The following is a 277,254-nucleotide window of genomic DNA, read 5'->3' on the forward strand; positions in this document are numbered from 1 at the left end:
ATTAACTGGACCGGGCAGATTAAGGAATTGCAGACTTCAAAGGCCAACAAAACACACACAGTTGGGAAGACGCCAGGAACACAGACAAGCCTGAACAATAAAAGATAACTCATGATTTGCTTCCAGCAGGTTGCTGTGTGCAATCTCCTTTTTAAACACTGTGTTCCCAGCTGCAGCTAATGAAGGAAATCAGGACCTTAAGCCATGCAACTCACATTGCTCCCTTATCTGTTTCTTCCCGCGTACTCTAGGATGAAGAGGGGGGTGGGCCTGGATCTTCCTCTGAATTCCCCCTGCCTTGGTCTACCTCACCCCTGCTCTGCCCAGCTGGACTTTGCCCTTCCCCAGTTTTTTCCATAGCCACCGGAGCTACACTCCTACTCCCTGTCAGCTGCTCGGCCTCCCCCTCGAAATCAGATTCTGACAGGGGCTTGACACATGCCTTTTTGTTTCTGAGCTGCATGGTGCAATCAAGGAAGAAGCCACTATTTTCTGGATAGCTGCATTGAATTGTGGACACGCTGAAAATGGCAGCCTCTTCTAAGATCATGTCAGAAGGCTCCGGAATGGAGTGGCTTGTTCTGCTTTCTTAACATGAGTTCCAGACAATCACAGATCACTGTGGAGCCTTCTGGAGCTTGTATTAGGGAAGCAGAGCATTGCTCTGTCTGTGTTCCTGGGCTGCATGACACTATCCTAGAAGCAGCTGCCATTTTCTGGTGGCCACTTCCAGGATCACATCACATGGACCAGGAATGGAACATCGTACCTCCCCTTCCCTAATACAAGCCCCAGAGATCTTTGAAAGATAAAGAGGTGTGGGGCCTGGTGGAATGGGAAGAAGGCCCAAGCCTTATGAAGTCCCATGAGGGGAATGGGGGAAGACAGACAGGGAGGTGCTGCAGCATACCAGCAGTCTGTCATAAAGGCAAACAACCACAGGAGTACTGTAGCAGCCATAACTGGTCATAAGTAGTTTTTGAGGAGCCGGTCATAACTTATTATGATGCTAAGGACCTGTTAAAAAATTACAATAAACAAAATACAACAAACAACAACAACAATAATAATCCATCACTATTCATTTAAGGAAATAATTTACCTGCCATCTGAGCTTGAAATATCTGAAGCCAAGCGGTATAAACTAATCCATGTCCAAAACAATGTGAAACCATTTGAAATTGTCAGGTCAGCAGATAACATCTGCTAATTCCACATTACATCTTCTAAAAGCCAGGCAGCACACAAGATGCTGTTGATTTGTAGAACCTGGTCTCATCCTTGGTGTCTATACATATAGTGTATATGACATGAATTCTTTATCTCAAGTTGTAGTTTCCTTGAAATCTGGCAGCAACTTATACAATATGAAATTACCCATCTATTTCTTCATTGAAAATTGTATGAGTCTAATGTCTATAACTCTTTTCCTGTAAATTACACTAAATTTTTAAATATAGTTTTGTTTTAAAGCAATTTTAATTGATGAAAGATGCTTTCATAAAAAATGATTTTTTTAAATGAAAGATGCTTTCATAAAAAAGCACTATAAAATTATTTTGATCAAACTAATTAAAGCATACACAGCTTTTATGTATAGTTATTCATTTAGCATGAGATCAAGTGTGAAGTAATCCTCCAACATTACTGGGAAAAATCTTTGAATTCTCTTCAAGAGGTGCTTTTATGCAGGAGCAGATGTATCTATTAGCAAGTGTTTATAAAACGTCTCTGTCTATTGTGGCTGAGGATATTCAGGATATTAAGTATTATTAGTGCTTTGTGTGTTCTGTGGCTGATGCAGACAAGACCTGCTAATCGTTATGTCCTCATACAGCAATTGTAGCTCATTTATTAATAAATGAGATCACCAGTCACAACCCCTAGTCAATTCCATCGAAAATTACAGGCGTTGAGGTCCAAAACAACCCAATCTAGTTGGGTAAGGCTGAGGCTTAGGAAATCGTACATCTTCTCCACTGGAGAAAGGACATTGAAACTCCGCCCCGAAAATCCTTCTCCAAATAAGCAACTACGGTGTGACCGTCTGCTTTATGCTGCAGGGCGGGACCCTGAAGCGTATTTATAGTAATGATGATAAACTAAAAGCATTCGCGGTATACGAGCTCAGCCCGCAACAACGTCAGAATCCATCAAGCACGCCTACATTCCAGCAGCTCCAACCACCCGCCAAACTCCAAACCGACAGCGACAGAAGACCGAATGTTTTCGTGAATATGAGGGGGGGCGGGGCGGGGCGGGGAAGGGGAGGACGGACGCAGGCGCGTTTTTCTGCTTCATGGTTTCTCCCGCCCTCTTCAACGAAGCTTTTCGTAAGGTGGAATTCAACCGTTGGGTAGCCGCGTGCACCTGTTTTTTATTCGTTTCTGCTGGGCGCGAGCTAGTTATGGGTGACGTGTCCTTAACCGCAACCAATCGGAGCGAGGAATGAAAAAACACATTAAAGTGCCCCGCCTCTGCCTTTCCCCCTCCTCCCCGACTGGGGCGGAGCGGTTCCTTTCAGGCAGGCGCTGGCTGGGCAGTGATGGCGGACGATGGGATTGGAAAGCTAAGGACGAAACAAGGCGACGGCGGCGCTCCGCCGGAGACGGCGGCTACTGCCTCGTCCGGAAGTTGGCTGTGGGGAAGCTGGTTCGACATGCTATTTATCTTGACGCTGGTGATCGTGACGCTTTTGGCCTATCAGGTCTACAAGCGCTGGGGCAAAAGGATCGGAGCGGGGGGCGCGGCGCAACAAAGTCAGGCCCACTCCTTGCCCCGCATGAAGCGGCGGGACTTCACTCTGGAGCAGCTGCGCGAGTACGACGGCGCGCGGTTGCCGCGCATCCTTCTGGCCGTCAACGGCAAAGTCTTCGATGTAACCAAAGGCAGCAAGTTCTACGGGCCCGGTGAGGGGAGAAAAGAGGGTTGTCGCTTTTCTCCCTGACTCAACGCAGTTTGGGGGCGTAAGGTGTCTTGAGTAATGCTGTGTTAGAAAGGCCTTTGGGAGAGAAGGTTGGACGGTTTTTTCCAACTAGTTGACACATTAGTCTGTGGTTAACTGAACCAGGGTTACATTGTTTGGGTTGCTTAATTCATTACTAATTTCAGGCTGACGTCTTGTGTGAGACCAATAGCAGATACTTATTAGATAAAAGAAGCATCTTTTATTGGATAAAAGAGGTACCGACATTCTTTTAGCCTTCGGTGTGAGTAGATGGAAAGACGTTCTTTCAGACAGAATCTGGTCAAAGTTCTGGGTAGTGTCATTAATTTAAGGCTGCCTTGTCATCTTAATTGAAGATATTTCAACAGCTGGAATTGAATATGGCCATAGTCCAGTTTATTAGATTATGTTGAATATGAGTAGGCAGTTTTGATCTTACCGGTTTTTTTAATGTTCCATAGTTAACTTGGAAAAATTGCTTGCTTTCAATTAAAATGAACAATGTATTTTTAAGATAGTATGGAATTGTCGTAATATTTGTGTGAGACTTCTTCAATGAACTTAATAGTTGAAATCTATTTTACTGTGAATGAACAATACAGAATTGTAATAAAAATAGAAGACATCTGTAAAGAAGTATGCAGTGTATAGTAAAACATGGCATAAGTAAAGCCATTTCTAATTAAGGTAAGTGTTGAAGTAAGGGAAATAAGCAGGCTCCACTAATTCTATTATTTTTAAATACTTACAATCATACAGAACTTATGTTATTTTAAAAATTATATATTTATATAGCATGCAGAGAGGCACCATTGAAATTTCTGTATTGTTAAATAATGGGAAAACGTGGCTGCTACATTAAAAAACTTTGTGAACAATTTTTTGAATGCTGTTTAAAAATTGGCTGCTTCTATTTACTTAAATTGTAGATAAAGTCCAAAGGCCAGCAAAGTAGTTGAGATATCAGTTTAACCTATCAGCATTCTTTTAAATATATTTCATACAGCTTATGTGTAAGTTGTACTGCAGGATTCAGGTAGCTAACACGGACCATTACATCTTGCTAATCTAGATATTTGAGTTAATTTAGGAAGACATAATAGTTTGTAGCAAATTAATGTATCAAGGTGAATGTTTACACAACCACAAAAGTTAGTTTATCAGTATTGTAAATATTGAGTATATAACAATACTTTTACAACTGAAAACAATCTAAATAATTTATGAAATTTCTATAGCAATCCTTACACTTAAAACAATTATTCAAAAGTATAAACATTACATTTTGTATTATCATTAGACCCTTGCTATATAACATATTGGGCAGCAAGGAATCTCCTGCATTTTTGGTCTTGGGCAATTACTTCAGTGTCTTCATATGTGATGTGTAGAGTCTTTAAATCTTCCATGAATGTTCTTTACCATGTATTTAGAGAGAATTCAAAATAGCCACAAGCATATTGTCTATCTTAAAAGCTTTTTCAAAATAAAATATTTCTAGTTTTTTGGGAATATAAACAGAGCTGCAAAGATTCTGGCTGGGAGAGATGGTTCTGCAAATACATAGGTGACAAGCTATATAAGGCTTTAAAGGTTAAAACCAGCACTTTGAATTAGATTTGAAAGTCTACTGGCAATCAGCGTAGTGACCTCAACGTAATGGCTGCTCCTGAATCATCTTCAAGAGCAGTGCCATGAAAAAGGCAATATGCTAGCCTAGAAGTGATGAGGATGTGAATCACTATTTCAAGGGATCCATATTAGAAAAAGTTCCACACATCTAGCACATCAGCTGGAAAAATCGGTCTTGGCCACAGCTTCCAACTGTTTAAGCAGTACCCACAATTCCAGGACTCCCAAGATGTAGTCCTGCTCTTTTAGAGAGAATGCAGCAATCTTAGAGCCAAAATAGTGATTGAGTAAAATAGATTGATTACATAGAGATAATTCTATCCTGTATGAAGACATCTGATCTTGTTTTGGCCATCTAAATTCTTAGTTTCCAAACACCAAGTTAGAATTGCTGCAACATATCAGGCTCAGTTGGGGTTGCAATGTGTAGTAATCATCAATATATTGATAGTGTGTCATGCTCCCTGCAGTTTTGTGTAGTTAGTGGAAAGCATGGGAAAGAACGCTAAGTCCTGTGACATCTTTGTGACATCCCTCAGTGGAGGAGCCACTCTTCTTCCAGGCATTTGGAACAATCCAGGTAGGAGAAACACTATAAATAGTGCTCATTCCTCATAGAATGTCTAGCAGGATACCATGTTGCAGAGAGATCCAATAGGTTCAGGAGTGCACTCTCCCATCCAACTCCTAGTAGAGGTTATCAACCAGGACAGCCAATGTTGTTCCTGTCCCATGCTTGCATTGAACTTTGAACAGAAAGGGTCTATATACTATATTTCCTGTAGGATCTTCTGAAGTTGAATTCTCACCACCTTTAAAATTTTCTCTGAGGAGGAAATTGCATAAAGTTATCCAGTATATTTTATTAAATGTATATGTTAACTTGTTAGGCAACTACAGATGGCTATAGGTTTGAAAACTTCAGTACAGGAAAATAAAGGTGAAACAAAATGTAAAATATATAGTGTTGGGAGCCAAATGCCTCCTATAATTCCAATAAAGTTATGTAAGTCCCTGGCCTAACACCCGAGGGAAGAACCAGGATATAGGACTTTCTTAAAGCCTGCCAAATTTGGAGATGGGTGCTGTGAAATAGAAGGCACATCTGGGTTCCAATAGGTACCAATATTTAGTAGATGGATTAGGTTGAAAACAGTCCCTTCAAGAGGAGTTGTCTGCTGCCTCTTTCAAGATTGGCTACACCTTTCTTGATTCAAAGTTATTTATCTCCCAAATCCAACTTCATTTTTCCAGCCACTTGAAAAAGCCAAGTCGGCATGGATTTAATGAACAGTTTAATAGCTGCATAAATCAGATTTGTTCAGAAACAATATGTGGTAATTATCAATAGCTCGTTAAGAAAAGACATGAGTTCTGGGCTGTGAATTCTGTTAAAAATAACATATGTCGTGCTTCAGAATGTACTGCAGAAGGCACTTTATAATGTACCATAAACTGAGTGTCTTTATTGACTGCCCCAGACAACAACCAAAATTTGCAACTGACATTGGTGAAAAAGTAACTTTTTAACAAATGCATTTATGATCTTTGCAGTGTCCCTCTCTGTAACATGTACACTATTACTATCAGTATGCATTGTCTTGAGTCTGATTTTTTTTTTCTCCTCACAGAGCAGAGATTACTTAAACAAGGTTTCTCTTCTTCAGCTACTTTTTTGGCAGTGTACTGTATCCCTAAAATGTCAACTCAAGTTAATAAATTCGTCTCTGTGATCTTAATTAGTAGGTTAGAACCCTGGACTGACAATTGCTGCATGTAACTGACTAGACCATAATCAGTTTCAGATTGAAAGCTTCGTTTTGCTTCCTAAGTTAGTGCTAGGCAAACTGCTGGTTTTAGTGCATTTATATCAATGTCTGTTCCCATTGTGTGTTTGCTTACTGTTGCAATTCCTTCCTCTCCAATCAATGTATATACAAACATTCTCTTGTTAATAATCTCACTGCTAGAGTGAACATTTTAAAGGGCCAGGGAATGGGGGAAAGGGCTATAAGATTTGCCCTTTTACCTGGCTTCCTTGTGACAAAGTTCCAGAAGCTTTCCCTGTTGCTTGGGCTAACCCTGCTGTTTGGGATCATGTCCTTCTGACATTGTAAAGCAAAGGAAATGAAATCCTAAACACAGTTCATTTAATGACTACATTGCTGGTCTCAATTTTGGTTAAATGAGGATTACCTATACCTATTCAAGGCTGTCATATATCATTGATGGGAAACTACCTGTAAGGTATTCTGTGGGCTTCAAACAAAACTACCATGTCAAAATATAAGTACATCTATGATCCTTCTTTGGATATGGCATGCATTTAACAATATGCTTTTTGATCTGAGACTGAAATAAATGTTAGAAATGTATATTCTAAACTACTAAAACCAAGTGCAAAATAACATTGGCAAGCACAATGTCATTCATCCCATATTGGACATGGAATGTCTAGATGGGTACAGTTTCCAGTTCTATTGTTTTCAGCTATATAGTGGTACCTTGGTACTTGACTGTTTTAAAACACGTTGAATTTTGCATTTCGATGCAGAAATGTTCCAGTACTCGTTTGTTTGGTACTCAACCTGCTGTGATAGGGAAAGGGGGACAGCCACAAAGAAAAGACATGAAGTTGGTCACACTGGAAAGGTTGATGAAAAGGAAAAGGGGGATATGTCCGCAGAGAGAAGACAGGAAATTGGCCATGCTGGGAAGGTCACTGACATAGTAAAAGAGGCAGAAAGGAAGTCCTTCCCAGTGGAACAAAGGGTCATGGAAGTTATGTGGTTTGTTTGGTACTTGTAGCACCTCCCAGAACCAATTAACGACAAGTACCGAGGTACCACTGTATTCACATTCATACCTTGGGCTCCTAGTGAATTCCTAGGGACTGAAAAATATTTAGGTATGGCTGGATTGGAACTCTTCCTGATCTAACAAAACTACATAACCCATTCTTTCGAGATACTTCCTAAACAGAAAAACCAAATGATTAAGGACTGGCAAAAAAGCAGTGGGAGCAGGAGTGACTGATGATTTCCTGCCGGCTTCCCCAATGATTTTGTTGGAAGCTGGCAGAATGCATCAGAAATCACAATCGTGACTACAACTTTTTGAAAACAACTGATATGTAGGTCCTTGAAATACCAGCTACATGGTGTAATGTGTCTTGGTTTTTATATACATTCTTATAAATTAATGGATTTGAGGAACCTTGGTTCAAAAATGTTTTTCTATAAATGTATTGTTTGGGCTAATTGAAGGAGACAAACAGGAGAAATTTAGTCATATAATAGATAGGACAAGAAAAGTTATTAAATGGGAAAAAATTAAAATTTGAGCAGATATCCGGTTGCCAGGTAGTTTTCTTAAATCTTTTAATACACCAGAATTTGCTTGTAAACAATCTGCTGAGATACAAATATAGACGAATGAAGGGGAAAAGGAGGACTAATTTGATGCTTAACATTTCATATTAGTTTTATTCATATATTTTTTCAATAATAGAAACTACTATATAATTAGGTATATGACAAGAAAAATAAAAGACCTGACTGAGAAATATGTGCAAAAAAGTGAAAGTAAGCATATCTAGCATTATATTTGTAAACTGTATGTACATATGAGAGATTCATCAAGAGAGCATTTTCTGTTTACCTATGAAGTTTTTCTGTAGATTGTTTGGGATTATAACTCAGTTGTATTTGAGATGTTCATCAAATGATCTGATGAATCACTAAAAGAATCCACCCCTATCTAGTATAGTGTAGAGCACGCAACACTGGGATAAATAGGCACATTTTTAATTTTGAGAGTGCATGCCATGGATTTAGTTGACAATCACAAAATTTTTCTAAGAAGGCATGGTAAACAGCTGCTTTTACTTTGCAGGATTTCATAATTTTACTTTCAGTTTTGTCTTTTTCTCTTTGAATGTGTTTCCCCCACCCTCCCAAAGCACCTGATAGCAACACCTAAAGCAGCGGTTGCCAACCAGTGGGCTGCGAGAAAATTTTGGTGGGCCACAGAGAAATCTCACCCCCAGATCACCCCCCACAAAGCAATTAATCCAGGCTGCGTAGAAACACAAGGCTGCTCAGCCCACATGGCCTGCGGGAACCCTCCCCACCCACTTACTCCTTACCCGGCAAACTTGTCTGCTAAGTTACTATTTTTCCTTTTTCTGACCATCTGTTCTGCTGTGCCAGGAGATTTAGATTAGCTAGGAAGCAGGAAATGGTTGGATTTCTTGCTTTCTAGCTAAACACAGCTGAACCTCCGTTAGGATTGACGGTTTGCTTGCAAGCAAATTCAGTGCAGACTCAAGGCAAGCAAACTTGAGAGACTAAGTTAGCCGATGACAGATAGATAAATCACTGATTCTGTGAGCAACTCTGCCTGCCTGCTTTGCCTGATTTTGGGTAAAGGTTGCTCTTTTTTTATATAAAAAAATCAATATTTAAATATTTATAATATTTACATATAAGCCATGCCGAGCCAGTCACATGACCACCAAGCCACACCCACAAATTAGGCCACACCCACAGAACCAGTTAGTGGTCCCTGGGATCTAAAATTATGAGTTTGGTGGTCCCTGAGGTCCAAAAGGTTGGTAACCTCTGACCTAAAGAATACCTATAGATATTTTAGACAAGTGTTTTACAGCATATCAGGTTCCATTTAATTTTGTTAAATTAAAATTCTAAAAATTAATACAAGGAATCTAGCAGATACGATAAAGCTATTTGTGAGTAGTAGTATATATTAACTTAATATTTGTCTTAAGTACTCGTTGGGCCATATAAAAAGCTACTGTATTGTATTTGTATTTTAATAGACACATTATTTTTCCTACTTTTTGTAATAGGTGCAGAAAAAAGTTTAAAAAGGGACAGTTTCTTTCTGTTGTCACATTAGGATTTGCCAAAAAATTACATACTAATTCTAACTTTCTTAAAAATCAATTGTTTATTAGTAGCAAGCATGCATGTTTTTCCAAATCCTGTGAACAGTAGAAAAATTACGAAGTAGTGATTATGATGTATTTTTAAATTAATTAAATAATTAAGGTTCAGTCCAGTGGTGAGATTCAAAAATTTTTATTACCAGTTCTGTGGGTGTGGCAGGGGAAGGTTACTGCAAAATCCCATTTCCTCCCCACCCACTAACCTGCTTTCCAGCTCTGTTCTCCTGTGCAGGGCAACAAAAGAAGACCCAGCCGATCAGCTGGGATTCGATAGGCAGAGATGAGAGTGGGGCCAGTCAGAGGTGGTATTTGCCGCTTCTCCAAACTATTCAAAATTTCCGCTACTGGTTCTTCAGAACTAGTTAGAACCAGCTGAATACCACCTCTGGTTCAGTTTGATATGGGAGACAGGTCTAAAGAATAAAATTTCTGAGAAAAGATTGAAGATGCACCTTTAAAATGTCTTAAGGCCGATGAGCTGCACATATAACAGCATTCAAGTTATGGTCTTCAGAAAATTTCTCTCTTATACTGATTTTTCATTGTAAGGGTCAAAATAACTATATCAAGCCTCTGTGAGTGTTAATGCCTTGGTTCTTGTTCCTTGAAGTGTCATGAGATGGCAACTCTGAAAATTCCATTACTGTATTGGTTTGCTGGCCATAAATTACCTCAGAAGCCTATTTTTTGAAGAAAATCAACGGTTTTTGTTATAGGTTGCCTATTTCTTTTGTAAGTGGAATTGAAGAGGATTAAAATATTCAAAGTTAGTTTTCTGAAGAATTTATTACTACCGTAGTGCCCGTCTATCTTTAATCTAAACTTGTTTTTACTTAATATTCTAGAATACAACACAGATAGCATTTCCTTCAAAATCTTGTGAACTTTGCCAGGACAATTTCAAGGCCAGGAGTTATGTTTGTTTCTGCAATGATGTGTGCAGATTTCAATTGAAAATATTAAAACCTATGGGTAGCTTTTATAAATAGGCTAAATTTATTGTGCCAATATATTCTGATACTTTTATTGAAAAATGGTTTATATTCTTACTTTTTGTAAATGCATTCTAAAACTTGTTAAACTATAAACCCTTATAATCAGATTTTGATCTTCTCCAGCTTTACATCAGAATAATAAATCACTGAAAATAACATAATTGGAGACTGTTAAATTCATTGCAAATAGACATATGGTTCAATCAAGGGTAGTTGGGTTTTTTTTACATTGATAATAGGAAAGAATCTCACATCGACTGAGCTGAAAGACATTTTAAGAAATTTATATTTTTTCTGAATACCATTTAACATACCTTAACATTTTTTTTTACAACAAACTAATCACTTGGGAAGTTTCTCATGTTCCTTTTATTTTTTTGTGAGTTCATTTAAGATGAGATCTCAAATGTTGAGGAAAGTACATAATGTAGATTTCATCCTGGGGAAATTTGTTTTATGAATACTGAACTTCTAAGATTTTTTTTTCCTAATCTATGATGCAAGTTTTTTTTAAGATCAGAGTGACAGATTTGTATGAATTTCAGAATGCTTCATTCCCTTCTGATGCTAATGGGTAGTTTTGGTTTTCTGTATATTTCAAAAGCAAAGAAAGTATGGATAATCTGGCAGTTTGGGGAATTTCTCCTCCACCTGCGATTATTTTCTTAATGAGGGGCTTTGTAGTTATGGGAAGAGGTTTTGCAGGGAAAAAAGTAGAAAAGAAACTTCTTAGCTCAACTAAATTGGGGCAATTTATGATTACTATTTACCTACAATTAAAGAAATAGGGTATTGTTATATTACCTGGGAGGAGCCACCCACAGTGGGCGGAGCTAGGCTCATCAGCCTTTTTGACAGACTCAGTCCAATCAATTAGGACAAGAGCAACCCCATGCCTGACCAATCACAGCCTAACAAGGGAGAATATGCAAAACTAAAACTAACATTGCTATGTTGTATTCTTAAAAAATATCACTATAGTACTTGGTCATAATACAAAAACTATACCAGAGGAAAAAAATAACCAGTTATATCTCAAGATATGAATTTCTCTGAAGTCCTAGCATTTTAATATGGGCAAATGTTTCAGAGATTCATTTTTCAAAACTTGGTTATATGTTGTAAATATATATTTACAGGTTGGATATGGTTCTGATTTCTGTACATGAGTGAACTTATAATTTCCGAAGCAATTGCTTGATAAATTATCTCAATCTTTATGCTTGTGTAAAAATCATTGGGAATTGCAAGAGATTTCTTATTTGCCTTACCAACTGAGAACATCTGTTGAAAAGTTTTATGATCTATATGTGCAACGTTGAACATCTTACACCTGGGGTCTGTATCTTAATTTTATATTTGTCCAAAGTTATGCTTTTTTTTTAAGATGAAGAGTTAAATGTTAGCTCCCTATTATTAGAGAAATCCTAACATTTGTTCTATAATTCTTTAGCACACGATTAGCGTTAAATACCATTAAGCCTCTTCACTGTAAAATAAAATTTGTACAATATTAGAAACAAGTGATTTTGGAAAAGTTATACATTTTTACATTTCACATCTTAGCACAAATAATTTGTGTGCATTTGTGTATACATCCAAACACACAATGACCCAATCTGGTTTGGTGATTAAGGAACTAGTTTAGAAGTTGTGGGACCATTTTAGTTGTGAAGCCAATAGGGGCACCTGCCTATCACTCTCTACCAGCCTAGGAAGAAGGCAATGGCAAACCACTTCCAAAAAATTTGCCAAGAAAAAACTGCAGAGACTAGTCAAGAGAGTGAACACTGTCTTGAAGCTGCAAATAAATACACATTTATATATGCACATATTATTTAGTCAGCTTAGTATCCAAGTGTGTTCCAGTGCTACATTAATAATTCTATGCAGCCTGCTTAACATAAGCACATAATACAGGTAGTCCTTGACTTACAACCCCAATTGAGCCAAAAATTTCCATGCTAAATGAGACCATTAAGTAAGTTGTACCCCATTTTACAACTTGTTAAGATTTTAAGTGAAACACTGCAGTGAAGTTAGTAATAGTTATTAAGTGAATCTGACTTCTCAACTGACTTTGCTTGTCAGAAGGCTGCAAAAGATGATCACATGACCCCATGATACGCAACTGTTATAAATATGAGCCAGTTGCCAAGTATCTAAATTTTGACCATGTGACCAGAGATATGCCAAAACAGTTATAAATGTGAAAAATAAGTCACTTTTGTCTGTGCTGTTGTAACTTTGAATGGTCACTAAACAAATGATTATAAGTTGTAGACTATCTGTAAACAGTTTGTGCAATAAAAACAAAGTTTGTTTCTAATGTGAAATTCTTTGTATTATTTTTAATAGCAATTAGATTTCATATTATAACCTGCAAATTGCAGATAAGCTATTTCCAAACATAATTTGGTAAATATTGGTTAGACTATTAAATTCCATTAGTTTCTTTAAAAACAGTGAAATACCCCAATTTTTCAAGGAACATGACTCTCTTTTGAATTTTGTACCTAAATGAAAATGTTCAATTCCTTCATATCCTTTTCAACATAGTATGGTTTAGGTGCAAAATCTGTAGGATATTGCTTTATATAATCAGTGTAATAACTACTTTATTTGTATGGATACTGCATTCTGACAGTTTTGTAGAGGAAAGACTATGTTCATTGGGCATAATACCCCTTTTGCTACTAGATCCAGGTAAAACAGAATAAATTTATAATTAGAAGTCTGAAATAGAAATGTGTAGCTGGCAGTACTTCATTGCAATAAATGATTTTTGTTTAGCATTTGTCAATTTTTCTCAAAATATTTTCTGGTCTTAAAAGAAAGTAGATAATTGAAAATATGAATATTCAAGTACTTTATATTTTAGATGTAATGGATTGATTGTTCAAATTTAATTATTTTAAAGAAAGCTTTAGTCATTATGTATAGACAAGAATGAACAGTATATCATTAAATACATGTAGTTTTCTAAATATTTTTTTCTGTTTTCAGAAGGTCCTTATGGAATATTTGCTGGCAGAGATGCTTCGAGGGGACTAGCAACTTTCTGTCTAGATAAAGATGCACTCAGAGATGAATATGATGATTTATCAGACTTAAATGCTGTGCAAATGGAAAGTGTTAGAGAATGGGAAATGCAGTTTAAAGGTAATTATTTTAATTGAAAGATTTTTCCATCAAATGGAATACAAGTCATAGAAATACAGCTCAGCATTTTTCAAATAGCATATACACATCTTGCTACAATAGTTGTGACTTCTCTTTTACAATAGAGTAGTTAAAAATTGTGTGTGTATGCATATATATTTATATATAAAGAAATAATAGGAAGACAACTTTACTAGATTTCTAAAACTTCTGGAGCTACATTTAAGAGAGGGTTTCTTATTGTTGTCATTTTTTACTGGTCAGAGCTTACTGGTCAGAGCTTTCCCCATTCTCATGATGGAGGTTTGATGCAGCTCAAAAGTGATCTTTTGGGTATGATACTAAAGAAGTGGGATATGTCCTATATTTTAATTCCGTTACCTTTAATCACAAAGATGTACTTTTAAAGCTTTCAGATAGCAGTATATTCTTATCCTTGTATTTGAATCAATTAACTTAGAGGTCTGTGGAATCTCAATTTATTCCTTAAAGAAAATAGAGAAGATGGAACCTTCTGAAAGCTTCTGAGTTAATATGAACCCGCTAACTCATCTGTACTGCTTCTGATGTGGAGTTACATGTAATATTTTTTTACAGTGAAAAAAAGTTATGTTATCTTTGGAACATATAGTACCTTTTCATTTTTAAAGTAATTTTTGCAATACAAAAAGAGATGCATTACTTCAAGAAAATAGACTGTAACAAGACAGCCATGAAATTAATTTATATATTTGATAGCTTTGTAACAACAAATATAATAAATGTGATATCAACTGGATTTAAATATATGTATTCTTTATATCTTTTCCAGAAAAATATGACTATGTAGGTAGACTCCTAAAGCCAGGAGAGGAACCATCAGAATATACAGATGAAGAAGATACCAAGGATCACACTAAACAAGAATGAACTTTGTAAATCACCAAAGTCAGGGGCCTTTGGAACTGTAACCTTTTATTCCCCATCAAAGAATGCCCTACAACTTGGGTACACTTCATCTACTACAGAAAATTTGTTTTATATATGATCCTTTCTGATGAAGATTTGATTAGTAGGCATTCTTTGTGCTGCCAAACATTTATTTTTTCTTTTTTTTTGGGGGGGGGGGGATGGGGACGGGACGACAATTATCTGTGTCTGGAAAGGCTTCATTAATGGGGGCCAGGGATATAAAATGCAAAGAAAGCAATTTCTTGTAACATATTGAAGCCTTTGAACAGTTTATTATTTACAGGCTTACGTGTTTCATGTGTAATTTTACTTTTTGAGCTCTACATGGAGAACCTAGTTCTTTTAAGGAATCTATAGTTAACGTAGCGGCTGAAACATAATAAATGGGACTGCTCAGACAAAACTACTTCAGAGCTCTGCAGATCATATAGTTTCAAATAAAATTCTCCTAAAGGATAAAATTTATTTGCAGACGATCTGAAATCTGCCTTCTATCCTTCTTTTTCCCTGAAATCAAAAAATATTTGTGCCTTATTTCACTTAGACTTGAATTGTTTTAAGAGGAAAACCCAAAATATAACATGAGTCACTAAAAGCAGCATTGAAGATTGGCTAGAACAGTCAGTTAACTGGAACAGTTGATGTCATTTTGTATATAGAATATAAAGTAATACACAGTATTATAGATATATATAGATATATATATAAATAATGTGTGTGTGCGTCTATATACATACACATACAAACTTTAAAGAGTATAATGGCCAAATGCATTCTCCCTTTGCTTTTTAAATAAGCTCTATTAGTACTTTTTCCATCCCCAGGGAACTCCTTACAAGGTGAGGAGCCTAACCTCATATCATTGTGAAATGAGGGTGTGCATGGATGTGGGTGCTTGAGTGCAAAAAGTGGGAGGATGGTTCCTACAGATACTGTAAATATGAATACAATTTTAATAAAGCATGTAAAATATCAAATGTGCTGTCAGACTTTATGTAGATGCTGAAAAGCTAGTATTGGTGGCTAGGACTTTGTGTTTCAGGACAAAAAGAAAGAAAATGACTTAATATTTTTGCACTGTATTAAATAAACCATTGGCCAGATATTTTTAAATAATTTCATCATTAATTGTAATATATAAAATGCAACAGTTTCAGTGAATAAAAACTGGCATATATCTGCATAGAACATATATCTGAAAATGCTTTGGTGAATATGTCCTTCTCCTTTCCTAGCCTATTAACTGCATCACTTTTTATTTTTTTGATGTAGCAAGTACTTTCAGAAATGGAACTTAAATTATCTTCCATGTTTTGCAAACTAGTCAGAACACTAATCCAGTTGTGGCATCTAACATTAAAAAGAAAAAGCATGCAATAAAACGAGTCTGGCAAGAGGGAAATGTGATCTTCAGTATATCTGTTAAGAGTGTTTTCTACAAAAAAATGTGAAAAGTATCTGGTCCCAAATGACCAAATAGTTCTGGCCTTTGCTCAGGTTGGATTGTAAATAGTGATTATCGATAGTGTCAATAGAAAAATACTGTTCCCCCCTTTTTCGATGTAAACCTTTTGTTGCATTTATTTTTAATGTCTAAGCCTCCATTGATGAACCAGTTATAATTCTTCCACTCCAAAATTTTATTCTATAATTGAAATTATGCGGTCTGTTTTGAGAAATGAACAATTTGTGTTCTTTTATAAAAAAAATAAAAGTGTTCTGTAGATATATTGTTAGTGTTGTACTTCTCATTTCATTATAGGGAAACAATAGTGTAAGGAAATCTTGGCCTCATTTGAGGTAGACATTGTCAGTATTTTTTTTGTTAATGATTTTTATTTGGGATGGTTCTGTCATTCTTCATGCTGTTTCACCAATTTAATGTGTGCATTTGTGCATACAAATCAGCAAGAAGAATGTTGTGCTTTTAAAATGTATTGTCAGTAATTTTGTTAGCCTTCACTTTGCTTAACATCTCTGAAGGCCCTCAAGGCTCCAGCCATTATGCATATTTCTTCGCATATATCACATCCCCACGAGTTAAAAGTAGATGTCTAAAATATGTAAACATGCTGAATTTCCTTTACAGGAGAAGCTTTTCATATTACTTAGTTTTAAGAGCAAAGGGAGTCATAACTAGAAACCTGCAAGTTGAACTATTTCATATTTCTAAGCTGTCCAATTTCTCAATTCTTGGTGGTGTACAAATTTAAAACCAAAGAAATGCAACATCAAGCTAATGAAAAAGCAAGATGATCATCCTAGAAATAAAAATTCCCCCAGCCCATCTTAACTCAAAGACTGACGAAAAAGCCAGGTTTCCAGCACTTATTTATATAGGAAAACAGGGTAAGGATCATTCAAATTTCCAAAGCAAAGCTGTGACAGAAAAGACGGGTCATGGCTACATTGTTCAAAAGATGGGGTGCAGAACATGCCAAATCAAATCTTACAGGATGGGCAGATACAGCAAAACATGGTTTCTCAAAATTACTATGTGCTATAAGAACCAAGGGTTTGTAGGTAATAATCAGCATTTTGAATTACCCCTGTAATCCTAATCAGTGTGGTTTGCACAGTAGAATAATGCAGACATTTTGCTGTTGAATTTAGCAAACAATTTTATTGTTTTGTTTCATGCTGCCTGTATAAAATTGATACCAATTCTGAAGCCCCTCCCAATTTTAGTGCTATATGGGTGGAGTGCTATATGATCTTCATCTGGCATGGTCACCAGATGAAATGTCACCATTTCTTGATAGCTTAATTTTCCAATTGGTCTTAGTGGACAGCCCTACATAGAGCACATTATAACCTCTAAGGCATGAATGAACATGAGAAAGGTTCAGGAATGGGTGCAACTAACAGACAAGGTAAATTGAGCAAAGACTTCCCTAGCTACAGCTGTCATTTGAGCAGATGCTAAAGACTTCCACATTACATAGCAGTATAATGCAACATTCACTAGAGATGGAAAAATGTGTCCAGAATGGGTGGGCAATTTTTCCAAGGGGCCACATGAGAAACAGACTCTTGTGGAGGGCTGCTGCCACCCTCTCCCACTGCTGATGCTACAGTGCAGTCCTGCCCTCCACCATTGCCCCACCCCCTGTGCCACAACACAGATGCTCTGCCCCATGGGCCAGATTGGCACCTCCCACAGATGTGGCCAGTGGACCATAACATGTCCAGGTCTGATCCAGAAGGTCCATGCATCCCAGTCATGGTTACTTTTAGTAAATTTATATGATCCTCAGACCCCAATTTCTTAAAAAAAACTGCTGAGTTTATGTGCTGCCTTTTAAAGAAAAAAGGTCTAAACACATTGTATTTGTTTTTACAAATAATGTTAAGTATGATTTACTTATAGTTTGTATGCTGTTTCAATCCTGGAAACTGAGTGGCTCAAGGATTATCAGATGTGTTGATTCTTATGAGCAAAAATATTTGAATTAGTTTTCTTATAATCATTAAAAACACCTACCTAATATGATTGTATATGGCCCAATGCTTCCCATAATATTTCTTTCATTTAGGCAGTTCTTTTGTATAAAAGTGCTTTTCAAAAGTGTAGATCCAAATGATTTAACAAGCTGGCTATTCCAATTTCCTAGGACAAATATGGCACCACAAACTGATTTTTCAGGAGATACCACAGTCACTTCCAACAGAAGTTCACAAGAAGCATTTTTAGAATTTGCCTATGTGCAATTTTTCAGCTATTGTTCATTTACAAAACCTTTGCCTATCAAAAGGTGTGAGGAAACCTAGGCTATTTGCTTAGGTACAATTGCCAAATGATTATTTTCAGCAACAAAAAATCCAAATACTTTTATGATCCTTTATTGCTAATCTTTTTTTATGGAATAATTGTTTAGTTTGTGTATTTAGAACAACCTGTATTTAAGCATATATCTAATGCTCAGGGATATTAATTAAATATTTGTCAGATGAACATTTTGCTGGAAAATTTGAGTATTCAGATTCTTTGTGATTTGGGGGATGAGCTAAACTGCAAAATCAGCTAAGTTCTCAATGTACCTTTTTACCTTTTATATTCCTTTTACAACCAGGAAACTGGAAGGATCTTTTGGTTTCAAGTAATGTTAACATATCCATTTATACTTTAGAATCCCTAACCTGTCTATAAACTACAGTCTGATCTTTCTTGTAGGTGGGTGGTTTTTTTTGGGGGGGGGGGGGTCATGGATTAGTCGGAGGCCATCTACATACCAGTTTAAAAAGCAGGGTAAATCCCATTTTTTCAGGTTTTTTAATTTGTACTTTTTATCCTCAAGCACATAATTGGTAAGGAGCTAGACAGCTGTACAACTATAATCCACTCTAATGTTAGCTAACAAACTGCAAACTGCCAAAGGAAAGGAAGGAGATCAGGATCATCATCTTGTAATTGTTATACACTTTCTTGCTGAATATGAAGAAAATACTGTAATAAATAACGGCAGAGGAAGTTAAAGTAAAAACGGCTGCTATGTCATACTTTATGTAAAAAATAATTATGTGTAAAAATTGTCATTGGCGGCATTCCATGTATAATATTTTTTCAATATTAGAATTTTAATTTCAATTAGATCTGTAGGCAATATATAGCAAAAAAAAGAGAAAGTAGTGTTTTGGCTATGTGAACTTGAAAGGTAAGGGATTAGGAGTCTTTTTAAATATCTCCTGTTTATTGGCCCTAATTAGAGCCAATAAATTTGTTTTTCCCACACAAGATAAATAGTGACTTGTCTTGGCAGGTGAATAGTGTTCATAACATTAGTATTCATAACCAAGCTTTCTAATGATTGTCATCCACATAGTTTTCATCTTAGAGAAATATAGTAAAAAGTGTTCTCAATGGCAAATTTTGGAATACCATGCTCTAACCTTTTATTTTATTGCACCTTGTAAATTCAATTTGACTTGTTTTGTATTTGTTTGTATGCTTTCATGTTACTTTTAATACAATTTCCCTCTTGTTATACAGTATTAATTTTTTATAAAGCATCACTAGAACTTTGATTAAAAAGACAGGCATTTTTTTTTAAAAAAATAATGAGATGTAGTCTGGATGTTGAAAAAGAGTATCTACACACATCTCTTACACAGAGAGCAACTGTCTGCATCCAAGCCATAGTGAAGGATACAGCAGAGAAAGGAAAAGTAATTCTAGAACCTTGGTAACATCTGAATAAAGTAAGATCTGTGCATTTTCAAAATTTATAATATTCAATGTAAGAATATATTTAGAAAAGTCTCTTCTATTCCATTTCACTCCTGTTATCATTTGGGTAACAAAACAGTTTTGTTACTCAAAATGAAACTAATATTTGTTATGGCTTTTCATGTGATTCTAAAAATATAATTAAGAACAAATTTAATTTACAAAGTTCAACTTCAGAGTTTCATTTTTACAACTGAACATTTTGGAGGAACATGTATCTGCCAACATGATATATAACTGACTTGGACAATGGGCAATCCATCTAGTGCAGTGATAGAAGAATTTAGCCTACAAGATGCTGCTGAACTATCAGTAGTCCTTACCTTGAATCTCTAAGAATTGTAGCTCAAAAACATCTGGAAATTCATAGGTTCTCTTTCATAATTTTTCACAATCGTGATCATGATAATGTTATTTTAATTTATTGTTATAAACAGTCCCAGGCATTTCAATTCAGAATAATAAAAATTTAGCATACTGAGTTGAACAAAATTGCTTAAGAACACATACTACACCATAGCAAGGTTGGTTTTTTTTGTATTTTTATAAAATCTGCAAATATACCACAAAGAATGCATACTAAAAGCTAATATTCACACATTTGATTTAAAGAAATGAATGTAAATATAATTCTTTTATATACAGCTTAAATCCAAATTTACAACTGCATCATTTTCATGGAGGAGGTGGCATAGATTGAACAGAGATTTGAGTTGTAGAACTTCAGCAAACTGAAAAGATGCTATATAAAACTGGAATCATGAATTTTTGAATAGTGTCTTCAAAAAATAGAGCAGTTCTTAAAGGCTAGTTTCCATTAGAAATAGCTGGGAAATCTACTTATTTTCATATTAAATATGCACATATATTCATAATTGTTAAATTCAGATTCTCAAGCAATATTTCAGGAATATATAATGGACTTCATAAAGTTTCCAGCACAGAAATCCAATCTACATGTTGGATCACTTAGGGTATTTCCCAGCAATAAGGCATCAACAGTGGTAGGCTTTATTTGTGAAAGTAATCTGAAGACTGCTAAGTATCTGTTTTGCTGTTTCTAATAAAAACGCACCTATTTCTACCACTTTCTTCCATTTTATGGAAGAATGATTTCAATTCCCTTATTTTAACTATTTAAATCACAATAACTACATCTAGTTATTTCATGGATGCTTCTGGTTAATTTTCACCTCCTGACATAAATAATGTGTATCAATGAATCATTTATATTTTTAAAAAGTGACACTTTGGCCAATGACAGTACAGTTGGTCTTAGACAAAACAAGGGATTTTAACCATATTTAAAGTGATTTTGACATTAATTATTTTAATCTAAGTACATTTTCTTGTAAATCCCTTTTAAATTAAAACTGTGTCAAATATTAAATTACAATTAAATTGTTTAAATAATCTCTCCTAGAAATGCAAGTCACTTATACAATAGAGAAATTAAACAGAAAAATACAAGTATTTCTTCAAACTAGAGGATGATTATAGACCTATTTGTCTTTTTATTCTTTTTCTTAAACTTATATATATATAAAATTTACCAAGTTTATGACAAGACAGTCATAATTCATCCTCTTTGCAAACTACTTTGCTTAAGTAGAAATAAGAATTGGCATTAAAAAATATTTAAAACTAAACAACCTGTTGCCTAAATTAAAAACTCCATACTCAGCTCAAAACCCTGAAACAAAAGAAACAGAAAGCAAAACAGATTTCAGAACTAGGTGTTGGAAGAGCATGTGTTATTATTGAAAAAATGCATTTATCAATTTAAATGCATGTATTCTGTATGTCTCTCAAAACTTTCTTTTTGGCTTTTATAAGTTGAACAAATTATAGATAACCTGATGGTAAAACATTCCTACACTACAAAAAGAATATAACTTCCTCAAAAAAATATGAGCTGGATTGTAAGGCATTCCAAAGAATTTATGTATATACTATTGGAATGCTGCTGCTGTAAACAGTAACTTGGGATAGCAACACAGACTAACTGGTATTTCCCAAGGATCTCTCATGATGCTTAAACCCAATGTAATTGAACAAAGGGAATTTACTTGGAATTTAATCTTGTTAGAAAGCAGATGCAATTCTTTTTTTTCCTATACATTTGTTTTTAATCAAGCTTTAAAATAGCTCTCCCTGAAGATCCTTGAGCTAAAATACTGGCATTAGGAGTTGATCTTAAGGTTCAAGCTTACTGAAAGTCTACTGCTCAGTTATATCACATCTTGAATTTGTGGCAGTACTATTCTGGTGTATGCTGTTATTCAACTCCTGTACAGTATTTGTAGTGGGAAAATTTATTGGGACCCACGTCTGAGAAACAGCTGAGGAATTACCAGCAAGGATCTTAGAAGCAGTGTTGGATTGATATCTGCGATGATCACACTCCTCACCAGGTAAATGCCTTTTTCTCCCAGATTCTTCATTAATCGGAGGCTAAAACAGAGAATGGGCATCTTATTACAATTTACCAGAATGCTCTATGAAAATTCATTATGGTATTATTTTTAAGTTCTCAACATTTTAAATATTATATATTTACCAAAAACAGCTAAAGGGTTAGCCTAATGCCACAATGAGAAAATGTTAAGAATTTAATCTTTATACATAGTAAGTCTCCAAATAGTATTTCAGCCATGCATATTTGTTCTGGATGGATTATAGAATATATCTAATGATGATGGTATTGGTCCTTGTCCTTTTTGTTCTTTTAAACAAATTGTGCTTACAGTTTATTTAAGTTAATTTGTTTGAGAGAATGTCAACACTCACATCAACTCTGAAATCTTCCAATCTTTTAAAATTGCATAGGTATTCCTGAAGTTTGGGATCAATAGGTGGAGTTTTAGACTGTGAATACTTCAGATAAGCCCAAAATTTTTCTAGCCCATAAAGTTGGCCTAAAAAAGAACAGATTAGCATATAAAAAATATGAAGCAAGAAGATAAACTATCATGGGAAAAATATAACAGCGCATTACCAGATTCATAATCTCTTTTTGTTTCTTCTTGGAAATCTTTGAAGATCTCTTGCCTGAACTTCATTTCCAGCCCATAACTATAAAAACGGAACAAGCATTCCAGGCCGTACCTAAAAAACAAGGAATAAATAGGTAAGTAGTCTAATTAACTCCATATGACTTCTTTTCTTGCTTTCTTATAATGTGGACAAATAAAAAAGCATACAGTTCTTTTTGTTTATGTTTCATCATCATCACTCTAGCTATTCATTGTCTACCCACTGCAGGATGAAGGCCTCTTCTGCATGTTTCCAACCAATATGGTCTTAAGTTTTCCTTTGCCTGTTGGCTAAGATCAAGTGTAGTAGTATGTCAAAGGTGCTTCCACAAATACTGAGTGAAGGGTCTGAATACTTATGCCAATGTTGTATTTCAGATTTTTCTTTTTAATAAATTTACAGACATTTCTAAAATTCTGTTTCCACTTTGTCATTATTGAGTACTGAATATAGATTAATGAGAAAAAAAATGAATTTCAACTACAGAATAACAAAATTTACAAAAGTGGTCTGAATGTACTACATATCCTGTTTAAGCTGTAGATCAACTACAGTTTTTGTTATTTAAAAGAAAAAAGGCTTATTGAAGAAAAAATATTTTTTTCCTCCAAAAAGTATGTTTCACTACACCATCCTTTTAATTCATTCTTAGGGAACTCAGGAATTAAAAATTTGAATAATTTGTTGCAAACAATTCAGTTACAATAGTAGCAAAAAAAATTACTGTTAACACACTCAGAACTTTATACAAAACATATCAGCCCTAGAATGCTTTTATATAAAAATATAATGTGAATACATTAGGAATACTATGTACCATTGTATCAACCTATTTCTAAAAGTTATAACAGAATAATAGAATTGGAAGGGATCTTGGAAGTCATTTAGTCCAAACCCCTATTCAGGCAGGAAACCCTATAATATTTCAGACAAATGTATAACATTTAAGACAAATACAATTAGTTACAATAGTTATAGAATAGTGAATTCAAAAATAAAAAATTCAAAAATTTAAGTATCTTTCTTTTAAAAAACCTAAGTAGGAAAAGTAAAATTATAAATGGCCTTAATATATAGAGAAAAAACATCTGTCTTACAGTATTAAAATGCTAACAATGGAGAGTAATTTAACAGTGTTAAACAAGGCAAGACAATAGGAATAATGTTCACATTGAGTACAATTAATATTTGTAACTCCCCTAATTTAAAGAAGATTGGACAAGCATATGAATACTTATAAATATTCTCAACTATAGAAGCTAAATAGAACATTCATATTGGAAAGCAATACATTTCCAACTTTCCATCATAAACAAGAGATTACTATTTCATTTTCTATATATTTACTGCCTCCAATTATCTCGGTAATCTATCTTAGAAAAGAGAAAACAGATCCTTGCCATTTAGTCCACCTCTTAAGATTGGTTAACATAATTAAACCTGATAAGAAGAGTTAGAACCAGGAACATTTTCATTTTATTATTTTTTGCTTATAATTTGAGATTCAATATTTGTTTTTTAAAAAAAATGCTAGTCATGAGCAAAATGGAGCAGGGTGGGATCCAACTGTCTATCAGATTACTTTTATTATTCCTTCCTGATACTCAACAAACAGCTTGTGTTCTGTGGAAAATAAATCATGTTACTAAACGCTGCTGGAAGAGCTATTCTATTTTATAATACTAAATACTATTCATACCAGTACTACTAATATTGTGTATAATTTTAGAAAACTATAAAACTTTTAGTATTACCTATAATGTTCTTTTGCATCATCTAGAGCTAGTTGCCTGAATTCTTCATACATTTTCTTATTAAAGTGGTCTCTGAGAAAAAAGGACCAAAAACGAAACAGTGTATTCATTTCTTGAGACTGGCCAATTCCCAACCGTTTCCTTTCTAGAGACAAGAGAAAAAAAGAAGTAAAGTATGAGGTAGCCCGTTTAGTATATTTCTTCAAATTGACAATTTATACTAAAATACATTATAAATGTAGCAAACTAGCTAATCATTTGAAAAAAAATATCTGAATGTTAAAATCATATATCACATTTATCTATGAGAGTGTTAAAATTAATATTATTCCAACAAGGCTTGTGATTTATTCTAATGGACTTTTTTTCATTTCATTACCATGTGCTTAAAAAAAATTCTAGTAGTATTGTGAGATAAATAGAAAAAAGAGCATTAGAATATAGTGAAGAAGCAGATATGAATGTTCATTCACCTAGTGCATTTTACAACATTTGGTTGAAATGAACCTGTTTCAAGTTTTGGAAATAATACAAAACTATTTGCTTTACACTGTTTGCTCATACAACACTCTATGAGGGAGATAGGTGCTTTCTAAATACAGTGGAACCTCGGGTCATGACCATAATCCATTCCAGGACTACAGTTGCAACCTGATTTGGTCGTGACCGGAAACACAACTGACTGTGCATGCATGGCAGGGGAAATCGGTGTGGAAAGGGAATCGGCCGGGTTTGTTCGCCACCTGATTTTTGAATCATGACCCAATTAAAAAAATTGGGTGGATTTTTGGGTCGGAACCCGATTTAATTGCGAACAGAAGCCACTGTATGTTAAACAAATAAACAAATATATGTTCTTTTTTCCCAATTAAAAATAACAAATATTAGATTTTTACCATTTAGGCATCTACGGCGATATTTATGGTACACTTGCTGAGTAAAACCATTTTCCTTCAGAAGTTCATGAGAAGGATGTTGAAATTTAGGAAGTGAATGAGGGGTACATCCATAACTTCCTGACAGCGGAGCACCTTCTAGTGGTGATGCATTTGAACTGCTATGTGAAATGAAACAAACAAGTTTCAGATTTTTTCCAAAAATGCCTTTTGTAATGGTATAAGAAACATAATTCAGCAGATTGTCTCAGTCTCTAACATTAAGACTAGTCATTTCACAAATTGTAACATTAAATTGAACTTTCACAATGAGCATATAACTACTGTATGTTATAAGTTTATATGAATGTTTTTTTTCTTCCATTCAATCATGTACGGTTCTTGGAGATTGCCTGGACAAGGCCTTGAGGTTTTCTTCGCAAAGTCTTTCACAAGTGGTTTGCCATTGTCTCCTCATAGGACTAAGAGAAAGTGACTTGCCTCAAGTCACTCAAGTGGCTTTGTGCCTAACGCAGGAGTAGAACTCATGGTCTCTGAGTTTCTAGCCTGATGAACCTTACCCTCTGTACCAAATTGACTATGTGACCATTTATCTGTGACAAAAATGCTAGAACATAGAAAGCTACTATCACTAAGATGGTTACATGAGAGATATTTTCTTCTTTCCCAACATGCTTGCTTTCCAATCATAGGTCATCCTCAACATGACCATAATTGAGCTCAGAAATCATGACAATCATTAAGTAGGTCACATGACCAATTTTTAATGACTATTTTTGTGAAAGCCATTAAGCAAACACTATGGTTATTAAGCGGATGTGGCCTTTAAATGAATCCACTTTCCTCCATGGATGTTTTTTTGCTGGAGCCTGAAGTAAATGCTTGAACTGTCATTAAGCAACTGGTCATTAAGTGAAGGCTACCTGTAATACTTTTAATATAGGAAAACTTTAGGACAAGGGTTCCCAATCCAAATCCGCATATAGTTGGGAACCGGCGAGCACACAAAGCGTCATTTGTGCATAAGCCGGATCTAGACTGAATGCATGAAATCATCAACCCCCACTGCCTCTGCTGCCACCAGTCCATAGACCCAGAAAGGTTGGGACCGTTGCTTTAGGCCATGGGGTATCAAACTTGCCATCATATTGCTGTCATGTGAGATTTCATGATATTTTTCCCTTCAAAGAGCTGGGGTGGGTGTGGCCTGCACATGACATATCTGGCCCACGAGCTGCCAATTTGAAACCCCTGCTTTAGGACATGCTATCAGTTGTCTGCATTCTATCACAGCATGCTTCCTTAAGAAGTATGCTAACTTTTTTCTGAACATTCAAATCTATTGATTCTAAACATTTCAAAACATTACAGCTTTAATTATACAATATTTAATCATACAATAAATATAATGAAAAACAATTCTAAGTAATAAACAAGGTACATATAGCTCTGTATTTGACTGTGGGCAAGCATTTAACATATTTGCTTTGTCAACTATAAGAACACATGCGAACTACTTTGAAATAAAGGCTATAAAACCTTGAAATAAGTCACTGACTGTATTCAGTAAAGTTAGTCATATGTTCTATATAAACTATTATGTATCCTTTTTCTTCAGATAGCTCATTTGTTTCTTACTTTAATATAATTTTAGATAACATTGATAATCAAAATAATTCCTGAGTATTAATTTTTCATTATATAATAATGAAAAAATATGAGACGAATTAGCAAAAATGCTATTTTCCAGAACAATGGGGAAAAAATTCAGGTGAAAGTTTTTAGGTTTTCATTGGAAAACTTTCCAATGCAAATTAACACATATATATAAAATGTGCATCAACCATCATCATCAGTTATATGAGCTGAGAAATTTTCCACTGATTTTTGCAATTCATAGTAGCCCGATAAAGACTTTTAAAAAATTATAAACATTTTGAAATTAATAATACTTGTTAATCTTGATTATTATAGTTATCAAATTTGAATCTAATACAGTGACTTTCCCATTCGACTTATACAATTCCCAGAAAACCCTGAAGTATACACCAAATAAGATTCTTGAATGCAATTAATATGTGGTCATTGTGATATTAGCTCCAAACAACATGAAAAATGTTCGGTCACACTGATTATAATTCAACTGCTTCCTAAAAAATTTCAGATGCCATTGAACTTGTAATGAAAGTCAATCTCTATAAACATTTCATTACAAAATAACAACATCCAGAGTTCTTCCATAACAAAATACCTATGGCAGATAGTTCTTAGTTCTTGTTCACAATTGCCTTCAATAATTTATAATTGCAAGCCACCATAAATTACCAATTTATGTTACAAATCTCAAACATAAATATTGGAGTTTGTGGAAACTTGTTTTTTTACTTTGGCCAATTTTCTGATACAGCAATTGATGTACAGTTTTGTTACTTTTACTTAACATTCCTTTACCTTAACAATTGTTAAAGTTATGTTAAATGTACAGGAGCAGTAGGTCGGGTGAGGTGTTGGCACTTACTTAAATATGCAAGGTGTTTGGGGGATTTAACATTATTTTTCTTCATTTCTTTAAATATTTTAGGTGAACGCAGCTTTTTTTAGCATTTTGTGGAGTCTTCATGCGACATATAATATGTGATCAATGCAGGAAATAATAAACCTTCTGCTGCTATGAAAAGCATTTTAGAAATAAAAGCGATAAATAATAAAAAAGAACCAAAGAAACCTTATCTGTTTGAACACCTAATTGTGTAAACTTTCACTCTTCTAAGGACATTTCAAATGAAGGATGGAAAGGAAATTAACAAATATCTCCTCTTATTTCTACTAGTTTTACAACTGCCACAGATTCAACTGGGAAAATAACACCCAAACTTACTTCTAAGCAATAACCTTGGTCAAATCTTGAGTATATTTTTGAGTATATGTGGCTTTCAGGAAAATGGTATCTTCCACTTTTTCATATTTTGAAAGACCAAGTAATTAAATTAACTTCATCAGTGATTATAAGAACACACACAAATTAAGATTATCAATACATAATAAATTATTTCTACCTTATGGAAGATGTTCTTGGTCTGTGATCCTTGGAATCCATTACCCAGCCAACATGACTTTCTAATGGAGGGTTGGTACTATGCCGTGTTTTTCTTTTCCTTCGTGTCTGAAATAAAATATAGCATTATATTTCCCTAGTGTGACTGGAGCCACTTTTCTGAAGAATCACAGTCTAATTAAAATCCAGTTTCATAAAATTTCACTTTACACATCATATGTATTATGAGGTCATAAAGTTGATTATGGCATACTACTCAACTACTAGCCTTAACAGGAAGCTGACAATACATTTCAAAATAGATTTAGCAGCTTTGACCTAGCAAGGAATACAACATGTTTCAAAAACTGCTCTCTGGCGGTAATAGCAATAATTTACAATGATCCAGAAAGATATGTTGGTTTTGGTTACCCCAACATCAATAATTCTTGCTTCTTTAACCACAGGATAGAATCTTGGTGTTTTGTTAGGATCTTGCAGTCTTGGTGTACGAGGTGTTTTAGGTGTTCTGGTAGGGTGAACTCCAGGAGATTCAGGAACAGCTGTTGGCAGTGAGCGAGCCATTGTTGTTGGAGGTATTTCCTGGACACCAAACAACTGACAAGCCAGCTCTTCAGTAACATCTAATTAAAAAGACCATATGATTAATACATGTATAGGTAAGTACTATCTTTTTATCTTACTTGGTCTCAATAGCACTGTTCTATTTCACTGGGCCTATTTTTATTTATTATTCTCTTATTTTGCATATTTCTGTTATCCTTTATATATTCAACATTTTTCCTTGAGTGTAATATACATCACCAGATATTAAAGTTTAAATTAAATTAAATTGAGATTAAATTTAAAAAGAACAAAATAGATAGTGGAAATTACAAAAACCATACACTTATTGCTTCACATTTATGTTCTCTAATTATGTACTACCATGAAATATTCTATGTATCTGCTGAAGAAAAATGCAGCTTGTGAAAGTTTATACCTTTTTATAAAAGTTACAATTGGAAGATATTAGACTTCTGCTTTTTTGCTACCATAGATTAACAAGTTTACCTCCTACACTGTCTCAAAATGAAACTTTGTTTTGACTAGTAGCAACAGGTTTCTGAAAAATTCTAATTCTTTTTAACAGTACAAAGTAATGAAAACCAAAACAAAGCAAATTGTTTTGTAAGAAATTATGAAATATTCAACGAAGAATCATTCCACACACATGTTCTAAATCAGGGGTGGGATTCAAATTTTTTAAACGGTTTTGTGGGTGTGGCCTAATGTGGATGTGGATGTGGCTTGGTGGTCATGTGACTGGCTGGACGTAGCTTATATGTAAATATTATAAATATTTATGTAAATATTAATTTTTTTATAAAAAAAGAGCAACTTTTACCTAAGATCAGGCAAAGCAGGCAGGCAGATTGAGTTGCTCACAGAATCACAGATTCATTCAGAGGTCTATATATCTGCCACTGGCTACCTGAGTCTGTCACATAAAATCTGCTAGCAAGTTAACTCATAAAATTAACTCACAACACACCATATATGTAAATATTGATTTTTTTTTAATAAAAAAAGAGCAACTTTTACCCAAAATCAGGCAGAGCAAGCAGGCAGATTGAGTTGTTCAGAGTCACAGATTCACTTAGAGATCTGTGTTTCTGCCATCTGCTACCCGAGTCTGCACTGGAATAATAGAAGCTTCAGTCCCACCTCTGCTTTTAGATTAGCTAGAAAGCAAGAAATTCAATGATTTTCTGCTTTCTAGCTAATCTAAATCTCCTGGCACAGCAGAACAGCTGATGGTTGGGGGAAAAAAAAGAAAAATAGCAATTTAGCAAGCAAGTTTGATGGCAGGCATGCCAGGTAAGGAGTGAGTGGGTGGGGCAGGCAGAGCCAGCCAGCGGCGCAATTTGCCGGTTCTCCAGCAGGTAGAGTACCACCCCAAGTGAGAGTGCATTTTGCGCGTGCATATTAGACCATTTCCTAAAAACCTCAGCTGTGCTGCTCGGACAGCTGACAAGTGCTGTGCATGGGTACACAGTGTTTGAAAATCCTCTTCTTTCCTGCTTTTTCAACCTCAGCTGTGCTGCACAAAGCAGCTGAGGTTGAAAAAGGAGGAAATAAAGGACAGCCAAGAGCCTGAGCGGGCAGCTGGGCCAAACAGAACCTTCGGTGTCTGCTGCTCTTCAGAGCTACCGGTTCTATAAAACCGGGCCAAACCGGTAGCATCCCACCCCTGTTCTAAATACACATATACAGAAAGCTCTTGAAATTGAAAGGGATAGCTGTAACACCATGTTAATATTAGAGAAAAGATTAAAATTTTATCCATATTTCATCATACTGAGTGTTATATTGATAGTATAACTTTTTTTGTTGTATTATCAGACATACATACCTTTTGAAGGACCAGGAGAATCATCCTGATTTGAATCCATTACATATTCAGGAGTAAGACTATCAAATTCTTCTTTGCTGATGAGATGTAACTTCTTAAAATTTTCAACTTCTTGCTGAAATGTGTAAAATTTTACTATAACAAGAATAATAGCCAACAGGAAAAATGCAAAATAAACAATACATTTAATGAATTGAAAATATGAAATAGTTATTCCACCTGGCAACAGAGAACTGAAATACTATGGTGCTGATAATGTTTGAAGTTTTCAGTTTTCTCAAATTCATATTGTATGCCTTCAACATAAAATCATTCTCATCAAGCAAATTACTCAAATTGTAGGATTAAGAGAACAAATGCCTGACCCCCTCAATTATCAAAAAAAAAAAAAAGCAATATTTCACAGCTCTCAGGTCCCATCTTATCCTCTGAAATAAATATTTGGTTAAACAAGATCTATTACTGTCAATGATCTAGTTAATAGATTATTTATGTGATTACTTGAAAAAGTAGCTTTACTATGAAATATTCAAAGCTGTGTTTTAGTTTTCTACTCAGTTTCAAGAGACAATTATCATATGACTGAATTTTTATTATTTTGATTTTGAAACAGCTTCCTTCCCAGTCTTCACTTATGACTAGAATTTGTTATAGATTCTTCAAATATATTTTCATCTATGCTGAAGGGTTAAGGCCATAGCAGCCACATTCATTAAATTACATTTATTGCTCAAATTCATAATTACCTTCATAGCAATACAATCATTTTCACTTTGCTCTGTCCACAAATCCTGTTCATAGTAGTATAATCCATCATTGATAACTTTGGCAAGTTCTGATGTAATTTTTGCACGTGACACATGGTTGCCAGTTCTATCTCCTCCGGGATGTTTTCTCATATATGGTGGAGTCTGCGTCACAATCAAAATCTTATTTAAATCTTGATCATCAATTTCATAATCTGAATCACTTTCTGACCATTCTGTGAATGTATTCTTCCTGCCTTCTATTTGTTCCATCTCTTCGTCAAACAAAAAATCAAGTTCTTCCTGTTCTTCAGAAGATGGTGGCGGTGGTTGATTTGTCAATTCCTCACGTCCAGACCCAGATTCCTGAAAATGGCAAAAAAATGTTTAATGTTCTTGCAAAAATAAAAACATTTACAAGGAGAAATAATAGATAAATTATCAGCAGACATAGTATTTTTAGCATTCATGCTTAATAAAATAGAAAAGAACAGAATGTACAAATTAATGAATGGACTTAAATATATCAGTAATGGGGCCAATAGATTCTACATATTATTTTCCTCTTTTTCCAAAGCTGCATTAACATATGATGTGCAGCTGCCATCATCTTAATATGCATTTCTTTCCTTTCTAAGAAGCAAACAGTTGACAGACCTAATCCCAACCGTTATCCAGAGAAGCAATTAAACCAGTTCTTTCTACAGTCTATTCAAAAAAGAATACCAGCAATGAATATCAGGCTGAATATAGCTGGGTATATATGCATATAACATCTTTGTTTGCTACTTTTTCTAATTCCCTTATGTAATGTCTTTTTCTTAAGTATGGTATCTCAATCTTTCAATGAGACAACCATAATAAGTTAGATGTAAAATTTCATGGATATCTTATCTGGGAAACATGTCTGAATATGACCTATTTTTCCTGGACTTGTTCTACATTCACAGGGATTTTTTAAAAATACAAACATTAAAATTAACATTTTAAGCATTACCTTTGGCTTCACTAAGGAAGGACGATGTCTTTTTTTAACTTCTATCCAAGGTTCAGAATCCAAATCCGGGAGGCTTGTAGATAATGCTTTAGATATTACTTCAAGATTGCTTGTTTCAATACTTTTCTTAATATTTAGACTTCCTATTCTTGGAGAACTTGGTGCAGATTCTAAAATGGAAAAATATTTTTCTGTGCTTGGAAAGATTAGCCCATTTTTTGTTATCAACCAACCTATTTCTTAATAAAATTTATATATTTTTCTCTTTCTGGTGACTATAAGTGTTATAAAAATATCTTAAACCTCAAAGAGATAAGAGATGATTATAGAGATTCAGTTTTAATTTTTTTTTATATACAACAAATAATGGCACCAAGGATAAAACAAAATGAATATTGACGTTTTCTCCTGCTTTATGTCTCACAACAGATACAATTCAAACTATCACACTAAATAAAGTCATGCAGATTATATTGTGGCCCGGAGCATGTTTCAAATAGTATGCTATGGAAATATAAAACTACTAACCAAATAAACCAGTACTTAGTATATAATATTTTTCTAGCTAGCTGCAAAAGACACACAATAATCTTGAATTTTGTATTTCCATCAAACAACCAAGAATATAAACTGTATTTTTGATTTTTAAGAAATTCACATTTAAAAAATCCTGTCTGTGCTGGTATTCCTCCTTACCCTATAAGGATCTGGCCTTGTAAACCATTGATATCCCATCTTGGACTGTGGACAGAGTGAAATATATTACCTTTCCCATAGTAGGGGTGGAGGTGGGGGGGGTATTATGGACAGAATTATAGGCATAATTAATTTCAATTCTTAAAACCTTGCATTTTGTAAAAATTAAGGCCACTTTTAGTACTAGCAATACCCATATTTTGTGTCTTTCCCTCAACATGTTGAAAACAACATACTAGTGTACCTGTTGAGAGTGACAATTGTATATTCCTGGCTTACACCAAACATTTTGAAATACAATATGTTGCTATTAAGAACTGCAGTATTAGCTTGTTTGAAAACATTCTTTCTCTTAATTGCCTATTTTTCTAGCACATAAGACAAGCCACCTATTGCATTATTCTCAGGCTATACAACACATTATTTCAAAAATAGCATGTGGCCATTAAATGTCTAATAGCTTACAAGTTTAGTTATATTTTCCATTTTCTATTTCTTCAAGAATAGAAGTGAGGGGAAATTAATGGAAGTAAACTGAAAACTGAAGCAGTAATGGCCAATAGTAGTTTATAAATTGCCACTTGATTAAAAATCGGATATCTGGGTCTTTATGAATAAAGAGCCTTAAAATACAATTTGAAATAAAAACATCTTACCTGTACGTGAACCAAAAATCTGCCCTGGTATGAATTCTGGACAGTTAATAAGCTGAGAAAAGTCTGTGTGTGGAAGACTACGTGGAGAGGGACCTGGAATTGGCCATTTTTCTGGTTCTATCTTTTTCCTCATCTTCTGATCTACTATTTCTATTTCGGTACTGTCCTTTAAGGCCTGTATTATACAAATAAATATATTAATTAACCTACATGTAAATAAAATGCAATGATGCTTAACACTAGAACCTTACCTTTTATACATAAAGTTTACAAAATACAAGTTACTTAATTTCTGTTTTGATAGACAAATATTTATGAAGCCAACAATGACCTTTGCAAGAGTTTGTTTTGTTTTCACTTCTCAAGATGGCCTGATTTTCTGAATTTTGCAAAAATCTGTTAAACAAATTTTCATTTGGAAACAGCTTTTCCCTGAACTACAAGCAACGTTTGTTCTATACTTTGGCAAATTTCTTTTAAAATGAAATATGTAATTGTCTCACTCCTGGTTTCTACAGGTAATCTTTGATATTTATAATATATATATAAGTTTTGACAGCTGGTCCACCTTTCTTCTCCAGGTTTTCTACACTAAAATACTATTTGCTAAAAACAGTTAAAATGTTTAGTTTAGCACAAAATGTAAGTATAAATGAGTTATGACAGCAATTAGGACTGGGATTGCCATCACTCAGTTATATGATTGTAAATCATGTCACATGACTGCATTGCTTAGCAATAGTATCCTTACGATCTATACTGTTTCCTAGTATGATTTGATTGCTTATTGTATCCTATGACTATTATTAAGTGTTGTACCTTATGACTCTTGACGAATTTATCTTTTCTTTTATGTATACTGAGAGCATTTGCACCAAGACAAATTCCTTGTGTGTCCAATCACACTTGGTCAATAAAGAATTCTATTCTATTCTATTTTTAGCAATAGCAATTTGGGCAGTCCTGGTTGTCATTACCCAAGAAGTGCAGGTTGCTAAATGGAAAATCCAAAGAACTTGGGTGCATGCATGTGAGCATAGGGAGGCCGAGAGGAGAAGAAGAACTGTACATCTTTGTGAGTATAGACATGCCCAGGACAGAGCAATTGGGTAGACATATAAAAACAGAGGGAAATACAGAGAAGAATGATTTAGGTGTGATGTGAGAGTGCAGGGAAGGAGGGATGGCATGGTGCATGGTAAAATCAGAATAGGGATTTAATTGAGTGACTTGTGATCTTTCCTGCTGGCTTCCCCAGCGACGTTGCTTGGGGGAAGCTGGCAGGCAAGGTCATCAATGGTGATCAAGTAACTGTGGAATTTTGCAATCATCATAAGTGGGACTTGGTTGCCAAATGCCTAAATTGCAATCATGTAATTGTAGGGGCACTGCAAAGGTTAGAACTTTGAATATCAGTTGTTAAGCAGCCCTTGTTCAGCACCACCAGTTTTGAATGATGCTGAATAGTAAAAAAGAGCTACCTAGACAATGAAAATTATGATCTTCTACAATAAGCAATCAATATATTTTAACAGTATTCAATTTCTTTTTTTTAAATTTTACCTTGTATATTGGATAAGTTTCTTTATGTATTCAAGATTGTATTTTATTCTTTAAATTTATATGCCACCCATTTCACTCGTATATTCTTTATAAAAATATAAAGTGTAAAGTGTTATTAGAAAATAATTGTTTGTCATTAATTCAATCCATCTATTTTCAATGCAAATTGCAATTCCAGAAAATAGCGTCCAAATAAAAAAATGTTTTGTTAAAATGTTTTTTTGTGCAAATATAATATACATTTGTTACTATTTAGAAATATTGATTTACCTCTAATATTAAGTTTACGTTTGTAGTGAGAGCCTGAACACGATGGAAGCTTGCAATCAAAGATATAGGCAAGAATCCTTGCTGGTCCATCTTCCTTCTCAAGAAGAAGTCTCTTTCCAGATTTTCTACGCTAAAATAATACTCGCTAAAACAATTAAAAATGTTTAGGTTAGCGCAAATATAAGTTTGGAGAGCCCGTAACCTCTGAAAGCTGATTAATAGGACTTTCTTCAGTATTAGTTTTTGATATAATTCAGCATTTAGATTTTGATTCTACTTTTATTTGTATATTATTGAATTAAACTATCCACGCATAAAAATATTCTGATTTTTTTGCAGTTCAAATACAATATAGTAAACTAACCATCAAAACCTCTTTAGAAAATTGTTCTATATAATAACAACACAAAGTGTCTTAGACATGTGAATTTGTCACACTGTATTACGTAAGGTAAAATATACTTTTTTTGTAGTATGAAGAGTGTCAAGATTCATCTTTTGTAAAAATTCACAGTGAAAATGCTTAATGTGAGTAAAAGAACAAACACTGATTTTCAATCAATGCCACCGATACATTAAAAAGCTAAGGTTTTCAAAGACAGTTTATTTAAAGTTTGGCTTCTTCGCCCCTCTGTAGCACATACATTAAGCAATCTACTTACATTTGGCGTTTAATGTATTCTTTCAGCAATGTTTCATCCACAGAATACATCTGCACTCCTGTTCCATCATCATAGTAATACATCATATTAGTGCTAAGATCTGGCTGAAATGGCTGATCAGTCCTTTCACTATAGTGCTCTCGGTAGCCACAAGAATAGTCATGGTTCACTTCAAAATTAACAGAAGAAAAAAAGTAGATTAAGTAAATGTACCCTTGAAAGCTTTCATTGATTGATTCAACATGAGAAAGGAATCACAGAACATTTGTACTAACTTAAATATTCTTCCTTTTTCTGTTGCCAAGAGTTAACAATGGCATCATGTCACTGTCAACATAATCAATACATAGATACATATCCAACTATTCCTCTTATTCTTGAGGGTAAGGATTAGTGGCTTAGATTTTTTTTACTAGTTTCCTTAAATATATATGGCTTGGCTTGTAGGGAGCAAAGTTCATGGCTATTTAATTGGGGGGGATCAAGATTTCTGACCATAGAAAAATTGGGACATTGAATACTTTTGTATATCAATAATCATTCCTATTTTTATTATAATATTTAAGTCTGAATCTCTTTACAAAACATCAGCAGGATAGGAGCAGTATAAATATCTGGGGGAGAGATATCATTTTATACATAACTCTTCATTCCTCGAGGAGTTTTCCATACTATTATTAATCTAGTCTCCAATTGTTTTTAATTGATTTACTGTTGATGTGTTCTTGGCTTTTATATCTCTCTCCTCAAATGAAATGTTATGAATTTTTTTTCAGATTCTGTATCAGACTCTGGGCAAAAGTACAATGTTGCAAATTAGACATTCTGAAGGAAAAATCGATTCTTAAGATGAAATATTAGAGTTAATTCTATTAAATCACACTTGCAAATTTCGAATTTCCTATAATGTCCTATTATGCAACAGATTATAATTGCTTGTTACACAAACCAGGCACAAATTAAAACCCTAAGCCCATTTCAAATTGTTTATTATTATAGTTTATAAAACTAATTCATATTAGAAGCCATGGGTTGGCATTATGTTATAAGCAACCCATGTAACTATCACTAATTTTGCAATTTAGTATGTTCAATACCATTCTTTCTTAATAATTTTCTATTTCCATACTTCGAGGATTTCCTCTTCCACGTCCTCTTCCTCTTCCCCTGCCTCTCCCTCGTCCTCTGTAAAATCCTCTAACGCTGCCACCTTCACTTCTCACACTTGAAACTTCATCATGATCTTCTCGCTTTTCCCGATCCCTTCGCCAGCCTTTTGGAAACAGAAGAATAAAGTTCTGAAGTTACACAACTGAAGTTTCCATAGTCAGACATCAACGACATGCAAGATAAACCACCAGAATTTTACGTGACATACTAGTTCTTGCCTCGTTACGTCTGTTGTTGTGAGGCACAAGTTTGCTCGTTTCTGGCTGGGACCTTGAACTGTTCTGAGATCCTGGCCTTTCTTGGTTATCTGGCTTCATATCATCTAAATGAAGTGGTACCCATTTATGCTTATTACCTTCAAATATAAAATATAAAAGTATAATGTTGTTGAGAATATAGATCTAATACAATCATTTCTAAAATATTAGTTGCAATTAAATTCTAATATATACACAGAGAGGAAAACATGTAGTAATATTCTCAAATATTCACATTTACTATACTTCGAAACTATAGATAAAATTTAGTCCAGACTAACCTTTTTTCTTTTGATTGTTAATCGGACCCTCATCTTCACTAACATTTTCTCCATGAATATCTGGATTTATCTCCACATTTTCCTTTATTTTATTGGCATTTTTCTTTTCATTTTTTTCTTCTTTCTCTTTTTTTATTGGAGCTTTTTTATTCTGATTACTTACATTTTTACACTGTAACAAAATATTAAAGGATGTAAGAATTTAATTTTAAGTACTGAGGGCTTTCAAACTTATTTTTTTTTTAAAAAAAATCCAGTTTTCTTCCATCTTTACTTCTGCCCCTTATTAATCAAATGATTGTATATCCCTTATTTACCAGAGGCAATTTGCATAAAGTCCCAATTATTATTTCTTCAAATCTGCCTCAAGTACAAACTTTTTATGAGCTGTATTTTAATTTTCTTTCCATATAATGGTGGGAACAAGATCCATTCTTTTCTTTACATACCATGAGGGGAACAAGATCCATAGAGAGACTGTAGGGTTTTGCATTTTCTAAACTAATAATTTCTTACCCATTCATGATCACTTCTAAAACAGGTGATCGAGCTCTCATTAAGAAAACGCAAGTGATTAAGGTCAACAATAGAGACTAGCTGCAAAATGATTACAGAAAGCTCTAACTTTCTGTAATTTCTAATTGTCCTTGTTAAGCACGGTCAAAGTGTCTTCAGCTATCTTCAAGCATACCAGTTCTTTTATTTTTATTCATTTATTTTAAAAAATTATATAGCTTCCCATCTTATAACCACCTCTGAGGAGCTCCCAATCAAAAATAAATAAATATGACTTTTTACTTAAAATATGCTTTCAAAATAAATACATCATATGGTTAATGACAACAGTACAGAAAAAAGAAAAGCCATCAATGTGGAAGTATTACTGTTGCATCTAAGATTTTAAAAAATAAATAGTATAATTTTCCACAGAGTGGAAGAACCAAAGGTTCTGTGATTAACTAAAGAAATAAAACTATGAATATTCTAGATAGGAAGGACCACCAGTAGAATGCTAAGAGTAGCAAAAAGTATATATTTGTACTCTCTTCTAGAAGTGTAGACAAACAATTCCCAAACAATAATGACATAGAAAACTAAACCTGTGGTGCATCCCCCCACCCAATGAACTTACCTCAGAGCTTGCAATTTCACTTGGTGTTGGCCAGTTTGTTGCATCATTGAAATAATCTGCCTGCAGCAATTAAAAAACAACAACTTAATGTTCATACAATATTTATTCAAAAGCAAGCAGGAAAGTATTCATAATCGTCAATGAAATCATACTATAGCAACTAGATTATAGATAAGATTATTAATAACTGTTCACTATTACAGCAGGATGACAAGATGCAAAGAGCAAATAGAGGTACTCCTCACTTAAATTGCGACTGGCAACTCCATCGCTAAATGGTGAGTCGCTAAATGAGGCATTATGGTCCATGATGTTCTGCTTCAATGGTTAAGCAAATCACCCCTGGTCCTTAATTGAAACATCACATGACCAAAATTTGTGGTTTTATGTTGGCTTCTCATTGACCTTACTTCATGGGAGCCACCTGTGAAACATGGAAATGAAATCACAAGACTGCAAGGCTCTGTAATAGTCATAAACACCCACTGGTTGCTAAGCCCCCTGCCTCCTGATTTTGACAATGTGACTACAGAAATGCTGCAATATCATAATGTAGCCTTATTGGTAAGGTTAAATATCTTTAAAAACATGTATATCTAAGAAGGAAAAGAGATAATACGGAATTTAAGAACAGAACTGAAGCAATACTAAAACCTAAAAGAGTTTTTGAAAAAGGCATGAATTCACATATTTTCTACATAGATTTTTGGGGGTGGGCAGGATTGAATTAATTTTTCTGAATTTATCAATACTGTCATAGTAACTTGGAAAACAATGCCATGGTAGATGTGGCAGTCAAATCCCCTAAAAACATATGCAGTTGTGAATAATAAAAAAATTATATTAAGTAATTACAGCATTCTTTTTTCTTGACAAGAGAAAAAAAACCCCTATTAGATCAGAATCAAATACATTGAAACCAAGCGTAGCATTTCTGAATGGTGTCATTTTGAGTTTTCTGATTGTTCTGAATATAGCGGATGAGGCATTTGTTTTCTACTTTATCTGGTTGTCTTTTTCCCCAAAAATCTATATTTCTATATTAAATACTACAGCATTAGTGGCCAGACACACCCTTGTTATTAATTTAGACTGGAAGGAATTAAATGATAATGAAGCATTGTGACTGAACAGCATTTAAGCACCCCAGAGAAGAAAAAACTATCGCCTGCTAGTCTGCCTAAAACACTACTGAGTTTATTCTTGTTTTTCATTTGTTGCTACAAAGATGAGATAAATCTCTTTTTTTAGAGATTAAAGTGTTGAATACACACAGGTTGAGTGAAGGTAGTTCCCCTGAAATAAACCATCAGGAATAAGAACAATTCTTTTCTTTCTTATTTAAAATAGCCCAGAAGTGATTTATATATATGTCTTGGACAGATGTAATTGACTGAATCATAGTAATAAAAAGGGAAGTTATCATTACATTTCAAAGTAGTAAATAAAAGAAATTATGAGTACAATTCTCAAAGCAGAGAGGAAAGAGCTTTAAGGAATTATTAGGATGTCCTCCTCTTTCAGCAATGGAAATACTAATAGGTACAGAACTCTGGAAGCCTTCAGTCAGAAAAGGTCAAACCCTTTAACAGCACCAAACTTACTGTCATCAGGAAAGTGCAGTTATAAAGAATACTTTGTCACAAGGAATTGACATGGAATATGGAAAGAAAGCATATCTTTTAGGAAATAAAAAAGAGAACATTTTGAAATTCAAATCAGAATTCATGTCTTTAAATTAACTGCATTTGGTTCACAAGAACATCCTAAATATGAATGTTGAGATGGAGAGCCATGCCTTCATTAAAAAAGCAGATAAAGTCAAAAATGCTATGTGTGTGCATACTGTTTGCTGCAAAAAATATTTCTAAAATTGCTGAGATTATAAATACAAAGCCTATCATGTTCTGCAGAATCTTTAAAGTTCACTGAAAAATCAAAGTATAAATTTCATTAGGCAGATTTATTGAGATTTGTTGTATGCTTGTACTCTACTAATGCTCATGTACCTCACAAGTGCAAAAGAGAGACTATAGAAGCACAGAGAATTTTCTTAAAGGGTAGGAGGAAGAGGCAACAATTACACAAATGTAGTTTGAGCCCATTTCAAGAAAATATGAAAAGCATTCTAAAACTTTTAAAGAAGCACTTAATGTAATGAATGACTTCAATATAACAGCCTCCACCACCTCCTCCCCCTCCTCCCAAGCGGACTGAAAGCAGCTGGGGCTGAGGAAACGAAGCCACCTCGGCTCGCGTTGCTTTCTGAGCCTAGAGCCAGGGCGCTTTCATTGCACGGCGGAGCTTCTTGTCTCAGGAAACACCGGGAGTTGTTGCTGCCCCCTGAGGGGTGGGCGATTCTGGGCTGCGCGATTGGGGGACTTTGTGGCTTTGGGTGGGTGGGTGGGTGGGAGCGAGGACGGACGGAGTCCGTGAAGCGGGGCTTGCCTGCCCTTGCTGGCTGCATCTGCTTCCTTAGGGGCGGGGAAGGGGGCTCATCTGGGCCAAGGGTGAGTCTTCCCCTCAGTTTCCCCTGAAGGATCTTCCGTCGCTTTTGCCTTCTCCCTATGTCTTCCCTCTGTTAAAATCCCCCCTCCACACACACTTATTTTCAGGTGGATAGATTTCGTGTCTGAGCATTCTCACATGACGGTGGGTCTTCCCCCCCCCCCAAAAAAAACAGTTAAATAAAGAAAAAACAATATATCCTCATGCAAGAACTTTTCTGCTTCCAATTACCCCCATGCTTACAAGTTGCAAAGGAAACACGGAAGCAGGGAAGCGGCTGCCCAGCTCCGGAGCTCCACACCATTTTTTTTTTTTCAGAGGGAATCTCACTTGAGTATAAGCCGAGGGGTTTTTTTTCAGCACAAAAAATGTGCTGAAAAACTCGGCTTATACTCGAGTCAATAAGTTTTCCCAGTTTTTTGTGGTAAAATTAGGTGCCTCGGCTTATATTCGGGTCGACTTATACTCGAGTATATACGGTATGCCTTTTTACATTATTTTGTAATTAAAAACAATGGACAAAGTGTTTAGGATAGTTATATACATTTTATAATCAAAGCTAGAATATAAATATAAACACAATAACTGAATTTTTAATAACAGAATATTGAATTTTAATTGTATCGATGCATACCTTACTGGGTTTCTTTATCTTCAACTTTCCTGCTTTTATGACTTTAGTAGAACACTGCAGTTCTAAAATAAAGGAAAAGTAGTTAAATCAATGAAGTTTGATTTAAACTGATTCAGTTGAATAGTACTATATATTTAGCAAGTATGTATAGCATCAACTTAGCTGTACATAATTTATTTCTGAAATAGATTACCAATGTATTTCAAGATTAATGTTTCTTAGAAAATATGAAATACAGTATTTAAACATACTTAACAATAGTTTTAAAAATACATACACAACCAAGATTTGGTCTGCATTGCAAAAAAGTAATTATCATCTCACAGTGTTTATGCCATTGAATTATGAAAGTATTTCAAAAGGGAACAAACAAATACAGTATATCACAAAGTACAGCTATCCAGCAATCTTAATTAATAAAAGCACTAAAATAAAGCTATTGGGAACAACAGATAAAAATAATGGATAATCTCCAGAGAAATGCATAGTAGAATGTAATTATCATTTGTTTCTTTGTCTCATTTATTGTTTATAGCAATCACATTCCATTCAAAAGAGATGGGGGGGGAGAGGGGGGAGGGAGAGAAAGTGCCTTTGTATTGACGTATTTGTAAATGATCACTAACTGAGGTAGTTGCTAAAGAAGGAGTGTTCCTTAAAGCTGTGTTCTAAAGATGAAAGTTTCTGTGTGTTGTGATATAAACAAAATGGGGGGGGGGAGTGGGGGCTAAAAACCCATAGAAGCGCTTGTTGCTCCCACTGCCATTCAATGCCACTACAACTCCCAGTATCAGGGCTCTCACAAACAGTTTCAGATGTCTTGGAAGCATTTGAAAGAAAAGAGAGTGAGAAAATAAAAAACAACTCTCATTTTTATTTTTTCTTAAAATCTCTGTTTCATATGTTAATAAATAATATTGAAAATACAATTGCAAGTATAGTTATGTTTTTTCCCCCAAATGATAGTATTAGGAAGCATTCACAATTGTTTTTGTTATTGATCAAAAATTTTATGAAGCAAAATAAAAGTTTTCCTATCTAAATTACTTTCAATAAATTATCCTGAGTAAGTTAATCGTGATAAAAGAAACCAAACCAGTAAAGATAAAAACCTCAAAAAGAACCTTTACAAAGAGTTTGAGAAAGCTGTTAGAAGAGACATTCCAACTTTCAGTCGGACACTGATTGACAGTTAGTAAATAATTCAAAGGAGATATAACAAAATTGGAAAGCACATGCTGAAATAATGCATAGTAAGGATGCCAACATTCAGAAACCTTAAAAGATGTTCCTTAATTACAAGAACCTCTAATACTAGAAGATAAAGTTAGATCAGCATTCAGGTCATTACCAAACAGGAAGCCACAGGAACTGACAGAATATCCAATGAATTATGGCAAACACTAAAAGAAGAATTATTAAAGTTCTAAATAAGCTATACAATATCAGCAAATCTGTAGAATGACAAAGTGATCAATAGATTGGAAGTTATCAATCAACATTCCAATCCCCCCCACACCAATAAAAGGAAACTTAATAAAGTGTGCAAACTAACTTACCATATCCTTAACACTATATGCTAGTAAATACTGGTAGCAAGTAATGTTAAGGATCATCCAACGCTGATTAGAGACCTGCATGGAAAAAAGATACTAAATGTTCAAACTTTAGAAAAGGCAGAACATAAGACATTATTGCAGAAAGGAATATGGACAGAAAATGATGAAACAGAGGGGCTCTACGTTGTCGAAGGAGTGCAACAAGGCTGTATACTCCGTTTATTTATTCAAGCTATGTACCAAATGCTATTAAGGGAAGCTGGATTGGAAGAAGTGTGATTTTAAAATTGAAGAAAGAAACTTTAGTGACATGAATTATACTGATGAAACTACTCTGACAGCTGAAAATGCAAAAGATGGGCAAGCTCTAAGTAATAAAAGACAAAGAACACAGTGAAAAAAGCAGCTAAAATAAAATATAAAGCAACCATAGTAATGATATCAGGCATAAGCAAGTCTTAGAAATGACAATGAAGGTAACAAAATTGTGGATAACGTATGTCTTTTATGGGGCACTTGGGAACGAAGCAATCTGCTCTATCCAAAGCAAATGATCATTTGAGTAGCACCAGACATAACAAACACAACAGGGGAAGATGCAGACCTGTAAGGATGTAGTAAAATATTTTATACTAATTTGAATGCCTTCAAGGCATAGGTCATATTAAATACATGAGGGCACACTAAAAGAAGAGGTGGTTGAAGACTTGTTAGGATCTTTGATGATTTTCTCTGAGGATTTCTAGAAAAGTAGAAAGATACTAGAAAACTGAAGAATGATAAATATAGTCCACCTCTGAAAGAGAAAGGGGAAAAAGGAGGATCCCAATAATTATAACAAGCCTAACATCAATTCCTGGAAATATGTCCGAACAGGTAATAGAACAAGCCACTTATAAGCATCTCCAAGACAATATTGCTACCAAAAACATGGCACTGTCAAAAATAACGTGGGACAAAACTCTTATGACAGGCTGTGGTCCATGAATAAGAAGAATTCTATGGATATACATTACCTTGATTTCATGAAGTTTTGGACAAGTATATGACCTTGTCACCTAACCTATTAAGTAATTTGAGCAACACTTCAGAAATATACCATGTTTCACACAAAATAAGGCTGGGCCTTATTTTTATTTTAGCCCCCAAAAAATGGCTAGGCCGTCTTTTCGGGGGTGACTTAATTTCCTCCCCCACCTAGAGTAACCCATACGCACTCCCCTCGCCACGAAGCTGCTTCTATCGGCCGACGAAAGCTCCCGGAAGGCAGAGTCCCCAGCCGCTTCGGGGCGAGGCATGGCTGCCTGTGTCCCCTCGCCCTTAGACAGTCTCTTTTGGGCGATGAAAGCTCCCCAAGTGCAGTCACCAGCCACTTCGATCACCCGGTAGAAGCGGCCTTGGGGCAAGCGCACACGCACACTCCCCTCACTGTGAGGCCGCTTCTATCAGCCGATGAAAGCTCCCCAAAGGCAGAGTCCCCAGCCGCTTTGGGGCGTGGCATGGCTGCCCGTGTCCCCTCAACTTTAGGCAGTCTCGGGCAATGGACGCTCCCCAAGTGCAGTCACCAGCCACTTCGATCGGCTGGTAGAAGCGGCCTCAGGGCAAGCGCACACCCACACTCCCCTTGCCGCAAGGCTGCTTCTATCGGCCGATGAAAGCTCCCCAAAGGCAGAGTCCCCAGCCATTTCAGGGCGTGGCATGGCTGCCCATGTCCCCTCGCCTTTAGGCAGTCTCTTTCAGGCGATGGAAGCTCCCCAAGTTCAGTCACCAGCCACTTCGATCGGCCGGTAGAAGCGGCCTCGGGGCGAGCGCACACACACACTCCCCTCGCTGCGAGGCCGCTTCTATCGGCCAACGAAAGCTCCCTTGAAGGCAGAGTCCCCAGCCGCTTCGGGGCGTGGCATGGCTTCCTGTGTCCCCTCACCTTTAGGCAGTCTCTTTTGGGCGATGGAAGCTCCCCAAGTTCAGTCACCAGCCACTTCGATCGGCCGGTAGAAGCGGCTTCGCAGTGAGGGGAGTGTGTGTGTGCGCTCGCCCCAAGGCCACTTCTACCGGCCAATCAAAGTAGCTTGGTGCACTAAGTGCACTACTGTAAGTTGAGGATTACCTGTATAGTACCTATTGGGCTGAGACAATGGCTACTTCAAAATCACTCAGCAAGTTTCCATGACTCAGGGTGACCAGACCCTAGACTTCCCTATTACTCCAAAACCTTAAGCATACTTTATTATAACTACTGGATTCTGCCATCATCTAAAATCTAGTTATTTGCAGTTTAAAATATTTTTAATCTTCATTCAGCAGAACATCAATATTTTTCTAAAAAATGTTTGGCAAGCTGAATCACTGTGTTGCTATGACTATATTCAGTAAATATGATTAAAGTTTGAATCAAAGTTCAAATTCTCAATGGAAAGCATTCCCTTTCCGCCGGTGACTACACCACCAAATAGTCATAGGATGGAATTAGTGTAACTAATAAATAACATTAAAAAAAAAATCGCAGGTTTTTCCACATTAAAAGTATGTGGCATTTGGTTCAAAAAACAATCAAACCAGACAACTACTTCACTCCCATCTCCATGATTTCTCTCCAAAGACCTCCAAATGTCAACTATAAATTCTAGCGGTTTTGTTTCCAGTTAGACCAGGGGTCTTCAAACCTGGCCACTTTAAGACATGTAAACTTCAACTCCCAGAATTCCCCAGGCAGCATGACTGGCTGGGGAATTCTGGGAGTTGAAGTCCATAAGTCTTAAAGTGGTTTAGTTTGGAGATCTTCGAGTTAGACCTTCATATCTTCTTCGGTCTCGCCTAACTCCCAAAACCCGCCACATCCCGTCACGTTCAACTTTCCTAATCTAACCGCGTGCCTAAACTTCGAACGGCTTCGAACATTTCTTAAGGTCGGCTTGGCAAATAGCCCACGCCTTTTCTCCACAGCTCGTGTTACTTGGGGTCAACACGAAAGAAGGGAAGGGAGGGCTTTAAAGAAACCCGAGCGCGAAACGCCGTGATTCCCACACATACCCCAAGCAAAAAAAAAAAAAAAAAGTAGCGCTGTTACTCAATTTGACAACTTCTCCCACCTAACGTCACCCCACCCCCTCCACCTGCACAGCGGCCTTTCTCACCCGGGTCCTGCGAAGTGAACTCGCCGCCAGAAGAAGCGTTGGAAGGAGATAAACTACTACCGGAGTTGGGGGGAGGCTTCCAACGCGTCCAAGGATTCTCTTTAGGCGGCGGTGCCTCGACCACCTGACACTGCTGCGGCCTCCCCCGTGGCCACTTGTCGTTGTCCTCGTCGTCCTCTTGCTGTCGTTGCAACTGCAAACCCTCGGCGGAGCCACTTTCCCGGGAAGCTTCAGTTACTTGGCCGGAAGGAAGCAGGAACGGTTCCCGATGGTTCTCTTCCAGGAACCAGGCCCCACCACCGTTCCTCTTCTCCTCACCCCGAGATGGTGGCGGCGGGACAGCCGCTGACATGCCGAGAAGGAGCCGCCGCCGCAACGCCCGGCACACGCCTCTCCCTCCGTTCCCTGCTGGGCAGCAGTAGGGAGAGAAGCGGGGCGTCGAAAAATCGGAGCGAAACTGAGAGAAGCAGCTCCGTGCTGCGAGCCTGGGCCGCCCCACGGGGGCTGAGGCTGGAGGGGAAGCGCCCCCCCGCCCGAACAGCGGCCTCCGGCGGCGGCGTTGTTCATACACCTCAAGGGGTGGTTCAACCGCCACCGCCCTACGGCGGGGAGGAAGGGAGAGAGAGACGGTGCGTGGCGCGCGGGGAAAAAAACAACAACTGGGGTTCCCGAAGAGGAGTTGGGCGGGGGGGTAAGAGAGTCAGTTTTCGAGGGCCTGGAGAACACCGTCACAGCTGTCGCGTGCGTGCTATCTCGCGCCGGGGAGGGGCGGGGTGGGTGGGAAAGGGGCGGGGATAAGTGCACAAGGGGGAATAAAAGGAAAGGAGAAGGCGAAGAACTGGCGAGCAAGGCGATCGCTAGGAGGAGGTGGAGTCTTCAAACTCTTCGATCCGTTGTGACATCACAACGGCCAGCAGCTCAGAGTGGAGCGGATTCTTATTTTTCTTAGGCGGGGGGTGTTCTCTCAGGTGGTGGTGAATTTTAATCGAAAGGGATGAAACCTAATTTTTCGGCCAAGAACCTCTGAATGGGAGATCAGGAGGAAACGAATTTGTCCTGAAAAACAGCCTTGGAAAAAATGAATCTAGGACTTGTGAATACCTCTCTCCGGCGAGGTGACCACTTTTTCACTACGATTTGTGAATCAGTGAGGTATCTGTTCATGCGATTTTGCCATGCTTGACTGCTTTCGAATCAAAAAAGCACGGGGTGCTTTGTCAAATAATCCTTATTTGAAATAAAGAGACGAGAAAATGAAATGTGGGATTTCTGGAAACTACACTGTTTTCAAGGCATATACTTCTTTTTAAGGATCTGCGCTGGAATGCTTGCCTGACTGGATTGTTGAATGCTAGATTTTCTTTTTCCCTCTTTTCAAACATTTCCCATCTCTGCAGGATTATGGTGGTCCTGTCGGAAGATAATCTTTCAGTACCTTAGGGCGCAATTCATCAGGTCTTGGTAATTTAAACTCGAAGTAAAAAAAGGGAAAGTGTTTCGTGGACATGTTTTTATCACTTTCAAGTTCAGTCCTGCCCTTTTGTTATGCTCCTTGCTTTTTTTGAGGAACAGGATTTGTTTTTGAGAAGATGAGTTGAGCAGTTCCACCTTTCTAATTATTTTTTCTGTAGTGTTAAAGCAGACCTTTTGGTATTCGGATAGCTTACTAATATTAAGCTTAGATTGAGCTTTTGTTTCCTTGATATGAGTTCTAAGTTCTAGCTATTTGTATCATTCTTTTCTAATCTAATCCTTTTTCCATTTCTTGTATGCTGATCCAATTATGATGAACTGAAGCAGGAAATAAAAATAGTTTCAGCTTCCTTGTCACCTCTTCCTCTATAGGATTTTAACCAGTTTTGCAAATTTACTTCAACACAATTTAGATGCATTCCTATATGATTAGAAACTTAAAAACCTTTTAATAAATACAGGAATCTACAAAATAAGTCAGAGATGTTACTTATAATTGTTTGAAAATACATCCATCCTGTATTTATACGAAGGATATAGTATAGTCCAGAAAAGGGACTATAATATAGCAATCAAACATTTTAATATAAAATGATGCCATCTCAGTATTTGCTGAAACCAATAAATTCATAACTTACTTTGATAATCTAATTCAGATACTGTAATTATACAAAATTGTTAGATGATAAATATATGAAGACATTTTTGTAGTATGCCAAACATTTTGTAAGGTCTTCACTGGAAAATATACAATTCAAGTGTACATTGTGTCTGTGTGTATATTGACATTCTTAAATCCATATACTACTAAAAAAACAACCCTTGTCATGACCTTTAACTGGGCTGAATGCTGCATCATAGGCAATTTTTAAACCAATATTTTGAATGGGTTAATTTATAAAATGTGTCTGAAATTTGGGACTAATTACTTTTGAGAGAATGAAGTTTTGTTGCTGCTTCAGTACTACTGGCTGCTTCTGGGGTCATGTGATCTTCATTTTCAACCTGTGACAGTTTCCCAACTAATCTCACAATCCATTGCTACCTTATCCACCCAGCTGTACCCACTTGTCTGCCGTTACTCCCTGTGCATTCCCTTAACCTCTGCTGCCCCATATGCCTTCCCTGACCAACACAGCACCTCTTGGGCCTGCCCACCCACCCTTCCTGACCCATCCTACCCACCCACATCTTGACTTCCAAGGCACCTCTTGTACACTCCCAAGCACCCCTAGGTACCCTTCCCATGCCAACACCACCCAATGCCATCCAAAACCTGATTCTTCTCACATGTTCATAACCCTCCCCGTGCATTCTTGACCCATGCAACCCCACAGGTCCTACTTGACCCACACGGTAACATTTTATACACCCCTGGGACAGCCACACAGACTTCTTCAGCCCGGCTACTGCCCTGATCCGCACAACACTCCAGGGCACCCTTCGCTACCTACATTGCCCATTCATTCACCACTCTGACCTGCAAATCTCTGGCACACTCACAAAGTCTTCTCAATCAATATGGCACCTCTCTGAACTGCACCTCTGTGGGCTACCTTGCTTCCTCCCTCACTTGACAGCAACTATTAACCTGCTTGCTGGCCTTTGAGTTACAACTTCCTTCTGACTTTGCATTGACTTTCTTTGTAAGTTTCCCAGAAACATAAATGAGGAAGCTGGCAGGAAATCTAGGTAGAAGACAGGTAAATAAGGAAGTCTGTGACAGAATAGCAGGAATCAGGAAAGGGAGCAAAAAGAAAAAGTTGGAAAGAAGGAAAAGGGAAGGAGGGAGGAAGGTTGGATGGATTTCTGATGCTCCCTGCTAGATTCCCACAAGAAAACTCAATGGGAAAGCCAACAGGAAGTCACTCCAAATCCCACTGCTTTTTTGTCCAAATGTGTTTATTGGTTTAACTAAGGAAATATCTCTGAAACAATGACTGAATAGGGTATGGGTTGACTAGTATGGCATAAAGGCACTCTTCTGCTTCTATCAAAACATTTGTTAGTGTTACAGAAATAATGTTTATGCAGAGTTTTGGTGGCTTACTCTCTGTGGCAGATGGCATGTGCTCTGGATGAGTGAAAATAATACTTTTAAAAGAGGCAATAACCAGGAAAATTGGCAAGATTTCTACAAATAATCAAGTTTAAGTTTTTCAAACACCTCTCTCCCAATGCTTTCTAAAAGCAATAGTAGTATATAGTTTTACTTGAAGCAAACTTTATTTGAAGCAGAAAACTTTATTTTTACCTTAGCCCCTTTTTAATTTAATGTCTTCAAGTCAGTGTTGATACTTGGTGACTGCCTGGAGTCCCTGATGTTATGCTCTTTACAATCTAATAACTCTCAGCAACTTCCATTTTATATAATAAAACACATAAAACCAACAGTATGTTTGTAGCATCAGAGATGTGCATCTTCTAGCTTTGACTTCTCTCTTCTCTTGGAAATATGGGACCACAGGTCATTTATGATTAATGCAAGGAATTTGACTGACTCCAGTTGGAACATGAAGTATTATGTATAGGTGAACACATCTTAAATTCTACCCAATACAGCAGGGGTCCCCAACCACCAGTCCGCGGACCGGTCCCGGTCCGTGGAACATTTCCTACCTGGCTGCTGGTTTGCTGGGCGCTGCCATCTTGTTTGACGAGAAAGTGCTTCCGAGTGAGCTTTTCCGGTTGGAAAGCGGTGTTTGGGTCCTGAAGGAATCCTCACGCCTTAGTTTCATCAAGGTGGGGGGGGCTTCGAACGAAACTAAGGTGCAAGGATTCTTTCAGCACCCAAGGCAAGGCGAGCCGAGCAACCGTCCCGAAGCCGTCCCGAAGCGAAGCCCATCGACAAAGGTACAAAGGAGGAGTTGAAGGTGGCGGGGAGAAGCGGGGGACAGCTGGCTGGCCGGTCGCTCGGCTCGCCTTGCCTTGTTATGCATACTGATGCCGGTACCGGGCCGCAGATCATTTTGTGATGCCGGTACCGGGCCGTGGCACAAAAAAGGTTGGGGGCCACTGCAATACAGGATCCACAAAATTGAACTTATGTTTCTGGTGTTGACAGCCAACGAGCATGCATGTTGCATTCTGAAAATGCAACTTTTAAAAAAGGCAATAACCAGAATAATTGGCAAGATTTCCACAAATAATCAAGTTTAAGTTTCTCAATCCCCTCTCTCCCAATGCTTTCTAAAAGCAACAGTAGTATATAGTTTTTTATAGTGTTAGTAATACATAGAATTTTCTAGTCATCTTTTAAGGCCAGATTTATATAAAGCACATAGCAGTCTAAGTGTTAATGAAAGTGAGGTACAATATCTAGGTCCTTTTGCATAAGGTAAGGTTGCAATGGGTAGCAATATACTTAACTTTAAATTCCAATTATAAAAAGTTCTAAAGTTTTACAGAAGCAATGTTATGCAATGAATTTTGAATTTTTGTAAGAAAACTACTGCAAAAGTTTATAGAACAATAGAAACAAGAAACTAACAATCTTTTTTATTAGTATGCAACATGTAGTTTTTAAAAATATATTCAAGGAAGTATTTATTAAAATATTCATACATGCAACATTTACAGAAACTCCAATTTTATTCCAATTCTCGTGGTTCAAGAAGATGTATATCTTTTCTTTGTCTTTTTTAAGGCACAGATTATTGCTATCATTTATGTTATATGAATATAGTAATAAAATGAAAAATAGACTACAGGAAAATTAGTTAAGTACACTAAATTTACTCATCAAACTAAAGTAGAAAAAAATTAACTCTTGCACATGACCATAATTCAAACAACAATATAGAATATTTTAAGAGATTGGGACGGGGACTTTCAATATATTAAACCTAATTTATATATATTTTTCCTTTAGGAGCTAGTATTATATTGCTGTAACACAATACTATTTCTTTGGCTCTTTATATATAGTGAAAAAGAAGTGTGCAAGTTGAAATTTAAAGAGTTGGCAATATTTGAATTGGTCTCTCTTCTATGTGTGTATAAACTTTCCAAATATTTATTTTTAATCAAAGCATATTTTGCAGATGCAAGACACCAATATTGACAGATTTTGCTAAAATCACTTTAGCACCACAAATCTAACTTTAAAAAGTTACATTTGATTACAGTCTTATTAGGTTTATTCTATTCAAGAAGTTAATATCAAGATCCACACAAGAAAGTGAAAGTACATGAAACAATTTAACAGAATAGGACTACGCCAAATATTTCTGAACAAAACGTTCAAATGCGTCATATATGGCTTGCCTAAAAGAAGAAAAAGAAAATTGTACTAATGTCATTTAGATATTGATTCCAATAAGGCTTTATTATTTTAAAAGTTCAACTTGCTATCACTATAAACTATAACTTCATTATCAGATTTTCATGTACAAGTTACAATTCTACTTGCAAGATGGTTTATGCACTTTAATATTAAGTACCAAACTGAGCTTTACCCCTAAAACTCACTGTAGAATGTCATAAAACATTTTGTATGGTCAATTGATCATGCTTGACTTGCTGTTTGACAGTTTGACATGGGCTGTTTTCAAGCAGATACATCTCAGATTATTTTCCTGGTTTTAAAGAACCTTTCCAATATACCAGGAGCTCTGCCACTGTTGAAACCATTGAGGAATCTGATATGGAAATATCTCTGAAGTGATGACCCAACAGGTCATGTATTATGTAGCAGAAACTAAAACCTAAAAGTCCATTTTCAATTATATCTCCATCTAGACCCCGTGGATCCTTGGGGATATCCTACTTCCTGCATGATGACTTACAGAATGCCAGTTCATGGGGATGTAAGGAGGCTTTCTTTGTTAAGGAATGTACTTTGTATTATCAAAAGTCTCTACACAGATGCGTATAAAGTATTTTAAAAAGTATAGTAATGTTATTACTATACTGTTAGAGCTATTAAGGCTCTGGAGTTTATTTTGTAATTAATTATGTTAAACTGATTTTGAACATTTAAATAAGCAGTATACAAATAATTTAAATGATTCAAGCAGTAGCTACACTTGATTTTCAGTGCTTACTTTAAATGACTAACCTGAATAATCCTTGTTTGAAGAGATAAGCACTAACATGACCTCCATTCAAGTATCTGATTTCACATCCTGGCCAAATTTCTTGAAGGCTACGCACTCCAGTTCTTGGAATATAGGCATCTTCCTTAGCTTGGATAACTATGATCAATGTGGGGTCAACTGGAACTGAGAAAAATGATTTATTTGAAGATAAATTTATTATGTTAATGTTAGAAATATTTGTTGCATTATAAAATAATTCAATTAACACTCATAAGTACACCAATAGCTGGCAATATAACATTAATAATAGCATAAAGGTTACCAACAGCTTAGATCTGTATATAGAAGTATTAGGAAGTGTGAATCAGAAAAGATTTTAACACTAACATTTCTGAAATTAAACCAGTTTTCTTGCTACTGCAAAAATAAGTCTTTATATTCCATGAAGTATTAGAATAGGGCCAATGGAGAAATTGAATAAGCAGAGACCCTACAAACTGCCCTGATTTATTCAATTATAATTTCACTTGCAATAGTAATTACATTTATGTAAAAATTAAATATAATTAAGCATAAATCAAGTTTAGTTTTGAGGTTGTCCTTTCACTTGTTTTGGAGTATGGTATGCATGCCATTCAAATGACATGTTGCAGAAAAATGTATTCCATCATTTCAATACACTGTAAAATCAGTTGCATAGCTCTGTTAACTTTTTGCTGCTCAAATTTGAAAGCACAACATCAGTGATCTCAACTTTGAATCAGTGGAACTAATAGGCCCCAGCTTCACTTCCTGGGATATTATCCACTCAGTATTATTTTCTCCCAAGCTCTGCCTTTGTATGTTCAAACCTTCCAAATTGCTTAATTATTTTAAAAAACTGCAATGCTGAAATTCATCCCGCATTTAATCTTATTTAAAAGAAATCTAAATTTCTTTAAGATTTCTTTAGGGGTCAAAGCCTAGTATATATAAAAATTAAGTGCTATGCTCTGGTTTTTCTTCAGACTATCAATGTAAATGTATATAAATATAATTATTTTGCATTATAATGTAGATTACTATATTATATAGTTAGCAGTTAAAAGAAACTCATTTTTATATATATTAAAAAATGTCTGATGTCACCTACATTGGTGTCTAGAAAGATGTCTACATTTGCTAGAAAGAAATATGAAGAACATAAGAGCAAATTCAAATTTAGAAGGCATGCAATTTAGAAAAAAGTATAATAAAATTAACAGTGCTCAGAGATGGATAATTATTAAATAGGATTATAAATTAATAAATAACATAGAAAATCTAAAATATTCCAAAATTAATATGTACCTGAAAAATTAGCAACATGGGTACATTCATCCATTACTCCTTTCATAAATCGTAATGATTCCCTTTGTAAACTATCATTTTTTCTACTTATCAGGTGATTTTGTTCATTGGAAAAGTTAGCATTACTGGTACTGGTTGAAAATATCTGGTTTACGCACTGCATTTTGGGTGCATCTTGCACCAACAATTCTTCTTTTGAGGAGCTTAGATTGTTTCTATTACGACTAAGGCAGTGACCCACTTCTGAAGAAGGAACTTTGTTTCCGATATCCAAATGCAGAATACCAGAGTTGAGATCCAGACAACTCAAGTTGTCCACACTGCTTGGAGAATTTTTAACAAAATCTTGTCCCATCTTGAATGAATCTGTCTGAATAGAAATATTTATTAAATTGAAATATGACATATTTTTCAATGTCCTCTTTTCAATCAAACATACATCTTACTTGATGTCTTAAAATATGTAAAAACAAATTTATCTCTTAAATTAGATACTTCTATATGAATCTTCTTGTCCAAAATATGTGTTCAGTTAAAATACATTTTTATTTTTAAAGAAAACTCAAAGTGGAAATTAAAAAAGAAATATAAACATTAATGTTCTCCTACTCTTTCTATTCTTCCTACTTTTGTTTTTGTGTAATCTGAGATAATAAAACTTCTAATGAAAGAATGAAAAGTAGAGGTGACAATGGACATCCCTGTCTTACTCCCTTAGTTATATTAAACTTCTTTGTAATATCTCCATTTAATATTACGCTGGCCTTTTGGATAGAATATATTGCGGATATCATTCTCTCAAATTTTGGGCCAAAATTCATATCTTTTATTTGTTGAATGAGAAATTGCCAATTTAAATTGTCAAATTCCTTTTGAGTATCCAAAAAGATCGATGTGGCTTTCTCCAGATAGGTTTCATAATATTCCAAAACATTTATCAACTTCCTTGTATTGTTTCTAATCTGTCTTTTGAGTAAATCTATTTTGGTCCGAGTGTATAATTTCATTTAACATTTTTTTCATTCTTTCTGCTATTATAGTGGTAAATATTTTATAGTCAGCATTTAGCAATGAGATGGGTCTATAATTTTGAATTTGTTGGTGGTCTGTACCTTCTTTTGGTATTAAAGTAATATAGGCCTAAGCCTACGATTCCGGTAGTTTAGCTTCTATTAATGCCCCATTATATACCTCCAATATTAACAATTCCATTGATTCGTGCATACTCTTATATAATTCCCCCGGAAGTCCATCTGGCCCTGGAGTTTTATTACTTCTCTGTTTTATGTATTGCCCTTTTTGGTTCTATCAAAGTTTATTTAATCTCTCTGCTTAATGATCAGGATTCCAGTCCCAATTCTGGTCATAAGTTGAGAACTATCGAGCATTTGTTCCTACTATGTTCAATTAATTTTTTTAAAGAAAAAGATATACCAAGGGTAAGATGCATAATAGAACACTAATGACACCGAAGTGTAAACAATTTTGCTCAGTGTGGATTATGTAATCCCATAATAATCAAAATAATTAGTAACTTCTACTAGCTAAGTGAAAGGGATGGCTCAGTGGCTAAGACACTGAGCTTGTCGATCAGAAAGGTCAGCAGTTCGGCGGTTTGAATCCCTAGCACTGCATAATGGAATGAGCTCCCATTACTTGTTCTAGCTTCTGCCAACCTAGCAGTTCGAAAGCATGTAAAAATGCAAGTAGAAAAATAGGGACCACTTTGGTGGGAAGATAACAGCGTTCCATGTGCCTTTGGTGTTTAGTCACATGACCACGGAGACATCTTCGGACAGCACTGGCTCTTCGACTTTGTAACGGAGATGAGAACCGCCACCTAGAGTCAGAAACAACTACCACATATGTGCGAGAGGAACCTTTACCTTTACTAGTGTTTTCATATAAGATGGACCTCATACTAACACTTTTATACAAACAAAAGAAAATGGAAACAATGTCACTGATTTAGCAAAATCCTTTTTATTTGCAACTAATTTGTCTGACAAGCACCTGGCACTATGGATTTAAGGCTGATAACGATTTCTTCAAGTAATTTGTAATATCCCTGTCCGCTTTGTAATTCTACATAGCAATATTTATTGATTTAAATTATTGATTTTTATATGCAACTTCTTGCAGTACTAGATAGCTTACAATAAAACACCTTTCAAATAACCATAAAATAATAAGCGATTGAAAATATCAAAATGTGCTACAGGTAGTTCTTAAAACCATTTGTTTAGTGACTGTTTGATATTACAACGGCACTGAAAAAAAGTGATTCATGACCATTTTTTACATTTAAAACTGTTGCAGCATCCCCATTGGTCATGTGATCAAAATTCGGACATTTGTCAACTGGCATGTATTTATGACAGTTGCATTGTCCTCAGGTCATGTGATCACCATCTGTAACTTTCCCAGCCGATTTGTGACAAGCAGAGTCCATGAAGGAAGCAAGATTCATTTAACAACGGCAGTGATTTGTTTAACTGGCAGAGAAGGTTGTAAAGTGGGGCACAACTCATTTAACAATTATCTTGCTTAGCAAAGGAAATTTTTGGCTCCACTGTGGCTGTATAATTTTATGGAAAGAAGTCTGAGATTCCAGGAGCAAAAAGTTGCAGAAGGAAGATATTGTATTTGGTTCTCATTGTATGTACCCCTATTTCCCCCTGTTCTTTCAATAAAGCATTCAGATCTACGCACATGGTCTGTTTTATTGGAGGATAGGTGGGTTTAGCTGTATGTCAAGCTGCATACAGACTAACGTGTAGTGAGAACGGTACAGACACTATTGCTGAAAATGTCATTCTCTAAATCCCAAACATCCTAATCATCCTCTCTAATACTTCATGTGGTGTGGGGCCAATTTTAAAGAAACCTCTATCAGAAAAGAATTGAGAATTCTCAAGTGGGTTTCTCCAGCACGATTTTAATGTGCAAATTACTCACTTCAGTATTTATTTTACTAAAGAGATCTCAAAGGTTTAACAATTTCAACAATGCACACAGAAATTATCTTTTGTATGACAATTCAAATTCTATTTTCTAAATAGTTGTTCTGTAAAAATATATATTCCCTCTTTTCTGACTTTAAAAATTGTAACTAAGCATCTCAGAGATTTTCAAAGATTAAGAACAACTATTTGGGTGGTTGTTACATATAACTGAAAAACCATTTCACAGAAGACTAATACAAAAATGTATTATAATAAAGTTTTGTTAAAAGTTTTATCTACTATTGCATTAAAATAGCTCAAAGAAATTGGAGTAGTTATAATTACAAATTAAACTGCTCTTAGAAATTGTATAGGAGTTATAATTAAAAAAATAATGTATACTCACTCCACAATATTCAAGCATTTGAATTATTTCTTCTTCATAAACACTCTGAGTATAATACTGTTTCTCTAGTTCCCTCCAATTCACTGCCTTGCTCAATACACCCTGAAATTAAAGAGAAAGTCTGATGGATTATACATTGTATACACTATTTAAGAACCAGTTTTAATTATGCAGGATTTTACTTGTTAAATTCCATCACTTTGCAAATGTTTTTCTGGATTCAATAACAAAGGAAAGGGTCAATAGTCCATGTGATTTCCATGCAACAAATCCATTCTGAAATGAAGGATTTGGTCAGGGATTTTAAACATTTAAAAAAGATCAAAGCTTTTGTGAAATGGTGTCATAATCACAAGAAAAAAGAACCTATTTCCATATTACAATTAAAAGTATGTTGTAGATTAGTTTTTTGTCATAACAAAGCACTCTGATACTATTCAAGGTTTAAATACATGACATACATTAGGGATGTTCAAATCCTTTGAAAAAAGGACTTAGCAATACATAGTAATGTATATCATGCATCTCTTTGCAATAGTAAAACAACTCAGTTAAACAAATTGGCTAGGTGGACATGCAATGGAGTCAACTTCTAGCAGTAATCCACTGATTCTAGAAAAAGATATGGTTGCTTTAATATTTCAAGCTAAGATGCTTTCAAAGGATTTACATAATTATATACCAACTAAGAATGTATTACCGTAGTAAAAACACCAGAGGCTGTAGACCAGGATAGACAAGGAACTAATGGTAATGGCTTAGGCCAATTAGATACTGCTAATGATGCCATCTGTAAAAAAAAGCCAGATAATTTTCAAAAATCAAAACATGAAATGTTTTTCATAAATTGATATGAAAAAATTGCCATAGAATTCATTCTTCAATTTCAGCTAACCATATCTCATATAAAGCCAAACAATAAGATTTGAACAGCATTGTTATTAATGCTTATCAAAGAAATGGATATAGCAATGGATATAGCAGATACTATCTGAAAGTACACTGCTCAAAAAAATAAAGGGAACACAAAATAAGACATCCTAGATCTGAATGAATGAAATATTAAATACTTTGTTCATTACATAGTTGAATGTGCTGACAAAAAATCACACAAAAATTATCAATGGAAATCAAATTTAGCAACCCATGAAGGTCTGGATTTGGAGTTACACTCAAAATTAAAAGTGGAAAAGAACACTACAGGCTGGTCCAACTTTGATGTAATGTCCTTAAAACAAGTCAAAATGAGGCTCAGTAGTGTGTGTGGCGTCCACGCGCCTGTATGACCTCGCTACAATGCCTGGGCATGCTCCTGATGAGGTGGCGGATGGTCTCCTGAGGGATCTTCTCCCACACCTGGACTGTGGTACAACGTGGCATTGGTGGATGGAGCGAGACATGATATCCCAGATGTGCTCAATTGGATTCAGGTCTGGGGAACGGGTGGGCCAGTCCATAGCATCAATGCCTTCATCTTGCAGGAACTGCTGACACACTCTAGCCACATGAGGTCTCGCATTGTCTTGCATTAGGAGGAACCCAGGGCCAACCGCACCAGCATATGGTCTCACAAGGGGTCTGAGGATCTCATCTTGGTACCTAATGGCAGTCAGGCTACCTCTGGCGAGCACATGGAGGGCTGTGCGCCCCCCTAAAGAAATGGCACCCCACACCATTACTGACCCACTGCAAAACCGGTCATGCTGGAGGATGTTGCAGGTAGCAGAACATTCTCCACGGCGTCTCCAGACCCTGTCATGTCTGTCACATGTGCTCAGTGTGAACCTGCTTTCATCTGTGAAGAGCACAGGGTGCCAGTGGCGAATTTGCCAATCTTGGTGTTCTCTGGCAAATGCCAAATGTCCTGCACGGTGTTGGGTTGTAAGCACAACCCCCACCTGTGGACGTCGGGCCCTCATACCACCCTCATGGAGTCTGTTTCTGACCATTTGAGCAGCCACATGCACATTTGTGGCCCGCTGGAGGTCATTTTGCATGGCTTTGGCAGTGCTCCTCCTGCCCTTCCTTGCACAAAGGCGGAGGTAGCGGTCCTGATGCTGGGTTGTTGCCCTCCTACGGCCTCCTCCATGTTTCCTGATGTATTGGCCTGTCTCCTGGTAGCACTTCCATGCTCTGGACACTATGCTGACAGACACAGCAAACCTTGCCACAGCTCACATTGATATGCCATCCTGGATGAGCTGCACTACCTGAGCCACTTGTGTGGTTTGTAGACTCCGTCTCATGCTATCACTAGAGTGAAAGCACCGCCAGCATTCAAAAGGGACCAAACCATCAGCCAGAAAGCATAGGAACTGAGAACTGGTCTGTGGTCACCACCTGCAGAACCACTCCTTTATTGGGGATGTCTTGCTAACTGCCTATGCTTTCCACCTGTTGTCTACTCCATTTGTACAACAGCATGTGAAATTGATTGTCAATCAGTGTTGCTATCTAAGTGGACAGTTTGATTTCACAGAAGTGTAATTGACTTGGAGTTACATTGTGTTGTTTAAGTGTTCCCTTTATTTTTTTGAGCAGTGTATAGGAATACAGTACATATTATAAAACTATTGAAGAAATTTATATTCCTGAAATGCATAAAGGTTTACATTTGCTTTCCGAATATCTTTACTAAATGAGTTCCATATGAAAGTTTATGTGAAATCACACAAGAATGGAATTTCATTTAAATTTAGAACATTGTATGATGCATTTATTCTAGGGATAGTTAGAAAATCTGAATAAGGCTACCCTATGTAATGTTCACATCACAGCAAGACAATTATCACTGGCCGAGTTAAAACTTTAATTTGTGTTTCCTTGACTTCCTAATGCTGTATAAATTACATTCACTTTAATTTGAAAAAAAGATATTAAAATACTATGAATCTATCCTTCCCATGTCAAACTTTTTTAAATTTCTTGCTATTATATAAACAATAGTCCTTACAAGCTCTGGCAGTATAACTGCAAATGAGCCATATATTTTTTTTTAATTTATAATGCTCTTTACTTCTTAAATTGCTTTGTTTAGAATTAGTCTACAAAACCACCCCAGTCCTCACACATTTCTCAATATGAAGTGTTAAAATCAGATTTTAGGCATTATGCTGGATATTTTCCATTTAGTGTAGTATGACATGAAAGAACATAAGCACAATTAGGAATTAAGTTCCCCTTGAGTGAAGATCAGCTTCTGGTGATAATATATAAACATATGTTATCCTTCCACTTTTTTTGTTACAATACAAAAGTGCTATTAAATAGTCTTCTTTTTTACAATTTTCCAATCTAGTCTATAGTCTGGAATTTCCAAGTAATCTCCATTCTAGTACATATTTGATTTGATTTTTTTGTGATCAGACAAGTTCAGCTGGGTGCTACCATCTACTTCAATTAAATTATTATTAATTAAAAACTGAAGCTTACGTGTCCTCCCATTGATATGCCAGTCATCCCTAGAGGTCCATATCCTTCTTTTTCCAGCCAATGCAAGAGAGTTGCTGATTCTAGAACAAGAGCTCCTCCCATCACAAATAGGTCAGACACATTTTTTAGACAGGATCTTCTTTCCTCCCAAAGGAAAGAAAAGTAAGCTTCCTTGTTTGAGGAAATATATTAATAGCAAATTCACGTGTATTAATTTATATTATTAAAACAGGTTAAAAGACAATGTGCTACAAATGCTTGTAAAAAGCTAATAGACTATGGTTTATTCAAATAAAATGATCTTGCTATCTATTATTTAGTTGCAAGTAATTTTTAAATGCCGCTGTGAAACATCCATGGATTGTTATCTGTTTTTTACTCATATATGATAAAAGGGGGTCAGTTAGAGCAATAATCTAGACCATTCAATACAAGAAAGCCACTTAAACTAGATCTCAAAACAATAATATAATTGCTGTTGATGGATAATAAAATTGTGTTTTCTTCATTTAGATAAAGAACATACTGTATTGACATAGTATTTGTATATGTCAAAAGAAAACACTCTGGACTTTAACTAAATATAATCCATATAGTATTAAGGTACTACAATTCCGAACAACTTTGGTCGTGTTTTCATAGGTAAATTACTATCTTTTCTAAGCAACAGTATTGCATGTTTGTTTTCTATAGGAACAATAAGTTTAACTGTACCTCTTCTAGGTTCTAACAGTGGATAGATCTGGTGTCTGAACAAAATCCAGCATTGTAGAGGAAAGCACAAAAATAATAATTCTTGCAGGTCTGTTTAGAAACTCATTATTTTTGAATTTCTCTAAGTTACTAGTTTATTCAGCAGCAACAGATAGGAGATCACATCAAGAACAATCATTTTAAATATTTACTGTGAAATATAGTTCCCACACATTTGAATCAAGTCATATTCAGTTGCTGAGTATAAGTAAATTTAGGACAATATATTAAAGCAGAATCCATGTCTGTGATACTGGAGCACTGGTAGGATCTGAAGAATCTCAGATTAAATATTCTGGCAGAAAATATTCAAAGTTAAAATGTTTCCCCAAATCATTTCATAGTCAAGCTTCAATAATATATGGTCACTGAATTGATGAATTGCAATATTTGCAATTACAATGGCTTAAAATGTTTTTCCATAACATGATCACATTTTATACATTAGAATAAAATGCATTAGAATTAAAGTTATTTCTACACATTAATAAAAGCTATTATTATAATTATGTAATCATAATACTTACAACTGATCCTTAGGTTTTCTGTACCCATGTATAGACAGGCAAGTTAAAGGAAATATTGTTAAATATTTTGACAAGTTAACATTCTGCTTATTTACTATAAATCAAATAAACCTCTTGTTAAAATAGTTACCTTAAGCACATTTAGTCACTGCAGTGATTACTAACCCACTAGGATAGAACATTTAATTTCCTAAATTTACAAATTTAAAAAATGAAGTGTAGGGATTTGCCATAAGGATAGGCTGCAAAATGTCAATACAAGACTCCCAAACTCCAAGTGATTAACACAGCCTATGGTAATTCAGTGAATTTACAAACTGCTTATTTATCTCAGAATCAAACATATTTATGTTTTACACATTTTGATGCAATTCTCCTATTACTTTATTGATATCTGAATTCAATAAGTCACTGGATAACACTTTCTCTCTCCTCTGTATTCAAAGGTATAAATACTCAAATAAAAAGGATATAATAGGGGTTTTCTAACAATAATGAAGCCATGCAGGCCTCTTTGATCATTGGACGGGCCATTAAAGTTCGTCGTCTCCAAAAGTACTAAAAATACAGTTTAAATAAAGTTAAATTAAATACTACCACTATAGCTATATTGAGAAACCATTATTGAACAACACTGAAGCCTTACATGATCTCCAGTGCCTGCTAAATGAATACAAACAGGTTTGTACTTGCTGTTCCATCTCTTTGGTACTATAAATTGAAACCTGTCAAATGAAAGAAAATAATGAAAAATTATTTATATGAAATAATAATTCTCCTATATCTTGCACATATGTGCATTTGTATCACTTTATCACTATATTTGGTCCATAACTTATTTAGTTCTATATTTTTAACTTACAGTATATGTTTATTTTTACCTTGCAGTAATTGACTCTGATGGCATGATATCAGGAACATAATGTGCCAAAGGAGAAATGAAGTGTCCATCAAGAATCTTGCAGTCTGATTGTTCCTCAACCTATAAACAGCATATTTCTATAGTCACTATCAAAGTTTTTATGAAAAAATGAATGTTTTGCTAAACAGAAGTAAACTGTTCACAAAAGCTATGCTAGTTAATAACTAGAGCTAAGCAAGTTCACAAGTATTAATATACACTATAACTCATTAAGATATTGTAAACCATCTAAATCACACTTCGATGGTATACTACTTTAATTCAAAATATGAATCCTGTCAGTGTTATTTTCTGCAAATTTCTCCCACTCTTTCACAAACAAATCCCACCTCCACCAATTTAGAAGCAGGAAAAATCTTTCTTGCTTTAGTGGTGATTGAGCTCAGGTTGATATAGCATTTTGTTAGTTTGGGTGGGGGCAAGAGAAATTTGGAGGGAAAGGAAATGATTCAGCTTTCAAAATTTAATTTAGGAAAATTTTGTAAGTAGAAGCATTTAATAAGATGCATATCCATAATCATCCTAACTATTGAATAAAGGAGGTTTCTAACAATGGAATAATTTCATGGTAATAGCTAGACTGGTGAATTCAGAGTATCTGTTCAATAGTCACATGGTAATAGAAAGACAGCAATCATAGGCACTACTGGTTTGGGAGCAATCATACTTCGTACAAAACTGCTGCTTTTGCATAACAATCATAACAATCAAATCACTGAGGTAAGCAAATATAATTTTTTTTATCATAGTTGGCTTTAAAATAGTTTAACTACTATTTCATAATAAAAACAATAGCTATAGTGAGTGAAGAAACTCATAATCAGATTTTCACTTATATTCAGCTGTTTCTTAAAACTATATAATCTCAGAACTACTCTAGCATATTTTAATTTTCCAAAAATGTCAACTTTGCAATGATTTGCTGAGCTGAAAGAACGAATTTTCTTTGGAAGATTAACACTTCTCCAAGTTTCTACTATAGAATTCCCATAGTAGTATAGACTTTCATAGTTTAAACACTACCAGACACCAGGTTTTTAATTTTTTACAAGCCATTGTTTCTTCTGAATAACCTAATGAGAAATTTAAGTTAACATTGTGTGCCCACAAGTCGGTGTTGACTCTAGTGATGGCTGATTTACGTGCTTACTTGTGAGCTACCTGTGTCTTGCAATTATTGCTGGCTTCCCCACTGACTTTGCCTGTTGGAAACTGGCAAAAAGTTGCAAAAACGTCCTCACTTAATAACCTGATTGTTACCTTAACATTGGCCACAGGAACTGACAGGATTGCTGTTGCTAAGCAATAAAGTCATGTTGTTGGACATGGTACCTTAACCAAATTACCCAGCGACACAGAAATTCTGGTGTCAATTACCATTGTTAATTAAGAACTGTCTGTCCCAATATTAATCTTGTACACACAGCAAATATTTTATGTTAATCTGGTGTCATTTTAAAATCAATTTCCAGCAAAGTTTAAGATCAATGAAAATTAATTTGCTTTCTAGTGTCTTGTCCATCAAGGGCAACTTCCCATGAGACAGAAGAAATGTAAGGTAAGATAAACTACAGATGACTGTATTGAAATTGATAAATCTAGATTGGTAGCCAGATGTTGTTGTTAGCTGCGAAATCGTGTTTGACCCATGGTGACCCCATGGACAGCGTTCCTCCAGGCCTTCCTGTCCTCTACCATCTTCTGGAGTCCATTTAAGCTCAGGCCTACTGCTTCAGTGACTCCATCTACCTCATTCTCTTCTTCTATTGCCCTAAATCTTTCACAGCATTAGGCTCTTCTCCAGTGAGTTCTTCCTTCTCATTAGGTGGCCAAAGTATTTGAGTTTCATCTTCAGGATCTGGCCTTCTAAAGAGCAGTCAGGGTTGATCTCCTCTAGGACTGACCAGTTTGAACACCTTGCAGTCCAAGGGACTCGCAGGAGTCTTCTCCAGCACCATAGTTCAAAGGCCTCAGTTCTTTAGCACTCAGCCTTTCATCCATCTTACACAGTCCATCTTTCACAGCCATGCATTGCAACTGCGAAAACCATAACTTTGATTATACACACTTTTGTTGGCAGGGTGATGTAACAATGTATACCTTATCAAATACAAGGTTTCTTCTCATCAATCCTCAATAGTTCTGTTTTGAATAGGTAGTTATGAATAATCAAAATCAATCCATGCATATTGATTCATTTTAGTACCTTATTAATGTGCACAGGATAGTCCCTTGGAACAAGATTTTGACATTTTTCCCTGTTTCCAATAATCTTTCTGAATTCAAATATTCTGTTAAAAATAAGAATTAGTTGCGGATATTAAGAACAAAAAAGACTCCATATAATAATTGTAATTGTCTGTAACAGATCTAGTGTTACTTTTATTTCACACACATACCCTGTTACTGTTACTTTTAATGAACTCTACTATAGGAACTTTGTCAATTTTCACATTTTTGCTCAACTATAAGTTATTGTTCTTACAAATAATATAATTGCACTGTTTGCCTTAATTAAGAATAACAAAAATGATTGAGATGGAAAGATCAAATATTTATCTTTAGAAAATTATTTATAACCTACCTTTTTAAGTCTTCTGGTCTTCCCCATCCTTGAATAAAAAGCTTAGTGAGAAGTAGACGCCTATATAGGACATCTAGCTTGCTCACACCCATTAGTAAAACACATCTAGGAAAAATATATAAATACTCATATCAATAAAAGTATATTGATTTGTTTATGTGAACTGAAACTGTATTCTTTATCAACATTAAAAAAGTTAATAGTAAATAAGTGAACACTAAAAGAAAATTATATATATAAGAAAGTGTTTCATCAGTTTTGGGGAGCTGTCAAAGAGGCTAACCCCTCATGGGGTACCATTAGTTCTAAAACTGCTTTAGGCAAGGGAGCCACCTAGGTAACTGACCAATCACACCTTTTCAATCTTAGGAAGAAGGAATTGGCAAACCATTTCCAAAAATGTTTCCAAAATAGAAGGGACTTAACTCTGTATTTATAAGAGTTACTCATGAAGTGTAGTAACAATAAAGAAATGAATTAGCAGAATTTACAAGCATTTATATTTTGTGACTTTTTGACAACACACTTTTCCTGCAGTTACAGCGTAAAAACAAATGTTCAGTTAAAAATTAATCTAAACCAATATACGGCACGACCTGTTCAGCAAATGGGAATAAACTTTAATTCACATAGTGGTTTAATCATGCAGAGTAGGATTACATAAACATCAACCTCTGAACATTGAAAAACTGTAACAAGCAACATCTTTGCCATATTTCTCTCCAGTAATAGTGTTAGTTCCAAAATTTTGTAGTGGAGATCTCTATGTTATAATTATTCAACCTGTAGAATGATGACAGAGTGCCAGTCTTCCCCTTAGTTATAGTATAGATTTGTTTACTTTTATTGTTACTTCTATTATACACACACACAAACGCATATACACACTTTGCAGGACGTTAGGAACATAAATACATGCTGGTTGCCTAAGTGCCAAAATTCTGATCGTGGGGATGCTGTACTGGTCATAAATGTGAGGATCTATTGCAAGTCATTTTTTCCACACCACTGTAATTCATATGGTTGTTAAAGGAATAGTCATACCTTGAGGACTATCTGTACAAATTTCCTGCCACCACTTTTAATTGTCTGATCAATTAGGATCAGTCCTTCCTAAGTTTATTTCTCTCACTTTTAAGCCTTGAAGGCTCTTTCATTGTCAGATTGCTTCCTCTTTCCCTTAATCACACATTTCATTATACTGAAATACTCAACTTCTAATAAGTAAATGAAGAAAGCAATTCTTATTTAATTTTGGAATAATATCTAAAGTATAAGTTATTAAACTTTAAAAACTTTACAGTTCTTAAATCACAGATAGAATTAATAATACTGGTAGTTTCATTTCTTTGTTATATAAGTTAGTCCTTACGACAACAATTGAACCCAACATTTCTGTTGCTAACTGAGATAGGTGAATGACCTTTCCTGCCACAGCTGTTAAGTGAATCATTGCAGTTGTTAACTTAGCAACACTTAGTAACTTAAGTGAATCAGGCTTCCCATTGACTTTGCTTGTCAGAAGATTGCAAAAGATAATCACGTGATTATGGATCCTACAATTGTCATACATGTGAACCAGTTTCCAAGCATCTGAACTTTGACTGTGTAAGTATGGGGATGCTGCAGCAGTTGTAAATGTAAAAAAAAAAAACAGTCATGAGACACTTTTTTTAGTGCTGTTGTAACTTTGAACAGTCACTAAACAAATGGTTGTAAGTCAAAGACTATCTGTACAACTAAAGTGCACTATTTTATTGAGTGGGAGGAACTTTTGACTAACTAAATACCAGTATTATGTTCATCTACATTTATCAGGCAAAGCAAACAACAAAAAGTTATTTTATCCTTTAGTGTTATGTCATTGCTTAGTTAATATTTCACTAGTGCAAATTGCTTTCTTGCAACCATTTCTTTTAAACTGAAATGGTTTACTCTTTACTGAATTTAAACAACCTTTCCCTGCTTCCAATGGAAAAATTTGGAAATCTGATGTAAAAATTAAACTTACAACTTAATTGTTTTATCACATATATAATAACAAATTAAGATTCAGTAACACAAGTAATCCTCAATTTACAATGGCAATTGAGACAGAATTTCCATTGCAAGGTGGTGTGGTCGTAAAGCGTGATCATATCACTTAGTGATAGTAATCTTGGCAGTCTTGATTGCCATTGTTAACTGAATGTCATGGTCAGTCACTGGACAAGGCGACTGCTTGCTGGCGTCTGTCAAACAGATAAATGGGTAAACCAGCAGGAAGTTGCAAGTCCCAGGAAAATAGCTGCTGTTGGATGGCAGTGAGTGCAAGGGAAAGGCAGCAAGGGTTGGGAAGATTGTGTGAGGGTGCCTTGGCTAGGCTTGGGAAAGATGCCCAGGAAGGGAGTGTGTGAGGGAGGTATGGTAAGGATCAGCAAGAGTGGGTGAGCGAGGCTCAGGGACAGCGCACATGGGATAAGGAAGGCATAGGATTGGGGACAATGTGCAGAATATGCAGCAAGCTTAGGGAGGGTTAGGATGAGAATACCTACATATCAGGGTAAGCAAACGTCCAATATGAATTAATAGCTCTGCCCCAAATTCCAGTGCATACATTCTTATGTGACCACAACACTAAGACAAAGACACTACTAAACATATACTGTATTGTGCAGCAAATGCTGTGGACATATATACTTGGATTTTAGTAAGGCATTTGACAAATGAGACCACAACCTACTTCTTGGTAAACTAAAAAAACTGTGGGATAGACAACATCACCACCAAATGCATTAATAACTGGCTGACAAACTGCATTCAACATACAGTCCTTAATGAAACTACATCTACATAAGCAATGGGTTATGTTTTAGGCCCACTACTCTTCAATATCTTCATAAATGATTTAGTTGAGGGAATAGAAACCATCAAATTTGTAGATGACAACAAGCTGGCATGAACAGCCAACAACCCACCCTCCACCCACGAAGACATGCTTAAGATCCAGATGGATCTCGAAAGACTTGAACAATGGCTACATCTAACAAAATAAAATTCAGTGGAGAGAAAGTAAGGTTTTACACTTAGGCAAAAAAAAAAAAGCTAAATGCACAGGTACAAATTAGGTAAAATCTGGCTTTATAACAGTAACTGTGGGAGGGAGATTGGAGTCCTATTGGATAGTCACCTAAATATGAGCCAGCAATGTGCTATAGCTGCCAAAACAGCCAATGCAATTTTAGGTTATATTAACAGAGGGATAGAATCAAGATCATGTGAAGTGTTGCTAACACTTCATACTGTTTGGTAACAATACTGCATCTGGTTTTGGCTACCACACTATAAAAAGATGTTGAGACTCTGGAAAGAGCACAAAAAAGATCAACAAAGATTAGGGGACTGGAGGCTAAAACACATGAAGAATGGTTGCACGAACTGTGTATGTCTAGTCTAGTGAAAAGAAAGACTAGAGGTAATATGATAGTTATGTTCCAATATTGGAGGGGTTGTCACAAAGAAGAAGAGGTCAACCTATTCTCAAAAGCACCTGAAGGCAGAACAAAAAGCAATGGATGGAAACTAACAAGGAGAGATGCAACATAGAACTAAGATAAATTTCCTGACAAAGAACAATTAATCAGTGGAGCAGCTTGCCTTCAAAAATTATGTGTGCTTCATCACTGGAGGCTTTTAAGAAGAGACTGGACAGCTATTTATCTGAAATGCTTGAGCAGAAGACTTCCTAGGTCCCTTTCATCTTTGTTATTCTGAATACATAGAAGCAACTTTAAACATATTTAAACGTTACTAAGTTTTTTGTCTAGTGCTTGCCCGATTACTTGCAGTGCTTGTAAGAAAAACATTAGTAACTTTCTTGGTTGATGCTCTTCATGTATAAGGCACTATTACATTATAGTACAGAATAATGTGACACTGAAAAAAACATAGATAAGAATGTTCAATACTGCCATAAGCAGTTTGATAACCACATAAATACAGCCCTAATCATTCTATACTGAGGTAGCAATTTAATTTTAAAAATTGCAAATGAGAAATACATTGTAACAACCTTGAAAACAATGTGATATAAAGTTTATATCACATTGTGATATAAACATATATTATAAACAATGTTATTTAAAACAGGGAGAAATAAAGATCCTCATTTTTCTACAAAACAAAATACATTTCCGAACATTTATATTTCAAGGTTCTACAGAACAAAATACATATCCAAACATTTGTATTTCAAGGTTCTGATGATAGCTGATACTTGTAAAATGCATTTTATACAATATTGTTTGCTCCTACCTGTCAATCTTGATAGTTCAATCCTGTTAAGTATCTTCATTGTATCTGTTGGTTCAAATAATGAAACAAAATCCAAATGTTGCTCGGTGTGTAACTCATGAGACTATGCTAAGTAATAACAATTAAGACATTCTTGGAGTAAATCTTGCAATTTTTTTACATTTATATGTGATATAACTATTGAGTTACTTTTTTAAACGGTTTCAAGCAAATTTAGGTAGCTTGTTTGAGTAGTATTAAAAGATTCCCTTAGCTAATTCATTTATGGTAATACCATCATTACTTTGTTCAAATGTAATTCCAATGGGCAAAAATAAAAAGGCATGCCTAAAAAGAGGTGCTAGCCTGCCCTGTCCATACATCAGCAGCCCAATCAACCACACACTTTGGCAGGCGCCAATACCGCAAGGGTTCAAAAAAAATCCATGAAACATCACCTCATAAGCGCGCAATCCACCCCGACTCCCTCCCCACCATTTCACGGCACGTGACAAGCCCATTCACAAGTCAGCGTACAATCTAATTCACGAAAATGCACAGCAGAGATTTAACATAAAATCCAACAACCGCTTAACAAATGAGTTTGGCCTGTTTGCAGTCCCTTCTTTTCCTCAGAAAGGCTTGGGAAAGAGAATAACATGCTAGAAACAGCCTCCCTTCTATGGAAAACCCGCCCTGTCGTTTTACTTTTTTTGACATCAGGGGTCACCTCAACTGGCTCCTCTTATTTCTCACAACCACGACTTTAAGGGACCCGCAACCCCAGAAGGCGCCAGACGGGGCATGCCCTGTCCCCTTCGGAAGAAAGAGCGAACCTACGGGAAACACCGGGAGAATCGCCAAGCAGCCCCTTCCCGTAATGCCCTTGCTCTGGGCACTCGTCCTCGCTCTCTCCCGCCGCCTGGCTCCACCATCCACAACGCCAAAGGAACCCAGTTCAACGTCCCTGCCCGCTGAATGAAAAGGGGGCGGAGAAACACGCCGAAGGTCGCCGCTTCCACTTCTCGCGAGAAACCCCACGGCCTCAACGACGGTTTTAAAAAGCGAGGGGCGGGAGGGTGGTGGCTGACTCTACCAATGGCTCTCCCGGCACGTGACCAGAATTACTCTCTCCCCGCTTTGTGTAGTCCAACCTTGGCAACTTTAAGGCTGGAGGACTTCAACCCCCAGAATTCCTCAGCAATGTATCACTATCCTATGCAGTTGCCTTGACTCGCTTTATTGTGGTTGCTGTTTGGCCACGTGACAATTGCTTTGCTGGCTGGGGAATTCTGGGAGTTGAAGTCCTCCAGGCTTAAAGTTGCCAAGGTTGGACACCCCTGGGGTAGTCCACAGGTACCACTGTCCTATGCAGTTGACTTGACTCGCTTTATTGTGGTTGCTGTTTGGCTACGCGACAGTCGCCTCTCGCCTCATCCCGGAAAAAAACAGAGACGAGGCTTCAGGGGCTCCCTTGGCAGAGGGAAGATTTAGGGTTGGCTCTACGTATACGGGAGGTTGAAACTCGGACATTTCGAAGTTGGCAATGGCTGCTGCTGTTCTGGAGCCCTCAAGCAGCGAGGACTGGGAGCAGCCTCTTTTGAACGGAGACGAAAGGTGCATAGATGGGCGACCGCGCTCGGCTCTTATTTGCCAGAGGGAGCCTTTTCGGCCTGAAGGAGCGGGATGTGTGTGAGGGGATCCACTTGGACTCCAGAAGCGATGGAGTCACAGTCCTCTGTATCGGCAACTCAAGTTGTCTCACGTTGAAGGTGCTGGGAATTGTAGTATAAATGAATTCAGCTTCCTTGTAAGCTGCTCGCCTTGGTGCGTAAGGAGAGGCCTGTAGTAATCGGTGTTAGTGAGATTAGCCTTGAAACTCAGATTTACGAATTTCTGTATGAATATAAGAAACCAAAACAACTAATGGTGGTAGTAAAGTATATAGGCAAGTAAAATCGGTGGTATCTGTTTAATATAAGTGATACAGGTATTTGTATTTATGTGTAACGTGTTTTATTAGCGTTGTATATCAGATTGCATGACATCTGAAGATGGCAGAGGCTAAATAAATCTGTGTTAAAGAATCTTAATCAACCTTTGACCTACTGTCTGTGGCATTGTTAATAAAATATGTATCGAAGGTCAAGGTGGTTTATTGATAAGGCACAGGTGTTTTTGTATATATTTAAATGGGGTGTGTGTACTTGAAACAGACTTCTTGTTTTTTGTTTTTATATTTAGATTTCTTGAGTTTTTAGACTATTGTATGACAAGGGTCTCCAACCTTGACAACTTGAAGACTTGTGGACTTCAACTCCCAGAATGGCTGGCTGAGGAATTCTGGGAACTCAGGTCTACAAGTCTTAAAGTTGCAAGGTTGGAGACCTCTGCCCTATGCCAATATTGAATAGTGTTTTTTAGGGTGTTTATTGCATAACATTGTTTGTGAAAGCCAAATCTGACTCTAGGTTCTGCCTCAGTTTACCTTCCCAATAAGCAACTGAGTCGGAAGATCATTGAAAAGCAGCTTATTAGGGTACCCTGATAAAGTGGAGAAAATTTTGAGTTCCATGTTCCCCTCCTTTTTATAATTAACACAAAGAAAGTGTAAGAGGAAAGTTGATTGGACAGAATAAAAGCAACCTCCTCTTTGCATAGGAAATCAATTACATGCAGTCAAACATGTTATATATTTGTATCCTATAATATTTCACAATGTTCACTAAAATGAGGTCTGATGTCAGAAGGGGTGTAATTGTAGGGAAAAGGGTTATTTAGAGTTCATAAAAGAGATAAGCCAGACCCAAGTTGTACTAACAAACTTTTCTTATCTGGTGGTAGTCTCCAGCTTGTTCATCAGTTTAAGAATGTTAAAAGTTAATAAATCTGAACATAATTTTAAAAGAGAAAATAAATCAAATTAAAATACAAGGTAACTATGTTAGTTAAATAACAAAACCCATGTTATTTTCCCCTTATTTGAGTGTATTAAGTGTATATATTTTTTATGTTTTTTTTCTTTAGAGGGAACCCTGATTAATCATGGGGAGTAAATTTAGTGTGGCACCTTAAATTCTTGACAATCCAAGCCCTCCTATGACCCGTCTTAAAGCACAATACTGTAGATGCTTTCTGTCCAGTGTAAAATAGAGAGGAGTTATGACTCCTGATCTTGCAAATATTTTTGTGTATGCAGCCTAGGTCTGTATTTATATATTTATTCTTAATAAGTTTATATAGCCACCCAATTTACAAATTGTGACTGGGTCATCATCTTGTTTCATAGAGGATTTTTGCAAATTGCTTGCCAATATTTCTAGTCCTAGCCTACATCAAAGGGGTTGACATCAATGTTAAAAATTTCTTCAATTTCTGTGTTTCCTCATGACAAAGTTATTGCCTGCTCCCTCCTTAACACACCAGAATCTCAACACCTGCATTGTTCCTCCAGGTCAAAGGACCCCATATCACCTCCAGATAATGTAACCACTTTTTTTAATGCATTTACCCAGCATTCAGTGCCCTTGTGCCAGTTATCGAGCTGCTTCCCGTCTCCAAATCATACAAACGTATAAATCTGACAGTTTACTTTGTTCTCAGCTGGGATAGCTGGAAGTCTAAATACGATTAGGGAAAGGAGCTGATATCTACATTCCAATCAACTCTATCCTCTAAACATTTGCTGTAAACTTCTTAATGCATAAACTGCTGTCCAGTATGATTCCCTACAACTTATGCTCATGTCTTTGATATTTTCTACCCAAATTTAGGATTTAGCATTTGTCCATATTGAAATTCATTCTGATGTATTTGTGTCCAATTCATGCTTTGTATAGCAATTGGTGAATTTGACTTCTGTAAAATAGAACAGGGCATTGCCAATACATGATGACATGCATCAGAGAATGATTTCAATCATACCAAAATAGGAATAAATTATTAAATGTAAATATAGTAACATATAGTCCTAACACTTCTTGAGTTAGAATTTGTTGAAGAATGGCGAATATTTGACACATTACCATTAATCTCATTAATATTACAATATTGTTTACAGATCTAAGGATGTTATGGAAACATTGCAACATTACAAGAGTCGGTGGAGATCCATTCGAATAATGTATCTTACAATGTTCTTCAGCAGTGTTGGTTTGTAAAATTGGCTAACCAGTCATTGTTTTAATATAACAGTGTTATGTTGATTAATTTGATATTAGTTAAAATGTGTAGAAATTCTTATATAGCAAACTATTTTATTTAATTTTTTTGGCTCATTTGTAGGTTATACTCAGTAATCTATTCAGGATTTAGCAAAAACAAAATAATACTAGACTATAGCATTATCAACTAACCCCAAAGGAAAAACAACTGTCACAATAAAAATGCTCAGGAACTTGTTCATAAACATGTAGGGACCAGGTGGAATTATGCCTGGCTGAAGCAAATGTTCAGCAGAATCAATAGCATGGTTCTATTTCCAATATATTCTGCGTCCATGCTGATGAAGATAATGCCACTAAGTATCTGTTGTAATATGTAAAATAATTTTCAGCATATTGGAATCTGATTGGGCTAGATTTTCCATTATTTTCCTCACTTTAAAAAAAAAAATGGTCAGTGTTCATAAGGTCTCCTATGTAGTTTGCCTGACTTTTTCATAATATTGTGGTTTGTGATAAAATGGTATGAAGTACCTTCTAGATTTCTGGATCACCTTGTATAATGGATGATAACTAATGAAGTCTTTTGTGGGGTTTCATTAAAAGAAGCAGAAGAATGTGTACAATGCATTAAAGAGTTTTCACAGTGATATAGTACCATGGAAACAGTTCCACATATGCACCTACCATTGACTGAATTCCTTTTTCTTGAAGGTAGATATTTTAGGATGATACATATTCACTTCTGTAGTTAAACTGTATAACCAAGTGTCATTGGATAAGGTGTAGCTTTGTTATAGATAGTTTAGTTTTCTTAGAAATATCATTAACGTTTGCAAGACAAGGTTAAACATTCCATCTAAAATTATTTGGAGTTTTTGAACTTTTTCTTTTTCCAAAATAACATAACTCCATTTTTTTGTATGGAATTTTGTATTTTTATTTCTCTGAATATGGTCAATAGATGACAAAAAAGTACTGGAGAAAAATAACTAAACTACTTTATGTTGCAGGTTTCTCTATTGTCATTATGTCAATATGGCCCTATCTTCAACAGGTTTGTGAATTACCTAAATTTTTACTTGTGTGAGACTAACTTAGGCATCTGAGAGCTATAGTGGTATGGTATCGTGATTAAAGCACCAAGCTAGAAACTAGTTTACTGGGAGTTCTAGTCCTGCTCTCAGCACAAAGCAGCTAAGTGACCTTGGGCCACCCTCTCTTTCAACCATAGAAAGGAGGCATAGGTAAACCAGTTCAAAAAATATTGCCAAGAAAATGTATATTCCCCCATCTTTCCCCTCTATTAATGAAATAGTTTTAATTGAAGGGAATGGATTGCAATTATTTCCTGGTCTTACATAATAATTTATGGTTCTGATTTGATTTTTTAAAAATCCAGATTATGGAGGGAGAATTGTATGCTGCTTACAGTTATTACAATGGCCTTATAAATAAAATATTTTTGTTCAAAGATTATTTTACATAATATACAGATAGTCATTGACTTACGACCACAATTGAGCCCAAAATTTATGTTGCTAAGCGAGACAGTTATGTGAGTTTTGCCCCATTTTATAACCTTTTTTAGCACAGTTGTTAAGTGAATCACTGCAATTAAGTTAGTAACACATTTGTTAAGTAAATCTGTCTTCCCCATTGATTTTACTTGTCGGAAGATTGCAAAAGGTGGTGCCATGACCTCGGGACATAACAACCATCATAATTATTTTCTGGAGAAATATAAGATGGTGAGATATAGGAGAGCTTAGGTTTTAGTGTAATGGTGCAATCAGTTGCGTTACAACACAGTTAAAGAGGACAAGTGCCATAATTTGCAGAGATTCATGTTTTGGATAAGAGGAACAGCTATAATAGAAACATACCGAAGTGTAACAGTTTAGGTGTTGGACTAGGATTTGGAGGAACAGGCTCACGCCCACTGTCAGTTATGGAAGCTGATTGGGCGACTGAGCCAATCAACATCCTCACTCTAACCTATTTTAGAGAATTGATGTTTTGATTGCCATTTTTAGGTTCTTGAGCAAAATATAAATCTAAATAATAAAGAAAAAGAAGAAAGTGCATGACATCAATCGTTCAAAATATTTTTTGCCATTGATCCTTTTCAAATTGTACCAGCCACCCAATGATATATAAATTATTCAGCAACCATTCATTTACCATTTGGAATGTATATCCTTATCTCCTTATGGTGATGCTGCTAAAAATCCTATTGTTGTAACTATTATGTGGGCAGGTAGTGCTTCATAGACTAGTTTTAAATTTAAACTTCAGTCTCTGTCCATGTTAGTTTAACAGTGTTATTCCATAAGTTATTAATCAGCTTAATTTAGCAATTAATAGTCTGCAAGATGTAATATATAAATGCTGGGTCCTCTAATTTAGTCTTGTAATTAAAAATGTTCTCTTCTTTAACATTTACCTATACTTTAGTAGCATAATATCTGTTAGGATTGAATATTTTTAATTATGGTGTCCTACTGATTAATAAAGTATTGCTGAAATGGTGTTTATGGTTTCCGTAGATAGATAAAACTGCAGATCCAAGTTTTCTGGGCTGGATTATTGCTTCATACAGCATTGGTCAGATGATAGCTTCTCCATTCTTTGGAACGTGGTCTAATTGCAGGCCAAGAAGAGAACCTCTCGTGGTTTCAACTGGTATTTCAATAGCTGCCAATTTCCTCTATGCTTATGTCCATTTGCCCCCTTCACACAACAAATACTACATGCTAGCTGCTCGAGCATTGGTGGGGTTTGGTGCAGGTAATTTTAGAAATATTTAAAGTTTGCTAGATTAGTACGGTAGTTATATGTATTTAAGGCAATTTAGCTGTTCGTTAGAGAAATCAAAATCTCAGGCCCTTGAGATATTTCTACCCCAAGTTGGCACTCAAAACCTCTTGAGTAAATGTATAATGCTGATTGTCTCAACATATAGATTGAAAGGTTTTCCAGAATCCTACTTACTAATGTTTGTGCCATGGCTTTCTGTAGGATTAGAAAATCAAAATATAATATTCTAAGTAAGAGACTCATCAGAGTAGTAAAGATTCCCTGAGATATCAGTTTAAAAGTACTTGTCATATTTTATGGATTTTTCTCATATGAAAAAAATTGCAAGGAACTTACTACCAATCAAAGGCAATTTACTCAGATTTCACACCTGAGTGATGCTATGAAATAATTATTCCTGATTAATTTCAAGTTTCTAAAAGATTTTCTGAAGCACATTGATATTTCTGAATAATTGTTTTCAAGAGAAAGGTTCTTTTGCATCTTTTTAGTTATTAATTTCTGTAGTAACAAGACCTATTAAAATAGATTTGGTGAGCAGACAAAATACCAAGATTTTGCATACTATCTTGTTGGGCTTTTAACTACCTTATGCATATGGTTAAAATATATATATGTGCCTTAGGTTTTCCAGATAATCACTGTTTTGTTTTGTTTTAGGAAATGTAGCAGTAGTTCGCTCATATATTGCTGGTGCCACCTCTCTTGATGAAAGAACTAATGCCATGGCAAACACTAGTGCTTGCCAGGCAGTGGGATTCATACTGGGACCAGGTATAAATCTACATTGTATTCTCAATTTCTTCAAGTGATTCAGTTGCGGGAGAAAAATATTTTAATCTATGTGTACACATTTAAACTCCAATTTGCTACATAAAAACATAGTAAGAGTAGAGAACTATTTATAAATGGGGCTTGAGTTTTAAGGAATAGAATGTAGTGCCAATTTGACTTCAGACAATTTTCATTTAGTTTTTTTACAGTTTATTAATAAATAAAATTTGAAGCAGTGCTTGTCAAGGAAAAATATTAATATAAACTAAAAGAACTATGTAACTTATTTGGGAGTTTTTAATCAGAAGTTGAATACTAATTCTTTTTTTTTTCATTTATTTAATTAGATTTTCAGCTGCTGCAATAAAATTTCTATATTTTTTTTATAACTAACATCAGGTATACTTACTGTTAAAATTCAGTTGTATAAACTTATGTTTTCTCTTAGTTTTTCAGACTCTCTTTTCACTTATTGGGGAAAAAGGAATTTCATGGAAAACAATTTATCTTCAACTGAACATGTACACAGCTCCAGTTTTATTTGGAAGTCTTTTAGGAATTATTAATATTGTTCTGATAATTGCTGTATTTAGGTAATTAGAAATTTAAAAAATTGTTAATATTTATAAGAAAGGTCTTTCAATTTGTACATAAAATCTCTGTTCAGAATAGAGTAGAATAGAAATAGAATAGAATAGAATAGAATAGAATAGAACAGAACAGAATACTTTATTGGCAAAGTGTGATTGGACACACAAGGAATTTGTCTTGGTGCAAATTCTCTCAGTGTACATAAAAGAAAAGATACATTCATCAAGAGGCAAGAATTATAAAGTACAACATTTAATAATAGTCATAGGGTACAATAAGCAATCAAATCATACTAGGAAACAGTCAACATAAATCGTAAGGATACAAGCAACAAAGTTACAGTCATACAGTTACAAGTGGGAGGCAAAGGGTGATAAGGAGTGATGAGAAGATTAACAGTAATAGTAGTGGAGACTTTGTAAATAGTTGGACAGTGTTGAGGGAATTATTTGTTCAGCAGAGTGATGGTGTTTGGGGAAAAACTGTCCTTGTGTCTAGTTGTTCTGTTGTGTAATGCTGTATAGTGTCGTTTTGAAGGTAGGAGTTGAAACAGTTTATGTCCGGGATGTGAGGGATCTGTAAATATTTTCACAACCCTCTTTTTGACTTGTACAGTATACTGGTCCTCAGGCAGGTTGAAGGCAGGTTGATAGTAATTGTTTTTTCTGCAGTCCTAATTATTCTCTGAAGACTGTGTTTGTCTTGTTGGGTTGCATTGCTTAGTCCATTTAGTTTCTTTAGTTCTTATTATGAACCAAGAAAAGAACGAAAGGAGTAATTTGTAGATTTTGTACTTGTTTTTAGTATTTCTTGATCAATAATACTGTGATAGATCTTAGTTTGATAAGTTTATTAAATCTTATCAATGAGTATAATTCTCTAAAATAACATGCAAGTGCTTCTATTCTATTCTCAAGTTATTTATGAAGAGTGTTTATAAGACTTTATCCATAAAACAAGATGTTGCATAATTGAATTAACAAAGAATTGTGCCAGATAACATTGTTTCAACACAAACTGTCAATTATATTGAAAGTTTCTTTGGTATATTCAATTATTGTTGTTGTTTAATTTTTAGAGAGCATCATGTGGATGACTTGGGACGACCACAAAATAGTATTAATACTGAAACTGAAGGTAATTCGAAATATATTTTAATATACTTGCTAATATAGGTAGGAATAGTGTCAAATCATAATGTGCAAAGGATGTAGGTGATAGGTTTTGGGATATATATTTGAAGTCTGAGCAATTAATTGCAACTTCAAATCAAATTTATTAGATTTGGTGATTCACAAGCACACACTAATGGTTGCAATTTATTGTGGATAGGGATATAGCTACAGTGAAAATGAATTCCTGTGTCAGTATTATTACAATGCAGTTTCTAGATAAGTATTAATATCTAAATATATACTAAAATTCTAAAGGAAAATATGAAGGAATCTTAAAGTATCAAATTCTAAACATGCTGCAGAAAGTGAGCAATGTACCTGATCTTTGTAGACCCCTCTATATTGTTAATGAAAGAAAAATCTTTCAGCCCAATTTGGAAATAACTATTTATTTATTAGATTTGTTTGCTGTCCATCTTGCTCTGGATGGCTTATAACATTAAAAGCCAATAAAAGCTAAATAAATAAGTAAAACAGGCATTTCTAATAACAATAAAAATTACAATTCAGAGACAGAGAGGAAGGGAATAAGAGGTGCAGATGGGGAAAGTAGGATCTTCTCTTAATCCATCAACCATCTCCAACATGATACATCACCATTGGGGCCCCAGGCCAACTGGCAGAACCAGGTCTTCAGCCCCTTATGGAAGATCAGAAGCCTGGGACTGGATCTCATCTAGGGTAGCAAGATATTCCAAAGACCGATGCCATGGCAGAAAAGGCTCTTCTCCAGGATCCCACCAGCTTAAATTCCTTGACTGATGGGACCTGCAGCATGTCTTTTCTGCCACTATGGATGAGGCAGGCCATCCCATTGGGATGAGATAGTTCCTAAGATAACATGTACCCATGTCATGCAGGGCTTTAAAGATGATAATCAATATTTTGTATTGTATCTGGAAGCAAACTGGCAGCTAGTGCAGCTCATGGAACAGCAGTGTAATATGGGCCACTACCCGCAACACCGCAGCAGTTGTAGCTTCTGAATGCTCTTCAGGTATAGCCCTATATAAAGCATTTTGCAGTAATTCAAGCATCAAATGACCAAAGCTTAAGAGACTAAGTGCAGGGACTTCTGACCCAGGAAAGGGTGCAACTAATGCACAACACAAAAGTTGTGTAAAGATCCTTCTAGCCATGACTGCTATCTACACTTTGACAAGTTATTAGTCCAAGAGAACTATCATTGTTTAGGCAACAGAACAAAACAAGTGTTAGGTCCACAATTATACTCTTCCTGGCATAAGTCACTTTCCAGATTAGGAAACTTCTGAAATTGGTTGAACCACAGGTTCTGATTTCATGTACATCAGAAACTTATTTATCAAGTCCCAGATATCTTCTGCTATGATAATGCGAGGAGAGAATGCATAGCTTGAATTGTATTTGTCAATGTGATTAACAAGATTCATGAACTCTGCTTTTTTCATGCAAATATTGCAATAAATTGGAAAGGTGCAGCTAACCAGAATTCTAATGTACATGCTAGATTCATTATCAGCTGTAGTGCCATGATGTAATAAATGGGAAATAATACTTAGCTATAGCTTTCTGTCTTGTTCTGCCATTAAAAGGGAGCTAAAGGAGCTGCATGTCCTCTATGTCCATAAATCTCATGAATATTGCATGAACTAAGATTTTCTTAAAATAACTAAAATAATTGCATCTATATCAACACTATGTAGATCTTTATTTTATTGGCTACCTTTTATTTAAAATACAGAAAATAATGAAGTGGTTCAAGATAATCAGCGATACATTGATCACGTGGCTGTGGTATCAACAAACTTTCTTTTCTTTGTTATCCTATTTATTTTTGCAGTTTTTGAAACGTAAGTATTTGGTTTTTTGTATCTTTAAAAAAAATATCTTTCTTACATTTCTTCATAATTTTGTGAACAAGGTCGGCTGCAACAGCTTTTTCTTACTACCATAACAGATTTAATACATCACTTTCAGCCTTCCTATTATTTATTTATTTATATCTCGCCTTTATTACTTTTTAACATGTAACTCAAAGCAGTGAATATATCCAACACACCTTTCTCCTATTTTCTCTCACAACAATCCTGTCAGGTGGGTCAATCAACTGGCTGTCCTAAAATAGAACTTGAATTTATGGTTTCCTGATTTCTAGCCTGTATGTATAATTAAATTAATTTTATATTCAGAATTCAGAATAAATCACAAGTTAAGTTTTTAAGAGAAAATTTCACAGAAGGATTACACATGCATTATCAGAGAGAAATTTATCAAGCATATACTTTAGAAAATAATTTATAGTCCAACTGGATAAAATAATATTGTTCTAGCAGTAAATATAGAAATGGCATCTCATAAAATCATGTTTTTATCTAATTATATAATTCATACATATTCAACTATATTCTCATACATTTCTAATTAGAATTTTTTCTTCACATAGTTTTATATAACTATGTCAATTTTCTTGCACTTGCTACTTTTCTTCATATACTACCCTGTTTCTCCAACAATACGGCCTCCCCCAATAGGAAGTCCCAGCATGTTTTATAGGCATGAAATGAAATTAAGCCCCTCCCCCCAAATTAAGGCCTATATTAAAACATGTGAAATGGGGGGAATGGTGGGGGGGCTTGCTGTAAGGAAGTATTTTTGTTGCACACCTGGATATGGTGCTACCTGCGTTGACCCCGATACGAAGTGTCCCACCAACGCTGAGGTCAACATCCAAGCCGTCGCCGCCCGCCCGAAGATGCAAGGGTGGGAAATAAGTCACCCCCGAAAAGACGGCCTAGCCATTTTTTCGGGGCTCAAAAACAAATAAGACCTAGCCTTATTATATGAGAAACACGGTATATTTTTTGTGAAATGTTAATCTCTTTCAGTGTTCTGCATAAAATTTTATTATAAAAACTTACAATTTGTATTTTAGTCTTTATTTTTTCCCCAAGGACCAATATTTTTCTTTAAATGATTTTGAATTTGAAACATTTCTATTTGTAACACTTGCTTTTTGTAATATGTTATTAGTACAAATGCTTCTTGCAGTTTTTATTCTCAATTAGATAGTTGGTGAACACTGAAATTCAGAAAGTTCTCTACTATATTTAATGTAATACATCTTTATTATATTTTTTTAGCATAGCTACACCGTTAACAATGGATATGTATGCGTGGACCAGAAAAAAAGCGGTGTTTATCAATGGCTTAATTCTTGGTGCTGTTGGCATTGAATCAGTGGTTGTGTTTTTATCAGTTAAAGAACTTTCTAAAAGGTAATATGTTCAAGTTATATTGTTTCAGTACAATATTTATTTCCACAAAATCTGATTTCAAAAAAAGGGATAAGTCCTAAAATACAAATGGCTGTGGGTAAATGCATTTCTCCAATAGTGATCTATTTACCTAATATCACTGATACTTAAATCATTTCAAACAAAGGACTCGGGTTTTGAATATGGAAAATTTTCCTTGAATAAAATATGGGTACTGTAATTTTATTTCATTATTCAACAGGATTGGTGAACGTGCAATCCTTTATGGAGGTCTAGTCTTTATCTTGGTTGGATTCTTTGTTCTGTTACCTTGGGGAAATCAGTTGCCTAATATCCAATGGACAGGTATAAATTTAAATGTTTGAATTATTTTAAGATCTTTGATGAATACATGTGGCCATATATGGTATTTATTTGTTTATTTTCAGACATAAGGAATAATTCTACTCCAAGAAGGATTTTTGGTGAAACCTTTGCATTTTTGTGGATGTCACAAATTGAATTTTCATCCAATACTACATCTGAAGCAACAGGATGTCCTAGTATACAAACTTGGTGCAGTTATACTCCAGTAATTCATCTGGGCCAGTATATCACTTCCGACATTCTAATAGGATTGGGTTATCCAGCCTGTAATGTGATGTCATATACTCTGTATTCAAAAATTTTAGGGCCAACACCTCAGGTAAGATTTAAATTTAGGCAGATTTTTTTAAAAACAAGTTTAACAGTTTTGGAAAATAAGTTGCCAAGTGGTAGATTACTGAGCTTGGGACTGTTTTTTGTCTTGCTTTGGTTAAGGGATAGACCTACATAGCATCAATATATTTTATCATCTAGCTCACATGATTTGGTGCAATATAGCTATGAATTGCTTCCTGTAATGGTCTGTCTTCATCAAAAAACTTTTTTATCCCTTCAGATTATCAAAGTTTTTAGTAAAGCTGAGCTACTGAATGTTTTGTGCATGAGAGTCAGATTTTTTTCAGGACAGCAATAATTTACTAAAAGCTATTATTGTTATCCTACAGGGACCTGGCTCTTCCATCAGGCCTTGGGCAGAAGAGTTTCATGAATTTATGAATATGCTACAATCTGTTTTAAATTTTGTATTTCCTTAAAGATTGATAGTTTGTTCTTTTAATATTATACTATTTTTAACTTAGCTTATATGCCACCTTGAGTTGTCTGACAATCAGGCCATCTCAGAAATCCTAATATTGCTACTGCTATTATTACTAATGATGATGATAGTGATGCTAATTTGCTGTCAAACTGGGAGAATGATAGTAGATTTTGTTTGAATATTTCAGGATTAAAACCTGTCATTAACACTAAACTCAATCTGATCTATTTTAGGGTATTTATATGGGATGGCTAACTGCTTGTGGAAGTGGTGCACGTATTCTGGGCCCGGTATTTGTCAGTCAACTCTACAGTTCCTTAGGACCCCGCTGGGCATTTGGTTCCATCTGTGGAATTGTCGTTCTTTCTCTCTTACTACTTGAAGTGGTGTACAAAAGACTTATTGCATTTTCAATCAGATATGAGAGCCTACAAGAACAGATCTCCTAACTACCTCTGCTCAGTCTTGTTCTACTTTAATCATTATTTGCTCTTTTCAGTATTTTGCATCTTTGGCAGATGGTTTATAGAATTATCATTCACCTTGACTGATAGTACTTCTATCACCAGATTTATATCAGTTTAATACTGGAAATCTACTGTGATACAGTAGATATTATTATTTTGGAGCATACTTTTAAGAGATGGCACTAGTTCTAATTATACACAATGGATATACAATATTTAAAATACATTGATTCTGTGAATCGTGTCTTAGATGAAACTTTTTAAACTTTAAAAGGCTATTTATTCTAACAAAGTTTTATGAGAATGATTAATATTTATGCATTTTTATCATTGGTTGGCTTTTTAAATTGAATGTATTTTAAGTAAAACATAGCAGAAATTAATGCTGATATTTTGTAACACATAATTTATTTTGGGATTTCCCACTCATTCAATGTATATTTTATATTTTAAAAACTGGTTCAAATAATATTAATATTAATAATATTAATGGTTCAAGATTAAAAATAAAAATAGTGTATGTTGATATAGCACTTGTAATAGAGATAAGCACTGAAACTGATAGAGTCCTCAGATTTAATAATTGGAGGCTACTGAGGTAGATATCTAAGGTTTCCACTATTATGCTAAGAATCTAAGTCAGTGCTTTCCTCAACAGTAAAACTTTAACCTATTATGAAATGTCTTCATATTAAACTGAAAAAAACTTTAAATGGTAATTGCCCAGTGTTGAAGTTACCTTTATTCCTGATTGTGCAACAGTGTAAGCAAATTGATTTTAGATTTTCTTAAAAATTCAACCTTTTTCATCTTAAAGCTATTTTGCACAGTTCCATATCTCATAAGCAGGACTTCCAGATCGCAAATCAGAAATCTGGTGATGTCAGATGTTGCTGAGACTCAGGAGGAGAAATTGAGATAGCGCATCCCTGGTGATGTCACAGAGGTGGGGTTCTCGTTGCATAGCACATCCTTTCATTTATTTGTAGATCGCTTACATGACATGTTTGGTAATAAGATTTTGGTTAGGGGTATAGAAAATTGTGAATTCATAAATTGTTTTGTACTTGACACAGCTGGTATCAGTTGATTGTTCTCTTAAATGAGTTTCATTCTGAAACAAAATGAAATACTATAGGGCTATCTGGTTCCAACTAAATACTAAAGTGTGGATATCAGGGCTGAACTGTTCGGTGGGAAGGTAATGAGAATGGGGAAAAGTCATAGATAGTAATGACAAATCAGGAAAGCAGTAGGAAAGGAAGGAAAATATTAGGAAGACGGCACAGTGTGATGTAACAGGCCATGTTGACATATCACTATCTATGGTCAAACAGGGAACGGAATGCATTGGAAGATGGTGAGGCAAGCCATTATTTGGGGGGCTATATTACAATGGAAACTGCAAAAGGGAAACATGTGCCAATCTTGCTTATTCACTTTATAAAAATCACTCTAAACTCCTATTGGTTTTGTTTTATCCAAAACCTGGTATGATAACAATGCTCAAAGATCAAAGATTCTACTGAAGCATAACTCATCCAGAATGGTTTGGGAGAATAGGTGTATCTGAAATTTGAAAAACTCTTTTCCATTCTGTACACACCTGTTTCCTTTTGTTTCTGTTCATCTAAGTCAAAGCATAATCAAATAAAAGTCTTCATATTATTATGTTCGATATATAATATACTTGCATACATTTCATTTCCACATTTTTTTACTTAACTATCTACCAACAGTGAACAATGTAAAAACCAGGACTGCACAATATTGCAAATTTGGTCCCTTTTATATGTTTTGCAACATTTTAGAGCAACTGTTATCCTGGAAAAGAGTGGGATTACTTCAAAATAGAGCAGGTAATTGCTATTTTAGTGCTTTCTTCCACTCTGAAGCACCACAGAGATTAAAACTAAGGCACTGTGTCACCATAGTAAAAATTCCTCCTATTTTTCATTTTTAAATTTGTGAAACAATGTATTTTACAGTGATCTTCACGAAGAAGACAATTGAGAATATTAAAGTTCTCATGCTTTCTGTTTTCACAGTGAAGGTTAAAAAGTTTTAGAGGAGAGAAATGGCAATTAATCCTGTCTGATGTTCTGAAATGTGCTGTGCTGCTTCCTCAACATCTTAGGATATGGTTGTTTATAAATATATAAGTCTGTATTATATGTAATGTTTATTTATTGATCAGTTAAATACAATATAGATCTGATAAGTAAATAAGTAAATAATGCCACATATCTGCTAAGTAATACGGGTCTGTGATGAAATTTGCTTAAATTATATTTTATTTTCTGACTCGCTTTCTCCTTATTTTGAAACTTTTACAATTGAGACACAGATTATTGTTTTCTCCAGAACACTTTCAGTGCTGTAGAAGGGGTGTTTCTTTTGTCAGCCTTGTTTTCTTTTTCCATATTAGCTTTTACTTCCAATGCAAAGAGAATAAGACAAATACTTGTTGGCTTAATAACTTTTTTTTTACTATACTAGTTCTATTTTTCCTGTTTCAACCTTCATTTTCTCTTTAAACTATAATACAAATCTATATATAGTTTCTAGAAAAACATCCTCAGGAATGTTTCAGCCACAATAGGATTCTTTCCCAAATTAAATACACTAGAATGGTTATAAACCTGTTTCTTGGAGTGCATGCAAGTGTACAAAACGTATGGATTCTACTGTAGATTAGAGTTTTATTAGTACACTAGTATCACTGTGCATACGAAGACATTTGTGTTAAATAAATCAAGGGATCTAAATTATCACTGCATTTATTTTTTAACACTTTTGCAGGGATATTTCATAAAAAGTTACAAAAATATAAAACAATAATAAAACAATAATTTTCATATCTGAAAATAGCATAAAATACAAAATATTTACAGGCATATATTGATTGCAATAGCAGAGGAGTTTTTTTTTCTTGAGAGCTGCGAAAACAGAACATGCACATATATACATTTGTGGGAGAAAACCAAGATGGTTACAGGATTTTCTATAAATTACATAAAATGCAAGTAATTTTGTTTTAATGTTTTAAAAGTAGAACACTTATACATCAAGTCCAGTCAGGAAAAACCAGTCTGGGTTTTTTGAAGAAAGTCTACTACTGTGAGTATAAAAAGAATTTATTTTCATTCAAGTTATTTAAATTTGTCATGCGCAGTTTGTCAGTGGGGGCCAACTGGATTGGTAAACATTACCAGAATGGAAGATAGACAGTGCAACTTTTCTTTGATGAATTCTGGAAGTTTTTCATCTTCTCTATACCTGGGAAGATACCAATATTCCAATTTTAATATTTTGGGATAGTACCTTTTATTTTACATCATTCCAGTATATAAGAGAAATAATCTTACATTAAGAACCGCACTAAATACCTGGGAAGGACCAAAATCATAATGAATTCTGTTGCAATTATTTGGGGGAGAGGCTATGTTTTAGTTCTCAAACTTATATTAAATTGCAGTGAAAACATAAAATGGTTTGACAATGGATTCCCATGTTTTGGTACAATGGACAGATAGGATGTATAATCTATAGTGATAACTCAGAATGTTTGTCCTCTGCTACAAAGTGTATGGAGATCTCTGAAGCACAAGAGATTCTTTACAATATTCTGAGGCACTGAAGAGAATTTAGCAAAGCTGATATTAATCTACCCATGAATAACTTGTGGAAGCAGGATCTTCATTTATGGGGCAGAATTAGCCAGAAATTACTCATGTATCTAAAGGTTAAAAAAAAAAAAATCATTCCAGATTTTGCTAAGTGATGGTAATTTCTAATTCATTTAATTTATTTAAAATGGATAAACAACCATATTGAGCCAGATGATACTGGATTTTGTGAGCATATGTGAAGGATAAACTCCTGAAATGACAACTATGGTGATGGGCATAATCAGTTACTAAGAACTCATTTGTGAACTAGCCTCCTAGGCTATTCTCTTCTGAAGTACCTTTCTGGAGCCCCTAAAGCATTCTCCCACTAAATATGCTGAAAGCTTGTGCTTTGCTTTGCAGCAGGCCAGTCTTCTAATTTTGTTTTATTAAAAGTAAGTTAGAAGAGCATCAAAGTGGAGTCCACAAGCTTTAACCTCTTGCATTAAATGTTCTGATTAGAGCTATTATCTCATTAACAAATTAAACTAATGGTCTAATTTAAACCACACTTTCAGACAAAGGATAAGGGAATAAAACAGTTAACAATTATATGTTATGGTTGTATTTTGCACATACAGGTCAACCTACACTACATACATAACCTACACTATGGACAATAACATGTGGTTGGTGTATGGTACAAATTCAAAAAACAGGATTGAGTAAATTATAGTTATGTTAACCATAGATAGGTTACATTTTTTCACATTTCTCCTACATAAATATATTTTAAATATTGGAAGTTCCTAAAATTGATTCCTCAACTGCTGTTTTGAGACATGACTTTTTGTTGTTTAATGTTAAAACACAACCACTAGATGAATTTGCAGATAATTTTAGAACATTGATTTCTGCACAAGTGTATATGCATATTGTAAGAAAGCAATTATCCAGCTGCCTCCCAAAGCAAAGGCAGGAGGAGTCAATAAAAAATTTAGTTCACTAGCAGTTTCCTATTTTGTCATTGTATACAAATCAGGAATTGTGATTTTAAATAAGTTAATTTGTCTAAGAATTAAGAATTTAGAGCTATTATAATTTGCTTTAATCACATTTACTGGTTCATATATAAATCAGCCTTCACAGATTGTTTCAACTCAATAATTCCAACTGAAGAGGAGTGAAACATGGCAAACAAAGCATTCATTTCAAGTCACATTTCAACAAATGCTTACTAATGAACTATGTTATACGTTCCCTGTTTTCCTAGTCTTTTCATGAAAATAACTTGTCAGAACATGAATTATCCTATCAAAAAGCTGGAGATTACTGTGTAATTGGAGGACTGTCCATTTATAAAATGTTCAGATTGAACAAAATGGCTTACAGCATAATATGAGCTTGTAAAAAAGTGGCTCCCATACTCTTAGAAAACATTAATGTGCCACACTTCCAAGGATGGCTTAATTAATTTTTTCAACTAGGCCTCTGAATTAGTTCAATGTTCAAATATAGTTCAAATATAATTTGGCATTTGAATAATTTGACATTTAAATCTCTTTCTCTCTCTCTTTGTATGTATGTGTATGTATGTATGTATGCATGTGTGTATATATATACACACACACACACACACATACCCACAACATTTTTATTGTTTAGTGCTTTTCCTGTTTTTATTGTTTTTACGGGGGTTTCTTCTTTTTTCTTAATTTTAGTTCAGATTTGTTAAAAATACTTTATTATGTAACAGTTTTATCTGTCAAAGCGTTTTAAAAATAATATAGATGTAGCAGTAGAACAGATAGTTGAATTGATGAAAAACAAGTGGAGAAAATAACATATCAGAATTTGCAAACTGAAATTTTAATATGTAATTTTTAAAATCAAAATTGACACACTGACTACAAAAAAATCATGTTGCTTGTATACTGCATACGTCCCTACACTCTTGCTTAGAAATCAAATGAGAAAATATAAAGTCCAGAGACTGATACTTATTGAAGGATTAGTTAATAATAACAAAACTGATACATACCTAACTGTGTCACCAGCTGGAGATGTGTAAGTAATAGAAGAAACCCCAGCCTGAGCAACCAACTGGGATCCATCATTAAATTGAACCCAGACTGCCCCACTTGTCAACTAGAAGGGAAAAAAAATATTATTTCACATACGGAAATCTATAAAATAGATGTTTACCTAATCACTCAACAACAAGGATGTCAAACTTGCGGCCCACAGGCAAGATGCATCATACGCTTGGTCACGCCTACACCTGGTTTAGTGAAGGGGGAAAAAGTAGTGATATCTCACGTGACAACTCCATGACCATGCAAATTTGACACTCCAACAAAATTGATTATCAAAAAATGATCCCACATTGTAAGGTCATTACTTATATTAAAGTGGTTTCATAATTAGGACTTGGCTTCAGGTTTAAATGAGAAGCAATCTCCAGTATTTTGGTTATTTGGTTTTGTTTCAAAGTAGGAATTTATTCAGAGAAAAAACTCATTCCACTGGAGACAAAAACTTGAGATGGATGGAAATCATTGCATTCATTTTTCAATGCAAATAGTGTTGCCTACTATTTGGGCAAGGTGTAATCAGCTTTTTGGCTAATTATATACTGGCTCATGTACCTATTCTTATGCAATGTAATCCTGGCAATTTTTATGTATCTCAAGTACAATAAGAAACTAATGGTAATATTATGTTCTACTATTAACTACAGCCTAATCTGTAGCAAATATAAAAACACGGGCAGAGAGAGAACAGAGTTACATCTTTATATATCAATTTGTAACTTGCTCTCTCCTCCACTGTTGATCATATAAAGCTGACTGGGGTTTTTTCTGAGTGAATTACAGACTCACCTGAGAAGCCCAGCCAACATTCTTTACAAAGACAGACTTTAGCAATTGTGCTGAATGTGGAACACAGTCATTGGAGCTACCAGAAGAGCTCTTTGATTCAGCTGTAGCTTCTGTGAATGCAGATCCTTCATAGCACATCTAAAAGGTATTCATGAAAATATAAAATTGCAATAGTAGATCAAATTTTGCCAAAGGTTTCAACATTTAACAAAATAATTTAATTTCATTAACTATATGTGCCAAGAATTTAATCTTGTCTTTATGCACCCCAACACCATTGCCATTGTCTCTCTAAAAAATCTTGGGTAGTTACCAAAATTAAAATTTAATTTTATAGTACATTTTTTTAAAAATCTCATAATAAAAGAATGATTGTGCATGTGCTTACTTACAGAGAGGTTAATGTTAGAGGCTTGAGTTGAAGATTCAGATCTGGCAACATCTCTCTTCAAAGCTGTACTCATCAAAGATGGGGCTATACTTGATAAAGCTTTTGGAGATTCGGGATTTCCTGGTTTACTGAGATGGAGAAAAGATATATTTAGCTCTACTTGAAAGCATAAATGAAAATCTCTGAAAAAGTGTCAGCCATGTGAGAAGCAGTTGTGTTGGAAAATAAAGAACACCAAATGTGACAGCTTACCGACCAACAATAATGGGGAAAAATGGAACACTTTCACTTCTTTCTTCTGCCAGAATGGCAGTTTCTAGTGCAAGGCAAATGCGGTGAGCCTATTAAAATAAGGAAATGTATATATATACAGGCACATTAAAATTACACTAATAATATAGTTTTGTTCCTTTATGATGGAAAAGTACAGTGGACAATAGCAATAACAGTGGAAAGTATTGATAATTATATTATAAAGGCAATTTAAAGCTATATATCTGATATTGATCGATTTATTAAAACTGACCAATTGACATTATTTTTCATTGATTCATTTGCCCCAACTGTCTATCACAACTTCTTAGTTTTTCAACCACAAACATAGAACTGGAACAAAATAGATGATTTGGAAAATAATTTCACACCTCCACCTTTTAAAAAACAAAGAATATTCACCTCATTGGCATGATGCACATATATTTGTATATCCTTCTGTAAAATTTCATTTTCTTCTCTTACTGTATAGGCTTTTCCGGATTTTTCAATGATTCGTATTGCTCCTGCCGCTTTGTGTATTTTTGCCCCTAGAAGGAAAAAAAATGGTCAAGCAGAGAAAATGTACTCTCATACTCTTCAATGTATATTAAAATAAAATTACATTTGAAAATTTACAACAGTTTATTATCCAGTACCAGAATAAAACACAAATGCTATTTGTCTGCCTTCAGAATAAATATTGCAGAAAAAAATCCTTGGAATACAAGTTGCTCACTGCCTTCAAAACTTCCTACAAAAAAATTGCACAGGAATAGAAGTTCTCTTTTATGACTTTAACTCAATGTTAGGAAATAGTTTATAATCTTCAGATTATGATTACTCATTCCAATGTCCATTCAGAATTATGCCAGCACTGAATGAATGGTTCTCATAGTTCTAGATATCACAGCATCCTCCCAGTCACATGATCACGATCTCTGATACCCCCCCCCCCGTTACATTGCCCAGAATCATGTGTTTTGTGACATGGGCAGCTATATAAGGGTATCTGAGGAATCGCCTTATCCCAATAGGACTAACCCGCCCCACTCATTCCAGTGGAAAGGGCCAATTTCGGATCATGTAGGCAGGCAAAAGAATTTTGGCTAGCTAGGCGCAGAAGAAGAGCCTATTTTACTGTGGTTCCTGCCCTCTGGAATATTCTCTCTTCGGAAATAAGGTCCATCCTCACATTCTTGGCCTTTTGTAAAACCCCCCAAATTTGCCTTTGTTTGCTTGGCCTGGGACCCCAACGGGGACCTGCTATGGTGGGGGGGTGTCTGACAGGATAGAGAAGATTCTCCCTCCCTTCCCCCCACCACAGCTGCTCATAATCTTTTAAGCTTTAACACCGTGTTCAATTTTTCTAATTGTAATCGTTTTTACCACTTTTTAAATCTTTTATTATAAGCTGCTCAAAATTGCTGTAACAGCAAAATGGGCGACATAGAAATTTAATAAATAAAAATATAAATTTGATAGATAAATAAAATCAACGGAGAGTCTAACAGAAAGTCAGAAGTTGTAGTCCTCCAAAATCCTGGCTCACTGACAGCAACCAGAACTGCTGGAATTGCCATTGCTAAGCAACATGGTGATGCAACATGCACGTTACAATTGTTTAGCAACAGAAAATTAGTCCCTGTTGCCACTGTAACCTGAGGATTACCTCCAGTGATCAGTTGCATGTGGACATTTTGCTAAAGGAGTTTGAAAACTACAAAAAAAAAAGATTTTAACTTTGCTTCTCTGAAAAGGAAGTTTTCAGCTATTGTGGAGATTCTGAAGGCTACTTAAAGGGGCTTCGAATTACACATGGCCATGTCAATTGCACGCAGAAGTCAGTCAAGAAAAAGTGAATACTAACATTTAATTTTCAAACAAGTTTTATAATAATCACAATCACTTATGAATATCATAAAACAAAAAATTCCTTATGTAAACAAAAAATTGCGGTATATAAGTCTACGTGCTATTGGTAGAAAAGCACAAGAAAAATATATTTAGTAGTGCCCTGTATATTATAGCCAAATATATTAATTTCAGTTAAGAGTTTTAGTATATTTAGTGTATGATGAATCAACTAGCAAAATTCTTTAAAATACACAAGTTAAACAATTATTAGCAGAATAAAGTCATGGTCAACTAATAGTTTTATTACAAACTTAACAGCTGAAGGAAATGTGCAGAAGAACTGAAGGACATGTACCATCATAAAAACAAATTTCCGCATCTGCAGGAGCCGAATTTTCCATCAACATGCATTTGGCATATCTTGTATAGAAGGTGACTTTGGGTGTTTTGGATCTTACCAACTGCACAAATTTGGCAGCATATTGATACTTTTTCCAGTACTTCTCTAAAAGAAAGAAAGTTGTTACAGTTCACTTTATCTTTTCACTTATAACAAGCTAATATATCTTGATTTTAACCTAAGAAAAACATTTTTCCCTATGCTCTTTATACATAAATCATTGAAATCAACATTTCATTTCTGTTCCTTCCTTTGTTTTGATATATCTCCTATGGGCCAAAATTCCAAATATCATTGCGATACAGATTTATGTTTATTGTTGTTATTTTAAATTGATAAGAAAATGCACAAATCATTGTGGCAACCTTAGTTATTATTATACAAAAAATGTGTGGCAGTAAACTTTAAATAATATGGTGCCTACTAAAACCACTTGAAAAAGAATAGGTTGCCAGAATAAATAAATCAGCCTCTATGAAGTAATATGCAGTGCTCCTAATAAAATCATTCCTTTGGGAACTTGGCTTGCTAATCTTTCTAAGGTCGTGAAGATTTGGCTTTGCTACTTAGCCAAGTGTGTGGTTGAACCCATATCACAGCTACTTCTATTGATGTGTGGGTTGATTTTCTACCTTGACAGCCATATATGTCATTTACTGATTTGCTATGTGTTTAATTCTGTGTTTAAATACTGTTAGTTGCCTGGAATCATATATTTAAGATGGGTAACCTAAAAACTATGGGAGGGAAAGGGAAAGAAAGACAACATAATAGGATGACAGAAGTGTGAAAAAGTAAAGTTATTCCTAGAGACAGGTCAAGATAACAAGCTTCTGTCCAAAGAACCATAAAAGTCAAAGAAACTTCAGTGGCACCTGTCTAACATAATGCATGGAAGAGAAATTGCTCTAACTTAGGGGTAATGTACCCCTTGCATCTTTATGCAGGATTGGAACATTCTTGCCTGAAATTGGCAAACTGCTACCAGTGACAGTAGTCAACAATGGACTCATTCTGTGCAGGACAACTTCCTACTGAAGCTATTTGATTCGGCCAGTTTATTGCTAAACAGAGGCTGCTTGGTCAGGCTGTAAATACATGTACTCTTATAGAGATGGCAATGGTGAGGAGTGAAGGCAAGCATGTGTGCATAGTCCCTGGCAGGCAGGGGGCTAAGACTAATGGAGCAGGGCTCGCAGCAGAGAAGGCAGTGAGCCATGTCTGGCACAACAAGCCCCAGCAGGCAGATTGGACCTGCTGATGGGAATGTGCAGGGGGCCAAGACTGCTGTTTGTAGTGGGACAGGCTAGCCAGGAAACCAGTGGACAAAAAAGGGGAGGCAGTGGCAGCAAGCCGGCATTGACAAAGCCCCCATAGCAAGAAGGAAGAAGAAAATAGGAAAAGTCAGTTGGGGGCATCAGAGATAATGCAGGATGCCTAAAGGGCAGAGATGGAGGGAGGTAGAGAGATTGAGGAGAGTTGAAACAGAAATGCGACAGGCAGAATCATGAGAACCTGGCCTAATGACTACAACTGGGACTACCATAATTACCATAGCTAAATGATGCAGTTGCATTATGTTTTTTTTTTTACCTAATGACTACTTAGTGACAGAAATTCTGATCTCAATTAGTTCAAGGATAGTATTAGCAAAAGTCCTTTAACAACTTTTAATGTTTATTCCAGTATGTATGTATGTACACACACACATATAGATACATATACACTTACATACATAGAGCTGTGTATATTTATATACCTACTGACACACAGGATAGTAGGAAACTGAATGAATGAACTGAGAAAAAATGGAAAGTTATCAAGATTATATTGCACATTCTATAACTTTAAAAGACATCACTGTAAATTATAATTCTTTAGATTACTGGTTTATCCTCAATCAGCAGGGTACTAATACACGCTGCTCGATCATTTCCATTTGTTCCTGGTTTCATTCTGTGTCAATCTGATTCCTGTCACAAATTCCATCCAAAAATGAGATCTTAAAAGAAAAAAAAGTCTAAATGACTCAAAGAAATTATAATTACCTGGCAAGTTGTCAAAACTATATACATTTAGGTGCTCAGGAGATGCTGGTGGTCTGTCATTAAGAGGAACACCTATACCTTCATTTGGATGGTAAATTGTGACCTTAATATACAGGAAAACAGTCTCATTAAATTATAAAGTAAACAACAGTTAGGCAATAAAGAGTACTTTAAATTAAAACTGCGTAAGTTCTCAATTCAAACTATTTGCTCTAGAATGCTTTGTTATCTTTACTGATCAACATCTTCTGCAAATTTTACAGACACAGATTTAGAGATCTTAAGAACTTCAGCTGAATTCTATATAATATGATAATGTTGGCATAAACATTTAGTTTAGCAATATTTAAATTAGAAAAAAATAGAAATTAAGTTACCTCATTTCCATCACAATAAATCTTTAGAACTTCTTTTACAAACTCCTGTGAATTATATTCCTTTAGAAATTCCATGCATACTTCTCCTGTATCTAGAATACTCACCTAGAATATATGTTGAAAATCAACAAAATAAATAGAAATCTAAAGAAAAACTTCCTTTACCAAATATGTATATCTGTAGTGCCAAAAAGTTATTTATAATATATTACATATTGCTATCAACCTAAACAGAAAAAAATCCTTGTATGCCACTAAAAACGAATTATAGTTTTATGTTAACCAATGCATTAGACATGGATATTAGTAGAATAAAGGGAGATGATCAATGGAAAAATATCATGAGAGTTAAACTAAGAGATTTGAAATAAGGATGAGAGGAAAAAAAATAAAACAATAGCATTCAAATAGAGACAGATGCAAAATTAAAAATTAAGGATTGAAAGGAAGCCTTTTGAGTCCAATAACTGCACTGGAAACGTTGAAGTCAGTTATACTTGTTGCTGTTATTTCAAAAAATAGTTACTAAGCACCATGAGTATACCAGTTTTATCTTTTTAGATACTGAATCTGAACAGAAATTTATCTGCATAAAGATGCTGGATCAGCCAACAGTAATTGTACTTTCATATTCCACTGAGGACTTATTACTCAATTTGTATTTCCACTGAGGGAAATCCTGAGGGTACAAGTTTTGTAGCATTGAGAATTAAGTATGCACACTTTGCTTGCAAGCAACAGAAATAAATTGAATCTATGTATTTATTGTTTGTACCCACCTACTTTAACTCAATGCAAGAACAGAGCTAGTCACATGCAGTGGCTAATGTTTGGGGGTTTAGTATTTTAGAAAAAATGAATGTTAATCATAAACACTATTTTATATTTTAGCAATTTAGACACATTTAAACAGGGTATATCTGTATAATTACATTATGTTTCTAACTAATTTCTATAATAGTATTACTTTTCTATTTTACTTTTTATTTCTGCAAAGATATTATTTAGAAATGTACAAAGCTCTTACCACAGCATTTTTTGTTTTCTGCCTTATTGGTTTCAGTCTATGAGTATTCAGAGGAGAGACGATATTTCGTAGGAGGGGTTTTGGGTGTCCGTACTGTGATTCTTTGTCTCTGTTTTTGATTTCAGACACAAGATGGAGACCAAATGCAGGTGATAGCAGGGCCTTTTCAGATTTACTTGGAAGTCTAGTGGTATATTTTCTTAATTCTTGTGGTCCCCCAGTTGATGCAGAATCAGGAGAAATTTTACTTTGTGAACCATTTCTCGCTGTCTTTATAGCCTCTTGAGGCATACCAAGATAGAACCGACAATCCTCATTTATTTTATATGAAGGTTCTGATACCTGAACTGAGGTAGCAAAATAACATTTTAATCATTTTGGAAATGCATTATGGAATTTTTCCTTTAAAAAAAGAAAAGAGTCAATTTTAAAAAAAAATGAAGTTAACTCTTTCATAACTGATACAGCATATAATTTTAACCTAAATGTCTGATTCAAATATAAAAATGTTCAACAAAGTTCAATTCCCCTTAAATTACCTGATTAAGATAGCATATACAGTATGTATGCATTAATGTAACTGATAAACGGGGTTTCTTACTGGTTTTCCCAAGTAAGAAACCCAATTAACAGCAATAATATTTCTATTGACAATACTTAGAATTTTAATTTTAATTTTCCAGTATTCAACGTTTATATGCCCTGATCAGATTTCTGTCAGTCTTCTGCATTAGACACCTAATTATATGTGTTCTTCCTTTCAAGATAAGCACATATGGATAGGGAGTGGTAAAAATAAATCCCAACAGCTATCCTGATAAAGTATATGAATAAACATATACCTTCTGTCAAAGGAGAAACACAATTAAGAACAAGAATTGAAAAGAGCATTATCCAAGGATTCAGATAATCCCAACTGTTTATCCTTGGTTTCAATTCCCCAAGGATTTCCTAGCAATTAAAGATGCTTAAGATTTAACTACCATAGTTTTAAATTACAGCTGTACGTTTGTATTCTTTCAATTCCAGCTGTAATGTGATGCAGTGGAAAGAAAACTACTCCTTCCCGTCTGTTCCTATTATTCTTTTCCCCCCTCTCACATATAAACTAATGCTAATTACTTATTATATATATATTTCCAGGCAATACCTAAGCTTTTGAAAAGAATAAAAAATTTAGTTTTGAAAGATAAAAAAAATATTACTTAAGAATTAAAGTAACAAATTTTAAGGACACATGTGGACAATTCTAATTTTTGTTGAAAGAGTAGTTATTACTCTTTTTTTCTTATTTTCAAATTATAATGTGATCTATTCAGAACACCAGTTTGTTTTCATTCAAACATCGAAACATTTTGTATCAAGTAAAAGCTAGTTCCTACATTCCAGAACTCTGCATTATAATCAAGGAATCAAACTTGGGATTCAGCTAAGGATGAACATACCTATCTCAACTCAGACATAAAGACAGAGGCTATAAAGTATGTTCCCTGTGATTCCACCCACCTCCCGCCCCTAAACTATACATGTCTTAATTGTTCCTGCAAATATTTGAAAATAATAAAGTGACTCATATTAATATCAAACATGTTATCTGTCCCAATTGCAACTTCCTATAATATTGCAATATATGTATGCTTGAATATATACAAGAATTATGTCTTTCTTCTATTATACACAACAGGCTTAGAAGAGCAACTTCCTCTTCCTCTAGAGCAGATTTACTCTTCAAAACAACCTCCCCCATATTCTCTAACCCCCCCCCCCCCAAAACAATTTTCTATTTTTTACGTATCTTTATTGGATATGTCCACAAAGTTTTCCTGCAAATTTTCATTGTAAGAATTACTTGTTTTATACAAATTTAATGTACTCAGATTAAATAAATCCATACCACCAAGCTGTATATCTCCAAGCCATTGCTGCATTGTTTCAGTCTGAGTTTTCAGTTCTAAGAAAGCACTGTCAGGCTTTGTTGGACAGGGAAAATCTGAACTAAAAACAAAATAAGCACTCTCCATTAAAATGCATGTAAAACTTGCTAATCTTTAAATATTTACTTAATGGGATAGATTATAAATAAACATATTACAATATAAACAACTATTTCAGATAGAATCTGTATTTAAATTGATAAAGTAGCTGGCTTATTTCTTTAAACCACATTTAAGGGTTTCAGCTTACATTTGTCCATATAATTGGATACATTGAAATGTACATTTCTAATATTATACCTGCAATGAAAGTATTAGCAAACCAGATTCATTACTTATCATTATGTAAAAGAAAGATAATACATTTACAGAAAACCCAATTAAACCCAATCAAAATAAGATTTCAATTTTTACCAAGGCTGTTGTTTTATAGGTGGTGAAAAACGTTTTTCCACTGAGTCACAGTTAGTGGGAAAGTCCTCCTTAAATAGAATTGGGAAATCGTGACAATTTGCAGGAGAAAAATCTTTTGTATTTTCTATTAGTCCTTGTCTTGGTTTTGGGAGGATTTCCAAGGACTGGCACCTTTCCACTTGACTTGATATTTCTGAATTCTGACTGTGAGATGTGCCTGATCTTTCAGAGGAATGGGCCCTCCTGAGATAGCGTGAATGAGGTCTTTCTTCAATTAGCTGCATTATTCTTCCCCTTCCAATATTGACAACTTCATTTACTGGAAGTCCCTGGTTGTCGTGAGGGCTTCCACAACCAGTTGCAACATTGTTAGCACTCTTGTGTTTAGGAAAAACTGTCATTTTGTTGGGAAGCGGATGCTCGATTAAAAGTCTTTTCTTTTCTTTTAAGCAGCCACTTGTACTGACACTGGGAGAAGCAGTGGAAGCGATAGAAATTGTAGCATTTCCACTATCCATTGAATCTTCTACGTTTCCTAAATCTTTACTTCTTACTGACCTACCACTGGACATAAAAGGATGATCCAATACAGATGAAAGGCTTAAACGATCTGCTGGGTTTTTCCGAAGTAACTGGTGAATGAGATCCTGAGCCTCTCTTGACAAAAATGCTGGCATTTCATAATCTGCTAGTACAACTTTGTTCAGAGTGTTCTTTACTGTATCAGTATCAAAAGGTGGCTTTCCAGCCAAAAGAGTAAAGAACATACATCCTAAAGACCAGACATCGGACTCAAGCCCATGTGCACTTCTTGTAGCTATTTCTGGAGAAATATAATTAGGAGTCCCACACATTGTATAATGTTTTTCGTGTGGCATTTTCAGTTGTGTTGCAAGTCCAAAATCAGCTATCTTGATATTCATATTGTTGGTGAGTAAGAGATTAGAGAGTGTAAGATCCCGATGGAGTATTCCATGAGAATGCAGATACAACATTCCTGTAATAATTTGATGCATGAAGTTCCGAACTGTATGGAACAAATAGAGATACACGTTGCTTAAATCTTTCTCATGCAAAATATATATCATATACATTCAGAGAGAAAGCTGACCCATTCACAGAACTCATAAAGGTAGGAATTAAGAAAATCTCAGCTCTGTCTGGCTCAGGGGTTGACTCAGCCTTCCATTCTTCCGAGGTCAATAAAATGAGGATCCAGATTGTTGGGGGAAATATGCTGACTCTGTAAACTGCTTAGAGAAAGCTATAAAGCATTATGAAGCAGTATATAAGTGCTATTCCTATTACTTACCAATCTCAATCAAAAGCTTCTGATTTATAGAACAAAGCAAAGAATCAAAATTTAGTTTATGCTACATGCAAAACAATTGCTGACTTTTTCCTCTGAAATCTCATATCTTTTGTGCAAACATTACTAATAATAAACTCTGAATTGTTTCTCAAGCTGAGATTAGTTGTATATTAATTGTGAATTTGCATCTGGTACAAAATTAATATTTACATGTCATATAAATGCATTGAAGTATTTGGAAATTTCAATTTCTGAAATTCAAGTAAGGATTTTTTTATGTAAAAGTTTTAAAATGCACATATTTTTGTATACAATCAAAATGTAGCAATCTTACCTTCTTCTTCAGAAAAGTGATTCTTCCTATTTTTTAAATATCTGCTCATTTCTCCATTATGGCACATCTCAAGGATCAAATACACGTAGTTACTATCTTCAAAATAGTTATACAACTAGGGAAAAAATAAATAGTTATAACAAAACCTTAATTATTAATTACTAATTATCCAAGTTCTAAAGGTAATTTCTTACTTCAAGTATGGAGGGATGCTTCAGTTGACAATGAATCTTCACCTCATTTTGTACCCTTTGTACCATACCAGCTTTGTGCATAGCTTTTTTGTCGATCTAAAAAAGATAACAAATCTTTTCAGCTTATATACAAAAGTGAAAATAAGATAGAATCAGCAAATACATTTAACAGTATAATGAATAATATTATTTCAGGTACAGACTGCTTTTTTACTCTCAAGCCACAGTTTTGAATGAGTTTAAGTGCTAGAATCTCATGTTTGATCACAGAGAAATACATGAACTGAATCAAAATAGCATTATTTCCAGTGTATCGTTAGGATCTGGATATAAATATTGCTTTGAATACCTTGTAAGTCATATGGAAATATAATGAACTTTCTCATAAAACAAAAGCCAACTTATTACCTCAAACATGTTTGGCTGTGTTTTTAAGTTTAAACAGCAATCGGGTGGGACTGGGCTATAAATGTGACATACTATTATTACACTGTTTCTGTGGCAATAAACCATTTCCAAACTGGTAGATGCGGAAGGACAACATTCAAACTAGTAACATTTTTAAAACTCTACCAGTGTCAGATCCTAGTCAGAAATCAGCCACACTGGTGCAAATAAAAGAATAACAAGCATGAAACGTGGAATTTATTAATCGATTAGTTTCTTTATTGTTCTGCTGGTCACTTACCATTTTAATAGCCACTTCAAGCCCAGTTTTCAAGGATACAGCTCTGTATACGCCTGCAAAGGAACCCTTGCCCAAAAGGTTCCCTACCTTGAAATCCTACAAATGAAAAAAAAATCTCATATTATCTCATTTATTGTTTACCCAATATTAGCCACTTTTTAATATGCTACATTACACATTTTCCCATTCTGAAAATGAATCTTTACAGAAAAACTGTATTAACATTTAATTAACAGTTTAAAATAAAATAAAAAATAGTGAAATATTTAGAAATAAATAAATCTGGGGCCAAGTAAGAATATTATAATACTGGAAGAAAAAAAAAACTGCTTCTGTGTCCCAGGGCAAAGATTTACCAGATGCAAATATGACTGCAACACTGCATCTATGGTAGGTTTCAGCCTACAAACATTTGTTCTATAAACTTTACAGCGTTGCTGGCTTTTTAATTTTTCTTATTGCATAGAGTTCAAAAGTTGCTTATAGAAGCCTTCAACTCTCTCCTTGTTCGCATTAATAAGAGATAAAGACCTAATGAAAAGTCTTGTAATCTCGTAAACCCATGGAAATTCCCGATTTGGGTATGTGTGTGGGGGGGGGGATGCTAACGCAACCCCGTTCCTTCAACACTTCTCTCTCAGCACAATTGCCGTGATACACACTCTTTCTCTCTCTCTCTCTGTGTGTGTGTGTGTATTTCCTTCCAAGCGAGAAGTAGCCCGTCAGTAATTCGGAGAAAAATCTTAGGCATCTTAGAGCCGCGGTTTTGCTTAGGCAGTGCTCTACCTTAATGGAGCTCTCACAAGGCAAGCAATGGGACATGCCGGCGCAGGATACGCCGTCGCCCGGCAGAGGAGAGAGCAGAAGACTGAGGAGCCACTGCGGCATCCTGCCCGGGAGTCGAGCCCACTGAGTAGTCTGAAGCTTAAGCTATGCAGACGAGCGATCTTGCCGCCCTTTCTCCCGCTCCCAAGGGAGACGCGGCTTCCATCACCCGCTTCCATAGCAGCAGCAGCAGCAGCAGCAGCAGCAGCCGCCGCCAAGGAAATCCTCCGGAGGGGACCAAACCCGAACACCCTCCCTACCCCTCCCAGGCCCTTGGGATCCCGCGGTGATTTAAGCTATTGCCGCGCCGCCGAAAAGTCTGTTCGTTTGGTCGGGGAGTGAGGCAATGAACAGAACCGATCGAACCGAGTCAAGTTATCTCAACGGTAGCTGAGACTTAGAGACTCTGAAACCAAGCCCAATGCTTTAAAGGAGCGTCTGGACCTCCCTTCTTCCCCTCAGGAAAGAAGCGAGTGCCTGGACCCATCTGAAGCAGGGACTTTAAATCTGCTACAAGTTACCTGTATGTGTATATTAGAGATTAGGACAATTCTCTAAAGCTTTAGTAAAACAGCCTTTTCTAAAGCGCTGTCGTTCTATTGTCTAATGGAAACTCCTTCCCCTTCTTTCCTCTCAGTTCTAGGATGGGCTTTAGATTGTAAAGCACTCTGAATTTAAGGATGGCATGGAGTATAAAATACAGGTAGTCCTCAATTTACGACCACAATTGAGCCCAGCATTTCGATTGCTAAGCCAGACAGTTGTTAAGTGTGTCACTGAAGTTAAGTTCATAACACTGTTCTTAAGTGAATCTGATTTCCCCATTGACTCTGCTTGTCAGAAGGCCTCAAAAGAGTATATTTTCTTGATTCTGGGATACCGCAACCATCATAAATATGAACCAGTGACCAAGCGTCCAAATGACCATGAGTATCCTGCAAAGGTTATAATTATGAAAATGGTCATAAGTTATTTTTTTATACTGTTTGTAATTTCGAACAGTTACTAAACTAATGGTTGTATGTCAAGGACTACCTGTATCAGGGTTATGATAAACTAGAAAGTATTATAAAACAAATACATTATTTATGTAAGATAGGTTGCCGATTTATTTTAAAAAATCAGGCTAAATACTCTTCATACTTTGGGAAACAATTCTGTCAAACCTTGCAACTACTAGCAAAATATAATGGGATATCTGACAATATTCATGCTGTAGACATACTCCCCAATGTAATGGCTGGATTGCAAAGGCTATATGACTATATGATAATGATATGTCAAAAGGTTTAGTAAGCACAAAAGACATTCCATCCTGCATTTTCAACAAACACGAGTAAGAGAAAATCTACAGGAGAATCTGCCAACATAGCTACCTGTTCCAGTTAAGGCAGTTAAGGTTTTTTAACATAAAAGAACATGTTATATCATTTATACAATTGTTACATATTTGCAATAATGACTTATAAAATATGTGATACCAGCATGCACAATCCTATAAAGAATCCAATTTTTGACAAAAGCTCTGATTTGAGAGATGTTTCAGCATACTACTGCAACTGCTAAACATGTTTTCCCAAGGATTCAGTTTTCTACCACTCTAAATCTTGAATTGCAATCAGACTAAAACTTTGTTTCTAAACACAAGCACTATGACATTTTGAATTTAATGTGTGAATATGAGTATTTTGCAAATACGTTTTCTATTTTTTGTGATATGCTAGTTGTACAAACCCAAATTATTAAAACACTGCAAACATAAAATCTGATCTTAATACCTGTACTCATTAAAAAGCTTAAAACAGAATAATGCTAGTAAAAAGATGGCATATGCCATCTTTTAAACAGCTGTGCTTTCATAATTTTTTGAAAGATGACTTTAAATAGGGGATTATTTGTTGCATTATTGACATAAGTAAGAATCTGTAAGAGATCCTTCCAAAGAACTTTTAGAATTACATACTAAACACATGAGCATTATCAAAGGTAATATCAATATCACATAAACATGTGTTCCTCTGTAATATTTAGTCTCTTACATTCATTTTTCTTTTAGACAATCCCTGTCAGCAAAACTGATCTGTATATGTATATACCTATGTGTGCATGTTCACACAGATATACAATTATAAAATACAAAACATTCTCAGGAACTTTATGAAATATTCCAGCTTGGTCTCTGGTGTCTACTTTAAAAATCTTCTAATAAACAGATTAAAAAAGGTTTTGCAAACAAATGGAGGCTTGTTAGTTCATTTTCTAGACCATCAATCCATGCATAATTGAGACCAACATACATATGTATTTCCTGTGGAGTATTTTCTTTCTGCCAGCTTTTCTTTCCATTTCTTATCACTTTCAGAAACAGAATTATCTTACAATCTATAATACAGGTAGTCCTTCACTTATAACAGTTCATTTAGTGACCATTCAAAGATTGGAACTGAAGCTGAAAGAAGTAACCTATAACCAGTTTTCACACTTATGACCTATGCAGCATTCCCCCAAGGTCACGTGATCAAAATTCAGACACTTGGCAATTGATTCATGGTGGTTGTTGTATCTCAGGGTCATGTGATCACCTTTTGTGACCTTCTGACAAGGTACAGCAATGGAGAAGCCATTCACTTAACAACCATTTTACTAATTGAACAACTGCAGAAAGGTTGTAAAATGAGGGGGGGTTAACCTAACAATGGTCTTAGCAACAGAAATTTAGCGCTCAATTGTCATCATAAGTCGGGAACTACCTGTATTGTATGCAAAGAAATAATAGATCTGAGAAGTTAGAAATGTTACCATGTACTCAGACTTACACTTGGAAAGTAATTGTAATGTCTAATAGAGCAACGAGGGTTTCAATATTTAAAAAGGTGAGAGAGTGGGGTCTCTGAATATATTGCAGTAGGAAAGGGAGCGCCTGTTGCAACATTCTTAAGCAATTATGTCTCTTTCCGGCATTGCATGTAGCTACTTTAAGCTGTTCTAGAGCAGCACTCTCCAACCTTGACAACTTTAGAACTTGTGGACTTTGACTCCCAGAATTCTGGGAGTTAAAGTCCACAAGTCTTAAAGTTGACAAGGTTGGAGACCCCTGCTCTAGAGAGGTGATGTGTTTGGTTTTCAAAGAACGTTTTTGGAGCGGAATCGAAAGTGTTATACATGAATGTCACAAGAATTCCGACACTGGAAGTAATTTCTGGTTACATTTCTATCTGCTATTCATTCTGGTAGATTCTGAAACAATGATAGATGGCCAAAAACAGCAGGATAGTAACTGAACTAAATTCATAGCAAATAATTTAGTCTCATAATATTTTAAGGGATTAACTTCTAGTCTGTAGTCTGTATAGAACTGCAACTGTAAATTCAGGATCATGCTTTTGGAAAATGTTGTCCATATCCACTCAAAGTATTGAGTATTCCTATTGTTTACAAGAGGTTTAACTGTAGATTTCTCAATCCAATTTTCTGACGCATATTGAACTATAAACTAACCTACTAGTTGAAGAACCTGCTGGACTGTATTGTTGAATGCTTTGTGGCTCAATGTAGTTTGTGTATATCTCAGTATACAGCAGTTTACCACTAAGAAGGTAAGATTGTGATGATTGAAATTACCTAGCTAACTTTGGATTAAAAATCAAAGCAAGATTAGACCTGCTTAGGACAGGACAGCTCCAGGAACTCTCAAGACTAAACTACGTAGGAATCACAAGCAATCAACCAATCACAAACCACTTCTTTGTTGTTGCCCCCCAAAAATCCAAACAATATAGAAGCGTCCATGAATTCACCAGAAATCAAGCCTAACTTCAACCAGAGATTCATTTATACACCACTTATAACTTATTCAACAAATCATAGTTGAACAAAATGGCTTACTTCATGTGTAAATCTATCAGGAGCTGAATGATTTAAGAGGGTTAGGATAGAATTTAATACACAGAACTGTTAGATGTAATTTGCAATTATCTAAACTATTAATGTTGAAAAATTGAAGGCATGCTTCATAAAGTATTTCTACAATTAAATAGGCCACGGGCATATTGTAACTATGAATGCTTTCCACATGGGATAATTTGCATAGGATAATTGAACTGAACTTGTTTCCATTGTTTATTTTAAACCCCAAAGGTTTAAAATTTTGGAATTGAGGGTACATTTTGCTTTGTTTACAAAGGGTAGTCTGGCTGATCTCAATTGATCCCAAAGATGTTAATCAGGGTGAGATTCGGAAGTTTAAAAAAGCATCTGGGAAGAAAGCAGTAGCAATAATTTCCGGACTAGAAAACAAAGACGCGTCCAGGAAGTTACCTGGAGTCGAGCTTAATAAAACAGTTTTAGGATCTCGCCCAACTATCCGTTTATGCGGGGCAAGAATGAGGTCCTTTTCCACCAAGAACCTCAAGAAGTATCTTCTAGGAAAGGAACCCGAGCCGGTAATAATTGATCGTCAATTGGGTTCTGCAAGAGTGATGCTTTTGCGCAACTTCTGTCATGATAGGTGAGATGTGACTACTGGATCACTCAGAAAACCTCCCTCTCCTTGACCGGATAATGGTTGGACGCAATCTTTCCCCAAGGAGCGAATGGCCAGGCCCATCCTTTTTCCCCGCCCCGCCCGTAGTGTAATGGCCGTTCCGCACCTCAATCTTCTCGCCGATGCAGGTCGCCATGGTGAAGGCGATGCTCTCACTCCTTCGTGTAATCCGTTACCGCTATCGCATGACCGCCTAGTCTGCGTTTTTGTCGCTACGGTTGTCGGTCCACAGGCCTGTCCTTCCCCTCTAGGGGGGTCGGGGAGAAACTCCCTCCTTGCGAGGCTCCATTTTGAAAAATCGCGCCGTTGCAAATTTCGCCCAGAAAGGCTGCGTCTGACGTCATACGTCATTTCCTCTCTCTGTTCCTTGAGAAGAGCGCCTGCGCTCTTGACTGTTTTTGATCGTCGAAAAGGGGTACAAAAGCGCACGCGCAGGAGAGGTAGTCAATTTGCTGTAGTGTAGTGGGATGGCAGAATATATAGGAAGGAGGTTTCAAGCTTTATAGCAGGAGTTAATTATGTTATAAATAAAATGGCTATATTCATAGAACACATCTACTCCTAGTTTACAAAGTGATCCCAATTTATTAGGTTTACCCAACGCGCTAAACCATAAGCTAAGAATGGAATTGTTTGAGACTAAAAAGTGATTTGTTTGTGGTTCTGTGTGCTGAACAAATGCAGCCAAAATATGTTAGCTATTCAGCAAGAACTTCGTGCAGGGGTCGTCCAAATACTGGAAGCATACGTTGAAGGCTTCTTTCATTGTTTCTATGCTCCCCCTATTCATTTATCTTCAGTCTACAAGCTACTTGTGTCAAGCCAAGGTACGTTGAACTCCACTACATAAAGATGCTAATCCCGAAATTTTTACTTTTTGTATTGATCCCACCCAATCTAAGATTAATCTATCTCAGCTGTGTCAATAGGATAAAATTGGAGAATTTAGTGATCCAGACATTGTAGCTGTGTCAACAACTGTTAATTGGAATATCTGACCCCAACCTGGATCTTATAGTCTGCTATTCTAGTGTTTGCATGACTGGTTTGTTCAACAAAAGGCAAAGTTGGTCGGCTTTGCATAACACATTAAGCCATACCACATTCTGAGCTCATACACACAGCCACTTTGCTATACTGTCCTGGAGTTGGGAGAAAAGTGTCAGTATATATAACGCTGTCACAACAGGATGGCTGTGATATGAATCTGGAAATAGGAGCTAGGCTGTGGAGAGGGCCTTTACATGTTCTCTGTGCAACCCTTATAAAAACAACGAAAAGTAATTTTCTTGGCTAAAATTCAAACATTGAACAATTGCTATAAAAAAAAAGATCCTCTGTCCAGTTCTGTCTGACTCTGGGAGGCAGTGCAGTGCTCATCTCAGTTTCTTATCTGAGGGAGCCAGTTGTTTTGTAAGCTTTGCATTACCCCAGGGCTCAATAGTGTGGATTCATATACTGAGTATTATTATGATTGGATTATATGTTACATTATTATGTGAATTCATTTTTTTCTTACTGCTTTGGGTGAATTTAGCTGTTGTGACTTATATCTTGACATGGGTGAGCCCAGTGAGTTGCAGTATAAACCATAAATCTTTAAATGAAAGACGCTTTAGTGTGCTGTGTGAATCCTATCAACAATTAAGAGAGTAAAAAAATGCTGTTAATCTAGTAAAACAGCTTTGAATCAATTAACAAGTAGATATAGCCTTCAGAATAATGTCGGCAGTATATACACTTGCACAAGACAAAGTTGAAGGGAGGGGGGTTGGTGGGAATCAAGAAAAAGGTAGATATAATGTAAGATAAAATATAGCCAACCAAGCCAGGTAGACCAATTACAAACACAAACTATCTAAGGCAAGTAGGACAAGCTGCAACATATAAAAAGCCCACAAAACCCACTTCTTTGTGTCAAAGTACTGTTAATGTTACTTAGGTTGGTAATAAACTGCAAGAAAACTAAAATCCTAACATAAGGGTAGGACTTTGCAGCTTGATCCGTGCAGTTTTCTTAGCACTCATAGGAAAGTATTAGATCTAGATTCCCTTACAGATTGCCCTATTGAGAGTCAGTCCTGCCTGGGTCATCTTGATTCACTTTCAAAATCAGCTATTTGTTGCCACACACATTGCAATTTATTACTGTTCTGCAGTAATTTAACCTGCATTTGTGCTTTATTTTTAATGGTATAGCTGTTGCATGTTATACACTGTTTTCTAGTGGAATTGAAATTGGAAGTTCTTGTCATTCTGTTCTAAAGGATAAAAGTTACCAAGATACTAATTAACAAGATAAATGATATGATTTGAATCTTGCAGCATGATGAAACATTCTACAGCTTATAAAGAAAATCTAAATAGTTCATCATTGTTCTTGAATAAGATATACTCAAACTTATGGTTTTCCAACATAGTGGTAACTGAAATTTAATTTAGATATATTCTCTACTATTTTATTCTATCATGACTTAAAATATCTTTTTTTTTAAGAGATCACCTTTTATATTTCAGATCAAAACAGTCAGGTTTATATAAGGTTTATAAATTATCAGTCTTTCTACTGTATATTGAGTATTAATAGACTATAATGGAAAATTACTGTTACTGAATAAATGTTACGGTTATTATGGATTTTTATTATTCATGGTTTTATTGGTTTTTAATGTTTGTTAAGCTGCTCAGAGTCGCTTCAGAGTGAGATGGCAAGCAAATAAATCTAAATAAATAATATAGATTTGTAATAGCTTCTTAGATTTCAGCAGAAAGTCTAATTGTATAGATAATAGATAAAACATTTTAATGTTTACATTGTTTTTAGGCTATGAAGAACCCAGTCATCCTAGACTCTAGAATATTACTCCCATCACAGATATCCAATTGAGAATAAATCATAATTGTAGAACAGCGAAACCAACAGCAATAAAGAAGTCTTATGTAACAATTAGTTGAGGTTTAAGAAGTAAATTTAAATATTTATTAAAAATATATTACATACAATCTCTAGCAATTTGAATTGCTACTTAGAGGTCAATTGACATATTTGTCAATTTGTGCATGTCACTATGCAAGATTCAATTTATTTACATATATAGGAAACATTTTGTAACACTGTTTTAGATTTATGCAAGTTGAGAACACTCCTGTGTCCCACTGGGCAATATTTATATAAGAATATATTTGCTACATAATACAAACATTTGTTGAACTAATCACTTTCACAATGGCAGGTGACTTCAGCTCAGCCTCTTGCTAATGCATAAGTGTTTCTTTGAAATGTGTGTTTTAGCGTTCCCCTAATCCCCATCTGTGTTCAGTACCATCATGAGAAGCATGTCCATTTAGATCATACTTTAAAAAAAAAAAACATCATCAAATGGGCATAAACTATGTATGAGATCATCTCCCATAGTTCAGACTTAAAATATTAAATTTTCTTATTAGCCACAGTAATTTAGCAAGCTTATACCCTCCCTAATAAACAAACGGCAGCTGAGACCCCAGTTCATCCAAGCTGTTCTGTAAATTTTTTCCTTATTAAGTCTTACAATATAACCTTTGAGGCACGTATATTTTGGTTGTGTACAAGAGAGAAAAAAGCAAGCTTCTTATTGTCCTCTAGGAGCCCTGGCCTTTCATGCTTCTCTCTTTCTCTACAAACTAACTTCATTTTATTTTCACAAAAATATTTTGAGTTTTGGTCCAATTTAGTTTGAGGGTAGTTTGAAAACTTTAGTAAAATGGATTGTATTTTCCAAGAAATTATTTTAGAGCGAAATTAATGTATTAATTATTGTATTACTGTTGAAATTAGTGTATTACTGTTATTAGATAAACAAGCATTAAATATAATTTATTGACACGTGAAGCGGTAAATGGGAGGAAGTTAGGGATGTCTGAACTAAACAGTGTGAGCTGATCAAAATTAGCTAATGTAATTAAGTTTATTAATCAATTTTCTTTTGTAAGGCAACTGGCCACATGGGAATAAAACCAGATAACCAGATAGTATCAAGACTTTTTTTTGTAAAACTGAATTGCCCATGTTTATATATATATCCATATCAGGATTGAGAAAAATAGAATTAATCCCATTAGCCAATCATTGGCAGGTTTAGCATCTTCTGGAATTCTTATGAAATAATAGATAGAATCTAATAAGATTTTGCAAGATAGTTTTGTTTCTGGCTAAGAAAGTGTATTCAGAATAGTTATCCTTTAATAAATAATTGTTAACAAACTTATCCTTGTTAACACAGTCTAGGGCAAGAAAACCAGTTTTTGAAACATGGTGATGGACAAAAACACCCACATGAAACTGAAGCGCTTGCACAAAGCATTCCTTTAGGATTTCCTTATAGTCATAAGCATTTTTCATTAGCATCTATTACTGTTATGGCAACTATTTTTCCTACACTGGAAATGCCATAGATTGCAACTTTTTCATGTCATTGTGATTTAACTTCATTTTACATATCTCTGTTTATATATCTATCCTTATAAGGATAGCACTTCATACAACTAATGAAAAGGATTCCATCCCATAAAAACTTGTATTATTACAGGATAGATATTGTTTTGTATTTCACAAACTTTTTGAATTTATTTTCCTTAAAGAGTAAATTAAGTTAATATTTCAGCAACTTTTTCTTATATATGTACCATCCTAATAAGTGGACCATTTTTCAATATAGAATGCTCTGTACACTTTTATGTACTATTGTGCTTTTTTGTATTAATATCCCATCACATATTTTTATACTACACTTTAATTGTCCAGTCTAATGTCAAGTGAGTATTTAAACAGAAAGGTGACATACTTCTTTCCCTTTCAAAATCCATCAAAAATCCATCAACTAAAACATAGTTAACAGTGGGAAGAATAAATCATTATACATTACAATAACAGGTCTACTCATCATATCCTAAACCAGAAGGTTTAAAATAAATCATAAAATGTAGACCTGTTACTGTATCATACACTGAATTAATATATAATTACATATATTCAAAATTTACCACAGGCTTACATAGATCAAGATTGTATATCTGAAAAGGTATATTTAATTACTACTTGTACAAAATTGATTGCGTAAACAGTAGAAATATGAGCCAAAAAGGCGATTTCTGGTTTGAGACTCTTCGCGGACAGACCGAAACTGCAATCGTGCGTGGTTTCGATCCGTGCTTGCCACTGGAGCACCCCAACCCGGCTGGCTTTGGGGCTAAGCCCCCACTTAGAGGTGGTGAAGAGTGGGGAGACTGCCAGCAGGGTTGAGGAGAGCCACATCTCTCCTCAGCTGGCCATTACTCCCTTTCCCGAAGGCGGTTGCAGCAGTGGTCAGAAATGGCCACCTCAAAGAAGAACTCAATCGGAAAAGAATGTGCAGGAGGAAGATAAGGAAAGTTTTGATTGACCGGGTTAAACTGCAAAAGCAACAACTAAGGTACCCTGGAATTTAAACTAAAAAAAAAGTAACATTGTTCCCAAAGATGATTTTGAAGCAGCGAAGGAGAGAGAAAAGGGAAAGGATTTGGGTTTTTTTCTTCTCTCCCTTTCCCTATACTGACAGCTAAGAGATCTAAATAAGAATTTGGAAAAAAAATCCACTTTGACATCAATAGGCATTTAAGCTGAAAATAAAATGTCAAAGGGATAATAAAGATTTCTGGATACTTAAAACCCTTTAAAAGCAGGAAAGGAGAGAAAAAGAATAAAAGGGCAGGATCTGGAAAAAAGGGAGGCTGCCTGAAATTAAAAGGAATTTACAGTAAAACCCCAACAAGACTTCTAAAAGATACATTTTAACTGAAACTTGGCTACAAAGTAGTAGAACCCCAGGAAGAGAAAGTGGAAAAAAGAAGCAAGAAGAAACAGCTTGGGAGTATTTGGATTATTTGGTGATCTCTGGATTTTTGGTTATTGTATTTGAATGACTAAAATCAATTGGGTGGTTGTTTAAAAGTGTTTTAAAATGGCACTACTTTTAGATGAACTGAAAATGGAACTTAAAAAACACAAAGAAGATGCACAAGAAGGGGGAGGTTCTTTTGGCTTCAATTCTTGATTTCAATTCTTAGAAATTGAGATTTCGAACTATGAGAAACAACAATAAATGCCTGCAGAACAAGAAGACTGGGACAAAGAAGAAGCCATCTTTAATGGACAAAGAGGAAGCCATCTTTAATGAACAACTAATTTTATGTGGGGGGAAAAAGGAAAAGGGGGAAAGAGAATGAAAAGTTTAAGATTTGAAAAAACAACCAAGAAAAGGAATAATAACTTGAAAAATAAGTATAATATTAGAAAGTAACAGAAGAGAGGAATACAGAAGAGAGAATTAGAACTAGAGAGACAAGGGGGTAAAAGGGGGAGGGAGAAGAAAAGAGGGAAGAAGGAAAGGAAAAGAAGTTATAAAGGACAGAAACAAGATATGGAGAAACAGGGCCTATTTAGAGATAATGGGTGAAAATTTAATTGTAAAAGGGATTCTGCAAAGGTACATAAGATAGTATTGTTATATTAGAAATAGAAATTTTGGAAAATATGAAACAATGTATGATTAAAATGATGGATAAAATAGTTATTGTAATCTAGTGAAATGTTTGTTAATAAATGAAATAAAATGAATGAGAGAATTAGGAAAGGATGGGAACATTTTAATTATTTAATGTTTTATAAAATATAAGGGAAGAGAAATAAGGGGAAAAAAATAATTACGGAAAGCTTTTAAGTGTTCCCAAGGAAGTATGATATTTAATTGAAAAGTAATGTTAAAGATGTTAAGACTTTAATTAATATTAATGATAGAATTGAATTGGAATGGAATGAGTGTTTTAATTACATATATTTATAATCACTTTTTAAGAATATAGAGTGTATTTTAAGAATGTACCAAGCAGAATTTGATTGGAAGTTATGTATTATATTGAATGTTATAACCTCAAGGGTATATATTGAAGCTTAAATAAGAGTTGAATGGATAAAATTAAAAGATATAAAGGTGTCATAATCCAATTAGTAACTACAGGAGAAAAATTGTTTAATGAGAAAAGAAAATATGAAATTGAAACAGGACAGATAAAAGTATAAATATAATGATTTGAATTGATATGAGATAATTAAAATAAAATTGAGAAAATTAAGACAGGAGAAAAACTATGTAGAAAATGTAAAACAGTAATAAGATATGGAATAGAACATAAAAGTGAGTATGAAATTGAGTTTTTGTCTGTATGAAGAAGTGTAACCCGGGACCATGCTATTTTCAGAAAAAGATGTTTTATTTGTATTATGGTTTTTTTTTTTTTTGTAAAAACCCAAATAATTTTTTTTTAAAAAAAGAAATATGAGCCAAAATAATACATGATGTGCTTAATGCTTTATGTAGTGGGTTCTTCTTAGTAAATATTCATCAGTTATTTGTGCTACATTCCAAAGCAATTTGGTTATAATCCACTGGCTAGCATGATAGGCTGACTGAACAGTAGTGTTGGCAAATATTTTTATGTTACTCTTCGTTTAATCAATTGGGACAAATGGGAGAACAGTGTCTACCATACTATGCAAATTTGAATATGATATACACGCTATAATCAGAAAAGAACATAATTCTTCTTTAGGGTAAAATAATATGTCTCTGGTTGCTGTGGAACAAACTTTTTGGGGCACCAGCAGAAAATTGATTTCTTCTTTAGGATCTAGTCAGTTAAATCTAAAATTTAATAACTTAGCAAATCAACATATGTGGAATAAAAAGAAAAGAAATCTGATTTACAAGATTTTTGCAAAAGCATACGTACAGTTTATGTTATAATTTTTCAGCCAAAAATTGGTATGAGTAATGAAGGATTCTCAGTCTCCAGATCATTACTTTGATTTAAAAAATGTAATTGCTAAATGGTGTTATTTTAAGATTATTTTTTAGATTCATCTATAAGCTTAAACGTTAGTAGCTTGTTTTATCTGTTTGTTAAAGATATTAATTCTTATTCTGTAAATGCTTGGGACAATTACCAAAAATGATTACTATTATTAACTTTCTGTAAACACAATCTCTAAATCAAGAATATTTGCCAAATAAAACAAAAATAAGGAATACTGTGTAAGTACTATTAATTGATGACAATATATTGTAGGTGTATTTTTTGTAAAAACAGCCAAAGGCAGCATTCTGAATAAACCCAAGCTAGTTAGGTCAGAGGTATTTAAGAGAAATGAAAGCATGTATGTCTCTCGTTACAGTCTTCTAATTCCATACTATTACAACTTTAAGAGCGTCTCGGCATTAACACAAAATATGATTCAGGACTGTGTGAACACGGGGACCACGAGTTTTATTTTGAATCTTGTTACTAGTTTGATGACAAAGAATGCTGCTGGTGTAAAGTCCTTTCAAGCTTTGGATATTGATCAACAAAATTCTTACAGGTTTTTGTGGTACATCAACAAGATGAACTAGTTTGCCTACTAACCTCTATTTTAATATTTAAATTAGAACAATACAACAATTAAAAAAGGTCAGTGCTTCTAGTGGTGATGTTCAAGCCACATCAAACTGAATATCTTCTAAAATAAAGATGCAAAAATCTACACTTCAGCATTGTAAGTGCAATACAGTGGCCTTCCATGAATAAAGGAACAGTGGCTTACTCACAATAAAAGCTTTGAATAAGGTAGATTGTTGTCATTTAGGTATCAATTCTGCCTCTTTGATATAAAGTATATCATAAAAGCTTAAACTGATTACAATCTACATTCAACTAAAGTTTCACAATAAACTTAATGGAATGAACAATAAGAATGTACTCAATAGAAACACTTTCAAACCCAATGAAAAGAATAAAGGACAAAGTTTTTTTAAAATAACTGAACATATGTAGTGTGAATTAAGAAAAAAAGGACCCTCTGATTACTTGCACTGTTTTTAATGAACTCAAAGAAGTGTAAAACTTAGTCCATATCCATTTCTTCAGATGATTTAGGCTGTTGGCAACTATCGTCTAATTTAGCGTCAGAGCTGCCTTGTCCATTCATTGGCCTGTTTTGTTCACTATTAGATTTTCCTTGATCTTTAGACAGTGGTTCTCCTTTGGACTTAGGTTTGTAAATAATTGGATTACATAAATTGTCCAGTTCCTATGAGGAAAAAAATAATTATAGTTACTATGCAAAAAAAAATGGCCTACGAAATTTATTGCAATGTAAAATACATGAAATAAGCTTAGTAAATTTATAAAATTGCTCATAATTAGAATATTAAACAACGCAATAGAGTACAAGTCGACATGAGTAGTCTCTAATAAGGAAACTTCCTTACATGTTCTTAAAATTTGAAAATAGAGGTGATTTTTTTTGACTGTTTTTTTCTCCCAGCAGAAAAAGCACATACACTGCTCAAAAAAATAAAGGGAAAACTTAAACAACACAATGTAACTCCAAGTCAATCACACTTCTGTGAAATCAAACTGTCCACTTAGGTAGCAACACTGACTGACAATCAATGTCACATGCTGTTATGCAAATGGAATAGACAACAGGTGGAAAGCATAGACAGTTAGCAAGACATCCCCAATAAAGGAGTGGTTCTGCAGGTGGTGACCACAGACCACTTCTCAGTTCTTATGCTTTCTGGCTGATGGTTCGGTCACTTTTGAATGCTGGTGGCGCTTTCACTCTAGTGGTAGCATGAGTACAACCCACACAAGTGGCTCAGGTAGTGCAGCTCACCCAGGATGGCACATCAATGCGAGCTGTGTCTGTCAGCGTAGTGTCTGGCACATCAATTGCTGTGTCTGTCAGCGTAGTGTCCAGAGCATGGAGGCGCTACCAGGAGACAGGCCAATTTCTCAGGAGACATGGAGGAAGCCGTAGGAGGGCAACAACCCAGCATCAGGGCCGCTACCTCCACCTTTGTGCAAGGAGGGACAGGAGGAGCATTGCCAAAGCCCTGCAAAATGACCTCCAGCGGGCCACAAATGTGCATGTGGCTGCTCAAACAGTCAGAAACAGACTCCATGAGGGTGGTATGAGGGCCCAATGTGCACAGGTGAGCTTGTGCTTACAGCCCAACACCGTGCAGGACATTTGGCATTTGCCAGAGAACAACAAGATTGGCAAATTCGCCACTGGTGCCCTGTGCTCTTCACAGATGAAAGCAGGTTCACACTGAGCACATGTTACAGGGTCTGGAGATGCCGTGGAGAACGTTCTGCTGCCTGCAACATCCTCCAGCATGACTGGTTTGGCAGTGGATCAGCAATGGTTTCTTTAGGGGGGCGCACAGCCCTCCATGTGCTCGCCAGAGGTAGCCTGACTGCCATTAGGTACCGAGATGAGATCCTCAGATCCCTTGTGAGACCATATGCTGGTGCAGTTGGCCCTGGGTTCCTCCTAATACACAACAATGCTAGACCTCATGTGGCTGGAGTGTGTCAGCAGTTCCTGCAGGACGAAGGCATTGATGCTATGGACTGGCCCGCCCATTCCCCAGACTTGAATCCAATTGAGCACATCTGGGACATCATGTCTCGCTCCATCCAACAACACCACGTTGCACCACAGACTGTCCAGGAGTTGGGGGATGCTTTAGTTCAGGTGTGGGAGGAGATCCCTCAGGAGACCATCTACCACCTCATCAGGAGCATGCCCAGGTGTTGTAGGGAGGTCATACAGGCACGTGGAGGCCACACACACTACTGAGCCCCATTTTGACTTGTTTTAAGGACCTTATATCAAAGTTGGATCAGCCTGTAATGTTTTTTTCCACTTTAATTTTGAGTGTAACTCCAAATCCAGACCTCCATGGTTTGCTTGATTTCCATTGATAATTTTTGTCTGGTTTTGTTGTCAGCACATTCAACTATGTAATGAGCAAAGTATTTAATAAGAATATTTCATTCATTCAGATCTAGGATGTCTTATTTTTGTGTTTCCTTTATTTTTTGAGCAGTGTATATTATGATGAACAATTTTAACACTAATAGATTAATAGAAACCTCTTCCATCAATGGAATAAAAAATTCATGGATCAAACCATATTCTTCTGATTTAAATATACTGTTATGCTATCATCTGAATTTAACACTTGAGAACTAATTTGGAATAGGGGTTAAAGAGCTGGCCTACAAATCAGGATACTGTAAGTTCCAGGCCTTCCTTAGGCATGCAAGCCAGCTGGATGATTTGGAGCAATCTCTCTCAGTCCAACCGACCTCATAGGGTTGTGGTGTGGGGAAATGGGAGGCCTATATAAAAAGGTAGGATAACATCATCATTATAACCTGTTTACATATGAACAGGAATAGCAGATTGAACTATGCCATATAAATTTCTGTGGAAAATTAAGGAATATCTATTTGCTATAGTTCTCTTTTGCCAAAATATATTTGTGTCATGATATCATTTGAAATACTAAGCTATTCTGGGCTAATTCATCCTATTTTTCCATTAGAATAATTCAATCCCAAAGTTAATTTACCTTAGATTTTGCTTTTATTTCTGCCACCTTAATAATAGGATCCTGTGTCAAATTCAGTCTGTGCTGTATATGCATTTTTGAGCTCAGCCAGTTCATAGTTTCACTGGCATATTTTTCAACCTTTTCCATATCAACAGGATCAATGTGATCATATTTTTTATCCTACAGAGAAAATATTTAAAATTAATATTCAACAAGTTAGTGATTTCATAATGATTTGTTACTTGAACAAAAACATTCTGTTTATGCCAGATAATTATCAATTTAAAGGAATTTGAAAATACAGCCTCATTTATTGTTTGGCTTTAGAAATTCCTGTTCCAAGTGCAGCTGGAGTATTGGTATCACATGCCAAAATTATCTTATATATTAATTCTGAAAATTAGATTTCAATTTTATATACAAAATTAGAAAATGTCCATATAATGAGGATTATGAACAATTATTAAAAACACATGCTATACCCCACCTTATTTTCATATTCTTCTAGTGTTTTCATAAGCATCTGGAGTTTATTTTCTAAATCAAATAAAGCTTTTGGTCTTTCTTCATATTCCTTATATCTATCATGAACAGGGCCACCAAATTTCTAGAAAAAATATTGCAGAAGTACTCATTAAAATATAAAAAAATATAAATGAAGATAAAATATTTAATAATTGATCAGAACTACTTATAAATGACTAGTCACTATATGAAAGAAACCAATAGATCACATATGACAGCCAACAAGCCTATATCTTAATTGTGTGGGAATACTAGAATTCCCATTATATGGGAGGTAGTCGAGTTCCTGGCTTAAAGCAGGAAATCCAATGCTTCTGTCTCATATATTCGGAAAATCAACTTTGAACAAAGCAAAGAATAGTTAAGAGGAAAATATCCACACAGATTCTCATGCAAATACAGGTCATGTGTCTTAAGGATGCTGTAATGGATTAATATGGACCAAATGTTTTGGCTTCCTCAAAAATACTTTACTTGATGGATCCATGACAGAATAAAACCTATAACATCTCTGTCAAAAGCTCAATATTTTTAAAGTAGACATCTTTGTTTTAAACATTGTCTATTCAACTGGAACTTCTCATAAAGCCACATCAGTGGCTTCATGTTCTTAGAATGTTTTAATTGTATCTGTAGGTTTGAGATTAAGACTGATCCATCAAATATGTATTTAGGGTGTACAGAACTCTTCAAAGAATCTATTTGAAAGGATGGACATCAATTTTTGTGTGCTGGAGGTATAAAGAAAATTGAGGATCCTTATCCATATGATATAGCCACGTAATCATTTGGCATCTTTTTGGAACTGAATAGATTTATGAAGAAATCTTTAGTATTTAAAATATTTTAATAGTTTACATGTTAATGTAATCTTGAATTATGTGCTAAAGCTTTGGTATTTGACTTTATAAAGAACTGTTGAACCTGAGTGTCTGTCTGTCTGTCTGTCTGTCTGTCTGTGTGTGTGTGTGTCAAAAATTAAGAAAACAAAAGTGGTATTATTCCAGATGTCATGGAAAGACCGTCATAAATGTGTGATCTGTTTTGTAAAAGATATTTTCTACGAATCAATGAATGTAGCAATATGTTAATGGCAGATTCTGTGATATTTTACAATATCTTATTTATAATATAGGAGTGAATTCATTGATAAATCAGTCTCTCTCTCCCCATTGGAATGTTAAGGCTACAATCTTGATGATGTAATTGAACAAATGACATAAAAATATGCTAAGCTCATTGAATGGCTATATGACCTGCTTCAACGACACTCTAAATGCAAATGACCAGCTGTTTGCAAGGAGTATAAATCCTTCCATTCCCCACCATCCAACAGAATTGAAGAAGCTTCTTGGATGAGAAGTGAAACATCTTCAAAGATAAACAACGTCCAGTTGCCTCTTGAAAAAGCACCACTGGGACAATGGAAAGCTTACTTTCATTTCCTGAAGTTTTTCCACATATACATGTTTTGGTTGGTCCTCTCCATCTTCATAAAGCCAGTTTTCTATATCCTCTAACATTAATGTTATTTTTCTTGAATCCTAGAAACAAAATAGAACAACATATAGTTCAGTGATTTTTATCATTTCAAACTAGTGAAAAAATAGAAACAATAATATTCTGCTACTTACACTGAGTTATAGTAATAAGATTATATAACCAAAACATCTTCTGTAAACTCTTATTTCTACACCATTAAGAACAAATAACTGTAACTGCAATGCTATTTAATATTTTTAAAAAGTAAACTAGGAGGCAAATAATACATCTACTAGAAGTGTATAAGTATATAGTATAAAGTGTTTTCTTGGTTTTAGTTATTTCAGGAATATCATAGTCTAGCTTTAAGTCCCTCCTTCCACACATTCTGCATCAACGCTTGTGATAAATGTTAATAGTTAGGCAAATCTAACTAAATATAAACTAGATCTAAATCTAATGGTTAATTTATCAGCAACACAGGTAGACTGTAATTCCATTTAAGCTTTTGTCATAGAAATATCTAACTGGTTTAATTCTATACGTAATAATGACAATATATCTAGAATTTACTAAATTTAAGTCTGTATTGGGAATACACCCTACTTTCCTTGCCAAAGTGTGTAGAAGATTTTAATAAATGTAATATCAATGTTTATATTTCTGTAGGTACATTGTAACACTGAGAACATGGAAATTAAAACATTGAAACAGACATTAAAACAAGATAGCTTTGTTTGAATGCTTAAACAAGCAAAGACAATTTTAATGTAAAGGATTGAAAACACCTACATATATGAATATGTTCTTTAAAAGTTCAGCATTTACTAAGAGAATGAAGGATTGTAATCAAAGGAAATCCTGCCCGCTAAGCCACCAATAATTCATGTAGAGGTGAATGAATTCAACTATGATGAGAAAGATTATTTTTTATTCCCTCCTGCTTTTTTCTTCTTTTGATTATTGTTCATGCTTCTGCTACCAGAATGGAACATTTCTATAAATTATTCTGCCCAATACAATGGAAACGATGGTACTAAAGGACAAGAAAGGAAGGCTTGATCCTTGCTTCTGGTCTTGAATGCCTGGCAGTAAGGAAGGCAACAATGTCCCTGAAGGCCTCCAGGAATATAGTTTAATGACTATACTTTAATCATTAAAACAGTAATTTTATTTTCATTTCCTTCTTAAATAGGTTTCAGTGTAACTTTTAGTTTAATGGAGATCTATCCATAGTCTTTCTTGGTGTGTCAGTGAGGAAAACACCTTGAAGGATTAGAAACTTTTAAGTAATAAAATGGAAAAATTTAACTCTTCCCTCCCTCCCACAAAAAAAAGAAAGAAAAACACTTCAAAATCCACAGATCGTTAAAAATTAATGTGAAACTTATGAGGAAATCTAGTAAAGTCTAGGAGCATTTGAACTGATTTATAAAGTAAAATAGTTATAATCAATAGAACCTCAAATTTATCTTAATTAATTTATCCCACTGATTTTAAAGGGTTATTGACAATATAATTAGAAATATAACTGGAATCAATTCACTGCAATGTTTTATTACAGATACAGCCATTTTAATACTAATGTTATTTTAAAGGACTTTATTATGTTACAGTTTCATGAGAATTCTTACATCTTCAGTTATGAATTTTTCATAGACACCACAAAGCTTATCTCTCAAATCATACACATATTCTTCAACAGCATTTTTCGCATCATTTTTCTCCTTCTCCAAAATGTCTTGCATTATCATCTTCCGCTGCAGCAGATAAAAGAATTCAGATAACTTAATCACAAATATAAAACACAGTTGATTTTTTCTTGAAAAACATCTATATTCTTCCACCCCAAATTACTGGATTTACAAGTAACAATTAGAACTAATTTTTCTTTTCTGCACTGATACGATTGTAATTATTTCACATCTATGGTTCAAGATTTCTGCAGCTGCTTACCTCATTTTCAATGTAGCAATTAATAAGATCCTGGTCAACCTGTCTGTATAAGTTAACATGGATAGGCAGATCAATGCACTTGATCTTTGTTTTGCTTGATTGATTTGCATCAATCTTGTCTCCTGAAGCAGTCTGCAGAATAAGAAATTAAATTATGTAATCATAACATTTGTTTCCATTGCACATAATGATAGAAATCTGCTGAAAAAAATAAATTCACCCTGAAGTGTTTTAGACTAGCAACCAAAGACCAGTCCACACATCAATTTCTTCAAAGGTTATATACGACAAATATCCACCCTACTTCTACATAAATAGGAATCTTTTTAACATACAACTTTTTAACATGTGAAAAGGAAAGTATATCATCTCTGATTTTAATGGTTTTACAAATCAAGATATAGTAAAAATCATCTGGTCCTTAGCCGTTTTCAAAAGTAATAAATACAACCTTAGATGAAAAAATACATGACATATTATACACCATTACAAAAGAAAGCCAAATGGAGAAGCCATGTGTGAAAAACTAAATACACCTTATGATTCAATAGCTTGTAGAACCACCTTTGTAGCAATAACTTAAAATAACTATTTTCTGAATGACTTTATCAGTTTCTCACGTTGTGGAGAAATTTTGGCCCATTCTTTTTTATCACGTTGCTTCAATTCAAAGCTCTTTTGAAGTCCTGCCACAGCATCTCTCTCGAGGTCTGGATTTTGGCTGAGCCATTGCAATTCCTTGACTCTTTTCTTTTTTCAGTCATTCAGTTGAAGGTTTGCTGTTGTGCTTGGGATCATTGTTCTGTTGCATGACCCAATGTCAGCTACCTTTAACTCTAGACAGATGGCCTCACATTTGACTCTAGGATACTTTGGTATACAAAGGAGTTCAAAGTTGACTCAATGACTACAAGGTGCCCAGGTTTAATGGCTATAAACAAGCCCAAATCATCACCCCTCTGCCACTGAGCTTGATGATTGGTATGAGATATTTATGCTGATATGCTGTGTTTGGTTTTCGACAAATGTGGCACTGTGCGTTATGGCCAAACATCTTCACAGACATCTCCAGAGTCTCGTCTGTCCAAAGGACAATGTTTCAGAAGTCTTGTGATTTGTTCAGATGCAACTTTGCAAACCTAAGCCATGCTGCCATGTTCTTTTTAGTGAGAAGAGACTTTCTCCTAGCAACACTTCCAAACAAATCATTCTTGTTCAGTCTTTTTCTAATTGTACTATCATGAACTTTAACATTTAATGTGCAAACTAAGTCCTATATAGCAGAGCTCCCCAACTTTTCTGGCTTTGTGGAAGCCAGCAGTGGGGGAAGGGGATTGTTTTGTGCAAGTGGCTGGCAAACACACACAAGCAGCACCTTTTGTGCAAGTGGTATGCATGTGTGCCTGCCACTCATGCAAGTGGAGCACATGTGCATATGCTTGCCCTCTGCTTACGCATGTAGGAATGCATTGCATTCACCTGCCATTTCCACAGCCCGGTTGCAAACAGCTCACGGCCCACTAGTAGGCCATGGCCCAGAGGTTGGGGCCCCCTGTTGTAGAGTCTGAGAAATAACTCATGGACTTTTTGTGATTTCTCTGAGAATTGCACGGTTTGACCTTGGGGTGAATTTGCAGGTATGTCTACTCCTGGGAAGACTGACAACTATTTTGAATGTGTTACCACTTGTGAATAATTTTCCTCACTATAGAATGATTGGCTTTGAATTGTTTGGAAATGGCCTTATAACCCTTCCCAGATTGATAGGCAGTAACAATTGCTGCTCTTAAGATCATTGCTGATGTTTTTCCTCTGTGGCATTGTGTGGGACACCAGCAAACTCATAAAACTTCAGCTTTTATATAGGCAGTCATACTTGCTGATGATTGATCAAGCTGTTACTTAGTCTCTTTATCCTTATGGAAGCGGTAAGGATGTACTTTACTAGCTTTTCACACATGACTACTTCAGTTTGGCTTTCTTTTTAGAAATGACATAGAATGATGTGTATTGTTCATCTGAGGTTGTATTTAATTTTAAGAACTGATAAGGACTAGATGATTTTTGCTATGTCCTGCTATGTAAAAACCATAGAACTCAGAGTATATTTCCTTTTTCACATGACTATAAGTGAAAATGCCAACATGTCAAAACATGGCACACTATCTTTTAACATTTCCTAGCGCTATCAAAAGAGAGTCCTAACATTAGAATCCGATTTTATCATAATTTCATACATACCTTTCCTTCAGTACCTATATGATCAGTTTCCTCATCTGTTTGACTTTGTTCTATTTGGCTCTTTTGATTACCATCATCTTGATCAATCTGCATTTTAGCCTATAAAATAGAAATTTTTAATTCCACACTATACTTTATGGAAAGTTTTATTATTCTTGTCAACTGGCAGTAGCTTTTCACAATCCAACAAGGTAATCCAGTAAAAATGATTTCAAAATACAAATCAATGCTGCTAAATTTTGTTTATTTTTATTTATCACATTTTGTAACCACCTATCTTCCTCACAAAAGGACTCTGTTCTTGAGGTACACTATTCCCCTACCTCCATGGTTTTTAGGAAAAAAAATATTGAGGTTATTGGGGGGGGCAATGTGTGTGCCTTTGAATCAGTCATAACTTCTGGCAACGTAATGGACAAATCCATGCAGTTGTTTTAGCAATACTTTTGGAATAGTTTGTTACTGCCTTCTTAATAAAAGATTATTCAGTTCCTTTAACAAGGTTACTGTAAGGAAGTGTTCATGACCGATAAATAATTGTGGCTATGAAATTCAGTCTAATTACTTAACAATACAATTCTAACTATATATTACTGAGATTCTACTAATAATAATACTAATCAGATATTAAAAGTAAAACAACCCTCTTCAAACAAAATGTTCTATAAATAATAAAGGATGGAGTTTATTAGAAAAGAATCATAAAATCTTAAATGAAATGAAAACAGTAAGCAGAACAATAGGGTAGAAAGTTGAAAATAATCTCTAGAATTAACACCTTAAGAATTCACAAGCTTGAAGCAGAACATCACTATTCATTTATGAAAATGTATATTCCCCCTCCCGCCCCGCCATAAAAAAATTAATTCACTCTCCATGACTGGGTGGCTTACAAAGATAAGTGGTGGTTAGAATGCAGTATTGCAGGCTAACTCTGAGCAGTCTGGAGTTCAATCCTGCTGGGGCTCAAGATTGACTCCGCCTTCTATCCTTCTGAGGTCAGTAAAATGAAATTGTTGGGGGCAATATGCTGATATTATAAACAGCTAAGAGAGTCTAATTGCTATTAAAAGCACAGTATAAAAACAATAAAAAGCAATCAGCCCTTCCCAACAACAGTCAATTACATGACTCCATTCAATCAAAAAGCCACTTGATGCACTGCACCCCACTCTGGGTTCCCCAAGCCATATATCATGCTTCTAGGATTTAAGTCAAAAATTATTCCAATATTTTTCAATAGTTTATTTTTAATGTACACAGGCACCATTATTATGCTCAATTGCTAGCCAACATCTGAAGTGGAAACATTTTTGCTATAATTATAAAGTACTTATATTTTTATAGGGACATGCAACATAAATAATACACTAATAGAATGATCCAGGAAAAGTCACTGCTGTTTTGTAGAGTTGCCAATATGTGCTATATGAGTAGTCCTATATGCTTTGAGTCGGGGTTGTTGTTTTTTTTGCTTCAAACCCCGCAAAATGTTAAGACTTTAATAACTAGTATATCTACTAGAAAATCTTTGTTTACCATCTTTATATCCTACTGTATACTCAAAAAAGTACCCAAAATTTAGACCTTGCTATCTTCTGCTTACTGAATGTTATATACTGTATTTCACATCCATCTCAGAGTAGAGAGGTTGCATCTTCACTTATGAAAGGTGTCAATACTCCTCAACATACCAGAAAATAGTTAGCAAATATTTGAGAGGAACCAAGGCTTAAGCATTAAAATGGCTACATTATTATCCTTTCAACTCTTTATCCACTTCGTTACTCACATTTGCATTAGCAATATTCAATTTACAATATTTTCTGTTGCTTTGGCATGCTTCTAACAGATTTGCTGTAAATTTGTTTAAATTAACTATTGTAAAACTTCTATGGAAGCTAAGGAGACATATTTACAAATAACTAAGCATATGTATAGTTTTATAAGAGTTTCTCAATATAATATCAAAGATATAGCCATTATTAGTGCAGAGAAAGAGTGAATAAGTATACATGTTTATAAAAGCAAGGAATATAAGAAAGATTAAAGATAGTAAGCAAGTTAATTTATATGAGATAGGAAAAAATATTGAAAGCACTAGGATTAAAAAACGTTAAATTATTCAAACAATTCGTAATTAATGGATTTTCAAGATGAAAATTCTTAAAGACAAAAAGTAAAAAAAAAAAACACCACTGCATTTAGTTAGCACAGTACATACCACAATTTAGAATTAAGAATTCTATTTATAGTTTTTACATACTAGTTCATCTTTGCTTTGATTCCTACATGACAATTCTGTGTCCATTGGAATATCGTTAGGCTCATTGTCCAAATTTTGCTTCTCTACTACAGATGCATTAGCCACACTGAAGATTCCATGGATATTAACTCGCACTTTAACTTTAACTTTTGAATTATCACCATCGTTTTGGGGACCAACATTTTGAATAACAAAATGGCCTAAAAAACACAGTAATATGGCACCGGTTAGTACACTTACTTTATATCAAACATATTACAACAACATTTATACTTATACAAAAACATTTATCACTTATTGTTTTTAATGATGGTTTGAAGCAATGATGCCTCAGATTGTGGCCTCACCTCCAGTCACGTGATTGCAACTTGAGCACTTAGCAACTGGCTCCATTTACAATGGAGTCAAGTAATTGTAATCTGCCCAGCCAGCTTCTGAGAAGCAATACCAACTGGCCAAGCCAGAATCACTTAATGACCACATAATTTACATAACGACTGCTGTGATTTGTTTAACTACAGTGATAAAAATAGTAAAATAATCAGTTCTGCTCACATGATCACTTGCTTAGCAATCACACCGCTTAATGACCAAATTCTTGTCCCAATTATTATTATAAGGTGAGGATACCTATATACATAGATCTTTGATGGGCAACTTCTTCAAATGGCTGCTACTGCAGCTATGGCTGAATAATTGAAAGCTACCTAAAGCCAATTTAGTAAGGGGGGAGGCATAGAAGTTTAATAAATAAATAAGTAAAATAAATGATAGATAGACATTAAGAAATAAAAGTGAAGAGGCAACACAATAATTACAATAAATAGCAAACCATATCTATTTGATGGTTATGAAGGCTTGATCAACATATTACAAACTCAGTGCCAAGCCCATCCCTAAAATCTAATTGAAAATAACAGAGATAATCAGTTTCCTCCAGTGCTCTAAGCAACAGCATTCTATTATTTCTCTATAACCTTCTCCAGATGGGACATAAGGAACATATAAACATTTGCCCAGCACTATTGATTTCAGCAATGGTTTCTTGAACAGGAGAAGTACTACTGACTCATTTAAAGCAGGCAGCATCTTTCCTTGACTCATTCACTAACTCCCAACCTGATTACTTCACTGAAAGTTCTCATTGATCAGGGATGGCAGGGATCTAGATTACAGGTGGCCAGGCTAATGCTACACAGATCTATCTCTGGTTCAAACCCATCCCAGATAACATTACAAGACTTAAGTGATTCACCTCAACAAAAATAGCTCATCTAGCATCCAACTCTAAATGGATCTAGAGGGGGCCTTCATCCTTCAGATGCCTAGAATATTCCTCATGACAACCCTGTAGCAAGTTTCTAGCCCATCCCTTTCAAGTAGGTTCTGGGTTGTAGGTAAAGGTTTGAACATGTGCTGCAATTCAGAGTAATTTTTTATTTTCCATCAGTGGTATTCTAGGCAACTCTTCTGCCATTTTATATTTGGAACTCCTTAATACACTGCGGAACTTCCTTCGATCAGTGGCCAAGGAGAAATTTTTTTCAGGGGATATCCTACCCAAAGCTACAACCACATTCTCATTCCAGGAAGCAAACTCCACAACTGTCCTCTGGGTCCTGAGTGGTTCTATCAGAAGCCTGTTATTTACATACATTTGCACATCACTTCCATTGTTTTATATATGTAGTCATCAGGAAATAAGATCAAGCATCTATTTAATTAGACCTTATTGAAAAGTTCTATGCCATAACACTTATACAATAAACTAATTATCAGAAACTATAATTCATCCTATCACCTTTATCTGGGCAATATGAAGTACTATTGTCACTAGACCACATTTGAGCATATCGGCAAAGAAAAATGACTACCACCCTCTCGTTTAGTTCCTAGCAGTCCAAAGATGCCAGGAACTGTACTACATAAAAATAATTTTGGGGATCTGTAAAAATCAATTAAGAATTGTTGGTTACTGTGACCTATGCATTCATTTCAGAATGTATTTTATTTCTTGCACAAGTGTATCATATAATAGGAAAGTTATACTTTAAAATAAAATCAAGATAACACTCTGATTGTTTTACACAGTGGTAAGTAATAACAGAAATATCAGAAAAAAAACATTTTCAATTTATCTCCATCCTAGATTGGGATAATCAATAGTTAATGGACTTCCTTTGAAATGAGTTTGTAATATGTTGATCAAAGTTTTCTGTCCACCAAACAGATCTAGTTTGCTATTGTGTTCTCCCCACCACCCCACCTCCCCGATATTTTTCCAATTTATTAGTCTAGTTTATAGCTCCAAAATTCTTCTGTGGCCATCCATCTAAATATTAAATGGCCTCATCCTATCTAAGCTTCTATATTCAGCCATATTTATCCAAATGAGTGATGTAAATATAATTCAAATCTAAAATGCTTTGAAAAAAACTGTTTGATATAGCAGTTATGTTACCAAGCTAGATATCGGAAAACTGAGCTTTAGTCCTGTCCTAGGCACAAATAATCTGGGTGTCCTTGAGCAACTGACTCTTGCTCCATCCTAAAAAAAAGGCAATGACAAACCAATTTCAAAATCTTGCCATGAAAACTGCCAGAACATGTCCAGGCAGCTAGTAGCCATAGTGATTGTTTCAATCTTGTTGGAAATGTTCCAGCCATAGCTTAAGCAGACATTAAGAGCTGAAAGCACAGTTGCTTAGTTGCACTCATTCAATAAGGGCACAATAGGATACTCCAAATCCAGAATATTTGTATACCTACAATCAACAACTGCTAAGTAAAAGAAAATACAGGTGGTCCTCAGTTAATGAGAGTAATTGGGACCAGAATTTATATTGCTAAGCAATGTATTTGTAAGGTGTGATATGACTGTGCCACTTGTTGATAGCAAACCCTAGTTACTAATAAGCAACATATGCAGAAAAGTACAAAATATATTAAAGCAAAACAACTAAGAGCATTGTCCACATAAAACAAGGCATTAGTAATTAAAACTGTTATTTTATAAATCTATTAGGTGAAGATTCTCATAATTTGAAGCAAATCTTTTAAAAGGTTTTTGTTGTCATGCTCAGCAAATAACAAAAACATTTACCTATTCTTGTATCAGGATAAGGAACATCATGAGGATGTGTATAAAATGCTTCCAGTTCAAAAGGCTCTTTTTTGTGGAAAGTAATAACTTTTGAGAATGGAGAAGCATGAGTTTTGCTGAAGACTTCACATTCACTATAGAAAAGAAGAGTGCTTATAATTTAAATTCAAAAAGAATTACAAATAATGAGAATAGGAAAGTAGTCACAATGTATCTTGTGATACTAATTATCTGAAACCAGTGAATTAAAGGCTGACTCTTAAAACCATTGATTACTTCAATATTATAATTGTGTATAATCAATACTTCATAATAAACCATCCATTATGAATCTTACTTTTACAAAACTAATAATTTTGAGAGGAAGTTATATAACACATTAAATATTAATGTAGTAGAACCTCTTTAAAGGTAACAAGCTAGGATATGTACAACTCAAGACTTAGACAAACACTTTATTCTATAGGAAGATGAGAGGAATTCACTTAAAAATTAACCACAGAATGGCCTCCACTTGCAAGTCTTTGCAATTAACAAGCAGCGTACACAGACACACACATACATGCACTTACACACAACAAGGGGGAAAGAGAGAGAGAGAGATAAACTCTAAGATAAACTCTAACCCCTGCTTTAAATTCAAAAAAGTTAAATTAACTTTAAATTGCTTCTGCAGGTACATTGAGGATGAACTGAAGACGAATGAGGCTACATAAACTGAATAGCAAAGTATATAGCAGAGTTAGTATGGCATGAGAATAAACCCAATATGTTCCTTTAGTTCTCTTGCATTTCTAGAATAGTCAGGGAGAAAGAGGAGAGGTATTTATTAAAGAGTAGTATAGTTATAGTCCTTACTACTTGAGTGGAGAGGAAGGAAAGGGGATGGAAACAGAAAAGATGAAATCAGCAGAAGTCGGTCAAGATATTCTGTTGCTTGAGACAAAACAGCTATCTGTTTTCCCAATATGCGTAGTATGTAAAATTGGCTAACGTACTTTGAAGTACAAGATAAATGTACTGGATTTTTTTTTCCTGGAAGCAAACATATTAAAAAAAACAACAATTCACTACTGTCATGACCTTAAACTCAGCAAAGGACTGCCTTTCTCTTTCCAATTAAGTCCCTTGGGGGGATTTTTTAAAAAATGCACTTAACACTGAGTTGACTCTCAAGCCCAGCAGAAAATCAGAAACAAGTAAAGTCATGTGAAAAAGAAAATATACCCGCATTGAGTTCTATGGTTTTACATATCAGGACATAATAAAAAGATTATTCACAAGTGGAAAGACAGTTTCCAATCTTCCCAGGGGCAGACATCTCAGCAAATTCACTCTAAGGTTAAACTATACAATGCTCAGAAAATTGCAAAATATCCAAGAGTTACATCTCAGACTCTACAGACTTTAGCATATTAAACATTAAAGTTCATGACAGTACAATTTAATTTTTTTAAAAAAAGACTAAGGAAGTATGGTTTGTTTGGAAGAATTGCCAGAAGAAAGCATCTGTCTAAAAAGAACATGGTCAGCATGGCTTAGATTTGCAAAGTTGCATCTGAACAGATTACAAGACTTCTGAAACACTGTCCTATGAACAAACTACACCAAAGTGGAGATGTCTGGCCATAATGCACAGTGCCATATTTGGTAAAAACCAAACACGGCATATCAGCACATCTCATACCAATCATCAAGCAGTGGTGGTGAAGTGATGATTTCAGCTTGTTGAACTGAAGCAATGTTGTAAAGAAGAGTGGACCAAAATTCCTCCACAACTCCGTGAGAGACTGAGAAAGCCATAAAGAAAACGATTACTTCAAGTTGCTGCTAAAGATGGTTCTGCAAGCTATTGAATCCCAAGGATACTTTTCACACATGGCTTCTCCATTTTTGCTTTCTTTTTGTAAAATAAATGATGACATGGTATAATATGTCATGTGTGGTTGTTCATCTGAGCTTGCATTATCTATTCTTAAGTACTACTAAGGACTAGATGATTTTGCTATGTCCTGATACATAACATCATAAAACTTTTGTCAAAAAAGATGTACTTTCTTTTTCACATGTCTGTATATTTCTGAATACTTAGAAGAACAAATAGTTATGTTAAGCTTCAAAATTATTCTATCCCAATGCATAATTATGTTGCCTTCTCATCCCTCAATGAACATGAATGTCATATTCATAGAAAAGATGAGATGAGAACACCTAGTCTTTGCCTGAATGGATTTTGGAAATGCTCACTAAAAGGAAAGTGAGAAAAATGCTTACCATAATGTGAATAGCAAAAGTATTGTGGGAGTCTGGTCTCCAGGGAAAATAATAACATGAAGAATTGTATTTCTTTATAAGTTAAAGAATTTATGTCATAGTTTTTCATGTTTAAATCAGGGGACTCGTTTATAATTCATCCAGATATACTTCCACAAAGTTAACAAATCTAACCTACTTTTGTTTATAGATATACTATCTACTTAGTTCTTTCATATTTTTAAATCTCAAAACTCTTACCCTGTTCCTTCCTCAAAAGATGATTGCCACCTCAGAGTAATTGAGTAAGGAACAACATCTGTGATGGAAAATTCACGGACTTTAAACGCTGGGGACAGAATTGCACACTAGAAAAGAAATGGAGTATCACTCAGACATGTGTCTGCTACACATTTATTTTATTTATGAGATACTAGTCAACTACATTTTAACTTCACAATTATAAAGCCTAAGAAAATTTGTTGTAGCAAAATCAATATTCTTGGAGATGACTAATAATGTTTTTCTGTGATCAGAAAAATCATACAAGAGATGTGACATTGCTCACAAACAGCTCAGCTGTTTCAGAGAACAGATTAGGATTAGTCAAAATGATTAATTAAAATATGTATAATTTAATTTCTGTTAAATTGGTTAAGTAGCTATGTTACGTTCAACTCTTTAATGTGAAGATTAATGTAATTATAGCATGCTTCTTTTGATAAATTTGCAAGGCCAAGAAATTTAAATAGTTATACTGAACAGAAAAACAGTTAACACACCTGTAATGCACAACCCCTTGCAACAGCTTCATCTGCATTTAATGTGGTACTTATCTCTTTACAGAAAAAATTGCAAATCTGTTCCTTCACAGCTGGAATACGAGTTGCTCCACCTACTATTTCTACACTGTAAATATCTTCACGCTGTAATTCTAGGAGGCAAACAGGAGATAATTTGTTTTTATGGATGAAAAATATAATCAGTTTTAGAGGAAATGGGTTCACTTGGTGGAGAGACTTCAAGAATGGAAGCAGTTTCTCTATCATACATTGGCATGTCTCTTCTGTTAACATTAAAACCTACTTAATATTGATTGAAATTCTGTTTAAAAAATGTACTTATAATTCTTATAGGTAATTGGGCTCTAAATCTAAGTATTAGATAAGCATGCTAAATTAACAGTAAGAAATTAATGCCACATATAGGAAGAAATCTGATAGGTTCCAGAGCCTAGCAAAAGTGAATACATAATGTAAATAGATAATAACAAAAATAAATAGGTATAGTATGCAGTACTAAATTGGCAGTGAAGATTAACAGCTGGAAAAGGCTGTTTGATCTGTTCAGTTTCATTTAAAAAAGATAACAAGACTTCCCCAAAATGATTTACATGCCTTCCTTGGCTCTCTAAAGGGACAGATATAAAAGTAAGGAAAGCAGGTATATTGAATAATCTTTCTCTAATATTAACTTTTGGTTTTCAACCAAGGACTAAGTTATTAGGATTTCTGATGTCCAGGTTGCAAATGTTCATGTTTCTGAAACCAAAACTGATATCCAGTAGAAGAAAAGTCTAAGGAGGTTTATGACAACTCCAACTTCTATAGAAATGGGGATATTTTAACAAAAATAAAGCAATTCAAGTACAAGGGCTCAAAACAGTCCTATAGAAGAAAAAATTGTTCAATGGCCATGAAATGATCAGTGGCTGTTTGAGCAAAATGGACTATAAAGAAACTAGAATCTTAAAAAAGAAGCATTTCACACTGCAGCGTTTTAAAGCAAACTTCACTTGTTTTGCTCTACTCTGATTTCTACTTCTTTTATGATTATGATTGGAATAGGAAAAAAATGGAAGCATTTATGATAAAATGCTTGTCTTCAGATTGTCTGCACTTAAACCATTATCAGTGGAAATAAAAACCATCAGAATCTTAAATGAGCTTTGGGATCATCTGGAGACTGAAAACACAGATATCCTATATTGAACTTATACAATATAACCAGAAGTTAAGTTCAGAACACTGTGCTCTGCTAGTGCATGGAACAATATTTCAAAGTGACGGCCAAATAGTAAGCATCCCCATTCAACATATGAACTATAGCAAATTAGTGACTATTGACAAGTATAAAATATAAAATAGGGTTTTTTCCCCATAGTTTTGATTGTTTTCATCTGTTTTCATCTTCTACTGTACATTTGTGCCTGCTACTTGACTACAGCATCCTGTCTCTACAAAGTCTATGAATCCCAAGGACCTGTTACTTAATTCTAAGACTCTTTTCTTGAGATTCATGATTTTGGTTGCTTATTCAGTGTTAGATCTGAATCTCTATATGTACAGTCTAGCTTTCCTTTCCTAATCTATCAAATTTTCCTTCTAGCACATTTTTTCTTTTCTTTCCAAACCAATAAAGTATGTACATGGGCTAGGACTCTGTCCATTTGTCTGTCCATTAGCATGATAAGAGTCTAAAAATTAAGTAGAACAGGATCATATTTGGTGTGAAAAACTGAATAAAAGAAAGATCAAGTTCAAAAATAGGCTGGATCTACAGCATAAAAAAAATTCCACAAAATTTCCACAAATGCATTCCTTAGGAAAGAGGCAATAGGGCAGCTGCTCATCATGTTATCCAACTCCTGCAATCTTAGAACCCATCCTTCCTCTTTGTCACATGATAGAACAAAATTATAATGGGTGGTTGGTGGAATTCTAGAAGCCACATTTTGCATGTTTTTCTTCACTTGTTTAATTCCTTACCTATTATAGTGGATGCTATTTTTGTAGATAATAATTATCCCTTAGGTAATTATTTTCCCTTATCTTCATAGCATCTTTTCTGCACTTGATACTGTAGAATCACACATACCCAACTTTATAAGAACCCAATACCAAAATATTTTTTCAATTTTCATAGACATTAAATAATTAAAGAATATTCAATATGATAGGCATGACCTACAGTAGCAAGCAGAAACCTTTACGTTAAAAATAAGCATGCAAAATAAGCTGATGCAGCATTTACTTACTAGCTTGTTCCATCACTGCTCTCAAAGGAGGTTCTACTCTGGCCAGAAGAGATACACACAATTGTTCAAACTGAGCCCTATTTTGAGAAATGAATATTAAATATTTCAGGCATATAAAAGATAATCTCATAATTCCCACTTTGTACAATGAATATGATACCTGTTCATTTTGCTAGAGACATCAACGTCATTCATAAAGCATTCTATGTTTACTGGAAGATCAGAAGTATTTGCACTCATCAGCTTCTTCAGTTTTTCACATTCCTGGTATAACCGTAGCAATGCTCGACCATTGTCCTTAACATTAAGTTTATATTTGATCCTGAACTCTTCACAGAAATAATCTACCAAAGCATCATCAAAGTTTCTACCACCCAAAAAGGGATCAAATGTAGTAGCAAGTACCTATGAGATTAAGCACAATAATAAGGAATAAAAAAGCAAGCAAAAAAAAAAGACTTGTGGTTAGATAATGCTCATATTATTTATTTCGTGATTGAACTTTTTTATCCTGTTGATCTTATTTGTTGCTTCAACAATTTACCTTCAATTTTCCTTTGTTAAATGCACAAACAGAAATCTGGTAGGCTGAATGTCCCATGTCTACAAAAACCACATTCCTTGGTTTCTCCTCTGGGGCTGGTAGATCCTGTTTATAAATTCCATAGGCTAAAGCAACTGTAAGAATGTAAAAAGTAAATTCTATAGAGTAGAAAAGCTTTAAAAATAACTTATAAAATTATGAAAAACCAAGTAAAACAAAGAAAGCATACTTTTGCAGGATTTTCAATAAGTTCTTCTAACATCAGAAACAATTAGCTTCAAAATATTGGTTTCACTGTAACTTTTGAAACTTTGATGTAACTATTTCTTTTAAGGGAAATGGTTTAATTTTTTTTTCCTGCCAGCCCTTTACCCTTGTGCTTGACAATCCATAGTTGCTAAATTATTTTATTAAATCAGATACGGTATTCCCACATCTGAAGGCTGTACCTAAATATTCAAAATGCCATTTATATTTCTTTTAATACTGTCAAATTATAAGCTAGTCCAGGACATTCATTTCTCTTACTTATGTTCTAATGATATTCATTACAACTCATTGAAATTACTTATAGTTAAAAGTGGCATAATTTGAAGAATTTGCCTTACTCATGCAACTTAAAAACTTTATCTCTTGTAGTCTTTCTTTATAAAAATGGTGAGGAAACAACAGTGCGCATATTTAAGGCAAATGATTTGTGGTACAGTATTAACATCTCATTTACATAAATTTATTTTTTATTTACTAAATAAAGCCAGTTTTCAACCTTGAAAACAAAAGCATTATGCAAATTTGTTTATCAAATGCTATCCTAGAATTGTTGTATTAGTCCTATTGAACTTATTGTTCTGAACTTATTGTTCATTAATGTTGCTCCAAGAATTTATAATACTTATTTTAGTAAAAATCACTCATACTGAAGGATAGTTTACTTGTGTGTAAAGATATCCCCGTATTTAGTTGTATCTACCAACAATCTTGCTAGATTGTTATGTTATATAGTTTGACTCTGATTTGAATTTGTTTAAAAAGCAAAACTGCTATATATAACAAGTAAAACGTAAATTTACCTGCTGTAGTTTCATTCATTAGTCTCAGGCAATTTAAACCTGCCACTTGCACTGCTGCTATAACAGACCTTCTCTCGGCATCAGTAAAAAAGCTTGGGATCTGTGGAAAAATATTTTCTATTAATTTCACCATATTCATCTTTCTTATGAATTTTCTACAAGTGGTTTATGCCATTACAAAAACTTAAATTATAATCCCGAAATATGCAGTTTAAATATATTTGTGCCAATTGATCCAATGTTTCAATATTAATAGACTAATTAAAATATATAAATTACACTTATTTCCAACGGATTAGTTTGGAATAATTTTAAGGCTCTGTGGGGCCCTAAGTCTACTTAGTTCTCAATGCTGCAGAAAGGCATATATTTTAGCTGTACATATTTCCTATTTTCAACTGTTGTTCTTTCACAAAATGCCAGGTTGGGAAGAGAAAGGGAGCAGAGTACCAGTCTATATTTCAATAACAAGGATTGGTTCATGAATAGCCCTGCATATATATGGGTAGTTCTTGACTTACGACCACAATTGAGCCCAAAATTTTTAGTGCTAAGTGAGACAGTAAAGTAAAATTTGTTGAGTAAATTTTATCCCATTTTACAACCTTTCTTGCCACAGTTGTTAAGTGAATTACTGCAGTTGTCAAGTTAGTAACATGGTTGTTAAGTGAGTCTGGCTTTCCCATTGACTTTGAGTTTCAGAAGGCTGCAAAAGATGACCACATGACCCTGGGATACTGTAACCATCATAAATATGAATCAGTTGTCAAGTATTTGAATTTTGATCAAGTGACTCTGGGGATGCTACAACAGTCGTAAATGTAAAAAATGGTCATAAGACAGTTTTTCCAGTGCCATTGTAACTTCAAAAAGCCACTAAATAAACTGTTATGAATTGAGGACTATCTATAATGCGTAGAGCAAGCCCCTCTACCTGCAACAAATGTAAACTAATAACTAATTAAGTAAATTAGGTGCAAAATGTAATGTATTATTTGGTAATTGGGTTTCTTGCAAAATGATGTTATCAACGATGTATGTGAGTTTCATGATGTGCTGGCCACAAACAATGAGAGGGAGGGGGCAATGTGAATTACTTTGCCTCAAAGCAACCAATTTTCAACATATGTGATGAACATCCTAAACCTGAATTTAGGCAGACTTCAGCTTATAAAGTATCTACTATGTATGCAACTGTTTACTGTTTACACATTTCATTATCAGTAATTAAGATATCAGAAAATATTATAGAAAACAAAACTTTATTATCTTATAATTTAATGTTATACGCTGCCCAGACTAATGAGATGAGCGGCAAACAAACCAAATCAAATAGTTACTTGATTCATCTACAAAAGTAACTTTGATTTCTCATAGATGTGGCAATCTGTCCACATAGAGACAGAAACATCTATTGGCTGTGGAAATTGTTTACAAAATGACTACTAGGAATCTTGTTTTTACTTATGCTTCAAATATTTTAATACGTTTTTGAAAATTTGCTGTTTTAATTTTGTTAAAATTAAATTTTAATTTCATTTTCCAGGAACATGTTATAATCTAATAATTACACATGTTATATAACATTATTACTTTATAAGTATACCATTATAAAAACTTACGGAAATGACACAATCTGCTACAGGTTTTTTAAGTGCACTTTCTGATGTCTCCTTAAGTTTAACTAATAGCATACCAGTAACTTGTTCAACAGCAAATAATCTGTCTTCATCCAAATATCGTACCTAGAGTTTTAAAAACACCCAGATAAATTAATAACTAATTAGAATACATAGTAGGCACTCATGTTGACAGAGATGTTAAACTCATCATTTTTTCCAGCAACCTCTATTTAGTGAGATACATTAGAACAAGGGTCCCCAAACCTCAAGCCATGGCCCACTATCAGGCCTTGGCCTGTTCAGAACCAAGTGGCAGGTGAGTGCATGAGCAGCTCCACTTGCATAGGCAAGTGTGTACATCTGTGGAGCTCCATTTGTGCAAGTAGTGAGTACATGTGCCTACCGTTCTCGCAAATAGAGCTGCACCTACATTCACCTGCTACTTGTATGTAACTATTCCCTCTCCCCCCTTGTCAGTCCGCAAAGCTGGAAAGGTTGGGGAACATTGTGTTAAAAGGACCAGAACTTAAAATGTATTGTTCTGTGTATTCTTATAGCAGGTATCACAAGAGAAGGTACCATACTCACCTTTACTCCTACACTCCCATTAGGTAATTTCTGAAGCTCATATGGCAGTTTCTCTTTTTCAGACTTTATAAAGGGATCATTAAATGCTCTCCCATGCAGCTTTTTAAATCCATGTAATGTATTCTTAATATTTGTGATAATCTGTCAAAATAATGTAAAGGTATTAATTTTGCATGTTCATATTAAAGTTCCTTTCATCTTACAGGTTTTCAATAGTTTTATTTATTTATTAGTAAAAGCAACATTCATTTCTTATTATGCATTTATAATTCCTTAGTACTGTAAATAAGATTTTACTTTATGCAAGATAAAAATACTTAAGTTAATAGTGTTCACTGGTGATAATATTATCAATGCTTTTGATTTAAAAGCTTTGTGAATAAATTTTCTGATAAAATGTTAAGAACTACTGCTGAATAAAATGATAACTTTTGAAATAATTATATACTTATGTTTACCTGGCTTTTTGCTGCATTTCCAATAGTCCGGGCTTTGGATCCCAAAGATATACAAGCTCTGAAAAACAACAGATACTCTATAAATATGAATGAAGAAATCAAATTGTTATTGATAGGACTGTAAAAGATTAATCAATATGAAAACAGAACAAATGTGAAAGTGGTGATGGTAAAGGAAGAAGGTAACTTGATTCCCAGAGCAGAGATCCCAACTACAAATCATAAGCAACCCGTTTTCAGAGGCAAATCTAATCTCAACGATATTTTTTAACCTTCAGAAAATCAAAAATGACAATACAGAAAGTAGAATTTTCAAGGATTTGTATGAGAATCAGCAATGTAAGTCACTGATAAGTTGCAATGGAACTTAGACTTATATACCACTTCATAGTACTTTACGGCCTTCATTAAGTGGTAGAGTCAGCACATTGCCTCCAACAATCTGGTTCCTCATAAAATAAATGTTTTAACTGAACTAGATTTAAGAATAACCATGAATTATTGAATTTTAAAATGCTTGCAAATTATCCAAGATCCTAAAATTCAAAGCCACAAGTTAAATTCTTATTATTTATTTCTTTATACAACACTGTAAATTCCAGGAGCATAAAACAGCTATCAACCTCCAGTTGTAGCAAAATAGCCTCTTCTTAATAGTAAAGACTTATAAGGCTAAGTGAAAGATCAGTTATTTTGAAGTTGTTTTTCTCATTTTTGGAATACTAGAACACAATGAATGTTGGCCTGATCCAACAAATACATATATTCATTCTCTCTCTCTCACACACACACACACACATGCACACACATTCATGTTTTTGTATACCCAATTCATTATCAGTTTTTGCTAAATTTAAAGAAAATAGCTGGAATGTTTGCAATGACATACTGTTTTTCAAAGGAACAAAGAACACAAAATAAATGTGTGCTTTTGATTACATAAATTTACAATTCTGCTAAATCTACGAAGAGATGATACCTATCTCCTGGTTGTAACCCATAGAAACAGAGAAGAGTGAATAAGTTCTACCAATTTCTGCAATACTGTACAATCATCTGTACATCATCTCTTTCTTCCCAAGTACCACCCTGTTGATAGTTAAGTGAGGCAATAGAACAAGAAGTAACATGCAGGGAAAAGGAAAGATTGCTACAAAAACAGATGAAAAAAGATGAAATACTGGCCAACTTATTTTACCCTGTGTATCCTCTCATGTAAGCATGCTTATTTCAAAGGCTGATCTGCAAAACTGGTACATATTACTGTGACCTGAATTGTCCTCAGTTATAATATTTTTAACTGAAAAGACACATTACAATTATTTTGAGCTTCAGAAAGAAATGCTAAATCATGGAATTATTTGCAAAAAGTTAAAGGTGCTTCTGTTTCAATGCTATTGTGATGGATGGATGAAAAATGGCAATGGACAATAGTAAAAAAAAATATGTGGGATTAGTAGATGTCATGATCAATAGGAGTTCTTTTAAGTATCAAATCATAGTTTTTAACAGAGTACAATGTTTTAGATGTGCAATTCTCCTTTTTTTAAAAAAAGAAATAAGATGAGAAATGAGATCAGAAGAACAAAATAACACAACAATGGTTGTGTTTAAATAAATAGAAATGTTTCAGTTTGCTCTTATGAAGGCTCATGGTGAATTAGTTCCAACTCTATCAAACTGAAGACTACTGCTAAAGCCAAACTTATTAAAGTGAAAAGAAGAAAAATCTTTCTGGAAAAGAGAGAAATCTTATTTCTCCAAAGCAAATCCTCCAAAACTCTTATTTGATTCAAGAGCAGGATTCTGGAAGTTGGAATTCTAACATACCTGGATATTGTCAGCACTGATGAGAACAAAAATTCAGCACTAAGACACATGTTTTGTGTAAAAAATAGTGCCAAGAAAATGCCAAGCCTTTCTAAGTAAGCCTGATGGAGACACTTCTGGAAAAGTTAGTTTTATCTCAACCTAATGATCTTCCACATTTGGCAGTTATAAACCTATATTTGTCTTACCCAGCAGGACCAGTTAAAGAACCAGTTGGAGTTCAAATACACCCAGCTGACTCAAAGCTGAGCAATGGTTAATTTGACAACACCGAACTACCTCAGTACAGGATCCATCCTCCATGCTGATACATAGCAGCTTCTTTTCCAAGTGTATACTTGACAATGAGCCACGATTTAGGATGTCGTGTGAACCCACCTACTATGGCTTTGTAAACTATAATAACAGCTCATAATCCAGAGAGAGAGAGAGAGAGAGAGAGAGAGAGAGAGAAGCTTGTAATTCTAACCCGCCCTTGCCCAACCTCGCAATTTCCAGGTAAGCAGAGTAGCACCGGTCGTGGGGGAAAGCTCTTTAAAAGGTTTCATGAGGAGGAGGCTGCCGGGGAAGAAGCCAACGGAAAGAGCACGAGCCTCCGTTGATCCCTCCGGAGCGGTGGCTGTCGCCCAAAGCCCGACTGGAAGGCTAAGACTCACGGGGTGCAGCGGTCGCTGTACTCATTGGCGATGGTCTCGATGCCGCCCCTCCGCGCCACCGCGATGTAGCAGTTCTGAAAGCCCAGGTCGATGCCCACCACAGACATGACTGCGGCGGGTGCGGTCCGTTTTCTTCCTCACCCCTCCCTCCGCGTTACCGCGGCGGGCCCCCGCGGGACAGTGCTCGCGGCGGGGAGACGGCACCTCGGCGAGTCGCTCGTTCGCTCGTTCTGTCACTGCGGAACAACAACCGCCAACCGGCACTTTCTCTTCTCTGCGCAGGCGCGGCTAGTTGCCAAACGAGGACGACGCGAAATTCCGAGCTGGGCTTCGGCAGTTTCCGCGCGTCCTCGGTTAGCCTCCAGGAGTTCGAGAAAGATCTGGAATCCTAGTGAGAAGAATGCGAAAGAGGCTTATCTCGGTCGCCCTCTAAGGGCCAGAGTCCGGAACTGCGACTGCTGTCGGAGGTTCTGTTCTCAAATACTGTCAACAGAGGCCCAGGGCGGGAGAAGCACGGAATATGGTTATGGACCAATTTGAAGTCATATAGCCAAAAATTATTAACACCCTACAAATACTTTACTTCCTCTGTATTTTGCATCCCACATTCCCAGATTGAATAGAACCCAGGAAATATGAAATCAACACCAAAAGAATAAATAGATTGTTAAAGATGAACAGTACATATGTCAGAATAAATAGAAATATGAATAATTGTGATTTTTGTTTTCATTTAAAGATGTGAATACCTGCTCATCTTAAAACCAGACTCTGGGTGGCTCATGATCAAAATAATGCGTGGATGTGTTTTTGTGTGTGTGAAGAATGAAAACAGTACAATGGGGGAATTGATTCTGGTCAGGTTCTGGAGAGCCAGTAGCGAAAATTTTGAGTAATACAAAAAATAACACCTCTGATTGGAGATTTTACCGTATCCTTCCCCTGTCACGCCCACAGAACCAGTAGTAAAAAAAAAATTAATCTGAATTGATCATCTTACATTGTAAATGATGAGCATGTACAAGACATGAGTACAGAATATGTACTCTGGCAGATAATTATGTACTATCAAGTTGATATCAATTCGTGGTGACTATATAAATAGATTTTCTCCAGGACAATCTGTCCCTTGCTTGAACTTTCAGGTCTTCCAGTGGTGCGGTTATAACTGAGTCAATCTATTTTTCTGCTTGGTTGTCTTCTCTTTCCTTTCACCTTTCTCAGCATTACAGCTGCTAGGGAACTAGGTCTTTGCATACTGTGTTTAAAATAAGATAATTTATGTTGAGGTGTGCTTGGATCGAGAATTCTGGATGTATGTTTGATAATCCATTGGGGCTTTTTTGGACTGCTGCAATATTCTGTTTTCTCCAGCATCGTATTTCAAAGATATCAATACTCTCCATATCCTGCTTCTTCAAAGTACAACTTTTGCTTCCATAGTGTCAGAGGGAATAACATAGCTTGTAGTATTTTAATATGTATCCTAGGTTTCCACAATTGGTGCAACTCTGCAATTGGTGCATATTGTACAAAAATACAATATTCTCCCATCAGCCATCTTTTCATGTACTGGAGAAAATAAACTGTGATCAGGCAGAAGGCTGTGACTTTGCTGATAACCCACAGCTTTCGGTAATGGGTTTTGTTTCAGATTCTGTTTTTCTGATGCTTTGCGTTAAATATTTTTCTTAAATGGGAATTGTTTTTGTATAACATAGTCTTTGACTTACAACCATCAATTTAATGATTTGAAGTTGCAATAGCCTTGAAAAAATTACATGACCTATCCTCAACGTTGATTGTCACCCCCACTTGTTTACATAATCACAATTTGGGCACTTGGCAACCAACTCACATTTATAGAAACAGAAAACTGATGGCAGAAAAAAAAACCTAGTGGTACATCAAATCTATCCTTTCTTTGTATTGTCAGTTCAAGTTTGCAATATTTTCACACTCAGTTAAATCTATATCAGGGGTGTCAAATTCTCAGCCCGTGGGCCAGATGTGTCATATGCCCCCACCCAGTTTAGTGAATGGGGAAAAGGTCCTGATACATGACATGATGCCGCAAGTTTGACACCCCTGATCTACATTGTTTGGATCATTTGTTCAATCGTGTTATGTAATATATTCAACATCAGAAGAAATGTTGCCTCTTCCTAAATAAATACATATACCCTAAGAATGATGCTAATTGGAGGTGTCAAGGTTTAGTCAAATTATTTTAATCCAGAAAAAGATGGACCTTAGAGAGACATACACCAAGTGAATATACATCATATTGGGCTCTTGCACTCCAATCTGTTTACTAGGAAATAAGCTCTTTATTGGGGCTATCACTTTTGAGCCACAATTAGATATAGCAAATGCTATCTAACTCTTTACTGCCCTTTTTTCAAATCAACCAATTACTGTCTCATAGCGTAGTTTGATTCTAATATGGCACTAGCAAGATGCTATCTGTAACTAATTTAATAGAAGTACTTGTTTGTAAACTCTGTCTTCCCTGAAGACACCCTATGGCCACAGTCTCAAAAAAAAAAAAAAGACTTCAAAGCACTCTTCAGCTGTTGTGGTTAATAAAAGTTTCTCTACAGCTCTTTGTCAAGTATCCTTTCAAGGAAGTTATTATGACAGGCATTTGATCTTTCCCAAATGTAATGTACTTTTCATACTAAATTTAGGAGAAAACAATTCCAGTCCTTATTAGATTAAGTTCTGCAGTATTATATTCCTTATTTGAGGTAGTGTTTATCCTGATTATTTGGATCCATATAATTTTCCTAATTATTAAATTCTACATAATGAAGACTACTAAAATGTGTGGATGAAATTGACCAAATAAATGTTATTTCCTAATATTTGGCTAAGAATTTAAGGAATCTTTTCTGGCAGATGTCTTGTCAATTCTGATTCTATTAATCTATTCTACTAATATCTAGGCTATTTTTTTCCATATATTTGCTTCTAAAAATCTGATACAGAAATTAACAGTAATATTATTTTCTTGAGTGGGTATCATCAATAGATTTTTTTTCTTGGCTTCTAGTTTATGGGTGTCAGCTTAAATGTGCTTGTAGTTTTAAATCTTAGAGGTTCAGATAACTACTTAAACTATGTTCATAATTTTCATAAAGTCTTCTGAACCCCTTCCCACCCCCCAGATCAGCATCAATTGACATTAAGCAGGACACTATTGAAAATATCACTATGGTGACAGAAACATCAAGCTTTCTCTGCAGATTATAATCTTTACTATCTGTTTTACACTGATGACTTTACCTACACAACATTATTTTATTGCTTTAGAAAGGCATAACTGGGATTCTTACATAGTATTAGATTCCTTTACCTAAATATGCCCAGCTTTTGCTTCAATACACTTTTTTTTTTCTCTTCTGTGACACTGCAAAAGGCTAAATTTGTCTTCTAGCAAGAAACTCCTATTATTACTTTGCTACAGAACATTACAGTACATTCATTCTAAGATGCCCTTAATTCAAACTATTGAACAAAATAATCTGAATAAATTTGCACTAACGGGCGCTATAATCTGTCTAAATTTTATTTAGCTTTGCCTGGAAAAGCTCTTATTTCTTCCTAATAAAAAAAGTTTAAACTCCAATGTAAATTACTCGGTTTGGCTCAGAACAAACTCATTTGTCTACTATGATAGGCAACTTTAGCTAGGCAATTCAGTGTTTGTCTCTCCCTCTTCCTCCCAAAGAATTGCTTATCTTCAAGATGAAATCCAGAAATCTTGATTTTGAAGGTAAAGATAATGACTCAAGAAAAAGACTGGAAAGGGAAATATAGGCAAAAGCCTTTTGAAAGTAAAAACTAAGTAAATGTAACCTTTAAATTGCTTTAAAATCATAAACAGTAAATACTACTGACTTGTTACAAAGTGGAATACTAATTAATAAATCAATATTTAAAACAAGAAGACTTTTCTTTCTACATGTGCAATGCAAGCCATCAGTGGGTTTAGTCAGATGTTCGGCCTAGTGAAGGATCAATATGAAGGAATTCCTTGATTTTGTCATAAAGGACTAGCACCAACGCACCACCTGTCCCACGAAGAACATTTGAAAATGCCCCACGAAAAAAGGCTTTTATTCCTTCCTGGCCATATATCTTGATAAAGCAGTCAATGGTTCCTTTATATTGGCGTTCAGTCTCTCCACTCTGAATTCAAAAACATTCAAATATAACCAAAGTTAATGCAAACCATATACACTTGATAAATAGTAAATAATTATTCTGTAATATTTGTTTTACTGAATTATAGGGATACTACTTCAAATGTTGTCATTGTTAAGAACTTAATGAGAATATATTTTTCTGAAGTAGGCTTTTGCTAATACACTTAAAATGTCTATGATTTTCCCATAAGCTTTTCTGTAAACTTCAGACTTAAATGAGGTCATTTCAAAGGAAATTTTAAAAACTGCTAATTTAAAAATTGTGTTTTTAAATGTCTGGTTTTGGTACAGTGTTATTAATTTTCATGGTTTCTCATTATTGGTAAATATCAATCTGATATCAATAATCAAATACCAAATATCAATCTTAAATTTTCCTAAATTTCTGTTGAGAAGGGATGCTGTTATTTGAGAGGCTGCCACAAAGAAGAGGGAGTCAACCTATTTTCCAAAGAATCAGAAGGTAATACAAGAACCAATGGATGAAAACTAATCAAGGAGTGAAACAACCCAGAAATAAAAGATAAATTTCCTAATGGCGAGAACAATCAACCAGTGGAATGGCTTGCCTTCAGAACTTGTAGGTGCCCCATCACTGGAAGCTTTTAAGAAGAGACTGGATAGCCATTTGTTTGAAATGCTATAGATTCTTCTGCTAGAGCAGGAGATTGCACTAGATCCAGGTCCCTTCCAATTCTGTCATTCTATGTTCTATGTTTTTGCATCAACTGATTATAATTCTGCAGTGTATATTTAAAAGATGTTTAAATGATAGCTCTATGGTAAATAAAAAAACTGAAAGACAGTTGTGTTTTTTTTTATTTTACAAAAACAGATTTTATCCAAATTTATCTATTTACGTATTATGAATCATTCATACAAAATACATATGCATACATATCCTTAACTTCCGTCTCTTGCATACCACCTTAGCCACCCCTTCAAATATCTCAAACATATACAAAAACTATTGAGGACGGAATTTACCAATTCATCAAAATGTATTATTAGCTAATATTGTCTCATATTGCTTTGATTCCAACTTTGGCGACAAATAATCTAATAACTGCCAAAATAATTGGATATAACACATGATAGAACATCATATTATATTCTGAAATTCCAATGTTAGCTATGTCAAGGTTGTCTACAAATTATAGCTAGGTTATAAATATCAATATCCCCATTTGAAATTATAATTGCATGCGAGGTATAGACCAATGTGTATGTCATATACACAGGCTACCTTAGTAACAGAATACTTGCTTGCAGAAGGTTCCAGAATCTCTGTAGGTGTAAAAAAGATTCCTGCTGAGATTCTGAAGAACTGTTGCTCAAATAAGTAGACAATATTTAGTTAGATAGACCTGTGGCTTTATTCAGTATTATATTTTAATATAATATTTTCTGATAAGAAGAGAGATATGAAATAAGTAGTATCAAAACAGAATGATGTAGCCCTGATAGTCACAAGGACATTCACATGTTTTCTAGATGAATTGCTTACTTGCATCATCATGCGCCTTCTGACAGTGTCAAATGGATAGGAGAGTATCCCAGAAAATACTGTTACCACTTGAGCAATTGCAAAAGATAAAAGGAATGGGGTTTCTTTCGGATTTGGTAGCATTCCCTAAGAAGGAACAGAAAAATTAATCATTGGCTTGTATTCAAATATTTAAATTTAAGCATGAATGAAGTCATATTTACATAGAAAAAAGTTATATCTGTTCAGAGTATTTTGACAAATCATTTTACATTATTGAATTAATTTAAAATATTTTTCATCTTAGGTTTTAGGGTGTCAGACAAATTAAACAGGAAGAATGTTTCATATGAAAAACTAAGATACAGTATAGCTAGATGCTCAGATGCTCATTGTGGTCCACTGGTGAGACTAAAACCTCAAATCACATTTATCTATATGCAACAATTTTGCCAAATTTTAGTTAGGTAAAAAATAAATATTCATCAAGAGTCATTTTAAAGGTTGAATCAGTTGCATTTATATTTCATTGTTTTTGTGCTTTCTGAATACTTTTTAGAAAGTATATTATTAAGTCAGTCATCATCATCCATTTGTTCATACTAACTGGATTACATAACTGAAGACAGTAATAACTAAAACTTCTTTTTAAAAAGTGCATAGAGAGAAAGTGTATTCATAACATTAGCAGAGTCAGCAACCATTCTAATTTTAGCTGAAGTAAACATACTACCCCCTCCCAATGTCTTCTGCTTCAAGTTGGTGGTTATATCTTTCTGAGAAAGATGAACCGAGTCCACCAAGAGTATATATTGCCAGTAGAGTGATTCAAGCTATAAATTTCATCACACCTGTCTAGCTAAAGCAAGCACTCTTACAAGAGCAGCAGAATTACACGACAATGCTAAAGTTGAACAATCATTTTATTAGCAATGACAAAGGCATAATTTCATATTGCATGAAAGAAAGAAATGGTAAACCACTCTTATGTGCTACCAAGAAAATTACATGGATAGAAAAGAAAACATAATTGATGAATGATTGATTATGGATATTCCCTTACAAAAACCTCTAGAACAAAAGAAGTTAGATCAGCTGTCCAGTTGTTACCAAGTCAGAAGACTAGAGGAAATCACAGAATAACTACAAAAATATGGTAAGCAGGCACAGAAGAATTAATCCAATTTTAACTAAATTATGCCAGCAAATATGGAGAACAGTCTAGAGACTAAGAGATTGGAAGATGCTAATCTACATAGCTATGTCAAATAAAGATTTAACAAAATCTGCAAACCATCAAATAATATCCTTACTTAGCAAAATAATGCTTACGATTGTTCAATATAGCTTAGACCATATATTCAAAGGGAAATATCAGAAATTCAAGCTGATTTTAGAAAAGTCTGCGGAACATGAGACATTAGTGCGGGTGTACCTTGAATAAGTGAAAAAAACAAAGAAAACTGGAAAAGAAGTCAAGCTGTGATTAATTAATAGATGTCATTGATTATAGAAAGTCTTTCAGTTGTGCCAACTACAGTATATCAAGCTATTGAATTCTCTTAAGAAATAGGAATCTAGAATATGTCGTGTAGAACTTATACACAAGACAGAAATCAACAGCCCAGATGGAACATGGTGGAATATATTGACTCCAAGATGGCAAAGGAATGAAATAAAGCTGATACGTTACATAAATTATCATATAAAACATGTATAATAAATATAGCATATCAAGTTCAATGTTTTTGAAAAAAATGAGTTTAAAAAACTTACTTTTATGGTGTCATAACATCCAAAATAAGATGCTCGATATACAATAATTCCCTGTACTGAAACACTAAATCCTTGGTATAGACCAGTAATTCCATCTTTTCTAGCAATTTTAACAATACAATCAGCTAGACCTTTGAATTGTCTCTCAGAGGGACCTTAAAAATGAAATTAAAATTTAAATTTAACAAAATTAAAACAGGAAATTTTCAAAAACGTATTAAAATATTTGAAGCATAAGTAAAAACAAAAGATTCCTAGTAGTCATTTTGTAAACAATTTCCACAGCCAATAGATGTTTCTGTCTCTATGTGGACAGATTGCCACATCTATGAGAAATCAAAGTTACTTTTGTAGATGAATCAAGTAACTATATTTTGTTTGGTCAATTTGTAGTTTGTATATTCCATCTCTTCTGACAAGTTCCAGAAGAAACATGTTGAGCCCAAAACCAAATCAGAGGTAACTCAGAATTTATTTATTTATTTAATTCAATTTCAGGGCCAACCAATTTCAGGGTAGTTTACAGATAATAGAAAGAAAGAATACATACAAAAAGAATAACACTGAGTGGAAGAACACCAAGCCTTAAACCAAATCAAACCACACCAAACCTTCCAGTTGTGCTTCGAGTACCTCAATTTGGTTTAGGTCATCCGGGGAATAACGAGGTGTAAGGTGTTCGTCTGGGACCCATATAGTGAGGCAATCTGCTTGTACCGTCGGAGTCCTTTGGGCTGCCTTACAAGCTGTCCTATCTGCTTTATCATTCCCTTTATATGTCAGAGCACCCCTTTTGATGTCCTCGGCAGTGGATAAAGGCAACCTTTTTAGGGGCCCATACACTCTCCGGGAGATGCAGTATCTGGGGGCTATACTTGATGTCCTTGCCTCCTGCTGTAATAAATCCTCTCTCCCTGTATAGGGCACCATGGACTTGTACAGTGAGGAAAGTATATTTAGAGTCTGTATATATGTTGACACATTCACCTTTTGCAAGTTCCAAAGCTCTGGTCAATGCATATAGTTCGGCCAATTGGGCACTCGTGCCTGGAGGGAGAGGCTCAGCTTCCCAGATATCATTTAAAGTGACTACCACATAACCTGCCCGTCTAATCCCATCCTGCATATAACTGGTACCATCCGTATATAGAGTATACTTTGGGGAAGGAAGAGGTACATCAGTCATATTGGGGCGGCTGGCATATGTTTCTTCAATCATCTGGATACAATTATGAGTGGCTTCCAAGTCTGGTTCAGGCAGTAATGTAGCAGGATTTAATGCGTTGGATAGTATAATGTTGATCATAGGGTTAAACCTTGGTATTTCAGCATTCGCGGGTTGGTTAACCACAGATGGCCTTTTGCTTCCAGAACAGCTCTAAGGGCATGGGGAGTATAAATGTCAAGCTCCCGTCCAAAAGTCAGTTTGCTTGCTTCCTGTGTTAAGAGCGCAGTTCCAGCCACAGCTTTAAGGCAAACAGGCCAGCCTTTTTGCAACATTATCAAGCTGTTTGAAGAGAGGCCACGTTCCCATTTTTTGAATGAGGACGCCCACTGCCACATTCTGTTTGATGTCTACTAATATCTAAAACAGTTTTTCCAAGTCTGGGAGGCCCAAGCTGGGGGCCTGTAAGTAACACTTCCTTTAGCATTCAGAAACTTGTGGCTTCCTGTGTACCCCACTACAACGGCTCCTTATCCTGTCCTCTAGTGGCTTTGTAAAGGGGCTTGGCAATCAGACTAAAGTTGGGGATCCATATACGACAAAAGCCAGCAGCCCCCAGAAAGCATCTCAAGTCTCTCTTAGTTTTTGGTGTGGGGAGCTGACATATAGCCTCCTTGCATTCATGACCTAATGTTCGTTTCCCCTGCTCTATGTCATAGCCCAAACATCAGACTCTTTCTACAACCAGCTGTGCTTTTTTCTTAGACGCCTTGTATCCCAGGTCTTATAGGAGGTGTAACAACTCGTAGATGTTTTGCCAGCAGTCATCCTTTGTGTGGCCTGTAACTAGCAGATCATCCACGTACTGCAGCACCACATCTGGAGGTGGGGTAGTCAAGGCCTCCAAGTCCTTAGCTAAAGTGGCCCCAAACAGGATGGGTGAGTTCTTAAATCCCTGGGGCAGCCGCGTCCAGGTATATTGTTATTTACAGTCCGTTAAGGGGCTTTCCCATTCAAAGGCAAAGAGGTGCTGATTGCAATCATGTGCAGGGAAAGGATCCTTTAAAGCAGGCTTGTCCAACCCGCGGCCCACGGGCCACATGCGGCCCAGGTCGCTTCGTAATGCGGCCCAGTGCCCACCCCAACCTTCGTGCCAGAGCCAGCGAGGAGGAGGAGAGGCAGGCGCGAGGCGGGACGAGGCGAGCACCAGGCCAAGCAGCAACAGAAAAGGCGGGCGCCACCTCCTGTTGCCGCCGCCGCCACCACTGCCGCTGCTGCCCCCACCGCCGCTTCTGCCCCCGCTGCCGCTGCCACTCCTGCCCCCGCTCTCGCTGCCACTTCTGCCCCCGCTGCCACTGCCACTTCTGCCCCCGTGCTGCCGCTTCTGCCCCCGCCACCGCTGCTGCTTCTGCCCCTGCCGCCGCTGCCCCCGCCACTTCTGCCCCCACTGCTGCTGCTGCTTCTGCCCCCGCCGCCGCCGCTTCTGCCCCCGCCGCCGCTGCCGCTTCTGCCCCTGCTGCCGCTGCCCCCACTGCTGCTTCTGCCTTCCAGTCCTGCCTCATCCAGCCGGGCCATTTGCAGGAGGAGAGGTAGGCACGAGGCGGGTGAGCTTTCTTCCCCCCCACCCGCAAAATTTGGCTGGAAAATAAACCGTGATAAAAAAAACATGATAAAAAAACCGTGATAAAAAAGAAATAATTTTTAATAAATAATTAATAATAAATAATAAAAACATCTCACTAACTTCATTTCCAAATAAATTTAATATGTTAACTATGTTTTCTATGGTTTTTTTGGATGATCAGGTATCGTTACTGTTATTTATTTTATGTGTGGCCCAAACCAAATTTTCATCTTCTAATGTGGCCCAGGGAAGGTGAAAGGTTGGACACCCCTGCTTTAAAGAAAGCATCCTTTAAGTCTATAACTGAAAACCACCTAGCGGTCTGGGGAATATGATTATCTGAATGATATAATTTGTTAAACTCTGCAGATATGACTATTAAGAGAATATGTATCATACAAAAATGATATTAAAATTTAGAGAATGATACAAAGTAATATATGAGAATATCAAATAACAAAAGCTGATACATGTAATAATATTAAATTAGATAAGAAAATTGATAATATGAATATGAAATTAGGGTCATGTTTGTTATTGAAATGCTAAATGACCTGGAACCACACTGTTCACCCAGTGATGAATGTAAATAAAAAAAAAATATTTTTTAAAAAGTAAAAGCTAAATATGCTTTATCTAATGAGATTTATATGCAGGCAATTCAAAGTTTTAAATATCAAGTTTTGATTATATCTTGAGTATTGATAGTACAGCATATAGAAACTAAAATAGCCAGGTGAGCTTTAAAATATTTTTTAATATGTAGCACCTTACCTTTGCCAATGTCAGCACCCAATCGAGTTCGTGCAAAGTCTAAAGGATATACTACACAAAGTGAAGTAGCCCCAGCTGCTCCACCAGCAGCCAGATTTGAAACGAACCATCTCATAAACTGTAATAGAAATAGTGTGCTCCATTCAAAATCAATATTGCGTTCAAGCCCTTTTTGCTGATGAATATCTCAACTACTGTAATGTGAGATGACATTGATTTTATGTATGATCAAATTCAATTAAAAGCAAATGGCCAATATTTTAGGGAGTTTGGATGGCAAAATTACTGGTTATACATATTCACAATATCCCTTCACTTCAACCCATGTCAATTGTTATAAATAGAAAATAGTGTCCAAAATAATTTTGATTGTAGATACCTTACTTTACAACACATTTTCTTAAAGAAATCACCCTGAACTTTATGTGTTAAAGTGTAAGTAGCCTAATTACTTACTTTTTAAAAAGTATTCTGGATTAACTTCTTTGAAAGGTATTGCATTTACAATTTTAGATTCAAATGTATGTTTCATTTGTGCCGTTAAACAAGGCAACTCTTATTTAATTCAAATGAGTGTGGTAGTTTTGCAATATATTTTGTTAAAATACACCTTTCAGTGGTTTTATTTAGCACTGAAGTTTAGTTATTTTAGCTTTCATTCATTATACTCCATTATATTATGGAGTAAATGGCAACATTTACTGAGTTTGGCTAATCTCAAAAGATTATGTGTAGGCTCCTTCTGTTCTTAGATCTGCGATCAAGAGAAAACTAAGGGCTGCAGGTTAGCAGAAACCAGTAATTTGTAAGAAGTTAATGGTAAAATGCTTCTGTGTTGTTGCCAAGAAAATAGCATGAGTATGTTCATATATAGGCATCAAGAGTTCTGATCACTGGAAAGAGACATTGCCACAAGATGTCTCTTTAAGAAAAGTATCATGTTATCTAGAGTAATAAATTAAGAATTAATTTGTCTCAAGTTGACAGAAGATGAACATATAATATAAAATATTGAAGATTAAATAAGGTCATTTGCAAGTGATTATAAATAAAAGAACCTTAAATGTAAAATAAGTATTTGCTAATTCAGAAGATATTAAAATAAATATAGACAAATTGCCTACTGGGCAAAGGGAGTTTTAATTCTTCTTGATATTATTCTCATTCATACATTTAGGGCACTTACATAAATAAACATACATTTAAAAAAAACATCCTTTCCTCAACAATTGACAAGCCCATTAGATACAAACCTTTTCATGCTTTCTATTCGCTACCATATAACTTTTCAAAAATAAGTAAAAATTATTTATAGTATTTATATTGGCATATTTCAATCAAGATTCCCAGTGGTTTACAAATACACTACACTGATTAATTGTATTAAAATGAAACATGAAATCTAAAACATTTGGAAAGCAAATTACTTTCCACTATTATATGCACAATTGTACAATAGATTAAAAATTATTTATGTTTATTATTACTTCTTAGCGAATGAAATGGGATTAATTCTTCAATGCCTTTTAGAAATACATTAAACATTTACAGATTGAAAAGACATTGTAGGAGAAGAAACAACCAATAATCGATATCAGTGCAGATAATTTTCAAAAGCATCCACACATTCAAGTGACTGATCAATCAGGTTTCAAATAATTAGATAATGCTGAAATTTATTTGCTTAATATAACCTGGTCAAAGCTAATACTTTCTAGATACATTTGGACTGTAGTTGTTGGAATTTACAACATGGGCTGGGATGATAGGTGTCATAGCCCAAAACATTTAAGCTATAAAACTGCATAAGACTAACTGAAGTTCTGAACCCTTTTTTGTTGAATATTCATGCCTACACACTCTCTCATGAATTTCCTTCTTTTATTTTCAAGTGGTCAAGCAAGTATCTATCTGGGATTTCTAACTTGCTGACATTGCAACACATCTAGAAAAGAATAAGTAGAATATTGCTGCCTTAATACAACAGGTATTAAAACACTGAAAAAATAACACCCATATTATTGGGTGTTAAGTGGAGGTATTACAAGTAATAAGACCCAGCAGTTATTTATGTAATCATTGAATTATTAAATTCAATTATTAAATATTTTGCATTTTATGAATTCTAAACAGGTTTCCACAAAAAGAAGCTAAGGTCAAATCCAGTGAAGGATCCTGCTGATGATAAGAATAAAAAAAAAGTATATATTTTTTTCCAGATGGGCATGACTGATAAGTGTTAATCAACTCAGGAGATGCTTACAGTAATAATAGCCACAATAAATCCCAGCCAATGTCTTCTATACAATGCCCATAATCATTCAAAAGAAACCCACATCTCCAGTACTTCTTAAGATTAAAACAAAGAAAAACTTTTAGAATAAACCTTTATTAAATCAGACTTACCTGTGTATCTTTATCAACTCCAGACATGAAAATCTGCTTGTATTTGTCCTTAAAGGCAAAGTTTAGGGCTTGAGTTGGGAAATATCGAATAACATTGGCAAGATTGCCACGCCAGTAACTGAGAAATCCTATAAATAGAAGATTTTAAAATGCATAGGATCCCTCATTTTAAATAGTTTAAAATTACATGACTATACTTTATTATTGAAACTTTTTCAATTTATTTCAAGTCTAAACAGTTGAAATAAATTGAAAACATTTCAAAAATTAAGTTAATAGTGAACAACTTTAAAACTGATAGTGTTTCCAAAGTCAATACTTAACTTTCGAATTATAGATTATTCTAATCTTAACTATTTAATAACTATGCAGTGGAAGCTTAGGTCTAGGACTGAGATAAAAAATGGCAACAAAATTAATCCATAATTTGTTGACATCTATTTTGTGTTGTTTCTCAGGACCATTCCAATGTGCTTCCTCCAGTGGTGGGATTCAAATTTTTTTACTGTGGGTTCTGTGGGCATGGCAGGGGAAGGATACCGTAAATCTCCAGTCAGAGGTGGTATTTGCCAGTTCTCCGAACTCAAAATTTCCGCTACCGGTTCTTCAGAACTGGTCAGAACCTGCTGAATACCACCTCTGGCTTCCTCCCTTCAAGACATGTAAGAGTTGCTTCGAACTGCAAGATGGGTGGCAAATACAATAAATTTCATCATCATCATCATCATCATCATCATCATCATCAAAATAAATATACAATATCAAAACATAATCATCAATTGCATAATAACTTTACAATAAAACTCAGAGTTTATATATAAGATTCATTTTATTTACAGCAAAACCTCTCATTACAAGATAGTATTGTTCTTAATATACCTCTCAAAAAGTCTCCTGAAAAAAAACAAAACAGGCTGACAGCCTTTGTAAAACCCAATAAATTTTATAATCTGCAAGGCAAATTGACTAGAATTGAAAAATATCATCAGTTGATCCATATGTTGTAATGATAAGATGGTACCGACATTAGTGTAATATTTCCAAAATATGAATAATTTCTGGAGTACTATTGTTGAACCATGCAGTTTAACTACTGTACTTTATACCATAAGTCTACCAAGAGCTTCCATGTAGTTCTCAATATTAGGAAGCCCTGGCTCTAAACTTAAATATGAGCACAAATTTGGCAAAGCCCTGGACACAGTAAGGATTAAATATTTATAATGAAGACAGTTCTATGTGATGACATTCATATGGTTTTCAGTAGTGTAGCTGATTTTACTAAGCTTAGAGTTGTAGGATGCATATTTGCTTCTGTGACAATCCATTTTGTTTCAGCTCACTTTCATAAGCATTCACCATGGAAGATAAATATTGGCACCAGTGGATAATTTGCTCCTAGCTTAAACAAAAAATCGAGTTACACCAGAGATAAAGGGATAAATACAGAAAGATACCACAGATTTATAAGGGACAAAAAGTTTCCCAATATCAATTTTAGCTTTTCTTAAAAAATCTACTATAGTATGCAGGGGCAGATCATATAAATAAAGTCTATGAAACCAAATGAATCCTTTTGATTTGGAAACGATAACATATTGGTTCTGAGCTTCCTTACCTCCTGCCTGATTAGACCAATTAGACCAACTCTGGGAAGAATAGTTGAGAATGAGTGGCTATTAAAATCCAAGTACCATTTTTGTATAGGTAAATATTTTGGATTTAAAGACCACAAGTAAATCTTCTTTGTTGGCAGTTGATGTGTAAAAAGGAAGTTTGCTTTATTGTGGCAATTGCTTACATTCTAAAATTACAGGTTTTTAAAGAAGCATTTGATAGTATTTAATATACAACATTGTTCATTATATATTTTATTAATATTGATTGAAAATATCAAACTTCATTTTATATATTTGAATGCTTAATAATTCTTTATTGCCAAGCTAAAAAAAAAGGCAGCTCTCATCCAATTATGTTTGCCAGTTTTCAAAAAATACTATATTCAACAAATTCAAGCAGAATAACAATGTCTGTCATACTAGCTATTCCAAGTCCTAGTTGTCCGACAATGATTAAAATCTCTAAACTATATAAATCTGATGGCACTCCAGTATTTTTTCCGCATAAAATGTTACTGGATTTGATCTGCTGCAAATTACTTCCGAACAGCAGCACCTCATTCCTAGTCTGATTGATTTCTGTTTGCATACTAAATTAAGACCACAATCTAAAATATTCAGAATGTTAATTCTTACATAAAGATTCCATATAAGAGATATACAGAGAGAAAGATGGGAGTGGGGAGAGAATTTATTGGCTTAGGCATGAAAAGAAACCCTTATTATTAGTTTCAAATTCAGTATATTCCAACAATGCTGATGAAATATTAGATATTATTTACTAAAGTTTTAGATTTATTATTTTAAAACATCACTCCAATATGAAACCATAAGGACAAGCCATTAAAAACTTGAGTATATTGGACCACATCATACATATACACATGACACATACAATGGCAGAACGTCACAAAAATTTCCAGAGAGCAAAAGATATTTTGCAGAGACAAATGTGCTAGGAGATATTACTTGAAAAGTTATATTCTTCTTGAGTTCTGTAATGGAAAAATTATACTAAGTAACATTTAAAAGTGAATAAATTCACATTCTGCTAATTCTGTCACTAGATTTTTTGGAAAAATTAACAGGTTATCAAGATCCTAAACTATTTAATCACAAAGGGAAGAAAACACAGCTGTTGTTTTCTAAAAAAATCAGGGCTGGAATTACTAAATAATAAAAAAATAAAGGTTACAATCCCATGCACTTGGCAGTAAATTTTATCTTACTCAGTGGGCCTTATGCATATGGTATATCCATATGGGAAATTTATATTAATGTTATTTGTAGAATTTAGTACATCATTATTTATAATTTTATCAATAGCTTCTGCATTTACAATAATTACAGACCAGCAATCAATCCCATGCATTCATGGCAAAGATTCAATTGAAAACTGGCAGGTAAGCTTATGATATATTCAGAATTATTTCAATAAGACAACTGATGTTTAAAGAATTCATATACATTCAAACTAATTCATCAGCACTAGGCTAAGATTATTATATTGCAGCTTGGAGAAATGGAATTAGGGCAGTTTGAAGAAATGGAATTAGGGCATGCAAGTGTAGGTAACCTAGGTTTTGCTAGATGTTTTTACTATAATTTTCACTCTCCCGGTTCACAGATTGGGTGCTGTATAAGACACAGTAATACCAACTACCTACTGTAAATACCATACTTTTAAGTCCTACTCACGTAGCTGGTAGTCAAGGGTTCTGCTAAATTGCAGCTCAAGAGTTGCCTTGTGGATAGATGGTGGCAAATAAATTTAATAAATAATAACATATCTAAAAGAAAACTAAAATCCTTAAATTTATTGTGTTCATGGGAGAGAAAGATTTAAAACAGGGATTTTGGCCACAACAACTTTGAAAGGGGAACTATTTCTAGGGCTAACATACCTTGCTCCCGAGGAATGCGTACAATGCAATCTATCATGCCTTTGTATTGCTGGTCAGCACGGATCTGCTTGGAGGAGGCCTGAACCTGGAGCAGGAGCTTCACCCGTTCAATGGGTGCTACTGTTGTTTTGGAAATAGCAGCTGCCACCCCACCTATCATGAGGTCCTTCCCAAATGAGACAGGATCGAAAAGCTGCTGCCCCTCAGCAGCCTGCATGATGTCAGTTGGGTAGAAAGAAAGTTGTTGGTGGAAATAGGGCCTGCAAGCAGCATCACCCAGCACCAGGCAACACTTCTAACTGTCACTGCTCGGAAAGAGCTAATGGAGTTCCCTTCCCCTCCCCCACCCTTCATTTTCAAGCCACATGATGCAAAAGCACCCAATCACAGCAAATGTCCTGCCTTTTCCTTTTAAAGGAAAGTTTGGGGCTTTTGAAGATGGAGCTAAGATCAGTATAGTGAGCTGAGGCCTAAAATGAAGGAAGAAAGCCTGCAAAAGAACTTGACTCAGGAAAGACTTAGTTAATGCAACCAACAATTATGAAGGATTTTCAGTTTTTATCCACATTTCACATGAATAATATAAATTTAGCCAACTAAAAAAAGCACATGGGAGGCTTATCACATTAATTTCAGCAAGAAAATACAGAACGCCATTCCTGTTTCCTCCTATAATGAATACTTATATTCATGAGAGAGTCAATTATAATGTATAATATCACTATTTATTTATGGAGACATTTGTATATTGCCAACCCCAAAGCAGTCAAAATAGTTTGTAGCATTAAAATACAAAAATATGGATACATATTCAAGACAAAACACAAATAATCAGAATAAAAGCTTTCTAATAGAGCAGTTTGACTACAGTTAGCACCCCATAGAATTAAATAGTATTGCCTTTTAAAGGTCAAAAGATGAAGATAAGTAAAGCAAATACCTATAGGAAAATATAGTTAAAGATTTTAATGAATAACAGACTAGAACTTTGCATATCACCCAGTCGTAGAAAACATATAAACACAAGTAATAATTTTAGAAATCTAATTCCAGAAGACAAAAGGAAACAATTGAGGCAGCCTTTTATCACCATTTTTGGTAATTTTGGTGTGTTGATATCACCCATCTCAAAAAAAAAATTAGATTTACAAAAAAAATAGCAACGTGAGAACTAATTGCACCTCAGAAGTTAATGGTCCATACTATTTGATTTGCTGCCAAAATCAGTCTTTGCACCACCATTTCCTTCTTGTGGAATAGGAATCCTAAATATATATACCTGGCATGACTACACAGGATGTGCAAATTCTATTCAGAATAAATTGTCCAAAGGTAATGACGAGCCATAGGTTTATAAATTGAAAAAAAAAACATTTTGAAGTAAACCTGGAAGCTTTTGGCAACCAATTCAGCAACTATAGGTTTATATTGGCAAAGTGTTTCCTATCTACCAACATCCATACCATTGCTCTTTAAATAAGCATTTTCTGAATTATCTTCAAAGGCACCCCCAAGTAATGTGCATTACAATTATCGTTTGGCAGTAAATACATGAATCTCTGTTCTGAAGAATTTCCTGGATCACAAAATCACTGGTACACCAATTGAAGCTGATTACTGCTCAAGTAGAAGTAATAAAGGATTATAGTAGTGAGGTTTTCTTATTCTGAAAATGGTACTTGTTGGCATATGGTACTTGTTAGGTTTACATCTGACCACTCATATTTGTTTTCCATTTCTCAATGATTGACGAAATCTTCCAAGGACCATGTTGGACAAGATGCTGTTCATTAAATTAGTAATAGGAATAAATTTATATTTTGTTTCTGTAATCTCAATTGACTTGTTGCTGTTGGCATTGCAGTAAAGTCTCTAATTTACATAAGAAGACATTAATTTCCCAACAGAAATTCTAAGCACGAAAACTTTCCTGAATTGGGACGGTAATAGGAAAATCACTGAGTCCAGATTTAAAAGTCCTTTAAAAAGCCTACCTTGGCTGGCTTACATATCATACTGAACATACTGTATGTTGTCTTTGGCTTAGCCACTGTAGTTGATTTATGGCTTCATGCACTAAACCAAGCCATGATTGTTATTTATGATGTTCATCTAGTTTGGTCCTTACTTTCAAAAATCTAGCGCCAAGTATAGTTCTCTAATGTATGTTTATATGTTCAAGAAATTATTGATATCAATGTGACTGATATTTCTTTATATTGTAGCATAATTAAAAAGCACGTCTTTACCAGGAATATAATGAACCCATAAAAATATATAGTTTAGTTAAAAATTAAATGAAAAAGAATGAAAAAGACTATTTGAAGAATATTCCTTTATTGTAAAAAAGTCATATAACGTTGTCTGAAATAAAATGGACAATTCTTCAATTTATCTCAAAGTATTAGGAAACATTCAATTTTACTTTATAACAAGTATTTTCCAAATATAAATATAACTTCTTTTTGTATCACAAAGTACTATATACATTTAATGTAAGGTAAACTACCTCCCCTAAGAATTTGCATACAGATTTTCTGCAAGAATTAAGGAATCCATTTTGTTAAGGCCACTAGATAAGAACTACATAATGTGGGCAATCACTAGATGACAGCAGGAACTAAGATTTCTTTTCTCTGTCTCTGATAAAATCTTTGTGATCATCGGAAGTTTTGAATCTTTGTTTTGGTATTCACATATTTTGATCTTAAACCCTATACCAAATTGAAATAAAACAGTTCCCTACCTCTGACATAATATGCAAGCATTACATTACATTCTTTAAATTAAAACCAAAAAGGCGCATACATAATAGAAATCTGTATTTTAACTGCATGATGTATCTTCCAAGGATATAGCTTTAAGGGAAAAATGTGGTTGTGTATATATCTTGATCATTGATTCTATACGTAATATTTACATATAATATATAATTAATATATAATACCATAACTCATCCAACTTCTACTCTTTTGAAAGGAATGACTTTTATAAATAGTGATATAAATGTATGATTTTTTTTAATATTACATAACTTATTTTAGGAAATATTTTAAAAGGTACCCCAAACAAAACCACAATGTGATACTTCTGTGTTTTCTGTGACATGGAAAATGAAAAACTGCAGAGATGTTTATCTATACAGCTAAGCCAAATGATAACTTAAAAGCCAATTCAACAGCAACCTCTGTGACTGAATCATGAAAACAAACATAAAACTCCCGAGGCTTTGGATCTAGGAAGAGTCTCCTGCAGAAAAAATATAATTCAGTGTCAGCACAGGATTAAAATACATGTTAAAAACAATATTTTAGCAAGAGTTTACTAAAGGATTAAAACAGATTATAAAAGTAAGACACAATTCTAAAGGTCCAGTAGAGTTTGTTGAAACGTTCATTATGTATATTTATGTATGAATTTAGCCTTTGCTGCATTTTAGTAAACTACAGTATCTACTACCAAATGTTGGATTTGGGAAGAACCTAAAAAGCCATTATATAGGTTGTTTTTATTAAACAAAAATGTTCTGAGAATTTGGACAACCAAGTAATAAGTTTTTACACTACATTTTTAAAAAAGTATTACTTACCCGATTACCCAGTACATTATAGTGGAATCAGATTTCTTTTGGTCAGTACAACTGTCAGGAGCACACTCAAACAATATACCATGTTCTTTCACTTGATTTAGATCCAAATTTGCTTTTTGAGATTTTGATCTTCTCCCAGACTTTTTATTCTACAGTAAAGCAAGAGCAACAAAATTAATACATGAATTGGCAATATAACAGAAAAAACATCACATAATATATGATAAGTCTGAAATATCTAGTGAAGGGGGAGTTTTTACAAGTAGAAATTTGTCTAAAGAAATAGCTATCTACCCAGTTATATCTAGAATGTTGTTTGTAACAAAAGAATTCTCCCATGCCCCTTCCCAAAATATAAGGACATACGTCTCTCAGCATAGTTTGTTGAAAAATGGAACGGATGGATAGACAACAGCGATGGAAGTTCTTGATGAGCTGTGGATGGATAGTTCCACTGAGTTGTGCTACTTCAGCATGTGTTGGAGTAATAAAAATTCCATGCATTGTTTGTAAACAAATATAATGAAAGAGGGTATTTTCTGGACCTGAAGTCAACCTTCAAAAGCAAAAGAAAACAACCAGATAAATACCTCATAAATAAATATCATCAATAATAAATTACAAAAAAAAAAAGATCAGGACTTTTGATTTTCTATATAATGTAAGAGGAAACATATGATAATTCTGTACTTTAGCAACATAGTTAATAACACATTATAATACAGAATTCTAATGATGTTCAGAGGTCATCTAGTATATCATATTCCAGCATTAGTGTACTGCATTAAAAATTGAATATATTATACATCACATATAGTTGAAATTACTTTCTAACTCTCTCCAAAGTACTTATTGTCAAGAAATAACTGATTATGTTCTTTAGTACAGGTAAGAAATTAATTAGCCAGCCTTAATAATCATGAGACCTAGTTTGGTGTAGTGGTTAAGGTATCAGATTAGAAAGTATAAATTCTAATCCCATTTAGGTACAAAGCTAGCTGGGTGACCTTGGATCATCTGCTGTCAGTGCCGCTACGCAAAGACGAGCATCCTGCAGCTGCCCACTGACCCTTGGCTTTCCCATGGTCTGCACGGCATGTCTGTATCACATGCCTCTCCATCTCTGCCTCTGCCTGCTGCTTGGACAGGTAATCAACTCAACTGCGCTGCACGGGCTAAAGCTGCTGCCAGACACCATTGGCCCGCATGCCTCGCTGCCTCTGGTGCTGGCTATACCCACCCACATCTATCCCTGGCTGATGACCTTAACTGGAGCTTATTTTTTGAGTAGGGCTTATATTATGAGCAGACAAAAATCGGGCTAGGGCTTACTTTCTGGTTAGGTCTTATTTTGGGGGAAGCACAGTAGCAGTTATGTAATACTAATATTATGGAATATATATATATTTATTTAATATGGGAATAGTAAATACTAGAATTTAATCCCATACAATAGGATAAATATTGAGAGAATTTTTTACAAGTTTACCAAGCCAAATCAGCTTTGCAGCATGTGGTGGTAGTTCAAACTCAACACTAATACAACAGTAGACTTTTTATTTTAATAAAGGTAATAAAGAACTAAAAAATTGATTAGTTTCACCATATTATTTGAGCCTGAAACTTGCGTATCAAAACTAGGAGTCAATGTCCTATAAGTCGGGTCCCCAACCCTCCAGGCCGTGATCCACTACTGAGCCATAATCTGTTCAGAAAAGGGCTGCAGGAACAGTTTGTGAGCACGTGCATATTCACAGCTTTACTTGTGCCTGTAAAGGTTGGAGACTGATGCTATAAGTGAAGCAAACAAAGAGACTGAAAATGGGTGCATAACTTATATACCTTACTGATTCAGTTTCTTGAGACTCAGGGATATTGGGCCTGCATTTCAGGATCACGTCTTAATTTTGTTACATCTCTGAAGATCTCCAGTGCCAACAACTGATAAGGTATAGTAAATTCAGTACTTTCCTCCTAAATCCCAATCCCTACCACCCATACAAAGAGGACATGTGGCTTTAGAGTTATAAAATATTTAGAGCTGCTATTAGCCAGCATGTCCTATCCATAAGGATTCCTGTCTAGCTACTCCTCATTCTATTACAGTGTAAATTTATAACTTGATTCAACACTGAAATACAGGCTGATACCTGTAGGAGAAATTATTAACAAAAAAGTCCTTATGCAGCACCCATGTTCAACATGATTTGAAGACTTGTTTCTGGAAATGCACATGGTATGTTATCATGAAACAACTTAATAGGAAAACAAAGATTGACCGCCACCTACATGACATTATTCATTCCCCTTTGTTAATTCAGCAATTAAACCTTTAAAAGACATAGTACCAACAATATTTGATTGAAAACCTAAACTTAAACAATATGCAGCAATGGCAAAATCTGGTAATATGAAAGCCATTCTTAGCTAAGCTTCTTATAAAATTAAGTAAGAATGGTTTACAGATTTATTCTAAATTAGGCAACACTGTTATTTTTCTTTTCTTCTTTTAACATTTATAACATCTATAATATTTATAAACACACACACACACACACATATACACACACACACACCACAAACACACACATACAATTTACATTTATAAATAATAAAATGGAGTTTTTATCATTAAGCTCAAACATTCTATCTATCTACCATGTTTCTCAGAAAATAAGGCTCGGCCTTATTTTTTTTCAGACCCTGAAAAAATGGCTAGGCCATCTTTTTGAGGGATGCCTTAATTTCCCCCCCCCCACACGCATCCTTGTCTCTCCACCGGGCCATTTCTTTAGTGGCCGTAAGGAGTGCCTCACGCGCACCGTTGCTTGCCTACCTGTAGCCTGCCATTGTCCACTCTGGCAAGCCTGGCCACCACGGCGCTTCTTTTGATCCCTGATTTCCCTGCCACAATTGTCGCTCATCCAAAGCCCCCCCGCCACCTCTCCCCTTTCTTTCTCACACACAAGAAAGCAAGAAAAAGATAGGGAGAAGGGGGGAGGCACTTTTGAACACTCCAGGACTTTTCATGTTGTCATGATCAGCCCCTGCCGTGTGTGTGTGTGTGTGTGTGTGTGTGTGTGTGTGTGTGTGTGTGTAGGGAGGGGTGTTTCTGGCAGAGATTAAGGAAAAAAGGGGGTGGATTGTAAGAGAATGTGGAACGCAATGCTTGTAGGATGTGATTTATCCAGGCTGCTCTCTCCTGTTATCGCTGTCCTTGGAGGAAAAAAGGGTGAGAAGAAATAGCAGCTCGTGCAACTTACTGAAAAGCTAACCAATTCGGGTTTGCAAATACCCAGTGATTCCAATGGATCCTCCCCTCCCCCAATCTCTCTAAAGAAAAGGTGCTCCAATGCTAAGAACGAGGCAGAATAACAACGATTCATACAGAGACACTGCATGGATAGAAGGGCCCCCCCGCCTGTGTGTGTGTATTTGGAAACTGAGAAAACTCTGGAAGCTGTAATCAGAGATAACAGAAGAGGGCTGTCTGGATAAATCACACCCTACAAGCATTGTTTTCCCCATTCTCATGGGAAAAATTTCTCCCAATCCACCCCCTTTCCCTAATCTCTGCCAGAAACACCCCTTCATACACACACACACACACACACACACACACACACACACACACAAACACACCCATGGCAGGGGCTGATCATGACAACATGAAAAATCCTGGATGTGTTCAAAAGTGCCTCCCCCCTTCTCCCTTTCTTTTTCTTGCTTGCTTTTCTTGTGTGTGAGAAAGAAAGCGGGGTGGTGTGGAGCTTTTGATGAGTGATGACTGTGGCAGAGAAAGCAGGGATCAAAAAGAAGTGGTGTTACAGAAGCAAGGGAGTGCGATCCGATGGACAGGCGAGTCGCGTGGGATGAGTTGCGCAAGCTTTCCCCCCTCCGCCCTTCCCCCCCCATCCCTCACCTCATGTTGTAAATGGCTGAGCATGTACTTAAATAGGCCCAAATTTTGGAGGCAGCCCTTAATTTAACTGCATGTGCACAAAACAGTGCTGGGCCTTTGTTTTGGGGTGGGCCGTATTGTTGGAAAAACATGGTATCTTTCACATTTATACATGTAGTCTTGGACTACATACGGATAGTCCTGGTTTTACGACCACAATTGAGCCCAAAATTTCTGTTCCTGAGACGGTTGTTAAATGAGTTTTTCCCCATTTTACAACCTTTCTTGCCACAGTTGTTAATTGAATCACTACAGATGTTAAGTTAATAATACGGTTGTTAAATGAATCTGGCTTCCCCATTGATTTTGCTTGTCAGAAAATCGCAAAAGCTGATGACCTGACTCTACCATCGTAAATATGAACCAATTACCAAGCATCTGAATTTTGATCACATGATCGTGGGGGGATGCTGAATGGTAGTAACTGTGAAAAATGATCATAAGTCACTTTTTTAGTGTTGTTATAACACCGAATGGTTAATAAAAGAATGGCTGTAAGTTGAGGATTACTTGTATATCATGACAAAGCTTAATATATTCTTTGTAAGTTTATTAACATTATGTTGAACATTAATTGTGTAATTTCAATAATTATCTATCCATTCAAAAATAATCCCTTTTTTGAAAATCATTTTTTAAAAAAAATATTTTTAAAAAATCAGCAATGAAACATTTTAATGTGTCCATCTGCACATTGTCTAGGAAAAAATGTATTCAGAAAAGAGTTTTTATAAAAACTATAAGTAAAAAACTTACTTCATAGCATTATTTAATTCAGCTTCCTTATCTGCGACATTCTTTTTCAGGGTTCCAAATGTAAATGCATTTGGAAGAGCAGGCTTCGTTTTAGTGATCTGGGAAACAAAAAAGAAGAGCCTCATAGTAAGAGAGTAAGCAAGCCTCAGAATTCAGATGGCAAATGATTGTGTTTTCAAAATGTATTAAGCTGTTAAAGCAATATGTATGCTTTGTAAACAATCCTGAGTTGTTGTATTAGTGGACATATCATGCTAGCTAGGAAAAAGTGATGTTTTTATTGAAATACATTTTTACAGAACTAACACTTGAACAGAGCTGTTATTTATTAAATGATTTGTATTTGAGAAATATACAGATTTCATCCAAAGTCTTAAACTGTATGAATAATAAATTATGCTGAGCGCATTCAACTTTTATTTAGTTCTTAAGTTTGGTATAAAAAAAGTTAATTCTTGTGGGAGAAAGGTCCACAATAGGAACTGACTTAAATACAGAAAGAAATGGCAATAAATAATGGCCCAATTTTGCAATGGTCATAGTCAGTTCATTCTAGAAAAAGAATTACAGTAATATAAAAGTATTTGATGTAGCTGTGTATATATATTGGTACTATCTCCTACACATTAATTTTTGACAAGTCATATTTGCTCTAGGTTGTACATATAAGTGCGGAATTCTATATAATGAAATAGAAAAATACTGAAAAAAATACATCATGGGCATGAACAATTTTCTCCTACTTATTAAGTATCCCAGCAACTTTTTTATAAATACAGAAATTTACATTACTTATGGACGTTATTAAATACAGCAGGACCTTAAACAGATCATTGTTTTAATAAGAAATAAATCCATTCAGACTTTTCATTTGTATTTGGTATATGAATTGAATTCCATCTCTTCCTTCAGGAGCGTCATAACTATTAACAGGATACTGACTATTCCTCAAGAGAATTAACCAGGGGTGGGGATTCTACTGGTTTGGACCTTTTCAGGCAAACCAGATGTTAATTTTGCATCTGGTTTGCCGAACTGATATTTGAACCAACCGGATGGTCCCGTTCACCCCTCCCCTCCCAGGAGACTCCACATGGCCCATTTTCGATGCAGGTAAGTTCAGGGCCTGTGCAGCTCTGGGAGGCGGAAAAATGAGCCTTCTGGAAGTCCGGAAACAGGCCTGTTTCCACTTCTGGAAGGCCTCCAGTGCCAGGGGGAAGCCATTTTTGTCCTCCCAGAGGCCCAAGGGAAGCCTCTGGAACCTTGGGAAGGCGAAAAATGGTCCTCCCAGAAGTTCTGGTAGGCCATGCCCACCATGGCCACACCCACCCAGCAACTAGGTAGCAAACTGGTTGCTGGGATTTTTGAATCCCATCCCTGGAATTAACCTATGTGTCCTTAAAACAGAGTTATCAGAACTCACTTTCTTGTTTGCTGGAGAAGATGTAGTAATTGACATATGAGGCAGTTTGCTGAGAACAGACAAATTAGAAAAGCTCTCCAATTTGTCAGACGATGAAGGGAAGAACCAATCTACGCAACACACCAATGGAGCAGAAGCAGTTTCTAATCTCTCATCTATGCTAAGATCTATTCCATCCAGCTGAAGGATGGTTGATTTCACCTGGTCAACATATATGCAATCTGGTCCAGGATTTCCAATAGCTTTGGAAGAACAACCTCCTGCTTCCAGCAATACGCTCAGTATAAAATGCTTCTGGAAAAAAGAAAGGAAAAAAACCTATTTCTGCCAGTGCATTTATTTTACATGCATACTTGCATGCATACATACACATATACATGCATATGTACATGTACATGCATACATTATAAACATACACATACATACACACACAGTATATATATTACTTATCAGAGATCCATTGAACATAATAGGTTACATAAAATAAGTAAACTCTAAAACTAAAAATCAGCACTCAAGAAAACACTTGAGAAAAAGAAAATTAAAAAAAAAGTTTGGGGGTAAAAGAACTCTTTCAGTAAAAAGTTTACTCAGTTTAGTAATCTGAAGACAAATGAAATGGTCTTATAACTATACACTTATAAATATAAATAAACTATATAAATATACTTTTACTTTTGTACTAGAATATGAAATACATTTGTGCTCATGGGAATAGCTGATAACTGCTCCCTTGTCAACCTTATGCAGGTATTTATTATACATATTAAGTGACCATAAGGACCAGCAACTTGATTGTTATGCAAAGCAGTTGCTAAATGAAACTACGATTGTGCTTTTGTTTTACTTCAGCTTCCCTTTGCTTTATAGTCCTACAAAGGTTATGCAAGAGTTGGACACAGTATTATTTTAACATCACCATAACTGTGAATAGTTGCTAAATGAAGCAGTCACTAAACAAGAACAACCTAGATGCTTGAAGCAACATGAATAGACAAGAAATTCTAATTTTTACTACCATTGTATGAAGTCCTGGTACGAACATGTCCTGGTACGAACAAAGAATCTCTCCCTGAAGTATTAAAGTAGTTACATTTACTTTAAAGGCTTACTCCAGTTCTGGAATGTTCTATGTAGATGTAGTCCTTGTTTAATAACTCTCCTTTTTAGTGATCACCCAAAGTTACGACAATGCTGAAAAAGTAACTTTGCTACTGGCCCTTGTGCTTATGACCGCTGCAACATCTCTGCAGTTACAAGACCAATATTTAGCCACTTTGTAATTTTCTTCCGCAGGCATTTATGAGCATCACAGCCTCCCAGGGTCACATGATCGCCATTTGCATAGTTTACAGCCAGCTTCCAAAAGAAGGGTTAATGGAGTAACTGGCAGTAAAATTGCAAGTTGTGGTTACGGGATCTCTCACTTAATGCCCATTTCACTTAGCCATGGAGTTGTCAGTCCCAATTGTGATCATTAAGTAAGATTACTTGTACATGCAAAGCTAGTTCACTCATAGGCAAAGTAAAAAGTTGTCTCTGCATGTGCTTATGGAGGAGCCATCAGAGAAGCTGTAAGTGAGTCTTCTAGAGGACATACATGCCTTAATGACTTAGAAATGGTACTCTGCTTGCCTTTGAAATTCTCTGCATCCTTTTGAAATACTTTGCATAGCATTATGTAGACACTTGAAAGCTTGACACGGGATAACCTAGATGGAAATTTACCATATTCTCAGTACAAGCTGCACTGCATCAAGTAGGAATAGCAAAGACCACAGAAAGCAATGTTCATGCTACAAAACCTACCAAGCCAACAATGAGTAAGAAATATCTTGCTAGGGGTTCTTGGAATCCCTCATATGAAATTTGAGAACCCTGAAGATGATGTTGTGGAAATACTTCTCGCCATATTACTAACTGACCAATTCGCTGTTCTGCTGCTAAGGACAAAAAGCAATAATGCCTGCTGTATGATGCAATATCAATAAGGTCCTCCTTCGGCAAGTGATTACTAATTAAATATCCCTAAAATAAAAACACAGACAATATATTATTACACAGCCATGCACTTTTTTTTAAGAACGACTTATGTTGTAAACTTTACATTAGTTTGTTTAAAAAAAAAAAAACAAGTACTACATATTATCACAAAACTCAATCCAAACCAATTGAGTCATAAAAAAATAAATTAAGCATTGTCATTTTTTCTGATAATGTTGACTACTAATGTTGATAAATTTATTTGATCCTAATGTATAACTAACTACCATCTTCAGATGAATTGAGCTATACAAACTAAAAACTATTCTTCTGTAGAGATATCTCAGAAAGGCAATAGGTTTGACAGTATATACATAGAATACGACAAACCACCCAAACTCACCTTATGCCTTAGTATAGTTATTGTGACTTATAAATCATGTTTTGTCGATTAACACCTTATATATGGTTCTTTTAAAGTTGGTTTTGTTGTTTGAATATAATCAATTTACTGGAAAGCAGTCAAGTTTGCAAAAGTTTACCTTGTAGAAGAGACATGAGCCTAAAATTGTATACTGTCGTCTCATATCATAGTAATTTTCAGACTATAAAAAGAAAAACAATGAATTTTGGTTTTTAGCTGATCCAATGTGTAGTTTTAGAATATTTTAAAAATGGAATAGAATATTTCTAATTTTTCCTTATTTACTTGACCAGCAGGATATATAATTTGACACAGAATATTATGCAGTATATTCCAGAGAAGACACCAACTGAACAAATACAAGTGAAGATGACTAGGACAGAATCTGGTATGGTTATCGGGAAACATTTATGTTTGTGAAAAAACTCAAAGAAATAGAATGCACTTCAGGATTGTGAGCTCAGCCACCTGTTTATAAGTTCCAGGTCCTGTCTCTGGGTCCATGTGGTAACATCTACTTTTTTGAAGAAAGGCATTATCAAACAGCCTTCAAGAAGGCTATAGTGTGACTCTTCCTTAAGAAGCGATTGCTAAACCCAATGATTTTGGAGAATTTCTGTTTGGTCTCCAACCTTCCCAGTTTAGTTGGGCTTCAGCTGCAGAAGATCCTGGAAGAAATTCATTATCTGAACCACTTTCACTCAGATTTCACCAAAATGGAGACAGGAAATGGTTGTGCTTGTGAAAAACCTGGAGCAGAGCCATGAGAAGGATATTATGCCCATTTTTGTACTCCTTGCTTTCTCAGGAAATAGCAAGAAGGAACAACAACTACGTGAAATTTGGATTCATGAGAAAGATGAGATTTTCTTCCGTGTGGTCCTCTTACGCTTAATTCATACTCTCCCTTTGAATCCCATGACCAAAGCAAGAGTAATGAAAAAGAGGAGAACAATGATAGCAGAGTCTCCATTGTAGCTTTGATGAGCCACAGTGATGACATCCCAATTCTGGCTCTTACATGAATAACTGGCATATCACTGAAATCAGCAATTAATTTCTCTACTAAATAGATGAAGAGCTGACATAAATACACAAAACATCTAATTAAAAATAAAGTTTTTACCAATTCTGCAAAGTCTCCTGCCTCCAGGTCACTCAGAACTGCATCAATTTCTACCTAAAATACATAAGCAGGAAACATTAATATATGTTCATATGTTTGTGTATTTTGTGTTCCTCTCCCTAAAATACATAAGCAGGAAACATTAATATATGTTCATATGTTTGTGTATTTTGTGTTCCTCTCCTCAACTTTTAACAGTATTTATTCCTGTTGTTATTTAATGCTTTATTATTTATTATTATTATTTTAGTGTGTGGTTTTAATGTTTGTAAGCCACTAGAGTCATCTGTGGGCATTAGTTAATTAAGCAAGCAAGCAAGCATGACTTTTGTTCCCGATTTTGAAAAAGTTTCTCAATACTAAACAATATCTCAATTTTTCAATCCAGAATAATTAGCAAATTAAATATCAGCAAGGTGTTGAAACTACTGTAAACTGGATCAAAAGAAAAACATACAGTAATTATGCATTGCTTGTTTTACAGATGAATGCAAAAAAAGATTGTAATTTTTTGGCCTCCAACACAGTGCTAAATGTAAGACATGCACTCTATGCTAATGAATTACAAGGCACAAAGTTTCCTTGAAATGTGACATAGCATCCTCACTGAGTTATTAGAAAAATATTTTTCACTAAGCCTTTATTTCTGTGAAATGTTTTTCACAAATTTTCACATAACTTTATTTTGCCTAAGAAACAAGAAATCACTTTTATTTAACCTAGTAATTATCCCCTAAATATAAAAATGTTATCTGTTCTAAAATTTGTCAGAAAGCAGAGGCACTCCCTTATAGTCTGAAAAATGGTAGTTTTTAACCAATGTAGCCACAGAGCTAGTACTTATATCATTCATTTCTTCTGTTCTTTTATGTCTGTGATTGAAAACAAATGACATTTCCCTATTTTGGGAAGTCACTTTTTCTTAATTCGTATTATAGATATATCATACCTACCATTTTATAATAGAATATGCCACTTTTCTGGTATGGTCTATTTTTCTTAAGAACCAAAAAAATCTAAACTTTAAATGTCATGCCACATACCACAACAAATTCACTCAGAAATGTATGAGGCCAACTTTTAAGTAACATTTAAATGTATAACATTTTAAATAACATTTAAATGTATAAGGCTTTAAATAACATTTTAAAATTGTCCCAGTTTTGAATTCCTAAAACATCATCTCCTTCAAGAATGGGACCTATATATTAATTCCACAAATTTGTCAGTAATTTCTATGTGTGCTTCTGTTTTATTTGTATAGCTATAATGTACACTGAATATGGCATTTAATTTCATTGTACGAGGTGCAATGACAATAAATTATGTAGAAATACATGTATGAATATGTGTGTATGTATATGTCTGTCTGTCTGTCTATCTATCTATCTATCTATCTATCTATCTATCTATCTATCTATCTATCTATCTATCTATCTATCTATCGGCAGAGAGCATTGCAGCAATATAGATGTGTGATTCTGTGAAAAAAGTACCTTGCTTCTGAATTTGTACTTATTTTACCATGTGGATTCTATATAAAGAGTCCGAGTAAACAAGCAGCACCAATAGGTATTAGTTATTTTATTCCTTCCATAAACAAAGACATGCAACACAGGATAAGCTAGCATGAAAACCTAATTGCCCCTTCAAGTTTGTAATTATTAACTACTTTTAGCTGCAGTAATTACAATGAAATCACCCTATAAATAATGAAAAATTTCTCACATCATTATATGAATATTCTGATCTATTCTTTCATAACAAGTTACTTCCACTCAGTAATATTTAAGGCTTTACTTGCATCAACTTATTCATTCAGATCTTAAAAAAACATTCCCACTGTGTTCAAGTCTGGACTTGGCTATTTTGTTCCTTTTCATTCATTTTTTGTATATTTTCTTGAAGGCATGGGCGTGTTGTCTTGTTGCATGACTCACTAGCAGTTCAGATTTTGCTGACAAAGTTTCTGATGTTCTCCTGTACAATTTTCTGGTAAAAAGCAGATTGATAATTTTTTCGAAGATCAGAAATCGTTTAGGTCCCAAGAAAGCAAAACATCCCCAAACTATGACACTGCACATTTCATGCTTGACAGCTGGTATAAAGATTTTATTATGGAATTCAATGCTCGCAAGACACAATAATACCCATATAGCCCCGACATTTTTAGGTTTGATTCATCTGACCATACATCATTCCGCCAAAGGTATGGATCAAGAAGCTATTTTTTTTAAGCTTAAAAGTAACATTAATGTGTTTTTTAATGAGCAATGACTTCAATCTTGTAACTATCCCATGAATTTCTATTAGGCATGGCATGCACTCTGCATTTTACCAGATAAATATTCAGAAATACAAATTTCTACATGCTGTTTGGAGCTACAGTTCAGGACATGATCTAGTATGTATATCATGATTATTTGAATAGTATGGTAATTCATATATATGCTAGTTATGCAGACTGAGGGATAAAACAATATTGGGTCGGAATATTTCAGCACATACATGAAAATGTCTATGTGTATCTCGGTCAATTTGGCTAATGTTTGATTTTTTTAAAATCTGTAATCGAACCTACTTTAATATTTTGAGGCAGAAACAGCCATCGTACTCCTGGAAAGTTGTATAAAAGTAATGAGCTGTTATCATGGTGGGGATAACCAGGGTTGGCATTGGAGTTGGCATGCTGAAGAACTTGCTGGAAAAATAGGCTGAAGAAGTAATCCAATCGAGAAGTATTTCCTGTCTGACAAAAAGCACTGAACAAGCAAACGAAAAGTTGGAAAAAAATTAAGAAATATATTAGTTCTAGTTATGACCTGTCTAACTAGCATAAGATATTTATAACACAACATAGGAAGACTTAAGAAATCAGAAAACAAAACAAAACAAAAAGAGGTACTGGAAAGGACACTATGAAAAAATAAGGAAGAAAAAAATTTAAAAATCAATGCAAGTTATTTTAAATTTAATCATTCTTCTATGTAGAATGCTCTGATTACTATTATTCTGATAACAGTACAATCTTTATAAGATAAATATATCCATGTTCTTTTATTAGACAATATTACTTAATATGAAAGAATCTACATGATTTTCAAGATGCTTCCACTTTTACATTGTTTAGACTTTGTTTAGTGGCTATGGTATAAAGGATAAAGAATGTAAGAGGAAAAAATCTGAACAAATAAATGAGTCTGTGAGCACTTGCTTTATTATGAAAAACTGAGAAAACAAAATGAAATATTTAACTTTATATATTCAGAAATTCATCTTTATATTGCTATTTAAAACATATAAAATATATCTAGCAAACAGTGGTATCACTTGGAAATTTAAATAATTTGAGTTTGATTTTTCAGTTTCCCATTCTGCAGAGCAAATCACATGTGAAGCTGACAGAACTTTCTAGCATAATTCAGAATAAGATAACTAGATCTGTCCTTCAAAATGAAATCCTACAGGTACATTTTAAACAATGTAAGTACGCAACTGAATCTAAAATGCATTGGCTTAGTTACCATGGTCCAGAATTGGAATGCTTACCTATCCAAAGAACTGTACATGAATGTCAATATTCTCACAACATCTGCAATCATGTTCCTTAGCTGAGAGAGAGGTACACTAGAAAACCAGAATAATCCTTTAGATAAATGTGTACAAGGAATAGCACACAATTCAATGTCATTAAAAGCAAATGAAAAGGACATGAACTAATTTGGGAAGTTGTATATTTAAAATAGTGTTATCCAGTAATAATTTTATTATATGCCATGAGACTAGTTATATTTTATAACAACCATCTTAGAAGGATGATCTTTTGATTTTAGTAAATATTTATGAATAATTTTAGCAAAATTTTAGCAATTTTAGCAAAAAAAAATTAAAAAGGAAAAATAGAGAAATGTACCTTTCAGCTGGAAGGCCAATTATGAGCAGCTTGTCAGCCTTCTTCCAATAAGCCACATGGATTAACTTTCCACATAAAAACATAGATGAGCTATAAAAAGTCAACAAAATAATCAAGAAAATATGGTCAGGTAAGTATATCATAAAAATGTGACAGGTAGCATCAAACATAAAAATTCAGTTTCTTTCCAACTTTAACTTTTCAGCAATACAGTTAATTGCTAAAATTATTCCCATCATTTTTAAAAATTATTATTCTCCTATATGTGTATTATGTTAATAGGCAGTTTGGACTTTGCAAATAACATAACAGATGCCAAGCCAGTACTACTCTATGATTTGTCAGTGTTGGATAACTGTTGATAGCCAAGGTCACATACAGAATCCTAGGAGGTCAAGATCATGTTCAATTTATTAGTTAAATATAAATAACAATAACTTGGCAGCCTATTAATAATGTTCAATAACATTCAACTTGATTTGATGGACTCTTTTAAAAATTGTGATATGTCTATTTTTGGGTATATGGTGTATTATTTTCCCATTTCTCATAAAAACAGGTAATAGTTTTCAAAAATCATGATTTATGAGTGATCAGGGACAGCAAGTTTAAAGCAAAGGTTTAACGTTATTAAATTCTAAAAAGATCAGAAATCTGGTGGTGGTGCAAAAATGATAAATAAGAACAATACTTGCCTAATTATTTGTGTTTCAGTCATATTTTCCAGTATGTCACACAGCGTGAGAAATATTCCTCTTACACTTTTTATCTTTTGAGATGCTTCTGATGTGGGATATTGATAAAGAATTTCTTGCTGTCAAAGAAATGTCAGTCTGTATCAGTTAAGCAAATTAAAGTAAAATCCATATCCATAATTAAAATTGATCTTTCTTGAATTCATCTAAAAATCCTCACCAGAGAAATGTATTGTAAAAACCACATATTGGGAAATTTTTGTACACAATTTGCTAGTACATTTCATTACTGCTGATTTTATAATTATGTATTATTACATTTTTATACCTTTTTAAATTTTCTAATAAAGTCACTTATAATTAAAAAGTTTTAATTTCAAGCCATGTTAAAAATGTAACTATTTTGTGAAAAGCAAGAGACTATACATTATCTTGTTGAACTGAAGTTCCAATATGAAATCCCACTTTAAAGGGGAAGTTCTAATATGAAATCCCACTTTTATCCTACAAAATCCCCAAATGACATTACACAAATTATGTAAATCAGTACTCATGATATCACTCTCATTTGTGAAATATTATTATATACTTTGTTCTGTTACATGTGAAGCCTGTTTCAATTCAGAAAACTGAAATTATAATACTGCCATTTCAAGATATAGAGGAGTTCCTCCCAAACCAATTTAAAACCCACTTTGCAATTTTTCTCTTTTAAATTATAGGTCCTCAAGCTATTACTAAGTTTCTCCTGGCTATGTAGGGATTCTAGGCTGATCCTTTTTTTAATTCCACCCCCAGATTCTGCCACTTTTTCTCTTACAATTATATACTTGCTCTTTCCTAGTTTCTAGTTTCTTGATAAATATTTTTATTTTCATTGCTTTTTTGTTGTATTTTTGTTTGTCTTATATTGGTCATCTTTCTTGTTGAAAGACAGGATACATGCACTATTTAAGAAATGTATTCCTACCTCATCAGATGAATCAGATTCCAAGTTAAGTGAGAGATACATTACAATATGTGGTATACTTTGCAGAGAGAACTGCAAATCATTATTATGGTCTCTCCACAGCAGCTTCACCAGATTGTTTTCAGAGGATTCTGCCTGTTTACTCTTTGACTGAGACGTTCCTGATGGTTCAAATGTTGCTATTTCAAATGTAAATTTTACCTGTTAAAAGAATTAATATTTTCACTGGGTATAATTTAGAAATGTTTTCTAGACAGGTAGTAGTCTAGGTAGTTTTAAATATACACAACAGCTAGGCTTAGTAAGCCATGGTTTTCATAAATATAATGAAGTAATTAATTTAAATTATTCACTATTAACAACTGCAAAAGTAAAACATGATAGCAAAGACTTGAAGTACACACAACTGTATAATTTAAGTGCAAAATGCTTTCAGATTTTTTTAAAATAGAAAGAGCATAAACATGTTTTAAGTAAGTTAAATGCATTTATCATATTGGAGTCACCAAGTGATATTCAGTATTATGAATTGCTGAAGAATGTCTTTTTTGCTTCATACTTTTTATCTCACTGGTAGACAGGACCAGCTGGAGCAAAATACAATCATTGTTCTGAACATACATACCTTGAAAAAATAAATATGAAATATACATTTTATTTTCAAGATCATCCAAATTTTATCCTTTTTAGTTAAAGGAATATGACTAGAAAAGAGCCTGGCAGACTCATCATAGTTTACAACTATGGTAAAATATCAGTGCCCTGGCAACAACTTACTTTCGTCTAGGATTACAAAGAAAGTTGTGTTTCATGTATGATTCATATAGAAAACTAGTATTAAAAAACTTGGTATTTGCATGCTTATCTAAATAAAATAAAATCAACTGAAGTATACCTGCATAGGACCAGGAATACAAGACAAAATCCTTCCTATATTTTTAGAGTTTACATCAACATCATTTACAGCAACAAGGATATCTCCTGAAAGCAGAAGGAAAACCAATGTTAAGGAAGCAGAAAAAAATAAAATTCCAAATGGGTAGGATGTTTCTTAAGAATGGCTGATTTATATGCATGCATTGAAGATTAATATTTATTTCATTTGAGACATATATATGCAATTATCTGCTCTTTTTGCTTCTCTTTCCAGCAATGTGCTTGCTCCTATAACAGGATATGAGCAACTGTAAATTCCTTAAATTTACCGTAAATCTTGCTTTAGGTCTAATAAGAGGTTTCTTCTTTCAACCACAAAATCTTCTAATTTTCTGCAAGGGTTTCTCCCCCCGCCCTCTTTTTTTGTGGGCTGGGAATCACTTGTCAATTTGGAGTCAAAAGGATCTTGCTACAGCAGAAGTAAAAGCACTCTGGCCTATAAAAGAGCAACTGATATATTAGAATGATAGCATGATTTCCAAATGTTAATCTGGATTTAAATAAAGTTAATCAGTAAAAAATCTGCACTTCTCATTTTCTCCTTTGCCTTAGGTCTTTATGAACATTCTATAGAAGTAGAATTCACCGTATGTTTATTTTATATCTCAGTTGCTCAAGACTTTAATTCTAACTATCAAGAATCAGCCTGTTTGCCAAAAAAAGATACCATATCCTTACAAAATAGAAGATACTGTACCTTATTAAAAATATTTCCAACTGTATATGTTCCTCCATTTTTCTCAAAGAAAACAAATAGGATTTTTCCTTTCTTCCTGCTATCCTACACATAATACCTACATCTAGATAGGTCAGAGCTGTGGTGGTGCAGTAGTTAGAATGTAGTACTGCAGGCTATTTCTGCTGACTGCTAGCCAACTGCCAGCCGTCTGGCTCAAAGTTAACTCAGCCTTCCATACTTCCCAGATCAGTAAAACAAAGAGCCAGAATGCTGACTCTGTAAACTGCTTAGAGGTCTGTAAAGCATTGTGAAGCGGTATATAAGTCTAAGTGCTATTGCTACCGTATCTAGTTTTGCAATATTCCCCTGCATATGAGCCTTTATAATGATTTTATCTTGGTAATTTTGGGGTTGGTAACAATTTCTGAACTCTCTACCTCAGGGGTGTCAAACTAGTGGCTCACAGGTCATATGCATCATGTGCAGGCTGTGCCCACTCCAACTCCACAAAGACAAAAAACATAATGATATGTAACAATATGTCTCATGACGCAATTGAGTTTGACACCTGTACTCTACCTACTGTATTCCTCTTTAGTAGGTTTGATGATTTTGTAGAGTCCCGATTTATTATATGATCCTTAAAAATACTGTATAATTACATTTCACTTGTACCAATGACATAAGGTTACAATGAATGAAAGCAATAACTGCATTATTCTTGGTTCAACATCCTCAAATAGCATCTTTCATATTATTGACAAATAGAAAAAACAATATCGGCTAGAGTACAATGTATTTTATATCCTCCTGCTCTTAATATCTATTGCAATTACATTGGTTGCTTTTGTGTGTGTATGTGTGTGTGTGCGCACCAGCCTGAAGATGGCGAGTGGGACCTCATCGAAACGTTGCCAAGATGCTCTCAATCTTACACGGGAAAAGACCCGAACACGCCAAGACCTGCATACCTGTACCCGTGAAAATCTATGAGAATGTATCTATGTATATATGTATGTATGTATAGGTATAGGTATATGCTATAAGCTGAACATAAACAACGAACTTCTGATCAGGGAAAAATATTATTCTGAAAGCCCAGAAAGACAGTTTATCAGGTATACTTCTTGTTGAAATTTTTTAAAAAACGTTCAAGATGTGATTTGACTTCCTAATAAGTTCTTGTTCTATTATGTATAACATGTGAAATGTTTATTACTCAAATAATATTAATATTGCTCAATCCATAACATATTCCTTAATCAGAAGACCAATACCAATATTGAAAAAAGTCCCTCCATCTTCCACAATACTGGTTTTATCAGAAGTGTGTAAAATATTGAACTTACCAATTAAGATCTGTCCAGACTTTATTGCTGAGCTTCCTGGGATCAAACCATGTACTGTAATTTTTTCTTCATTAGTACTTCTAGATTCAGTACCATGACTATATTTTTCAGCTGTTGGCCATGGTGGTTGGTGGACAATTCCTATTAAGGATTCCAGAAGATCATGTTGGTCCCCTATTGTGGCATTTGAGGCTTTCTGTGGATTTACATAAATGTAGATGTCTTTGTACAGCTGTTGGTCAACATCTCCCATCTTATGGTGTTTCAATATGGAGGCTGGGGCATAATTATGGACACAGTCTTTGCTACTTGCTTTCTTCTTTTCCAAATTCCTCAGAAGACCTTTATTCTTTAATAAATTAGTAAACTGTTGCAATCTATCTTCACTCTTTCTGTCTTTTACAGCTTCCTCATGAAAAATCTCAGCTTCATTTTCACTAAATCTCACATGGTTCATCATAGATCTAGCAAGAGTACTATTGTGAAGGATGGTTTCCTCTTCATCTTCAGTTAGTTCTAGGTAGAATAATTCTCCATTTTTCTGCACGCTATACAACCACTCAGGTTCAATGTCACTATGAATGAGATAACAGCAGTATATTTAATTCATAATTAACCTAAAAACTTATGAAATGCAGAAGACCAAGAAACTATGACTCAAAAGATTTACTATTTGATGCTTCAAAAGCATTAGATACTGAAACTGACATGTTTGGTGCAACAAGGAGCTAGATTATTCCTGATAACAATGATTATGAATATAGATCATGATTTTTAAAATATAAAAAGCATATATGTAGAGGTTGGTGGATTCTAATCTGATGGGTCCTTGGTGGTCTCTGAGCTTGGTTGGTTTTTTGCAGATGTTTCATTACCCAAACTAGGTAACATCACTCACTAGCACTGATGATGTTACCTAGTTTGGATATTGAAGTTCTGCAAGAAAACAACCAAGTTCAGAGACCACCTAATTTCAATCCTGAGCTACAAATGTTTATTGGATTCTAACCTATTCTGCTGCACTGGGCATTGAAATAACTTATGTCATTCATTTTAATTCACCATAACAACCCTCTTTTGCAAATTTGGAATTCAACGTTATTACTATTTGCAAATACTTCCCAATATAATCAGGACTTCGCAGTTTGTCTAAATGCCAGCAGGTTGATTCTGATCTAATCTTGGATGGAATGCTGTTCAAAGGAGGAAGCAGCAACATAAAAAATTACTTTTGTGTTCTATTGGGAATAGTGCATCAGTTAAGTTGAACAACACTTTAAAAGGATGCCTTCTCCACAAGATCTCATTGGCTAGGTGAAGGTGATCCCATTTATATTCAGGTCCCAAACCATTAGGCCTTTAAGGTGACTACCAGCATTTTTAATTGTACTGGACTCCGTCATCCACAAACAGATGGCCTTCCGAATTTTAGACTAAATAGAGCTTCCAAATAGATTTCAAGGGCAGGATCATTACAGTAAATTTTATGGAATGTGTCACAGTGCCAGGGTTTCCTTCTCCAGGAAATGATGCAACTGACATGCCGCCAATCTAGACAAAGACCACTTCAGGAATAGCCTCTATCTGTCATTTCAGTTAATAGCCAAAACTATACATCTATACATCTACTTCTTCAGAGAAAGAGCTACCTCTTCCAAAGTTACCATTAGGTTATTAGCAGACTGAAGATAGCATTCCTTATAATCCAATAGTGAATTCAATCATATATATTCCAAATATTATATGGGAAACATTGTTAAAAGCTTTGCAAACTGCTAATAACTGTCTGAGAAAGATGCAACATTCTTTTGCCACGTCAGATCAAATATTGCAAATTGTGTGATGTGTGAGCTTGTATTTGCATTTGCTTAGAAACTGGATTAAATAGATATCTGAAGGTGTAGTAGGGGTTATTCCTGCACACTTCTCTTCGGATGAAATGTTTCCACTTAGTGCATTTAGACACCCAGATAGTGAGATGGGCAGCATATAAATTTAATAAATGTATTCTTTGCCCTGTATCAACAAAGTTTACAATTCATAAACGGAGAGCAAAACCAGTGATTTGAGAAGGAAGAAGAAAGCATGAAGAATTTTTATTTAGTATTTAATTAGTGGTTTGGGATTAAAAGTGAATATTTCCCAGTTAACAATCCAGGATACTTCCCATTCATTCAGAATAAATACAGATGGGGCAAATTCCCACTCACTCTTTCAGATACAATAGGCTTTCCAAGCAGAGATGGAAAAAAACGACTGCATTATCCTATTTCCAACATTTCCATTCCCCACCATCCAGTCAAAGCTGAAGAAGCTTCTTGGGATGAGAAGCTAAACGTCTTCAAAGAAAAATCAGAAAGCCCAGTTGCTTCTTGAAAACCATGACCTGGATGACTGAGAATCTCCATAGACATTATCTCCTATGCTGACATGCTAAGCTGTTCGTTGGGAAGAAAAGGACCAGGGAATAAAAGAGCCTAAGGGATAAATCACTAAAGTTCCTAGTTGGAGGCAAAGGAAAAGCATCCCGTTAGGGAAATTGCAATCCCACACTTTCCGCGTTTCTAAAAGCAACCAAGAACAGCACATTTGGAAGGTGGTCATCTCAAATCATTTACTCCTAACTCAACTCCGTTGCCTTCCGGAAATCAGCACATGCGCGGCCTGCAGCCCTTTCTCGCTCGCAAAAGCGGGGAAGAACCTCTCTCTCCTTACTCGGAACTGCTGGACAAAGATGGAGAGCAGGAATCGCCACCCTGATTCGAGTCACCGCCCTTAGACTCGTCATAATCCTCAGCCGACGGCTCTCGGGGAACCTCAAAAGGCCGGCGGGGCAGCACCGTTTCCTCCATGACAAAGGGTGGGGGGTGGGGGGGGAATCAGTTTCCTTCGAGATCCCTACAAGCTCTCTGCCGCCATGACACTGGAATCCGAAAAAAGCAGGACGTCACCCGCTGTCGCGTCTTGATTGGCAAAGGCTGGGGAAACCATGGCGCCCAGAGAAGCGCCGAGAGACCTGACAACGATACGCTCCGCCCCTCTCCAAAAACTCTCCCTGAAACTCCTAAATCGGACCGTAAACACTTAGCAGCCGTTAGCCTCCCTTCTTCTCTTTGCATTTTGCCCAGATTTTTAATCACCTTGCCGGAATTATATTGCATCCCTAGAATCTCAAAAACTTGCAGCTGGTTTGTAAGCATTCAGCCTGATAAAAGAACTGCCTTCAAAACGCAACTTTGCCGTTATGGTGACCCTGGCATCATTTGTCTTTCAGATAAATGATTACTTTAAGTCCTTCCTCAAAAGCCACCCTATCTTTGACATCTCCCCCCTCCCTCCCCCCCCCCGCTAAGAACTGCTGTTCAATAATATGCAGTAATCCCAAGGAATCAATTTATTTATAAGGGATTTCCAATGGATCAAGTGAAATTGAAGACTACATTTTACTGGCTTAAAATCAGTGTCTCAACTAATTAACTTCTATACTTTTGGGAGATGGTTATGGTAGTTTATCTTCGAATCAATCTTGAACTTTAAATGCTTTGCTGGCCTCCATTCTATATTCATTGCACAAGTCTCTTTGGATTAAAAAAAAACATTCCATACATTAAATCATATTTTATCTGGGATTATTCTTTATTAGGGATCCCCAGAAACACTGAAAGTAACCATCTCCTCACACACACAAAATTTGGAGCTGCCTTTTGCAATTTGTAAATTAATGAATGTAGTGCTTTTTCTACTTCTGGTACTGAATTTTGTTTTGCATTATCAATTATATTAAGACTTCATACTTTTAAGCTTAATTTATGTAACTAGCAGCTCAGACATGGTCTTGATTAGAGCAGCATATTAGCCTTGTAGATCAATTAATATTAATAGTGTAAATCAGAAACTTCTCCAAAGTGCTCACAGGTATAAATGCATGCAATATGTACAAGAGTCAGTCTTACAACTTGCTGTATCAGGACAAAAGTTAACATTCCAAAAACTGTCCACTAAACAATATATGATACTTAGATGATAAAGCATTACCTTTTCGCCATCAGAAAGGTAAAGCATTTTTCTATGGAACAAACCTTTTATGGCACTAAAAAAAAAGGTCTTCTGGAATTAGTGAAATACGATGTGTAATGTAAATAAACTCAATTGCAAACTGGAAAGACAAATCCTGCATTTACATCAACTTTCTGCAGTGCTGCATTGAAAAACTCTCATCGTTTACTAGCGTATTGTTATCCCATACATCTGAGACCAACTAATGCGTATTAGCAGAGAAAAAATCTGGAGCACATCTTTTTTTTTTCTTTCACTGGGAATCTCTTCCTTTCACAAACTTTCATCTTTACCTGTGCAGCAGGATGCTCTGCACCGAGTCTAGGTCTTCTAAATTCCGAGTTACCGGCCTGGGGATTCTCTGCTTCGTAGTGCGGAACATGGTGCTGAAGAAGTAAGCGCCTCTTCATTACCTGCCTCCAAAACGGTGTCCGCAATATTCACCGATTTTCATGTAGTAGAATCATTCCCTTAGCAGATCATTCTCTTAGGCAAAAAATAACAGCTAAGAGAAGTAATGTGGAAGTCGAAAGCTATATAATGCTTTAACAGTTTCTGCCGGTTGGAGAAAAACTATGCTCCGGGGGTAGGGAGCCTCTGATGAACTCCGCTTCCTTTAAAAAGTCTCGATTTAAAACTTTTTCTCGAGGATGTCAGACTGTAAACGCGAAAGAAGCTTAAGCTTCCGCGCTCACACAGAAACTCTTCTGCAGATTAAAAAAAAAAAGCAAGCAAGCCCATTCTTCTAGCTCAGGTTTTCTGAACTTTGGCAACTTTAAGACGCATGGACTTCAACTCCCAGAATACCCCAGCCAGCGAGGCTGCCTAGGGAATTTCGGAATTGAGGTCGACCCGTTTTAAAATTGCCAAGATTCAAAAATACTGCCTCTAAAAAAATAGGTGGGAGCCTTTCAGCCCTGTCCTTCTTATATTATTCTCCTGGGTCTTAAAGGCTTCCCAGACCTTGTTAATTTACTACGCAGTGCCTTAGGGATTAGGAGAAAATCATCCTGGTGATCCAAAAAAAGATGCAATGTCAAGACCGTTCCACTTATAAATCACCTCTTTCATTTCTTTCACATGGCATCCTTTAATGCTATACAAACACTTACACACAACTGATTTGTGTTTAACATCAATATGTTTTATACAGTTTCATATATTATTGTATACACAGGTAGGTATAAAAGATAGGAATCCTTGATTAATCTCATTTCATCTGTGTTTGACCTCTACTGATTAATTTGCACTTACACAATTTATTAGATTGATATTTCGCCTTTCATTGAAGAACTGTAGGTGGTACTCACATCTCTCTTCCATTTTATTCCTTTGCAATAATCTTGTGCAGTAGGTTAGACCAAAAAACATCCAGCAAGTTTCCATAGCTAGATTAGCACCTGGAACTTCCCATTAGAATTTGTGATAGTGGTGAATATCTGTAGCTTGGGTGTAGGATGAGGGTAGAGGTTCATTCTCCAAATTTGTAAGTTGGTTTCCGAATATTTCATTACCAGGCTAGGTAACATTTTAGGGAGAATTTAGGGAATGTCAGTGTTGAGTGTTTCTCTGCTTATAAAGGCTTTGTTGGTCAGTAGGTCTTGTGATGGGAGGGTCATGTCAGGTGAGGTCTGGTGATGAGTCTTGTGGGGAAGTCACATCAGGTAAAGGTCATTGGGAGGTAAAGTGCTTGTGTGGGTTATGTGGGTTGATTGAGGTTGGTGGCATCTCTGGTTGGTTGTGTGGTTGATTTGAATTCTCAAGGTTCCTTGATTTGTTATAGGTCAATATGCCTCACACTTCACAATTCCATCAACAAACACATCGACACATGAAGGGTAGGGGAGAGGAGAGATTGGTCTGAATAGAAATTTCTTTTAAAAATTCAGATATATATTGATTTGGTTCTATATTCTATAAAATGTATACATATGGCCTATTTAATTCACTCAACATAAAGCAGTAGATAATGTAAAATAACAAGAACAAAGAACAAAGCAAGACCCCAGTTATCAATGACACACACACACACACACACACGTGTGTGTGTGTGTGTGTGTGTGTGTGTATAACAATAGTAAATGGAATAATTATTCTATTCAAGTACAGCTCTGCCATTAATATTAATAACAATCTTTTAAATTTCTATTTCTTTTAACAAACATTACCTACTAATACCAGTTGTCTTTCACTTTAATCATCTATATTTCATATTTTACTTATTACTGTCTTTAAATAAAAAAACCAAACAATAGTTATTAACAGTAGTCAATAAAGTTATTATTTTTATTCAAGTTCATCTTGTCAACTGATAAAAATCTTCCGTGTTTCTTTTCATTTTTTTTTAAAAAAACTTTCTTTTTAAATCATTGAGAGCCTTATTCTCTTTACAAACAAATATTCCACGACACATCAATAGAAATTTTTTCTATCACTTTAATCATCTAACATATTTTCTAACCCTTTTCTACTTCTAATATAACAATGCTATCCCATGTACCCTTGCAAAATCCTCTCAGGTTAAAACCATTGTCTCTGTGTCTTTTAAATAGGTTTATACCTTTAATTCTTGTATGCTTTTCCTGTACCTCTATATCTTGTTTCTGTCCTTTGTAGCTTCTTTTCCTTTCCCTCTTCCCTCTCTTCTTCTCCCTCCCCTTTTTATTCCCTTTTCTATCTGATTCTCCCTTCTGTGATCCTCCCTTCTGCTTCTTCCTGATATTATGATTACTTTCAAATTACTCTTTTGGGGGGTTGTTGCTTCAATGCTTAAGTTTTTAACTCCCTTCCCCCTCTTTCCCATTTTTATCCCGCTTAAAATTGCTTGGTCATTAAAGATGGCTTCTTCATTGTCCCGCCCTTCTTGTTCTGCCAGCGTTTCTTGTTGTTTTTCATAGTTCAAGATCTCCATTTCTAAAAATTGAAATACGAAGCCAAAAGATCCTCTTTCCTCTTGTGCTTCTTCTTTTTGTTCTTTAAGTCTCATTTTTAACTCTTCAAGGAGTGATGCCATTTTTTTAAAAATTAAACAATCCCCAATTGATTTTATTTTGTTTCATTAGGATCCTCCATCCAAAGTTCCAGGAATCATCCAATAATCCAAAACTATTTCTTGCTTCTTTTCTCACTTTCTCTTTCCAGGGGCTTTATTATCTTATAACAAAGTTTCAGCTACAATGTATCTTTTGCAAGCCTTGTTAAAATTCCACTATCGATTTTTTTTTTAAGTTCCAGGTGGTCGTCTCCATTTTCCAGATTCTACCCTCTTTTTTCCTTTTTCCCTCCGCTGCTTTCTTTCATTTTTTAAAGAAATTTTTTAAATTATTCAAGAATCTTTATCCCTTTGACACTTTATTTTCAGCTAGAAATAGCCTATTAATGTCAAAGTGGATTAGTATCAATTTCTTATTTGAATCTCTTCTTCTTAACGTTTCAAGTCAATTAAAACTGTCAATGTGAGAGGAAAAAAAGCCAATTCCGTTTCCTTTCCCTTTCTCTTTTGCCGCTTAAAATCTTTTTTATGAATAGTATTAGTCTTTAAAATTCAGGTACCAGGTATCTTAAATAGATGTTCTCCATTCAACCCGGTCAGTCAAACTTTCTCCTTTAAACTTCTTCCTGCACAATCTTGTCTGGTCAGGTTCTTCTTTGCGGTAGCCATTTCTGACCACTGGTACAACTGCCTTTGGGAAAGAGAGTAATGGCCAGCCCAGGAGGAGAGATGTAGCTCTCCTCAACCCCACTGATGGCTCCCTCTTCTTCACCACCTCTACAGGGTGGCTTCAGCCCCGAATCCAGGCGGCTCGGGGCGCTCCAGCAGCGAGCATAGATCAAAACCACGCATGATCACGATCTCGGTCCATCGCTGAAGAAGCCCAAACTGGAAGTCCCACATCATCACTATTCTTAAAGATTGGTTGGGAGGTTTTACCAATGTGGTATCTATTCTCCAATCTGAATGCTGTATCTATGTTACTTGCTTGTAAAAATGGTATAAAAGTAATAAATGCTACATATGTAGTCAGACATCTTGGCACCCTGCACAATGACTGGTCTTTGAAATCTATCAGAACATGACTATGGCAGGAAAGGAAAGCTCCACCAGCTAAAACTTAATAATGGGAATATGAACTTCATGAAAAATCTTCCACACGATCAGAATTCCTTTAACAAGGGGGAAAAAGATTTGCCTGGTAACATTTCACTCTTTTCCAGAGCCAGAGTAGAAATGGTCATATAGGCAGAGAGTCTTCAACCAGAGGCCAGCAAACTATCAAAATGTATTTTATTCTCTGCCTGCCTATCCCTTTCCTCACCACCATATTTGAGCAATATCCTATCTTTTCCTTTCTTTTCAAGAAACTTAACAAAGTAATGAGAATCTGCAAAGACAAATGGAAAGGAAGCATCTGCATCTGACTACTTCCCCATTTTAAGAGAAAGTAACTCTACTATCTCCCACCTGCAGGACAATAAACAGAATGCTCTTGGCGAGTTCGGAGATGACATATTTTCTTACCTTCTTGAGGACAAGATGAAAGCATAGCAACATGGCTATATGGATGAGCACAATAATCTAAAAAGAATAAGAGTACTTTTTGCAGGCAGTTAAAAAGTACAATGTGGAGACTAGTTTATCAAAATTTCATGTTTCCCCCAGAGGAGCGAGGGAAACACCTAAGAATACTTTAAAACAATCAAACAAGCGCAAGATATTAACTATCTAGAAAATTAATACTTTATTTTTAAAACATACTTTTATGAATATTTACCTAGCAAAGTTATCTCTAAAAAGTAAAGATGGCAACTGTGATTGATGGGGGTCATTGAAACTTTACTCCCCTCTTATACACTTCATGCACTCAACATACATAAATGGGGTGAAATGTCCACTAGACAGTCACTACTTTGAATTATTAACCTCTGTTCCCTTACAGAAGACCCTACTACTCAAAAATATATCCCACGGACTTCCTACTGAGTCCAACAGAACTCACAGCAACAATCCTTGGTCTCCTTAGAGTTCTTAGTACTTTCTCTACCAATCCTATCTTTACAATAAACCTATGAGATAGCTTATAGTAGAGTTTTTTGTATTCAGTGATACTAAATAAATGTTCACAAAATGTAAAGACCACCCAGTTAAACATTTACCCCTTCCCTATGCTTCTGTTTTTAAGAGCATGGAAGTTACCATTTATGTATATTTTCTATATCTTCCATTTTAAAAAGACTTGGTTCTATGAAGGTGGCACAGTGCTAATGTAAATCTCTCTCTCTGCCTCACTCTCTTTTTTGGTCTCTCTCTCTCTCTTTTGCTCTTCCTCCCTCCCTCCTCTCTCTCTGTGCATGTCAGTAAAATCCAAAATTAACCATTTATTTATTTTAGTCAACAATGAGGCTTGCGTGGTTTAAATGATGAGACAGAGCTAAGACAGCAAATAGACCCTGGTTGGTGAATTTGAGTGGCAGACCACCTGGAAAACCTCTGTGGATCAAAAATAGTCTGCAGACCACACTTTGAGAATCACTGGTTTAGATTAAGTGTTACACTGTTCCACAATCATTCATACTTTCCATGATTAAGTGCCGTTTGACAAGGACTTTCTTTATGCTAGGCCAGGTATTTCAGACAATTCAATTGATGTTTAAAACCAAGTAACTGCTTTCCTCATAATGTAGTGAGGGTGAAATATTTTCCAAGAAAACTTAGTGAGGATCTAAAGAATATCTAATGGGAAAATACAGGAAAGTTAAAATAAAAAGCTGATGACATCTAGACTGCCAATAAAATTCCATGAATATAGTAGATGAAAGCATCGTCTTAGAAATGTTTCTGGATCAGAGAGAAAGAATGAATAAATAAAAAAACCTGGTGATTGGGATATATGTTGAAAAATGAAGTTAGTATATTGGCTAGGTTATAAGGCAAAAAAAATAATTATTTAGTATTAAGCTGAATGTTACTAGGTGAATTCCTCAACTTGATGTCTTCCAGATGTGTTGGACTAAACTCTCACCACCTTCAATCAGCATGGCATAACCACTGTGGGATTACGGATAGAAGGAATTGTAGACTAACATATCTGGAGGCCACAGTACGACATGTTTGTAGTAGACCTTATCCATTTCAAGACCATCCCTTCCCAGGACTCTGTCTATTCAAATATAGATATGCTTAAAGCCAATAGTGTACTGGAACAGGTTCATACTAAGTCAATTATTACATTTTGTTAAAATTTCAGGAATTTGGTGAGCCAGCTGATAGCAGAGCTGATCTGTGACACCTAGTGAACTGATCATTTGTTTGACAGCTAGCAGCAGGGCAGCAGCTTTAATGGAACTGGCAGTGCCGGTTGTTATAAATTTATTAGCACAGCACTCCTTAAAGCCCAGTTGATCTTGCTTATTAATAGTACAGGGAACTATAAAAGGTTGTTTCAGTCAGAACAGGATCTGGTCAATCTTGTCTAGCTCACAAGCCAAATTTGGTTAATCGTTGAATGGTAAACCACAAGAGATGTCCAGGGTGTTAGATTAGACTGAGAAGAAAAATAAATCCTGAGAAAAGGCAACGGCAATTGATTTTCATACTGTTGCATGAAACTGGATGTATATATCCATAAAGTATGAATGTGGTGCAGATTTACTTTTTTAAAATAAAGAATGATTGTATGGTTCCTTGTACTGAAAACATTTCTGTCATTTCAAAAGCTCTAAATCAAACATAGACTGAATTTAGGCTTGCACATTTTTACATTATAACTTATACAGTCCACACTGAAGTTGAATTTGAAAAGTACATTTCATAATTGAAAGTTAGTACCAGTTAATGTATAATTAATCCATTGATGACGAGTATCAAAATTTTTTGATAAATTCTCTCACAGTCCTTTGACACCCAGCATTGCATCTAAGTTACAGTACGCTATCCTATATAAGTGCTCTTGTTTTGTATTTTAAACATTGTAGTAGGGCACAGGAATTCTGAGAATAAAGCCTGTAATCAGTTATTTTTTAAATAAAAGAATTATCTCACTGGTCAGAATCTGTCCTCTACCTACTTTATTCTATATCAAACAGTTGGCAATGGGTAGGAACTCAATTTCCAGTAGAAATTGTACAATGATACCCTAATGAACCATGAACCACCCTCCCTGAACAGCCCAACTATTCTGAAAAAATGAACAATTGGGTTTTTTTAAAAAAATTATACATGGCTAAAATTAATGTGTGTGTTTTTAAATTTGGCTTTTACTTTCATCATCTTTTATAAAGTACCATGGAAGTTAACAAAAAGTAGGGTTTTATTTATTTTAAAGTACTTACAGCCTATTACAACCTCAAGAATTCTGGTTAGTTACAACATCAAAACAGAAAACAAGTCATGACATAGACTGAAATCAAAACCAATATTGAGCAGAAGCAAACTACAATAATCATTTTCAAATATACTATTTCACCATAATTTGATTCTATTTCCTTATCTCTTACAACACAGAGTCAATTATACATACTTATAATTTAATCAAAAATCCTTATTTATTCATGTAAATTGAAAGAATGTCCAGTTCACAACAGTTCTGGGCACTTTACATTATAAAAAGCCATAATAATAAAAGAAAATATGTGTCTCCAGAAAAAGAAAAACCACACAAGCAGCAGAATGTATTGTAGGGTTTCACCAACTATCCTAGCCCAAAGACTGGAGAAATAATCAGTTTTTCAGTGTTTTTTGGAATGTTACCAAGGTGGGAGCCATACAGATCTCTGGATGGATGCAATTTCAGAAGGTAGAAGAAGTCACGTTTCTGGGGGCCCACTAAATGGTATTGTTTAATTGAAGGGAAAGGAAATATACATTTAGTAGAAACTTCAAAGTAGAATATAATTGGAACATTAAGATAAAACACAAACATGAATCTGAATACGTAGAAGGAGATCTAACCAAGCCCTGTTCTAAAACATTTCTTTGTCTTTCATATATTTATATATTCAATACTTTTAAATGAAAATATATTTTAATTATATTTCACTCATGAGCAGACATTTTCTGGTAAGAGACTTTCTTTTGCTTTGTTTTCAAATGGAAACAGCTCACAAATCATGAAGTACTTATGTAAAAAGAAGATACAAATACCTTCACTTCCATATTTTATGTGCCAAACAACTCTCTATCATTTAAGTTGTTCAGTGGCCCTTGTGGTGATGTTTCTTCTCAGTACATGACAGGTACCAGATTAATGATCTTCCAGCTTTACTAAAAAAGAAATGGACACAAAGAGAATATTGTGGCTTTTGCAATATGGAGCATAACTGACAGAAAGAAATATGATGATATTCTTCACATTCCCCAGTTATAAGCAGTGAAAAGATTCAGGAACTGGTCTGCAGGATTAGATGAGGGGGAGAGGCAGGGAGTTTTATTTACAACACTATATTCAAAAAACAGAACACAATAAAGATGAATAAGTTCTAAGAAGTTAAATGATACAACTATGTAAATTCTAAAACAGCAAGTTAAAAAGTTACGATGTTCTCAGTAATAGCATTTATACAGCAATAAAATGCTAAGCCAATAAATGTGATTCTTGGTGCATATCAGTTTATTGAAGCAAGCAAAATCAAGAAACACAAAAACAAGGAAACATAATTGCACAAATAGTTTGCCTTAGCACATTTTGTGAGCAAAAGAAAAAGTAGTCCCAAGGGATTTCACATTTCATATTAATAATTAAGTTTGCAATGCTTTATCATCTTGAATATAAATGAGAGAGAGAGAAATTCTAATTAGCAATTAAATCATAGTTATTATAGGAAGGTGAAAGGTTAACTGGCTAACTCACGTTATTTTAAGTTAAAATTATCATATTAAAATAAGGATATTTTCTACATGTAATGTAGATTGTACTCCAAGTGCTTTCAACTTTTTTAAAATAGTAAACAATACACATAAACTTTAAAGGAATAAATAAGAAATAAAAGTGGTGAGCCTATTTAAGAGAGTTGAAATTGGTAAAGAAAATATTTTGTTCTGGAATATGTTATATTTATTTATTTATTTATTTATTAATTAAATTTGTTTGCTGCCCATTTCACTGTTAGGTAATGAGGTGACTTTGGGTGGCTTACAACATATTTATGTTCTTTTTTTACTTTTTAATGTTTCCAATTAAAACATGTGTTTTAAATATGTTGCATTTAAACATGATGCTGCAAAAATATATGGCACATGTCATTTGAGGTATCAACTTATTCTTGATCCAATTTTGTGGTAATTCCATCAATGTTTCCTTTCAATCTATTTTAATACAGTACAGTCCCTTTTGTCAAAATGCCTGACCTGAATAACTTTTTGTCGTAAACATTCCGTCCCCTTTTATTTGCACAAATGCTGTGCAACGTAGTTAACTGAAAGTAGAGCAAAAACCCTGTTACACTGGTAGCCCTGTGGCAAACATTGGCATAGGCACTAGAAAAAGTATATGTTAAATAATAATAATAATATAGGTGTACTATACTGCAATTTTCTCTCTTTCTCCCCAGTGGACTAAATATAGAACTATTATCAATTTGGCTTTTTAATATAAACTTTTATGCAAGTTCACTCAGTGTATTCATAAACATGAAATTGTTACAAAACAACATAAGTTCATTAACCAGATTGCAAAGAAACAAAATTTAGACTTTTAAGAATGTGCAGCTGCAGTTTTTTCATTCAAAACAACATGCGGAACAATACGATGATGTGTCATGAAAGAATCATTGAATTGATATACACCAGGAAAGCAATATGAAGTCTTCCTGTGGAACAATTGTATACTTCTGGTTACCAGATGTTAGCAATAAGCAACAAAGAGATGACTACTACCTAATTTTGCCAACATGATGAAATATCCTGGACTATTTGTCTAGTAGCTGTTGGAGACAGAATGCAGGACTGGTTGCTTTGAGGCAAATATCTGTAGCAGCAAGAATGGTTTTTGTTCCCAAAGCAAGGTAAAACACAACAACTGAAGAAAAAAAAAGAGCGTTTTTTAGGATATTTCCCTGATCAAAACTATAACTGTTTCTCCATTACACCCTAAATCATAAATAGCCAACCACATTTTTTATTCTGAGTAGCTTTATTTCCTTTATTGCATGTAATTATTCAAGCCTAAGAAACTGAGTTAATTGGATAAACTCAGCTTCCACAATTTATTAAATACACAGTATCTTACAAGAACTTCATGTATAGTATGTTTAGGCTCTATTGCACATTCGAGAATAACATGAGGAGTTTTTGATGTACAATAAGCCCTTTTAATGAGTTCAAAATCAATTCAGCAGGACAAGACATGGGAATGAACATAATACAGATATGCACCTTAAAATATTTTGTTCTTTTAGCCATCAAATACTGCAGCAGATATGTCAGTAATAATAGCAAGATAGGCATAGGATTTTTCAGCCAAGTTAATTTTACTTTTTATGGTTTTGATGTTGTATTTGGTTTTATTTGTATTAGAAACTTATGAAGGCTGTGCAACATTTTCAGGTGCTATAGAGTATGTAAAGGCATGATTATAACACCTTTATGTTGCCCTTTAAAATGTCTTATCCTAAAATCAGAAAGCATCTGCTTTAAAAAGTTGTAGATGGTGATATACTTATGATACCACATGTTCCAAAGCATTTTTTCTGGTGCTTACTGTATCCTTATTATAATTGTTATCATTAATTCTAATCTACTGATTATAAATAACATCTTTTGGTCAAACTATCAGAATTAGATAATTAGATGATTCCGGTAGGTATGTGTGTGTGAAGCAATATTTCAGGTTAAAAAAAGATTTATGTAAAAAGAGTTTTATAGTCTGAACATTATATATGCATTCATTAACAAAATGGAAAAAATGCCATCAGCATAGTGTTTTTACCATATTCCATAGTATAGGCAGCAATCACTTATGTTAAAATGGGGATCAGTATATTCAGTTTAAAATTTTCCTGGGTTGTTAAACTACAGCATCTAAAGACTAAGTTATAGTTCCAAGCAGAATCTTATCCTTTTTCTCTCAGTGTTTTCCAAATATTTTTTTTTTTTAAAAATGGGGGAAGGACTGCTGTATTTTTTTCAAAGGACAATCTGTTATTCATTAAATTTCCACAGCAGATCAAGAGAAGTATACAAGACACCTAGGTATTAAAATACAGTATATCAACAATGAGAACAATAATTTTGTTTTTCAGAATAATTATCCTCTGTAATCAACAAACTACTGTTTTCATTGTTTTCTTAAAAAATAGGAAGTTTTACATCTAGAATAAATTATATACATTGATTAAATTATGATAGATTGGCTTCTACATCGGAATTCTAGTCCCTTCATAATATTCACTGAAAACTTTTAAAATCAAGTATGTTTTGCTATTTTTATTTGACTTATAAAATAATTGTTAGAAGTAGAATTACCAGAAGAATAGATGAAGTTATGTTGGTGCTTAAAAGTTTATGAATCCTTTTGAATTTTCATTTTTTTCCCTACATAAATATAACCTAAAATGTGCCTTTTTCTCCACATAAGACCTAACCTGAAAAAAGAGAATACAATGAAAAATGAGTAAAAAATATTATAGTTTCTCATTTATTTGTTAAAGAAAATGATCTGGACTTCCAGGTTGAGCCCTCCTCACTGACAGATCATAGATCGCGACTGTCCGCGGCTTTCATTGGAGAGCCCCGATCATTGCGATTAGGGGCTGAAGCTGCCTTGGAGGGGCAGTGGAGTAAGGGGAAGCCACCAGCCAGGTTGAGGGGAGCCACATCTCCCCTTCAGGGCTTGATCTTTTTCCCCCCAAAGATGACTGAAGCGGTGGTCCAAAATGGCCACCCCGAAGAGGAGGACTCAGCTGGATTAAGATTTGTGCAGGAATGAAGAAAGAGGTGGATAACATCTAAGCCAGGACAATTGGGCGAAACAACCAAACAAAAAGTACCCTGGGATTAAGGTAACAGTGAACTTTTAAGAAAAGAAAAGTGAGCGGCGAAAATACAAAGGGACAGGGAAAAAATAAGAAAATAATTTTGACAGCTAAGTCTGGCTTCGAACCGGGAAAGGAAGAAGCCAGAATTAAAGATTTAATTAAATTGGACTAAAATATTTTGGCAATAAATAGGCATAAAATAAAGCTGAACTTAAGATTGTCAAATAATAATAATAATAAATAATTATTAAATAATAATAATAATTATTATAATAATAATAATAAAATTTACAAATTGGAGACTGGATTGCTCTGGAATATTGATGTTCAAAAACCCTAAATAATAAAATAGGGGAAAAAGGTGAAGACTTTGTATAACGGAGAGTGTCATCTTCTGGATAAAAACTTAAATTCAAACAAAAGGGAAATCATCCTGTTTCTGTATGAACTTGTGTCGATATAATGTCAAAGAAATATTGAAACAAAGTAAGAATCTTAGAAAGTGAAAGCTGAACCAGAACAAAAAAGAAGCAAGGAAAGACTGACTGCGGGATTGATTGGTGTTTTTGGTATAGACCCTGGGTTGGAACAATTGAGAACTTGAGAAAACTTGAAGAAGAAAGAAGGAAAGTAGCCCCAGTATGAATTTCTTCTTCAAATTATTTATTAAGAGTAATGTGCAGAACAGGAAAAATTAAATGCACTGCCTAATTCTATGCAATATGCACATTGTCTTAAAAGTATATCTTAGTCCATTAACTAACTTTCAAGTAATGTCTTATGTATTTATTAATTTAATTGTGCATAGCACGTAAAATCTTTCCTTTACTTTAGCTGCCTTTTTGCACATTTACTGTAGGACGACATCCAATTGATATGATCTAAACATAAGCAGTGTTTCTGTGCACTTCTGCCTGACTGCAATCACATAGAAGTGTAATATGCTTAGCATCTGCGTGCAATAATCACTGAGTGCAGAACAGCTTGATCACCATCAATGAAAATATATCTTCATAACAAAAATAACTAAACCTTGGGAAAGTAGTAAATATTCTTCATGTGACATTCCAGAATAAATACAATTCCTATAGTGTTGCAGTGAGATCAGTATTTACCTCATACTGTGTTCTCAATCTGTTTTTCCTGGATTTTTCTATAAAGTTAAAAGTTTTATTGCTAAGGACATTAAAGTCACTTAAGCTGAACATTCCTTCCCCTAAGAACACTATGAAATAGTTACAATAAGGAGAATTTAATATAGTCTACATTGGAAGCCTTTCCATTTCTGAAATACCAAGTACGCTAACAATATTTTTGTCAGATGCAGTGGCTTTTCAGCAGGCCTGCACAAGAGGATGATGTAGGGTATGCCTTGTTTAATGTATGTTAGGAAAGAAGGGAGGGAAGGGGGAGGGAGGGAAGGAGGAAGGAAGGAAGAAAGAAAGGTTCATATAATGAAATCCATACACAGCTGTGTATCTGCACTGTACTGAATGTGTTATTAGGAAATATAAGACAATGTAGATATAATATTGTCAAACATGATTCAACATCACTATACTGCTATGTATAATTTACAACCATCATCAACTTAAGAGAATGATAATATGGTATGGTGTATAAGACAATGGGTTTTAATCAACACTTGTTCATAGCTGTATTGTATAGAGATGTATACTGACATGTAGCCTTATTGCACTATCAGCTTGTTCCATTGCATATGCAGGCTAACAATAATTTTGGAAAACAGACATGGATGACAGTACCCCATACTCACCTATTGCTAACACAATCTCCACTTATTTTCCTTCTTATGTCAGTTCCAGCACTGTTTTGCAGTCTGACCAATGTTCATTATTTCCCAGAGGCAGGAATGCTTATCATACATCAAATCTGCTATGCAGGGCTGCCGAGAGGATTATTAAGTATAAATAGGAAGGTGACTGAGGCTCTGGATAGGATTGCACCCTTGCGACCTCTCCTCACCCATAGACCTCTCTGTGCCCCATGTTATACAGAGGAACTGAGAAGGATGAAAAGCATGAGGAGACATCTAGAGTGCCACTGGTGGAAGACAGGAGATGAACTCGACTGAATACAGGTAAGAGCTGCTACTAAGACCTACATTATGGCGATTCATGAGGCGAAGTGTAAATACTTCTCCACACTAATTGCATCTGCAGATAATCGCCCAGCGACCCTCTTTAAGGTGAGCCGTCTCCTCCTAGGGAAGGAGGAGATTGAGGTCTACCTGAAGGGGTGCACTGAGGAATTTGCAGATTTTCTGGAAGACAAAATTGCTCGACTTCGTTCCCAGTTAGAAGCCCTCATGGTTGCTGATCCGATGGAAGCTCCTGAGGCAGGTTCTTGCCCTGTTATCTGGAACAGTTTGACCCTGTTGCTCCTGAGGAAGTAGACAGGATCCTAGGGAGTATGCACACGAGCACCTGTATTTTAGACCCATGTCCCTCCTGTTTGTGAAAGCTTCCCAGGAGGTGACAAGTGGGTGGACTCTGGCGATGGTTAATGCTTCTCTACAGGAGGGGAAAGTGCCCCAGCACTTTAAGGAGGCTGTGGTCTGCCCTCTTCTTAAGAAGCCATTGCTGGACTCTACCCAGTTGGATAATTTCTGACCTGTCTCCAATCTTCCCTTTTTGGGGAAGGTTGTTGAGAAGGTGGTCACGCAGCAGCTCCAGAGGTTTCTGGATGAAACGTATTATCTCGACTCCTACCAGTCAGGATTCAGGCCTGGATTTGGGACAGAAACAGCATTGGTCACACTTTTGGATGATCTCTGGCAGGATTTTAAAGATTTTAAAAATTAGAAAAAGATAAGTAATTGAATTAAGAAAGGAATGAGATAATTTAAAATAAGGCTATAGGAAGTAAAGAAAGGGAAAAGCTATTGAAAAAAATTGCAAAAATAGTTAGAAGATATGGATTAGAATGTATAAGATAAATATATATTGAGTTTATGTCTGTATGGAGAAGTGATAACCTGGGGGAACACTGTTCTCAAAAAAATATATTTTATTTGTATTGTATGTTTTGTGAAAACTTAAATAAAACTTTTATTAAAAAAAAGAATAGTGGTGATGTTAGTAAATTGAGATCATCTATAAGTACTGGATTTTCCACCAAGATAGGGAATGAGATCATGCAAATAGCAAAGAGGCCCATATAGGTTTTTAAACACTGCACTGTGCTGCTAGCACCATCTACAGGACCTCAATAGCTACTACAATGTTCCTTTTTTCAGCAGCCACAGAAAGTAGAAATCACCACAGAGAATCTTGGACTGGAGGCTTTGTTGTGTGATTCCTAAATGGTAAGAAGACTATCTGAGAACTAGGGCAAAGAGCTCTATAAACCTATCCGTTGCTTTTTTTTCATTATACTTTTGAGAAATCACACAATACATTTTGTGCTGTAATATTTTTTCCTTTTGTGGCCAAGACACTTGAATGCTCACTTGAGATTAAAGTAGTAAAGTTTTGTTTCCTAAACTCAGATGGGTTTGCCTGGTTCATTTGCAACTTCTTACAAATTTTCATAGAGGCATTATTTTTCATATTTTATGTAAATTGAACTTATCATTCTCCTGCAGAACATGTTGCAAGCTGCAGGCTCAGGAACGTCTTTATGCACTTTAGATATGAATAACAGGATTAGAGGCAGAATAAATTGAATGCATTTATAAATTAAATAAATTATTCAAATTCCCTGTATAGATACAGAAAGTTTTTGAGCAATTAGAATGTATTATACCATTACAAAGAAAAACCTGTCAGTGTTATTATATCATTTCCTTTTCTAGAAACTACAAGCTTCAGGGCCAGAGCAAGTTCCAGGGCCAGAGCCCCCAAATTTGGCTAGCTTTGAAGAAAACAACACTAGATTTACTTGATGTGTTTGTAAACATTTTATTTCTTTACAGATATACAAGTAGAATATCAATGGGCCAGATGACAATCATACTGATGTCACATCAGCTTCCAGAGAGACAGCCACATGGTTACAAGATGTTTTCATTCAGAGCTGACCTAATGCATTGTGTTGTTTGTGGCAAAGCAACAAATATAGTGCTAACCACACAAATCATGGTAAAGAATTCTCAGTGCCAGGCTCATTATTTTGACATGAAAGATAAAAATTCCTATAAGCATTTGCCCCTATCCCCAGCAATAAATTACAGTAATGAAATACATAGGTTTTATCTGTATTCCTTGTCATGAGTCCCACAATCTGCTGTCTGAAGAAGCTGTCTGCTTATTTTCACTGGTATGGGCTTCTTATTAGCTTTGTTCCTTAAAGCTCCCTTTGTCTGCTGCTTGTATTTAGGATAGGATTCAGGGAAAGTGGCTTTTCTTCTAGCTTCGAACAGGTAGTTGTTTTAAAGAGAACACTCACTATGCCTAGTTATTATTATATTCTCCTAGTAGTTAAAATTTTCATTATGTTAGGTTTCCATTGTTCACGTTTTTAATTATGTTGGATTAATGAAAGTAGTAGAAATATTTTTTAAAAATTATATTTCAAAAATGTATTCTGTCTATACCATGGGTATTTTTCTCCATTCTGTCTAAAAAAGAAAATCAGTTTTAGAATGCTAGATTACTTGATTCTATATATTATATGACTAGAAGTGACTAGACAAAGAAACATAGAGATACACCTATATATACATTTGTGTGTGAATGTATGTGTATGTATGTGTATTATGTATGTGCACATACATACATAGAGAATGTAAGTAAAATATGTGTGTCGCTGATTAGCTCTGTGTGCACTGTATATCTCAATCTTGTTCCAAAGTTTTTGCACATTGACTTGACTGTTGATTCTAGAAGTTTTTGTAGTCCATTACTTTCGAGAAAGACCTGGGCCTGCAATTTTCCTCCAAAACCAATAAAAGTTGAAGAAATCATCACTGGAAAATGAAGCCCTGACATTTTAATTTTATCTTAACATAAAAAGGGTAATAAGGGGGATTTTTGGACATACAGTGATACCTAAGCACTCATTGTTAATTGGTTCCAGTAGATACAATAAGCACCAAAAAGGATGAGGACCAATCAAATTTTTCCCATAAGGAATACTATAGTGAGTCACAAGGTAGCCGACATTGACAAGTTCTAGCTCTGCATTGAGTACCAAACAAATGATGAGTACTGGGACAATATTTTCATGTCAAAACATGTTGAATATCAAATAGGATGAGTTTCAAAGTAGTTGAGTACCAAGGTAGCATTGTATGTTACGTCTTCAGTGCAGTTAAATCATTTTGTTTGCTTCAGTGTTTAAATCTGTACTAGAATTTTAAAAAGTTTGAGCCAATCTTTTTAGCTAACCTTTCTCATAGAATTTGAGATAAAATGAAATTATAAATCTAATGAACAAACAAATACAGATTACAATTACATGTAGTGTATGCTGTTACTTTAATTGGATCTATCCAGCTTGTTGAAAACAATAAGGGCTTCCACCACTTGAGGGCACTCTGGTAATTTAAATTTTTCAAAGGAGAATTCATTGAATAAGAATAAAAGACTTTTATCTCACATATTTAATTAGAAACAAATAGGAATAAAAAGATAATCAAAACTTTAAAAGAATAAAGCTAATCAATTATCTCTGTTGATCAAAGATGTAAGATAAACATCTTAACTACAAGAGGAGAATACAGAATTCTGAAAAAGTCTATTAATTTAAATAAAACTCTGCATTAACTATTTTGCCAGATACTTTAGGATATTTATTTAAGAAAGTTCACTGTTCTGATTCATTATTAGAAGATTAATAACTAGTCATATCTATATACTGATTGTCATAAGAATTAAATAAAAAAGGTCTATCTATCTACCTACCTACCTACCTACTTACCTACCTATCTTTGGTCTATTAATTTAAGGCACCAGGCTACAAAGCAAATGAACATGAGAGCAAATCCCTTCTTGTCCATGAAAGCCAGCTGGGTGACTTCATATTCTCTCAATCCAACAAACCTGATAGAGTTTTTGTTATGGGAAACAGGACAAAGATGTGTTGAATATGTTCACTGTCTTGAGTTATTTTTAAAAATACTAAAGGTGAGATATAAATAAATGTGTTACTTTAAATTCATCTTAAAGAAAAAGCAATGAGCATGATTTATATAAATCTTACATTTCCAAGTTTGGTATCATACAAACACAGGTTTATAGTATTTTTCTTCAACCAATGGCCTTTTATTTGAAAAAGTGTGAACTTCCATCTTCTGTACTACTAGGGTGATTATTTGTAATCCAATAGTCTGGGGATATCAAATTATAGGATGATTTGCATATATACATGTGCATGTATACATATGGACACAGAGACATATTTTTTCACCGTAATCTTGCTTTGCCTTTCTAGAGTTTATTTATTTTTAGTTCTCAATACCTTAATTGCCTTTACTATTTTTTTGTGTTTTTATAGGAATAAAAACAGGTTTTCATGTCCTATTTCCATTTATCTGGATTCCTGACCTTTTGGTAGCATCCACTTATTTAACCTACTTCATAGATGGCTTACTTAGCTGTTATTACTCAATTTGTAATTGTTTTAGAACTCACATAACCAAGAACATAACTGTGATTCAGACACACTGAGATCTATGTAATTTCAGAATGCAATTAAGTACTTCAATTTCCTTGAATTCAGATGCATCATTCTTTTGAACAACATTAGTGAATGACACTTTGAATCCAACACATGCTGTGCTTAACTGTGTTTAACTCTGGACTGGACTGTGGCCAATGGTCTTTAAAGAAATAGAGCTATTAATGTTGGTGGAATCCTACTGAGATCAGAATTATTATCTTAGTAGGTCAGACTCCCTCAAGTACTGATTCTATTTGTCTTACATGATTTATGGGAGGATACATTTGACTTATACAATAATGTCACGATATTGGGATACATTGGGATCAGTTCCAGATCTCTAGTGATCAACAGCATAGAAACAGCAGAGTTCTTTCTCTGCAGATTCTTCAGTATTGTTAATACTGGGAGATTGAAATTCTCCTTGTTTCTTCATATTAGTTTTGGTTTATAATGATTATCAAATCTTAAACCCTTTAAATAAATATAGCAATGCAATGATATACATTAATTAATATCAGGGGTGGGATTCAACTGGTGTTACTACCGGTTCAGTGACTACATTTTGCGCATGCATAAGCACTTCATGCACATGTGCGCCTGACACATGCTGTGTGTGTGTGTGTGTGTGTGTGTGTGTGTGTGTGTGTGTGTAAAAACCCTTAAACTGTGCCGTCCAGACAGCTGAAAAGCATTGTGTGCAGATGTACAGCATTTGGAAAGCCAGTTTTTTTCCTGCTTTTTCAACCTCAATTGTGCTGCTCAAAGCAGCTGAGGTTGAAAAAGCAGGAAATAAAGGACAGGTAAGAGCCGAGGAGGGTGGGCCAAACAGCAGCAAACACAGAATTGATTTGGTGGTCTGCTGCTCTTTAGAGCTACCGGTTCTATAGGGCCAGGCAGAACTGGTAGCATGCCACCTCTGGTTAATATATAAAACAGTTTCTGCACAGTTGTGTCAATATGCACAGCAAGATAGTGATCTATAGCCTAACATGAGATCCACACATATTTGGTTATTAATGTATGCCTTGTTATTCTGCAATTGTCATCATATTATAATAGTAGTCCGTATCATCCCTATGAGAAACATTAAACCATACAATGATAGGAACAAAGTGTCCTCATTAAGCTGTATTACTGAACAGAGCTATTGAAATCTCATGGGATAAATATATAACCCTAAAATGCTTTACCTGTGGAAAATATCTTTATATCTTCCAATGTAAGTGCAATTCATGATTGATCCTTTAGTAGGAATCCTTTAGTAGTTTCTTAGGATATTTAGCAGAGAGAATTTAGAAAAAATTAATTTGACAGAATGCACAAAAGACTGTGGGGATACTTACTATATGCAGCTATTCACTTTTCTGTTTTGAGATTAATTCCAGACTTTTCTGCCTTCAGAAGACACAGTTCACAAACCAGAAGGTTTGCCTTTATTATGCTTTTAAATGGTAGATATGAAGGAATTTTAAAATGACAATGTGATAGCTAAGAATATAAGAAGAATTTTGATGGGCCAGGCCACAGACCTTTCTGCCCCACAATGATCAGCAAAATGCATTTTGGAAACTAACAAACAGCGCACAAGAAAGATTTTGATTCTAGAGACTTGACAAATCAAGAAGACTAGTAACTAGCCTTATTCTTCATGAATTTGTATAGTTCTCTTCATATTTTGGGTCTTATAGTGGTATGGCTGAGCCCATAGGACAGAAAGATAAAGATCTCAAACTTCCTTTCCCAGAATCTATTTGGGTTTCCATGCACTACCCTAAGCATATTTTTCTGGTTTCCTAGTATCAAGGGACATGACTAAAATATCAGTCTTTCATCCCAGAGATAAATCAATCTCACAAGATATGGACAAAATTAATTTTTTTAAACAAGAAATGGAGGGGGGGGGAATTCAATGTATACAATGTATTACTTAAAATAGCTGTATTAATAGATTTCCATCTCAATTGATATTAATGATTAAAAAAATAATTACAGTAATGTATTATAAAATAAATTTTGGGGAATCAAGCCTGATTTAAGTAAATTAAGGTTGCAAATGAATGCCCAGTTTTCATAAGTGTCACAAAGCAATAAACTCAAAAAATAATAAAATTTAACAACTGCACGTAGAACACAAGATTAAATTTGCACATTTCTTATTTAGCCATTCCCATTTTTCTTGAGAATCAGATTCTATTTTTGATCATGTTATTATACAGGCATTCCATTTTTCTTAGAAATTCCACTTTAAGTTGACATTGGAGATTGTTGGCAATCCTTTTTCACTGCTATCTTAGTATATCTTCTTCATGCTTCCCATAATTTTTTTCCTGTGGGGTCCCCAAAGAACAATGTCGCCTGGCCAGGGAGGGCATTGGGGTGAGCTGCCTTTTGTTTACTTGCTCTAGCAGCTTTGTTTAATGCTTCTTGTATGCCTTTCCATGTGCTTTATATACTCAAAGCCAAGGTGAGGGGTAGTGGGATTCTGGGATACTCGGGACCACTCTTGAATGGGCACAAAGTCTAGTCCATGTATTATTTGGAAAGGGGTATATTCTGTGCTCTTATGCATTGTATTATTGTAGGCTATTTCTGCAAATGGTAGAAATTCTGCCCAGTTGATCTGCTGATATGTGATGTAACTATGAAAATACCGCTCAATAGCTGCATTTGCTTGTTCTGCCATGCCATTTGTACTGGGGTGATACACCATACTCGAGCCTTGTGCAGATCCAATTGATCGCAAGAAGTCACACCAGAATCAGACAGTAAACTGTACCCCTCTATCTGAAATAATATGGCGTGGGATTCCGTGTAGTCTGTATATGTTTGATAAACATATCTAATAGTTTCCGAGCTGATGGTAGCCCCTTACTTGGAATGAAGTGTGCCTGTTTTGAAAATAAGTCTATCACTGTCCTTAACATATTGGTTAAAGGTAAGGCAATGGAAGCAAAAGATGGAATGAACTGCCAATAAAAATTGGCAAATCTGAAAAATCTCTGCAGTTGTTTTCGTGTTGTAGGTAACTGCCAGTCCAATATAGTTTGCATCTTATGTGGGTCCATCTCAACACCATCACCTGAAATTCTATAACGATGAAATTTGCTCTTCGACAATTTAATGTATAATTTAGTGTTCAGTAATTTTTGGAGTACAGTTCTTGCTAACTCAACATGTTTCTTCATGTTATTAGAATATATTAAAATATCGTTCAGATAGATGAGAATGCCTTGATATAAATGCTCCTGCAACACATTATTAATCAGCTGCATGAAGACCGCTGGAGCGCCTTGAGACCAAAAGGCATGGTCTTAAATTGATAACTACCAAGTGGGCAATTGTAGGTTATCTTCCATTTATCTGCCAACTTGATGCATACCTGATAATACGCTTTGTGTAGATCTAACTTTGTAAAGACATGTCTTTTAGCCAATGTGGACAAAAGATTCTTCATAAGTGGTAAAGGGTACAAGGGTTCCAAGCAGACAGCATTCAGTCCTCGGAAATCAACACACAATCTCAAGCCCCCATCTTTCTTCTCCCGAAACAATACAGGAGTCGCTACATGGGAACGGCCTGGTTGAATAAATCCTCGAGGTAAGATTTTGTCAATATATTTGCACATCTCCGCTAATTCTTCCTGAGTCATTGAATACATACAACGTTTAGGTAACTTTGCTTCCAGAGGCAGTTCGATGGCACAGTCTATTGACCTATGTGATTGTAAAATGTCACTGCCCTTTTCATTAAACACTTCAGCTAAGTCCTTATATTCCACTGGATACGTGTCTTTATTAGTTAGTTCTTCTATTGATTTCTCCAACCCAGATTTAACGTCATTTGTTTCTATGGGATGAGGTCCCACTGCAAATCGTAGCTTTCTGAACCCTCCTTCCCACCAGATTGTGGGTTTCCAGTTATCTAACCAGGATAGACTGAGTATTACTGCCTCAGTCATATGTTGAACCACTACAAATGAAAGCTATTCCCAGTGCTCTCCCATCACCAATTTCACAGGTTCAGTTCTATGTGTTGCTGGACTACCACCTAATATGGACCCACCCACTTGTTTGAACCTAATGGGAATGTTCAGTGGTATAACCCACAACCCGCCTGTGTCACCAAACACCTCGTACATCCTGAATCAATCAACACCCCAAAATTCACCACCTGATTGTTCCGCCTATTGTGAAGTACGACTGGTATGATGAATGGGCAGATGGGCATACTTACCATCGGGTTGTCCTCTGATCTTCTTCCTGAATGTCACCCTTGGATAGCACAGAACACCTGGGTAAAGTTGGATCATCTTCTGTTGATCTGTCTATATTTGCGCTAGTGTGTAACTGGCTTGCACCACTTGATCTTTCCACTGCTTGCCAGGTGCCTCTGCTCACTTGGCCATGAGGAGATCCTCCTTGGGTAGGTCTTCGGGTGGTAGTTTCTGCTGTACGTGGTCCCAATGGTGGTATAGGATACTCTGCCGCCCTGTGTCCCTGTTTATTGCACCGAAAGCACCTAAATGAACCATGACCTCATGGACCCCTGGATGGAGTGGTACTCATAGGGATTGATTGGCTAGTAGGTCCCTGCCTAATCCCAGACCTACTGTCTCCTCGGGCTCGTAACTGCCTCAGACTAGAATCCAACTCAATAGCTGTTTGGTACCAGTCTTCCAGCTGTTGTGGTAGGCCCCTGAACAAACAGGCCTGGTTCAATTCATGATCTAGGCTGCCTTTAAACAAATGGATTAACAGTTTTTCTGGTCAAGCATGAAGCTGGCCAGCCACCTAACAACATTCGTTAACATAGTCCCTTGCTAGTCATCCGCATTGCCTTAAAGCTAACAAATCCTCTTCAGCCTGTTGTCCCTTGGATTTGTCTTCAAACCGGGATCGTAAGGCTGACAAGAAAAGACCAAAGTCTGCCAATTCGGGAGACCATTCCTGGTGTAAATCTGCAGTCCATTCCCCGGCCACTCCATCTAACACCCCTGTAACAGCTACCACCATAGCCCATTAGGAGGGGTAATACCATCCATACAGGTCTATATGATTGATGATTTGAGCTAGAAATATTGCTACCCTGTCAGGATCACCATCAAATGAGGCATGCAAGGGGGCATGCCCCACCTGCTATCCTGCCTCTTCTATCCTACCCCTTAATCATCCACCACTGTGCTTCTATGGTATCCAATCCCCCTAACCTATTCCGCAGTCTATCCAACCCCTGTGCTCCCCGCACCATTCCCAAATGTTGCAAACAGCCACAGTCACACAAACACAGCCCCATGGAGGACAGGTTTTCACAGCCACACAGCCGCTCTACAGCAGCTCTGTCACAATGAATAGTCAGGATCATTAGGATTGCCAGGTCTTCCTTCTTTCTGAGAGTCCGAGCATCCGTAGCATGCCATGGCTGCCAATGTCACCCCCTCATGCACCCTGCCAATGTATTGGGCTCCAGAGTGGTCCAGAAAACATCTGGAGCCCGACACAAACTATTTCCACAAAATGGTTATAAAATAAATATTTCTGATGGACTAGGTTAATGCAGGGAGAAAAATAGCAATTTAAACTGTGCTTCAAGGTTAATTTTATTTTTGCATTTGCATTTTTATTTTATGAATATTTCTAAAATATTTTGTTTTCATTAGATTATTGACATTAATAATTGGTAGTTTCATCTGGTATTTACTGTGGTTATATACACTAACTACATTAGTCATATAGCCGTACAGAGATGCATAAATATAATAATCACTAATAATGAATAATTTCCATAAACCTTTTTTTAAAACTATGGATAGAAGTCTTTTTTTTTTAAATGACCTGAATTTCTCTGGATCTTTGATGGCCTTGTTAACAGCTTGTATTCACTGCATAGTTAATCAAGGACTGCTAAATTTGCAGGCAATGCCATTAAATATCAGAGAATCCTAATAATATTTTCTTCAGGGCTTTTATATTTGGAATGGTTCTACTTTAAACACTCATGGACTTGAGCACAGGTTTTTGCTAGAAATTCAAAGTTTTATCCTTTCATTCCTGATAGCAGTTGTTTCAGTAATCTGGATAATTAAACTTTGGGTTATTCTGTCCCAAAGACTAGGACCAAGGCTGATTAAAGTCAACTTTTCCATGTTACTTCTAAATTGTTATACACTACACAATTATACCTATAATAGTATTCCTTTTTATATAGAATGACACCTTTTCCTATTTATTTTAACTTCTTGGATAAGCTGTCCAGATGGAGATAGGAATCTGGAGTAGATGAGTCTTTATATGATGAAGCAAAGCAATTTTTATATATTTACCATTTAATTTGCTCTATTCTTAGCATTGTCAGAGATAGCCTTTGGAGAATTTCAGTAAAGTATAGAAGTATAGGCTCCACTCATAACAGCAATTTAATCTTAAGTATCAGCTTTTTATTTTTTTAAGGGAAGCATTTTTGATGAATAGCATGTGTGGTATAATTATCTGGATACCATCTGGAGATTTTGGATTAATCTATTGGATATTACATGAAATTCCTTGGATTTATGTCAATCACTAAGACAGTGATTGGTAAAGTAGGGAAGAAAGTGGGTTTTCTTTATTACAAACATCATTCCACACAAGGAAATACTACCCTAAGAAAATCTGGTCTGGTTTTGACTTTCATACATTTTTAAAAGAAGAACATTTTTGGCAGCAATTTGGGACCACTCATAGAAATTCCATGTTTGTAAATTTCATATAGATAAGTTATTCAAAGTTATATATTCTTGATTAATTATGCAAACTAGTTGCCAAGGAAAGCAAAACCAAGTCATTAGACAATTTTAGTTGTAAGAACTGTTCTCCATGTGAATTTTTAATTACAGCTGAAGATGGCAAAATTTATTTATGTATGAACGCATATGAACAGATTTCCACACAATCAAGGGTTTATGAAAAACAGAATTCCTCACTCTAAAACCTTGACACCCTGTGTATACTTGTCTTCATGAATGAATGTGACACACATGACAACATATGCTTTGTATATATGTGGAGAAAGGCTTGGAAAAGGTTTGGAAAAAGTTATAAGATAATGATCTCCTAAGGGTATATATATATTATATTGTTTGTTTCAAATTCTTGATAAATCTTCTGATTTGATGCTTAGTTGAATGACAAATAATGCATTTAGTATTACACACTACCAACAAATAGATGGCGGAACTGACGTTAGAAGCTCTGATGTGTTATTTAGCCTCTTCTTTTACTTTAGCTGGTGGGAAGTTGTGAGAAAGAATTATGTTGCTGTGTTTGTGAAATGTGAGGCTGCTCTGAGTATTTGAGTGCTTTAAGCCAGTGGTCACCAACCGGTGGGCCATGGCCCCCTGGTGGTCCATGAGAAAATTTTGGTGGCCTGCAGAGAAATATCACACCCAGAGCACCCTCTAAAGCAATTAACCCAGGCTGCACGGGAACACAAGGCTGTGCTGCCCACATGGCCGGCCTGCAGGAACACAAGGCTTGCATTGGAACAACATGAGGTAGTCGGGGGGAGGGCAGGGGGGGAACTTGCCTGGCCACTAGATTGCTTCTTTCCACTTCTTTCTTCTTCTAAGCAGCTTAGGAATGTAACTGTCTTGGAGGGTGTGTGTGTCTGTGAGGGATCTCTGTGTTAGATCGGATCTCTCTTTCCCACTCCCCCTGAGAACAGAGCTCAAAAGCAGGAATGTGCTTGGAGAGGGTGGGGTATGTGAGAGATCTCTATGTGTTGTGTGTGTGTGTGAGAGAGAGAGAGAGTGAGAGAGAGAGTTAGATCAGCTCTCTCTCTCTCCCTCCCATCAATGTCAGCAAGCCACTGTCAAGTCAAAATTCATATTAGTGGTCCCCAGGATTTAAAATTATGAGTTTGGTGGTCCCAGAGGTCCAAAAGGTTGGCAATCCCTGCTTTAAGCAATATGCCATGATTAAATGCTAACGGAATCTTCCCAGAAGTGAAATTCACTTCGGAATGTTGATTGTTTAAGTTAACAATTCTGTTGATGTGAATACTATTATCGCTGGCCCAAAAATATAAAGTGGTGAACTGGGAAGACTTAATTTATTTATTTATTTTTTATTTTATTTATTTATTTGTCAAAAGCTTACAATATAACAGAAACAAGAATAAACATAAGTTTAAATACAAGAAATAGGAATTAATAATTGGGGACAATAGGACAGGGACAGTAGGCACAATTGTGTGCTTATGCACACCCCTTACAGACCTCTTAGGAATGGGGTGAGGTCAACAGAGGTTAGTTGAGGGTAAAGGAGTAGGGATTTGAGGAGGTAACAACAGAATCAGGTGAGTTCCAGACATTGACCACTCTGCTGCTGAAATTGTACTTCCTGCAATCGAGTTTGGAGTGGTTTACATTTAGTTTATATCTGCTGTGTTCTTGTGTTGTTAAAGCCGAAATATTCCTTAACTGGTAAGACGTTGTAACATGATTTTATGTACTATGCTTAAGTCCAATCTTAGTCGGCATAGTTCAAGGTTGTCTAAGCCTAGAATCTCAAGTCTGGTGCTGTAGGGTATTCTGTTGCAAAAAGAGGGATGTAGTCCTCTTCTGGTAAACAAATAAAAATCAATCAATCAATCAATCAATCAATCAATAAAAAGAGAAGAGAAGCCAAAGCAAAAAATATAGAGGTGTCAAGAAGTGTCTATGACAACTTGCCACTGCTACCTCAATGCTGCCACATTAATTTGTGTGATGAAGAAGGAATCTGGTAACCTGTGACAGCAACCGATAACTTTCACATGAGAAATATTGAGGAACTGATTAAGGAGAATTGTCAGATCACTTAAAGGGAAACAGATATCAAGCTTGGCATTTCACAAGATCATATGCATCACATTATTGATGTTCTTCAATATTGGAATGTTTATACAAGGTGAGCTCCTTGTGTCCTGATGGCAAAGATAAAAGCTTCAAGGACTGAAATTTGTTAGCTACTGTCACACTATAAGAATGAAGCTGAGGGATTTTTTTTCATAGCATTGTAGTAACCAGTGAAACATGGGTTCATCATTATGACCCAGAAATAAAATGTCAAGCTATTAACATCATCACAAAGCTTCCCTGGTAGGGAGGAAAAATCAAAAGGCAGTCTTTGGCAGGAGAATTCATGGTTAGTGTTTTGGTGTACAGATGGTATTACTTGTATGGGTTTCTTTGACCCTGGCATCAACATGAACTAAAACATCATAACACTCAAAACATTTAAACAATAATTAAGCACAGTTCAGAAGCACAAGGAAGAAATTTGTTGCAATATGAAAGACTTCACACTTCATAAACCACCTAAGAGACACTTATGAAGTTGGATCACACCATCTTACCACATCTAGAAGTATTTCATGAAAAGAGTACTCCACTCCTTAGCTTGCAATAGATTACCTTATACCACCAGGCTTGAAATTTTGGACCTAGACAATTTAGAACTAAGCCACCTACAGTCTGACCTAAGCTTAGTACACAAAATTGTCTGCTACAATGTCTTACCTGTCAACGACTACTTCAGCTTCAACCACAATAACACATGGGCAAATAGATATAAACTCAAAGTAAACCACTCCAAACTCAATTGCAGAAAATGAATTCAGCAACAGAGTGGTCAATGCCTGGAACTCATTATGTGACTCTGTTGTTCCATCCTCATACCCCCAAAACTTTAACCTTAAACTGTCTACCGTGGACCTCACTCCATTCCTAAGAGATCTGTAAGGGGCCATGCATGAGCGCACCTGTCTGCCTACCGTCCCTGTCCTACTGTTCCCATTTATTCATATTCATTTATTATGTATATATTTATACCTGTTAATACTTATATGTTTATATGTTATGTTCATACTTATACTTGTTTTCTCATACATGTTTGACAAACTAAACTAACTAAAAATAAATAAATAAATAATCCAAAAAGTGTAGACTTGATGTCACACAACTTCATCTTTTCCCAAAATGGAAAAAAATATCTTTCTGGACAATTGTTTGATTCAAATACAGAGACAGAAAGGACTGTCAAAAACTGATTGAAGAAACTAAGTGTGAAGTATACTTTGTAGCAGCTTTAAGAAACTTGTATACCATTGGCAGAAATGCATAATAGATGGTGGTGATTACATTGAAAGAATTTATTTCAGGGATTATTTCCTGTTTCATTTATAAAATATCCCCATTTAAATTAAATTTATAGAGGAGGCGGCAGCATTAGTTTTCAGTACACTTATACATTACACAGAAGACTAAGGTGTAAGAGAACAAACAGCAAATTGTGTGATGTAAGAAGAAAATTCCAATAATAAAAGCAACTTTGAAGCCAAGACTTTTAGTGGTAACTTCTAGTGTCATTTGCAACATTTCTTTTCCATGTCTGTTACAGTTTAAGAATTAATATTTTTAAATATAAATTGTGATCCTCTTGCAGATAGTTAAGCAGATAAGGTGAAATATCCCTCTTTTGCTATATAATGTATAATTAAATGTAAAAAGAATAGTCTGGGAGAGCAGATGTTTTGTATGTGGCTTTGTGTTTTTCTACCACTTAACTGTTTTCATTTGCTACCTGGCTGCAGTATGTTAGAATTGATTGCATTATGAGAAGTGTGGTGGTTCACACACATTGGATCTATATGGGGATTCCAACTCCAGTTTGTTGTAATTATGAAAAGGATCATAATAATTGAGATAATCATATAAATGATGCAGAACATATAAGTAGCCAGTTGTTTTTGATATGTATATGCTGCTAAGCAACACCAGGAATATAACTGCCTTAGCATCTAGTGCTCCTTCAGGTTTACAACCTGGAGAAGTAATGTGGAAAAATGGATCCTGATATGTGTGTGTGTGTGTGTGTGTGTGTGTGTGTATTTCTACAGAAGATTAAAAAACTACAGAAACTTAAACAGAAAAAAAATAAAAAATATTTAAAGGAGTAAAGAAAACAACGAGGGACAGTAAAAGACAAAAAAGAAAAAGAATCCAAAGAAGGGACATTTGTTCTTTTCAGCAGTATATGTATGTTACCACCCTCCCAAATTTCATACTTTGATTCTCTCCTTCTCATAAACAACACTTGCAGAAAGCAAAGAAGTCCATAAGGATTTCCAGTCCTTTATAAAAGGAATTATTGTTCCCTCCTTAAACACACAAATCAATTTAGCCATTTCTGAAACTGCACCATCTTCATAATATATTCCTCTACTATGAATATTTCTGTATCCTTCCATCTTCATTCATAAACTAGCCTTGATGCAGGATACACTATCACAGTGTAAAAAAAACGATTAAGACATTTCGAATTGATGTATTCCAAAAGACAAAAAAATGCTTGTCTGAAAAAAATTGAGATATGAGCAGCCTTGCTATTATTTACTTATATTATTCAACAGCAATAGGAAAAATTGAAAGAGACAGTAGCTGCTGCAAATCAGTTCTTGGATCACTGAAAGGAGCAAAGTCCTGCTGCTAAGCAACCTTGGGAAAATAGTATTTCTTTTCCTATGCTTCCCTCCACTCTATCTTGGCAGCAAAACTCATGTAGCAGAGAGAATTCTACTCATACAAGAATTAAAATTTCACAAAGTACAAAAAGAAGGACAAAGGTTTAATTGCAATCCTATGGGAATATGCTTTAGTAGAAGGCGCTGTCAAACATGCTTCTATTTCTTTCTTTCTTTTTTTAACATTGGAGAAACTGGCCATATTGCCTTTATCTCATATTTCGCCACCAACCAGTGGACAGTGATGAACTCCTGAAAAAAACTATGATTTAAAATTCATATGACAAAATAAAGGAAAAGCAGGTTAGATTTACAGTGTACTGGAGAGAAAATCAAATACAAATCAAATGGGTAATAGTGTGGCAGAGTTTAATATTTTTTGATTGGCAGCATTAAGAGTCACCCTGACTGCCTTAACTTACATTTATCTGAATTGTATCTTGTTTTTAATCAGAATTCCAAAAACTGTCATAAAGAATTAGATAAGAAATAGTACTTGAGAATGCTTGCTTCCTGATATTTGGAGACTATCATTTTCATAATATATACACTATTTTGCTACCACATTCTGAAAGATGCTTTTTTTTTGTCTTTATGATTCTAGATCCCTCCATAACTTTGCAGCTTATATAATTGCCTATGTTTTCTTATCTGTAAAAACCTAATGGAAGAAGTTATTTCTTAATGTCTTCTCCTTGGAATTTTAATAAAGGCTGCAGATTAAGAATGCAATAACTGCACAATGAGAGCTCTGAAGCTTTCTCATGAGCATTTCACATTCCCACCCCTTTATTTATTAAGCATATGATGAGAACATGACAAAGAGAAATAAACATGCACACAATTCACATAATTATATACAAAACCTCTACAGGGATATGGCAGCAGCCTCATAACTGGATGTCTAATTCAGCTATCCAGGCGATTGCCTTGGCATTGTACTGTGCAGATCTTCTAGAGAACTAGGGAATGCACTTTGTGAGCAGTCTTACACAATCTGTTTAATAGTTTGCATATTTAGCACCATAGTCACAACAAGGGGAATATTCCCAGCTCCATTGATTTAGACAGAGGCACTTCTTCCAGCAAAACATCTAATTCTGTTCAGTTTCGTCCACACAGAGTGAAGCAGATTAAAACCAGGTGATTTGGTAGAGAGATCATTAATGGCTAGTCCACAAGATGGTAATTTGGATCATTCTTCTCTTCCCCAAGCATTCTTGCAGTTAAATTAGGAGATGGTAAGTGAATAGCTATTTTCCATGATGGTCATGATTTCACTCTTGTGATGGTCTGTGCAACATCCTAGTGAATAAGGAGGTGCTTGTTGTTCAGCATCCATGACCATGGCTGAGTTAGAACTTGTCTTCTAATGTGGGTCAACATGATCCTGCTGAGTATTGGTAACTAGTGAACAGGAATGAGATTGGTACATGTGCCAGAGATAAACCACATTGTCTGACACAGCCGGACATTGGCCGTTTGGGTGTGGATACTGTTAGGCCACACATTGGCACAATATTCATTTGTGGAATAAACCAGAGCCAAGGCTATTATTTGTAGGGTATTAGCATCAGCATCAAAAGATGTTCTAGGCCAACGGTCACCCATGACCGTGAGAAAATTTTGGTGGGCCATGAGAAAATTTTGGTGGGCCATGAGAAAATTTTGGTGGGCCATGAGAAAATTTTGGTGAGCCTCAGAGAAATCTCACCCCCAGAGCACCCCCCCCCCAAAGCATTTAATCCAGGCTGAGCAGAAACATAAGGTTGCTCAGTCCACATGGCCCATGGGAACCCTCCCCGCCCACTCACTCCTTACCTGGCAAACTTGTCTGCTAAGTTGCTATTTTTCCTTTTTCTGACCATCATCTGTTCTGCTGTGATGGGAGATTTAGATTAGCTAGGAAGCAGGAAATGGTTGGATTTCTTGCTTTCTAGCTAAGCACAGCCGAACTTCCGTTAGGACTGAAGGTTTGCTTGCAAGCAAATTCAGTGCAGACTCACGGAAAGCAAATTTGAGAGACTGAACTAGCCAATGGCAGATAGATAGATCACTGAATGATTCTGTGAGCAACTCAATCTGCCTGCTTTGCCTGATTTTGGATAAAAGTTGATTTTTTAAAGTAAAGAAATCAATATTTACATACATGGTGTGTTGTGAGTTAATTTTGTGAGTTTGCTTGCTAGCAAATTTTATGAGTTTGTTTGCAAGCAAATTTTATGTGACAGACTGAACTAGCCAATGGCAGATATATAGACCTCTGAATGAATTTGTGATTCTGTGAGCAACTCAATCTGCCTGCCTGCTTTGCCTGATTTTGGGTAAAAGTTGCTCTTTTTTATAAAAAAATTCAATATATATATATAAATATTTATAATATTTACATACAAGCCATGCCCAGCCAGTCATATGACCACCAAGCCACACCCACAAATTAGGCCACACCCACAGAACCAGTTAGTGGTCTCTGGGATCTAAAATTATAAGTTTGGTGGTTCCTGAAGTCCAAAAGGTTGGCGACCCCTGTTCTAGCCAGTGTGTTCAGTAAACTGTAGTGGCTTTTCAATTTTGCAATTGTTTTTTCCAGGTATTGTTATAAGGTTAATGATCTATCCAAAGTTACTCCCAGGTACTTTGGAGAGTTATTATACTGTAAAATATTATTCTGGAACTTTACTGTGGACTGTAGGGCTGGTAATATGCACACCAATTGGTGAGGTAGAATGCGTCTACATCTTTATTTTTCTAAAAAAAAGAAATTAATAGTATAGATTCTGGTCTATTTGGCCATTTCACCTTAGGTGAGCTCTTTTCTCTTTAATTTTAGTCTTTTCTTTGCTATATATTTGTTATGATATGTACAGAATAACCCTTGAGTGACAAGGATATGCACATGGACACGTTTATGAGAGTAGTTACGAATAATTATTCAGCCACACACTTATACACTAAATTGAGTTAAAGTTTATTTTAAGAAATAGCACAGTCTAATAAACGGTCCAGGTCATATACGTTTAACAGTCCAAAGAATATCCAATTACAAAGTCTTCTTACCGGTTGCCTTTGTCATTTACAGTAAACAAAAATATCAAAATATAAGCACAGCATAAATACAACAGAGAACTTTAGATAGCAACAGAATGTCAGAGAGACAGAATGCCAGAGAGAGCAAGCTATGATCTCTAGCTCCTTCTTATGGTAATTTGCAATATAATCAACCTATCGTAATATATCAATACACTGTAAAAATAAATAAAGTGATTTTGTCTACAAACTTACATTGTTGGTTTGTATAGTGCCAACCCAACTAACTGGTGGACAGATTCCTAACAATATTTACAATTTAGATGCAAGAAACACTTTCGCCCTTGATCACAATTTAAGGTAATACAACCAATACCTGAAAAATGCTTTGCAAGTTTTCTAAAATTGATGTGAAGTTATAGGGTGTTTTCTTCATAGATAACATTATGGGCAATTTATATAGAATTGGTTTACATACTGTACATTACATCGCCATTTCCAGTATAGCTTAGTTGTTACAAAAAAGATTTGATTTAGGAAATTACTTAATTATTTCTAACTTCTTTCTTTCTCTGATAGAAAATTGAACAAAGAGTTTGTTTCTAACTGTTCTCAAAACTATTGTACATCCTTTATCACTTATTCCCTTACCTTCCAGTATTTTTTTTTGTGCAACCTGTATGCTATTGGGATGGCTATTCTGTTATATATTGTAATTATGGCTTTGGTTATGCCTGCTTATGTTTATTGATTGTGGGGTCTAGCATAGAAATAGTACTGTTATACTTATTCCAGACAATTCCAATAAAGTTAGAGAAATAATATTTTGAGGACTTAAATAAAATGATGTTGAAATATATATGGCAGGGAAGAAAGACAAGGATCAAATGAAAACTGTTACAAGATACTAAAATGAGAGGAGGTTTTGGATTACCCAATTGGGAACTATATGATCAGGCCATAACATTGATGTGGATGAAAGAATATAGTACTTTCTTTTGAAACCAGAGATATTTTTATTGGGAATTTTACCTGATACATATAGCAAAGATTTGAAATACCTGATTGTAAATGTATTAACAGCAGCTAGGGTTGTATTTGCTAAAAATTGGAAAAATGAGAAAATACCATTGCAGGAGGAAATAATTAAGAAAATATTGGAATGTGCTAAAATGAGTAGATTGACATTTAAAATTAGATAACAAGAGGCTAAACAATTTTACAAAATTTGGGACCTTTTCTATCAATGGTTAGATAATAAAATACAATAATAGAATATATAGAATTTTAGAAAATAATAAATATATAAAGATGTATTTTCTTTTTCTTTTTTTATTATATCTACAAAATGTTTTTTAGGATAGATTTGGGAGGATTATATGAATTCTTATAAACTAAGTAAATTATAGTTATCTCGTAAAATATGAATGAATAAAATTATTGTCAAATGATTTATTAATAATGATACTAGGGTATTTAATTTTTGATTGATAATATGAGCGATTATGTAAGGTAACTGTAATTGAAGACTATGAAATGGATGCACAAAAAATTTGTAAACCAACCGGCACACTGCTTGTATGCTTATGGAAGAAAGTTTGATGTTTTTATGTTTTGTTTGTTTATGTTTTGTCTTTAAAAACCAATAAAATTTACAAAAAAAGAGAGAATGTATTACTTTAAGAAATGCTGTTTCTTAAATGCTGCTGTTAATATTGGAAAGGCAAGACTTACAATTGGGGTGGCTTGCATTTTTATGGTATAAGAAAAGTAAGGCACATGGTTATTTCCAGAGACATTATATTCAAGATGCTTTATTGTCAATATGGGAGAAAATAAGGGAACAACATTATTAACAATACCAGTCTGGTTATCAACAATGAAGGCATTTGTATAGCCAAATGTTTTTAAAATGGAACATATTGTTGGATATAAAGATGTTTTACATGAAAAGGGTGAATTCAAAACAACATAAAAATTAAATGAACAAGGGGTAAACTTGAATTGGTATTCATATATGCAAATATATGATATAAAAAAGACAATACGCTAGATGGGTTTTACAAAGAATTGACTGAATTAGATAAAATTCTGACAGGTACTGAAGAGAAGATGATTAAAAAATTGCATTGCTATCTATTAGGAGTGAAACTAGAAGAACAGGTTAAAGAAATGATGGGGAAAATTTTTGGATATGGGATAGATTTGGATAAATGGCAGAAATTATGACTAGAAATTATAAATAAACAATGTCAACAGTCTATTAAGAGAATTTGTATAAGATTTTTACAGGTGGCACCTACCCATGGCAAGACTAGCAAAGATGTTTAAAGATAAATCGGCAAAATGTTGGAAGTGTCATCAGATACCTGGATCATACTACCATATGTGATGGACATGCATGGAAGCTAAAAGATATTGGACTAAAATGCATACATGGTTGGAAAAAATGATAAAACAACACATAGACTTAAAACCTGAGATCTTTTCATTTATTTTATTTATTTATTTATTTATTTTTGTCAATTGCTTACAAGATAATAGGTATAAGTAAAAACATAGTTATGAATAAATGGATACATATAAGAAAAAAAAAGAAACAATAGGACAGGGACAGTAGGTATGTTGGTGTGCTTATGCACACCCCCTACAGACCTCTTAGGAAAGGGGTGAGGTCAATAGTAGACAGTCTAAGGTTAAAGTTTTTGGGGTTTGGGGAAGAAACCACAGAGTCAGATAGAGTATTCCAGACATTGACCACTCTGTTGCTGAAGTCGTATTTCCTGAAATCAAGTTTGGTGCCATTAACCTTGAGTTTGTATCTATTGTTTGCTCTTGTGCTGTTATGATTGAAGCTGAAGTATTCATTGACAGGTAGGACATTGCAATATATGATTTTATATACTATACTTAGATCGGACAGAAGGTGGCGTAGTTCTAGATTTTCTTGGTCTTGAATTTCAAGTCTGGTGGCATAGGATATTCTGCAATGAGTAGAGGAGTGGAGAACTCTTCTTGTGAAATATTTCTGGACTTTCTCAACTGTGTTAATATAAGATACGTAATATGGGTTCCAGACTAATGAGCTGTATTCGAGTATTTGTCCAGCAAATGTTTTGTATGCTCTAGTTATTAGTGTAATATTGCCAGAGAAAAAGCTATGTAAGACTAGGTTAACAACTCTTAACACCTTTTTGGCTATGTAGTTACAGTGGGCTCTAGCACTTAGGTCATTAGAGATGAGTACTCCAAGATCCTTGACAGAGTTTGGATCATCAACAAGGTCTTGACTATTCAGCCTGTATTTTATTTTCTGTTGTTGTTTTTTTTTTGCCAATATGTAGGACAGAGCATTTATTTGTTGAGATTTGAAGTTGCCATTTGTTTGACCATTTTGATACATAGTCAAGGTCTTTTTGAAGGGTAGCATAATTGTTTGTGGTGTTGAATAGCTTTACATCATCAGTGAAGAGAACACAATTGCTCTTGATATGATCACAGAGGTCATTTATGTAGAGTATGAAAAGAGTTGGTCCTAGAACACTGCCTTGGGGGACACCACTGTTGACAGGTACAGAATTTGATAGGACGCTCACAATTTTGACCATTTGTTGTCTGTTTGACAGGAATGTTTCTATACAGTTATGCAGGTGTCCAGAGACACTGTAAGATTTTAGTTTTAGGAGTAGTTTGTCATGTACCACTGAATCAAAGGCTTTACAGAAGTCTATGTAGATTACGTCTATTGCTTTGCCCTGATCGAGTTATGTAGTCCATGTGTTTTTGCAGTGTAAGAGTTGCAGATTACATGATAGTTTTTTCCTGAAACCAAATTGTTTATCAGAGAGAAGGTTGTTTGTTTCTAAGTGGAGGTTGTTTCTAAGTGGAGGTTAATCCATGACTTTACATCATACAGGTGATGCAGCATAAAGAGATTGGTCTGTAATTTTCAACTAGGCTGGGGTCTCCCTTTTTGAAGATGGGGATGACCCTGGCTTGTGACCATAGTTTTGGCAAGGAGCTGGTCCTGAATGATTTTTCAAAGATTAGAGGTTCGGCTATAGCAGTGGATAGCTTTTTTAAGAAGTAGGCACATATTCCATCCGGTCCAATAGATAGAGATGGTTTTAGATTGGGTAGTGCTTTTTCAACATTGTCTTCTGTAAAATTGATATGTATTAGATCATTGTAGTTGACTGTGGTTTGACTAGGAAATACTGGGCATGATCCATTGCTGTTTACAAATACTGAACCAAAGAATGTGTTAAAGATGGCTTTAATAGTGTCGTCGTTGCAGTCTTTACCATTAGGTCCTTTCTGGGGTGGGATAGACCTTGAGCCTTTTAGTTTGTTGTTTACAAAATTGTAGAACGCACAGCTGGAATTGGTGCATAGAAGGTTTTCTTCTTGTTTAATATGATAATTGGTGCATTCAGTTTTTATCTGTTGGCATAAATTTTTGTATCGGCTTTGAAGTTGGCAACATAACCAGATTTGTTTTTCCACCAAAGTGATTTCTTTTTGGATTTTTGTATTGGATTTTGGGGGATTTTGCCTGAAAATTATAGTAAAGAAGAAACATACTTGATTATTAAAGTATAAACTGCAGCTAGAATTATATTTGCTCAAAATTGGAAAAAGGAGAAAATTCCGCTGGAGGAGGAGGTGATTAAGAAAATAATGGAATGGGCAGAAATGAGTAGATTAACATTAGTAATTAGAGAACAAGAAGAAAAGGAGTACTATAAGATTTGGGAGTTATTTTATGGATGGCTAGAAAATAGAGTAAGAAATTAAAGGATATTGTATTAATAACGATATACTAAAATTAATTATTTTTGAATAAGCTTTAATATGATTATAATTTAATAAAATTTGGGATTCGCCTTTAAGGATAGTTTGAAATTGAAATAAAAATTTAATGACAATGTAAGAATGATATAAGAGGATATATAATGTTGACTATAATATAATATGAATGTAAATTTAATAAGAAATGTATAACAATATTATTATATGCAGAAGATATATGTACCCAACCAACACACTGTATAATTTAAAGATGGTTTTGTTTTTTTTGTTATAAAAATAAAAAACACAGTTTTTTCAAAAAAAAGAAAAAAAAGAAATAGTACTGTTGATCACTGCTATAAATCTGTGCTTCACATCCTTAACTAGACTAAAAAGATATTTCTTGTGAAATTGTATTAGAAGGAATAGTACTGTATGTACTTTGCCCAAGTCCAAATATTTTTTAGTTGCCAGCTGTCTTCTGAAGTGGCTGTATATATGTACTTATATGTTTTAAGATTTATGTAATATTTAGATATTAATATAATATTTTAATGTTAAATCTAGCCAGACTTCCAGTCAGGATGGCTGCCCAGCATAAGCGCTCCTTGTAGCATCAGGCTTATGAAACTCAGTTGGTCAGAGTGAATTTCCATAAATATCAAGAATATATCAGTTATGCTTGAGACTTGATTCAGAAGAAGAATTTGAACAGCTCTCTGAATTGTTAAAAAGTGCCATAATGAAATCTTAGTGCCTAAATAAAGATAGCTTCCCAACGGAAGCTGCAGTCAAGATGAAGCCTTAACCAGTTCATCATTTAAACAGAGACAGCTGCATAGATTAGGTGATCTCAATAGCTGATATATTTACCATTCTAAAGGGTTCATGATGAAGAACCAGAAACAATCCATTTTCATGGAGGCTGTGCATCATTAAAAATTACCCATAAGGCACTTTGGAAAAATATTGCTTTCTTACAGTGTTTAAGACGTGTGATCCCAGCTAGAGTTGGCTCACATTTATGTCCCAGCACCATATACATTATCTCCCCCTTTGACAATAAAGTATAAATTATTCCACCTGTATAGCAGCTAATGGAAAGCTGCCCTGAACAGCTCACATGATAGGCTTGTTCATAGTGCAGCACAGTGGGACAGCATTCACAGGACATCAGACAATGTGCAGCAGTATTGAAGCATGAAATAATTTAATGCAACTTAATCTGTGAATACACTGAGAATTCTGGGCTTCTTTCCATCTCAGATCTGACTCAGAACATTGGATGGTGAGCTAAAACAAATATATCCTTTCATGGTCTAGGTTGAGCACTGTAGTTGCCTCCATTAATTTTGAATTTCTCTCCTCCACCCCAAGGAAGTTGGAGATAAAACTGAATAGAAGGTGCAACTATTTGACCTGGGAACCAACGGTTTTTGCCAAACAGCTGCAAAATGAAAATGGACTGAGTGATTGAAGAAGAGAAGGAAAAGAACACACAAATAATATTAACATGAAAATAATTCAGCTGATTTTATTTCTTAATATGGGGGTGGGGGGACTGTAGCCAATAGAATTCTGCAAGTTGTTTGAAGGAGGTGCTCCAAAATGAGCACCACTGTGTGTGAAACACCTAATTTTTAATTCTCAGTCCATATGGGGAAAGGAAGTAGTTTCTGAAACAATTGTAGAAACCTGGAAAAACACATTGCTGTTTTAATAATTTGTAAAGAGATGTTTCGGTATGAACTAAGAAAAAAAATAGCATTAAAGAAACCATTCTGTTTCAAAAAAATTGCAAAGGAAAGGAATAGAAACAGAATATACCCACCTACCTACCCACACACACACTGATTAACATTGGTGTAAGAGATCAACAATTAGTCTTATTCTGGAGTTTCTTGTTGTAGCTATTTGATGCTGTCAATCATTAATAAATAAGGAGTCTTTTTAAAAAAATATCAACATGATACAATTTATGAATTAAGCTATGAAAAACCATAAGGAAAAATAATGGAAACCTATTACCCACTGCAGGAAGCAGATTATCTGGACTACTTCCAGTTGGTTTCTCACCTGGGACTAAAATAACATTTGTGGACAATCTCCCACAGTGGTGGATGGGCTGATTGTAGTAACCTTCTGGACTAAATCAGATGGTTTCTTTATTTATTAAAAATTATTTGCCACCCATTCCACCACAGGTGGAGAAGTGCTGAGCTGTTTCTCCTAATTTTGGGGCCTTATGAGAGGTCTTATGCAAGAAGGTTTTTCTTCAGGATCTATTCTTTTCCCTCCCCTTTAACATCTACCAGTAGATGAAGCTTCTGCAAATTTTCCTGGATTGGGAGACATTATTTGCAGTCATTCGTGACACAGTTATCTTCAGTTTGGATTACTGCAATATAATCTTCATGGAGCTGTCCTTGAAGGCCAGTCAGAAGTTGCAATAAGTACTGAATGCTATGGCAATTTATGAGCAGCGTTGAGGTACAGTGCTCGTTGTAACTTATAGAGATTTTCATGGCATAGGGTCAGGTTATTTGCAGAACAATCTTATTTATTTTTGGCACACTAGATCTGGAAAGATGGATATGCTTTCAATCCTGTCTATTAAGTAGTGACATCTGGCATGACCTAGGAAGTAGGCCTTCTCTATAGGCTTTGCTCTTTGGAGCACCATGCTGTCTGAGATTCAGAATTGCATTGTTTCTTCTTTGTCAGGTACTGACTGGTTTGTTGCAGTCTCTCCATTGATGAATTGGTAGAAATATTTCTGATTCAACTGAAAGAGAGATTCTGCCTATAGTGTGCAGGTTGGGCTTTGTATCTGTTGATAGCTTGGCTATACCTATTATTTGCTGTTTTATTTTTCTACAGCTTCTTTAATCTTCCTTGTTTTTGATATTTCTTTGATCGGGTATTCTTTTTTCTTCTTGTTCTTCATCTTCTTTTATTTCATCTGTTCTAGTTTGCTTGTATATGATCTTAACTGAGCTTATTTCCTATTTGATCTTCAATTTGGTGGTCCACTGATTGGCTTTTTTTGGATATTTTTCTTCCAAGGTATTCAATTAAAACTGCAGATGTGTTGTTTATTGGATTGTTCCTTATAGTAAGTGGTGCTTATATTTAATATTACAGTATTGGCATCTTTGAATACTTGTATTAGTTATTTCTTTGGAACAATCTTCAGTGTAGGTAATCTTATTATGTTACATTTATATTTTTCTAGATGCTCAGTTATTCAGTTCTTGTTTTTTTTTTTTTTTAGTTAGAGGGCTTTGTTCTTTCTAAGGAGAAGGCAGAGGAGGGTGTGCTTGGTTTGGGAATGAAAATAATTCAACAGTTATGCTGACTTCCTCTGCTGACAGCTCCCCCTGGTTTACTTCTATAATCTGAGTTACTTCTGGCAAGGTCTCAATTTTGTTGTCCTGGATAGGTTTTTGCAGTTCTTCCAATTTTGCTTTTGTGAAACTCTGGCTTCTGTTCTATAATTTCTGATTTGAATGTTGTTGTTGCATTACTTTCAGATATTCTCACTGGATTTTATTTGTATTAAAGACCATTGTTTCTTTGTTTTCAGTCTTCTTATATTTGCAAAGAGTAAGCAACTTTTCTTCCGGTAATCCTGGTCCAGTTGCTCAGCCAACAGTCCTGTAGCCCATTTGTCAATAGATGTCCAAGAATTTCTAGAATAGTCCTTGCTGACCTGGGCAATGGCCAGTCTGGTATAGGTTTCTGTAAACCATATCTTACTGTTATGTCCCACCTTCCAAAATAAACAGATAAGGCTGAAAGCAGCAGTCCTCGCAAATAAAGGCAGCAACCAGGAATCTTCACTGATAACAGCTGTAGTTAGCCTCCACAAGATAGTCCAAGTTAATAGTTCCAATGAAATAAATCCAAGTCCCAACAAGATATTTCAGGTTTAAATCCTCCAAGCCAAAATCTTCGGTTCTCCTTGCAAACAGTTTGTTCCCAACAGAGTGCAGAGTCATCCCTCTCCCTTTATAGAGCAGCAGCTAATTAGTCTAATTACTGATCTGCCCTCCTCCTGTGCTCCCGTTGGTTTCTTCTCGTAAGGAGACGCCTGCTTCTGACATCCACCCAGCGATTATCTAAATTATTACTTTCACCTGAAGACTCCATAAGTTCAGCCGTTCCCGGCTGATAACCTGATTGAGAAGCTGAGGAGGTTGAAGGTTCAGGCCGGTCCTGCAAATCAAATGTGACCTCCCTTGTAACATTCGCCTCCTCCTCTTCATTGAAATCACTAATACTTGCTGATTCATACAAGTCCTCCTCGCTGGAGCTTTCATTTAAAAAACCTGTAGCTGATGCCGGAATCACAACATCTTACCATATTGTTAATGGGAAGGGCTCTCTTTGTCTGGTTACTCTCATGATACCCCTTCAGTATAATTGCTATTACTGTTGCACAATCAGCCAGATGTTTAGACTAGATTTGGCATTTTTATCTATGTATCAAATCCTTCCATAGGACATGGTAGGACTGATTTTGGAAAAATGTAAGATAAGAATAGAAAAACTTTGAAAGTAGTTTAGACTTATCAGAAGAAATTCTTACTCCCTGGTACTGATTATTATTATTTGTGGGCAATCGTAGATTCATAGTCTGCCTGATGGAGGTTTAATACTTCAAGTCCTAACTGAAGACCTAAGAATTATTAAGATAGCATCTTAATAAGGATATATGCAGTTCTAATGAAGGTGTGGTTTTTTGTAAATTAGGATTCCCATAAGATCTTAACCCTTTCATTTTCCAAACCTTCTCAAGTTCCAAATGTCTAACAAAGTTTCCAGTGGATAATTCTGGTAAGTTGGTTGTGATGTTGCTTGTAGTCAGTTTGTGAATTTTTGCTGCATTCACTGATCAAATAGTCAATTGTTTCATCCTTTTTGCTACAAAGACAATATTTGGTTTTGTTTAAAATAATAATAATCTGGAGTTGATTTAATCTGAAGTTTGCTGCCCATGGCTGCAATAGTGAGATGGAAGGCTATATCAATCAATCAATGTACATCTGTAATGTGTTAAATAGGGGAAAATAGGAAAATATCAACTAAATTATTATTACTTACCTAAATCCCGCTATAAAATAGCAGTTTCCCACCTTTATCTTATGGGATTTACAATGGAAAATTGCTTATTCTGTTTAAAAGATGAAAACAATCTCCAATCCTTTAGATTATGGTTTATATACACATATGACATGATCTCCAGTATAAAGTTATTTTTCATATCAGCATGGATTCACAAGGGGGAAACTGAAAGCTGATAGAACTTCTATGTTGTATTAATGTAGAATCCAGATTTTGGAAACAAAAGTAGACATTTGGTTTGAATATGACTTGACTTTAAGTGGGCATTTGAAATTAACTTTTGAATGTGGAAAGTGATGAAATTCCAACTGAGTTTATTTTAGGTTTGATAAACAAAAAAATGATTTATTACATTACAATATTAGTAATGTTTCAACACCAGAAAAAAACCCATGCCTGTCAGTTCCTTTTAGTAATTCGATACACTAGTTAGTTACACAATTATACACTAACAGACATATGATGTGAAGGCAGAAGGGAAAGAAATGTAGCAGTGAATTTTCTTTTTATAAATGATGCAGTCTGGAATAACCTGAGATAAATTTGAGGTGTATTTTGAAAAATTACTAAATGTCCAATCCATTGATCCAATCAGATAAGGATGCGTTATTACAGGATACAGCTCTCTTCATGGTGTGATCCTTGCAGGATAAAAACTTCTTTGTACAACATATCTATGTGCATATTTTTAGGTACATGAATTGACAGACAGATAAACAAAGTCATGCTAACTTGACCAATGTCAAGTCTACTAAAATTGACACATGTGGTCTAATGTTCAGCAAACAAGAAAAGCTTCCTTCTCAGAAAAGTTCTGAGTACCCCATAGTCAATTGTGGGTTTTGAGCAGAATTCCATGTCCATTGGCTGCATTGGGCAAGCATTCTGCATAGTTGAGCACAAACCATACTCCATGCTCTGATTATTTTTCCTTCAATTCTGTTACTAAAATACGTCAGTTCAACTTGTGGTATTGAGTAGCAATATTTAGATATGACTTTCCTCTTGTTCTGTCTTTGTGCTTTTGAAAGACACAACAGCCTTAAAATATCTTTAAAGTTAATTCATTTTCATTAATGAGTTGTATTCTGGACCATTCATTCTAACCCATAACTTGAGTTTTGAATTTCAAGACCTTGCATTTGTTAATTCTATGGCTGTTTTGGGATCTAAATACTTGCCTTGAATCTTATACAATTTAAATAGAAATATTCATTTAAGTGAGGTAGTAAAACAGACAAGCAGTGATTTTTGTTTTTATTTAAAATCGATGTTCTGTTTAAGTACCTCACATGATTATTTCTATTTAAATTATATGAACTGTAATATAAATATAGTAAATATTTTTATAGACACTGAAGACTAGTATAAATATACTGAATAGTTTGAAATAGGTCAAAGCAGATATTTCAAGATAGAAATTAGAAAAATTCCATTGTACTAATCAGAATAGTTTGTTCTTCTAGTCTTACATTGTCTTCTGTGACTGATAGCAGATTTTCAGGGACTCGTGAGGAAGGTTTTCTTATCCTATGCCATCACCATATTCATATGGGATGGACATTGTTGAAGAATTGGATTAAATGTTTGATCTGCTGCATTCAAAACATGTTTCTGCTAGCAATCATCTTATATCAATTGATTTATTATGTGTCATCAAGTTGTTTTTGAGGTCTAGCCACACCTAGATATTTGTTCTCCATGAGAACAAACATCTAGGGACAGTTTAGGTATGTCCCTAAACTGTTCTTTTAGGTTCTCCAGTTCTCCAGTGATACATTCATTGCCACTATAACAGTCCATCACCTTGCTGCTGGTCATTCTCTTTTCTTTCTTTCCACCTTTCTCAGCATTAGAGCCTATAACTACTCTTTTGATCAAGATTTTTCAACTAAACTGTTTGAGAATTTGGATGGGCATGTGAAGGCTCCAAGTAAATAGGAGTCTCTGAATCACAACTATAGCTGGAAATATCAGATCAGAATATGAACAAAATCTAGCCACAAAGTATACACAGTTAAACTCCTCCTGCCTTTATAATTATGATTTGAGTATCTCAGCACTGAATTCAATATCTCTGTGCTTTTTCTGTAAGTCTTCATGATTGAAGTCAGACTATGTCCAGAATGACTCTGCTGACAAATGTCAGAAAAAGGAAAAAAAATGGAGAATGTATTAGAAAAAATCATTTTCCTTTCATAGTCCTAGCAGTAACCTATGAATCCATTCTTGACATTTGTCTGTCTGTACTAGACACAATTTTATCTCTTTATAAATTCAGCTAGTTATACCCACAAAATAATGTGCACAACTTTATTTTCTACATCAGGGGTGTCAAACCCAAGGCCCAGGGGCTTAGATCTGGCCAGCCCAGGGGCTTAGATCTGGTCTGCATGACTGCCTGGAAATAGAAAAGGACCAGCCCGTGGTGCCTCTGCCAGTGAAAACAGAGCTTATAAGGCCCCCTCGAGCTCTGTTTTCACTGGAAAAGGGTTGCAGGAGGCCATCCCAGCCGAAAACAGAGCTTAGGAGCCCACTTTCGCTGGGAGAGCACTTAGGCCACCACAGGCACCCCCCCCAACACAAGTGATGTCATGCTGGCCATGCCCACCCTGGCCACGCCTACTATGGCCCCCCAAGATCAAACACAACCCTGATGTGGCCCTAAATGAAATCAAGTTTGACACCCCTGATCTAATTAATGCAGCAAGAATACAATATCACAGAAATAAAAGAATTCTTATTTGAATTCTTTTAATATGTTTATGGACATATGTCATCTCATTCTTAAGAAATTAAAGTTTCTCTGTTTTTAAAAAATTGCCTAATAGACCATCAATCTATCTGACCCTGCATAGCCTACTATATTTACAATAACAAGGCCTCAATGTTCCATTTTCCATGGTCTAAATCTTATAAAAATAATAAAAATATGATGAATAAATAAATAGATTGGAATAAAAATAGTTGTCAAATCTGGATTAAGATAGAATCTTCTTTAGCAAGACTGAAGATAACTTTTTTCTTAAAAAGACATTGTCAGTCTCCTGGACCCAGACCACATCGTATTTACTAAATATCCAAAGGAGGCAGAGGCAGCAGGGATCCAGAGCACACATGGGCCAAATCATTCTAGAGAGTATATTATTAAAAGAACGCCAGACAACATGACAAAACATTACTTCATCAGCAAACATTACTTCATCAAATTCTGCTCAAGATCCTGAGCAAGAAGAGCCAAGATTCTAGGAACTTGTAAAATGCTATGCAAAACGGTAACAGAAGCAGATCTATCTATTGCATCCTCCCTAGTAGAAGTTAAATTAAAGCCACTAGTACAATAAAGGTAGAAAAATAGAGATGCTTCGTTTCTCTTGTTGTCAGGATGTGAGCCTGACAACCTGGGGTCCTAGCCTGTGCTTGCTCAGATACATGTTTTGTCTTTCTCCACATAGTACTTAAAGCATCATCCCTGCCACTCAACTTTTAGATTTCCTTAAAAAAAGAGGCCAATTGAAATGACTGCAGAGAGGTGCTGCTCAGAAGCAATCTTGTTGACAGTTTGGGTTGTTGCCTGTTGCAATCAACAGAACTGCTTACAAAATTGTTGGATAAAATCCACAAGGATTTGCCAAAATCCATCTAGATCCGAAAGTGGACCATTTAGATGTTTAGATTTGGCTTTTCAACTAAATGAATCTTATGTGAATAATTTAAATCAGCTCCTTCTCTTTTTTCCTCTCTTCCCAACATCTAGCACAATATATTTGTCTTTCAGTTTCTGTTAATTTTTTAATTTTTTGGTTTTCTGTTACAAAATTATATGAGCATTAATAGTAAAATAAGACAAAGATTTTGAACTGGATTTAGAACAGTGTCAGCACCATATGTTCTGTCAGCTACTGTACTTTCATTTTTTAATCACTTGGTTTAGAAGGTACCATTAAGGTTTATTGCAAAACCCATTTTAATATATTTATGCATGGACATTTAAATATTATTACTGTATTATTAAATATTACTGGATTACCGAAGCTAGCATGAAGATGAAAAAAGCATGAACTGATAGAGGCATTAGATAGTTTTTGAAGAGAGGCAAATTGTGCTTTGCTTTCATTTTGGACTTTGGATCTTGGATGGATTTGGCTACATACAATTTGCTAGTAGAAGAATAAATTAACATGGAGAATGAATTTCTCAGTATTATAACAATATTTCAGGTGCACAAGGGACTATGTATTGCTGTCTTTTGCTTTGAAAGGTAATGAAAGCTATGTATGTCAATATGAAATGAAGTATTACTGCAGAAGCACAAATGAAAACTGTAGCAAAAGACACTAGACATCAAGAAGTTCTGTTAGTGTAATTGGATGCAGTATTCAATCATTTTCCAGATTTATGAATAATGTTATGGCAGGATTTTGATATTATTTGGGCTATGATTTCAGCTGTATAACTCTTTCTTCCATTTTGCAAATAGCTAAAGTCTGATTGTGGAAGTAGCTGCTCTTTTTTTTTGTAAATTTTATTTGAGTTTTCACAAAAAGAAAAAATACAATTAAAACATCTTTTTTGAAAGCAGCATAATCTTGGGTTACATTTCTTCATACAGACACAAATTCAGGTTCATGCTCATTTTTATGTTCTATTCCATATCTTATTACAATTTAACATTTTCTACATGGCTTCTCCCCTCTTTTAATTTCCTCAATTTTATTGTATTTATTTCATCTCAATTCAAATCATTATATTTATTTATTTTTTCTGTCCTGTTTCAATTGTCTATTATCTTTTCTCATTAAACAAAATTTCTCCTGTAGTTACTGATTGGAGTATGACGCCTTTATAACTTTCCCCTAAAATTATAACACTCACTATAATACATAACTTCCATTCAGATTCTGCTTGGTACATTCTTAAACTACACACAGTATTCTTAAAAAAAAAGAAAAGAAAAAATTATAAATGTATATAATTAAAACAACATTCTATTCCAGTTCAATTCTATCATTAATATTAATATTCATTACAGTCTTAACATTTTTCACATTACTTTTCAATTAAATATCATACTTCTATAGAAACAATTATAAACTTTCCATAATCAATTCCCCCCTCTTCACTTATATTTTATAAAACATTGACTCGTTAAAATGTTCCCATTCCTTCCTAATTCAATTTTCTCATTTATTTTATTTCATTTGCTTTATTCCCAAACATTTCATTAAATTACACTAACCATTCTATCCCTCATTCTAATCATATGTTGTTTCCAATTTTCTAAAATTATTTCTATTTCAAATATAACAACACAATCTCATGTATCTTTACAGAATCCCCCTTTCAGTTAAATTTTCACCCATTATCTCTAAATAGGTCCTGTTTCTTTGTATCTTGCTCTGGACCTTTGTAACTTCTCTTCCTTTCCTTCTTCTCTCTCTTCTTCTCTCTCCCCTTTTTACCCCTTTGTCTCTCTACCTCTATTTCCCTCTTCTGTATTCCCCTTTTCTTTTGCTTTCTGGTATTATACTTATTTTTCAAATTATTTTTCTTTGGTTGTTTTTTTAGGTCTTAAATTCTCCATCCTCTTTCCCCCCTTTCCTTTTTCTTCCCCACATAGAGTTACTTGTTCATTAAAGATGGCTTCTTCTTTGTCCCAGTCTTCTTGTTTTACAGTCTTTTCTTGTTTCTCATAGTTCCAAATCTCCATTTCTAGAAATTGAAAAACGAAGCCAAAGGAACCCTTCCCTTTTTGTGCATCTTCTTTGTACTTTTTAAGTTCCATTTTCAATTCATCCAAAAGTAATGCCATTGTAGGAATTTTTAAACAACCACCCAATTGATTTTAGTCATTCAAATATAATAGCCAAAAATCCAAAAGTCACCAAGTAATCCAAATACACACAAGCTGTTTCTTTTTGCTCTTTCTCCCCCCCCCACCACTTTCTCTTCCTGGGGTTACTATTTAGTTGCAAGTTTCAGTTAAAACGTATCTTTTAGAAGTTTTATTGAAATTTTACTTTAGATTCTTTTAAAATTCAGGCAGTCTCCTCCCTCTTCCAGATCCTGCCCTTATTCTTTTTCTCTCACTTCCTGCTTATAGAAGAGAAAGTTTTTAATATCCAGAAATCTTTATTGTCCCTTTGGCATTTAGTAATATTTTCACCTTAATTGCCTATTAATGCCAAAGTGGATTTTTCCAATTTCTTATATTTAATTGTCAATATGAAGAAGGAGAGAGAAGAAAAAAAAAGTCAAACCTTTCCCTTTTCACTTTCTTTCGCTGCTTCCGACTCTTCTTTGGGAGCAATGTTGTTTCTTGTAAAATTTAAATTCCATGATATCTTAGTTATTGCTTTTTCAACTTTGCCCAGTCAGCCAAAACTTTCACTTCTTCTTCCTGCACGTTCTTTTCTGGTTGAGTTCTTCTTTGAGGCGGCCATTTCTGACCGCCGCTTCTACCGCCTTCGGGAAAGGGAGTTTGACCAGCTGAGGAGGAGAGCTGCGGCTCTCCTTGACCCTGCTGGCAGTCTCCCTCTTCTTCACCATCTCTACGGGGTGGCTTAGCCCCGAAGCCAGCCGGCTCAGGGTGCTCCAGCAGCAAGCCTAGGCAGAAACTGTGCACGATTGCGGATTCCTGTCTGTCGCCGAAGCCCTTCAAACTGGAAGTCCGGAAGTAGCTGCTCTTTTATGATTGCACCTCTGGAGACAGTTTTTCATCTTTATGTTTTTTTTTATTCATGCTGGATTTTTTGATGAGAAACATAATGGAAGTTCTGCAGATGTCTCTTGTACCTCCTCTAATCACGTCTATGTTTATTATTTTTTTAAGATACATTCTCTTAGTTTAATGGTACACATGAATCATAATTATAAAAGGAAGTTATTACAATTAGGTAAGATCCACATGGAAGCTTAATGGAAAGAACCTTCATTTTTAGGAGCTAATAATCATAACAGTTTGACTTCTCATCCAGAAGTTGCCAAAAATATGGAAACTATTATCTAGATTTAAAAGAAAAGGGAAAAAAGTCAGAAAGATATTGGATTTCAAAGAAAATTCAGGTTTGCAAAGTTCCTAACATTAGTTTCTATTAGTAGGAATACACACACACACACAAACACACACACATACACATGTTATATCTATTAAAACAAAAAATAACTCAGAAGTGGTCTGGAAAAGCAAATTACTGTGTTGCAAATAAATGGAAAATTATTGGAGCTTTAGAATTTCAACTTTAATGCTGACATTCAAAGCATGCCACACTGAAGTGATGAAAAATGTACACCCACAAAGCAATATGCTTATATGAAGATATATCTGGAAGCTGATAACCATGATTTTTCCCCTTTTGTCATAAGGAAGATTAATTTGTTAATGTCTAATGAATCCTTGATTTATCCTTGATTTATACTTGGTATTCTTTACAGTATTCAGAATTGGAGTAACTTTTAGAACTTGGAAAGCAGCACAATATATCCCGGTAGAGCTAAGAAAAATGAGACACATAATTTATATGTGTTATGGGAGGAAGTAAGAGAAGAAGTGACTTTGAAAACAGTATCCTGGATGCCAAAGAACTGCTACTTTCAGAACCATACATGCCTCTTTGGATGTCCCTGCCTTACTTGTATGACTAAAACCAGAAATTATAATGTTCTTTTATGCTTTCTACTGGCAAAACAAATTGTAATGTAGCTATAGGTTTAGTGACTGTTCACCAGTTACAACAATTGATAAAAAAGTAACTTTGCAACTCTGGTTCTTGCATTTACAACCTCTGCAGGTCTGTAAAGCAAAGAAAAGCTGAAACAAGATCATAAGCACAGTTGCGATTTCACCTAGCTTCACTTAATGACTGAACTGCTGGTCCTGGTTGTGATCTCTAAATCCGGACTATCTGTATTTAATTCTCGGGAATACACAGAGGTGGGTTTCTACCAGTTCTGTCCACCTCTGTAGAACCGGTAGCTCTGAAGAGCAGCAGACATAGAACCGGTTCTATGTCTGCTGATGTTTTTGCACACCTGCCCACCCGTGCTCTTACCTGATCTTTATTTCCTGATTTTTCAACTTCAGCTGCCAATCGAGGCACAGCTGCAGTTAAAAAAACAAGAAAAGAGGGCTGTTTCAAAGGCTGCTTCTCGGCATGCAGTGTGCTAATGACGATTAATAGGCAGGTGGCTCACAGTGGGCAGGGAAGCTTGTAAATCATGACCCAGTAATTAACCCTGTCGTATCTCATCCCTGGGAATACACAAAACATGAAAACTATTAAAATACATAAGAGCAGCTGAAAGATCAAGGTCTTGCATCATTCTAAGCGATATTAAATCTAAGACTTCATGAAATGAAGTGGATTTTAGAACCACAGAGCCACAATCCTTTTTCAATAAAAGAGCTATATCACTAAAGCATCTCTGTGAAGAAAATACAATGTGAGTTTAGGCATCCACATTCATCCTTCAGTCCTTAGAATTTGCACTGGTTGAAAATGTTGTCTCTTGCAATAGTGCATAAAATTGTTTATTGTGAGAGACAGTGGCTATTTACACAGAGGAAATGTAACATCAAAATAAGTACATTGTTATGTCTTAGCATAACAATTTTTAGGCTACTCTCCATTAATGTTTCTCAAACTTGGCAATTATAAGATGTGCGGACTTCATCTTAAGCACTAGAAAATTATGACTGACCACCTAAGTTAAGCAGTGTCGAACTTGACATAATTCTACACTAGGACGAAATCAGAAAAAACATCACTGAAAAAAGAAATGACAAACAACTTCTATATTGTTGCAAAGTAAATTTATGTACATGTACCCAAGAAATTATTAGAAGTTGAGCTAGTCCTTTTATGTTTTGTTTGTATGTTTGTTGTAAAAAATAAAAACTTTATTTTTTTTAAAAAAGAAGTTGGGCTAGTCCAGAGGGAATTTTTACTTTTACCAGCTTTTACATTTGATAGCTTTTTACATCTTGATAATATAAAGAATTATTATTTTCTTCAGACTATCTGGGTAACTGAGACTTATGTCCTCCTATATGGAATAATTAATTAACAATAGATTGAAAAGATATGCATTACATCAGATATTGGTCATGGTAGCTTGCTGTTGTAGTAACCTAATTCTCAGGTATATTGGGGATTGAAGTAAACTCTGATCTGTTCAGAAGTTGATCCAAGCTTTTAGTAGGACAAGGAAACTCCATGGAACATAAAGGCAATATATCATTTGGAAGGGGAAATTATTTCAAAACTTCTAATCCATCTTCCACAAAAAGCAAAGTTACCTATGTGGTCCTTCACATCTAGAAAAACCAAAAGTTTCTGAGTTTAGCAAGTAGTGATAAAAACAACTGTGAAGTCTTTTTTAACTTTACTGCAAGACATTGTTTTGTAGCTTTAACCTGCAAATACAAATCTTTATTCCCTTTGGCTTGCCTATGTGAATAAAAGGAGAAACTATAGCATGGATGGATGAAGAATGTCTTGATTTATGATAAACTTAATGGCAGATGATCTAAGTAAAAGAACAGGTGCCCTTCAATCTCTAATCCAGTGTGGAGGAAATAAAGAATCTCATATGTCTATTTGCTGGTTCAAAGGAGTTGCTAAACCGGTTTCATTTTTTTTTTTTTTTGTGAATGCCAGGTAGTGGTTAGTATAAACCTATCCTTTACTTGTCTCTGTTACAGCTAATTAGCTTTCAGCTGGCAATGTCACTCTGAACTCTTGTTTGGGTTCCAGAAAACTTGAAAAAATATGGGCTGCATCTTCTACAAGGACCTCAAGGAGAGAGGTCATAGGTAGAAACTATCAGGAGGAACCTCAAAGAGCTGTAGAGAACTCATGTTTCAGAAATAGCCAAAGGAAATAACTGTCTTTCCAGCTGAGCTGAAATGATTACAAGGTAGTCTGTGGAAGGATTTCAAACTAACGCTGCCAACTGGCTGTTCCTCCATAATGGGCAGTGTATTTATTTGTGAAAAACTATAAAGTAGTATAAAAGGACAGAAAAGAAATAAGAGCCCCAGGCAGTTCATGTTCCCCTTATTGTTTATACAAAACACAGTCTGCAATCCTTCCCACTGGCTCAACTCCGTATTTTTCTTGAGACCAAAAATGCCTCTGCCATCTCACAGACAGAATAAAACTCAAAATCTTTAAGAAAACAGATGCTTCATGTTAATTCAGATTTTAGTCATGCACAGAAAAGGATGTAACTCTTTCTGTGCTAATTTGATTCCTTAACTCTTCCTTACCGCTTAAACTGGCAGCTCATACAAAGGCTTTAGCTTACATAAGAGTACTTGTGCTCTTTAGGACCTCGAATAGAAATTAATTATGGATGTCACACTTATAGCTTGTTATTGAGTCACAAGTCCCCCTTCATTCCAAACCATTTCCTCCTAGAGGAACAAGTGTATCAGAAAGAAATGGCTTAGCTACTTTTAAAATGTGTTTATAGTTAATGACACTTGTCTGTATTAGAAACAGACTGGTGACAGTTTATGTGCAGGGCACAGCATTTAGTTCACAGTGAAAACAATCACATGATTGTTTGCCCCCCTTTTTGAATTTTTTCCTCTAACTATGCACATATGGATTCTATCAGCCCTTGCAAGCTAGTGCCTTCCAGATGTGTTGGAATTACAAGTCTCAATGCACACAGAGAATGCCAGGTCTGGGAAACTGGATTATATAGAACAGGATTTCCCAACCTGGGCATCCTCTAATTGTATGGATATTGGTTTCAAAATTCCCCAGCCAGTTCAGACATTGCTGAATATATTGAAAACTGAAGCTTGCATATTTGGAAAACATGAAAATTGACTAACACTAATATAATGCAAGGGGCGTTGTCTTATGCTTGGTCAGATGATCTACACAGCATAGTTTTTTTAAAAATTTCAATCATGCCTCAGCAAGTATCTTCTACATCTACACCTACAAGTTACTTCCCCTATACCCCTAGGTCTGGGCCAAAGGAAATGGCAAGACAGCATTTTGTTATGCTGGCACCTATTTTTCAAGATTTCAGATAGTCTTCCTTGTCATCTATTGTGACTATTTTAACTGGAGCAGGAAATGGAATGGGACTTTTTGCAACTGAGCTATGCCTTCTCCTCAGCTTTGAATCTCCTTAGTATATAGATTTGCTTGTTTTTAGTTCTTATCGACAATTTTTGGTAAATGTGTGCTACCACACAAAATTCAGTTTTGACATTTGTTGAAAGCTGCCTGTTCCTTCTGCTAACTATCCTGGGCTAACCTCTTTCCAACCTCTGACTTGCGGTCATAGTCTGTATTGCTTAGCTATCCTTGCACAATGCTGCAATACTGCTTTTTGACTTTCTCCCAAACAGCAAGATCCTGCAGAGTCCCTACTTTGCCATTATTTTCGTGGGAGACCATGGGGATGGGGAGAGAATCCTAGAGCTGTGATTAAGCTTACAAATGTAATAACAATCATCTTGAAAACAGGTAGTAAACTTTCAATTTATTTTCGTATACTACCTGTTTTCAAGATGATTGTGTGGGCAACACTATTGCATCATAAACAGGACTTTGTGAAAGTATAATACAGAGTTTATGTATAATCAACAATGAAAATAAAATAACCAAATAAATAAGAACAATAGCCAAATTTTAGAAATAAATATTCTTTCATCAAAACTTGTTTTTAATAATTAATATGTTACATGGTAGATCTGATCATAGCTTGTAAGTTAAGGTTACTTACATTCAGCTTTTAATAACTTTTAAATATTGTTATTCTACATGGCATAAAGCAGTTTACTCCTCTTTAGTGGAGACAGCTTTACAATTAAATTTGCAAGAGAAACATTGGTTGCAAGGAATGAGTACAAAATGATCAATTTATGGATAAATTGCCAAAAAAGAAAAAACAGTAGTTTTTTAGGAGTTGCTTTAAGCATGAACTAAAAAGAAACAAGACTCCACAACCAATTTCAACAGAAGATACCACTCACTATGGGGTTAAAAGTAAATTATAGAGTAATAATTGCTAGTGTCTTAGGGTGGAATTCTTTTTATTCCAGTTAAACACAGGAATTCAAAGCCTGAATAGAAGCCCACTTTTACACTAGGTCAGAATGAGTACAAAAATCTATTTCATACAATAAAATAATTTTTGATGGTAAGCAGGAGAGGACCCAACAGCCTCAAGGACTCTACTTGGAAAAATAAAGAAATGTTTAATTCAAGATGAAATATTAAATGACATAAAATTGAAGGAAATATGAATTATGGAAAATGGGGCATTATATGTGATAATGTAGACAATTTAAGTTATTTTCAGGTACTATAGGTTATTAAATTTAATTTCCTTTGGCAATGACTAGATTCTTCAAGAAAAACTTCAAATAGTCTCTTGCATTGAAATGTTTTTATTTTTTAGTGTTTTAGTAAAATAGCACTGCAAGATTAATTTTAAGGGATTTTCAACATCCCATGTATGCCTAAAAGATATAACCTATGTATCCACAACAAAGCTATGAATACACCCTTGTGTAGTACAAAAATACACTAGTGACGTATTATATGCTTATGTACCTTTTTTCTGAAATACTGTTTCAAATATAATATTCAGGAAAGAATATATTATACATAGCCTAGGTTAAGATAATTTGGTTCTTGAGGATGAACAAAAAAAAACCGCTCCCTCAGATTGCAAAACATCCAAAACTGCTAGCAGCTAAGACAAAAATCTAAAAAATCCCAGCCTTTCCCCCTTGCAGTTAAAGTCAATAATAAAAACCCACCAAGAATTATTTCAGTACCCAGATCAACTGGTAATATTATTTTCCTACTCTATCCAAGAGTAGGACTAGTGTAACAAAATATGAATTCTAGCATATTTTAACATTTTATCCTACCAATCCTACCATTTCTGTAAGATGAAATATTTATTCATGCACTTTGTCATGGAGTTGACAAAACATGGAATTTGGTGGCAGAGGGAACATTTCCACACACTCATTCTGAATTATGGCTTCAGACACACAGTGGACCAACCTATTTCTATGCATTAACCTTAATTTTTGACAGTCACATAAACAATGTTTGCTTTTTCTTTTTTTTTTCTCACCTTCATTTTTCCCAAATGAAGTAGCAGATACTTTATTTTCCCAGACTGGTAACCATCATATTTCTTTCCTCCTTCTTCCTCCCACAGATATATTCTGAAACTGTCTAATAATAAGTAACTAGCCATTTAGTATTTTAGAAGGCTGGTCATAATCCACATTAAATATATGACAGGAAAGTTTTGTTAAGCAGACTGAGTAATCTGATAATGAATCAAGTGACTCATCCTCTGAAGGAACTAAAGATACACTACAAGAATCCTATACAACCCTTTTAACGTATGATCATAGACAAGGAAAACTAATCATGATATATTGAGAATGTATGCAAGCCATTCTTATTGTCAATAAAATATTTACAGAAGTGAGAAATTGAAGTTTTCAAAAGTTTAAATGGATGCCTCTATAAATTAGGGAGCAAGATGGAGTTAAAATAATATAACCTTTTGGGAGAATGTATTTTCTTTTTAATAGCATGCTTTTAAAGTTTTCTCATTCATCATTTTAGTAATTGATTTATGAATAAGTGATGGCTGGGAGAGTAGAACAAAATAACAGGGTAGGAAAACCTCATCCCTGTCTCATCCAACTCTTAGCTTAGTTTGGGTTTTAGGATAGTTCTTAATATTTTAACTCTGTATTGCTTTAATCTTTTAATCCTTTAACTATTTTTACTTGTTTTGTAACTAGCCAAAGGGGTAGGGGAGATGGGCAGCATAAAACTTCAATAAATAAATAAATAAAATCCTATTGGATTATTGATTTATTTCTATGAAAATAGATCAATGCCATTCTCTTTGAAGGTTGCTTGTTTCCCTACAATTTACTAACCTGAAACATTTCCATAAGCGTTATCTAGAAGCCTGTCTAGAATTCAGAATATGAGGAACAAAGCCACTCCCCTTTCTATGATGTCTTTCTTCTCCCCTTAATATGATGTCACTGAAGTACTTTAACAGAATAATAGAATAACAGAGTTGGAAGATATCTTAGAGATCTTCTAGTCCAACCTGCTGTTCAAGCAAGAGACCCTATACGGTTTCAAACAAATGGTTATTCAATCTCTTCTTAAAAATTGCCAGTGTTAGCACATCCACAGCTTCTGAAGGTAAGCAGTTACATTGATTAATTGTACTAACATATTCTCCTTTTTAAAGGCTGGTTCCCTCTTTAATTATTTTCTATCCATTGTTTCTTGTTCAGGTGCTTTGGAGAACAGGTTGACTGCCTGGTCTTTGTGTCAACCTCTTAGATATTGGATATCTTGTAAAACTTTCTTTTATATAAACAGCAGATACTATATGAGATATTCTCATCCCCATTCAAAATACTATGCCAAAATGTAGTTTGTGATGTGTTTGATTCAGATGCTATCTGAATCCATTGTTCTTGTTAACAATAGTTTATGCCTTTTTATGATAAACATATTAGTTATGATACATACATAAGCAAATGACAGCTTAGCTTACATTTTCCTATAAGATGGGAATGATTCAGTGCATAACATTTGATATAACATAAATGCAAATTTTATCACTATCATCATCATCATCATCATCATCATCATCATCATCCTTCTTAATCTACCAGATCTGCATTGAAACTTATGGACAATAATCTTTCATGCTGGTTTTGTTTGGAAGTCAAATATAATATTATAATATTATTTGTATTTTGGTTTCTGTTTGTCAAAAATAAATAAATAAAAAGAAAATAAAGTCAAAAACATCTATCTACCAGTTTGAAATTTGAGGGAAATGGTATTATTTAAAATAACAAAACTTAACATATTGCTATCTTGATTGAATTGCTTTCTGTTGGAAGTGTAACTTCAATGACAATACTGTCCAATACATCACAATCTACTATCTATAAATTGCAACAGGGCATCAATGATTATGGATTTATTCTGTGTCCTTCTATGACCCATTTATTCTGGGTCATTTCTATCCAGTGTAACACACTTTCCAAAGGCGACAGGGATTGGAAAATGCTTATTCTTGCTCTCTGTCTAAGGTATAATGGTTTCATGGATTTAGACTGATTCAAGAAGATTAATACCCAAGTCTTTCTCATATGAATGACTTTCATGTTAGCAAAAATATTAGCCAATTACAGGACAATAAGGGTATTAAGTATATACGGGCCAGAAGAATATGCAATTCAGTTATTACTAGTGATATGAAAACAAACACAAATTTTACTACAGCTACTTTCTCAAGTATTGAATTGCAGTCATGCACATGTATTTTGTTACCAATGAACAAAACATTCTTCATTTTATGTGAGACACAGTATTACAGAAGAAGCTACTGCAATCAACTTTCAAAGAGATTGCTTCACTTCATATTGATCAAATCAGTTGCTCCTTTTTACTTTGTTATTTAATGCACATTACTGAGCTCTAGCCATTGCATCCTATTGAGAAATTATGTGTGTCTAATAATCTGTATCAGAAGGATTGTGATTGTAACCACATGCTGTTATGGATTGGTTCCATCTCATTCAGTTTATCAGTGATACGTAATGTAAGCTGGGAATGGTGTTTGCATTACTAATATAATTCAGTCCTAGCTCCTTTATATTTTGCTTTGTTTTTGTTTTTATAGACTTTGAAAAAATAAGATCTGCAAAGCTTCAAAGGCTATAAGGTTCACTTTGAAGAAGAAAATTAAATAAAAAATGTAAACAAAGTGTAATTGGGTAAACATCTAAAAATGACACAATGCAGCATCTGCACTGAATCAGGGAAAGGAAAATACTTTATGTGGGGATCTATATATTGTTAAATATATTTTCTATAATCCTATCAATAGATACCAGAATATTATTTTCATATCAAGAAATTTATAATATTAAAAACAAAGAACACAAATCAGCATTAAGATCATGCAGAAGCAAGATTCATCCTGCATTCATCACGAAATATTATCATTCTTTAGATACCTTGCTTTTACTAGTAAGAGATCCTTTTCAACTTTATATAAGCCTTTATATAAAGGCAGATCAGTCAAATCAATCCTGCACTCAGTGAGACAACAGATCACAGAATGACTGCCCTTACGGAAAAGTTTAAAGTAACACTTTTCATTTTTGGTTATAATTTCATTTTTATAAAGTTCATGTGTGTTATCAAATTCCATATATTTATGTGAAATATTATTGTACTCTTTGTCACATGATTTGGTGGTTGAAATAAGCGCAATTGAGTGTGATATGTTATTGGTGATTGAGAAAGGCTGATGACCTGAATCTTATTGGAAAAATTAATGTGATGCTATTGTTTTTTAAATTATTCGGTCATGCATTAACATGCTTTCTACACTTTTCCATTCATGGTTTGTGTCTAGAGGTGATTTTGCACACAATGTATTAAAATATTATGTTCAGGGAACATAGAAAAATAATGTAGTTCCAAATAATGTTGTTGTCAGCTTTTTAAAATGTATATATCCAGTAGCAGTCATTTATACCAAATGTATCCTTGAAACTCTCTTTTCTGGAGTAGGAGATCAAAATCTTTTTTGAGATCAGTTAATTAATTATTCAGTGCATTATTGTTCATGAGCTTCTCCAAAAGGCCATAAAACACACCAATTAAAATTTATCTCTTTTTGCTCTATTATACAAAATATTGTACTACACATTTGTGTTATAACACATGTAGCATCAATTGTCTTACAATACATGCAGCATTGTGCTTTTTACTAGATGTCTCCTGTATATTCATATTGCAGCTACACAGCTACACATAGTTACAACTGTAAGCAATAAATAAGAATATTATATAATATAGCCTTATATTGATATTTATTATAATTTAAAACCAATCATCATAATTAACCCTGCTTAAAATCAAATGGTATAATATATGACAAGGATATTGTTTTCTGCTTGATTTTTTTGGTCTGGTATTAATCCCTACTTATCTGGATGTCAGCTCTCAGAGAGAATATGTTCTGGTCTTTATTCTTAGCTTTTTAATTATCTGTTTTGAATGTTGTATAAACGTGATTTATCTGTCTGAATGCCAATCTTTGTTTTGGGTGCTCACAGAAAAATCTATATTTGAGTGTGTATTGTGATATTATGGAATTTTCATCATGTTCTCTAGTTAAAGTACATGGATGTACTTTATTAGTCTTCTGCATGTCTGTCCAATATAGTGCTGTTGCAATTCTTACATCGTATGTTACAAATGACACCTGTTTTTTTTCTTGGAATACTGGGTCTTTTGGTGTACTTATTGTAAGATGCCTTGAAGGGCTTTAGTTGGTTTGTGTGCTTTGGTGCTTACATGTGGTTGTAATAATCTGTCAGTTGTTTCTGAAATGTTTTGATGAATGGCAGTATTATCCTTTTTCAACTTATGTTGTTTGTGCTGTAGTGGATTGAGTGGTCAGGTACTTTTTGATAAAGTTGATATTTATTTTGATGTTATATAGGTGATCTTTTTCCTTTTTCTGGTGCTCTGGGTTGCTGCAGTGTGTTTGTATTTATCTGAATAATGTTTTTATGCACTAATATGCAGCTCCTCTTAAGGGAAGTTGAATTGTACAAGTGTTACTGTTGTTATTAAGAATGACCAAGCAGAGTTTATTAAAACTAGGCAGCAAGCAATATTATTTAAGTGATAAACCTAAAATTGGGTTAATATGAACCAATATAAATGAAAGACCATTTCGTAATCTTATGGTTAGATGCTGAAAAACATTTTGACAAAACATAAAGACAGCACATTTGTTGTATTAAATAGGTTTGCATTTCCATTGAAATTCATAAAATTGATCAAGGTACAAGTTGCTCACATCCAAAGTAAAGGACTTACTTTCTGCTAGTTTTCCATTAAGTAGAAGAACTACACAAGATCGACTTTCACCTGTGTGTTCCCATGTTTTGCTTATCAGCAAAGCTAGCACAAAATCTAAATTTAGGTTTTGCATGGAGCAGCGAACAGGAAACTTTGACTGAATATAGGCTGATAAATGCTTTAACTTCACTACACACTGAAAAAAAATCAAGTGTATTTTATTTTTTTGATTAAAAAAAAACATGAATCATTTTAAAATTTGGTAACCTCTGCTCAAAAGAACTAATTGATGGTAATTGCTAACTGGGATATTGTTGTAATATTCTTTGAGAGAAATAAGTAAATGTTAGCCTTCATCTTAAGTGGCTAGTGAAATGAAAATATAGTGTTTTATTGAGGCAGAAGGGTAGAATACACTTACAGGTATTCTTAATATTGTAATATATTGGAATGATTTAAAATATTTTCCTTCCACCTTTTCCTTCTTTCTCCCAAGCGAATAAATGCTCTGTATAACTACAATTTCTAAACATCAAAGAGTCTAATGTTATTCCAGTAAAATTAAAGATTATAACCACTATAACCTAGCAGGCATATGCCAGATTCTTGACATCTACAGGGAGTCTGGGGCATGCCATAGTTAAATACAGTGAATTGTGCAGTTAAAAGCCAGTGAACAATTATGCAATGCTGCCAGAATTGGAACCACATGCTGGTTAATATAACAAAGGTGAGCCTATCTTAAGAGAGTGTGGACATGTTTAAAAATGTTTTACCCATGTTTCTCTACTGTTTCTTCCATTGAAATTCTTTTCCTTAACTCTCACTCAGTTGTATAATTTCATTGACTGACTAGGACATGGTGTTGCACAAATTGTAGAAGAATTACATCTGAAACTTGCTATGCTCTCTCCAAATGTTAAGATGAGTCATCAAGGAGTTTCACATAGTAACCTAATCATAAGTTTGTATACCTCAAGGAGAAAGTGAGTTCAGGAAAGGTTTAACAACATTCAGTTGAGCCAAAATGTGTTTGAACGCAGCCCCATTTTAATGGTTGTTTATGACTTTATAGAAAATGCAGTCATATTGAATTGCCTTGAGAGATTCCCCACAAAACACAGCTTTTTGTTTTAGAGTAACACATGTTGCTTCTAGAAAGTTCCAACTGTCCCCACCCCCCCAAAAAGGGACACCAGTTTCTTGTTTATTGGAACAAGAACTGAATATAGCATAAGTATAGAACTGAATTTTCTTCTCAAGAAAGCTGGATGGAAATGAGCTCTGAATGATTTATTTGATTTCGTTCTGTCAATGTGAAGGGGTCAGGAGATATCTTACAGACATTTCTTTTTACAAAACACACATATAACTACATTACTGGTAAGAAGTCCTATGGTTTTTTTGGAAACTTACCTGTTATAGATTATAAACTTTGAGGGTCATATAGAATAATGTATTTGATATTCCATTGAATTCTTGCATACCTTATGGTGTCAAACAAGAATAGAATTATTAATATTTAAACAGGTGATTTGGGAACCTCATAATTTGAAGTTTTGTTTTTTCAACAAGTCTGCAGCAGTAGGGTAAAGACACTGAGACAATGTGAAAATGTCAAAGCAGTAGGAAAGGGAGGAGAAAAGACCATTAATTCCATTCTTTGTAACTTCCCATGCTATGGCAAGACGAGAATTGAATTAATAGTCTTTGTTTAGATCCTTCTCCTAGCAAAGACCACCAATGCACTAGAGTTTCTGTCAACTTTATAAATAAAGTTTTGGCATCAGACAATGCTTTCTTTGTCACATGGTTTTAAACAAGATTGTGCAATCCAGTGACTGAATACTGAACATTCACAAACAGGAAGCATGTAATTTTCCTTTATATTAAATAATGGTTTAAAAGTAATCCAGAACTTGAGTTAATACCATACTTTTGTGCCATTGACCTTTCACTCCCCTTAACAATTAACTTATCCTCTTAATCTATAAGTTGTTTCTTTCATTTGCTTCTTTTTGCATCATACGTACATGATTTGATTGCATTTTATAGTCAAATAAAAATACAAGGCCTGAAAATTAGAAATATATAAAGTTTGCTATTAGTAAAATGTGCTGTGCTGTTGTATTTGATTTTTGGTTCTGTATATTGTTATACTTTCTCAACAGTACTAAAAAGACTGAGGAAAAATAAAGTAGAAAGCCCTGATAATTAGTCACAGACGATGTAGCATCAGCAATGGTTGGCTGTGTTGACTTCTGAAATGGGTGAGAGAGCTCAAAAACTAAAAGTAAAAAGGCCATGTTTATAGAAGCTTTTGTCTTTTGTTCTTAAATTTTCAGTATCATTCCTTCCTGTAATAGAGATTAGTATATTAAAATGTGGTTGTTGGCAAAATATATTAGACAGATAGCTTTTTTTTGGATCCAGATCAAAATCTGACATCATTCATGGTTTTACTTTTTATTTTATATATTGGAAAACAAGGTTAGAAAGATCATATTGCTATATAAAACTTGAGTGATGGAACATACCTGGCCTGTCATATTTAGGCCTCAGCAACCATGAAGAATTGCTTAAAATATGGTACAAATACTTTAATCATATGAAATTGAATTTTTTTTTCAGTAGTTGCAATATAAGTTCTTGATAGAAACCTGAAAATGGATTTCATTTTATATGCATTGATCTTTTTAAGCTGGTGAACTATTACGTTGGATGAGAAACTGAAGCTTAATCCAAGCATGGTAGTCAATGCCTTAGAAGTGGGAGAGAGCTCAGAATCCAATATATAGGTTTTTTAATGAGCTTTTCTTCTGTATTCTGAATTTTGTTCAGTATGGCAAATATTCCTACACTTGGCATTATGCTTCACTACAGCAAAAAAAGCATTAAGGCAGATACATTTATTATCGTATATGCATTTATATACCATAGTTCTCAGATGCAATCAGATGTAATGCGGACTGATATAAAAGCTGCTCACATCATGAAGGAAACAATAAAGATGTGGATGGAGATTGCTTTCTGAAAAATATACATTTCTATATTTATTTTATATTCAATGTCTGTAACATAAATAAAGGTAGCCATAACTATTCACTACAACATTTTTCAAGGTTTCCTCTCTAAATTGACAATACAAAACAAGTGATTTTTCAAAACTTTTTTTTTGCATAAAACAATATATTCACAATTACCTCATTTTTTAAATGACAGCAAACATTATAAAGGATTTGAAAATTGACAATTCTTCAAGAAGGTTTGAAAAGACCATAGGAGGTATTGCAAGGGAATGAGGGAGAAACACAAAACAGCATGTCTTCTGCACTTTCTATGTCTATACGGAGATTTAGGAAGTCCTAACTGTTCTTTAATCAAGTGAGAATTAAGTGTTAGATTTAATGGGGAACACAGAGGCTGCTGTAAGTGACCCTAGTAGAACTGTGCTGTAGGTAGAGCATGCAGTTAATTGTACTTTGAGATACAGAGAACTAGAAAAGGGTTTTGTGACTGCTGATAGTATACAATAAATCTCTAAATTCTTTCTACATCATGTTGAGGTAGCTCAGTTACAAGCTCTGCCACCTTGCATGTTAAATAGTAAAGAATATGGGCTTTTAGAACTAAGCCATAAGTTTAGGCAGTAGGCATAATTATTTTTAAAAATCTAATTTTGTGTATACAACATCATAAAATAGGTGCTTCTTCCATTTCATTTAAAGTCTGGAGAAATGAATAATACAAGTGAGACAGAAAGAAGATGCAAGCAAAATTCAGGAGGGAGGCAATATTTGTCAGAATTGTTCTAAAGTAATAATTCTTTTAAAGAACTGCTTTCATTTACATATAAATATCATTTACAGTAAAGGACATGATGTCCAATACATTTGGGTTTATACTTTACAATAATGGGAAAATTTCATTTTTCAAAATGAAAAACCCATATGGCTTATCCTAAATGACCAAAGCTTATGGTATGCCAGACAGGTGATAGGTTATCCATATGTACATATAAATGGAATTGATTTTTTTTTACAAAATGTTATCAGAAAGCAACTCCTCAATGGATGGAAATAAAGATAGTAACTTCTTTCAGTTTTGATAATTCTATTCCAGCCTTGCCCAATACTGTATATTTCTTCTTGTTCTTGTTCTTTATTAGTGTCAGGCTCTGGATAAACTGCGACATGATCCGGAGCCCGACAGTGACATCGGGTGGCAGGCGGGTGGCATTGTGCTGATGTCATCAAAGGCTGACAGGGACTGAAGACAAGAAGAAAGAGCTAAGAAAGGCAACTGGAGGCAAGAGGAGAACGAATGGCAGATGAAGATCTGAGAGGGACATGGGGCATGGTGGGCACACACATGGGACACACACACATGGAGCAGAGCACAATCACGGGAGCACGAGCGTAGGCAAAGGGAAAGGTAGGTAGGAAGCTGTAAGGAATGAGTGGACTGGAGGTTGGTGTAGATGTAGAGCAGATATTAGGCAGTTTGGGTGAATGGGAGGGGCGGAATTAGGATATTTAAAGCACTGAGAGGCAGTAGATCTCAGCACTGGTTTTGCTTGGAAGTTTCCATTCTTGCTGTTGCATATTTCTTGGTACCTGGAATAAAGTGAAGATTACTCCAAACTGTGAGTCTTGGCTGCTTTTTCCAGATAGAGAACCAGGAGACCAGAGGCAGCTAAGAGAAAGCCAGCAGTGCTGCCTTGTTCCATAACAGTTGTTCCTGTTGGCAAGTTGCTGGGGCACATGAAGGATGACAGAGGGAATAGACCCTGAGTGTCCTATGGAAGCTGCAGCAGATGAAGCTGTGGAAGCTTTGGAAGATGGGGTTGCTGGCAGAGGAGAAGGAGAAGACAGTCCCTAAGAACAGACCTGGTGGTGAAGCCAAAGGTGCCAAAGCTGAGAAAAGAGGTGAGGTTCAGTGAGCCATTGGAGTCATTAAGAGGGGCACTAAGGCTTGGTGCTCCAGTTCAGGCAAGGGGCAATCCCAGACTAGCGAGTGAAGAGGTGGCCAGCCTGGGAGGAGAATGGATGGACTGTGCCAGGAGTGACATATTGGACATGTTGCACATGCAGTTTGGGGATATCACTCTGCAAGAGCCACCCATACCCCTAGAAGGAAGGGACTGAACAGAGGCAGAGTTGGGTACCCTCAGTAGCAGAAAGGGGACTGTTGACCAGTTCAAGCCCCATCAGGGGTTCAGAGATGGAGGTAGGCCGGGGTTTGGACTGGTATGACTTACAATCCAGGGGATTACCAGGAGAACCCATGACACAACCACTAAGGCACGAAATACAGAGGCGGGGAGATCCCTCTACAAGGAAGACGTGGGACTGTGAAACACACAGTCATGTAACTCAAAATCCTATTCGACCCTAAGCTGTGGATCAACTGGGATTCGGCCTGGCCTGAGAACCCCTGCAAGGGAGGTGGGGCCCACCCCCACTGCACAAATCTTTTGACAGCAATGCGGAGAGAGTAGCGGTGTTCCTAGCTGAAGTTGTCAATCACTTCAACCTATATGGGAAATGCTATCCATCTCATTGGCAATGTTGGTGGATGTGAAGAGCATGTTGGAGGGTGAGGCTGGTGAGTGGGTGGCGGACCTACACTAGGAGTGTTCCTGAAATTTAGCAGATATCGGCTTGATCCTAGAAGTTTTACACACTCAATTTGAGGACAATTCCAAAGGACAACAAACCGAGGGTGTGTTATTGGCCTTGAGGCAAAGGGATCAGCCAGTGAGAGAATACGTAAATGAGTTTGGGCAGCTGTCAGGCTGAATTCTTTGCTGGAGATGTTGATACATCTTTTCAAAGGGTGATTAAATCGGGATTTAAGCTAGGCCTGCCTATACCGGGGGTTACCTCAACGGATACAAGAATGGTACCAGATGCCATTGAACTAGACTATGGCAATTAAGAACAAGGGGAGACGTCAGTTTTGGAGGACAGCAAGGACCCATTGTCTGCCCCACTGGATCGAGTGCCAGGCCATCCCCTCTGAATCTAGGGGGGGGGGCAAGGATCATTTTGTTGCTTCCGTTGTAACTGGCAGAGCCACCGGGCAGAGGATTGCCTGATACCATCTCTTAATCCATGTCAATCAACTGTTCTCCAGGGAGGCACCAATAGGGGCAGAGCAGGAAGCTGTATGATACCAGCATCAGAGTGAACCCAGGCAGTGGTACAGGTATTGGTTAGTTTCTCAGCCTGACAAACCAAGGGATGAGGCATCACCACTGCCAGACATCCTAGACCCAAGCAACTGTGATGTGGGAGAGGAGAGCTCTTAGGATCCCATGGTGAGTACATCAATACGGCCGTTCATCATACCAGTTAATCTCCAGCATGAATGGTCCACTCAGAGGATAGAAGTTGGAGCTTTGATTGATGCTGGATGTACAAAGTGTTTGGTGACACAGGCAATAGTGGATTATAGGTGATTTGGTTGCACACTCCTATTAGATTTGAGCAGGTAGATGGATCTACATTAGGGGGTGTTCCAGCAAGGCATCATACAGAATATGTGAGGATGGAAATGGGGGGGGGCACTGGAAATGGTTTTCATTCGTAGTGGTTCCACACATGATGGAAGCTTTGATATTGGGGTTAGTTTGGTTGTATAAGTGGGAGTCAGCCATTTGGTGGGAGGGTTTTTTAGAAGATTGAGGCTAGTGGTAGGGGCCCCACTTCTTGAGGAAATAAGGGATTAAATCTATGTCATATTAGTCACAAGACAATCCATAAACAGCACAATCCCATCCTAAAAAGTATGAGGATTTGGTGGAAGTGTTCAATGAAGATAGCGGCTATTGTCTACCACCGCACTGACCCACCAACTGTGCCACTGAATTAATACCAGGCGCAAAATGGCCCAAACTAGAATGTACTCAATTAGCCTGAAAGAATTAGATGAAATGTGTAAATACATAGATAAAAATCAATACGTCTCTGAGACACTATGGACTCTCATGTTACAATGCTGTCACAATGCCAAACAGGGCTTTATGGATTCTTCAAACCTATGCATCTAGCAAAACGGCAGTTCTGGTGGTCATCTATGAGAGCAGATGTTGTGGCCCACGTGAAAAAATGCCAGGTGTGTGCTATGTCAAAGAACCCTTCAGGAAAACCTTTAGGACTATTACAACCAGTAGCCAACCCCAACAGACCATGGCAGGATATTGCCATGGACTTCAGTGTAGAGCTCCCGAATAGTCAGGGGTACACCGTCATTTGGACTATAATCAATCAACGAGAAAAGTAAGGTTTTACACTTAGGCAAGAAAAACAAAATGCACAGGTACAGATAGGTGAAACTTGGCTCAATAGCAGTAACTGAAAGAGGGATCTTGGAGTCCTAGTGGACAATCATATATAAATGAGACAGCACTGTGCTGCAGTTTCCAAAAAAGCCAATCCAATCCTATGTTGCATTAACAGAATCAAGATCAAATTAAGTGTTAGTACTGCTATGTAAGACCTTGGTAAGATCATACTTGGAATATTGCATCCAGTTTTGGTCACTACAATATAAAAAAAGATGTTGAGACTCTGGAAAGAGAAAAGCGACAAAGATGACTAGAAGGCTGGAGGCTAAAACATATGAAGTGCGGTTGCATGAATTGGTTATGTCTTGTCAAGTGAAAAGAAGGAGTCAGGGTAACATAATAGCAGTGTTCCAATATTTGAGGAGCTGCCTCAAAAAAAAGGGGGTCAAACTATTTTCCATAGCACCAGAAGGAAAGAAGAGAAGCAATGGGTAGAAACTAATCAAGGAGAGAAGCAACACAGGACTAAGGAGACATTTCCTGACAGTGAGAACAATAAACCAGTGGAACAACTTGCCTTCAGAGAAGTTGTGGGTTCTCCAACATTGGAGGTTTTTAAGAAGAGACTAGACAGCCATTTGTCTGAAATGGTATATGATCTACTGCTTGAGCAGGGGATTGACTAGAAGACCTCCAAGGTCCCTTCCAACTCTGCTATTCTGCTATTCTGTTTCAGTGGCAATATTAATATAACAAAAAAAGCTGCTTTGCTATGTTTCCAACAAGTTACAGAATTTCAAGGAACAACCCCACTCCCAGTTCAGGTATTTGTCTTTCTATAGAATAATAATTTCAGATAAAAATGTGCCTGCAGGTGACAATATTAGTAGCTGTAAAGCTTGACATCAGTAATATATCTCCTATTGCCAAGAACACTCTTTGATTCAATAAGCTGACAATCAAATTAATTGAGACAGTGCATAAATAGACTAGATAGATTTACTATGGTGCTAATGGGCAAATTTTGCCTCTTATTACAGGAAATTGTGGCTTCTGGCATGGCCTTTGCAATGATTATTCCATTTGCTTCTGAGCTCACAAAATGATCCTAAGCTCTGTTGTTGAGGCAGTTGGAGGAACAACTACGGACCAAGTGCCAAGGACAATATGCCAAGCAGCATCATTTGAAATAAAATGAAAATGGAATCTTTTAAATAGGCAGTTATGTAACACATATGGTAGATCAATTATAAATAAAAAATACCACTTTAGATGGTGTTTTAACATTCTAAAGATATATATTTTTAAATAGCTAGTTATTGCTTTAAAAAAAACACAAGCTTTGTTACTTTTATGTTGCTTAAGTCTTCAACTATTGGACTAAATGTTAGGATAGTTTACTAAAACATTTAAACAGCTTGTTCCTACAAACAAAGGCTTTATTTTAAGTGCATGAATAGTTCCATTGATTTCAAGGTAGCTAATGTCAGTGTTCCAGAATATATAGTAAGTCTGATTTTCAAGCTCATTTTTTCTTGTCCTCAAATCAGTCTTGCGCTGATTTACAGTACAACTGTAGGCATATAATGAAACAGTTTAATGTGTGGCCTAAAGTGATTTTCTGAATATAGTGGGTTTATTTCATTTTTCAAAAATGTAACAACACACAGATTTTATGTAAGGGAGCAGATGAACGACTTCTAATAACCAGTCCACTTGAAAAAGTAAACACACCTTTTAAAATACCTAAATTCAGTTCAGTCTTGCTTAGAGTTCAGGATGTTTTTAAAAGGTCTTGTAAGCAGAAAGGCATCAATATAGAGCAGCTTTTTTCATAGTCTGAGTTCATCAAATACGTATAATTCAATCGTATTTCCTTTTCAAGCCTTTGGTTATTACTAGAGATCCCTAAAGCTTGATTAAAATGCATCACATAGTAGATCTTTATTTTGGTGTTATGTTTTAAAGTCTTTAAGACTTTATTCTCTTTGCATTTATAGACCTGGCGTTGGGAGTGGGGAAGGAATGATTCAGTATTTAAGAAAATACTTTGAACAAAATTATTCAGACCTGAGAAAGAGAAAGAAACAAAATAATTATGCCCTGATTTTGTTTGGTATAAGAGATGGCAAAGAGAAACCACCATTATTTCATTTAATCTCCCATGTACATCTTGTCCTATCTATTGTTGACATATCGCAATTAAGAATATCCAAGCAAACCCTGACTCATTTGCAAAAATAGGTGTCCATCATGATTAACTGCAATAACTCATAATGTTATAGAATTATAACATCACCCTTTTCTCGCCTATATTTTAAAGGTCATTTCTCCATGGTTGTTCACTTGAAGCAAGGATGTGATATCCATTTTGGAATTAGAATGTATGTCCTTGTTACATTGGCAAGATTTAGATAAATAGGAAGGAAGGAAAGATGGATGGAAAGAAGGAAGGAAAATCACATTCTTTGTCTAATTTTTCTGAGTTTCTTACTATATCTTTAATACAGCAAGAGGAGGAGAATCATGTAAATCAATGACTAAAGACAGCCATTGTTTATATAGAGCATAATTATTTTTCAGGTTTCCTTTGGTAAGTGAACATCACATGGCCAAAACTTTCAAAACGCTGCCAAAGTGCTCTGTCAACTAGCTGGTGTATAGTTGTATGTCTGTTGATGACATGATGGAGAAGAACTACAAAAGTATATGCAAAATTCCTTCTTCTGGTACATAGTGGGACGTTAGTTGTACTCATCATCAATGTTTCAGCAAAGTATATTTTCAAACAATTTTAAAATGCAATATAGATGGAGTTGGATATTTTATTGGTTTTCAGCAATTATAATAGCAAACTGATTCAATTAGCTGGAAATGTTATGAAAAATTAGGCCATACTTCTTGCAGAATAAAATGATCTGTTAGGGATACACCCTAGCAGAATCTGCACGGCAGTCAGGCAGGCAGGCAAAATATGTGAGATAAACGTTTTTGTAGCTTACACTCAGTAAAACAGATACACTGTGCTAGTTAAATAGTTTATTCCAGCAAGAGTTTTAGCATAGTCAAACAGTCCATATATCATTCACTAATTCAGTCCATCCGTGGATTATTCAGTTGCAAAGTCCAGTGTTGAAAAAGAGGTCAGTAAACTTACAAATATCAGTCCAGTAATATATCTCCTTGCAGTAGAGATACGAAGAAGTCAAACCTCCTTTCTTCCTTCGACGTTCAGCAACTCAGCAGTAGGGAACACGCAGTTAGCAAACCATCAATCCATCAAACCAGCAATCATCAGCAATCCAGCAGGTTCTATTGCTCCCTCTTATGGCGGTTTCACAACCGCACCCAAAATTACATGCTTTGCAGTTTAAAGTGATACACACTTAAACTTACTATCATAGTTTATATATATTATTTTACCCAAACTACGTTAGGTAACCTATGTTATTCCTAACATGATCCTTCATATTTTTTTACACCCTAGACATTCATCTCTTTCTTTCTTTTCTTTCATCTTTCCAATCCTGTGGAAAAATATTTTAAAAAGAAGTTAAAACAGAAAAACAGATACAAGTGAAATTGGGAATGGGGAAAAACTGCTCATTGAGATATGAAACTTTTGTGAGTGGAAATCTTGTTCAAAGAATAAAGTTTTTTCTGAAAGCAAATTAAAGAGTTGGGAAGTTTTAATAGAAGATTGGCCTATCTACTCTATGGATGTTCAGTTGAAGATATTCTTTTATTTTATGTGCTTCTTTGGTCAAAAAATATAAAAATAAAAAAAACCTATAAAAACAAATAGGAAAGAGAAACAAAAGGCAATAAAACAAAAAGTATTATTCATAAAATAAGTAAAACCAATATTTAAAAAACCTTTCAATAAATCCTGAGCATGTGGAATATGTTTGTCAACATTACATCAATACAGAACTGGTCATTAGCCCAAAGCAATCACATATTGATATCTGTGATTATTTATTACTATTGTTTTAATTTGTTTGCATGCAACTTTGTTCTATAAATGAACAAATAATTACTCTTCTAATCATCGCAAACATGGAAGTTGTCCACATGCTTCTTTTTAGTACAGATTTTCGTTAACAAGTCCAGCTGTTTATTTTTAGTCTGATGTCCAGTCCAATAATTCTAGCTCCTTATTTTTTAAAAGGATTGTCCTAGTAAGTGGGTCTTTTCAGAGTTACCATTTGCCAGTGTGCCTTGATTTAGATCCAGTCTGTCAAACTTAACATTCCCAAGGCTTGATTAGGCACCAGAAGAATATAATATATTACACTGCTAATACATTGCATATACATTTGGAAATTTAGGTTTGAATTGGCTGAAATTATCACATAATTACACAATAAAAGAGAGGATCCCTGTTCCCTGCTAAAAGAATCCAAGGAATTGAAACTAATATGATGTCATATTTCTAACTTTTTTTTTTAACCTTGTGGCCTTGTTCTTTTCTCCATAGAAACGTATAATTTTGTTTGTGGTACCTGTGGCTTTCTAAGTATGAAATGTATATTATATCTACACATACTGGAGAAGCAATTTAAATTCTCTTTATACGAAAAAGCACTATATATACGGTACACATGAATCAAAGGATTTTGTTAGACTTTTTTTCAGAAAAGGCTTTATATAAAATGCATTTGGGGAGATGAAAAGTGTACTGTTCAACAGTCATTTGGCCTTTGTCTGTGGCCTTTGATCTTCATCCTATAAAGATGTAGGTATCGTCTTTAGCCTGAATACACACATTGTAATCATGTATTTGCCAAGGTGTGAACTGTGATCATGTCTAAGAAATTGAAGAGCTGCAGAAACAATATAGATAGGAAAACACACACACCGTCCTGGAAGGTTTAGCATAACATCATAATAGTTCCAGAGCATACCTGTTTAAACAGGAATAGAGTGTTTATCAAATTCTTCTTGGAAAGTTCTCTATCTATTTTGACATAAATCACACAACTTAATTGTGCTTAAATCAATGAAGCATAACGGCTGATCTATAACTATAGATCAGCATAACCCATAACTGATTGATGGGAAAGTTGATAAGCCCAGGAGAACTTCAGGTATTAATAAAATTAATACACTATCAATCTTTTAAATATTTATATATTGTCATATTAATTGTTCAGCTTTTAAGGGAGTCTGGCAGCTGTACCAAATACAGGAAGGCACAGATTATTTGCTTTTGCATTAAATAAACCCCTTATTTCATTGTTAAATATAGAATTAAATAGGCTTCAGTATCTTAGACTGGTGTCTTGTTATGTTTGCATTCCCTAAGGCTGGAATAAAAAAAGTTTTAATTTTCCAGATCAGCACAAGCATACATCTACTCAATTGAATTCAATATTTTTGAATAAGTTTAGTTATCATTCAAAATACTTCTTCAGATTTGTGATTCATCTCTTCATAAAAAGTATGTAATAAATAAAAAGTGAGTAGAAATAAATTATTTATTTAGTTATTTATTTAAATGTATTGGCTGCACAACTCCAACATACAAAACTAAAATAATCCAGAAGAACTCCAGAAAATCTAAACCAGCAGGCAATCAACACTAAAATATTTTGCTAACAAGACCCACAAAAAGGGCATTAAACCATGAGAAACATCAACCCAGGCCTAAGACTAAAGCCAGGTTTTCAAGATTTTCTAGAACCCCAGGCAAGAAGACACAATTCTTATTTCTGGGAAGATGCTAGGGTGGGTTTGCAACAGGGAAAGCATACCTCATAGATCCCATAAGACAGCAATATTTAATGGAAGGGAGCTGGAGTGTACCCACTGATGGAACACACTGAGCAGGCAGAAATGATAGGAGATAAACAGTCATTCAAGTAACCTGCAAATAAAAAAGTTATTCTTATAAATATGCATAAAAATAGAGATGAATCTTCCTACGAAGTTCCTTTTGTAAAATTATTTTAAGCTGAAATTGATAATATGAATTAAAATTAGCACATTCTCCCAGGTATATGCTCAGGGATGGGGGTGCTAAAAATATCAAGTTGTTAGCCGCTACCATGTGATTAAAGCCGCAACCTTTTAATTAGGACTTCCATTGCAGAGCGGTCTGCCACCTCCAAGTGGTGTCCCCTGGATGCGCGAAGCCGTCAAACGCTGACCGTAACTGAGAGCAGACCCTCCGACGACAGGCCCACGCGACAGGCCGGCTGGAGTACTCAAATGCCGCATCAACATGATGGAAACGTCCACTACAAAACACACGTCCAATGCTACCGCGTTCGGGGGAACCGACGGGCGCAGGAGACCATTGGCCTGCGCCAAAAATCAACGAAATGGTCCACGCGGAAAGCACGGCCGTGTGAAAAAATGCAAGCGGGGAACAGAGGACTGCCAGACGCTCAAGGTGGCCACCTGGAACGTGGATTCGCTGACTGGACGCTCGACCGAGATCGTCAGGGCCATGCGGGACAGGAAGCTGGACATCTGCTGCCTCCAGGAAACTCGCTGGAAGGGCAACAAGGCTACGACTATAGACGGCTACAAGATCATATACACCAGCTGTAAGGAAAACCGCGGCGGTGTAGCTGTGGTTGTCAGTCCAAGCTGGCAAAGTTCCGTCGCAGAAGTTAAGCGCCTCACAGAACGACTGATGATAATCGTCGTAGCGACCGAGAGGCAGCGCCTACACATCTTGTCCGCCTACGCCCTCAGACCGGATGTCACGAGGAGGAGAAGGATACCTTCTGGGAACTGCTCGACATCCAACTCAGGCAGATCCCACACAAAGACAACATCATCATCTCGGGCGACCTGAATGGTCATGTAGGGCGGGACAAAAACGGACACCAGTGCCACGGTGGGCACGGCACAGGCGATACGAATGAGAATGGCCAGAGGATCCTGGACTTTGCCGACTCCCATGATATGACCATCACGAATACCTGCTTCATTAGGCGAGAATCTCAACTCCTCACCTACCATAGCAGAAACGGGAGCCACCACACACAGATCGACTACATCATCGTACGACGAAGAGCCGCTAAAAACGTGCTCAACGCCAAGGCGTACCCGTCGAATCGAGCAGTCAGCACAGGCCGCTGATGGCGAAGATCAGGATCAGCAAGCCCAAGACCAGGATTGACAAAAGAAATGCAGACCAGCCACGAATCAAGTGGTGGAACCAGAAGAAGATGGCGGGACCCCTCATCAAACCGGAGCAGTTCCCGCAGATGGTCGACGGGCCACAGGAAGCGTGGTCCATGCTGAAGAGCACTGTTCACACTGCCGGCTGCCAACAGCTTGGTTGCACCAAGCCAGGACGGAGACGCATCGAGCGAGATACATGGCTCTGGACACCGGAAGCACAAGATGCCGTACACCTGAAGAAACGGCTCTACAAGGCCTTTCTTCAGGACAAGACCAGCGAGAAGCTCTGCGAATACAAGGCGGCCAAAAAGGCAGCCAAGAAAGCAGTAGCGACAGCCAGAAGCTCCCACTACGATGACATCTACGAGAAGCTGAACACGCGAGAAGGCGAGAATGAGATCTACCGCCTAGCCAAAAGCAGACACAGGAAGACCCTGGACATTGACCAGTTCCATGGGATCAACGACGAAAGGGGAAATTTGATCGTCAACCCCAGAGACGCTGCAGAGAGGTGGCGGCAATACTTCGAGAAGATCTCCACCGAGGAGTTCCCACACCCACGAACCCCGCGAGGTGACCCAGTTGAAGGCCCAGTCTCAGGCATTTATGCCAGCGAGGTCGCCGACGCCATCAAGGCCATGAAAAGCGGTAAGGCAACAGGACCAGATGACATCCCTGCCGACTTCTGGAAAAAGGCACTACCGGGCTCGGCATTGTGGCTGTGCGAGCTGTTCAACAACATCGTCTCCACGGGAAAAGTGCCACACGACTGGTACCGCAGCACCACTGTTCCGATCTGGAAGGGAAAGGGCAGCCCAGCGGACTGCTCCAACTACAGACCGGTCAGGTTACTGTCACACACTATGAAGATCTTTGAACGCGTCCTTGATAAGCGCATTCGGGACACCGTCGACATCAGCGTCAACCAGGCTGGATTCATCAAGAACTGCGGCACCACCGACGCCATCTTCGGTGTGCGGATGCTGATGGAGGCTCACAGAGAGAAGAAAATCCCGCTCCACACCGCCTTCCTAGACTTGGAAAAGGCCTTGACCGAGTCCCGCACGATCTCATCTGGTGCACTGCGAGACCACGGCGTGCCTGAGCTGCTCGTACAATGGGTCCAACTCCTATACAGATGTCACAAAAGCCGTGTAAAAGCGGCAGCTGGGATATCAGAGGAGTTTAATATTACCGTCGGCGTACACCAGGGCTCTGCTCTCTCACCACTGCTGTTCATTCTGGTGATGGACACAATTACACACGACCTGTACACGCCCGCCCCATGGACGCTGCTCTACGCCGATGATGTGTTCCTGGCCAACCTGTGCAAGGCTGAACTAGAGCACCGAGTCCAACAGTGGCACGACCGCCTCGAGCAGTTCGGGCTCCGGCTGAACCTAAAGAAGTCCGAATACCTGACCACTGACAATGAAATGACAGGCTCCATCCACGTGAACGGGCAGGAGCTACCGCGCGCCTCCACCTTCAAGTACCTGGGAACTACTCTTGGGGAAGAAGGCCTACTACAAACTGAGGTGGCAGCCAGGATCAATGCAGCGTGGGGCAAATGGAAGTCCGTCACGGGCGTCCTCTGTGACAAGAAGATGCCGGATGCGCCTGAAGGCGAAAATCTATAACTCTGTGGTGCGCCCGTGGCCATATACGGCGCAGAGTGCTGGCCGACGACCAAAGAAGTCGAAAGCAGACTCCAGATAATGGAGATGCGAATGCTCCGATGGTCGGTAGGCCTCACCCTACTCGATCGCGTCAGGAACGAAGAAGTGCGTAGACGGTTCAACGTCGTGCCCATCCCCACGGTCATGAGGCAGTCCCGCTACGATGGTTCGGCCACGTGAGCCGCGCCAAGGAAGAATCCATCATCAAATCTGTAATGAAGGTGACTGTCGGAGGAGCGAGACCGCGTGGTAGACCTAAACAACGCTGGATGGACACGATCAAGGCCGATCTAGAGATCGCGAAGGCAGACCCGACACACGTGGCAGACAGAGAGGTGTGGAAGCAGTACTCAAGGACATTAGCGGACCTCGCCCGAGCGCGAGACAAACGCTGAAGAAAAAGAAGAAGATTGCATGATTTTGACATTTTGACTCCATTTCTATGGATACCTCTGAATTCTCCTATCTCTGCTTGGAATTACACTAGGAAATAATTTATCACCAGTAAAGAACAGCTAATATGTCATAGATGCTTGTTATAAAACTGATTTTTATTATTAGGCATAATTTAATTGTAAAATATCGATAGTTCACACTAGTTTTGGTATTGCCAAATTGGACCAACTGAATGTTAATAGCCTTAAACAAAATCACCTTGTCTGCAGATGATAGGTAAGCTATTTTTCTGTTGAATATACATGATTAATAATAATAATAGTAATAATAATAATAATAATAATAGATATTTATGACAGGAACAATGAGATTCAGCAAATAAATTTAGAATAGTTATAATGATCAAGGCTTTAAGCTGTTTCACATACTGTTTTTTTAAATAAGATGCCAAACTTTCTTTTAGGTGTCATATAGGGTTTTATGATGTGAGTGTTAACATCTGTATTATGGATGGTCACTATTTCAAGAAATAGCAATGTAGCAGATCCAAAGAAATTCCTGGATCAGTAACATCATGAACAGAATAGATGAGTCAATTAATTAGAAAGTTGGATCATAAGAATGGCTGAGCCTCAAAGAATTGAGGCCTTTGAACTATGGTGCTGGAGAAGACTCCTGTGAGTCCCTTGGACTGCAAGGCGATCAAACCATTCAGTCCTAGAGAAGATCAACCCTGACTGCTCCTTAGAAGGCCAGACCCTGAAGAAATACTTTGGCCACCTAATGAGAAGGAAGGACTCAATGGAGAAGAGCCTTCTGTTGGGAAAGATTGAGGACAATAGAAGAATGGGATGAGAGAATGAGGTAGATGGATGGAATCAATGAAGAAGTAGGCATGAGCTTAAATGGAGTCTGGAGGATCGTAGAAGATAGGAAGGCCTGGAAGAATGTTGTCCATGAGGTTGTAATGGGTCAGACACAACTTTGCAACTAACAACAACAAAGAATTAGGATATAAACTAATCCTATGTTATACACAACAGTCTATGGATTAATGGGCACCATTTCTGCCTACCCTTTCATCATGAGTACAAAACCTTGTGTGAAGATAGCATGCCAGGACAAAGCATCCTCTCAACATGCATGGTGCATTTTCTGGCACATAACAAGTAAGATAAAAAGTTGCAGCCTAGATTTGGGCAGGAAAGACTTACATGTACAAACATAGCTTTTGGTCACAGTTGTCAGCTTTGGACCATATTCCACGCTGCCACATAGCCTGAAAAAGTGGGAGGGGGTGATTTTAATTGATTAGTTCTAAGTAGACAAAATAAAATTATTTTGGTAGTTCAAGGTTATTAAATGTGGTACAGGATGGAAAAAGGATCTTACATTGATATGGATCGTGATTGGTCCACGTGATGTGATGATGGTAAAAAGGGAATGGATTGTAGTTTGGGACATTGTGGGAAGTCCGGGAAACTTTTAGTTTTGAGATTCCACAGATGTGCCAGGTGCTATTCTAATAAAGGTACTTTTGAGATTATGCTTGTCTCGGAATAACTGATTGGAATGGAGATTTGCTGGAATACAGACAACAGTATTGTACAGTTAAGGCTCTCAGGCAAGGAGGTTCTCCTCTTGTTAGAAATGTGCATAATGGCTGCTGCTAGCTAAGACAATATACAGTGGATACATAGAATTTCCTGTGAAGAATCAAGACCCTTGAGTCAAAGCCAATGTGCTTGCAAATTCTGCTAAAGTGCTATAAACCTCCTATATGTTTATAACAGTTTGTTGCTCTGAGGATTTTCTTTTTGCCAGTAGCTTCCTTCAAACAAAATATGAGTAATCTCTTGAGACTGTTCATATACCACAACTATGTCTGCCAACACTAAATAGGTTTATTGTAGTGCTTGTATTTTATATTTTGCTCTGATGCTGTCTCTGATTGTTGTAATAGTTAAACAGTTAATGCAGCTCGAAACTCAGAACTATCCCCAAATCATAACTTACAAACTTATGACAGAAAGCAATTTGGAAATTGCTTCAAAACCAAAACTTAAAGTATCCAGATGAATGTAATTGGAGAATGCAGCTTGAAGGCATTTCACCTGAAGGCAAAATCAGGGCAGATAAGCACATTCAGGTTCCAACTGAGGCTCAAAGAAACAGGCCTGTGAGAAACATGTGTTTTGGCCTGGAAAGCAAGCAAGCAGTTCAAAGAAGTAGACCACTAAATAACAAATAAAGGTATGAGGTCTTCATAACCCAGTCAAAGGCAAATATTTGCCAGATACGTTCTTAGTGAAAAATGCTTCTTGCTGTGTGATTATATTCAGTTGTGAGGTACATAATGAGTCCTCTTTGCCTAATAGTAAACTATGATTAGGATGAAACAAACAGATGTTGTACAACTTATAAATGTATGTTGTCTTTTTTTCCCCCATTCTGGGCTGTTGATGCAGTTTCTCTGGAGTTTACCAAGACAACATATAGTAAATAAATATCTCCTGGTAGATAATCACTGTAATTGCTTAACATCAAATCCATCACATATATATTAATACTGGTTAATTTATTGTCTCCAAAATTTCAGTTTCTTGCTTAAAGGAATTTCTCAAATTTCCTCTTAAGGAACAAATCCATGCCTTTTCCCATTTCTTTCTTGTTTTAATTAGAATTTAAAGAATATAAAGGATAATATTGTTCTCTGAACATGAATGTTGGATTAGATGGAATAATGTATTGAGTTACAAGAACACAGTTGTGTTATAGTATAGTTCATCAATAGAAGTGATTATCCAAAGAGATGATGAGTTTCCCTGCCAGGTATACTCAGGTAGGACAACTATCAATATAAGATATTTTATTCTGGAGCAGAGCTAGGGTTTAATTTCATGGTCATTAGCTTTTCGATGATTTTGATTTGGTGAAAGAGAACTTTTTCAGATAGTGCTCAGATTTTCAATACTTGGCATTTTATTGGAATCTGACATTAGTTCCAGAGAACCACTAGATGGGAGAAAACATTTGTGTGTATCTCTCTTCTGCCGTTATATGGATTTTTGCATTCAGTCTGGTTAACTCTAATATAGGTATAGCGCATTTCATGTAATTATTTATTTATTTATGTATATACCAAGTCAAACTGACATCAGAAGGAACTCCAATAATTTCTTGAAGGCATAATATGCCCTTCAATATATTGGATTAACAGCTTACATCCTACTCCACCATGCAAATTAGTTTGGAAGTTGTGGGTCAACATCTGAAGAGTATAAAATGCTTTAAAATTAGACACAAAGATAGGAAATGTTCTCATAAAGAAATGTAAAAAATTAAATCGTCTTTTATAAATGTTGATTTTAAGATTGACTTTGTTAGATGTGCTATCCTAAGGGTTTGGAACAAATATAAAACAAAGATCTCTATGAAGGTGTCACCTCGAAGAAGTCTTTTTTTAAAGAAAAGAAATGATGTGAGGCTAGGCTGGTGGACTGATGGTCAAATAATATTTTTTTAATCAAGGTAAACTTGCCCTCAAATTAAAAAAAAGAGTTGGAGTCTTTGATAGACATAATAGAACATGCCTATATATTTCATATTTACAAGTGAAAGAAAGCTTTAAATTAGATAAGAAAAAATTATAGGACTGACTTTTCAAAATGGATTTGAAACTGAATGCTTGGTAATGATGCCAAGGTTCATAAATTGTTATTGAAACTGACTTTGGTGTATGAAAAAAAAATTCAAAAAGAGACCCCAGCCTAGTTGAAAATTACCAACCAATCAAATTACAAACCAAAATTACAAACCTTATGCTGCATCACCTGTAAAGTCATGCAATCAGTTATTAACCAATCCATTATCCTCCATTTAGAGACAGACAACCTACTCTCTAATAAACAATTTGGTTTTAAAAAAAACTATTCTGCAATCTGCAACTCTTACACTGCAAAAACTCTTATACTACACAACTCGATCAGGGCAAAGCAATAGATTCAATCTACATAGACTTCTGTAAAGCCTTTGATTCAGTGGTACATGACAAACTACTCCTAAAACTAAAATCTTATGGTATCTCTGGACAACTGCATAACTGGATAGAAGCATTCCTGTTAAACAGACAACAAATGGTCAAAATTGGGAGTATCCTATCAAATTCTGTACCTGTCAACAGTGGTGTCATCCAAGGCAGTGTTCTAGGACCAACCCTCTTCATACTCTACATAAATGACCTCTGTGATCATATTAAGAGCAACTGCGTTCTCTTCACTGATGATGTAAAGCTATTCAACACCACAGACAATACAGCTACCCTCAACAAAGACCTTGACTATGTATCAGAATGGTCAATCAAATGGCAACTTCAAATCTCAACAAATAAATGTTTTGTCTTACATATTGGCAAAAAAAAATCAGAAAATAAAATACAAGCTGAATAGTCAAGACCTTGTTGAGGATCCAAACTCTGTCAAGGACCTTGGATTACTCATCTCTAATTATCTAAGTGCTAGAGCCCACTGTAACTACATAGCCAAAAAGGCATTAAGAGTTGTTAACCTAATCCTCCGTAACTTTTTCTCTGGTAATATCACACTATTAACTAGAGCATACAAAACATTTGCTAGACCAATACTCGAATACAGCTCCTCAGCCTGGAACCCACATTACGTATCTGATATTAACACAGTTGAGAAAGTCCAGAAATATTTCACAAGAAGAATTCTACACTCCTCTATTCATTGCAGAATATCTTATGCCACCAGACTTGAAATTCTAGACCTAGAAAATCTAGAACTATGCCGTCTTCGGTCCAATCTAAGTATAGTATATAAAATCATACATTGCAATGTCCTACCTGTCAACGAGTACTTCAGCATCAATCATAACAATACAAGAGCACACAATAGATACAAACTCAAGGTTAACCACACCAAACTTGATTGCAGAAAATACGACTTCAGCAACAGAATGGTCAATGTTTGGAATACTCTACCTGACTCTGGTTTCTTCCCAAAACTCCCAAAACTTTAACCTTAGACTGTCTACTATTGACCTCACCCCTTTCTTAAGAGGTCTATAGGGGGCATGCATAAGTGCACCGGCGTGGCTACCATCCCTGTCCTATTGTTTCTTTTATTTTTCTTATATATCTATTTCATGTATTCATAACTATATTTATACTTATACCTATTATCTTGTAAGTGATTGACAAATCAAATAAATTAAATTAAATAAATATGTGAAACATTAAGTGATTCAATGGGCATATAATTTTTAGTATAATATAATGCTTGAACAATGGGAAAACATATGGATAAAAGGTTTAAAATTTGCATTAAATTATATTGTAAAAGAAAATTTGTACACAAAGGTATTTCTAATATATGTTGGAAAAAATGTAAATGTAAAGAAGGAATTTTAATTATCTTTTGTGGACTTGTGATAAAGCAAAGAGATTGAGGGTTAAAATTCATATTTTAATACAGAAGATTCTTAAAGTGAATATGAAAATTAAATCAGATATCTTTCTTTTAAGCTTAAAGCAAAGAATTTTTTTAAAAAAATCTGGAATCTTACCTTTATATATGTTGACAGCAGCAAAAATGCTTTATGTACAAAAATGGAAAGATAGTTTAATTCCCACAATAGATGAATAACTGGAAAAACTGATGGAACTAGCAGAAATGGCTAGATTAGCTGTTTTAATCAATGAAAAGAACACACCCAACTTCATTTTTATTTGGAACACACTTCTGTATTTTGTACTTCGGATGGAAAAAACCAAAATGTTTACTTTGGGTTTTGCTGATTAGATATGTTTGTTGTAATAGAAATGGTTAATACATACTAAGTACAGATAACCCTCGCCTTACAATAGTTCATTTAATGATCAATTGAAGTTACAACAGCACTGAAAATAGTGACTTATGATCATTTTTTTCACTTAAGACCGTTGCAGCATCCACATGGTCACATGGTCAAAATTTGGAGCGTGGCAACTTATTTATGGCGGTTGCAGTGTCCTAGGGTTATGTGATCATCTTTTGTAACCCTCTGACAAGTAAAGCCAATGGGTAAGCCAAATTCACTTAACAACTGTGCTACTAACTTAACAGTTGCAATGGTTCACTTAACAACTGTGGCAAGAAAGATTGTAAAATGTGGCAAAATTCACTTAACAACTGTCTAGCTTAGCAAGAGTAGTGTGGTGGCCTAGGGGTGAAGCTTTCACCTCACAATCAGGAGGCTGTGAGTTTGATCCTAGGTAGAGGCAGATATTTCTTTCTCTGGGCACAATGAGAATATATCTGCTGTGAACTCCACATTGGCAACAGGAAAGGCATCCGTCCAGTAAATACTCAGCTCCATTCAGTTGCCTCAACTCCATTCCGATGCAAGGGATTATGGAGTCATTAAAAGGCAAAGAGATTGTCTTGCTTAGCAACATAAATTTTGGGCTCAATTGTGGTTGTAAATTGAAGACTACCTGTATGTCAAAGTGAAAAGTTGAGGCTGTAATGTTATCCTACTGTAATATTGTCCCACTGAACTAAAAATAATCAGTGGTCAATGTTTTTCTTTCTTTCTTTTGCTTTATCCTACGTTTTTCTTTTTCCCTTTCCCACTATTTTCATTTGTATTTTATACTTTATAAGTTTAATAAAATTATCAAATAAAAATGAGATTCTCTTTATGGTAAGATGTGAAATTGTCCACAAACTGGAGAAAGAGAAAGCTATTATCTGTGCTTATACCATACAGTATGTAACAGTGTTCATCGGTTCATAAAAAATGGAAAATAGAACATTTTTCCTTTTAAAATGTGCTTCTGTGTAGCTTAAAAGGATTTCCCCCCAAAAGAGCTCTAAAAATATTTCTTTTGATGCCTTGATTTAAAACTAGTATTTTTCTTTATCACAAAACATGGAACTTCTAAAGATCTGTTTCTAGAAAGGACTACTTTACTGGAGAACTGTGTGAATCAGCTCATGGCTATGTAGGATAAGCAGGCTACAAAACTAAACCAGTGAATGATGCAATGACTGACATTGTGACTACAGAGTCACATGACTTAAAGCTGAGAATATGGTAATCCTTGAAGACTGAGAAGTGTTGTTGGATTTCTTTTGATAATTGATATTTATGCTACCACCACCAGTTTCAAAGGTGTTGCTAAGATCATTATTTTGGCATTTAAATTCTACATAAAAGATGCAGGAGACCATAGAAAAAATAAATATTAAGATTAAGATGTATATCTAATACTTCATTCCACTTTAAACCATGACCAAACCACAGTATGATTTGTGTGGTTTTTATTTAGCATACCTGGACTTATTCCAAACATGTCTGGTTTCCTGATAATTTGCAATTGTTGTACTTGTTTAGGCACCAGTATTTTACTCCCCAAACTTTCAGAACTAAACTGGCTCAATTACTCAAGAATATACAATTACAGAGGCAAAAAAAATAAATAGAAAATAAATAAATCCAGGAATGGTGGATGCCATGTATGGGGTAACTATCTACTTATAAACCACCAATGAGCTACTGTGGGTTTGAACATAAAATACACTTAAAGTAGCAATAAAAGTCATATCCCTATCAGTTTGAATATCAGTTTGTGCTCCTCTACATATTTAGATGAAATCTCATACACATCCTTACAGTACATTTATTATGCAGATATGTTGATAGGAATTGCCCACTAACTTCACTATGTGCAGGTTATGTATTCCTGCTATAGCTTCTAAAGTTACACTTATTGTGACAGTTTTTCCCTATGAGTGCTTGGTGGTAAGCGCAATAGCTAGAGTGATTTGTAGTTACAGTTTGTTTACATACCTAGCCCCTCTGGCTCCCATAAGGGATAGGCTTCTAAATCCTGAATCCACAGCATCTTACCTCCTCCCATACTCATGGGAGCTTTTGTGTATGCTGCTCCATCTACTTGATTCTAGACAGAACACAAAAAGCAAACAACCTGTCTTATTAACAATTTAGACAAGCAAGGAGATTTGTGTGTTACATTTAAAATTATTTCAGCATAACCATGCTGATATCAAAGTAACATGCTGCATGTGTGTGTTCCTGAAGTCCCTTGCATTTTTTTTTAAACATATGTATGCACTGGGAAGCACAGGGTAGACTTCCACTTGGAGTTATGACCAGGAGAGGAAACTGAGAACAGAGCAGTCAATAACATTCTGAAGCACTGTCAGTTGGGAAAGGATCAGTTCTTCTTCATTGGATGCATTTAAACAGAGGCTGGATGACTATCTGTCTAGGATGCTGTGGCAGTGGATTTCTGCAGTGGACATGAGAGTGAACTAAATTATAAAGTTCCCTCCAAGCCCTTTCATTCTGGGTATTGTGTCGTGGGCTTCAGTAGGCAAGAAGCAGACCAGCATAGCTACAACAGTATTTATTGGCTCAAACTGGAACTAAGGAACAGCAGGCAAAGGCCTGTAATTTATACTCTGGGCCCAAAGGGCCTTAGCCAATCATAATCCTTTAAAAAACCTGCCCAAATATGAATTTTCTAAGTTTCCTTCCAAAACAGTTGAAGTTAACAGTTAGGGTCATCTAAAGGTTAGTTTCACTTTAACAGGGCTTAATGCAACTATATATATTCAATAACACTGGGATTTGATGAAAGTTCCTTATTTATGAGAGTCTTCAGACAGCATAATGGCTTTTTAAGAATAATCTTAAATCTTACACCTCTTTGTTGCTAAATTTGTTTGGGAATATTGCATTGCTGTCTTTTTTATTTAGTATAACTTTGAATTCTTTCCAGATGGGATAGCTCTAATAAAAAAAAATGTTTTATTCAACTAATGAGGATTTAATTTGGTATGTTTCTGCAGCTTTAACTTTTCTTTACTAACCCTAATTACATCTGATTTCTTTAATTATAATTACTTGCATAATTATATACCTTATGCTAATTTAAACTCCTTTCATCTTTTAGAAAATGAGACGAGAATTGTATTGGTTCATTCAACAGCCTTATACTAAACTAAGCTTTAAAGTACTCCTATCACTTTTGCAGTTGCTATTATGACTGACAAATAGTAATAAACAATATTTGTGTTGTATTATTTCTTCGTGTGCATCTTTGCATTTGCATTTATTGTCATATTATTCAAAAAACTATCATACAAACCTCTATAAGAATACACGTGTTAAATTAGGCATATTCCTAGCTAAGAAGTTTAAAATTCTAGTTTTAAACATATATAAAACCTTACTATAAATGGTACAGAGACCTGAATTTACTTTCTTTTTATTTATTTATTTAAAATAAATAGCTACCCATCTTTCATCTAATACTGAATGGCTCCCAAGATAATAAATTAATTGACTCCTGTTTTTGACTTGGTTACCATTAGCATATTCTGATTATAATCATTATATTATGCAAAATAAACCCATTCAAGGGCAAGGGTTAATGTATATCGGAAGAATGAGAAAGTGCAGTTTCACTGAAACCAAACTACAGTGGTACCTTGATACTCATCCTTAATTGGTTCCAGGAGGTGCGATGAGCGCTAAAAAAAAAGGATGCTTTGCAAACAAACCTGTTTTAGAGGACCTTTCTGTTATTTAGGGAAATAGCTTATATGGCCTTGGATACTACCTCCCTGTTCTAACCCTAATTGCACTATTTTCTAAGCAAGCAGAGAAATTCAAAGTGATAGAAAACATGTAGTACCATTGATTAATGAGATTTTAATCATCATCTAGTATTTTCTTGAAGTTTTCAGAATAAGGAATGGGTCATGGTACAATAAAATTAAGGTTAATGTAGATTTTAAGAATCATTATATTAGAAAGTTTGTATTGAGAATATGGAACAGAATCCAGACTGTGCCCCCCAAAAGCCTTGCTGGGTTCAGCACAGGAAGCATTTTTAAGGAAAGGAATATCAGGAAAAGAATGGTTTAATGTATTGAGACTTGTTAGAACAGGATTATAAAGAATATAAGATGAAATAGAAAGGGCAACTGACTGCAGAGAGGTTTAGTTTTCTATTATTTTTCTTTGCACGGATAAGAAAAATATTTAAGATAGATAATAAGATATTTGGAATAGACCAGCAGAAGACAGAATTTCAACTTGAACTACTGACAAATGAGGAACATGTAAATAGATAAAATAGATAAACTGAAATGTGAAATTGAAGAAGTGAAAGATTGTATGATGAAAAGGGCTAAGAACTTTGGACACAACATATAGATGAAGCAATGGTAAGTGTGTGGTTAAGAGGAATGAAATTTACATTATGTTATAACTTAAAAGAATTTTTGATAAAATGATGTACTGTCAGTATATGACTTCGAAAATGCCTAGAATGTATATTTTTTAAATATAGACAGCATGAGTTTTTTTAATCATGACTGGCGAATTAATTTCTGGTTCAAATACATACAAGGATACAAAGAGTTTTAAAGATCAAATGAAACCATAATTTTTCATATTGATTTAATGAACAGTAAATTAAAAGAGAATCACAGAAGATTATTTTTATATATGATTACTGCTCTGAGAAAATTAAATATTTTATAAGATATGCTAAAACATTATACAATATTATATTATATTATAATATATTAATTTACTCTTACATTATACACATGGTAGGATGAAGTTTTTATGACTTTTTATTATACAGTGGATTTTGTAAAATGTTGTAAGCCACTCAGAATCATCCATGTGTGAGTTTTGGTGGCTATAAAATTTGTTTAATAAATAAATCATATATGGAACTCCCTCCCATATAGATATGAGTCTTGGACTCAAAATATCAAACTATTGGAAAAATTTTACATGTATGCTTTCTGTTCCATCCTTGGCATTGACAGGTCCATGTCTGCATCCTGAAGGTCCTGGATTATCAAAGTCTACCTGCATTGAGTCGCTGAGGATCAGAACCCTGATATAGTGGGTGGGACATGTGATCAGAAAGGATAACACTATATGCCTTACCAGTTGATCCATGGTGTACAGGAGATCATGAAGAGATCTCAAGGTTGTCCGTGCAAGCTCTACAAAGATGCTGTGATGGAAACTCTATGCTACTGTGACATCCAATCAAGGAAACTAGTAGCTGCAGCTTCTGATGGAACCTGCTGGTGAGCCCTGTGCTACGATGGTTTCACCAGCTTTGAAGATATATCCTGCCAAAAATGATAGAAAACTGTGACAGTGTCATAGACTAAGACCTACAGTTGTCTATGAAGATTCTCAATCATATAGATCATGGTTGTCTCAAAGATACTTTTGAAAAAGTAATTGTGCTTTATTGGTTTTTTTTCCTTGAAAACTTGTCATCCAAGAAGTTGCCTGTTGGAAAGCACCTTTGCAACACCCACAGTTATTACAAGAGTGGACTTCCAATGTCTTCATTGTGGTTTTGTAGCCTAGAAGTGTCATATATTTGGTTTGAATTCTAGTTGATCTATATTAAGAGTATTTGGTGCTGAGTTAGCAAATGAACACAGACCTTGAAAAAGAATTAAATAAAATTGAGTTTAATGAAGTAAACATAAATGATGATGGATTTGTTTTACCTAGTTCCTGCAGTTTATTTGCTCTAATTTTCCTTTCTTGTTGCCAGACTAGTATGAAAATACTAGGTCATTAAATAGTTTATAGCCAAGAAAACGTGATTTTCAAAAGGTCCTAATTGTATATAAAGTCAGTCAACCTTGGCTGACATATTTCCATATTAATTTCTACTTTCAGACTTTGACAATCATTCAAAAGTCTAATATACATAAATCTGTGAGCTATGGTACCTCAGAACATTGAGTCCCAGCTTAGTCTTCAAATGCATTCTTTTCTGTTTGCTGTTTTTGAGAACATTTTGATTTTTTCCCCATCCAATTTAAGACACAAAGGGGGAGACTTGGGAAAATGGAAAGAGCATATTGTGTAGTCTGCATTTTCCCCAGGCTACTAACCAACACACAAAATCTTCCACAGATAAGGTAGAATAATTGTCCAGCAGTATGATGTATCAGGTTAAATGAGGCAAATAATCCCTCTTTCCTTTCCAAATTACTGACCTTAAATGTGAGGAAAAACCACAATTACTTAAAAAAACATTTCAAGAGGAATCTGTATCAAAGGAAGATTGTTAACCATTTTTTCATCTTTCTTTCCAATTCACAAAAAAAAAAAAAATGAAAGGGAAAATATTGCAAGTATCTTTCTTTGGCTTACTCAAACGTAGAATTTATAGACTAAACTTAGAAACTGAAAAAACATGGAAGAAGAAGGCAATGGCAAAACATCTCCATATGATAGCAAAGAAGACAATATGGATGTGTCCATGTAGTTAGTACAAGTCAAGCTTGATTCAGAAGACTTACTTTTAAGATGAATATGTTTGTATATATTTTTTGTAAAAGTAGATTTTAACAAAGTCAGGAATAAAAAGAATTCCATGGAAGAAAAAATAATTAGGAAAAGGAATTCTAAATGAGTATTTTTTAAAACAAACAAATGAACAAACAAGAAGCACAGTTGGAAGTAATATCATGTGGAAAGGGAAAGCAGAATTCAGTGTGGTTGCCCAAAATGTTTTGTGAAGGTCTGAAAACAACCCAGTAATACATGCAGGGATAACCATAGAAGATTACTTACAGGTCACCAAATACAATTGCATGCAGCTAGTTTGGAACTGCAGAAATGTGGGAGAAGACTACTGATTAAAATAAGCTGAAATTAGTATTAGTCAAAATCCAGCTCCTGTGTTTCTACAAATTGTGGTCTGCCACAGCAGCAGTTCTGAGGGGAACATTATGCTACTGTTCCTGAACAAGAATTCAACTATAACTAAGCACTATCCTAAAAATTTATTAACTAATGGTATAAAAACAGTTTATTAATAAATATTTGACTGTTTATGGCAAATGTAGCCCAAATAACAAGCAGTAATAGTTTGTGCAAAGTTGGTATACTGTTCAGTTCTAAAATAATCAGATTTAATTCACTGGGAGAAAGGCACTGAGTTTGGCGAGTTGCACATTCATTCAATGGAAGAAACACCTGGAAACCAGAGAATGGCATACTGATTCCCAACAGATATAAAAACATGGGAGAAGGGATAAGAGAGAAAATCGAAAGAAGCCATTTATATTAGTATTCAGCAACAGAAGTCAGAAAGAAAAGTATACTCTCGCTGCTCAAAAGAAAATCAGAATTTGGTGTCTTTTTGCCACAGAAAAGAGGGAAAGAAATTTACATGAATTTACATGCATTTGTGCTGAGTGGTACAGCTATCACTTCACATGAAAATGGAGAATAAAACAATGTTTCTGGATTGAAGAGGAAAGGAGGGTGACAAGAATTTTCTTTATAACTGTAATCCTA

At 35.3% G+C, this 277,254-nt stretch overlaps 8 protein-coding genes and 2 long non-coding RNA genes across 23 annotated transcripts; 4 read left to right on the forward strand and 6 right to left on the reverse strand.

The window, feature by feature from the left end:
• Positions 1 to 2,522: 2,522 nt before the first annotated feature.
• Positions 2,523 to 16,386, forward strand: PGRMC2 (progesterone receptor membrane component 2). The gene is made up of 3 exons (XM_026698034.2): positions 2,523 to 2,909; positions 13,550 to 13,705; positions 14,517 to 16,386. Exons 1-3 carry the CDS (start codon positions 2,546 to 2,548, stop codon positions 14,612 to 14,614), a joined length of 618 nt encoding a protein of 205 aa, XP_026553819.1. The 5' UTR covers positions 2,523 to 2,545; the 3' UTR covers positions 14,615 to 16,386.
• Positions 16,387 to 20,408: 4,022 nt separating this feature from the next.
• On the reverse strand, positions 20,409 to 48,056 carry LARP1B (La ribonucleoprotein 1B). 2 transcript variants are annotated; one of them, XM_087936153.1, is made up of 19 exons: positions 47,285 to 48,056; positions 42,592 to 42,653; positions 39,450 to 39,509; positions 38,318 to 38,489; positions 37,988 to 38,134; positions 37,739 to 37,882; positions 36,610 to 36,778; positions 35,948 to 36,092; positions 34,115 to 34,289; positions 32,763 to 32,932; positions 31,766 to 32,131; positions 31,020 to 31,134; positions 29,036 to 29,247; positions 28,626 to 28,732; positions 25,570 to 25,727; positions 24,674 to 24,818; positions 22,882 to 22,991; positions 22,674 to 22,801; positions 20,409 to 22,337 (listed from the first exon to the last, which is right to left on the reverse strand). In XM_087936153.1, the coding sequence occupies exons 1-19, from the start codon at positions 47,634 to 47,636 to the stop codon at positions 22,104 to 22,106; spliced, it is 3,171 nt and encodes a 1,056-aa protein (XP_087792279.1). In that variant the 5' UTR covers positions 47,637 to 48,056; the 3' UTR covers positions 20,409 to 22,103. The 2 variants fall into 2 exon arrangements, with proteins under 2 accessions (XP_087792279.1, XP_026553817.2); XM_026698032.2 differs by having other exon boundaries at positions 25,570 to 25,730.
• A 250-nt stretch (positions 48,057 to 48,306) lies between these two features.
• Positions 48,307 to 57,650, forward strand: LOC148125437 (uncharacterized). The gene is made up of 3 exons (XR_015744113.1): positions 48,307 to 48,431; positions 56,895 to 57,019; positions 57,522 to 57,650. It is a non-coding gene; the product is annotated as an uncharacterized LOC148125437 (long non-coding RNA).
• On the reverse strand, positions 52,234 to 72,086 carry ABHD18 (abhydrolase domain containing 18). Of its 5 annotated transcripts, none has more exons than XM_087936162.1 (14): positions 71,807 to 72,086; positions 70,988 to 71,032; positions 66,695 to 66,799; positions 66,317 to 66,401; positions 64,070 to 64,170; positions 63,835 to 63,913; positions 63,660 to 63,746; positions 63,189 to 63,214; positions 61,909 to 62,047; positions 59,177 to 59,266; positions 58,477 to 58,578; positions 55,126 to 55,495; positions 53,817 to 53,979; positions 52,234 to 53,023 (listed from the first exon to the last, which is right to left on the reverse strand). In XM_087936162.1, the coding sequence occupies exons 3-14, from the start codon at positions 66,784 to 66,786 to the stop codon at positions 52,972 to 52,974; spliced, it is 1,386 nt and encodes a 461-aa protein (XP_087792288.1). In that variant the 5' UTR covers positions 66,787 to 66,799; positions 70,988 to 71,032; positions 71,807 to 72,086; the 3' UTR covers positions 52,234 to 52,971. The 5 variants fall into 5 exon arrangements, with proteins under 5 accessions (XP_087792288.1, XP_087792289.1, XP_087792290.1 ...); XM_087936163.1 differs by lacking the exon at positions 71,807 to 72,086 and adding an exon at positions 71,697 to 71,797; XM_087936164.1 differs by lacking the exon at positions 71,807 to 72,086 and adding an exon at positions 71,675 to 71,739.
• Positions 72,087 to 72,155: 69 nt separating this feature from the next.
• On the forward strand, positions 72,156 to 86,058 carry MFSD8 (major facilitator superfamily domain containing 8). 2 transcript variants are annotated; one of them, XM_026698025.2, is made up of 12 exons: positions 72,156 to 72,583; positions 75,027 to 75,118; positions 76,143 to 76,186; positions 77,679 to 77,919; positions 78,610 to 78,723; positions 79,172 to 79,316; positions 80,393 to 80,451; positions 82,213 to 82,321; positions 83,612 to 83,746; positions 83,988 to 84,091; positions 84,175 to 84,431; positions 85,106 to 86,058. In XM_026698025.2, the coding sequence occupies exons 1-12, from the start codon at positions 72,513 to 72,515 to the stop codon at positions 85,319 to 85,321; spliced, it is 1,587 nt and encodes a 528-aa protein (XP_026553810.1). In that variant the 5' UTR covers positions 72,156 to 72,512; the 3' UTR covers positions 85,322 to 86,058. The 2 variants fall into 2 exon arrangements, with proteins under 2 accessions (XP_026553810.1, XP_026553811.1); XM_026698026.2 differs by lacking the exons at positions 72,156 to 72,583; positions 75,027 to 75,118 and adding an exon at positions 75,658 to 75,843.
• A 1,560-nt stretch (positions 86,059 to 87,618) lies between these two features.
• Positions 87,619 to 108,760, reverse strand: PLK4 (polo like kinase 4). Of its 2 annotated transcripts, none has more exons than XM_026698018.2 (16): positions 108,535 to 108,760; positions 103,061 to 103,156; positions 102,373 to 102,468; positions 102,179 to 102,293; positions 100,533 to 101,559; positions 100,079 to 100,179; positions 98,185 to 98,531; positions 97,158 to 97,262; positions 96,781 to 96,883; positions 94,688 to 94,837; positions 92,899 to 93,026; positions 92,476 to 92,564; positions 92,225 to 92,351; positions 91,833 to 91,970; positions 90,992 to 91,098; positions 87,619 to 88,618 (listed from the first exon to the last, which is right to left on the reverse strand). In XM_026698018.2, exons 1-16 carry the CDS (start codon positions 108,562 to 108,564, stop codon positions 88,519 to 88,521), a joined length of 2,859 nt encoding a protein of 952 aa, XP_026553803.2. In that variant the 5' UTR covers positions 108,565 to 108,760; the 3' UTR covers positions 87,619 to 88,518. The 2 variants fall into 2 exon arrangements, with proteins under 2 accessions (XP_026553803.2, XP_087792280.1); XM_087936154.1 differs by lacking the exon at positions 108,535 to 108,760 and adding an exon at positions 103,847 to 104,078.
• Positions 108,761 to 108,827: 67 nt separating this feature from the next.
• LOC113434710 (uncharacterized) lies at positions 108,828 to 173,656 on the forward strand. 2 transcript variants are annotated; one of them, XR_015744114.1, is made up of 2 exons: positions 108,828 to 109,255; positions 172,919 to 173,656. It is a non-coding gene; the product is annotated as an uncharacterized LOC113434710 (long non-coding RNA). The 2 variants fall into 2 exon arrangements; XR_015744115.1 differs by lacking the exon at positions 172,919 to 173,656 and adding an exon at positions 114,513 to 115,761 and having other exon boundaries at positions 108,856 to 109,255.
• On the reverse strand, positions 116,746 to 143,762 carry HSPA4L (heat shock protein family A (Hsp70) member 4 like). Its single transcript, XM_026698022.2, has 19 exons — positions 143,525 to 143,762; positions 141,039 to 141,096; positions 140,581 to 140,721; positions 139,993 to 140,115; positions 138,371 to 138,470; positions 137,301 to 137,434; positions 136,917 to 137,161; positions 136,757 to 136,833; positions 134,502 to 134,653; positions 133,981 to 134,087; positions 131,467 to 131,600; positions 128,364 to 128,563; positions 126,098 to 126,196; positions 123,857 to 123,988; positions 123,535 to 123,660; positions 121,855 to 121,962; positions 120,381 to 120,500; positions 119,912 to 120,073; positions 116,746 to 117,570 (listed from the first exon to the last, which is right to left on the reverse strand). Exons 1-19 carry the CDS (start codon positions 143,629 to 143,631, stop codon positions 117,385 to 117,387), a joined length of 2,511 nt encoding a protein of 836 aa, XP_026553807.1. The 5' UTR covers positions 143,632 to 143,762; the 3' UTR covers positions 116,746 to 117,384.
• On the reverse strand, positions 147,429 to 160,780 carry SLC25A31 (solute carrier family 25 member 31). Its single transcript, XM_026698024.2, has 6 exons — positions 160,490 to 160,780; positions 156,967 to 157,094; positions 154,561 to 154,678; positions 150,998 to 151,152; positions 149,243 to 149,368; positions 147,429 to 147,718 (listed from the first exon to the last, which is right to left on the reverse strand). The coding sequence occupies exons 1-6, from the start codon at positions 160,704 to 160,706 to the stop codon at positions 147,518 to 147,520; spliced, it is 945 nt and encodes a 314-aa protein (XP_026553809.1). The 5' UTR covers positions 160,707 to 160,780; the 3' UTR covers positions 147,429 to 147,517.
• On the reverse strand, positions 162,810 to 186,824 carry INTU (inturned planar cell polarity protein). Of its 6 annotated transcripts, none has more exons than XM_087936158.1 (16): positions 186,643 to 186,824; positions 182,294 to 182,868; positions 180,225 to 180,310; positions 179,330 to 179,530; positions 178,360 to 178,478; positions 177,665 to 177,754; positions 177,301 to 177,378; positions 176,329 to 176,513; positions 173,752 to 173,801; positions 172,744 to 172,806; positions 172,028 to 172,246; positions 170,219 to 170,512; positions 168,796 to 168,893; positions 164,445 to 164,634; positions 164,079 to 164,227; positions 162,810 to 163,738 (listed from the first exon to the last, which is right to left on the reverse strand). In XM_087936158.1, the coding sequence occupies exons 1-16, from the start codon at positions 186,729 to 186,731 to the stop codon at positions 163,627 to 163,629; spliced, it is 2,598 nt and encodes an 865-aa protein (XP_087792284.1). In that variant the 5' UTR covers positions 186,732 to 186,824; the 3' UTR covers positions 162,810 to 163,626. The 6 variants fall into 6 exon arrangements, with proteins under 6 accessions (XP_087792284.1, XP_087792287.1, XP_087792283.1 ...); XM_087936161.1 differs by lacking the exon at positions 186,643 to 186,824 and adding an exon at positions 185,009 to 185,266 and having other exon boundaries at positions 170,420 to 170,509; XM_087936157.1 differs by lacking the exon at positions 186,643 to 186,824 and adding an exon at positions 185,009 to 185,266 and having other exon boundaries at positions 170,219 to 170,509.
• Positions 186,825 to 277,254: the final 90,430 nt, after the last annotated feature.

Source organism: Pseudonaja textilis, chromosome 6, assembly GCF_049901715.1.
Source record: "Pseudonaja textilis isolate UNSWEBS1 chromosome 6, rPseTex1.2, whole genome shotgun sequence".
Classification (NCBI taxonomy): domain Eukaryota; kingdom Metazoa; phylum Chordata; class Lepidosauria; order Squamata; family Elapidae; genus Pseudonaja; species Pseudonaja textilis.

Excerpts from the sequence above, each read along its gene's own strand:
- PGRMC2 (XM_026698034.2), top strand. The coding sequence starts at position 2,546 with ATGGCGGACGATGGGATTGGAAAGCTAAGGACGAAACAAGGCGACGGC. Across the intron at positions 2,910-13,549 it reads CAGCAAGTTCTACGGGCCCG|AAGGTCCTTATGGAATATTT; the intron begins GTGAGGGGAGAA and ends TTCTGTTTTCAG. Across the intron at positions 13,706-14,516 it reads ATGGGAAATGCAGTTTAAAG|AAAAATATGACTATGTAGGT; the intron begins GTAATTATTTTA and ends TATCTTTTCCAG.
- LARP1B (XM_026698032.2), bottom strand. The coding sequence starts at position 47,636 with ATGTCAGCGGCTGTCCCGCCGCCACCATCTCGGGGTGAGGAGAAGAGG. Across the intron at positions 31,135-31,765 it reads ATGATTGTATTGCTATGAAG|CAAGAAGTTGAAAATTTTAA; the intron begins GTAATTATGAAT and ends TACACATTTCAG. Across the intron at positions 29,248-31,019 it reads TTCTCCTGGTCCTTCAAAAG|ATGTTACTGAAGAGCTGGCT; the intron begins GTATGTATGTCT and ends CTTTTTAATTAG.
- ABHD18 (XM_087936162.1), bottom strand. The coding sequence starts at position 66,786 with ATGGGTGTGAGCAAGCTAGATGTCCTATATAGGCGTCTACTTCTCACT. Across the intron at positions 63,747-63,834 it reads TAGCAGGCACTGGAGATCAT|TACTTTTGGAGACGACGAAC; the intron begins GTAAGGCTTCAG and ends CTGTATTTTTAG. Across the intron at positions 63,215-63,659 it reads TGTTAGAAAACCCCTATTAT|GGGTACAGAAAACCTAAGGA; the intron begins ATCCTTTTTATT and ends CTGTCTATACAT.
- MFSD8 (XM_026698025.2), top strand. The coding sequence starts at position 72,513 with ATGGCTGCTGCTGTTCTGGAGCCCTCAAGCAGCGAGGACTGGGAGCAG. Across the intron at positions 77,920-78,609 it reads ATTGGTGGGGTTTGGTGCAG|GAAATGTAGCAGTAGTTCGC; the intron begins GTAATTTTAGAA and ends GTTTTGTTTTAG. Across the intron at positions 83,747-83,987 it reads GTTAAAGAACTTTCTAAAAG|GATTGGTGAACGTGCAATCC; the intron begins GTAATATGTTCA and ends ATTATTCAACAG.
- PLK4 (XM_087936154.1), bottom strand. The coding sequence starts at position 103,948 with ATGCCGCAGTGGCTCCTCAGTCTTCTGCTCTCTCCTCTGCCGGGCGAC. Across the intron at positions 101,560-102,178 it reads TCACTTTTCTGAAGAAGAAG|TTCGGAACTTCATGCATCAA; the intron begins GTAAGATTGCTA and ends TGTTCCATACAG. Across the intron at positions 88,619-90,991 it reads CCAGCTGGTGACACAGTTAG|GTATAGAGAAGATGAAAAAC; the intron begins GTATGTATCAGT and ends GTATCTTCCCAG.
- HSPA4L (XM_026698022.2), bottom strand. The coding sequence starts at position 143,631 with ATGTCTGTGGTGGGCATCGACCTGGGCTTTCAGAACTGCTACATCGCG. Across the intron at positions 134,088-134,501 it reads CAAGGGGTTGTGCATTACAG|TGTGCAATTCTGTCCCCAGC; the intron begins GTGTGTTAACTG and ends TTTCTTTTCTAG. Across the intron at positions 126,197-128,363 it reads ATCAAAGCAAAGATGAACTA|GCTAAAATGCAGATTGATCA; the intron begins GTATGTAAAAAC and ends TCTATTTTATAG.
- SLC25A31 (XM_026698024.2), bottom strand. The coding sequence starts at position 160,706 with ATGCAGGCTGCTGAGGGGCAGCAGCTTTTCGATCCTGTCTCATTTGGG. Across the intron at positions 157,095-160,489 it reads ACGCATTCCTCGGGAGCAAG|GATTTCTCAGTTACTGGCGT; the intron begins GTATGTTAGCCC and ends TTCTATTTATAG. Across the intron at positions 154,679-156,966 it reads GAGTTGATAAAGATACACAG|TTTATGAGATGGTTCGTTTC; the intron begins GTAAGTCTGATT and ends TTTCTATTACAG.
- INTU (XM_087936155.1), bottom strand. The coding sequence starts at position 185,145 with ATGGAGGAAACGGTGCTGCCCCGCCGGCCTTTTGAGGTTCCCCGAGAG. Across the intron at positions 177,755-178,359 it reads ACTGAAACACAAATAATTAG|CTCATCTATGTTTTTATGTG; the intron begins GCAAGTATTGTT and ends GACTTTTTATAG. Across the intron at positions 172,247-172,743 it reads GCTCATGTCTCTTCTACAAG|GGATATTTAATTAGTAATCA; the intron begins GTAAACTTTTGC and ends TTTTTATTTTAG.